Below are 288,358 nucleotides of genomic sequence, written 5' to 3' on the forward strand. Positions count from 1 at the left end.
GTTTTTGTAAAATTCTGACGTAAAGCTGTCAGGACCAGGTCTTTTTGACAGATTCAGTATGATTTAATAAATAATGCTCATGATAGTTATACAAATATGTCAACTGTAGACTATATCCACTGAGGTTAATAGTTGATCCACAATTGCCATATGTTCAATGTTTAAAAATAGTAAGTTTAGTTGTAAAAAATATTTCATGAGATTTCTCCTTATTTAAGTTATTATTATATTTACTTGCATAATATTTGTCAAATATGTAATCATATGTCCACAAGAATAGTAAATATGCTGTTATATTTTATTTCTGAAGTTTTGGTAACAAGTGTATGTATTTGTATTAAATATGCTAGTAACTTTGATGTTGACTGTGCCAATTCAGAATATTGAACCAAAGTTTTGGTTTATATCATGAAAGCTGTGCCATATATTAAGTCATTTTGTAATGAGGTTATTTGTTTCTCTTTGTCTTTATTAGCATTCTTGATTAGATTTGCTGTTAATTTTAGAACTGAGTGTTTACATTAGTTTTTTTTTGTTTGCATAATTTCTTATAATAATGTTTTACAAACCTCTTATCTAAGTTTTTAATGCCGCCAAGTACATGTTAGGTTTCATAGTAATATTGTGTATTTTGTTATAAAAGTGATTTAGTAGGGATTCTATGTCTTGTAATATGTTTTCTTTCTCCAATAATTTGGGGTTAAGAGTCCAGGTGTTTCTTTGATTTTTTAAGTACATAAATATCCCAACTTAAAATTAAAGATAATTTAGGATTACCAGAAAAGGATCTGGGCTCTGTAATAAGGTTTATCTTAGCACCTTAATTTCTGTTGAATGTTAGGAAATAATCAATTATAGAGCAGCACTTATGGAACTGAGAAAAATATGTAAAGTTGCTTTTTTGGGTTATTAATAATTACTGAGGGATCTGATGAATTATATCATGGTTTTAATTCTAAAATTGCTGTTGAAGAAGTACTGCCAACACTTCTACAACACTTCTAAATTTATTACTGAAATCTTTACATGGATCAACTGTTATATTCCAATCATCTCAGTTTTTTTATATTTTAAGTATATTTTAAATATGGGTTGAACAAGGAGCATACATGTTTAGTATCAAAACAGGTTTATCTAATCCTGAGGTTTTGCAAGTGGCATAACAGCAATGCCCATTAACATTGACTTTTGTTTCCAGTATACTTTCTTTGAAAGTTTTTTTTTTTTTTATTAGAATTGCAATACCTGTTTTCCTAGTACTGGGCCGGCTGCCACTTTGTAAGAAATCCATTTCTTATTGCAGTCTAGCCATTACTTTTCATGCGTATGCATTTATTGGATGAAACAAACATTTGTGCTTTAGATTTGTAGAACAGGTGCAGATACAATTTCCTTTTATTTAAGGAATGAATACCCTTAATATTCTAAGATTCACTATACCATTGTATAACGATGCTACAATAATTTGGGTTTGAAAGTTATCAGATAATTTAAATATTGTTTTAATATAGTTAGGAATAAAGTGTATAATATGGTGGGTTAATTTTTTATGGTAAATTTATAAAGTTAGAAATTATGGTAACAAAGTAAACAGAGTACATAAATAATATAGGGACCTTCTCATGGGTCTAACACCATGCTCCTTAACTTGACAGGAGATAACTAGTTTAGCAAAATATAAAATGATAGAGAAACATATTTCCCAAAAAGTAGTTCTGGTGTTTAGTGCATTGAATAACATCCAGCACGAGTTCATGATAGTCTAAACCCATCTATAAACTTCTCTCCCCTGCCATGTTTATTAGTTAGTATTTACATAACTTAGCATTGGAGTCATCTGTTAGCAAAGTTAACAAGTTAAATAATTCTGATAAAGTATTCCATGCACTGACTAAAAGTGTTAGTCTCTCTCTCTGTCCTGTTTGGACACCATGTGGTACATCAGGCAATGAGCACCTTTTAGCGTTCATTGTTTCTGTAGCAGTTATGGGTTTTATAGGCTCAGGTTGCTAGTCCAAGGCCCAAATTAGTGTTAGTAAAACCATTTTATGTAACGTGTATAAGTTTTTTCCCTCTAACAAAAGATACTAATAGTCGCCATTCATAGTTCAAATACATTCTGCAATGTAACAGCCAATAAAGTCTGTAGTTTAAACAATTCACATCTGTATTTCTTTAAGCTGTTACTTAAAATGTAAATAAAAGCAATTGTTAAAGAGTTTAGTGAAATGAAATGCAAATTGTAAGTATTACAATCCTTGTCTTGTAAGCATGTAACAAAGTTCCAGCCAACTGATCATTTTTGTTACTCTTATAATGAATTGAGTGAAAGTTGCCATTCCTAGAAGTAACAAAAAAAAGTCACTTACTTAGGACCATATTCATGGCATCTCATCTTGAAGTCAAGCAAGCCTTTCATTGCACTTTTCAGAAATCACCACTAAAAAACATGTGGTCACAAGTTTTTTAGCTTCACTTCACCACTGTATGGGATTATTCTTGTTTTTTATTAGGTAGATGTGAAGTTAACAGTTTGGCAAATAATGATTTAACATCATTGCTTGATGTAATGGAATATTTGTTTTATTTTATACATAAAGGATAGTCTAAGTGGGTAAGACATGTGGAACTTAATCTTCTGTTAAATATGAGAGGCACAGTAAGGAGACAGTTTCTGTCTGTCAAGTCTAACCATTTTGGGGAGATTATGTGTAAAACTAATTTTGATGCCATTTCGTGTAGTCATTTTTTTTTTTTTTTTTTTTTTTTTTTTTTTTGCTGTTTTTGGAATTAATATTTCATCCTGGTAGTTTAATATTTTCACATATATATTCCTGGGAGTTACATCCCATTGGCACTTTCTTAAACTTCTATGCTCCCTTTCAGTGACGGTATTCTGTGTGGTGGCATCATATTCTAATAATGATGTTAATATTTGAAGGATTGTTTTAATTAGTGATGAATGTTTGTAGGTTTCTGGAAGACCTCCTATTATCAACATATTTCTTTGGCTTCTGATTTTTAGGTCTAATATCATGTCCTTTAAGGATGTTATATTTTCTGTATGATTATTTGTTAATTGCTCTATTTTGGTGACTCTTGTCTCATTCAGAAACCCATGATCTAGTAGAGTCTATTCTTTATGAAATAGCATTTAATGTAGAGTTTTTGTTGAGTAACTAGTTTGAGATGTGATCAATGGTTTGATGTGAAGGTAAAGGACTTGATTTAAAATCTTCCATAGTGAAATACTGGTCTAATTTAGATTTGGAAGAAATAGCATTTAATGTAGAGTAGAGTTTTTGTTGAGTAACTGGTTTGAGATCTGATCAATGGTTTGATGCAAAGGTAAAGGGCTTGATTTAAAATCTTCCATAGTGAAACACTGGCCTAATTTAGATTTGACAGAAATAGCATTTAATGTAGAGTTTTTGTTGAGTAACTGGTTTGAGATGTGATCAATGGTTTGATGCAAAGGTAAAGGACTTGATTTAAAATCTTGCATAGTGAAACACTGGTGTAATTTAGATTTGACAGAAATAGCATTTAATGTAGAGTTTTTGTTGAGTAACTGGTTTGAGATGTGATCAATGGTTTGATGCAAAGGTAAAGGACTTGATTTAAAATCTTCCATAGTGAAACACTGGTCTAATTTAGAATTGGAAGAAGAGTATTTTTAATCCTCTGTTGAGCATCATTTGTATATCTTGTTGGAATTTTCTTTTTCTTGTGTCACTACTGCTGAGTATTTCGTTTTGGAGGTTTTCGTTTCCATTATTTCTTGATCCTGCATCATTTTTTGTGACTAGTCAGAATAATGAATTGTCACTTCTTAGGTATTATACTTGGAGAAAAAAAGGCCAGCAACTGGGTTGATAGTAATCTTCAGTCTTATTTCTTATGAGTAATATGATGCTTCTTAGATGAAAAGTCTTCCAAATAACAACATAGGGTGATTTTGCAATGTCAAACTCTTCTTTGTGGTTAACAAGATGACATTATATAAAAGTTAAAACAAGGATGATAATGAAATTTATAGGGCTCTGAATTAGAGCTGTTTATTCACTGACTACCATCTTGCTTCACCCCAAATCTGCTAATTTTCTTTTGAGTATATCATCAACATAGCAAGTAAGGGAGAAGACAGTTAATGTGCCATACCTAGATTTTAGCAAGGCAAATAATTCAAGTGCAAACAAAAGAAGAATTTACAAATTAGATTAGCATGGAATGTTTCCTATGATATTATCTTTAAGTGAAGCCTGGATGTGCAATAGAAAACAGAGAACAATAAGAAAAGGCATACACGTGAATGGAAAAGGAGTTGTCAGTGATATACAATAAAGTTCTTTTCTATACCCAACCATAATCCTGGTCTGTATGAGTCATAATGAAAAAAGGGCTGTAAGGAAAAGTAGATATCTCTGCAGACAAAACAAAGAACTGCAAGAAGGCTAATATAAAAGGAGTATCATATGGACATAATAAGAGCCACCTATATGTGACATTGTACAGCCATTTCATAGCAGTGAAAATAATGTTTCCAGGTAGTAAATAACAGGGCAAGATTGTATAATGAGACATGGCTTATTAGCGATTATAAAATAGAAAAGGTATTTCATATGTTCCTGATAACAGTCTTGAGTAGGCCACAAATATGACAAAACTGTAAAGGAAGAGCATAAGATTTGGAGATGCATATGGAGAGCTATCAGCAGTAGAAAATAAGAGCTTATTCCTTTTTTTATGTTTAGAAAATTAGCGAGCTCAAGCATAATGCAGTGTGTGCAGTCTATCACAAACTGTATCTGCAAATGTACTGACATAATAAAGGCTGAACAAAGAAGAGAAAGAAAATAGTATAGCATCTGCAGAAGAAGGAACGTTTAGAGCAAACTAAAGGAACTCAACATATCAGCTTGGATAAAGGAGGAAGAGATAGAAAACAAAATGAAATGTATCTGAGAACCTACGTAGACCTCGCAAAAGCCTTTGACACAATACCCCACTCTGGCATCGTAGACAAACTCTCCAGCCTAAATATAAACCCCTATGTCATAAGATGGGTTGCAAACTGGCTCAAGGACAGAACCCACATGGTTAGAATTGCTGGAGCCATGTCAGACTCTAAACCAGTTACAAGTGGCGTCCCACAGGGCTCAGTCCTGGGACCTCTCTTATTCGGAATATATTTTTCTGAGGTACAGGTTAACAGGGGAGGACTGTGGCTGACCAAGTTCGCAGATGACTGCAAACTGGGCACCATAATTGACTTTCCAGCTGACACAAGCATCCTCCAAAAGGGTCTCATGGAGATGGATAACTGGTGCCAGAGCCATGGCCTTAAACTAAACTCCAAAAAGTGTATAGTTATACCCTTTGGCAAAAACATAGTGCCCACAAATTACCACATAGGAGGTAATCCATTAAGTACAGAAGTAATTAGGGACCTGGGGACCCAAGTTGATAGTAACCTCTCCTTTGACAACCACATTGCCAAGGTGGTTAGGAAGACCTTCTATATAGCCCACCATATCATGAAAGGATTCACATCTAGATCAAGGGAGGTCATTGTGCCCCTTTACTCATTCCTCATCAGGCCCATAATTGAGTACAATGCCCCATTTGGGATGTACCTTACCCGACACCTGCAGCAACTAGAAAGACCCCAAAAGTACCTCACTAAGAGGATCAAGGGACTCAAACAGGTGCCATATGCTGCTCGGCTAAAGAAACTCCAGCTCTACTCAGTTGCATACCCGCCTACTCAGAGGCAATCTTTGCCTGACGAACAAAGCCATGTCCAACCCTGAATTAATGGGCATGCTCCACCTCAGAAAATCCAAATCCCTTAGAGCTATGCGATCGAGTGATTTGAACCTCAGCACATAAATAAATAGGACATGCTAGAGGGACAGATTCATAACCCAGAGGCTCCCTTCACTCTGGAATAGAATCCCAGTCCATGTTAGGCAGAGTCCCTCACTGACTCTCTTCAAGAAAAATCTTGACGAGTGGATGGAAGATCGTAGGTTTACCCCGGGGATCACTTCTGTGTCACTACTAGACAGAGCCACAGTAAACACAACCTTAAAAAGGGCACAGTAAACTCATTCCAAGGGGTAGTGAAAGCCAAACACACTCTGGCTAGGCTTGTAAATGCCCTAGGGCAGATAGCCTAGTATGAACCTATTAACCTATGAACAATGTTTACAAAGGCTGGAGTTTTAGAAGAAGGCGTAGGAGTATATACTTGGCATGGGTTAATTTTGAGAGAGACCTGAGATGGTATTCATACTGACTACTGGAAACTTGGTCAGGAAACCAAAAAAAAATGTATAGCTACTTTCTAGCTCTTTTTCAAGCAGGTGACTGCTGGGTCATGAAAAACAAAGGGAACTGCCATGGAAAAATTAGTTCTGACAACAATTGGATCCCCAGGTGATCGAGTTACTAATTAAAAGATTACAGAATAAAGTTCAAAAGATTTGGATGAAGTTGGATTACCCAGTCTCAGAACATCCTGAAGTAACAGAAAAAAAATGGAGAAAAAATTCTCCAGTAAAACACCATGCAGAAAACTACTGAAACTGCTCAAAAAAATTGCAAAATACATGGAGGTGGAGATTTATTTATTTTTATTTATTTATTTATTTATTTAAATTTGTTGACCCGGAGTGTCCGACTGGCTGTGGGTCCATTTTCAGCAGAGGCCCGGGGAGAAAAGCTCCACAGCAAAATAAACAGACAGTAGTTACATTGGATTACATGGTGATTAACAATTTAACATAGAAATTATGAAACCAAAAACGTACCACCCACAGGGGCTGAATCAACATAAAAAAATATACGGCAACCACAAAGTGCAGTCCAATCCACTGTAAGCAACATTAAAACTGAAAACTGAAACTGAACCATTCAAGTTGACAAAAACTGTATATTTATTGAAATAGAACCACGACTAAGCGCTTTCGCCAGCAATCCGGCTTCCTCAGAGTCGTTTATCTTACATTCAAATGTTCTTTATATATTAAACACTCAAAGCTCATTGGAACAATTCATAAACCACACCCCCATACATACAAAACCCCATAATCTTTACAAATAAATTGTGTCAACTAATTAATTCATTGTTACATATCTACATATTACTAAGTTAAAAACAACAATAAGAATTAAATAAAAAAATAAACAATTATAAATTCTATAAATCATACATGGTGATGTCATTTTCATAAAATAGTGTGTCTAATGTTAATTCCTAATATTCTAGTAATGCCTTATTACACAACCTCCTATATATTTATAACAAATAATTAACACATTAATACTTTCATATTAGCAACCAGATAAAATACCAAACATTTCCTTAAAAACTAACTAAAAAAAAAAACTTGTGCATATACAACTACCACTACAATACATGGAATATATGCATATAATGCCCATAATCATTAGGTCCCATGTAACCAATGTATACACTCTTCATAATAACTGAGACCTTAATTTTAACATGGGTTTGATCGAAATATAAATTTTGAAACGGAATGGCAGCTAAGATTGGATGCCTGTAGGCCCCCGGGCTTGAATGACTATATTTCGATCAAACCCATGTTAAAATTAAGGTCTCAGTTACTAACTAGTGGTAGTTGCATATGCACAAGTTTTTTTTTTTTTTTTTTTTTTTTTTATTTAGTTAGTTTTTAAGGAAATGTTTGGTATTTTATCTGGTTGCTAATATGAAAGTATTAATGTGTTAATTATTTGTTATAAATATATAGGAGGTTGTGTAATAAGGCATTACTAGAATATTAGGAATTAACATTAGACACACTATTTTATGAAAATGACATCACCATGTATGATTTATAGAATTTATAATTGTTTATTTTTTTATTTAATTCTTATTGTTGTTTTTAACTTAGTAATATGTAGATATGTAACAATGAATTAATTAGTTGACACAATTTATTTGTAAAGATTATGGGGTTTTGTATGTATGGGGGTGTGGTTTATGAATTGTTCCAATGAGCTTTGAGTGTTTAATATATAAAGAACATTTGAATGTAAGATAAACGACTCTGAGGAAGCCGGATTGCTGGTGAAAGCGCTTAGTCGTGGTTCTATTTCAATAAATATACAGTTTTTGTCAACTTGAATGGTTCAGTTTCAGTTTTCAGTTTTAACGTTGCTTACAGTGGATTGGACTGCACTTTGTGGTTGCCGTATATTTTTTTAACATAGAAATTACTTACAACATATTTACAGATGAAGACCATATTACATCAGTAGACAACTAGAATCTTTATCTGTGAAGTACATAACAGGCATTAACAAATGTAACAATGAGAAGTTCCTGCTGTATAATAAGTACTAGGCTTATGAGCATCTGAGCTTGCTATCATCAAGGTAGTTAGTGGAGGTGAAAGAAAGGTAGTAGTTGGATGGGGTGGATGATATTAGAGTGGGAGTTGCAAGGGCATAGCCAGCATGTTTTAAGGTGTGCTTTTAATAAAGTTTTGAAGTTGGTGCATGATGGTACGGAGATAATTGTGGGTGGGATTGAGTTCCATAATTTGGCTATGGCACAAGAGAATAGTGCTTCACCAGCAGAGTTATTGGCTTTAATGATCTGCAAGTGATTTTTGTTGCTGGATCTTAGTGGTCTGGTGGTGCGATAGGGTTTTAGTAGATTCTGGAGGGATGGGACATTTAGTGGATGGTTTACTAGTTTGTGGGTGAGTGAGAGTTGATACCACTGAAGGAGGTGAGGGATTTCAAGCCAGCCCAGTTCAGCAAGTGAGAGACAGTGGTGACTACGGTAGGATGACCCTGTGGCGAATTTTGCGATTTTGTTGTAGCAAGTCTCTAGCTTGTTTAGATCACATTGCCTTAGGTTGGTATATACTGGAGAGGCATAAAGTAGGGTGGAGATAAGGTGGGAATTTGCTATTGAAATCTTTGCTGCTTTGGTGAGAAATTGTTTATTTCTGTATAATGCTCCTAGTTTTTTATGGACTTTTTTATGGTCATGGATATGTGAATGTCAAATTTTAGTTTATTGTCTATTTCCACTCCTAGCAATTTGGTGTGTTCAGTTGGGTATATAGTGGTGTTGTCTTTTGCTGTGATGTTAAAGTGAGAGTTGTTTTGAGTATGTTTGGTGGGTTGGAAGATGATGTGAGAAGGATAGGTTATTGAGGACAGAGATAAGTTGTTTGTGTGGGACCATGTCAAATGCTTTAGATAGGTCTAGGAAAGTAGCAGAGGAGAGATAGCCATTGTTTTTATGCTGAAGGATAGTGTTTGTAAAGGAGAGTAAGGCAGTGGTGGTGCTATGGTTTGGTCGGAAACCATGCTAAGTACTGGAAAGGAGGTTGTTAGTAAGGAGGTAGTGTGAGACCTGAGAGTGTATGCATCTCTCTAGTATTTTGGATAGTGGAGAGAGAATAGCTATGGGGCGGTAACTGGTTAGTTCTGCAGAGGGTCCGCCTTTATGGAGGGGAATTATATGTGAGACTTTCCACAATGTGGAAACGTAACTTTCTGACAGAGATCGGTTAATCAAGATGGATACTGGGTAGGCCAGAGCATCAGCTGCGATTTGTAGGTATTCACTTGGGAGGTTGTCTGCTGTTAATTTGGTGGGTTTAAGTTTAGTTAAGAGTTTTTTTATGTTGGAGGTAGGTAAAGGAGAAAAAGAGAAGGCAGTGGGGAGATTACTAGTTGAAGGTGTGGGTTGGAGGTTGTGTTGTTTAGCTAGTGATAGTATGGTTTGGGTGAAGTGTGTGTTGAATGAGGTAGCAATATTTTCTGAGGAGTGAGGGATGTTAGGAGGAGGGGTACTGACTTTACCTGGGTGGAGGATGGAGTTTATGGAGGACCAGAATTGTTTGGGCCTGTGTTGTGAGGAGTCTAGGGCAGACTGGTAGTATTGGAATTTGTCACGTTTATTAGCTTTTGACTCTATTGTAGTTCTAGGAATTTCTGTCTAGCTGGGGTTTTGGTTTTGCCAGTGTTCCCAGGCTTTATCCCTGTTTTTCATTTCTGACTTAGTGGTTTTCTGTAGCCATGGGGAGGGTTGTGCTTTGGTTCTGGAAAATCTTATGGGGGCATGTTAATTAAGGATGTTCAGGAAGGTAGTATTAAAAGATTCAACTGCGTCATCTAGACTGAGGTACTTTAGAGTATGCCAGTTACATTCTTTGAGGGATGAGATGAATGTGAGTGGGTTAAAGTTTATTTTTTTATGTATTTGACGATAGGTGACAGGTTTAGCTTGGTACAGGTATTTTTTTGAGTAGGAATGTTGGGGAGTGATCACTGAGGCTATCTGATAAGCAGCCTGTTATATATGACTGGGGGTTCTTACTGACTAGTATCCAATCCAGGTTAGAGTGTTTGCTGGAGTTTTTATTTATCCTTGTTGATGACTGGACTAGTTGGGTGAAGCCATGAAGGTGTACATGATGGGTTGTATTGTTGCCAGAACGGGATTGCCAGTCAATATTGAAATCACCTAAGATGATAGTTTCTTGGGGGAGATGGTGGGTAGACCAGCTGAGGAGGTTTTCTAGTGGAGGGATGTTTTGGCCAGGTGGGAAGTAGCATCCAATTATGTTGATGGTTTTGTTTCGGTTAATTTTGAGGTTGGTATATATTATGTCTTCATTGCCTATTTGTGGAGCTGATGATTTTAGGAGCTGGATGTTTAGATGTTGTTTAAATATTATAGCTACACCACCTCCTTTTTTGTTTAGCCAGTCTACTCTTAGTATGCCGTAACCTGTAGGGAGTATTTGTTCACTGGTAATGTGAGGTTTCAGCCAGGTTTCTGCCAGGACGACTATATCTGGGGAGTATAAGTCTATGGTGGCATGGAGTTCATGGACTTTGTTGGATATACTTCTAATATTTAGGCTTAGTAGAAGGAAGTCACTTGGCTTTCTATTGGCTGTAATATGGGAGACGTTGTGGTTTCTAGTCTGATTTTGAGGATTGGAGTTGGAGATGGTAGGGCCAGGGTTGGGGTGGATGTCTCCACTTAGGGCTAGTTTTGATATGCATGAGATTATTAGTTTTCTCAGTTTTTGAATGTGTTTGTTTATAAGGGAAATTTTATGATTGTTCTCTGTGGGTAATAGGTATGGTGGGAGGGTTACTATGTTAAGTTGTAGGGATGCTTTACGTTTGAGTAATATAGTTGGTAGAATATGTGCGGGGTGCATAGGGATGGTTCTTGAGCTGGTGGGAGGGGAGCTGAGTATGGGTGAGACATGGGTGGTGGTGTGAGTAGTAGTACAGTGGTAGTGGTTGAGTGCGGGAATGATGGAACTTTGGTAGGATGTAAGATATGCAAGGAGAGTGCATGCAGTGAGCAAAGGAAAGGTATGCTTGTACATGTCAGTTGAAGAGGTGTGATAGTAGAGGGAATATGGAGGAGGTAGTGTTGGGTTAGCGCTGTGGTTGGCTATTGGAAAGATGGGAGGGGTTTGAGTGCAATAAAGGTGGGACCACTGGGGCGGGAGGGAATAGGGGGCAGGGCGGGGAGCAAAGTGGGTAGAGACCCTGTTAGGTTCTTGTATGAGGGGCTGGAAACAATCACAAAGCAAGACAAGTATGTGTTAAGAACAATCACAATTGACCAAGGACTGCTCTGAAACTGTAAGTCTTGTCTTAATTTCTCAGGTGGAAAACCAGGATAACCTTGTATCAGTAGGCTACTGTGGTATAGTTTAAATAAACAAACACACAGTATTGATCAGTTATGGATACTATTTGCTAACAGAAGGGAATAAGAGAAAGTGGAAGATGTGTGTGGTGGTGGGGGGCTGCTTACAGCCAAAGCACAGTGCTCTCCAGGGGAAAATGAAGATTGGCTCAAACAGTTAGACACATACTCAAAGTTAACTGTAGCTGTTTGCAGACAGTTCAGACCCGGACTGCACTTTCTTATAGGAATGTTAAAGGTGGTACCGCAGTTTAATACTTAAGAGTGGTGTTAGGTCTAGAAAAGAAGAGTACAGAGAGGAGTAAGCACTTTTGAGATGGTAAATATATATTATAAAGATTATAAAAAACACACTGAGCAAATAGCTACCACATGAAGGACAATGTCCTGAACCACTATTTAGTATATGCAGATACTGAGCCAATTGGAAGAACATTAGAAAACAAAAACCAGAGAGTTATGCAGCCACAGATAAAAATATAGCGAGCAGCAATCTGTCGTGGTTCTCTAATGTGATTCTATCCACCAGTAACAGCACAAACTTATAGAAATAATTTAGACACTAGTATGAGCTGTCTACACACAACACAATTACATGAATAACATTAGTGAACAAGGTGCAGCTATGCAAATAGACCATACATACTATTATACTAGTAACAACTTGGTGCATGCCATAGTAACATCAATAATAAAGCATAAAACATATTAGATGTCTAACACAATTCAACATAAACATATACAGTTGTAAAATGTCTAATACAATTCAACATAAATAGGCATTTACAGTTGTAAAACACTTACTGGAGAGACACTGAGCCTTCATGGGGCCTGTAGCAGAGTGGATTGTAGTTTTACAAATGGTGCCTGCCACAGGTAATATTAATTAACTCTGGGATTGTCTTAAGGTAATAAACAGGGAAGGGGAGGGGAGAACAAGGGTGTGAGCAGGCAGTTCTTTGTACTGCTGCTAATGAGCCAAAGCAAGAAAAGTATGTGTTAAGAGCAATCACAATTGACCAAGGACTGCTCTGAAACTGTAAATCTTGTCTTAATTTCTCAGGTGGAAAACCAGGATAACCTTGTATCAGTAGGCTACTGTGGTATAGTTTAAATAAACAAACACACAGTATTGATCAGTTATGGATACTATTTGCTAACAGAAGGGAATACGAGAAAGTGGAAGATGTGTGTGTGTGTGTGTGGGGGGGGCTGCTTACAGCCAAAGCACAGTGCTCTCCAGGGGAAAATGAAGATTTGATGATGTCAAATTGAAGAGACAGAGGTCACAAATCAATCAAGAAGTGTCTAGAAGTACTTTGCAATGACCTTATGCTGCAGTGGCATCTGAGAAAACAGAAACTACTACAGGATGCACAAAGAAGATGGTGAGATTCTATTACACTTGTTCCAGTATTTTTAACATATGTCATTTCGGGGATAAATCATTTAAAGCATTTTAGATCTGTTGCGAAGGATTTATATGCTATCATTCACTTGAAATGCTGTCATTCAGTTGCAGAGAGAGAGAGATTTGTTGATGTTTCTGTTCAACTGTTTGTGACTAAAAAGTTGTGACTAAGAAAACAAAAATGATTTTAGCTTGACAACATGACAGGCGAAGGATGGCAATAGGAGAGACTCCTGCTGTTGCAAAACACTTGCAGTGAAAATCATGCTTTCTTGAAATAGGACTTTGCCCTTTCCACCATTATTGTGGGACCATGGTGTTACTCTATATAAGTTTAAGGAGTATTGGTGTACCCACCCCCACATGAGGGCACAGGGAGGCAAACTTGTTTTGTATTTACCAAGACTGCTTTTCAGAATCAGGGTTTTGATACTCTGGGACTCAAAGTAATTATTGCTATTAAGTCAAAATGATTCTGTCATCGACATGGTCTGAATAGCAGATGTAACATGTTAACTGGAAAAAGGAAGAGCTATCTTACAATTTCAGTCAGATATGCTACCTGAAAGTATGGCTAAGACAGAAATGTTAAAAATGGGTCCCTATTAATTACTCAAACTTTTTAAAGTTCGAATGTCATATGGTCAACACCATATAATCAAACTTTAAAAAGTTTGAAGGTGAAAAGCAATGGCTCTGTACAGTGCAGAATGGGAAAATTTCCCTTTTCTGCACTGAAGTGCAGTCTTGGAGTTGCTATATTTAAATAGCGGGGGTGTGGGGGGTGCAGGGGGGCTTGCTCCCCTGCTCAGAGCGTTGAAGTAATTTTTTAAACATTTTTTATTATATTTTCGATGTTTCAAACTTCGCTCATATGTTGTGGAATATATGAGGTTTGAAGTTTTGAAACTTTGAATATATAATATAGACCCTTAAAAACATGTAAAACAGTATACTGTTAAAACCTATGGACAAAGACGGACTCTGAACAAGTGACTGAGAGATTTTTCTAGAACTGAACTAAGGAAAGAAACCAAAGTATATATTTACCGAATGTTATTAATGCTAATAAGTTAAAGGATCTTAACATTATTTCATCCTGAAAATGTTGTTGTCACTAGGAAGAAAAGAAGCTAGACATTTGATATAAAACTGTAAAAAAATAACATGTGAGCAGTGTGGGGAGACAGGTCACAGTAAGAGTAATTGTTTTTTTTTTTTCAGTCTAAGCCAGAAGGTCACTTCTGGAAGGATTGTGATGAAGATGAGGCAGATTTAAGTGAGGAAGGGACTGTGAATGTGGCTGATCTTCCACATATAGAAGTGAGAATGAACAGGTTGCAAAGGAAATCAATGTTGATTTTCAAATAAGACAGGTACCGTTGTTGCATAAGTCAGGTAGAACATATTAGTTTAGAAAATGAAATGACACCCCCCTGGATTCCCTATCCTTCCATGCAGGACTAGCGTAGGAGCAGGATGGAAGTGCACCATGCATATTAATGAAGGCGCAATGCCTGAGCTCCTAAATGGACATGGAGCATGTACGAGTGCAGGGGGGTGTGTCTGAGAGCAGAGCTCTCAGAATATACACACCCCTGCAATGAAGAACAGCAGTGTATGAATAAGAATGATCAAGACTGCTCATTGGTGTTCGCATACCCCCAACAACATCCCCCCAAGTTTACAAGAGCAATAGTTAAAACATTAAATATAAAGAAGTGTTTTTTATAAAACAGATTAAATTTAACCATAGGTGCATGGGTTTGCCCATCGCTTAGCTATGCTTAATGAGGCTTAAATGGCACAAGAGAATAAAAAGCAAGATATATGCAAATTAAGTAGTACAGCAATAGTGTAGTGGGCAGAGCCTTCGCCTTACGAGCAATCATTCCTGGTATGAGTCCCACTCCAGTACAATCCATTTTCCATGTCAAATCACTTTATGATCTATTTATTTTGTTGCATAAACTATGACATAACATATATTTGTGAACTGGAGTACTGCATTAAATGCAGATGTGAGGTATCATAATGTTGTAAATTCCACAGATAATCACAAGTGCCCCATACAGTATATGTACACAGGAATCAGGGATACAGATGGAAGATAAAATGTGTAATGAATGATAAATCCATACAGTTTCCAAATCCACCACCTTCCCAAGAACCATTAGACATTACTGTCTAAATTAGTGCAGTGGTAAGTGGGAGTACACAGTAGTTAGCAAAAATAAACATATTTAAGCAGCAGTAAGCAGAAGTAAGCATATGTAAGCAGTAGTAAGCAGGTTTAAGCCCATTTGCATGGGGGTAAGCAATGGGCACACAGGTTAAGCAATATTGAAGCTAACTCTCTGTAAGCATATTTAACCAAAAGTTAGCATTGCTTACCCTCACACAAACCCACGCAAACCCACTTACAATTGCTTAAAAGTGCCTTAATGCATCAGCCACAGAAACAAAATAAACAGCCTTTGCTGGTCTTGAACCCAGGACCCTATACACTATAGTCATAGTAGTTAACCACTAAGCCATCAAGCAGTACATAAGATTGAGATATCACCAAACAGAGCCTCACTACAGGAAATACAAACTGAACATGTGAAAGGAATCTGTATACAGTTTTATTTATTTTACATTTATTGACCAGGATAGTCCAACTGGATATATGTCCATTTTCAGTGGAGGCCCGGGGAGAAAAGCTCCAAGGTAAACAGAAACATTAAAAACATGTTACAATTATAATTTTGACAAAGAGTACATAAGCAAACAATACTAAACATGTTTTACAGGTTAGCGTTAAACCTTGGTGAAAGCCCAGGGGTAAATTAAACAGTAGCTGATTAATAGATTTTACAGACAAAGTTTTATATTGTATAACCTACTACAGGACATAAATATGTGAACTGGATTACTGCATTAAGCCCAGATGTGAGGTGTCATTGTAATATTTATTTTATTTTTTTTTTATTTTACATTTGATGACTGGGCTAGTCTAACTGGATATATGTCCATTTTCAGTAGAGGCCCGGGGAGATAAGCTCCGATGAAAACAATAACAAAGTTATATATACAAAATTAATGTTAACAATGCACAATGTAGGTACATTAGTGAGAATAATCAAAGAGGTCAGAAGTTCATAACATAGTGCAAAATAAAGTGTTGAAATCCCCTAATAAACACAAGGACCCCATACAGTATACGTACACATGAATCATGGATACCAAACACATATATAACATGTAATGAATAAAACAATAATGCCATAATGCAAATATAATGCAAATTAAATATTAAACAATGCTAAGCATTGCACAGCCCAGCTTAGTAGGTGTAAGCAATGTATAGGCCAGCTAACTCAATTTGCTTATTGGTATACCCCTTTAAGCAATGCCAACCTTAGGTAAGCAGGTTTGCCCATAGCTTAGCATTTTCAAAACCATCCAATCACTGCAAAGTGTGGGAAAGTGTCCCTATTTAAACCTAACAGGTGAGAATATATCTCATAACTGGTTGTAGCTTTCTCTTGTAGGCACTATGTCTAGAGTGGGAGAGGGTGTGCACTTTCAGACAGCACTGGGGCATCCAGGAGTCCAGAGTCATGGTAGGACTCCTTGTGAAAGACCATGATCAGAGACTGCTGTAGGGCCAGTACCAGGGTTCCCAATACAAAGCAGAAGCCTGGGACCATCTCCCCTGTGACCTCACCAGTGCCACTGGCATACCCCAAACTAGTGAGCAGGTCAGGCATCACTATGCCAACCTGAAGCGGAAAAAGGGGTATCTCTTGTAATCTTGGGCTCTCAGTGGATCCAAGAGGCTAGGAGGTCAGGGGATGTCCCAGCCGTGTTTAAGTATCAGTCCACTACCTGTTTAATAATTGCCAGCTCATGTATAATATGGATAGGTATGGCTAAATATTCCTCTTATGTCTTTCACAGTGGCAAGTGAGTGGGCTGCAAACCAGGAAGCCCATGGCTGTAGACTGCAGTGGTTGCAATGCAAGGCAGGTTAGTAATACTGTTGCATGTACTGTCATAGGAAATAAATCTAAAAGTAGTAGTAGTAAAGTTAATTGCCTGTATAAAACCTGTGTTGTTTAAGGCATGCACTGCATACACCAGAGGATAGGGCAGGAAGAGTCTCATATAGGTTGTATGTAAATAAAAGCATAATAGCCTGACAATAAAGGTCTAACTGCTGGACTGCATGCTTTCACTCTGGTATCATATGGTAATGTAGAGTTGCAATCATTTAATAGTACTGTTGTAGTAAGCACTGTTACCCACACTTTTGTTGTTGTTGTTGTGTCTTTCGGCTTTTCCCAGTTAGGGGTCGCCACAGCAGAACTCCGGTCTGCTAATGATTGGCAGTAGATTTTTACGTGCCGAGTTGCCAGCCCTGATGCACAACCTTCAACGAAGGTAAGCCCATTCACGCATGTCTCCACACAGAAGATGCTCTAGCTGAGAATTGAATGGGAGAATGTCTTACTGAGAAGCGACAACGCTACCGCAGCACCATCACCGCAGTTGTAAGCACTGTTACCACACTGTGCTACATAAATAAAATGTGTAGGAATGTCTGTATATGACTGTTGTAATCCCAAGAAGTCAAAAAGCACAACTGAGAGAGACTTAGAAAACACTGAAAAGACAGACAACAAAAGCCAAATAACACACTCAGTTGTGATGTGAACTGCTGTATGTTTTGCACACACAGCCATGGTTTGAATCCCGGGAGTGGTAGTAGACTGTATGCAGAATCATACTTCACAACTGTACAGATATGTCCAGAATGTCCAGTAAATCGGCCTATAGCTGCTGCATGTCACCCTGTCCCCCTGGCAAATCAGTGGGATGATCCCAGATGTTTAGGCAGCAAACATGACATACAACTGATTGTCAGACATATATAAGAGCAAACCTGTCAGTCTAGCTACTCCCCAAAATGTTAGGAGAGTAATTAACCAAGTATGTTCCATCTCCACCCCAATGTTGTCAAGCTGTGACCAGAGTGTGTACAGTAACAGAGTGAGGCATATGTGCATAACAGTAATGTGGAAACTGGTCATTTGTGTGGCAACATTCAGGTAGTGCTAACAAACATTGGTCCCACAGGTCTGTCAGATACGAACACTGTGCCTATAAATAAAAGATTGATATCCTGTACTGGTACTGTTTACTCTGGTATTGTATGACATTGTTAGTGTTGCCGTTGCTCAGGATAATAAGGTATTCCTCATCACTGTCACCCACACTGTACTACATAATACAACTGTCTAGGAAATCCTGTATAAGAGTGTTGTAATTACAAGAGTCAGAATGTAAAACCACAGGAGAATTATAGACAGAAATCAGACAAGAGATGCACAGCAATAGCTATATAGCACACTCAACTGTGATGGACAGTGTTTTATTTTTAGCAGAGATAGCCATGGTTCGAATTCTGGGAGTGGTAGTAAGCTGTATGCAGAATCATACACCGCAAGTGTACAGAAATGTCCAGAATGTCCAGTTTTGTGGCCCATATCTGCTGGCTGTTACCCTGTCCCCCTGCCATATCAGTGTGCTACTTTCTGACATGTAGGCAGCATTTCATGTCATATAACTGACTGTCAGACCTGTACATATTTGGAAAATGTCAAATAAAACAAACCTGTCATTGTACAAATCACTAAAGGTTTAAGAGGGCAATAGTTGAAATATGTCCTGGTTCACCTGCATGTGGTGAAGACATGCCCAGAGTGTGCGCAAAAAGAGAAGGACAGGTATGTACATAACATCAACCTGGAATCTGGGAGTGTGTGTAGAAACCGTTAGGTAATGTTAACAAACAATACCTCCACAGGTATACCAGGTAAGAGGTGTATACTGCAGATAAAACTCAGTTCATGTATATAGTTGTGACAGCCATACCTCTGTCCAAACTAAGGCAATAGGGTAGTGTACTAATACCTGTAAGGTACAGATCACAGCACTGACTAGGAAAGTAATGCGAACTACAAGAATATACTAGTTGCTAATTGACATCTTTATCTCCCCTCCACCATATCTGCACCAATAAACTAAATACACAACTCAATTGGTATGTGCTGAATTAACTCTACTGTTGGGACATATGTCCTATTGTTTGATAATTATTTAAATTTGTTTTTATGCATGTGCCCTGTTGAAATACTCCCACATTGGTGGCATGCTGCCATCAATGTACCTGCATGCTGTTGTAATGACCACTGTGGTCCCATATATGCATGTGTTCTGTTTGCTATGCAACTGTTCCATATCTGGTGTTTTGGGTTAATGAGAATATCTATGCACACTATTATACCTAACCCAGGAATGTATTGACTATTACTAGCCCACATATGCTGATAAAATTTAAACACCATAGCACGTTTTGGAAGGCTGGTCCCAGTGGACCCACCTGTCCCACCTCAGCTGGCCATGGCACCAGGCACCAGCATGTCTGGGGCAGAACCTGTGACCTCCTCATCCATTGGTCTTGCACCACCTTCGGGTAGAACCACCTCAGGGGATGGGGCTCACCCCCCCAGGAGTGGGCGTGGACAGGAACCTGTCACCCCTCGCCAGTTCCAGGTCATGGTGCATAGCGAGCTCCACAGGGAGGTTGGAGATCTGCTACACCAGCTTGAGGGCCATGTGTGACAAATAGAGGGTTGGCCTGGCCCTCCTACTCAGCCCGCAGCACAGCCACCACCGGAGCTGTGAAGGTGCAGTGGTGATTGCCCATGGATGGGGACCTCAGTCCCACTGTTTCCACTAGGGGGCTCATGGGCTTCTGATTTCCAAACTCCCCTCCCCATCAAGGTGTTTACCCCCCAGATGTGTCATATACCGCCCCTGCATGTGTCTTGTTTGTCTTGTCTGTTAACCTACCCAACCTACCTCCCCAAATATACCTACTATCCCTCCCCAACATCCCACTCTCAACTGAAAAAAAGGGCAATCTGTTCCCAAAAAATATCTTGCCCCATACATAGCTGTCCATTTCACACATGTGTCCACTGGACACATGTAATTATTGTTGGCCTTACCCCTCTCTCAATGGTATGAGTGTCCAAATATATCTTCAAATTCAGTGTATATACACAGCTGTTGCTGTAGAAGAAATGGGCAGCTATGGACCTTCCATACACCCTTCCTGCACATCCCTAGCTATTTTTCCTACTGTCTTTCCTCTCTTTGTGCCCCTTTTTCACCACTTTCCTATCAAACTTTTTAATTTATTTTAAAGAAATTAGTGAGGGGGTAAGCAGGAGTAAGCACTTTTAAGCAACAGTAAGTGGGTTTAACCTTGTTTGCGTGGGGGATAAGCAATGCCTACATAGGTTAAGCAATTGAGAAGCTAAATGAGTATAAGAAACTGTAACCTGAAGTTAACAGTGCTTACCTCTGTGCAATCCCATGCAAACCCACTTACAACTGCTTAAAAGTCCCTTAATCACTCTGTATCCAACGTCCCTTATTCTGCCCAGCAACAAAATAAAAAGCCTCAGCAAGGTTTGAACCCAGGACCCTGCACACCATAGACAAAATGATTTATCAATAAGCCATGTCAGATACACATAACACTGATGTTTTCACAAACATATTATACAGCACAGTCATTCAACAGTACAGCAAATCTATTTAAACTTGTAGATGTATATATTTATTTATGTATTATTTATTTTACATGTGTTAACAGTGACAGTCTGACTGAGATTTTGGCTCATTTTCAGCAGAGACCCGGGAAGAAAAGCTCCTTAGTGAATAAAATGTAACAAGGTTCCATTACAGTCAGCAAAAAAGTTACTATCAGGTTACAATAGCACGTGTGTGTGTGTGTGTGTGTGTGTGTGTGTGTGTGTGTGTGTGTATATATATATATATATATATATATATATATATATATATATATTTCTATCTATACATACATCTATAGATATATATGTCTACATATATATGTCTATATATATATATATATATATATATATGTATATATATATATATATATATATCTATGGGTCCCCTTGACTTGATTGACATGCCAAAACACCGACGCTCAGAAGACCGACTCGAGAAGACCAACGAGAGAGATGATCAACAAGGTGAAATCCCGACAGCCGAAACACTGACATGGGCAACGTGTCAGCGTGAGTCGGTAAGTGTGCGATAGTGAGGGATTTAGCATTAGGGAGTGGACAGGTAAGTGTGAGATAGTGAGGGATTTAGGGTTAGGGTGTGGGAAAGGTGAGTGTGCGGTAGTGTCAGACTTAGGGTGCGGGTAAGGTAAGTGTGCGATAGTGACGGAGTTTAGGTTTAAGGGCGGGTTAAGTGAGTTAGGGTTAGGGTGCGGGTAGGGTTAGTGTGCGATAGTGACGGACTTTAGGTTTAGTGGCGGGTTAAGTGAGTTAGGGTTAGGGTGCGGGTAGGGTAAGTGTGCGATAGTGACGGACTGTAGGTTTAGTGGCGGGTTAAGTGAGTTAGGGTTAGCGTGCGGGTAGGGTAAGTGTGCGGTAGTGTCGGACCTTAGGGTTAGGGTTTGGGTTATGGTTAGTGCATGTATAGTTGTGTGTAATGTGTAGTTTACGTTTTGTGTGTCGGGTTTTTGGGTGTCGGTGTTATGGTGTTCGGTTTTGTGAGTTGTTGGTTTTGTGCGTATTCGGTCTTTTGGTGTCGGTGTTTTGGGTGTCGGGTTTGTGGTGTGTCGGTGTTGTGATAGGGATCCATATCTCTCTCTCTCTCTCTCTCTATATATATATATATATATACATATATATATATATATATATATATATATATATATATATATATATATTTTGCAATATGTATAAATGTAAGTATATATATATCTATCTATATATATATCTATATATATATATCTATATATATATATATATATATATATATATATATACAGATATATATCTACAGATATAAAAGAGAACATAACTAATACATTTATGACCACAGGCACCGTTAATGGGGGTGAGGGGGCCCAAGCTGCATACATCTTGTACGTATTGATATCATCCCCCCACAGCCAAACAGGTCTGCCCTGCAGTACAATACAAACTGTTGCAAGTCCCATAACCAGGACCCGACACAATATGGGCACAAGATGTTAACAGTAATCCATCCCACCTGTATGATATCAGGCTGATATCAATAACATATCATGCAGTACAGTCTGGCTACCACAGGGAATGTACAATGTGAAAGCAATAAACATTCCTAAGATGCATATACACACACACATATGCAGATACATATATATATATATATATATGTATATATATATATGTATATATATATATATATATGTATATATATATATATATATATATATATATATATATATATGTGTGTGTGTATATAGATATATATGTAACTACACATACACACAAACAGATATGTATAGGAAGATACATATTTAGAGGGTGCACACCATACAGAACAGCCAGTATATTCCTACAGTTGCCACCTTATCAAATGGACACTGTATGAGTCACCCATACAAAAGACAATTGTTGCCTGAAACATATACCCATATAGAGGTCAAAGGATATAACACCACACACAGGTTTGCATACATGAGAAAGCTTTATTTGTGTACAGTTGTATATGCCATGTCATATAGTTGTTTAGACTTTGAAATACATATAAACAGATTCATGCAACTCTCAAACAGATCAATTAATACAGGATTCCAGAAAGCATAACATATGTTGCTGTCCAGGCCAAGGACATCAAGTAGTACAACAGCAAAGACAGATTGGGCCACAGGATAACAATCAATCAACAGTAAGTAATGCAGATGTATAGTCCAGCAGCCTCTAACTACACTCTGTACAGAATCCCTAGGGGGAAAAGACTTCAGTTGACACAATGGGATACATCTGTTATGTAACAAGGTATAACTGAAACCATCACAATCACACTGACAAAGAGAACAGTCTGTATGGCAGGAAGCAGTAGGCCTGCATTTTCCCAAGGTGAATTGTATGGTAATGTACATCCAGATACCTTCAGGCAGCTTACTCCTGATATCTCTCACATGTTGTAACAGCCTAGGTTATTTATGATGCATCCCCCCCATAGACTGACATATAGGGACATATACAACTGTTACATACACTGATCTCTGGACTGCAGAAGGGTCCACATGTATTGTGCAAATGAAGCCCACACATATATGTAACCAACCCTACAATATGCATGGGGGGCCAAAACAGCAGTGGAATGATGTAAGGAATGGCAGCATGACATACTCACAGACCACTACATAATAACCACTGACAGCATGTCATATGGACAAAGCCTGGTAAGTAGGTGGAGGACAGAGGCAGGAACACAGGCCCATATGTGAAATAGTGTTGTCATAAACTAAGCAAGTTACTGGTGTTACAGGATAGTCTGCAGCATTCCCTTAGTCAGGAATATGAAGTCAGAAATACAAATGGATGTATCCATGTACTGACAGCACTCAGCACACACACTGCCAGTGATATATCTGACACAAGACCTGTGTGGTGGACAGACAAAACATAACAGGCATACCTCTGGCCATCACTTGGATAGGCTCACAGCTGGGAGCTATGCAGACAGACTGCATTCCATGATAAACTAGTATGTACACACAAACCCTGTAACACTGGTGCCATACAATGCATACAACAATACTACTCACACTTTGTCTGTAGTTCTGGAACCTCATACAAATATGTAGCTGGTCTGAGTGTGCAAGTTATCTTGTAAGAGGTATTGCTACCTGCTATCTGTAGCACTGCTGCTGACACTCAGGAAGGATGTCCACCATACAGGAAAGGTAAAGGGACCACGCACACATGATGTAAGGATTTATAGGAGTGGGCTGCCATGACAGTGGTAATTGGAAGTACTACACAGCATGCTGCATGCAGGTAGCAAGTGGAGGACACTGATTGGTGCAGAGACCATCACCTGATCATGTCCATCACCTACAAAAGCCATGCTGCAATCTATTCCAAGCAGCTCAATCCATTTACTGGAGATAGAGAGAGAGAGAGAGAGAGAGAGGGGGAGAGAGTAAGAAACCAAAACCAAAACTGAAACCAAAACAGAAACTAAGAAAGCAGGCTAAGGCCAAAGCCAAGGAGAAAAAAAAACTCCTACAAGGAAACCATCCAAAACAGACCTCATCCCCACAACAGGTATGTGAAGTATATATGCATGTAATTGATTGTAATACTTGGTCCATAATACTGGGATAGATTATGTGGAATGATATATATGTGCCATCAGGTGTTGTTGTAATGATGTTCAGCTGAACAACTGCTATAAACAATAAAGTCTGTCCCTGTGGGTAGTGGGCCATACCCATCAACTGTGCATTGCAGAACTAACTGACAAGATGTAAGCCAACATAGTGTGTGTTGTGTAATGGAAAGGATGTATATTACTGTGGCTAACAGCTGGTGGTGGAAGTAATTCCATAATGATGGACACATGGGTATCAGAGCCCAGCACTTACAGCACACTCAGGTTAACATGTATTGTAGCATGCTGAAATGCCATAGGTGTGTAATAGGCTTACCTGCAATCTGGCCTTATATAAACCCACCTAATGGTAAGCTGTGTCCATATGTGGCACCTGTTTGTGTTGTAGCAAGGCAGAACAGTGCAGCTGTGCAGGAAGGAGAGTTACAGATTGTGGACCTGATATCTGAATGTACCCCATATATAGGTAGGTATATGTGTATACACACACACACACACACACACACACATATATATATATATATATATATATATATATATATATATATATATATATACACACACACACACACACACACACACACACACACACACACGCATGTATGTCTACAGATATACAGACACCCATATGCAGATATATATATATATATATATATATACATATATATATATATATATATATATATATATATATATATATAAACACATATATACAACATAAAATATATCTACTCATATATACATATATATATGTGTGTGTGTGTGTGTGTGTGTCTACATATATACACACACACACACACATATGTATGTAAATACATGTCCCCTTTATTAACAACGCAGTGCTGCATGCTATGTGTGAGGGAACATCACACATAGCAATACACACAGATATATACAGCTGTAAGTGTGTGCAACATGGATGGTTATGTCACATGTGAACTCCTTCTTGGGAACACATTGCCATTATCTGTGAAGTAGGGAATGGGAATATGGGGGAAGATAGCAGGTATATTTGTGGAGGTGGTTCAGGTTGGTAAATATAGAGGACAGCCTATAGGGGTGGTATATGACACATGTGGTGGTTTAACACCCTGGATGGTGTGTGTGGTCTGTGATGTGGAAGCCCCATGAGCCCCCATATGGAAACAATGGGAACAAGGTCCCCACCTATTGCTAGTCAAAACAGCAGTTTCACATCCCTGAAAGTGCCTGGTCTGGAGGCTGAGCAGGAGGAGCATGTGGACCCTGTGATTGTGTACTGGGGGCCTCAAGGTGCTGTAGCACATCCCACAAGTTTCTGTGGAGCTCCCTATGGAACAGACTCTGGACCTGACCTCGGGTGACAGGATCATGTCTGTGTGTGCCCCCGGGGGGGGACACCATCCCTTGAGGTGGTTTCACCTGAGGTTAGTGCTGGACAATTAGATGAGGAGGCCCCAGGGTGGGTCCCATTTGTGATGTGGCCTGGTAACATGGCCAGATGAGGTTGGAGAGGTGGTTCTGCTGGCAACTATTCCCTAAACATGCTATTGTGTCACTGTTATAGAACATATGTGAGCAGTAATAGTCCACACAATCCCAGAACATGTCCAACAGCATGCATAGATATCCCCAATAACACAGAATGACAGATGTGCAGCAATCACATAGCAAGCATACCACATGCATTTATGGAACCATAGTGGCCCTGACAATGACATGCAGGTGAAATAGTCCATAACAGGGCAGCAATGATACTGTCCCCACAGGGAACGTGGCTACAAACACATAGCACAATGCATAGTACAATACAACATATGTCCCAATGGTAGGTAAGCTGTAGCCATACCTATTGAGTTGTGTGAACAGTTTGTTGTCACTGATATGGAGGGGGAGGAGATAAAGATGTGTATTAAGAACTATGGTAACCTTGCTGTATGAGTTGCTCAGACCTGTTTCCATCTTTATGTCTTTCAGGCAAGATGTCCCATGGCTGTTTACCAGTGTACTAAGTGGCAGAAAATGAGGTCATACTGAACCACCTGATACAGCACTACCAGGTTCTCTTTGGCAGGACAGCCCATAAGTAGCAGGAGCAGACCACCCTGTGGCAAGATCTAGTCCACAGGGTCAATGATGTCAGCCTGCATAACCGCAGTTATGAGCAGGTCCGGCATCATTTTAGTGACCTGCTTCGCAATGCCTGTCAGCATCCTGCTGCAGTCCAGGGGATCACCTCGCAATGGGGGGGTCATTCCATCCCCCCTGACACGTGTTGAAGAGCTCCTCGCCAGCCTCATGGCACTTGCCCTCCCGCACACCCAACAACTGGTGGAGACCATTGTGGAGGTGGGTGCTACCCACACACCAGCTGAGGAGCATGCAGGTAAGTCTACAGGGCACATCAGTAGACCACTGTTGTGTATGCATTTGCATCTGTACAGCTAGATCATGCATATGTGAGATGTCATATATATAGTCTGTTGCTGTGTAGTAGCAATAAACAGATGTGCATAAGCTGTAGTATTGTAGACTTGTACTGTTGATGTACTGTAATGCTGCACCCACCCTGTAGCAATGCCACAGCTGGGCCACTGACATCACATCTCTCACACTCATATATAGGTCCCTCTGGTATACCACCAAGGCAGCAGCCTGTAGCTGGTGAGAATGGTTTATGTTCATGCTTGCCAATACACCGGGCATGTAATGGCTATGGTATATTCCATGTACACATCTAACACACCTACCCATAATGCATACCATACATGTTCATGTATTGTTGCTGTTAAATCCACTGCATCACAGTGGTGACCATGATGGGGTATCTGAAGGGTATGTCAGACAACTGCAAGACTAACATTCTGTCATTGCGAAATGTGTCCACAGGGATGAACATAATGTTGGGACACATGGCATATAGTAGGGACATGTGTGAAACAACACCGTTATACAGTGCTACAACAGTGTATATACCAGTATTACAATGGCAACTGTTACAGATCTACACTATGGCATAACATAATACTGTGGTCCACAACCCTTAACACCAGCAATGTGGTCCCAACATGAGCACTGAGTGTGTAATATGGAACCATAGGTTAGGGCAGCAAATATGGGGAATACATACCTTCACAAACACTGGAAACATGTGTACACACACTCCATAGAAAATATAGTGGAGGCAGCTGTTGAGGTACTGCCTGCATGCATTTGTCATGGAAATGTACCATTCAGCAAGCACACATCTTCAATGTTACACCACGTAGTGGTCAGCTGTCCAAGATGTTTGACTATCAAATGTGCACACTTACTTGCAATAGAGCCAGGCGTGGCTTGCACACATCTTACATGACATGGCGTGGGCCTCATACTCAACAGGTAGCACCCATAAGCTGCACATGTAGCCATACCTCACCATTGCATATGCCATAGCAAACAGTGCAGACAGTCATGTATGTGGCAAGGATGTATGGGACAGGAATGATGTAGGACATAAAGAGATGGCCACCCATGACAAATGCTGTCACATGTAGCAAACTGGTCATGCGGGCTGCCCACTAACATTCCACAACACTGAGGGGGTAGCAGGATTGTCCAGCAAGTACTGGCTGTGTGGTACCCATGTCAGCAATTGCCTAGACTCTGCAAGCGCCTGGCCTAAGGGTTAGGGTAAACAGATGTGACAGTTGTACCAAAAGAAACATCAGCCAGGCCTCTCTACAGGTAGTGTATGCATAACAGAAGAGGTCCCCAACAGTTATGCATTGCAATGTGTTCTGGTGTACCATGACTACGTTGGAAACCTACAGACAGTATTATGTAAGATATAGGTGCTGCACAACCAATGCCTCATCCCACCTCAGGCCCACCATCTCCATTTGTACTCTGCCGGTGTCAGTGTACATCTGTATGTTTGCCAGTCAGCTGGGACTAGGCTGTTAACCGTGGTGTTCAGTGTTTGGGACACTGCAAACTGACACACATGTGTAGGCTGTAGTTGTCAAGCATCTACAAAAAGGCTGAAGGTGGGGAGGGTGTGTCATCATGACACACCAGTGCACTGCAGCAGGGATCCTAAGGATGCTAAGAATGGCTGTATCTGCACACAGTCAGGGTCAGGAACTGTGGCAGATGTAATCCTAACTCCACAGCAATAGTAACAGTAGTGTGTGAACTCCAAGGGATGTGCAAATGAGTAGACCTTGCAATCATGCAGAGTTGGGGGACGTGTAAGGCAGACTGACCATATACTGGCAAATGCAGATGTCCCATGCAAGTATACCCCTGGCAGGAATAGTGACTGCTGTATTACACATAACAATAGGTGCAACAAACTGTCATGATAAGGGCATGCACACATATGCACCCACGGAGTGCATGCATTGCGGTCAGCATCTGCACACCTAACACATTTCTTAGACACTGCATGTGAATGTACAGGACATATGTTACATATCAGGCTCATGTAATGCTAATATATGTGGTGATGTTATCCCATGACATATCACAAAAGAGTGTGTCATATCAATAAGGGTGTGTACACTCCCCATAGCCATGGTTAGGTTTGATGGTTGTCAGTGTAATAGTATCGTATTGATCATACAATGATATAAGACGAGTTATACGATGAGTTGAACCTTATTGTTTCAGAGATATGCTGTTTTAACCAGTGTCTTGCTGAATGTAATATTTGACTGAGTCATAGAAGAGTTTAATCTTTATTGCTCCTGAACTATATTGCTTTTATAAGTGTCTTGCTTGAATATTGTCACTGATAGAGACATTGTAATATGTGCAGTCAAGACTGTTCTACTATGCAAGTTAATCTCTGTTCTATGCTCACGTTACTACTTAATAAGCCTGTGCAACTGTCTATTCTTTATCTCTCTGTGTGTCTTACCACTGTCTCTCTTTTCCCTTTATATTCCCAGCTGCTCAACCTGGTTTCCCAGTATTAAGGAGAACTTGCCCTGCGTGCTGAAAATAACTATTCTCCTCAACACACTGCGGTTTCCCCTAACTAAGGAACTAAACCTTTCCTCCCCTCTGCTACAGTCCCCAAGGGAATTTAATTATAAGTAAAGTACGTACTTTAAACCAAAGTCTTAAGACAATTAGTGTGAGATATCCTAGGTTGTAAGTTTACTTTCACCAGCCAGGACAGCCGGCAGCCTTTACTATCTGCTCCCATGCCTGTTACCCCTTCCCCCTTCTTAGACTACAAGTATTTTTACTGTTCTTCCTCTTCAATCCTCTATAGCATACTTACTGCCCTGCACTCTTTTCTCAGTATATATTGCCTCTGCTATACAGCTTTTGTCCACTAGAGGGCAATAGTTTCCTTTAGACCACCATTCTGACTCCAATTTTAAGTAACTTACAGGCTCTTGGATTCTAATATTCTGGAAGAGCTAATACTCCGACTCTGTTCTTTCTTTCTTCTAATATTCTTCACTGCCAACCCTCTCTGCATATTCTATTATCAAGGCATTGTGTCACCTTACCCTCTGCTGCTTTGCTTACCTTTGCTTACTGCTCCTCTGGTTGTTTTCCTAGGGTGAACTCCTCTGTGGCTCATCCCGCTCCATTTGCCCTGCGGGCTCACTCCGCTCCCCTACCCTGCCCCCAAATTTCACCCGCCCCCAGTGGTCCTAAACTTATACTCTAACTGCCACACCCCTATGCATTAGGACCAACCTCTAACTCCTCCCCTTAAAGTGCTGTTACCTCTATTATATTCTCACTTTACCCCTATCTCCTCCCCCTTAAAGAACCATCACTCATTTACCTTTATCCATTACCCTACCACTCTATCCACAAATATCCCTACATTTAACCACCTTAACCTAAACAAATGGCTCAAGGATCCTGTAAACCCTTACCTTTATTACTACTCCTAATTATACTTATCATTCCTATCTACTTACTCTACGAACACCATAGATTCCTAGGACTGCATACCCACATCACACACACCTCTGTCCTTACCCCCAGCTCCACTCATAGTGTTAGCAACCTCCCCAGCTCAGCTAAGTACTCATCAGCCATATTTCATAGACTCCATCACATCTCTCAATGTCACCCACTAGCTAGAAAAAATAAGAACCTAATTTTTAAACTTCTACAACTCATCCTAAAAGTTCAGGTCCACTCCCTGTTAGATGGTGATATACACCCTAACCCAGGCCCTACCACTATCACAGCTACACAGCCTGATACATCAACAAATTCAATCAAACAGACACTTACCAAGCCCCCCAACTCTCTCCTGATAGCTCATCTTAATATTCGTAGCATCAATAACAAAATAGCTCACCTGCATGCCCTTATTGATGTTTATTCCTTTGACATCCTCTGTCTGTCTGAAACAATGCTTAATCCATCAATACAAGACAGTGCAGTTCTACCCCCTGGCTATAATATCATAAGACGTGACCGTAACACTAAAAAAGGAGGAGGCGTATCCATACTTTATAAGAATGGATTACAAGTTACCTTGTTAGACTCCAAACCTCCACTTTGCAACAATGCAGAAATTCTTCTAATTAAGGTTCAGCTTAACAAAAGCAAAGCCATATATCTATCATGTGCCTATCTTCCCCCAGGCAATAACATAAACACATTAGAGGCTATCCTCAGCTGGCTCTCAAGTAACTACCCCCAAGAAACCATTATACTTGGAGATTTTAACATTAACTGGAACTCCTGTATATCTGAGCAGCCTTCTACTCATATCAGCTTATATGGTTTTACCCAAACTATAACATCCCAACCCGCACCAATAAAACTAACAACAAAACTAGTACCCTTGACTGGATACTCACTAATATCCCCCAACTAAACTATAAAACAGGCACCCTCCCTGAGGACATAAGTGATCACTTGCTTACCTATTTAATCAGAACAAAAACTGTCATCCTAAACTCTGCCATCTGTAGAACTATTCGCACTACCACAAATTTTAACCCTGCTCACTTCCAAGCTGAACTAGTCACCTGTGACTGGTCACCCCTGAAATATCTCCCAATAGATAATGCCGTGAAATACTTTAACTCTAAATTTCTAACCATTTTAGACAGCCATGCCCCATTACGCAAAGTTAGAATTAGAACCAAACCGGCACCATGGCTCACCAAAACAACCAAACAAAAAATCCTCCAAAGAAATAAACAATGGGCCAAATGGCTCAACAAAAGCTCCTCAGACCACCTGGAATTCAGACAGCTAAGAAATGAAACAAAAAAGCCGTATTAGCCGAAAAAAGAAACTACTACTACCAACTACAACAAACCAACCAAAATAATCCCCAAAAATTCTGGCGAGGTATCAATAACCTCCTACACCCTGGATGCTCAAGTACTCCCTCTCCCTCTGGCTCTGATCACAACAATCCCATCCAAATAGCTGACTCATTTAATACCTTTTTCACTGAAACCATACAATCCCTAGCCAACCAGCTATCCCCTAGCATCCCAGGCTCTGCCACAACCTTTACCAACAATTCTCATCAATTTCATTTTCAGCCAGTGCCCACTTCACTTATCTGTAACCTCATACATAAACTTAAACCCACTACTCTCTCTGCTGATAAATTACCTGAAGAATACCTGCAAAAAGCTGCTAAAGTCATAGCCTACCCCATATCCATCCTCATTAACAGAACTATTTCTAAAGGATCTATTCCCCTAATCTGGAAAGTCTCTCACATAATTCCCCTGCATAAGGGCGGTAACTCCAAAGAGTTGTCCAATTATAGGCCCATAGCTATTCTATCTCCTTTGGCAAAAATAATGGAGAAATGTATACACATACAACTGTTAACCTACCTACTCGATCCCAATTTATTAGCACCCTGTCAACATGGCTTTAGACCATTTCATAGCACCACCTCTGCTCTCTTATCCTTCACTAACCATATTAACAGCAATCGTAATATTGATACTCTATCCTCAGCTGTTTTTATTGACCTGTCCAAAGCATTTGACATGGTGAATCACCACCTCCTTATAGACACACTCAAAAACCTGTCATTGGCAACCGTACTATACAGTGGTTCCAATCATACCTACATAACAGGCAACAGGCTGTACTATGGGAAAATACTTTATCTTCCCACATCCCAGTCACTCTAGAGGTCCCGTAAGGATCTATATTAAGCCCATTACTCTTCTCCATCTTTACAAATGACCTTCATTCTGTAATTCCTCAAGATGACTGTATCCAATACACTGACGACTCCACACTCATATGCGCTGCTGCTTCTCAATCAAAACTTCAGTCACTAACCCAAATGACCTTTAGTACAGTTGAAAACTGGCTCCTACAAAGACGTCTTATCCTTAACCCCAAAAAAACAAAAATGCTATTATTTACCCCCACCGGCAGAACCTCCCCACTTAACTTTACTATTACTTCAAATGATGGAACTATAATATCTCCTGAACCAACCACCAAACTACTCGGGGTACTAATAGATAACAACTTGTCCTTTGAACCTCACATTAATAACACCATACAAATAGTAAACAAGAAACTAGGTCCCCTCTATAGAATAAAACCCTTTCTTACACCTCCAGCCAGGATTACTATTGCTCGTACCCACCTCATCTCTACCTTGCTCTATGCCTCCCCTATCTATACCAAAATATGTAGAAGTAATCTGAGTAAATTTACATCCTCCTACAACAATATTGCCAGATTTGCAGCTGGGTCCTCCTATAGAACTCATCACTGTATCAATCTGAATCAGTTAGGATGGTTAGAGCTGCCAAATTTAATACTTTTCAATCAATTAGTAGTAGCCCATAAGATCCTGTATTTACCTCAAAATACACCCATACTTACATCCCTAGTCATCCCCTATAATAACCTCAAGACCTTATGCTCAGCTAATAACCTACTTGTACAAATATCAAAATCCAACAACTTAGCTGGTGACACCTTGTTCTCCAATACAGTAGGTAAAGCCTGGAACATCCTCCCAAGCCAGCTTACCTCAATATCCTCTGTCAGCTTATTTAAAAGCAAGCTTAAACCCTACCTCAAATCACACTGGCTATGCCCCCGTGTTAACCCAGACTAAGTACCTAACTATTAACTAGACTCCCACAATTCCTAGCCTATCATGATCTTGTGTTGTCTCACTAATTTTAGTGAGCTTAACCTTCCTTAGGATTTTTTCTCATGTAAATAAGTATATACTGTGGAATGATCAAACACCTTCATATAGTATCACAACCTATGTGTTAAATAACACTAGAAATCCATCCTTGTTTGCTGTTCTTCTATACTCTATCTATTGATCTCTAGTGTTTTTCTTTCTTAGGTTTTTGTGAGACCTTAGTATCTCTTATCATAAATTACTAGGTGTATCTAATTTTGTAATATGTTATAAAGATTTGTACTACACCATTTCTAATATAAATGTATTAGTCTTATTCATCTATTCTTAGATAAATTTTTCCTTTTTCCTACTGAAATATAAAATATATAATCTTAGGCTTGTACTATAATTGTTAAAACTTATGTACCAAATTATATTGTTATTGTCTATGTCTTGACCTTTTATGTTGTTGTAATTTGTGGAGCTTTTCTCCCCGGGCTTCCACTGAAAATGGACATATATCCAGCGTGACTAGCCCGGTCCACAAATGTAAAATAAATGTAAAATAAATAAAATACATGCACCACTGATGTTGACATCTGTAAACCAGACATCAAGCATTCACAAATGACATCTGTCCACATATCATCCCAGGTATATGTCGCTGAAAAACATAGGGGCTCTGAGCATTAGAGCAGACATAACTGACACAGTACTACACATTTAGCAATGGGTTGTACACCTGTGATGTTTGTTGCACAGTATATGGTAGGGTGCAGAACAGGTGCACAGCAATACTGTGTACATGGGTACAGTGTTTTCCAGGGGAAGGGACACCATCTACTAACACAGCCCATGCATCACACACATATATACTGCTGCTAGCATGGATTGACTATAGCTGCACTGCATGCTGTTCAGTACCATAGGTTATGCATGTTAACAGATGGGTAATGGGAGGACTGTGTGTACTTTGAGCAACCTCACCTGTAGGTGTGTGTGTGTGTGTGTGTGTGTGTGTGTGTGTGTGTGTGTGTGTGTGTGTGTGTGTGTGCGTGTGTGTGTGTGTGTGTGCATGTGTGTGCGTGTGTGTGTGCCTGTGTGTGTGTGTGGGGGGGTTATTTTGTCTGTAAGTGCAATCTGGTGGAGTTGAGGGGGGTTGATGCACGTAGGATGTATGTGTGCATGTGTGTGTGTTTCTGTGGGTGTCCATGTATGCACATGTGTGAGTGTGCGGTTGTTCATACAGCAGTACGTCCCTTTGGAATCGTGCAGTACATGGACATGGACTGATACATGAGACACCAGGAATACTTGTCTGATATGTAATCACAGCACAGCTGATAGTATAATAAGTTCTGTAGCATAGAACATGCATTGGGAGGGAAAGTAGACACCAGGTATACCCTCATTATTGCAATCAGCAGAAAGTTGAATGACTACCCACGTATGCGGCACTACAGATGCATTAGAAAATTACTAGACAACACCAGGGAGTGTATCCGTATATTACTGTTGTCCACATGATAATATGATTGAGCAGCAGATCTGGCATGTACTGAGCAATAGTTACATATGACACTCCAGTGTGTGACATTATGGAGTGAATGTAGTAGCCCCTGACATATGGGGGCCATGCTCTTGATGTCTGGACATACCCAAAGTGAACACTGGATGACAGCAGTGAGGCCATGTGAAACCTACTCCACTCAAAACAAGGAGGTAATGGAGTAACAGGTCTTGTGTTGTGATCACTCGTCTAAGTATTTAGAGGAATGATACGTTAATGAGTGGTATTAATGAGTTTATTTTACCAAGTGTGATGCAGGATAGGGAACTTATGTGAATAAATGTGGGACTGTCTGTAAACTCAGGGACAGGTAGATATTATGGTGTAATTTCAGTGTGTGTGTGTGTGTGTGTGTGCGTGTGTATGTGTGTGTGTGTGTGTGTGTACTGTTATGCAATACTGTACAGGTCTTATAGTGCATTTCTTGTTTTCCCCCACAGGTGGCGAGGTGGGTCAGGGTCCCTCCTGCATGCAATCTGATGTTGGTGTCCATACTGACATTGAAGATGATGATAGTACTGTTGAGGCACAGGCAAGGATGTCAGAGGCCAAAACTGCACCATCATTTGACATCCCCCTCTTAGCCACCCCAACCCCGCACACAGTTACAGTGCCTATACATACCCCATCATCTCATCGTGCTCATGGTAGGGAAGCTGGTCATCATGCCCCTGGCAGAATCCCCACAACTAGTACCACCAGAAGCATGCTTCAGACTGTCATGGGGGTGCAGGCACTTATGGAACTGTACACCAGATAGGGCCTGAGGCTGCAGAGGGCTGCTCTCTCATCTGTAAGCAACAACTTCCATAAACTCGCTGCTGTCCTCCGTGATTATACTGAGGTCATGGATAGATTTTTGGGTGAGATGGTGGGTCACATCAACCATGGTTTAACAGACATATAACAGGCAGACCCACATCTGAGAGACCTGGGCCTATCAGTGCTAACTAACTTGTCAGTGTGTCCAGTGTGTTACAGGTAGGCTGCACACAGCACAGACATAACTGGGCTGGATTGTGGTATCAGTTACCTGTATGGTTGATGGTGACAGTGGTCACCATACAGTGGTACATGGGACATAAACCGGGTTTACCATGGTGTAAAGACAATGTACACAACACCCACATCCCACAGTGGATATTGTACTCACTGGAACCCATAATGAGACTCTAACATACCCACTAACACAGATTGCCCACGACTGTGATACAACCCATTGTACATCCCAACAAAGGTACGACAGGGATATGCATCTAATGCACATGCCACAGGCATAGTAGGGTGTTGCATTGTCATCCCTCTCTTATGGGCAGCAACAACATTTTCTGTAGTACTGTGTGGCAATGCATATTGTAACAGGAGTATGTGGCCTCAGAATGCTGTACCCTACAGATATACAGACATGCACACATACACACACTTGCCAGAACTCAATGGGTATTCCATGCCTATTGACCCATTTGTACAACACTGTTGACCTGGTACTGCAAGGCTCATGTAGCCATTAGGGAGAGGAGTATAACAGGGTACATGTAATGTCCGGTACAGCAGCAGTCACATCTTACTATGGCAATGGGTGTTGCAGTGGGTGTGAAGGCCCTCATGGTATTCCCAACTACAGGTGTACTAACACACAGACACTCCAATCCTCAGTAATGCACATGTATGCATTTGTCAGTATTGGGGTGCATCGCTGCAGGTGGTCATAGCTGTGCACCTGACTATTGTCTATGGAGAGATGGGTTGTGAAGGGGATGTGTGTACAGTGGTAACATGCCAACTACCATGTGCCAGCAAGCAATCTATTCACAGACACCACTGTGGTGACTCTGAGGGTGAGAGTGACATGCATCCGCCAATCCTTTGGGTGCCTCCTGCAAATGGCCACTGAGGTGATCCAGTTGACATGTATGCAACATGTATTACAACACATGGATAGTGTCTGTGATGGAGACCTGTACCCAAGCATGTTCTGTTGACTGTGGTAGTGTAGTGAAGGTACCCATGGCATGTGGTGAATACAGGGTGTTGTCTCCTATATGTGCCAGTTATAACACAGCTGGGCAGATATGTCAGTGTCAGTCAAGCATAGGTTGCTTGTACATATCCAAGCTGGATACCTGCCATCTGCACATCTGTACAGGGACTAACAGACATCATCCTAGCAAGTAGTTATGCAGTAGGATGCATGTGTGGATAGATAGACATCTGACACCAATATGTATGCCATTACTACATGTTGGAAGCACTCACTAACATATGCTGTACAGACAGTAGTCTACAGTTACTTTCCAAATGTCAGATCATTATCCACTAGGGGATATATACTGTGACACAGCTCACACACCAGGAACATGACAGTGAGGCTTCAGAGTCCAACTATGCCTGCAGGGGTGCTTGTAGTCAGTACCACATTTAGCAATCTACTCTTGCCTGGGAAAGTACTGTCAACAGTAGTAACACCATGATACACTACATGCTAGTGTGACAGCATGTAACCTGGGTTACTACGCTTGTATGTAACACATTCACATGGCTAAGAGTGCTGTACAGATCTGATATACTTGAGTGTCCCAGACATGCCATTCACACCCCTTGCTACTGTAATGACAGCACATAGATGCATGTTATGTACATGGCATTACATACACTTATTACAGATGCCATTACCCTGCTATGTTATCAGACTGGGACGTGCGCACTGGTTACCAGGGCTGTGCCATGCTTAGCAGGTTTCAGAATTGCTGCAATATTACAGCTAAGCACATTTGTGCACTGGTAAAAGAAGCCTACATGGTGAAAGCGATCTTACATTTAGCTGTACCTTAGCAGTGATTAGCTTCACGCAAACCCGCACAAACACGCTTAAAGATACTCAAAACTGTCTTAACCATTCTGTATCCAACAGCCCTTGTTCTGCCCAACAACAGCAGAATACACTTGCAGGACTTGAACCCAGGACCCTGTACACTACAGTCACAACAGTTAACCACTACACCATTACAGCTGTGAAAACAGTTGTTGTTTTCCCAATATATCTGTCAGTACACATATTGAATAATATTGAACAATTGCTTTGACTTCCACAATTGTGTAGTACTTGTTATTGATATTACTGTTGCATCACATATGTTGTTATATCTAAATATACACATATCAGATACGGCGAGATACATCTGGGAAGGTATACACAACCGTGATGTTTACACATGACAAGGATATGGATATATACATATACATATGTAGATATATGTCTGCATGTACATACACATATATATTCATATATATGTATTTCTACACATCTGTATAGTGCATCATATTTATGGCCATTTTTAGATCTCTCTATATGTATATATATATATATATATATATATATATATATATATATATATATATGTGTGTGTGTGTGTGTGTGTGTGTATGCACATCCTATGTGTACAAATATACCTATTTATGTTGCTATATATATATAGATGTAGATATCTATAACTATATATGCATAAATATCTAATCAGTTATACCTAGTTATGTCAATATATATGTAGATATCCATAACTATATGTGCATATATATCTATATATCTGTATATGTGTAGACAGATATAGCTGTGTATATGTATATATTTGAGTTTGAATATGTATGTATTTATGTATGTATATATATATATATATATATATGGGTCTACTTCTAATGCCCGAACTGCCGATTCACCGACAGGGAAATGACCGACGCCAGAAACCCGACAACACACAAACCCGACAACGCGAAACACCGAACACCATAACACCGACACACTACACGTCAACAACACAGTACACTACAACACATATCCACTAGCCCTAACCCAAACCCTAACCCTAAGGTCCGACACTATCACACACTCCTACCTGCACCCTAACCCTAACTCACTTACACACCCCAAACCCCAAGCTCCGACACTACCGCACACACTCCCTACCTGCACCCTAACCCTAACTCACTTACACACCCCAAACCCCAAGCTCCGACACTATCCTACACACTCCCTACCTGCACCCTAACCCTAACTCACTTACACACCCCAAACCCCAAGCTCCGACACTACCGCACACACTCCCTACCTGCACCCTAACCCTAACTCACTTACACACCCCAAACCCCAAGCTCCGACACTACCGCACACACTCCCTACCTGCACCCTAACCCTAACTCACTTACACACCCCAAACCCCAAGCTCCGACACTACCGCACACTCACCTATCACACACCCTAACCCTACATCCCTGAGTATTCAACACTTACCTGTCCGCTCCCTACTCCTACATCCCTCACTATCGCATACTTACCAGGTCGCGCTTACACATTCCCCTTTGTCGGTCTTCCGTCTGTCGGGATCCGAGCGTGTCGGTCAACTGCGTTGTCGGGTTTCTGGCGTCGGTCATTTCCCTGTCGGTGAATCGGCAGTTCGGGCATTAGAAGTAGACCCATATATATATATATATATATATATATATATATATATATATATATATATATATATATATATATCTATATATATATATATATATATATATATATATATGTATGTATGTAAGTAGTGATGTATATGTGTATACATCTATATATATATATATATATATATATATATATATATATATATGTTTAACATATGTCCAGAACATGGAGTGGAGTCCTACCTTAGCACCAATAGTCTCAACCTCTTAGTGCAAGGGGATGTCATGCAGGTATATATGTAGTCTGTTGCTACTGTAACAAGGGTTGTCTTAACAGACATGTTGTGTGTGGGAGGTCAAATCTGCTTATGACATGTATGCCACTGGCTACTGAAAGACATCCTAAGGACATCATAGTACAGTACCACTGTTAGCACAGTAATGATCCTGTGGACTACAGCAGAGATATGACTAATATATGTGAACAGTCTGGTACTCTGTGGTCAGTCCAGAGGTGTACACAGATCCCCTTCATATGAGCCATGTGGACCACGTCTGACAATGTGGATGTTAACAGCCATGTACATGTGTATATCATGTAAATACTAGACTTCATATGCCCACACAGTTTATGCATTCACACATGCCAGTCTGTCCTGACACGTAATACCTGGTGGTGCAGAGCTCATATGGCCACATACTACCCAGTAGTTAGTGACATACGTCTGTACAGAATCCCACTGCTTTGTCAGAAATACACAACAGTTATGGTGGCCTGGCCTGCAGTATGTCTTGCAAATAACTGGACATAACAGCACACTGGGTAATTACACTAAGCTGCTAGGCATGTCACAAAGCACTGTGCAAACTACAGGCAGACTGCCACACCACTGGAATAAATTTTGTATGGGGGAATACACATGCACCTGCAAATATAGCAGGCCCTACACGCATGTCAAAACACAGAGTAACCGACACATGTGAGAAAGTGCATACCCACAACCAATGTGAGCACAGCCACAGCTACATTTGATATGCAAGCTTAATATGACACTATATGGACTGTCTGATAAACACCATTCTCATATGTGCCACTCACACACTAACCCTACATACACTGAGTCACAACACAGTGTAGTCTGATGCCAATCTCTTGTTTGGGACACGTGTGTTTGGCCCTACAGACATATGAGCAGATCGGATACCATACACTGGAGCAGCATGTAGCATCAGATAGAACAGGGCCAAGAACAATGGTATCTATCACAGTCTTTGCACAGCTCAAGGTACGTATGCGCAATACACATACTGTCGACAATCACCATAAGAACACAGACCCCAGTACTGTACAAACAACAGCAGAATGCCCAGGTTATGTCCTCAGAAATAATCCCTACTATACATAACATGTCTAGCAGTCTGATATCTGACTGGCTTGTTATCAGGTATGATGTCAATAAATAATAGTGTACAGAACATATGCACCTCTTACTGCATGAATTATGTACAAAGTTTGACAGACTTGTGGCTGGAGCCACAAACACTGGGCCAGTATTGGCATGTTGCTGTGATAACCTCATGCATTTATTGTCATACCAGGGTTTGACTTGTTTTTTCCATAGCTGCAGTTTACTTTTATTTACCTTATGTCCTTCAGCGGCTAAGAATCATAATAGCGCTATGGTATCTTCTCTACAATCTTGCTGGGTGGGGGCTGCCAGCAAGATGTCATCAACATAAAGTAAAATCTCACTGCCTCTTGGTGGGGTGAATCCTGCCAAGTTGCTTGCCATTTCTCGTGAGAATATTGTTGGACTTTCACAATATCCCTGTGGTAGTCACGTATATGTATACCTTTTCCCCTGAAATGTGAATGCAAACCAATACTGGCTATCAGGGTGTATTGGTATTGAAAAGAATGCATTGCTGATGTCTACCACAGAAAAATACTTCTGTTGAGCTTTTAAATCATTCGACAGGGTGTGTGGGTCTGGCACCGTTGATGCCCTTGGTATTACTGCATCATTTACAGCTTGTAAATCTTGGACCATACGCCATTCTCCATTTGCTTTTTTGACTGGAAATAAGGGTATATTACATGGTGAATTGGGAGATTCTACTAGTATCCCTCCTTTAAGTAAGGCTGCTATAATAGGCTTTATCCCTGCCACTGCATCTTTTCTTAAGGGATACTGTCTTTTTTGTGGTCTAAATGCTGACTTTGGCGTGCTAGTTACTGGTCCCGCTGTATGAATAAGTCCTACATCTGATTTTCCTGTTGACCAGAGAGTTTCTGGTATATTCTGTAAGGTATTCTCTTCCTCCTTTAATAGGAGTGGTAATCAGCTGTCCTTGTTAGACTGCAAGTGCACGGCTGGGTAGGTCTGAGTTATCCAATTCAACTTCTGTATTTGTATTCCCTGTTCTGACAGTTCTAATTCTGTCTGTTTCTCCCATCTCGTGACTTTTCTCCTCTGCCCATTCTATATTTTTGTTCTTGGTTAAGCTAACACATGGTAATCGATTAGATTTATAAAGTGTAAAGAACTCCTGGGGCAATGAACAGCTGGCTACACTGTTCCCTTCTGTATCCCAGTACAGATTATGTAATATCAATCTGTCTGCATGATTTTTAAACAATTCTTGCTCATATTCCTTATCAGGTCCTGATGTATTACAATAATACAGGGTACAGCGCAACAGGTGTTGCTTATCAATGTCAAGGGAGGGGAACTTGCTGATGGCTACATTCATTAATTCTTCAGTCACAGTCCCTGGACCAGTCGTAACCAAGTCCTGGCTGTACCAATAAAACATTTCACCCTCCGATTGCACTGCAAAGGTATCAATTTGTCACTGTGCTTCCATACCCTGCATAGTTGGGACTACTGCTATACCAAATAGTTGCATGAGGTCTCTGCCCAAGAGGTTTACTGGGCATTTTGCAGAAAAAACAATATTGCTTTTTCATGTCAATCCTGAAACTGGATCAGTTATTGCAATGTTACGGGAGAGGGGCTCCTGATACAGCAGTCCATTAGCTGCTTTTACCAGTATGTAATCAGGTGACTCCATGTTTTCTGGTAGTTTAGAGGGATATATCAGGGTTCGTGATGCCCCTGAGTCACACAAGAATTTGACTTCCCTCCCTTCTACCAAGAGTGTAACTTCTGGTTTCGTGTCTGCTAAATAGAGCTCCAAGCTCAATAAAGCTAGGTCTAATATTTCATTTTCTTCACTGTCACTAACTTCTTGCACTTCCTCTATCTCTTCTGTCACATCCTCTACTCCCTCTATCACATTCTCATTTGTCCTTTCTTCACTATCCCCTTCTAGTGACTCCTGACTACCATATAGTCAGTCCTCACCTTCCTTGTCTTCCGTGGTTGCCTTCTTATTTTTCCTGCAATCCTTTGCCAAGTGTCCCTTTTTACTGCATTTAAAACATTCACCCCTTTTCTTTTGCCCTTCAAAATCCTCTGATTGTTGATCAGATTGTTTGTTTCCCTGTGTGTTGTTCTTGCCCTTTTTCCCGGACTGTACTACATAAACTTCTGCTCCATCTTCTACAGAAAATACTTGAGCTTTCTTTTTCTTTTTGCTATTAAAATGTCTTTCGGCATGCCTAGCATATTCAAGTAATGACTGTAACCTGCTTGTACAATGATCTACCATGTGTTTTGTAATAAAACTGCTTATAGGTGCAACACTGCCCTTTAAAAAATGCATTCTTTAACTGCTGTTCATATGGGGAATCTTGTGTTTGATTTTCAGGAACCTGCATTCCACAGTGGTTATTAAAACATTCTAATAGTCTGGCATAATACCGGTCAATAGTTTCACCTTCTTGTTGGATGCATTGATTAATGCAAGTCCAGTCTGCCCTAGGCTTCCATTTTTCAGAGATGCGGTCCATAAGACCTTTTACTCTGTTGTCTAATTCTGCGCTGCTATGTGGGAGGGGTCTTTGTGCAGCATCACGGGGATTCCAGTTGCCACTAATCATGTGCCAATCTGGCCCCACAATTTATCTAACTACTTTTTCTACCTCTTCTCTGTTTAGGTTATAACTCAGCCTCATTCCTTGTAAATCTTCTGAGAATTTTCTAAAATTAACTTTTGGATGGGGAATCCACTCAGTGGCTTTCCAGATATCCTCCGGAGTCCAAGGTCTATACACTAAAATAGTTGGGTCCTGATTGTCCTGATCTGCCTGAGGGTTGGGTACTTCTATAAGTGGACATATTTCTTCTTTGCTCCTAGATCATGAATTCTTAACCATTTGATATAACTCGATGCCTTCATTTGAGTTACCTGCCTTTGTTCAAGACCTGGTCCCGATGGGATCTCTAATATACGGTTTTATTCTCATAATGCCTCTTTCTTCAGTGACCACAGGATATCATGAGGGTGGACTAACCTGTTCACTTGCTTCATATTCTGGTAAGGGAGGCGGAGGTGCTGATGCTATAACTAAGTTATTGTCCTCCTTGTCTAAAAACATTGCTTTTGAATTTTTGTTTTTTTGTTCCCTACGATTTACTTCCTCAATCCACCTGTGTGCCTGAGGAATTCCTAATTTATGTTGCTTTTTTACCCGACCTTTGGAATTGGTTTTGAGCTGTTTGATAAGTTTGATAAGCGAGGATTTTTCTAATTTTCCGTCAAATTCATATTCATTTTGAATAATATTTAATATTGTTGGCGCGCTGCGACTGCATGTATTTTGCGTCTTCTGTTAAAGGTGGATGTTGGGGTCTTTTTGTGCAATTATTACCCATTTTGTTCTACCCTTTTGATCGTTACGTAACTTCTCTTGTTTTTAATGTGGTACCATGGATTTTGTTATAGTCTCTTCAGAATGACTGCCTACTTATTCTGTTTCTCCTGATCTATGACAAGACAGTAATCTTTTCTGTCTCTGACTTGTAAGCAAAAATACAGTCTTGACAAAAACAATACAAATCTGGTCCCTGATCTAAAACAGAAAACAGGAAAAAGTAGATTCACCTTACCTGAGCCTACGTGATTGATCACCTGATTCGCGGAGACCCGTCCTTCAGTCACAGATCAGAAAGTGGCTGGCCTCTTTTGAACGACAATTCAGTCAGAGGGCTTTTCAAATAAGAAGAACCGATTTGGTTTCTTGCCCATATGGTTTCAACCACCTGGCCCGTCTGATCTGAGGTGAAGAGAGGGTTCTGGTCCGAAGGACCAATCTATCAAAGGAAAAAACTTCAAAGACCAATTCACGTAAGATTCAAGCAAGGCACCCTTTATTAACTTGCAGCAAGGAGACAAAGCATGCTGGCAGAATGGTTTGTCTGAACATTAATAATTAGTATGGCATTTTTATACAGTTCTTTCCATGTCACACAGAGATGTTACTTCTATTGCTGATGAAGTTAGACACAGCTTTCTGTATTGTTCTACAGAAAATGTTACTAGACTAATTGCTGACTAGTTGAGAATAACTGCTGATTTACAAAACATTTGAGAAAAACAACCTGGCCTTGGTGCTTATTTTAGCCCACCACAAACTTTCAATTCTTCAGTTGTGCAGTTCTAATATATGTGTTACATTTTGCCTAGATTCAAGGTACATTTCTAGCTTAGGTACAAGTAATGCTGACTACGGTTTATACTTTCAAGCATCCATTGTGTTCCTTATCAAAGCTTCTAGCAGCTGTGTACTTTCTCATGGCTTAAGCAGAAAATCAATAACTCTTTGTTAAGTCTCATGACACTAGTAGAAATTAATTACTTCTTGTTATTTGCTGACATTAGCAGAAAATAGAATGCTTCTTGTTAAGTTTCTAATAGCTGTGCAGATTCATGCAGTGTGAACAGAATAAATGTATTAACCCTTTTAAACCTCGAATGCACTAAGCATGCATATTACTAATAAATATTTTTCTAACAATGAGGATCACTTACAATACACAAGCTGCTGCCTAAGCAAAGCAGGTGTACTTCTCCACATCCACCAGAGAGGCAGTGAGAGAGACAGACAGAGACAAAGTAAGTCAAGAAGGGGATGGGAGAGTAAAACCTAAGCATGCTTGTGTCATACACCTACCAGTAAGGGGTTTCAAACCTCTGACTGACCATGTATTGCTATCACATGTCTATACAGTTATTGCACAAGCCACATAGCTTACATGCTGGGGAACTGTCCAAAGGTATATCTGATTGCGATTAACATTTGCAACAGTGATATAGGAGCGATAAGGTAGGTGTAGTACATGTGCCTGTCCACATGCACAGGTGTCAACGTCAACACAGCCACACTCTTTCAGGGACTCACACACATTAACACAGTTGGCAGTGTTAGGAATATACTTCCTAACTAGCTAGTTTGCCACAATACAGTAATACACAGGTATCACATGCACCACAAGGGTTATCTAGATGATATATGGGCAAAGGGTATGTGAAGGTGTCTGACATCAGATGACATGCTTCAGTAGGCCAATGGGAGTTGTAGTGAGTGTGAATGGGGTTGAAAGCATCATACTACACACACACACCACACAACACACAAACACGCGCACACACACACACACACACACACACACACACACACACACACACACACACACACACACACACACATACACACACACACACACACACACACACACACGGTGCCAGTACTGACATGCATGGGTGCATTGCTTCACAGGTGTGTAGTGGTTGACTGTGCCAGAAGGCTGTACAAGGCTAGGTGAAGGGTATACCTTGGCATCAGGCCACATGACAATGGTCTGCAGTATGGCTCAGGGGTGTAGAGTCTGGATTGGCCCACACAGGTAGGTATTATATTCACCATCCAGTCATCTGGGTTACTATTGTGTGTGGCCAGTGCTGTACAATGCTTGCCATGTATGTGTTCTATAGTCCATGACATGGACAGTGTATAGGATGTGCACACATCCCACATGCATGTTCAGTGACATGTGGAACTGTAGCTGGGGTGTCTGGCCCATGTTGTGTACACAGATTGTTATAATCAGATGTGCCAGTCCTGGCCTCATGTGGCGAGAACTAGTAATGAACACCAGGTTGACCCTGCACCTACATTGATAGCATGATACAGGTATTCACTGGTGTCAGTGGTATCTGTCCATACAGGGCATGTGTTTAAGGCATGGTATGTCCTTTGTGGGTCACATTTGATGGCACTACAGTTGTTGCAGGCGACCAGTGGGGAACATAGTGAAGGCGTACTGTCTGCAATTATGTGCCTATTGTAGTGATGGGACAGGGTGCCATGCCCTCTGTAGTCCACTGCAATCACACCGTGGTTACTATCTGTGGGCAGTATGCAGGGTACTACCAACAAAGCTGTTGTTGCCTAGGCAAGTGTGTTTGTGTATGAGACATGGGTTGAGAGTGTTCTCTGGGTAATACAAGGGTTGCCTAATTTGTTCACCAGGCCTTAATGTCACATGTAGGGATATGGATTGGCAACCCCAGCCTCTCAGCTATTTGACATCTGTTATCCTTGTAAGGTAGACATTGTGACATATAATAGACCCACCATATAAAAAATTTGCAAAACCCGCTTTAACATGAGTCCAGTTGTTACACACTCGCAACCACCTCCACACAGGATACGAATGACAAACACAGACACACACACACACACATCAAGTCTCACAGTTGCCACATCCGGAATTGGAACTCCTACTTAACTAGCTTATCACAGTACACCATTATGCAGTTATAGAATGCACCATGGATATTACTGGACTACTCCTTCCTCAAAGGTGTATTTCAAAGGGAATGACATCAGCAGGCTTGCCAAAGAAGGGCAATGGAGGTTGTAGTGACTGTGAATGGCCTCAAAAGCATTGCTCCATACACAGACAAACAAACACACACACTTGCCATGTCTGGGAATAGAAGTCCTACTGAACTACTACATCACACCACAGCATTACACTGTTATAAGATGCACCACAGAGATTATTGGACTACTCCTTCCTCAAAGGTGTATTTCAAAGGGAATAACATCAGCAGGCTTGCCAAAGAAGGGCAATGGAGGTTGTAGTGATTGTGAATGGCCTCAAAAGCACTCCTTCTTACACAGACAGGCAAACAAACACACCCACACTTGCCATGTCTGGGAATAAAACTTCTACCTAACTATTTTCACACTACAGCATTAGGCAATTATAGGATGTGCCACAGAGATTTCTGGGCTACTTCTTCCCCAAAGGTGTATTTCAAAGTGAATTACATCAGCAGGCTTGCCAAAGAAGGGCTCTGGATGTTGCAGTGACTGTGAATGGCCTCAAAAGCATTGATACTTACACAGACAAACTAACACGCACACAAATATCCACACGCCATGTCGGGGAATAGAACTCCTATCTAACTAGTTTATCACATTACAGAATTACACAGTTATAGGACACCCCACAGAGATTATTGGGCTATTCTTTTCCCAAAGGTGCATTTCAAAGTGAATGACATCAGCAAGCTTGCCAAAGAAGGGCACTGCAGGTTATAGTGACTGTGAATGGTCTCAAAAGCATTACTCCCTACACCAACAAACTAATACACACACATTCACACTTGTCATGTCTGGGAATAGAACTCCTACCTAACTAGTTTATTACACTACAACATTACACAGTTATAGAGTGCACCATGGAAATTACTGGGTTACTCCTTTCCCAAAGGTGTATTTCAAAGTGAATGACATCAGTAGGCATGCCAAAGTAGGGCATTTGAATTTTAGTGAGTGTGACTAGCCTAAAGAGCATTGATCCCTACACAGACAAACACACAGTTGCCGCATCTGGGATTAGAACTCCTACCTAACTAACACTACAGCATTATGCAGTTATAGGATGAGCCACATTACTGGGCTATTCCTTTCCCAAAGGTGTATTTCAAAGTGACTGACATCAGCAGGCTTGCCATAGTAGGGCAATGGGGAGGGCAGTGTGTGTGCATGGGCCATAACTCATTCATCTAGAGGCAGACACACCACACTCAGGCACACGCAGGTTTATATTCCACAGGTACATGTATACAACTGCTAGATGACTACTGCCTTGTACAGTCATGTTGCATAGTTAGCACTAGCACCACAAAGTCTAACATGCTAAGGGATTCCAGAGGCAAATGTCTATGGTGAGTGACGTTTACACATCATGTGGTTGTAGCCATTTGGCTGTGTGCTGGGTGGGATAGGCCTCATGATGGAAGGCTCTTTGTCACTGTCACTCTCTTCCACACATCTATGAATGTGTACTTTTGGCATATTATAGTGTGTTGTCCTTGAATATATGTGTGTATTCCTATCCAATGTGTGTACAAAGTATGACTGGTGCATACTGAGGAGTGTATGCACTAACATCTGCAACTGTCAGATATGTATGGTCCACTGTTGTTGCCAGACATGGACTTCATTTATTTGTGGGTGAGCATGCTCAGCATGACCGTTCAGTATTTTGTTGTCTGACATTGCCTTCATTTCTCTAAGTGTGGCAGCATACCCAGTATGACCTTTTGTATTGAATGTGTGAATCCATTCCAGGTAGATTGTACTCCAGTGTAGACTTTTGTGTTCTACACCTACAGCTAGCAAACTGTTTCTGCAGGATATCTGTAGATCAGTTGACAATATGGGGTCGAACTGAGCAAGGGACAGTGGGTACTGTAGGTAATTGTGTCTGTGCTGCTTCTGCTTCATGGTCCTGGTGTTAGCAGAGATATTCAGACATGTGTACTGTTATACACTGTGATGTTTTTATGTAATCAAGTACTGCCAGGTAGACATATTTGCTTGCAGTGATGTCCTGGGGAACACATAGTGAATGCAGCTGTGTTCAGTATTGTGGTCAAACGCCTACATATTCTTGCAAACTAATGCCATTCTAGAGGGGGAGCTGCAGACACTAGCTGCTGGGTCTGTGTAACTGGTTCTGCACCTTGGTACAGTGGTGGCAGAGGATCCCATACTTGTACATCCATCAACGTGATAGTATGGTCTTATCTTGCTGTGGCAGTACCTCACAGCTGTACAGATTCACACAGGTTACCCAGAGGCAGGGGTCATAAGTCAGGACATTACCCCTATTGTGGTTTATGAGCATGTTTCTAGCCACCCATTCTTGTGTTTACAGCCAGGGATAGTATGTGCACATGGCTGTGATTCGGACTTCGCACACTCCATGCTGCCCATGCTCCCACCCCCCATCTATTATTCTATCCTCTTCCATGCATTATGCAAACATTCTCTGATACCTTCCCTATATTTATCACCTCATCACAGCAGTATATTGGTGTTGATCCACAGTTCATGCGGTAGGACATGGTGGACATGTTACTGTGGTTTGTCCACATGGCCTTGCATATGTGTTATGTTGTTATTTGGGAGTCCATGACATAACATACATTGGCAGTACGGGTGAGACACAAGTCTTTGGCAGAGGACTGTAGGGAATTTGCTAGTGATGCAGGCTAGCTGTAGCAAGCCGTTGCATTCTGTCAGTCCCACAGTCCCAGACTGCAATGCAGTATATTCCCCTGGGGTGACAAGATAGGTGTGCTAGGTGTTCATGCCAATACTTTCTGTCAATATTGATCCAGTGGTGTGGATGCTGTCAGTGTGCTGCTTACAGCTAGGGACACACCTGCATGGCACACCTGCACTGCATGCTGCATTCTTTTGCTATTGCCATACACAGGTGGGGGTCATATTGTACCCATTCCCAACAGCAGGGATAAGACCGGAGGGGTATCTGTGGGTGGTGGTTGGGTGAGCTGAGTGCATGTGTGCTATGGACGCTACTTGCAGCTGACTCACAGATATGCATGGGCCATTCCACTTATGCTGGCTTGTGCAGGGACATCAGTTGTTTCTCAATACATCATTCCTATGACCTTTGTGGTCTGCAAGTGTTTGGCCAGATGACATTGGTATTCCCTACTACAAGCCCAGATAATGTGCTGCAAACCTGTATGTACAATTCCAAGGGTGTGTCCATTTAATGGTTACACATTATACACTGTCTCTCTGGGGTACTTTCCCCTGTGTACTGCTTGTATATCTGGTCCAACAGTCATGCCATATCCATCTTTCAGATGGTGATACATATTACTTCCATACATTTACAATGGCTTACTGCTAGAATGTGTTATACTGGGGAGCATTGTGTTTGGCATTGCAGTTGTTAGGACTTAGCCCTGTCATTGGCAGTACTGGGCAATGGGCACCAGGACAAACTTCACTGTGCATACATACTGACCACTCTCACACAATATAAAACACACACCAGCCTAACACACACATACCGGAATATTGTACAAATGCTACAATCTATCCTGCTACCTTTTCCACCTCAGGTAATCTGTGCTCCACTGGCATTATACCTACACATACATGTTATTATATTTCTACATAGGATTGGGAACACATCTGATTGTTACTACATGTCTACATTGAATTGGGGGGCTACACCAGTCTGTTTCTACATGTCTACATAGGTCGGGGGGCACACATGACTGTTACTACATTTCTACATAGAATTGGGGGGCACACCTGTGTGTTACTACGTGTCAATACAGGACTGGGGAGGGCACATCTGACTGTTACTACATTTGTACATAGGATTGTAGGGGGCACACCTGTGTGATACTACATGTCTACATAGGAATGGGGAGCATGCCTGACTATTACTACATTTCTACATAGGATTGTGGGGGACACACCTGTGTACCACTACATGTCTACATAGGAATGGGGGGCACACCTGACTGTTGCTACATTTCTACATTTCTACATAGGATTTGGGGGGGGGTTGCACCTGACTGTTACTACAGTTCTACATAGGATTTGGGGGGGACACCTGTATGTTACTACATGTCTACATAGGAATGGGTGGCACATTGTCACTACATTTCTACATAGGATTGGGGGGCACACCTGACCATTACTATGTATCTACATTGGATTGGGGGGCACACCAGACTGTTACTACATGTCTGCATAGGATTGGGGTGCACACCTGTGTGTTACTACATGTCTACATAGGAATGGGGGCACACCTGACTGTTACTACATTTCTACATAGGATTGGGGGGCACGCCTGATGGTTACTACATGCCTACATCAGATTGGGGTGCACACCTGACTGTTACTACATTTCTACATAGGATTGGGGTGGGGGCACAGCTGACACTTGTGAACATTTGCTATGACTGTACTGGTATGTCAGGTATTCCATTTTATTCTGTATTCTAACCTATCATGATGCCTAGAGGCATATCAGTTTACTACAGGTCTTAGGTTTGATTGACCTACATATCAGTTTCTGACTTCGTACGCTTCAGAACTAACATCCCACTGCCTGACCTGTTGGAGTTTGTCTGTGTAGGCCTGGGGTGGAGGTTATCCATAGCCATCATTCAGAGGCCTTAGCACAGCCTTTGTTTGTGTTTGTCTGCACCTGTCCTGCTGGCTGAGACTGTTGTTAGGTATGTGAGCCTCCCAGACTGGCATGTGTATGTCATATGGACACACATGTGGCCCAGCACATTTCCTACAGTGGGTTTTGTCACCATGTGTAGTACTGGCTACTATGGTGACACCAGTATTTGTTACAGATCTCATGCTGCCACTATAGGTGTCTACTATCTGCTAGCATTCCATTTAGCCACCTGATTCCCTTGCATGCTCACATCCATACCATAGATACAAGTAATAACACATACTACTCTATTCGGCAATTGGTAGGAAGAGTGACTGACCTTGTGGCTGTGCCAGTATTGAGGATGGTGCTGGAGGGCTTCCTATGTCGGATGCACATAGTACACTCCTTATACATGGTTGAGCACAGGTAGTGTCATGTTTGGCATCTCTTTTACTGAATGTGCAAGTCAGAGAGAGGTGTCATTTCCGGGGTCCCTACTGGGTCAGTGTATGTGCTATGCGTTGCCTCTTTGCCAAGGCCAGGGCATTCTGGGCATGCCTCCTTCTGCCTACTGGGGCAGGCTCAGGTTGTTCCTCCTCCGAGTCACTCTGTGCCTGTGCAGGCCTTGGCGATGGTGAGGGGCTGTGTGGCCCTGCCTCATGCTGTTCCTGCTGCAGCTGTTTCTGCAGGATCATATTGTGTAGCATGGCACATATGATAACAATTTGAGTACATGTAGCTGGTGAGTACTGCAAGGCTCCACCGGATGTGTCCAGGCACTGGAATCATGACTTGAGCATCCCAAACACATGCTCTATTATAATTCTGGTCTGTGTGTGTGTGTGCCTCATTATAGAGTTCTTGTTCGGGTGTGTGTGCATTTCTGATGGGTTTCATCTGCCATGGCTCCAGTGCATAGCCAGCATCCCCCACTAGGTGACCATTAGAGATGTCCTTATTGGCAAATCCCTGGTACAGCTGCATCAGATGCCAAATGTGGGAGTCATGATAGCTTCCAGGGAAGCCAGCACACACATTCATTATAATGCCCTGGGCATCACACATGACTTGGCAGTTGATGGAGGAGGAAGTCCTTGCAGTTGATGTAGACCCTACCCTGCTCACCAGTTTGTGCTTTGATTCATTTGTGCATGCAGTCTATAGCACCCACTACCTCAGGGTATTCTGCTATTTGGTGGAAGAGACACATATTGCTGGCCAATGCCTCAAGGGTGTTGGGGAAATATACATGCTCACCGGCATGTGCTGACATGACATCCAGGAACTGGTAGAGTACCCTGGATGCTGATGCCTGTGAGATCCCCATGATATCCCCAGTTGGCATTTGGAAGGTACCTGTGGCTAGTATTCTTAGGCCTACACATACCTTGGTATCCACTGGGATGGGCTCCCCTCTGTTAGTTCTGTGTGTCAGGCATGGCTGGCACAGCTCAACAATTTGCTGTAGGAGATCCCTGTCCACCCTTTAGTGCTCCACTATCTTCAGCTCATGTAGCCCCTGGTAGGTTACCCTGGATCTGTACACACTTCTCCATCTCTTCACTGTGGGTTGGTCGACAGCATTCTCATCCTCACCACCCTCAGCCTCTTCCACATGTTCATGTATGATAGCTACTGCATCCCCTATCATTTTGTTGTTTTTGTTTGTTAAAATTTCCCGCTTCTATACACCAGCTGGTGTAGAGTATGTGGAAAATAACAGAGGGAAAGGTGTTTGCATAGTTTATAGTAGTGTTCTGGGCTGGATGGGCTGCTGCCTGTGTAATTGGCAGATTCTGATACATTTCACCTGCCAGCTATGCTAGTTCTCCTTGATTACCTTCCTACTGCTGTTTTCCCTTCCCACTGCCTTCCTGTTTAAGCCCAGGGGTGCGCCATGCAAACACAGTACTCAAATGTGCACAGAGCTGCTATTTCCTGGTTTACTTTTTTTCCCTTTAAAACCCGGTGCATGGCACACACACCCACTTAGTCAATGTAAAGTGTGCTAGGTGGTGCGCACACCCACTTAGGCAATGTAAAGAGTGCTAGGCAGCCTCAGACACACCCCCTTGCTTAGCTCTGTTAAGCTAAGGGCAAACCCGAGCCACAGGGCTCCAATCCACTTACAGTATGCCTGACACAACCCTCTATGATGTCAGCTAACTCTTAGGCTTGAACCATACTATTCCTGAACTTACACTGTTGGGTGCTGACTAGCATTGAGGGGAAATCTGGGATTCAGTATCATTCCCTTCATTTGCATAGGATTGCCTGCTAATGCATAGTTACAGGTCCCACACTGAGCCTCCTCCCTTAGCAACCACTATTCACTGGCCATGTTGTCTTCTGCCTGCTATTAAGTAAAATGGCAAAATAGTGATTTTGGTTAGAATACTTATTTCAGATTATTTTTTTATATTTTTGGCCCGACCCCATTTGCACACCATTGCCCTATGCTTAAACAGCTGAAATTGGCTAAAAAAAAATAAATAAAAGTTTTTTTTTTTTTTTTTTTTTTTTAAACTGTTTTCCATGCCAATGGCCATATGTTTTGCCATTGTCATGGTTTCTCATAGTATACACACTTTATTTGGAGCTGTCATGGCTCCTTTTTGTAGTTTGCAAAAATGTACTCGGTTACTAACCGAGTACATTTCTGCACACTGCACTAGTCCTGCATGCCTGGCTGACAGCTTTCGGGATCACAAATTCACCTCATTTGCAAGGTTTTCACCTGCAAATGGGGTAATTTGCATACAGAAGCAGGAATCGTGCAGGAGCACTTGTGCACGTCCCTGCAGCTTATTGCTGGATTGCACGGCGGACATATTGTCTCCTGGAGCTCCTGCACACTGTGCAGGGCTTGCTGAATACAGGAGACTGTGTATTACAGTCAGACTCTGTAAAAGGAAGACAGGTGGTGGGAGAGGAGAAGGAGGAGGTGATTGAAGAGGAAAGTGCAAGAAGTATTGGCAAAAAAGTGATGGAAAAGAAAATGTAATTAACATTTGAACAAAAGATAAAACAGGGTTTTATGTATTATTTTTAAAAATGTTAAGAGCAGAAAACAGCTATAATGTTAGTATTATAATGCATTAAAGCTCAAAATATTGACACTTTTGTTATTCTTATCACTGTTGCTGATACTTTACTGGACAGGAAGTAAAAACGTTGCATTGATAATAATACATAATGCCTGACTGGAAGAAAACCAAAGCAATTTAAGACTATTTAATAAGTTCATACATTCTAATCACATTGATGCTAGTACTTACTGTTAATTAACTTGTAAAGTCATCAAACTGCATAATACTTGCTACAAAAGTAATTAGCTAACAAATTCGGTGCTGCAAAACAATGTATTAATAAAACTTGGGATTTTAATGCATGGTGCTTCTCTTTTATGGCAAAGTAAAGTGCAAAATGCATAGGTTCCAACCATGGCTGGAAAAAGTGTGAAGCAAGTAAAACAGAGATATTCCATTCATATGCCCATTAAATTATTTCAGAATGAACTGTGGGAATTAGAGGTGGAGCTGAAGATGAAGTGCTTCAAAGAAGAAAGGAGAATGAGACAGCAAAGGGAATTAGAACAAAAAAAGGCCAAAGCTGAGGAGTGGGAAAGCAGCTACTGCATAACAAGGAGATGTTAGATGCATGCAAGTAAAAGAACTGAAAACCAGGCCTTCAATCCCAAAGGTAGTAGTAAATTATTTCCACAGTATAATGAAGGCATACTTTTAGTAGTCCTACTGGGGCATTTAAGGATGTACACAGTCAACACCATTGAGGCCACAGCTGATGGCTATAAGGTATTTAAGTCCTTTGCTTATGGGCAGGATTATGCATACTGTTAATGAGTTAAGTGATGCAGACTGCCTAGATTACCCAAATGCATGAATCTTGCAGGAAAATATTTGGCTCTGGATTGAAATGTTGGCATTTGAAATGCTGAGTGTTAACAAACCAAAAATAAAAAAGACAAAATACAGCATAAAGTGAAATTTTGGTAGTTGCTCTTCACATTTAAACTGCCTTTTTCAGGGTAGTCAATCCCCCCACTCCCCTCAGACTTCTATGTACCAACTCCAAGATTGCCATACCTCAGAGAAAAGGGAATATTCTGGGAAATAGCATCTCAGACTTAGTATATGTAAGTCTGATCTTTCGGCCATTCAGTCTCCATATTTTGTGACTCTGCAGTACGATCTGACTTTTCAAGTGTTTACCAAATATTTAGAGAGCATATGAGAAAAGCTGAAGTCACTGTTGATGAATTCATTATGGAACTAAATATTTATTTTAATAATAGATTTCAAAATGCTACTTTTGAAATGTTGGTATACCTTATAATAAATTATCATGAAGTTAGTACTTTGTCTAAGGATATGAGAATTTGATGGGAGAGGAGTTTGATAGGAAGGGTGACCACTAGCTGTACAGTAGGGAAACTGTTCAAGAAGTGTTACATTGTATCACAGATTAAATGAATGGAACCCATTTGGCAGGTATAGACGCATGCACATTCAGGAACAATATCAGAATAATACTACCAGCAATTCCATGTCTTCCACATAACATATGTGATTGTGGGAGATCATAGATGGTTCTGCAAGAACACACTTGTACAACTATTATGAATCATCAGCAATCTCTGATGGGAATCAAGCACACCTCCCTCAAAATGTAATATCTACCGTAGGTGTTTGGAGGGACACTGTTATACCTGTATTAGAAATAATGAGCAATCCTGACTAGCTGACAGGTGTGTATACATCACTTGGTTTACTTGTAGAGGTATGCTGTTCATACTGAAATTACCTTGCATACATGTATTCATAATGGAACTCATCTCTCCATGAGTTTCCTTCATCTACCGTGTCCCCATTGCTGTGACATATGTCCTTTGTGTGTGTTGATACTGTATGCATTATACCAATACCACAGTTGGATTCAACGATTGTCCACAGTTTGCAGTCCGCCACAAACCTAGTTGGAAAAAAGGATGTGTAAGTCAGTTTTGATATCTCACACTTAATTAATGGACTGGAAAGGGCCTACCACACAGCCATGAGGTATGGACCTGTTCACTGGACTCTAGATAGAGGTGACTTCACACACTGCAATATATTTCTCTGTCATGTATATGTTCCAGTTGTCTACCTTCTTGGTGACATAGGTGTTTATGGCCAGTTGTGACAATTTTTCTGCAATACTTGACTATTGATTTGTGTCAAATGCCTTGGCCAGGTCAAGTTACACAGGATTATAGTGTTGTCATCATGCATGCTCTTGTTAACCCTCTGGAAGACTGTGAACAGATGTAATAGACATGATGTAGCCTGAAGAAATCAAACATGCATTTAGTACACAGTCAGGATATTACTTGTCCTTTTAGGGAAGGGTCATCATTACTCCTTAGCCTATCTCATAGACGAGAAGCATCAGGATGGGTCTATAACTGCATGCATCTGGTGATAGTCCTCTCAAGTCAGAGGGATGCATGTTGCTGCGTGCCCCTCTGTAGGAGCAGAGGCTATTTGGAGGTTGTGTTGTACAGATCAAACTGTGTCTGATAGGGGAGGTTTGAAGTCACACTGTAGCCAACCTTTGATGTTGTCAGGGCTCATTGCTTTTGTTTTATTAGCCATAAAGAGTGCACAGATGTGCTGTCCTGCTGAGAATAAAAACTGTGTGATGTTTGTATGCATACTTTGGCTGATGGGCAGTGATGACAGGGTGATGACATGTGAGACAAACTGTCAGCTAGCAGATTGTTTATGTTCCCTGAGTGGGTATGTCTACTGACAACCACACACAGATCTCTGCTTAGTTGTGTATTCCACTTAACATTTCATATATGTTAGAATAAATGATTTGTGACAAGACCTCCATACAGCCTTGGTCATTCATCACATTTCACACACTCTTGCTATGCATTGTCATACAACTGTACCAATGTCATATACTTACATTACTTGCACAGCATATGCCTATATGTGTTTCATGGGCAAGCTGTGTTTAAGTGGCCTGATGTCATATCAGGACACATTAGAGATCAGTTGTTTGTAACTGATGCAGAACATTTCCTGACATAAATGCTAATAGTCACATAATGGTGTTGTTGGCCACCGCAATAATCTTTGGTTTTGCAACAAGACTGCATATACAATGAATTCCACACAGTTGGAATTGCATCATGTTTTTTTAAATGTAAACCAATTGAACAAACATGAAAATACACACACAAAAGTTAACTACAGTGAGAACAGAACCCCTTAGTATCTAAGTACACCAACTAGAGAATGCAGTATTTAATGCACATGCCACAGCACAAGTCTGTTTTCATAGTGTCTGACAACACTTTATGCTGATTATATCAGCAGTGTCTTGTGAGAAGAAGATGGCAATAGCACCATCTAAGATTTGATGTAAAATGCTGTCTTATTTGTCAACCAAGTGAACACACACACACACATCAATTGACCACAATGAGAATTCCTACCTACCAATTTATACAGCGCAGTACTTAACACAAGTGCCATGGCACAAGTCTTTCTTTTGTAGTGTTTGACAACACTTTATAGCTAATGACATTAGCAGTGTCTGATGAGAAGAAGATGGTAATAGCAGTGCCCCACATGAAAGTGTAAAACAGTCTCTTAAATGTCAACCAACTAAACAAATACACACACAAAAGTTGACTGCAGTGAGAACAGAACCACAAGCTAAATTACACTGACTAGAGAATTCAGTATTTAATGCAAGTGCACAGCATAAGTCTGGCTTTTATAATGTCTGAAAACACTTAATAGCTGATAACATCAGCAGTGTCTGGTGAGAAGAAGATAGTAACAACACTGTCTGACATGCAGGTGTAAAATGCTCTCTCGAATGTCAACCAAGTGAACACACACAAACATGCCATTTGACTGTAGTGAGAACAGAACTCCTATCTACCTATTTACAAAGCATAGTACTTAACACAAGCACCACAGCACAAGTCTGACTTTTACAATGCTGCAGGACAATTCATAGTGGATGACATCACCATTGGATATTTGAGAGTAGATGTTGCGAGACCTGCATTAACTGGATGTGTAGGCATATACAACTTTCAAAATATCTGCATTCCATAAGATTGTACTGATGACCAAAGGACACAAAGTTATGCTCTTCTGACTAGATAGACAGACACAAACACAAGTTGATTGCAGTAAGATTAGAACCATATCTGACTAAGTACACTGATTAGAAAATTCAGCACTTAATGCAAGGGCCATGGCACAAGTCTGACTTTTACAATGCTGCAGGACAGTTTATAGTTGATGACATCAGCACCGGATGTTTCAGAGAATATGTTGGGAGGCCTGAATGAAATGGATTTGTAGGCATGGCACATACAACTGTTAAAATATTGGGACTCCTTGGGATTGTACTGATGACTATAGGACACACAGTTATGCTCTTCTGACTAGGCAGACACAGGCACACACCAGTTGACTGCAGTGAGATAAGGACTCATACTTAGCTAAGTACACTGATTAGAGAACTCAGGATTTAATACAAGTGCCATAGCACAAGACTGACTTTTATAACTCTGAAGGACAATTTATAGTGGATGACATCAACATTGTCTGTTTAAAAAAAGTTGGGAGGTCTTAACGAAATGGATGTGTATGCATGTACATCTGTGAAATATTGGTATTTCAAGGGATTGTATTGATGACTGCAGGATACATAGTTATGCTCCTTTGTCTAGACAAACACATACAAACACCAGTTGACTGCAGTGAGATTACAACCCCTACCTAAGTACACTGACCAAATAAGTCAGTATCTAACACAAGCACTACTGCACACACCTGATGTTTATAATGCTGCAGTACAAATTATTGTGGATGACATCAGCAATGAATGTTTGACAGAAGATGATGAGATGCCCATCTGAAATGGATGGCTAGCCATGGACAAATGTCAAGATATTAAAGATCTGCATGTTACCAGATTGATGAGTGTGGAAAGTAAATCATTAGTTGTGTCTCCAATGTGCAGGTATATCTTAAAAAGGCAGCTTTGCAGACTATAAGCAAACAGCTGTCACATTATTACAAGTACTGGAAAATGTTATTGTGTATTGTCAGTATAAATATGTACGTGGTATATAAGGAAGCATTTTTTTTATTTATTTCTGTAGTGTAGTTGATATATTGGGATCAAGTACTGAAGTATCAAGTGTCAAGCACATGAGTGCAGGTAACACATGACTACAAAGTAAATATGTGTTCTTTCATTAAAAACTGGCTTCCCTTTGGTTGTGTTTTTATATGTACTTTAATGGGATGAAGACTAACTGGGCAATAAACATAAGTAATACATGCTATTGTGCACTTTCCATAGCTCACTATTGAGCAGCTGGTTTGCAAGGTCAATGCAGAGTGTTTGAGCATGCGAGATACACATTTATAGTGCTTTCCCCATTTGTGAGCAGTTTAGTGGTGAGCAAATATGAGCCACTCCTTCACTGATAAAATTATGGATGTTCTAGTGATTTGCTTACGTCTGCACAATCATATTAAGTGAAGAGATGCCACAGTAGCAGTGTGGATAGTACTGAGTGTAAGAAACACACCTGCTGCTTGGTTGACTCTGTGGCAGCAGTTATAAATGCAATGAGAAATTTCTTTTTGATCCGAGATGATACAGAGTTCTAATCCAGGTGTATCTATTAGTTTTAAATATGCATTTATAATGCAATGACATCATTCTTTATTCTACAGTCACTGTGTGTTACCTTAGCACAGTGTGTTAAAGCAGCATTATGTGGTGCTAACTGCACCATTGAAGAGCCAATCACAGTCACTCAGCATTGGTCTGTGATGCCAAACTCCATGCAAACACAGAAGATAGAAATTAAATTGCTTCATTTGGGTTTTTTCAGTTATGTGTGTGGTGTGTGATTCTATTTTTGACCAGATTAAAGGGGTTAAAATGAGATAGATAGAAAAGTTGTGAAATGAAGGACAAGCAGGAAGAAGAACAACGGGATATCAGTAGAGGAATGTGCAGGATGGAGGTAGGAAAGAACCATAGCTATCCACTTCTTCAATAGTGTAAAATTAAAATATGTAGAGAATATTGCATGAATTTAGACTGTCACCTGAACAAACAGGGGTGACAACAACACATTCACATTGTATTGCCAATTGGACCAAATCAAATGTGTTGAGAAAACACAAGTGCAAAGTGTACAGCTATGTATGGAACATTTTTTTACTCCAGTAAGAGAGGAACGTTGGGTAAGATACATAGGTATTTCTGGGTCAGGTAAGTAGGGTATGTGAGAAAGCAAATGCAAACAGGTTAAACAAGACAAGACATAGGGACAGTGAGGGATTCAACAGGTTGGGGACACCATGATTGGAGTTAGAGAAGGGACAATGGATGCCCATGCCCAACAAACAATGGGACAGTGAAAATCTAGTCCTCACCCTCAGGACTATCATCACTGTCCCTCTACTCTGCTTGGTGGTCTTCTCCTATGGACCATATGTAAGAGCATCCTCTCCATTCAGCATAGGCCTGCACCAATGTGCTGTGCATGACACTATGCACCAAGCCTGGCAACTCCTGGTGGATGATAAAATCCCCACCTCCACCAGTATTCACAGAGGGTACCACAGCACCAGCTGCTGGGATAGTGCTACCTGATATGGATGGCCCAGGTAGTGCAGGGGCAGCAAAGGCAGACTGCTAGGTTGTGTCTGAAATGTGCTGGGCATTGGTGCAGGAGTTTGGTGGGGGGACAGGCTGAGCCATGGGGGTTGGCCTACCTCCCTGTGCTGTAATGCATTTTGTGATTTGTCAGACATGGATGGCCTTGAAGCATTTTGATAACACATAGAAAATAAAAAAGAGAGATAAGGGTTGGGGTAAGAGAAAAAAAAGAGAAAATTAGTGCCATCATATGTGGCATGCAATGTGTTATCACAATAATAAAGTATTTTATCTCTACTTTTATATTTAACATTTTACTTTTAAAAGTAATAGAAAACCAGTGCAAATACCATGGCAATGACCATAAAATAATACTTTAATAAATAAATAAACATAAAATAAATAAAATAGATGAGCGCTTTTGGGTAGTAGTTACCCTTTTTCAGCTCTATTTGTGAAACAATCAAAAAGTCAATTTAAAATTCTTGTCGGCCACTCATTCATGAATACCGGTTTGCACCAATACATAGTAATCATATTCTATTTCATCCATGAAACAACCAATAATTGCATATAGTCTCAATGACAATTCTTAGCAGTCAGTTGATCCATCCAGTCATATAAGTCAATATAATTTATTCTGAAAGGCTGCCAATCAATGATAGACACTTTCTATTGGCTCAGTATAGCAACAACTTCTTCCATTTCCAGTCCATTAACCATCCAATCAAATGGTTCACTGCTAGAATATCGACCAATCAGAACCATATCCCAAAGCATGTCAACTAAATGGTAAGAGCAATGAAAACCCACTCACATTATTTTGATTATACGTAGAAAAATAAAAAAAGAAAGAGATAAGGGTTGGGGTAAGAAGAAAAAAAGAGATAATTAGTGTCATCATGTGAGATACAATGCATTATCACAATAAAAGTATTTTATCTCTACTTTCACATTTAAGTATATTTCTTAACAACTGCAAAATCTAAGCAATGATTGTTGAAAGTAATTCTTGCAATATGCATATATTGCACATATGCTTAGTCAAATTATACAGCTTAAGTTAACAGTATAGCATTTATGCCACTTCAGTTGAAGCTAAATTGTGCACTATTTGTAAAGGATTTTCCTATTAATTTGTTACTTGTGGTATTTGAACCCACAACATCTGACTACAGTATTAGACTTGACTCCTTCATTTGGCTTGTACTACAGACTGAAGCATGCATGCTTGCTTTTACAATTAAGATATGCATGCTTACTTTGGTACAACTGTATAGAAGAGCAATACTTTAGCTAAAATAATAGTTATGTTGTGCTGCATGCTTCCCTCAGTCTCTCTAGATTCTAACCTGGGCTTCCCTGTTCAACAGGATGTTCTGATTAGTTGTGGAAGGAAAAGGACAGAAAAAGAGAATTGCATCATGCATATCAGTCTTGACTATATGCCACTTTCTATCTAATATAAGATTTCTTTATCTTTATCTGTATACTTAGAGAATTGTGGGACATCAGCTGGCCTAAACACATCCAGCCGCTTGTTGAGTATATACCACTTGCACCTTTTGAGGTCATTGTAGTGATGTCTACACTGTTCTTCAGTGTGTGGAATGCCAGTTGCACTGGAGAGAGCCTTGGCCAGACTATTTCATGCCTCAGACTTGTACTAGGAGCCAGCATAGTTACTCTCTAGCAACCTGCAGCTGTGGCACTTTACAAGGAATCCAATAAAGATTCTGGACTACCCAATACCCCACCTCTCAGCCCTGAATTGATCACTTTTCCTTCTAGCTCCAGACACATCCAATCAGGTCAAACAACAACAGTTAATAGTGCTTTCTCACTAATTTGTGTTATCTCATTTATTGCTAGTGCACAAACCTGAACAACTATGCCAAATGTGTTTGCACAACATGAAATGTAGAGCAATAGTGCCAAACAGAGAGGAAAGCAGGTTATGAACTAAAAAGGGTAATGTGACAATTGGCATTATTTTTTGGTTTGCATGCTGCTGTACCTGTTACTTGATTTAACTTTGTAGACATGTGTTGGAGAGTACAAATTATATAACCTGACACATTTTTAGTATGGCCTTACACAAGAATAAAATTAATTTGTACAATGTAGGAGCCAAACCTATGCATAAGAAACAAAGCATATTCTTCCACATAGGTGGTTTCTCATTCTTGCCACAGAAGAAGTGCTTGTTGAGCATGCACATTGATTATATATGCACATGAGAAACTGAGGGGTTAACCAGGTATGTGTGTAACCTGACAAGGTCCTGGTTTATACACTGATATGTGTATGAGTATCATTGAGATCTGAAGGCCATCCAAGGCCAGAGAAGAAAATTATAATTACAGAAAGATAATATTCAGTATACTCTCTGTTACACATATAATCCATATGAGCTCCACTGCTATACTTGCTTATTGTTATTCTTAATTAAGTTTGAATTTTTGTATTTGTTTTTTAAAAATTGAATGGCAAGCATTAATAAAATTAGGAGTGTGCTAGACTGCAACCAAGGTTCACCTGTACTGCAGCTCTACACTTACACTTGCTGCCACAGCAACAGTTAAGAAATAGCTGTATATTTTCATATTCATTATTAAGTATGTGTTAACCACTGTGCAATGCTGCTTAGCATGTTTTCACAGTGGCAAACCATAGATGATACAATGATTCTGTTTTGAAATTATCTACTGTCTGTTTCCTGTCTGTAGGTGTTCTAGACCTGCAGGTGTTGGGGAAGGTAGCTAACTGCTGCACAATGCTGCTTAGTGGGTTTCCATGATGAAAAGCAAAACATGCAACAATGTATCCTTTTTGAAATTGAAAATGTCTGCATACTGTCTGCAGGTGTTCCTTCTGCTTCATGCATGGCCATGAGTCCAGGTTTGTGTGAAGTTAAGTGAAGCACAGACGTGACAAGCAAAGCTCACATTGTTTTATCTTTGTGAGGTGTGCTCATTAGGTTTTATTCTTAAAAGACAAATGTGGAACTTGAACCGTGATCTACAGATAGTAAATATTGTGGAGATCACTGTATTTTGCAGGTGTGCCTCAGACACACACACACACACACACACACACACACACACACACACACACACACACACACACACACACGCAAGCACAAACGCGCACACACACACACACACACACACACACACGATTCACAGGTGTAGTTTGTATATTGTTTATCATAGAAGTACATTACATGACATTTATTCTATTTGTTTCCCATATTTACACTAAGCCATGTACTATGTAAATAGTGGTATTAAAATATATATTCATATTATTCAAATATATATATATATATATATATATATATATATATATATATATATATATATATATATGTATATATAAACATTACAAAGTAAATGTTAGTACGCATAAAATATTTTTTTACATAAGTCTGGATTTGAACTGTCACACCAATGAACCTACACAACATAGTCCCTGTTTTCCACAAAACAGCTTTGTAGCAGGAATGAACATCATTGTGCATACAAGCAAGTCCCAAATCATCCACAATATTAACAAGACATATGGCACTTGTACACTTCTGAGCTGTTTGTACATGTGTCAATTTCAGATGTAGTGTAATGAGTGAACACATAACCATTTATGGATATTGCCCAGGACCACGGCAAAACTCCTTCAAAATTTTATAACCAGGTACACCACTTCAGAAGTCCTTTGTGTAGGACGAAAACGTGTGTGATTTGTTGTATTGTGGAATAAAAGCGTTAATCATCACTTTATTTCCCCGTGGTGTACCTGGTTATAAAATTTTGAAGGAGTTTTGCCGTGGTCCTGGGCATTCTATACACATTTTTTAGTGACTTGAGAATTGCCACTTGTACTTTGTTCATTTATGGATATTGTTTTCAGCAATGCAGCTCTGTCTTATCTTTGTATGGTGTTCATTCTTCTCTTATCTGAGCTGCAATCTAAGACATACAGTCTGTAAGGCATTTTGTATCGTTGTCCTTAAAATGCATGAGAATATTAAGTGGCAATAGTATACAGTTTTCAACAAAGGCAGAGTAGTTTGGATATCAATGAACAGAAAGTGAGAAATGTGCAGAGCTTACTTACATTTAAAACCTTGATACAATTACTTCTACACTTTGTAAGTGTAACCTGGCTGACACACCCACTGCAGGTAAGGGATTCTGAATTGCTGTTGTGTTTTCTTTCTCCCCTACCAGTAATTATTCACAGTTACAATCCATTAGCAATAAACACTGAGGGATTCAGCCATTCTGAGTTCATACCTTATTTGCATCTTTACTGTGCTCACAGGCCTGAATCTACACTATAAAAAGTAGCCATGTAGCAAGGGAAGCTGAAGGTTTGGAGACTTGTTTATGTGGACAACACAGAAGAAGATTGTTATTACTTTGGATTTATCTGCACAAAACACACACACACATATATATATATATATATATATATATATATATTAGCAAATGCAACTTTTATCTGTATGCACTTCTTAGAAGTTTACTGATGGCATAGGCATTTTTATTTGTGCATTTTACTTTCTCAGCCTTATTAACTTTCATCACAAGTGTTATTGTTACAGCTGTTTCTCTTTACAGTCTTCTGTGTTATTTCAGTGAAATGCAAATGCCCTATATTGTCAATGCCATACAGGTGTTAGCCTTCTAGGAGGGCCCATAGACACTCCTAGGGCCATGCTGGGCACAGGTGCAGGTGACTGGCAATTGCATATAAATAACTGCTGTGTGGTAAATGTGTATACCTGTTTTGGGGACAGTTTGTTTGAAAGCACTTTTAACAATTGACTAATGTGTTATTTCTTGTTTGGTATAAAATGTCATCTGCCTGTTGTTTTGGGGGTGGAGAAGCCAAGTTCCATTTCTGTGTTGCCACAATCAAAAAATGTTTTCCTGAGGTTTGCTTTGCTATTGTTACCCCTTCTATTGGATCAAACCTTTGTGTATGACTGTGATATGTTATAACCACACAACACTTTTTTAGGTTTGAATAACTGACATTTTTTGCTTCTCCAATGGGTAATATTGAAAAACTAATAATATGTGTTATATCTAAGCAGGATTTTTATTTATGTGATATTTATGTACAGTATCCTTCTGTATTTTATGTCATCTAGGCCTATGGCCCCCAAGCATTCCAATCCCCACAAACCCCCCCCTTCTGTGACTCTGAGATTGACATCATTGTCCAAGCCTTTATTCAATATGGTGCCTTTTTGCTTGGGAGAGGACATGGGGATATATCTGGAAGAATGCAAATTTGGAACCAGATAGTGAATGACGTTAATGTTGATGTTCTTCGTCTTCCATTGCTGCAGTCCTGACAATTGGGTATAGTCCGCGTCCCAGTCGGCCCGAATACCAGAGTATAAGGCTGACGTCGGTCAGGGCGCATTAGACTGACGTCAGTACGTCAGGGTACTAATGCGCATGACCGACGTCATATCCTCAGTCTTTTTTGCCGCATGGTCCGATGCAGAAGCAGTTTTGCGAGTGCAGGTTGGCGTACTGAAATCTTTCCAAAACCGGAGTTTCAGACCGAAACAGAGTTGGCTAAGTACCCCGTTGGGGAACATTTTGGTTTTTTCTTGCCTCAGTATTTTACCGGATGTCAGAAAAAGTGAATAACTGTATTTCTTGTGGGAAACAGATTCCTCATAGGGATTATCATACCTTGTGTATACCTTGTTTAGGGCCTGAGCACGACGTTGTTGGTTGCCACTCTTGTGCTAGGTTTAACAAACGCACTATTAAGAGGAGGTTAGACTGTGCCAGGTTAGTGTTTGGGAAGCGTTGCAATTATAAAATGCCGTCGGATGCTCCGGCGCCCGCTTCCTCAAGAAGGGCAAGGATAACACAGTGAAGGCTAGGGTTGACGAAGCGGCAGCCCCGGACGTCGGTTCTTTGGAAGGCTCCGTGGGCGGAGGTTTTGCCAGGAGTTTCCATGGAGTCCCAGGCAGAAACTATACTCTTACAGGATGTGCCTTCTCAGGAGGTAGGCCAGGCTGAGCGGGCTTCTCAGGTGACTGTTCTTCCCTCTCTTCCCAAGGTAGTTAGGGCCTCTCCTTCTGTTGCCAAAACTTCTATGAGAGGTAGGCCTACTTCAGCTTCAGTGGGGGCTTCTCCTACCATTTCTGGTTCTGTACCTAAGAAACATATGCTTAAGATGGCAGAAGATTTGATTACTATGATTAGGGGTTCTATGCCCCCGCCTGATAAGAGGCCTAGGGTGGAATCTGAGTTTGAGAGTTTTGAACAGTGTTCTGAGGCTTCAGAATCTTCTGTGGAAGATTTGCAGGAGTATCCTACCTATTCTGATTCTGATGTGGATGATTCCACTCCTACAGCGTCTCCACCTGAGGATTTCTCATTTTCAGAGACTTTGCATTCCATGAGGGAGCACTTTAAATGGGAAGGCCAGGATTACTCTGACTCCAGGAAAAGGCTTAGGGAGTTCTTGTTTTACCCCAGCATAGGCCTTTAGCTATTCCTCCTGTGTTGAATGTGGTGGAAGATGTTTTGCAGAGGCTTCCCTGAACCCTGACTCTTTGCCTCCTGCTCCTGTTAAGCCTGATAGGTATTATAGGGTGCCCGAAGCTCATAAATATTTGTTTAAGAGTCCTAGGGCGGACCCAGAAACTATTTCCCAGGGGCCTAAGGGTGTAAAAGCTTCTGTGGTTAAAAATCCTGTCCCCACTGATAAAGAGGCGAGGGCTTTGGATAGGTGGGGAAAGAAAGTGTATACTTCTTCCACTCTAGCCATGAGAGCTTTGAATTGTCAGTTTCACATGTTGAAATATCAGAATTACCTTCTTTCACAATTGAAATCTAAGGTGGATGCTTTGGCGGAAGGTATTGAGTGTAAAGAGTTGCTGGATTTGGTTCATGTGTCCGAACAAGTGGGTAAGCATTCTTTGCAATGTGGTTTTGATGCTGTACAGGCCTCCTCGAGGGTGGCTGCTACCAGCTCTGTTCTTCGCAGGCATGCCTGGTTGAAGGATCAGAATTTAGCTGAGCATGTTAAGACAAGGATTTTGGATGCTCCTTTACAGTCTGATGTGTTGTTTGGTTCGCCTGTGGAAGCTGTTTTAAAGAAAATGGAGGACAAAGCTAAGTCTATGCAAACTGTTAAAGATTTTTTGCAGGTGCAGCCACCGAAGTTTAGTAGAAATTGGCCTGCTAAGGGGTGGACATATCCTGCTTATGATTCTCAGTCTAGGGGTAGGTCTAGACGTGGCAGGGGCAGGGCTCAAAGTTCTTTTAGGCCTAGAACCGGGAGTTCACCTGCTCAGACTTCTGGTGAGGGCAGGGGTCAGTCCTTTCGTAAACAGACCCAATGACCTGTTTCTTCAGCTGCCAGCAGATTCACGTCTGGCAGCTCCTTTGGGGGGAAGACTGTCTCTTTTCAAAGAAAATTGGGATTTAATTACTCAAGACAAATGGGTGTTGGATATCATTCACCACGGTTACAGATTTTATTTCCATACAATGCCCCCTTTCAAAGGCATGCCAGACGTTCCTCCTCTACAAAGAAAAGAGGCTCACAAGCAAGTTTTACAGTTACTTCACATAGGGGCCATTCAGCCAGTCCCTGTGTCAGAGAGGGGCCTAGGATTTTATTCTCGCCTGTTCCTTGTACCAAAGAAGGGGAACACGTGGAGACCAATTTTGGATTTATCTCTCCTCAACACGTTTTGGACATTCCCAAGTTCAAGATGTTGGCGTTACAACAGCTTTTACCTCTGCTGGGCAAAGATCACTGGATGGTAACTTTAGATCTCAAGGAAGCTTACCTTCATGTGCCTATAAGGCTAAGTTGCAGAAAGTATCTGCGGTTTCGAGCTGGAAATTCTCATTATCAGTTCTCTGCATTGCCCTTTGGCTTATCTACTGCGCCCAGAGTATTCACAAAGGTTCTGGCTCCAGTGATAGCTTACTTCAGGCTTCAAGGAATTCAAATCTATCCTTACTTGGACGACTGCCTGATTCTGGCTCAAGAAAAGGAAGACCTTCTACAGCATCTGGAATATGTTATAGCAGTGCTAAGATGCCTAGGGTATTCTGTGAACGAAATAAAGTCCAGTCTAGTACCCTCTCAAGACATGTGCTTTCTGGGTGTAAGACTGAATACAGCAGCCCAGATGACCTTTTTAACCCCGGACAAACAAAAGAGTCTGTCACTTTACTTCCATCAACTATCTCATCAGTCCGTGCTGACTGCAAGGACAGTCCTTCAAGCATTAGGGTTCATGGCATCTTGTATTCTGGTGCTTCCCAATGCCAAACTGCATATGAGGAAGCTACAATGGTATCTCAAAAATGTATGGACACAGCACTGCCAGGATTTGGACACTGTCATTCAAATAATACCTTGCATTCAAAAGGAATTTTTGTGGTGGGCTCAGGAATGTCACCTAAACAAGGGACTCTCTGTGACCCGGCCAGAGGCAAGTCAGATTCTAACGACAGATGCCTCGGACATTGCTTGGGGAGCTCATCTAAATGGAAAGTGGATACAAGACAAGTGGCCTGCCAGACTACAGCATCTACATATCAACATGAAGGAGATGTTAGCAGTCCAGTTTGCATTAATGGCTTTCAAGGAGTTACTTCTTCCAGGGCAGGTGTTGATTCTAACAGACAACACAACTGTCATGTGGTACATCAACAAGCAAGGGGGAACACATTCTTATCCTCTATGCAGGCAAGCAATGATTTTATGGGAGACTGCGCTAAGCTTGCAACTAACTCTTCAGGCAAGGTTTCTGCCAGGAGCACAGAACTCCTTAGCAGATGTGTTAAGCAGACAAATCATGGATCCCCACGAGTGGAAACTGGATCTTCATGTATTTCAGAAACTGACAGTGTCATGGGAACTCCAGACATAGATCTGTTCGCTTCTCCACTAAACCACCAGCTGCCAAAGTATTGCACAAAGGGGTTTCATCACACAGCTTGGAAAGTGGATGCTCTGTCTTTCAGTTGGAAAAACCTTCATGTGTATGCCTTTCCACCTCTACCGCTTCTTCCAAAGGTACTATTAAAGGTCAGACAAGACAGGCCAAGGATGATTTTGATAAGCTCCAGATTGGCCTCGGCAACACTGGTACCCACTTCTACGGAGTCTGGTAAAGAAGCCTCCATGGCCTTTACCTCTGATTCCTCATCTGTTATCTCAGAAGGACGGTCATCTGCTCAATGTCAAGCTTCAATCTCTTCATCTCACAGCCTGGCATATTCTGTGTTGAAACACAGCAGGCCTCAACTTCCTCAACAAGTTTTAAATGTGATTATGGAAGCTAGAAGGCCTAGTACTAGGAGAGTGTACGCAGAAAAATGGAAGAGATTTTTATTTTGGAGTACAGCAAAGAATTTGGAGATTTCAGAGCCTAATTTGAGTGTGGCTCTTCAATATCTTACTGAATTATTGGACAAAGGTTTGTCCTTCTCTTCCATAAAGATTCATGCTGCAGCAATTTCAGCTCACTATGATTGTGACCCACCTTTGTTTTCGCATCCTTTGTTCAAGCAGTTTCTTAGAGGGGCAAAGAATATAAGACCCCCACGTAGAGCTCCTACTCCTGCTTGGGATCTCAATTTTGTGTTGGAAAAACTTACTCTACAACCTTTTGAGCCTGCAGCTACTGCTGACTTGAAATATTTATCATGGAAGACTGCTTTTCTGTTGGCTATTACTTCTGCAAGAAGGGTGTCTGAGTTGCAGGCCCTTATGGCAGTAGAGCCCTTTTTGATTTTCCATAAGGACAGGGTATCATTACGTACTAATCCTTCCTTTATGCCTAAGGTGGTTTCTAGTGTGGCTTTAAACCAAACTATTCATTTGCCTACGTTTTTTGCAGATCCTCAAAATAAAGGGGAAAAGATTTTGCACACTTTAGATGTACACAGGCAATTGCGTTATTATTTGAGCAGGACTAAGAATTTTAGGCAGTCTCAGCAGTTACTTGTTTCTTTTGCTTTGAGTTCACAGGGCAAGCCTGTGTCAAAACAAACTATTTCTAGGTGGATTGGCTTTTGCATTGCATTTTGTTATTCCCATCATGGCAAGGAGATTCCAGCTGGGATTAGGCGGCATTCCACTAGGGCTACTGCCACTTCAACAGCATTTCTAAGGGGTGGCAACTAAGGATATTCTGGAAGCAGCTACTTGGAGTTCAGTGCATACTTTCTCTAGGCATTATCACCTTCCTATATACTCTAAGACTAGGGCTGGTTTTGCCACAGCTGTTTTACAAGGCATGTTGTCAGCTCCTGCTACTTTATAATTTGCCAGCCTCCCTTACCTCTGCTTTGGGATTCTACCCAATTGTCAGGACTGCAGCAATGGAAGACGAAGAACATAGTACAGTTTTGTACCTACCATAAATGTAGATGTTCGAGGATTCCATTGCTGCAGTCCAATTTACCCTCCCTCCTTCCCCTCTGTGTTTAGGGGTGGTTGTGTAGGTGAGTTTACATGCTTATATTTTATATATATATATATTGTTGTATATATTATACATGTTTTTGGTGCAGGTTGTTTTGGGACTTGTCTTTTTGGGTCTTCTGACATCTGGGGCAAGAAAAGACTGAGGATATGACGTCGGTCATGCGCATTAGTACCCTGACGTACTGACGTCAGTCTAATGCGCCCTGACCGACGTCAGCCTTATACTCTGGTATTCGGGCCGACTGGGACGCGGACTATACCCAATTGTCAGGACTGCAGCAATGGAATCCTCGAACATCTACATTTATGGTAGGTACAAAACTGTACTTTGGGGAGTGCAGCAGGATATATGATCAGGTGCATCATAGGATGACTTACATGATTTAATTGGCCCAGAGTAGAACAGCTACAGAGGCTTGTGGACAGCTGGCTACTGGGAGGAGCCTGATACAGAACCACCACTGACACCAAATGAAGAGTTCCTGTCCACTGTCAGGGATCCAGAGAGCTCAGTGGAAAGTGCACAACAGCATGTGATTGATGTTGGTGCTGCTGTTTCAGGGAGGACAAGTATGTCCCTGGAGGAGCTTCCAGGTAGGCTTACATATGTCAATTTTTAACAATTTCTTGTATAGTAAAATATCAAAAGCAATAGTTAAGTTGGTTTAATAATTTTGTTTTGGGAGGGGCTTATTTATAGATTGATACAGTCAACAACACATTCTGGTTCATTTTACATGGGCTTGTAGTGGACATAGAAAAGGAACAAAAACCAAGTAGCTGAACACTCCCAAGGTCTATTTATTAACTGAAATAACGTGAGCCAAGTACAAAACCAAGCTTTCGGTGAGCTCAAGGCACGTGTTGAACAGCTTGTAGTGGACATGTCAACCAGGTTTCAGTTAAATGTATTGTTATTGGACATATAAAGGTAAAAAAAATGTCCCCTTGTGTTATTATCATTTTGATGATTATGTCCTTACATTTTGCTTAACTTCTTCCAGGACCATCCTCATGCAAGTGCGGAGTCATCTGCACATGGTAAGCCAAACATTTTTTATTTCAGTACTGATGAGCGTTAGATAGAAATATGCATTTATCCATATGTGAAGGTGGGTGTCAGGGGTGTCTGTGTGTTGCTGTACTGTCTACACTAGTGGCACCAGTGTTCATTTGTTAGCTTATATTAAACTGTAGTAGTATAGCAATTAATTTATTTCCTGTGTTTGTTGCTTATTATCACAGGTGATCCTGACAGTGGAAGTGTAGGATTCTTATGACCACCTGATGTGAAAGTATTGGCAGGCACAGTCTGGGTTTCAGAGGTTAAGTCTGACACTGAGAATGAAATTCAACCATCCCCTGTAATCCCCTTGGACACAGCCAGTAGGCCTATGCAACCCCATTCCAGTGAACCCTCAAATATTGGACAGGTGGAGGGTGCAATACTTGATCAGGGTAGAGTGGTTACTGCAGCTTCAGTGCTTGCTGACTTTGGCAGTAGCCAAACTGTAGGTGAGGTAATACTCAGGAGAGTTGTAAGTGGTGATCAAAGGAGGCCTGCTGTCTAATCTATCCTGCACCTGATCCTGGTGGGTCTTCACGTGCCACTTGATGTATGTTTAGGGCCATCATGGAGGTGCAGGTACATTCTGACAGGGCCTCCAAGGAAAGTCTTAGGGTTGTAGATGTGGCACAGTCTGACATGTGTGACTGCCTCCATCATGTTGCCGATTCAATAGATTGGATGAATGACACATTGGAATGGGCAGTATCTGTGATGGAACGCCTGCTGGGAGGGAGATGGCATCCACATGGAAATAGGTCAGCAATATCATCTGATGTTAGCTGACATTGCCATGCCTGATCATGCTCCCATAGTGGCACTGCTTCCCCTGCCCCATCAGTGGTTGAGGTGTCCACAACCAGACATGGTAGGCAATGGGGTTATGGTCATGATCGTCCTCGTGAGGATAGCATGTCCAGCAGAAATCAGTCACATTCAGGTAGCAGCAGTGCATCTGACTGTGGGCATGGACAATGCCAATGCAACTCCTAGTAGAGCCAGTTATTAAGGTCAGGTACAATGACAATGAACTGCCACTTCTACCATGCATGGCTCACACCTGTCTGACATACCAAGACATAGAGCTAGCACAGAGCCTGGCTGTGTTCTTGCAGACACTCTCACACCAATTTCACCTTGAGGGCCCATACAGACACACTCACACTCAACAGTTACATGGTCCATCCATGAGGCTTAAAGCTCATTCTATCTCAGTGTCCATTTGTTACTTTATCCAGATGTCTGCCTGTTTCTTTTTCTTACTCACATGCCCTCAGTTACATTTGTGTTAGCCTAGGCATCTTGCCCCTCCACACCACAACACCCTGTGCAAGTAATGATAACTGTACCATAACCTTGTTTTCTGTATTTTGGTTTCAGGGATATATTAGCTTGTGTTTGATGCTCAAGGGGCATTACTGACTTAGTTTCAGTATATCTGTGTTTATGATGCTGTCTTCCAAATTGTACTGCTTTCTTACAAGTTTTTGTAATGTGTATATGCCTCACAACCTATTACACCAAAAAGCTGGACCATGCCATTAATAAAAGTGACAAAAGCCCTACAATGGGTAGAGGTTTTAAAAAGTTGTGGTCTTACAAACTTTGACAGTTGGTAGAATAACTCGTTTTATGTTACTATTTTTATGTTTTTTGTGCGGGTTATAAAGTCTGAAACTGTAGTCTGTCATTATTTTCTATCTTCACTCTTTTAATGAATTGCCAGTACAAAAGTATGAGGCCAAACTGTGGACATTCAGTGAAAATCTGTACATTTTAGACGTATGAATGTGTGAATGTTTGATACATAAGGCGTATTAGTTGATAGAGGACACATGTATTCACATAAGTCACTGCTGTCACATCTTAATGTAATTGCTGTAAACATTACCCACCTTATACTTACTTACATTACCAACTAACAGTATGGAAGAGTATGCCATTCCTTTGTATTCTTAGACATTTACTTTTCTATTCCAGGTTCAACACTTACCTTGGAAATAAAGCAGTTACAAGTGTTTTAATTTGAGGCTGACTCTGTGTGATGCAAGCAGTACACAGCCATTACATGGGTAAGTAAAGGTTGTGAGCATTGCCTGGCATCAGTGTTACTGTATGTATGTATGTGCATAGGATGAAGGTTTAAGTCCCCTAGGTGGTGAGCGTGTGTGCTATCTGTTGCCTCTTTGCCAGTGCAAGGGCATGTTGTGCATGCCTACATCTGCCTACACCAACAGCAGCTGCTGTTTCCCCCTCTGACTCTTCACCTGCATGTGGCTGTGGTGACCTTTCCAGTGGTGGTGAGATGTGTAACTCTTCCCCTTGCTTTTCCTGCTGAAGCTGTTTTCTCAGGAAATGTTTTGAAGCATGACACAGACAGTGAATATTTCAACACATGTACAGGGATTGTACTGCAGGGCTCTCCCAGATGTATCTAGATACTGGAACCAAGACTTCAGCAGCCCAAACACACACTCTATGATATTTCTTGTTTGAGCATATGCCTCATTACAACATTTTTCAACTGGTGTGTGTGCATTGCTGATGGGTGTTATCAGCCAAGGTTCCAGTGCAAAACCTGCATTAACCAGTAAATGCCTCTGTGTGATATCCACCAGTACACATCACATACAGTTGGGAGTTGTATCAGATATGTGAGTCATGGTAACTGCCTGGGTTGCCAGCATACACATTCAGTATGATTCCCTTAGCATTACATATAACCTGGCAATTAATGGAATGGTAGCCCTTTATATTTATGTATAGCCTTCTCTTTTCCCTGGGTGTTGCTTTGATTTGTGCATGTATACAGTCTATGGCACCCAGGACTTCAGGGTAGTGTGCTACAAGATCCAACTCCTGCATAGTTCTGGCTCAATCTTCAGTTGCATGAGGAAAATATATGCACTTATTGGCATGTTGTAGCATAGCATTCAGGAATTTATGGAGGATCCTGGATGCTGATGCCTGTGACACTCCCCTGTTGGTCACTGGAAGGTTCCTGTTGCTAAAATTGTAAGTGCTACACATACCTTACTCTCCACTGGGATTGGTTTCCCTCTATTTGCTCTTGCTATTAGTTGAGGATGACAAAGGTTGCAGAGTTCCTGCAGTGTGTCTCTATCCACCCTGTAGCACTCTACAATTTCCACCTCATGCAGACTGTGAAAAGTTAAATAGGGTCTAAAGACCCTTTTCCTTCTTGGCCATGGTCTATTAGCAGCAACAACAGCACAGACTTAGGCCTGCTGCACATACACATAAGAGCAACAGCAGCCCCTGACACTCTTTCTGTGTAGAGTAGTTTCTGTGGCTGTATTCCAGTAGGCTTTGGAATTTGAAGGAAAAACCAACACTAAGTCTACACAGTTGGTCTACAGTTTGTTGAATAGCTACTCCATCTTGGATTGGTTGATTAGCATACAATTCAGCTGCTTATGCTCTAATTAGCATACTACAATGTTTACCATGTGTGCATTGCTCTAAATGCCATGTAGAGGTGCTTACTTAATACAAAACAGTGCGCTGTGATGTGTGCATTGCACCGTGACACACACACGGTCTTAGAGCACCATGTAGGCTTTATTAAATCCAGCCTTACCTAGTAGTCTATCCTTGGTTTTATCAAACGTCATATTAAATCCCCATCAATTATTTCCACTTCTGGTAAAGTCACCATGAACATTCAGCACATCTGGGGAACAGAACATGAGAAGGTTTCTAAAATTCCCATTTGGAGTTTAAAGCATTCCTTTTTTCAATCCTGCATGGTAAATCATCCATCTCCAGTCTTTACTGCTGCCATAGTTCATCTCTGCAGCCTAAAACCCTTTCTCAAGTAGCATAGCTGCTGACCTTTCACCTTTCCCCTGCACATGATCTTCATCTGTCAGTATCTTATTTTCATTTCTTATCTTTATATTTATTTCCTGCATTAGCCCTGTGTATGCACCTTTTCTTTACAATCCCCTTGTAGTTCTACAGCCCTTTCATTGGACATAACTCCACTCTCATAATTTGAAGAAACATTTTTTTATTTCCTTGCCCCAGCTTTCCACTCCCCATTATGTGGTAATATTCCATCCGCCCCATCCTCTTCCTGCCCTCCGTGTTTCTTATTCAACCACTAATGCAGCTCAGAAATCTCAATTAAATTATGTCTCTTCAACCCCCCCCCCCCCCCCATAAAAAAAAAATCATCTTTTTCTTTCTTGTAGTCCTGTACTGGAATTAACCCACAGGGATGAATTGGATCTGGAATTTATTAGACAATGAACCGAAGGATGCAGAAATAATGCTCTACATAATCATCTTACAACTTAATTTATCTCTACATTGTATCGACTCCTTATTAAACAGTTCACTTTATCATTCCCAAGGACCTTTATTACTAGAGAGTTCTTTAGTATTTACCCTTTGTAATCTCATATTTCTTCCTTTGCAATCCAGAGAAGTCAGCTTTTATAACAGCAGGCCTCACATGCTCAGCAGTCTATTTGTGTTGTAAGGCACCAGATGAAATCCTCTAAGTACATTTCATTCTTTTTATGCTATCTTTTCCCTTAACCACAACTGAGCCCATCACTCTTACAAGTGCTTTTCACATATCTACCTCTCATACACATGATGTGGTTTCATGCTAAGGACTTATTTCCCTCTGTGATCCATTTCTGTTCACCTAGCTTTGCTTTATATATTACTTCTGTTACTGAGACAGTGCAGGTTATGCAGGATAGTCATTAAGTAACTATTAATAAATGTTTACAGACACTTTAAATATGAACAAAAGTATGCTGCATTAGGCACTTTACAGCAATTTCAAAACCTTCCCTTTCTGGAGTAAAAGGCAGTAATCCTTCACTGAGTGATATAAGATGAAGCCATGTTGATGATTTTACCATTACAAATGCATTCTGGGTGTGCACTGTCAGGGATGTAGGCATCCACCCTTTTGAATCATTCCTCCCTGTTTTCCCAAATCCAGCTTTTCTCATGCAGTGGCTTACTATGCCTATACTGGGAAACATCCCCTAGCCAGTCCAGAGTGCCAAGACCATCTTTTTGTATGAATCTCCCTCTTTTGATCTCATCCTGTTTTGCTCCTACAACCTCCACCATCAAATGTCTTTGTTTGGCTTTCTGTTTTCATCTGTCAGCTACTTTCTGCCTTCTGCTCATGATACCCATTGAGAAGTCCATACTTTGAGACCTATTGTTTTCATTCTTATCCCAGATGTCAGTATTGTAATCAATCCCTGCACCTAGATACAGTTATTAGCCATTCTCTTTCATTGACACACATTTTTGTTCCTTCATCTCACGGTTCCTGACTTGTATCCTCCACACTATGTTCACAGTCTTTTCCCTCATTTTTATGGGATGCAAGTTCTGTGGGGGATTATTTTGTTGATAGCTCTTCTTAATCTAGTCCATTCTCACCCAGTGCATTTTTATTAGATGTGGACTGGTTGTGGGTCTCTACTATGCCTCCATCTCCTGGCTAAAAAAATTAAATGCCTCTTGTGATGAATCAATTGATGTTGTATAACTTTTAATCATAATGATAGCATGGCAGAAATCAAAATGCCTGACTGAATTCCTCTCTACAGATAAACTATTCTCATATTGGCTTGAAGGCTGCTATCTGGAGAGATGAAGGTTTTCAAAAATCCACCTCTACTCTTATCCTTAATCCAAACAAATCAGTAAAACGTCTAATTTTTAACTGTGCCAGTATTTTTAATTTAGCAGTTTACTGATGCACATAATGATATATATGTCAACATCTACCTCCTCATTTTACAGAGGGCCTAACAATCTATAATACACTTAATTCAGTTATTCACATTTTTTCAAATGGGCAAGTATACATTTGACAGTCTGTAATGGTGTTTATTGGAAGTTAAACACCACTGCTTAAACTAAAGCGAGTAATGAACAGAAATAGTTAAACTGACTAGTGTTTAGAGCATGTATAAAGTGGGAGTGGAAGATTAAACACATTATGTAATTAAATTCTCATACAGGCAGTGGAAGAACTCGGACATAATCTTGCTTTTTATTCTCTTTTAAATTAAATAAAACAAATGACAGGTGATATATTGATTCCTTCAACTACTGGTCAAACTGAAGCAGGCTAAGATAAGTGGAAATGATCCTTTACCATCATATGGCCTTTAGGAATTTCCATAAGACTGTGTATCCATTTCTATTTTAACTTTATTTTTGGCTGTAAAATCAAATAAAAACTTGTTGGGGAAAAAAAAGCAATTTTCATAAGATTCTAGTGAAATTCTTTTCATCACTACAGTTGAGTATCTCACCTGATAACCACACATTCATCCTAGCATCTAGACTACAGATGAGGTTGCTGTCAACAGTTAGCCACCCTTTAAATTGTAGAATGTATATACTCCATAATTCTGCAAAATCCATCCCATTGGGATTCTAATAAGAAAAGTGCAAATAAACTAGAATAATTTACCCAGTAATATCCTTTCGAATCAACTAATGCTACTCTTCCTAATTCCTGCATTTCTATTTAATCATCTGGGGTGTGAAATGCAGCATTAGTTTATAATCCCACCAGTGAACTTACTGATCCCCAAAAATTCTTGTCCGAGTTCTTCCACTGCCTGTATGAGAATGCAATAAAGTCAACAGATAATGAATGTTTGTGCAGTCTAGGGGTTTCTCTCCATACCACTGACTGCTAAATATACTAGTTCTCGGTTTGTATAACCTGATGTGGAGGAAACATAATATCCTGTTGCTTCTGAACTAATATATCCTTGGACTTATTTTAGTAATCAGTGATATGAGGATGAATCCCTCATATCAGAAATACTTTTGGAAATATAATTAGTTTCCTGTATCACATGACAGTAAGATGGAGATTGGAATAGTATAGGCAGGCATGAATAGTAATAGGCAGACACTCATGCAAGTGTAAGTTCATCAATGTGATTATAAAGCAATAAACACAGTAGTCCAAATTCTCACTATATAGTTGCATGCAGAAAACCACAAAAGCCAGCAAAACCAGATACAGTACCATGGAATAAAATTTAAATAATAAGTGCTGCCAATAGGTGGAAAAAAAACACAAAGCCACACCACAATGATGTATGTGACAGCATGGCAGCTTTTGTGTACCTGTGACCTGACAATCCATACCTTTACATTCCTTATAGGTTGAGAAACACTTGTTCTCACCACAAATGCCCAAAGATCATGACCTCTATATTTTTTTCAGCAAAGAAGCTATTATTCCTTACCACATATTAACAATACAAGAAATCTTTAACTGCTGCAAATAAATTATTTACTTTAGTGGACACTGATGGAACTCATGAAGGTACAGATTATCACTGATGTCAAGGATGGCAACATGCACATGCTGAAAACTGGACAAAACTAATGGCTTTCTGGGTAGAAGGATGCAATCCCCCGGATTCAGCAAACCTCCGTGCAGGAGGCGACTGTCTAGGAGCAGGAAGGCAGCGCGCCATGCATATTAATGAAGGCACGCTGCCTTAGGTCCTAATCCTACACAGAGTATGTACGAGTGCAGAGCTCTCAGAATATACACGCCCCGGCAATGAAGGACTGCAGAAAGGTAGTAAACAAGGAGCGAGACCATCCATAGACATATGCATACCCCAAGCAACATCCCCCCACATGTATAAGAGCAATAGTGAATAAAAAAAAAATTTAAAAAAAAAAATTTATTTTAATGAAACGGATGAAGTTTAACCGTACTTGCACAGGTTTGCCCATCCCTTAGCTATGGTTAATGTAGCTTAAATAGCAAAAAGAGAATAAAAAGCAAGATATATGCAAATGAAGCAGTACAGCAATACTGTAGTGGGCAGAGCATTCGCCTCACGAGCAGTCAATCCCGGTTCATGTTCCACTGCAGTACATTCCATTTCAAATCACTGTTATGATCAATATATTTAGTTGTATAACCTAATAAATAACATATATTCGTAAACTGGAGTAGTAAGCTGTGTAATGAATGATAATCCCATACATTTGCCAAATTCTCCACCTCCCCAAGAACCATTAGATTACTGTCTAAAATATAGCAGAAGTAAGGATATTTAAGCATTAGTAAGCAGGTGCAAGTCTGTTTGCACGAAGGTAAGCAGTGCTTACACAGAGTAAGCAATACTGAGGCTAACCATGTGTAAGCGGATGTCACCAGAAGTTAGCAGTGCTAACTGTCACACAAACACGCTGACAACTGCTTAAAAGTGCTTCAATCAGTCTGTATCCAATGGGCCTTGTTCTGCCCAGCAACAAAATAAACAGCCTCTGCAAGGCTCGAACATAGGAGCCTGCACACCATAGTCAATGTGATTCATCACTAAGCCACTGCAGATGTACATAACCCTGATGTTTCCACAAACATAGCATCCAGAAATGCCATTCAACATTACAGGAAATGTATCTATACATGTAGATGTGTGTGTGTTTGAGTATATGTATCTATAACGAAATAGATATATACCTCTCCCTCTCCATATTACATGTACACATATATATATATATATATATATATATCCACATATAGATATATACATATGCATACATCTATAAATCTATATGTCGTTAGATATATACAGCAATATATATACATATATATATAGGTTCATAGGTTCATAGGTTCATACTAGGCTATCTGCCCGAGGGCATTTACAAGCCTAGCCCATCGTTTTGTGGCTTAGGCCACCCCTTTAGTATGGGGAACTATACCCATTATTTTTCTGTGCCTCTGTCGAGCAGTGACACTGAGGTAATCCCTGGGGTATATCTGCGATCTCCCATCCATTGGTCAAGATTTCTCTTGAACAAGGCCAGCGAGGTGCTCTGCCTCACATGTACCGGGATTTTGTTCCACAGCATAGGGAGTCTTTGGGTGATGAATCTATCCCTCCAGCACGTCCTATTAATAGCCGTGTCAAGGTTTAAGTCTCCCGCCCTTGTGGCTCTGATGGATCTAGATTTTTGAGGTGAAGCATATTCATCAAATCTGGGTTTGACATGGCCTTGTATGTTAGGCAAAGGTCACCTCTGAGCAAGTGGCGACTGAATAGAGCTGGAGTTCTTTCAGTCGGGCAGCATAGGACAGATTTTTGAGACCCTTTATCCTTTGGTGAGGAACTTTTGTGGCCTCTCCAGCTGCTGCAAGTGTCGCGTCAGATACATTCGCCATGGGGCATTGTACTCAATCATTGGTCTGATGAGTGATGAGTAAAGGGAGACTATGACCTCCCTTGATCTAGATGAGAATCCCTTCATGATAAGGTGGGCAATGTAGAAGGTCTTCCTAACTACTTTAGCTACATGGGTGTCGAATGACAGACTACTATCAACCTGGGTCCCCAGGTCCCTGATAACTTCTTCTGTGCTCAGTGGATTGCCACCTATTTGGTAGCTAGGGGTAACCTTGTTTTTCCCGAAGGGTATGACTATGCATTTTTTGGCATTCAACTTTAGGCCGTGGCTCTGGCACCAGTTATCCGTTTCTGTGAGACCCTTCTGAAGGATATCTGTGTCAGATGTGTTTTCTACTATGGCACCCAGTTTGCAGTCATCTGCAAACTTTGTCAGCCATAACCCTCCTGTGTTTGCTTGTACTTGGAAAAGTAGATGCCAAACAAGAGTGGGCCCAGGACTGAGCCCTGTGGGACACCACTTGTGACAGGCTTTGAGTCTGACATGGCGCCAGCAGCTCTGACCCTGTGGGTTCTGTCACTCAGCCAGTTTGCAACCTATCTTGTGATGTATGGGTTGACATTTAAGCTGATCAGTTTTTCAATGATACCCGAATGGGGTATTGTATCGAAGGCCTTAGCCAGATCGAGGTAGGCTGTATGGACTGCCTTTCCCTCATCAATGGCTTTGGTGACTGTTTCGAAAAAGTCAACCAAGTTTAAAAGGCATGATCTGCCTTTGACAAAGCCAAACTGGGTTGGATCCAAAGTCTGCAAATTCCCTATGTCTTTATTTATGAGGTCCATTATGATCCTCTCCATGGCTTTGCAGATAAGGCTTGTCAAGCTAATGGGCGGTAATTTCCAGGGTCGGTGGAGGCACCGCCTTTGTGAAGTGGTACCACAGTTGCAGTCGCCACTCCTGGGTGCGTATCCAGAGGTAAGACTTTGATTAAACAGCTGTCCTAGCTGTGGGTTTAATTCCTCATTGAGTTCATGGAGCACACAGCCGGGGACACCATCAGGTCCCATGGATGCTGTGTTTTTGCTTTGGAGAGAGCAGTTCTCACTTGGGCTGGAGATGTTTGGGGGCTGCAATCGTTTGGTATAGATATCTCTCCTTTTGGGGAGGGGAGAAGTTTGCACTGAACCTGTCAGCCAGTATGTTGGCAATGTCTGTAGGATCAGTAATCTTCACATCATTTTGAACTAGCTCTGAGCATATCTGGGAGTTTCCTCCCAGGTTTCTAACATAGCTAAAGAAGGCCTTATGATTGTCTTTTGAGTCTTTAGCTATTTTTCTCTCGAAATTTGCTTTGGATGATTTTATGAGAGCTCTTAGTTTTTACTTATAGTGATCAAGGGTGTCTTACCTTTTAAGGATTTTGCTCTATCTTGTAGTAGCTTCCTCCTTTTGTTGTAGAGTTTGTTTATGGCTGGGGTCCACCAGACTGGATGCTTGCCTTTGGTACAAAGAGTCTTTGTTTTGCTTGGGATTGCCTTATCCATGCAGTCCTGCAGGTGCTGGTAGAAGGCATTTGTAAGTGATTCAGCGGCTTGAGTACTGTTTTCCGCGGCTCGGGGCCTTAAAGGAGACCACACTAGTCTTTAGAAGTGTGAAGTCGGCTTTTGAGAAGTTCTTTACTGTGGTCTTTTTATTTCAGGTGGGGTGGGATGAGGACCTCCAGCGAGATTAGTTTGTGGTCTGATCTCACCAGTGAGGGGTACACCTCGGTGTTGAACATTGTGCTCCCATGTTCGTGATGATGAGATCAAGTATGTTATCTCCTCTTGTGGGGATGGTGACTAGTTGTTCCATGGCATTTGAGTTTATGAATTCCAGGAACTTTTGGGCTAGGGTGTTTGGGCTTGAGTAGTGTTCCCAGTCTATATTAGGGTAATTGAAGTCACCTAGTATGATGGTGTTTGGTGATACATTTATCCCCTCTAGTGTTTTCAGGAAGGCCATGTGAGGTTCCTGAGTTTGTGAGGGTGGCCTGTAACATGCTACAATTTGCAGAGCAGTCTTGCCTATGGTTAATTGCACCTGGATGGTCTCCGATGCATCGTGTGTTGCCACCAGTCTTGAGGTGTGGGTGTCCTTGATGAATATGGATACCCCCCCTCCTTTCTTGGTATACACACACAAACACATATATATATGTGTGTGTATATATATACATATATACACACACATATATATATGTGTTTGTGTGTGTGTGTGTGTGTGTGTGTGTATACACAGATATATATATATCTATAAATATGATACAGCACATAAGAATGACATATATGACCAGAGGCACCGCCAATGGGGGTGAGGCGGCTCAATCAACATACGTGTTACACGTACCAATATCCTTCCCCAGCCAAACAGGTGAAACATACATACACACAAACAAACAAAAAGTAAACAAACCACTGCTTCCCAAACTACAGGCAGGATACTACCAGTGGGAGAAACATTGTCGACCTGCTAAATCTAATCTAGAAACAAAGACAGGAACGTCCCTGGCAGGACAACCCAAAAATTCATATGTGTTTGGGTTCCTTCCTGTTATCAAAGATACAAATGGCAGGGCATGCATGTTCTTGGACTACAAGGTTGGGAAAGCCTGATGATCCTTGGGTAGAGACAACGTACGTGATGGGTCCCGAGAAGTGGAGAGTGGGCAGTGTGCAGTGGTGTGGTTAGACTTGACTTGCACCCAGAGAAAGAATGATTGCTGTGGGGGAAGAGCAGGGAGGGAACCATGGGTATGAAATTCTGAATCGAGGTGTGCTGGTGTTGGATGGAGCGGTTCTAATCGGACCGCCCCATGGATGCAAGCAGTATTGTAGTGGGCAGAGCATTCGCCTAACGAGCAGGCATTCCCAGTCCGAGTCCCACTGCAGCACAATCTATTTTACATGGCAAAGCATGTTATAACCAATAGTTTAGTTGCAAAACCCACTAAATAACACATATGTATGAACTAGAGTAGTGCAGGAAATGCACATGTGAAGTTGCAGTGTCATAATGAATAAGGTACTAGTAACCAGGTGTAAGCATAACTAAGCACTAGTAAGCATATGTAAGCACTAGTAAGCATGTTTATGTGCATTTGCACAGGAGTAAGCACTGCCTACACAGATTAAGCAATGTGGAAGCTAACTGAGTATAAGAAACTGTAACCGGAATTTAGCAGTGCTTAGCTGTGCGCAAACCCGCGTAAAACTGCTTTAAAGTGCCTTAATCACTCTGTATCCAATGGCCCGTGTTCTGCCTAGCAACAAAATAAACTGTCTCTGCAAGGCTCAAACCCAGGAGCATGCACACCATATACAAAGTGATTTACCACTAAGGCATGTCAGACATACACAAATTTGATGTTTTCAGAAACATAACATCCAGCCCAGTCATGCAACAGTACAGAGAATGTATACCAACATTTAGATGTGTGTTTGTGTGTGTGTGTAAATATATTAATATCAAAACAGATACAACGCATCTATATATGTAGTTTTATATATATATATATATATATATATATGTATATATGTATATATATTTATAGATATTTATTTATATAGGTATATAAATATTCAGAAATACATACATATATATATATATATATATATATATATATATATATATATATATTTATTTATTTATATATGTATATAAATATTCAGAAATACATATATATATATATATATATATATATATATATATATATATAGTCTGAGATATAAACCAAGATATACATATATATATATATATGAACATATATACATACAAATGCCGACATCTACACATATATATGTCAACACCTATATGTCCACATATACACAGCAAGTTACATAATGTACACAGATATATATCACCGTAGGTATATACGGACATTGTTATAAATATGTAAGCAAATATATATACTCATATAGGTACATATGGCCAGACATCTGTAGATAGCAATGGTAGATTAACTGAAACATATATGTCCACATGCACCATTAATGGGGTTGAGAGGCCCCAAACAATATACGTCTCATACGAATTGGCATACCCCCCATAGCCAAACATGTCAGCCCTGCAATACACTACCAAGTTTATTTTATTTTAATTGTTTTATTTAAATAGGGATTTAAATGAGTCTTATTTTATGTTTCACATTTGTATATCTCATTCCCCTCTCCGCCAGTACAGGCCTATCCAACCCAGCTTCTCCTTGACCCATATTTACCTTACCCACAGTTCCACCCCCCCTGCTGCACATGCACAGCCATACCATCCCTTCATTGGTTACCGGCCTGCAGCAACCACACCACCACACTTAGCCCACCTTCCACTCCTCCTCCCCTCAGAAAACATCTTGTACGTTGTCCCAACCCAAATATCTTTGGTCTTCCACATGCTATAGTCCATGCACATATGAACACAGCTATGCTTACCTTTGAAGACATGATGTTACCACAAAGGATAACACCTTAGTTTTTGGTCATCCCACGTGGGATGACATTATTCATGGTAATAACAATAGACTTCATGGGTGACTTTGTTTACAGCAATGGTTTTATTTTTAGGTAGTCATTCATGTTCAGGAGACAAGATTGGCCCTTCATGAGCCCAACCTAGGTGGGGTCTAGTGTTTTCTGGTTGCCAATGTCTTATAGTTGATAAGTTCCATGATAATGCATCCCATGCCTTTGCAGATCAGGCTTATCAGACCAATGGGACAGCAGTTCCCAGGATCCAAGGTAAATCCCCCTTGTGGAGTGTGATAACTGTAGCTGTGCACCACTCAGGATTGAAGCCTGAGGTGGGGCTATGATTAAACATGACACTTAGGTGAGGTGCAAGTGTATTTTGTAGTTCATGTAGTACACAGCCCGGGATGTCATCTGGTCCCATGGATGCTGTATTCCTAGCTGTGGAGAGTGTGGTTTCTACCTGTGTGGCCGTGATTACTGGAATTGGTAATCTATTGGTAATGAGATGAACCCCTTATGGGGTGAGAGGAGGGTGAATGTGGCACTAAAGTGATCTGCTCGAATATTGGCAAACTCCTTGGAATCAGTATATTTAATGCCATTCTGTAGTAGCTCAGAGCAGTTCTGGGCATTGCCATTTAGATTCCGGACACAACTATAGAATGCCTTGTGGTTGTCCTTGGAATCTTTAACAAGCTTTGGGGGATTCTGAGGGATCACAGCTTCTTACTGAGGCTGGAAAGGAAGCTGTTTGCAATATGGGATTATCCTCTTTTCTTCAACAGTTTCTTCCTTCTGTTGTATAGTTTGTTTATGGCAGTGGAGCACCAGATTGGCTTCCGTTTTTGGAAGACAGTGTCTTGGTTCTATCCGGGATGGCACAATTCATGCACGAGTGGATGTGCTCATATAGTGCCTTAGTGTAGGATTCACCAGTTGCACTGCCAGCTCCCGTCTCCATGGGTGTTATGAAGTTTTTCACGTCTGACTTGAGTAGCATGATGCTGGCTTTGGAGAGGGTTCTTATGGAGGTTACCTTAGTAGTGTCTGTGGGTGGGATGTGGATGTCAACTGTGATTAATGTATGGTCAGACCTGACCAAGGAGGGGGTGACCACTGGTGTGGAGCATCTGTTCCCCATGTTGGTAATGACCAGGTCTAGGATATTGGAACCCCTGGTTGGACAATGGATCAGTTTATACAGGGGGGTGGAAGGTATGAATTCCAGGAACCAGTGGGAAAAGGTTTGGTACCCGAGTAGTTTTCCCAGTTAATGGCAGGGTAGTTGAACTCACCCAGTATTATTGTGTGTGGTTGTATCTTAATATTGTCCAGTATGTTTACAAAGGTGTAGTGAGGATCGTGGGGCATGGCGGGGGATTTGTAGCAAGCTACTGTTTGGAGTGCAGTCTTACTTAGTGTTAGTTGCACCTGAAGATTCTCAGATGCATAGTGTTGGGAACCAGGATGGAGGTGTGAATAACCTTTGTGAATATGGACACTCCTCCACCTATAGTGTTGTGGTCCTGGTTTAGTGCCTGAAATGTGTGATAAGAGTTTTAGCCTGGTATTACAGGTATGCTCTCTGGATCGTTGAACCAAGTCCCATGTACTGCACTGATAGCGATGTTCCCCATTTGTAGGTGTGCCACAAAAGAGTGTCTTTTAAGGTTTAGACGTCTAGCATTGAGTAGCAATACCTTTAGTTTTGCATGCTTGTACCTGTTACAGTGGTGGTTTTGTCCTTTGAACCTTGCCTAGATAACGCACTATGGCGGTGCTAAGTGCTGTAGCCAGTAACCTGAATCCCAGGATCAACAGGTGCAGACCATCTCTGGCAAAGCATCATGGTTTGTCAATCATGTCATCCCAGGCAGACAGATACTGGATCCCCTTTGAATGACATCAGAAATGTAGCCACTTGTTGATGTCATTGCTGTGTATATGTATATGTGTGAGTGTTTATATGTATATATATATATATATATATATATATATATATATATATATATATATATATATATATATATATACACATACATATATATCTCCATATAAGAATACGGATTTAAATTATGTTTCTCATATGTTTTACTTGTTCGATATTTCATTCCCCTCTCCCCCATCCACTTGGTGGGCTGACTTGTACAGGCCCATCCAACCCAGCCCATCCTCGACCTATACATTCAATTCCCACAGTCCCCCCCACCACCACTGCACACACACAGCCACTCCCTGGTTATTGGCCTGTAGCTACCACACCACCACACTTTGCCCGCCCTCCACTCCACCTCCCCTCAGGACTCATCCTGTATGTTGTCCCGACCCATGTATCCTAGGTCTGCCACATGCTGTATTCCATCCACATATGAACACAGTCATGAGTACTGTTGCAGACCTGGTTTTAGAGGAAAGTAGATCACCCAATTTTTGGGTTGTCCCACATGGGAAGAATGTTTCCCTGGTAATAACAATAGACTTCATGTGTGACTTTGTTTAAACTAACAGTTTTATTTGTAGGTATCACAAAGCATACATGGCACACAAGGTTGCCCGGTATGCACATGAAACCTAATAGGAAAGTCTAATTAAGGTATACAGGAAACACACAACCCTGGTATACACACGGCACTACAGGTTCACCTCCTGATAACTAAATTATTGTCTAATGAAGATGCACTGCTTTACAGTGCCTTAATTGGTCTGTATCCAATGGCCCGTGTTCTGCCCAGCAACAAAATAAAAAGCCTCTGCAAGGCTCAAACCCAAGAACATGCACACCAAACACAAAGTGATTTACCACTCAACCATGGCAGAGATGCATAAATATGATGTTGTCAGTAACATAACATCCATCCCAGTCATGCAACAGTACAGAGAATGTATACCAACATCTAGATGTACGTGTGTGAGTGTGTAATTATAGCCATATCTAAACGGATACTACATATCTATATATGTATATATATATATATATATATATATATATATATATATATATATATATATATATAGTCTGAGATATATACATAGATATAGATATATATGAACATGGGTACCTATCAAACCATCGACAACTTAAAATAACGAAACTGACTCCACCGACAACTGAATTAACCGACAGCGCAAAAACGGACGTTTACAAGGTAAGGGGTGTAACTCCGCTACTCATGCCTACCATGGTTGCATGACACTGCCACCCTTCCTAAACCATGGTAGGCTTGAGTAGCGAATTAATTTACACAGCTCAAGTATCGATTTAAGTTGTCGATGGTTTGATAGGTGCCCATGAACATATATACATGCAAATGCCGACATCTACACATATATATGACAACACCTATATGTCCACATATACACAGCAGGTTGCATGTATGTACACAGATATATACCTCCGTAGGTATATAATAGCAATGGTAGAGTAACAGAAACACATATGTCCACCTGCACCATTAACGGGGTTGGGAGGCCCCAAACAATATACATATTGTAGTAATTGGCAACCCCCCCACAGCCAAACACGTCCTGCCTGCAATACACTACCAAGTTTAATGTATGTTGCTTGATCTATATAAATAATGGTTTAACTATATTGTCATTTATCTGTTGTTTGCATATATTTCATTCCCCTCTCCCCCACCTACTAGGCGGACTGACCAGTACTGGCCCATCCAACCCTACCTCTCCTCGACCCATAATGTCATTACTTACAGTTCCAACCCCCCCCCCCCGCTGCACACACCAGCCACCATCCCTCCTCTGGCTACCGGCCCGTAGCTACCACACCACCACACATTGCCACCCTCCACTCCTCCTCCCCTCGGGACACATCTTGTACGTCGTCCCGACCCAAGTATCATAGGCCTTCCACATGCTGTTGTCAGTGTGTCAGTGCACATATGAACACAGCCATGCTTAATTTTTTTAAACATGGTGCTGCCACAAAGAAAGTCATCTGATTTTTGGGTCGTCCCTCTGGTAATAACAACAGACATCACATGTGACTTTGTTTACACCAACAGTTTTAGATACATAACATGAATATGTGAACTGTACCGCAGTAAGGCCAGATGTGAGGTGTTAGTGTAATAAAGTGCTGAAGTCCCCAGGACCCCATACAGTGTACGTACACATGAACCACAGATACCAGACACAGATGTAACATGTAACAACTAATAAATCAATGTCAAAAGGAAAATATAATGCTAATTAGATAGTAAGCAATGCTAAGCATTGCACAGGTCAGCAATGTGTAGGCCGGCTAACTCAATCTGCCCAGTGGTATGCCCCTTTAAGCAATGCCAACATTAGGTAAGCAGGTGTGCCCATAGCATAGCCTTTTCAAAACCATCCAATCATGGGAATGTGTGGGAAATCAGGCGTATTCAAACCCCACAGGCGACAATAATTCCCATAACTGGTTGCAGCTCCCTACTGTAGGCAGAACGGCTGGAGTTGGGGAAGAAAACATGGATGTAGCCACCTACTGATAGCACTCAACACACACACACTGACAGTGATATAACTGACACAAGACCTGTATGGTGGACAGACAAAACATATGCCCACAGTTGAGAGCTATGTAGACAGACTGCAGTCCATGTTAAACTAGTATGTACACACAAACCCTGCAAACCTGGTGCTATACAATGCATATACCAACACTACTCACAATCTGTCTGTAGGTCTGGAACCTTATACAAATATGTAGCAGCCTTGAGACTGCAAGTCCTCTTCTGAGAGGTATTGCTACCTGCTGTCTGTAATACTGCTGCCCACACTCAGGAAGGATGCCCACCATACAGGAAAGGTAAAGAGACCACGCCCAAATGATGTAGGGATTTATAGTAGTGGGTTGCCATGCCAGTGGTAATTGGAAGTACTACACAGCATGCTGTATGCAGGTAGCAAGTGGAGGACACTGGTGCAGAGGCCAACATCTGATCATGTGCGTCACCTACAAAAGCCATGCTTCAATCTATTCAAAGCAGCTCATTCCAGATACTGGAGAGAGAGAAAGAGAGAGAGGAGACAGACAGTCAGACAGACACAATCTCAATCAATAAAGAAAAACAACTGTAGGCTAAGGCCAGGAATAAAAAGAAGGGTTTGAACAGACATCACTCACACAACAGGTATGTGAAGTATATATGCATGTAATTGACTGTAGTACGTGGACCATAATAATAGGCTTGATGATGTTTAATGAATTATATGTGCCAGCAGGTGTTGTTGTTGTAATGATGTTCAGCTGAACAATTGCAATGGACACTAGAGTCTGTTCCTGTGGGTGGTGGGCCATAGCCATCGACTGTGCAGAGCAGCACTGACTGACAAGATTTAAGCCATCATAGTGTGTGCTGTGTAATGGAAAACATGTCTAGGAGTGTGGGCAGTAGCCAGTGGTGGAGGTAATGGCATAATGATGGATACGTGGGCTCCAGAGCCCACCACTTGCAGGATACTCAGGTTAATGTGTAATGTAGCATGCTGAAATGCCATAGGTGTGTAATAGGTGTACCTGAAATCAGTCTGTATATATACCCCCCTAATGTTAGGCTGTGTCCATATGTGATACCTGTCTGTGTGGTAGCAAGGCAGAACATTCCAGCTGTGCAGGAAGGAGAGTCAGAGATCGTGGACCTAATGTGTGAATGTACCCTATATATATATATATATATATATATATATATATATATATATATATATATATATATATATATATATATATATATATATATATATATATATATATATATATATAGAGAGAGAGATAGATATAGATATAGATAGATATCTATATAGATATATATATAGCTATATATATAGATATATTTATATATAGATATATATATAAATATAGATACATAGATATAGAGATATCTGTATAGATATACATATATATATATATATATATATATATATATATATATATATACATGTATGTACAAATATATATATATATATATATATATATGTATATATGTATACATAGATATACATTTATGTAGAGGTATACACATATATATATATATATATATATATATATATATATATATATATATATATATATATTGATATATACATACATGTATGTCTACAGATATACAGACACCTACATGTATATATAAACACAGATATACAATATACATCTAGACATATATAGAGCTATATACATGTCTGTGTCTACATATATACAAACACACACACACACACACACACACACATATATATATATATATATATATATATACACACACACACATATATATATATATATATATATATATATATATATATATATATATATATATATATATATGCACACACACACACACACACACACACACACACACACACACACACACATATATGTTTGCATCACAGTGCTGCATGCTATGTGGTAGGGAATATCACACATATCAATCCACACAAATATACAGTAGTAAATGTGTGCAACATGGGCAGGTATGTCACCTGTGAACTCCTTTTTGGGACCACATTGTACTTGTCTGTGAAGGTGGGATTGTGAATCCGCATAAGGATAGCAGGTATATTTGTGGAGGTGGGTTGGTAGATAGAGACAGAACATACAAGGGTGGTATATGACACATGTGGTGGATAAACACCCTGGATGGTGAGTGTTGTTTGCAATGTGGAAGCCACAGGAGCCCCCATATGGAAACAATGGGACCAAGGCTCCCACCCATTGCCAGCCACAACAGCAGTTGCATGGACCTGAAGGTGCCTTGGCTGGAGGCTGAGCAGGAGTAGCATGTTGGCCCTGTGAATGTGTACTGAAGGCCTCAAGGTGCTGTAGCATATCCCCCTAGTTTGTGTGTAGCTCCCTACACACTAAACCCTGGACCCGACCACTGGTTACAGGATCATGTCTGTGTATGCCCCGGGGGGGGCACCACCCCCTGAAGAGGTTCCACCCGAAGGTAGTGTGGACCAGTAGTTGAGGAGGCCTCATGGTGGGTCACACATGTGATGTGGCCTGGTAACATGGCCAGATGAGGTTCGAGAGGTGGCTTTTCTGCCAAATATCCCCTAAACATGCTACTGTGTCACTGTTATATAACATATGTGGGTAGTAATATTCTACATAATCCCTGAACATGTCCAAAAGCATGCATAGATATTCCCAATAACACAGAATGTCAGATGTGCAGCAATCACATAGCAAGCATACCACATGCATATATGGAACCATAGTGGCCCCGACAATGCCATGCAGGTGAATAGTCTGTAACACACTGGCAGTGATAGTGTCCACACACGGAACATGGCCACAGACACATAGCACAAAGTGTGTTACAATACAATACATATATATCCCACTGTTAGTTAAGGTGTGCCATACCTATTGAGTTGTGTGAATAGTTTGCTGTTGCAGATTGGGGGTGGCAGAAATGTGTATTAAGAACTATGGTAACCATTTTATATGATTTGCTGAGACCTGTTTCCATCTTTATGTCTTTCAGGCAAGATGTCCATAGGGCGGCTTACATCATATTCCACAGAGGAAACGGAGATCATCCTCAGCTACCTCAGCAATCATTATGCATTACTGTTTGGCAGGCATGCACATGAGCAGCAGTAGCGGACCGCCCTGTTGAATGACCTCGTCCACAGGGTCAATGATGTTGGATACCAGAACCGAATTTATGAGCAGGTCCAGCATTGTTGCTCTGACCTGCTTTGCAATGCCTGCAGGAGTGCTGCTGCAGTACGGGGGATCACCTTGCAATGGGGAGGGGGGTCATGTAACCCATCCCCCAGACAGACGTGGAACAGCTCTTCAGCAGCCTTAGGGCACCTGCTCATACCAATGTACAACCAGTGTCAGACAGCATTATGGGGGTGGGTGTTACCCACACACTGGCTGAGGACTATGCAGGTAAGACCACAGGGAACATCAGTAGACCACATTTGCATATGCATCTGCATCTGTATAGGTGGAGCACCTTCATCTTATTTTGGCTTTTCCCAGTTAGGGGTCAACACAGTGGATCACCTGATTCCATTTCTCCCTATCCTCTGCATCTTACTCTGTCACACCAACCACCTGCATGTCTTCTCTCACCTCATCCATAAACCTTAACTTAGGCCTTTATCTTCTCCTCTTACCTGGCAGCTTCATCCTTGGCATCCTATTTCCAATATACCCAACATCCCTCCTCAGCACATGTCCAAACCAATGCAATTCCATCTCTCTGGCTTTGTCTCCAAAACTGTCCAACCTGGCTGACTGTCTACTATACTTATTCCTAATTCTGCCTACCCTCATCACACCCAGTGCAAGGCTTAACATCTGTAACTCTGCCACATCCAGCTCTGACTCCTGCCTGTTTGTCATTGCCACTGTCCCCAACCCATTTAACATAGCTGGTCTCACAACCCTCTTGCAGACCTTCCCTTTCACTCTTACTAGTACTCGTCTGTCACAAATCATCCCTGGCACTCATCTCCACCCACTACACCCTGCCTGTACTCTCTTCTTCACCTCTCTACCACACTCGCCATTACTCTGAACTGTTGATCCCAAGTATATGAATTCATCCACCTTCACCAACTCTACTCCCTGCATCCTCACTATTCCTCTATCCTCCCTCTCATTCACACACATATATGCTGTCATAGTCCAGCTGACCTTCATTCCTCTCCTCTCTAGAGCATATCTCCACCTCTCCAGGATCTCCTTAACCTGTTCCCTACTCTCACTACATATCGCAATGTCATCTTCAAACATCATAGTCCACGGGACTCCTGTCTAATCTCGGCTGTCAACCTGTCCATCACCACTGCAAATAAGAAAGGGCTCAGAGCTGATCCTTGATGTAATCCCACCTCCACCTTAAATGCATCTGTCACTCTCACTGCAGAACTCACTGCTGTCATACTACCCTTGTACACATGCTGTACCACTCTTACATACTTTTCTGCCACTCCCGACTTCCTCACACAATGCCACAACTCCTCTCTAGGCACCCTGCCATATGCTTTCTCTATGTCCAGAAAGACACAACGCAACTCCTTCTGTCCTTACCTGTACTTCTACATCAACAGTCTCAGCATCTGTAGTGCTCTTTCTGGGAATGAAGCTATACTGCTGATCACTAATAAGCACCTCCCTTCTTAAACCAGCTTCCACTACTCTTTCCAATAATTTCATGCTGTGAATAATCAATATTACCCCTCTGTAGTTACTACAGATCTGCACATCACCCTTATTCGTATAATTCTGTACCAAAACACCTTTCCTTCACTCCTCAAGCATCCTCTCACATTCCAAGATTCCATCCAACAATCTGGTTAAGCATGTCACTGCCATTTCCCCTAAACACCTCCAAGCTTCCACAGATATGTCATCTGGACCAACAGCCTTTCCATTCTTCATTCTCTTCATAGCTATCTGTACCTCTGTGTTGTAGAGCATGCATATCTGATATGTCATAACTATTGTTTGTTGATGCATAGTAGTAATAAACAGATATGGATATGTGCTAGTATTGTGGACTTGTACTGTTGATGTACTGTAATGCTGCACCCACCCTGTAGCAATGCCATAGCTGTGGCCACTAACATTGCATCTCTCACACTCATATGTAGGTCCCTCCGGTATACCTCAATGGCAGCAGCCTGTAGCTGGTGAGTATGGTTTATGTTGATGCTTGCCAATACACTGGGCATGTACTTGTTATGGTCTATGCCATGCACACATCTAACACTCTTACCCTTAATGCATGCTGTACATGTTCACGTATTGTTGCTATTACATGAACTGCATCACAGTGGTGACCATGATGGTTATTGGAAAGGTATGTCAGATGCCTGTAGGATAAGTAACGTCCTGTCATTGTGAAAGTTGTCCACAGGGATTAACATAATGGTGGCACACACAGACTACAGTAGGGACATGTGTGAAACATCACCCCTGTACAGTGCACCAACAGTTTATATATCAGTGTTACAATGGCAACTGTTACAGATGTACACTTTGGCATAATGTATTAGTGTGGTCCACATTATTAGTTTGGACTTGGCTGTAACACATGCTGTTCAGTGTATGGGACACTGCAAACTGACACACATGTGTGGCCCATACTTGTCAAGCATCTTCAAAACGCCTGAAGGTGGGGAGGGGGTGTCAGCATGACACACCATTGCACTGCAGCAGGGAGCCATAAGTATGGTAAAAATGGCTGTATCTGCACACAGACTGGGTCAGCAACTGTGGCAGACATAACTCTACACCCACAGAAATAGTGACGGCAGTGTGTGAACACCAAGGCATGTGCATATGAGTAGACCTTGCAATCATGCAGAGTTAGGGAACATGTGTAGGGCAGACTGACCATACACAAGCAAATGCAGATGGGGCATGCTAGTATACTCCTGAAAGGAATAGTGACTGCTGTAGTACACATAACAATGGGTGCAAAAAAAGTCATGATAATCATGTGCACACATAGGCACACACACGACTGTATGCAATGTGGTTAGCATCCGCACTCCTAACACCTTTAGTAGACACTGCATGTGGATGTACAGGACATATGGCACATATCAGGCTCATGTACATTTAGTTTATGTAGCGATGTTGTCCCATGGCAGAGCAAGGAATGATGCATCACATCAATAAGAGTGTGTAGACTCCCTATAGCCATGGTATGATCTGGCAGTTGTCAATGTAATACTATTGGAGTGTTCATGCATGGTCTGTTAATGTTGAGAGCTGTAAACCACACATCAAACATTCACAACTGACATCTGACCACACATCATCCCAGGAATGGTTTGCTGGAAAACTTAGGGTCTGTGAGCATTACAGCTGACATAACTGACACAGTACTACACATTCAGCAATGGGATGTATACCTGTGAGTTGTGGTGCACAGTACATGGCAGGGTGCATAACAGCTGCACAGCAAAACTGTGTACATGGGTGCAGTATTCCCCAGGGGAAGGGGTATCACCTAACACAGGCCATGCCTCACACACATATATACTGTTGCTAGCATGGATTGACTATAGCTGCACTGCATGCTGCTGTGTACCATATGTTATGCATGTTGTCAGATGGGTAATGGGAGGACTGTGTGTACTATCATTTTGCAACCTCAACTGTATGTGTGCCTGTGTGTGCCTCTGTGTGACTGGGTGTTCATGTCATCTGTAGGTTCAATTTGGTGCAGAGGAGGGAGGATGCTGCATGTAGGACGTATGTGTGCATGTGTGTGTGGTTGTGTGGGGGTCCATGTATGCATATGTGTGACTGTGGAGTTTATGATATGGCAGTACTTCCCTTTGTGATAGTGCAGTACATGGTCATGGACTGACAGAAGACACAACAGGAATACTTGTCTGTTATGTAATCACTGGACAGATGATGGTCTAATAAGATCTGGAGCATGGAACATGCACTGGAAGGGAAAGTAGATATCTCATATACACCCAATATCGCATACACAAGGGATGGCCACTGGTGGTGGGGGTCTGTATAGGCACTGCAACTGTGTGCAGGGGGTGTGGTGGCTAATAGGGGTTGGTGAGGTGGGTCAGGGTCCCTCCTGCAGGCAACCTGATGGTGTGCACACAGACAGTGATGATGATGATGAGGCCATGATTAAGTCACAGGTGGGTTTGTCAGGGGTCGACACAGTGCCAACGTTTGACATCCCCCTCTTAGTCACCACACCCCCCGCACACAGTTGCAGTGCCTTTACAGACCCCATCACCAGTGGTCATAGCTGAGGGACAGTTGGCAGTTAGTGGCAGTGCACAAGGTAGTGTGGTAACCATGCCAGCTGTGTCTGTCCACAGCAGGCATAGCCAGATGTACGGCAGGCCACCACATAGGCAGATGAGCCAGGGTGCTCATGGTAGGGCTGCTAGTCATCCTGCCTCTGGCAGAGGTGCCACAACTGGTACCACCAGGCACATGTTTCAGGGTGTCATGGAAGCACAGGCACATTTAGAAATGTACAACAGACAAGGCCTGAAGCTACAGATGGCTGCCTACTCATCTGTAAGTGACAACATCCATGAACTTGCTGCTGCCCTCCATAAACAGAACAAGATCATGGATAGACAGTGGGGTGAGATGGTGCGCCTCCTTGACCGTGGAATGTCTGTGCTTGACAACCTGGTGGGAGTGGTGCAATGGCCATGTGGACGTAGATCAGAAATAACAACATCTGGCAGTCTACGTGGATGTGCTAGGATGCCAAGCCACTCCCGTACTTGACATAGTAGCCCCAGCATATCATTGGGTTTGCTGTCCACACCACACCAAAGCAGGCCTCATGCACGTGGCCCTGGTCAGTCCCAGGCAGGACATGGTTCCAGCGGACATCTGTCATCACCAGGGGTGAGCAGCACCTCAAAGCCTGTACCTGCATGTGCCTGTGGAACCCTTGGCAGGCACAGTCAGCATGTCCATGGCTGGAGGTGGTGAACTGCACATTCTGCCAGGTATGGTCTTCAACTGTCCAAAAACACCTGTATAGGGAGCCACATGGCAGAGCTGTGTGCATGCATACCCACACACTATGCAAACACATGTAGGGCAACCCCATACTGGCACGCACCACATCACCATGCCCCTTTCAAATAATTAAACCTCTCACCCACACGCATGGTGTCAAATGTATGGACCACCCTTGGCCTCTGGCAAACCAGCAATGCACCCTGTGCATATGATGATGCCTGTGCCATATCCCTGTCATCCATAACATCGATGCAGGGACAGGCTAATAGGTTCTGATGCACAACGTGACTGTATTACAGTGCAGTAATGCACTGCAGTGTAACATGTTGCCAGGAGTAATGTGTAATGAATACATGTCATGTAGTGTAGCCATCCAGCTATGATGCATGTCAGCTGTTAGTACCACTGGGTGACTGTGATCTCCATAATGTCATCCATTTGTGTTGTAGGCATACATGTGTCAGCAGGAGGATGGTCTGCAGTCATATTCCACGAGGGTTATGGCACTGTGGTGACACCATGGCTGTGACTTATCCAGAGTACAGTTACACACATGTCACAGGATTGTCTAACAGTTATTGCCTGTGCCACATGGACAGGTGACCTGCTGGGACATGTATAATCTGCTACCATATGTAGACCCATCCACATACATGCACACTCTTACATGGCAACACTGTGACTAGACCCCTACCTAGGTATTTAGTGCTACTGAACTGTGTGGCTTTCATTGCACACACCACACAACATTTAGGCTGAGGTGTGTACCAGGTTACATGTTACATGTATAACATCCACAGACATGTACAGTATGGTAATGGTGGCTGTAATGGTCGTATATGGATAATACATAGTGTGACATGCCATCATACACACATTGACAGACACATAACAGGCAGAGACACATCCGAGAGACCTGGGCCTATTGGTGCTAACTAACTAGTCCATGTGTCCAATGTGTCACAGGTAGGCTGCACACAGCACATGTGTAATGGGCTGTATTGTGGTTTCAGTTACCTGTATGGTTTATGGTGACAGTGATCACCATAAAGTGGTACATGGGGAATATACCAGGTATACCATGGTGTAGTGACAGTGTACACAGCACCCACATCCCCCAGTGGTTATTGTATGTACTGGAACCCATGATGACACTCTGACATACCGACTATCACACAATGCCCATGACTACAATACAACCCGTTGTATATCACTACAGTGGTACTACAGGGATATGCATCTAATACACATGTCATAGGCATAGTAGTGTGTTGCATTACCATGCCTCACCTATAGGGGTGGCAACACTATCTGTACTACTGTGGGCAATGTGTAGTGTAATAGGAGTATGTGGCTTCAGAATGGTGTACCCTACAGATATGCAGACATGCACACATACACAAACTTGCCAGACCTCAATGGGTCTTGCATGGCTATCGACCCATTTGTACAACACTGTTGTGCTGGTAATACATGGCTCATGGAGCCATTATGGTGAGGAGTGTAACAGGGTACATGTCATGTCCAACACAGCAGCAGCAACATCTGTCTATGGCAATGGGTGTTGAGGTGGCTGTGAAGGCCGTCATGGAGTTCTGACCTACAGGTGTACTAACACACAGACACTGCTATCCTCAGTAATGCACACATACACATGTGTCAGTACTGTGGTGCATTGCTGTAGATGGTCATAGCTGTGTCCATGGCTATTGTCCATGGTGAGATGGGTTGTGTAGGGTTGTGTATACATTGGTATCATGCTACCTGCCATGTGCCAGGAGGCAATCTATCAACAGACACCACTTTTGTGACTGTCAGGGTGAGAGTGATGAGGGGTGAGAGTGACATGCATCAACCAATGCTCGGGGTGCCTTCTGCACATGGCCACTGAGGTGATCCAGTTGAAATGTATGCAACATGTATTACAACACATTCTTTAGTGCCTATGTTGGAGACCTGTACCCAAGCATGTTCTGTTGACTGTGGTAGCGTAGTGTAGGTACCTGTGGCAGGTGGTCCATACAGGTTGTTGTCTCCTATATGTGCCAGTTAGTACACAGCTGGGCAGGCATGTCAGTATTAAACAAGCATAGGTTGTCTGTGCATATCCCAGCTGGATACCTGCTATCTACACATCTGTAGAGGGACTTACAGACACCATCTTGGCAAGTAGCTATGCAGTAGGATGAATGTGTAGTCAGATGTATGTTTGACAACAATATGTATGCCAGTACTAAATATTGTATGCCCTCACTAACATGTTCTGTACAGACAGTACTCTACAGTGGCATTCCACATGTCTGATCATTATCCAGTAGGGGATATACAAGGTAACACAGCCCACACATCAGGAACACGACACTGAGGCCTCAGAGTCCATCTATGTCTGCAAGTGTGCTTGATGTCAGCAGTACTTTTAGCATGCTACCCTTGCCTGGGACAGCACTGTCAAAAGTAGTACCGCCAGGTTACACTAAATGCCAGTGTGACAGCATATACCCTGGGTTACTACTCCTGCATGTAACACATTCATATGGATAACAGTGCTGTGCAGGTCTCATATACTTGTGTGTCCCAGACATGACACTCACACCCCTCGCTACTGTAATGACAGCACATAGATGCATGTATTTTACATGGAATTACACATACTTATTACAGATGTCAATACCCAGGGTTTGACATGGCCTTGTATGTTAAGCAGAGATCGTCTCTGAGCGTACGATTTGCCACAGAGTGTAGCTGGAGGTTTATGAGATGGTCAGTATAGGGCATGTGCTTCAGGCCTGTGGTACTTTTAGTGATGTATTTCTGCAGGCTTTGCAGCTGTTGCAGATGTCATGTGAGGTACATACGAAATGGGGCATTGTACTCTATAATGTGTGTAATGAGGGATGAGTACAGTGGACAACAACCTCTGTTTTCCTGGATGAAAAGCCATTAGTGATGAGGTGTACGACATAGAAGGATCACCTCACTGTTTTGGCAATGTGGTTATTGAATGTGACACCATTGTCCACCTGTGTCCCTAAGTCTGTCATCATACCTTTGGTGTTTAGTGTACTGCCACCTATGTTGTAATGCATGGGTATATGGTATTTCCCAAAGGGGATAACCACAAATTTCTGGCCATTAAGTTTGAGCCCATGGCTCTGGCACCAAGCATCTATTTCTGTAATGCCCTTTAGTAGAATACCCACATCATTTGGGGATTCAACAGTGGCTTCCGGTTTGCAGTCATCTGTGAACATTGTTAGACTGAGTCGCATAGTGTTTGCATGTACGTCAGAGAAGTAGATACCAAACATGAGCGGTCCCAGGATTGAACCCTGAGGTACTCCACATGTCACTTGTTTGTAGTTGGTATTGCAGTCAGCTACTTTTACAGTGTGTGTTCTGTCAGTAAGCCAGTTGGCAACCCATCGTGTGATGTGGAAATGTGTGGCCATACATCTGTAGATAGCAATGGTAGATTAACAAAAACAAATATGTCCACATGCACTGTTAATGGGGTTGAGAGGCCCCAAACAATATACGTCTTGTACGAATAGGCATACCCCCCAGCCAAACACGTCCACCCTGCAATACACTATCAAGTGTTGCAGATCCCATAACCAGGACCTGACATGACATGTGCACAAGATGTTAGCAGTACTCCATCCCACCTTTATGATGTCAGGTTGGTATTGGTAACATATCATGCAGTACAGTCTGGCTACCATGGAAAATTTTAAATGTGGAAGCCATCAACATCCCCAGGATACATATACACAGACACATATATGCAGCTACAGATATACATATATATATTTATATTTCCATATATATAGATATACATGTGACTACACATTCACACGCAGAGATATGTACAGTAAGATACATATGTAGGAGGTCAGCCATTATGCCTACAGTTCACACTTGAACAACTGGACACTGTATGGGCCACCCATACAAATAACAATCATTCCCTGCAACATATACCCACAGAGAGGTCATAGGTAAAAACACCACACACAGGTGTGCAGGAATGGAAAACCTTTATTTGTGTACTATTACATTTCTATATACTATTGCTACTGTAACTGGGATTGTCTTCACAGACATAGTGTATATGGGGGGGGTCACATCTGCTTTCCACATGTATGCCATTGGCTACAGACAGACATCCTAAGGACATCATAGAAAAGTACCGCTGCTTGCATGTACAGTCTCTGTCGACTGCAGCAGAGATATTGGACAATATGTGTGGACATTCTGACACACTCTATACAGTTCAGAGGTATACACAAAACCCCTTAGTGAAAAACATGTGTACCATGCCTGACAACATGGATGTTAACAGTCATGTAGATAGGTATAACACATAACAACTGGTATACATATACCACCATAGGTTATGCATTCACACACACTGGTCTGGCCTGAGACAGAACCCACTAGATATTGACATACATCTGTACAGCATCCCACTGCTCTGTCTGACATACATGACTGTTAAGGGAGGCCTGGCAGCAGTACATCTGGCAAGTATCTGCATATGACATATCACTGGGTAAGTACACTAAGCTGCTAGTCGTGTAACAATGCACTGTGCAGGCTGCAGGCAGACTGGCTCAACACTGGCCTACATCTCCTATGGGGGAATGCACATGTACCTGCATATATAGCAGGCTGTGCAGGCATGTCACAGCACAAGGTAAGATAGACCTGTGTGAAAGTGCATAACCACACCCAATGAGAACAGAGCCACAGCCACATATGGCAAGCTAGCATAATATTACAGTATATGGACTATCTGTTCAATACCATCCTCATATGTGCCACTCACACACTATCCGTACATATACTGGGCCGCTACACAGTTTGGTCTGATTGCTGACTGTGGTATGGGACATGTGTGTGTATGGCCCTACAAACATGTAAGCCAATACAGTAACATAAAGTGGAGCAGCATGTAACATCAGATAGGAAGATCACAACTACCACAGTCTGTACACAGGTCAAGGTACATATTAACAATACACACAATGTCGACATTCACCATAAGTACACAGACCTCAGCATTGTACAAACAACCACAGTATGTCCAGGTTATGTCGTCAAATATAACACCCACTGTACATAACATGTGTAGCAGTCTGATATCTCACTGGCTTGTTATCAGATATGATGAGACTACTTATGGTGTACAGCACGTATGCACCTCTGCATGCACGACATATGTGCAAAGGTTGACAGAGTTGGGGCTGGAAGTGCATACACAGGGCCAATATTGACATGTGGCTGTGATAACCTCATACATTTAATGTTGTAACAGGGTTTGTTGCAACATATCTCCTATGAGGGATATGACGTCAGTAACTGTCATGGCTTTCACCATCTACAGACTGCAATCCTCACACTACTTTCTGCAGTCCACAGATAGATGCTCCATGGGTAACACATGATACCAAAGGCACAATACACTGCCCAGTCTGCAGATGACCCTGCAGATGGAGATTCCTGATAAACATAGAACTGACATGGCAGGTATTGAGACATGTAGGACAGCCATATCCACACACACACTGTTAAACCAACATTACTCCAAATGTAGTATAGCAGCACTTACAGTCTGTAGTCAGGTCAGGCACATTCTCCTCCTGTGTGTTGCCATGTTTCCACAGTGTATGTTGTTAGAGGTAAATCCCCAATCCCTCTGAGATGCTGTTTGCCAAATAAGAGATCTAGTTCCTGCTCACAGTGAATGAAAAGAGCAAACAGCAACATGATGTTCCTAGATATTGGAGTGTGTTTCCATGCAATTGGCTATGGGAATGTTACCACAGCTGTTCCACATGTAATCGGCTAGGGAAGGGCTGCAATACGTGCAGAGGCCATCAGCTGATCATGAGCATCACTTAAAATACACATGCTGCTGCCTAAGCAAAGCAGGTGTACGTTTCCACATCCACCAGAGATGGAGTGGAAGAGGCAGACAGAGGCTAAGACAAGTCAGGGAGGGGTGGGAGAGTAAAACCTAAGCAGGTTTGTGTCACACACTTACCAGCACAGGGTATCAAACCCCTGATGACTATGTAGTGCTATCACAATTCTGTGCAGTTATTGGATGCACCGCATGGGTTACCTGTTGGGGAGCCCTCAGAACATACATGTGATAGTGAGTGACATCTGCAACAGGGATATGGTAGCTATACGGTAGGTGACATACACATGCCTGTCCACATGAGCAGGTGCCACCATCAACACAGCCACACTCTCACAGAGACACACACACACATTGACACACTTGGCAAGTCCAGGACTGAAATCCATCAGTACTGGGATTGCCACAACACATCACTGTGCAGGTATCACATGCACCCCATGGGTCATATGGAGGTTGTATGGGCGAAGGGTATGGGGAGGTGTCAGACATCAGAAAGCATGCATCAGTATGCCACTGGGGGTTGTAGCGAGTGTGGATGTGATCTTACGCATAATACAACATACACACAAACACACAGGGTGCCAGTACTGACATGCATGGGTGCATTTCTGCATGGGTATGTGGTGGTTGACTGTGGCAGATGGCTATAGAAGGCTAGGTGATGGGTATACCTTGGCATCAGGCCACATGACAATGGTCTGCATTGTGGCTCAGGCCTGTGGTTTCTGCATTTGCCTGCACAGGTGGGTATTGTATCCACCATCCAGTCACCTGGTTGCCTATTGCATATAGCCAATGCTGTGCATCGCCTGCCATGTATGTGTTCCCTAGTCCATGGCATAGATGGTGTCTGGGATGTGCACAACTTCCACATGCATGTGCAGTGACATGTGGAATTGTACCTGGAGTGTCGGCCCCATGTTGTGTACAAATATTATCATCAGATGTTCCATTCATGGCCACCTGTGCAGGAACTGCTAATGGGCAGCAGGTTAACCCTGCACCTACATTGATAGCATGCTACCAGCATTCCCTGGTGATGGTGGCATCTGTCTATACAGGGCATGTTTTCAGGCATGGTATGTCCTCTGTGGGTCACATGTGATGGCATCACAGGTGTTGCAGGTGTCCAGTGGGTAACATGGGGAAGGTGCACTGTCTGCATGTATGTGCCTATTGGACAGATGGACAGGGTGCCATGCCCTCTGTAGGCCACTGCAATCATGCCACAGTCGCCAATATGCAGTGTACTACACACATATTGGTTGTTGCCTCAGCATGTGTGTGTGTGTGTGTGTGTGTGTGTGTGTGTGTGTGTGTGTGTGTGTGTGTGTGTGTGTGTTTATGTGACATGGGTTGAGAGTGTGCTCTGGGTAATACTGGGGTTGCTAACTGTGATTGCCTGGCCGTGATATCTTGTGCATGGGTATGGGATTGCACCCCAGCCTCTCAGCTATTTCACATCTGGTATCCCTTTACAGTGGGTATTGTGATATAGGGCCACCATAAAAGACATTTGAAAAACCCACCCCACATTGGGCCCAGATGTCACACACACACACACACACACACACACACACACACACACACACACACACATACACACACACACACACACATGGAGTTGAACCCCCTACCTACCTAGTTTAGTACACTACAGGACAAAGTTATAGTACGCGCCACATATATTACTGGAGTACTTCTTCCCCGAAGGTGTATTCCACATTGAATGACATCAGCAAGACTGCCAACGTAGGCCATTGGATAGGTACTGAGTGTGACTAGCCTAAAAATGCATTGCTCCCCACACAGACAGTGGAACAGATACAAAATATACACCACCGACACACGTGGGTATAGAACCCCTAACAGAGGTCTATATCACACGACAACAGTATGCAATTACAGGAGATTACTGGGCTACAGTTTCCGAGAGTTGTATTTCTAGGTGGATGACATCAGCAGCCTTGTCAAAGATGAGCATGTGAATTGTAGGGGGTGTGACTACCCTAAAAAGCATTGCTCTAAACACAGACAGACACACACAAAAACACAGTTCCAATGTGTAAGAACTGAACTCCTACCAAACTAGTTTTGTCACACTATGGCAGTATGCAGTTATGGCATGCACCACAGAGATTACTGGACTGCATTCTTTCCAGGGATGTATTTCTAGGTGGATGACATCAGCAGCCTTACCAAAGTAGAGCATTTCAATGATAGTGAATGTGACCACCCTAAAAAGCATTGCACTCTGCACAGATGGGGTCAGACAGAGACACACACACTTGCCCCATCTGGGATTAGAACAGCTACCTACCTAACTTATTGCACTACAGCAGTATGCAGTTACATGACGCACTACAGAGATTAGTGGGCTACATATTTCCCAGAGGTGTATTTCTAGGTGGATGACATCAGAAGCTTTGCCAAAGTAGAGCATACAAATTGTATGGAGTGTGACTCCCCTAAAAGCATTGTTCTCTACACAGATAGGGTCAGACAGACACACACACACACAAACCTGCCAAGTCTGGGAGTAGAACAGCTATCTACCTAAGTTATCACACTACAGCAGTACGCAGTTACAGGACGCGTTATGGAGATTACTGAGATATATCCTTCCCAGAGGTGTATTTCTAGGTGGATGAAATCAGAAGCTTTTCCAAAGTTGAGCATACAAATTGTATGGAGTGTGACTACCCTACAAGCATTGCCCTCTACACAGACAGGGTCAGACAGACACACACACACTTGCATGTATGGAATTAGAACAGCTACCTACACAATTAATCACACTACAGCAGTACACAGTTATGTGATGCACTACAGAGATTACTGGGCTACATTTTTCCCAGAGGTGTATTTCTAGGTGGATGACATCAGAAGCTTTGCAAAGAAGAGCACACAAATTGCATGGAGTGTGACTGCCCTAAAAGCAGTACTCGCTACACAGACAGACAGACACACACAGTTGCCATATCTGGGAATTAAACCCCTACCTAACTACTTTATCACACTACACAGCTATGGGATGTACCACATTGATTACTGGGCTACATCCTTCCCAGAGGTGTATTTCTTGGTGGATGACATCACCAGCTTTGCCAAAGTAGTGCATTTAAATTGTAGGGGTGTGACTACCCTAAAAAGCATTGCTGTCTACAGCTGCCATGTCGGGAAATTGAACTCTTACCTAATTACTTTAGCACATAATTATGGGACACACCACAGAAATTACTGGAATACAACTTTTCCAAGGATGTATTTCTAGGTGGATGATATCAGCAGCCTTACCAAAGTAGAGCATTGCAATTGTAGGGAGTGTGACCACCCTAAAAAGCATTGCTCTCTACTCAACATACACACACACACAGTTGCCAAGGCTGGGGTTAGAACTCCTACCTAACTAGTGCATCATACTACAGCAGTGCGCAGTTATGGGATGCGCACAGAGATTACTGGGGTACGATGCACCTAAGGTGTATTTCACAGTAGATTACCTCAGCAGGCTTGTCATAGTGGGCTATGGGGAGGGCAGTGTATGTGCATGGGCCATAACCCATTTATCTCGGGGTTGACATGCCACATGTGGGCACAAACTGGGTCATATTCCACAGGTCCATGTATACAGCTGCTAGATGACTACTTCCTTGAACAGTCATATTGCATAGCTGGCATGTGCACCACATATTCTGTAATGCTGACAGATACTGGTGGCTAGTATCTGCAGTATGTGACATCACACCCTTGTGTGGTTGTGGGCCTTTGGCTGTGTGCTGGGTGGGAGAGCCCTGGATGGCTCCTTGTCACAGTCACCCTCTTTCACACATCTATGTATGTCTACCTGTGGCTTCTTATAGTATTTTGTCCTTACATATATGCCTGTATTCTAGTCCACTGTGTGTACAAAGCATGTGTGGTGCATACTGAGGGGTGTCTGCACTAACATCTGTGGCTGCCAGATATGGCTGGTCCACTGGTGTTTGCAGACATGACCTTCATGTGTTTAAGTGGGTGAGCATGCCCAGTATGACCTTTCAGTATGTTGTTGACTGACATTGCCTTCATTACTCTAAGTGTGTGGGCATGCCCAGTATGGCCATCTGTATTGCATGTGTGGATTGGATCCAGGTAGTTTGTACTGCATTGCTGACCTTTGTGTTGTACACCTACATGTAGCATGCTGTTTCTACAGGGTCTCCATCAATCATTTGACATGGACTGTTACTACATTGCTGCATAGGATGGGGGGCACACCTGACTATTTCAACATTTCTACACAGGTTTGGGGGGGTACACTTGACTGTTACTATATGTCTATGTAGCATGGGGAGGCACACATGATATTTCTACATTTCTACACAGGTTTGGGGGGGTACAACTGACTGTTACTATATGTCTATGTAGCATGGGGAGGCACACATGATATTTCTACATTTCTACGCAGGATTGGGGGGCACAACTGACTGTTACTATATGTCTATGTAGGTTGGGGGGGCACACCTGACATACATTTCTACACAGGATTGGGGGGGCCACACCTGATTGTTACTAAATTTCTACGTAGGATGGGGGGCACACCTGACTATTTCTACGTTTCTACACAGGATTGGGGAGGCACACCTGACTGTTACTATATTTCTACATAGGATGGGGGGAGCACACCTGACACTTGTACACATTTGCTAGGACTGCACTGGTATGTCGGGTACTCTATTTCAGTCTGTAGTCTTACTTATAATGCTGGCTAGAGGCATACCAGTGTACTACAGGTCTTAGCTTTTACTTACCTACATATTAGTTACTGACTTACTAGCCTTCAGAACTGACATCCCACTGCCCAATCTGCTGTAGTCAGTCTGTGTAGCCCTGGGGGGGAGGTTACCCATAGGCCTCATTCAGAGGCCATAGCACAGCCTTTGTTTGTGTTTGTCTACACCTGTCCTGCTGGCTGTGACTGTTGTTGGGTATGTGACCCCTCCTGACTGGCATGTGTGAGTCATTTACCTTGTGGGTGTCCCAGTATTGAGGGTGGTGCTGCAGGGCTGCCTATGTCAGATGCACATAGAACACTCCCTACACATGGTTAGGTACAGGTAGTGTAATGTTGGGCATCCCTTTTACTTTATGTGAGAGTCGGAGAGAGGTGTTATTACCTGGGTCCCTCCCATGTCAGTGCGTGTGCTATGCGTTGCCTCTTTGCCAAGGCTAGGGCATACTGGACACACCACACACCTCCTCCTGCCTACTGGAGCAGGCTCAGGTTGTTCCTCCTCTGAGTCACTCTGTGCCTGTGCAGACCTTGGTACTGGTGGGGGCCTGCCCCATGCTGTTCCTGCTGCAGCTGTTTCCACAGCATCATATTGTGTAGCATGGCACATACAAGGACAATTTGGGTACATGTAGCTGGTGAGTACTGCAAGGCTTCACCAGATGTGTCCAGGCACTAGAACCATGACTTGAGCATCACAAACACACTCTCTATTATGATTCTTGTTTGTGCGTGTGCCTCATTATGGAGTTCTTGTTTGGGTGTGTGTACATTTCTGATGGGTGTCATCAGCCACAGCTCCAGTGCGTATCCAGCATCCCCCACTAGGTGATCATGTGGGATGTCCCCATTGTCAAATCTCTGGTAAAGCTGCGTCAGATGCCAGATGTGGGAATTGTGATAGCTTCCAGGGCAACCAGCACACACATTCATTATTATGCCTTGGACATCACACATGACCTGGCAGTTGATGGAGGGGAAGCCCTTGCGGTTGATGTAGACCCTACCCCACTCACCGGGTGGCACTTTGATGCATATGTGCATGCAGTCTATTGCACCTACTACCTCAGGGTAATCCACTATTTGGTAGAAGAGATGCATATTGCTGGCCAACGCCTCATAGGTTTTGGGGAAATATACATGCTCACCGACATGTGCTGACATGGCATCCAGGAACTGGTGGAGTACCCTGGATGCTGATGCCTGTGAAATCCCCATCATATCCCCAGTTGGTCTTTGGAAGGTACCTGTAGCTAGTATTCTTAGACCTATACATACCTTGGTATCCACAGGGATGGGTTCTCCTCTTTAGTTCTGTGTGTCAGGTGTGGCTGTCACAGCTCGACAATTTGATGTAGGAGGTCTCTGTCCACCCTATAGCGCTCCACTATCTGCAGCTCATATAGCCCCTGGTAGGTTACCTTTGGTCTGTACACTCTTCTCTGTCTCCTCACTGTGGGTTGGTCAGCAGAATTCACATCCTCACCACCCTCAGCCTCTTCCACAGGTTATATGATAGCTATTGCAGCCCCTATCATTTTGATCTTGTGAGTGTTAAGAGTTCCCTGCTTGTTTACACTGGTGGTGTAGGGTGTGGGAAAATCAGAGGGGAAGGTGTTTGCTTAGTTTATAGTAGTGTTCTGGGTTGGGCTGGTCTGCTGCCTGTGTAATTGGCTGATTCTGATACATTTCACCTGCCAGCTAAGCTAGTTCTCCTTGATTACCTTCCTACTGCTGTTTTCCCTTCCCATTGCCTTCCTGTTTAAGCCCGTGTGTGTGGCATGCAAACAGAGTGCTCAAATGTGCACAGAGCTGCTATTTCCAGGTTTCACCTCTTTTTCTTCCTGTAAATCCCAGTGCATGGCGTGCACACCCACTTAGGCTTTGTGAAGAGTGGTATGCAGGTTTAGACACACCCTCTAGCTAAGCTCTGCTAAGCTAGGAGAAGACACGAGCTACAAGGCTCCAGTCCTCTTACATTATGCCTGACACACACACCCATGATGTCACCTAACTCCTAGGCTTGCACCAGGCTATTCCTACCCTTACACTGTTGGGACCTGACTCACATGCTGGGGAAAACTGTGATTTACTATCCTTCCCCTCATTTGCATAGGATTGCCTGCTAATGCATAGTTACATGTCTCACACTGAGCCTACCCCCTTAACAACCACCACTCACTGGCCAGATTGTTTTCTGGCTGCCATTGACTTTCGTGGCAGATTCGTGATTTTAGTTAGAATGCATATTTTAGGTTTATTTTATTATTTTCCCCCTGATCACGTTTGCACACTGCTGCCCTATGCTTAAACAGCCGAGATCGGCAATAACAAAATAAAGGTTGTTTTTTTTATTTTTTTGATTTGTTTGCAATGCCAATGGCCAAGGCCATTGGCATGCTTCCACAATGATATGCGGCCTTTATTTGGGGCTGTCACAGCTCCGTTTTTGATTTTGCAGAAATGTACTCCGTTACTAACCGAGCACATTTCTGCTGATTGGACTAGTCCTGCACGGACGGTTGCAAGCTTCCTGGATTGCAAAATCACCTCATTTGCATGGATTTCTCCTGCAAATGGGGTGATTTGCATACAAGGGCTTTGTCCGTGTATGATCAGTGCAAGAGCTCTCGTGCACACTGCTGCAGGCTGTTCCTGGATCGCACAGCAGACATATTGCCTGCTAGAGTTCCTGCACTGATCCTGCACTCCGTGCAGGGCATAGTGAATCCGGAGGAATATCATAGTTGTGTTTCTCAATATGGTTTACTATCATTTTCCTCATCACACTTCATGCAAACTATCATTTCTACGAATCATAGAAATGAAAACCACATTCAGCAAACAACACAAATTTTGAACACGGAAGTGGTGAATGTTCATATTCGACACAATTCGAACATGCACCACACTTCCACAAACATCCTCAGTCTCTGATACACATTAAACTGCACCCCCCATCCCCTGCTACTTAGATATACAAACTCCAAGATTGCACTATAGTGAGGGAAAGAGTACATTTTGTGATTCGCACTATAGTGCGATCTGCATGAAAATGGAGAAACTCATTCGCTGTTGCACATTTCTACATTTTTGCATTTGTTCTTTTGATTCTACCAAATGGGTCAGTTTGGACTAATGTGAATCACACAGAGTTCAATCACCCATTTGAAAGTAAAGCCTCACTACTATTGCATCCCTCAGTACTGTCCCTAATTTGACCCTACATATCACTTTTATTTTCATGTCTTGTTATAAAAATAAAGGAATATAGGAACATGTGGACTGCAATGAATGAAGATAAGGACAGTAAGGAAACTAATATGTAGAGAGATAAGAGTTTAACTCTTAAAATTCACATGTAATATTTAGTTGCAAACAGTTGTAACTTTCTAATGTTCAAACTGCATAAACAAAACATAACTTTTTTTACTTATTTTTGTGTAGCCAGTGTAAGGGACAATCAACTTTCCATAACCTTGGTATCACTGGCCTGACTGGTCTTTGCCATCTGATACGAGGCCCCAGGAATTAGGAAAGCTGAGAATAAGTATGCAAATTGCAGGAGACCTTTAAAGAGAGCTGTAGAAAGTTACAACATTCTTACATGATCATCTAGCTTTATGATTTCAGAGATTTTTTTTGTCACAGTACCAATGTCTCACAGTGGGGGGGTGGATTTAGCAAAGACTACAATTATATTTTCTTTTTGTACTTGTGGATGTTCCTATGGACTGCTTAATACAAATGTTTAAATGAATACATAATCGAGCAGATGCAGGTGAAGGTAGTTCTTGTTTATTTTATAATCACAGTAAAATCATGACAGCACATCCTACACGTGCATATAACTCTTTCATATGTGGTCTTCGTACCTCCACACCTATTATGGATAAAGAGACACGCTTTCAAACTAGGTAGAGCCAATCAGTCTAGTGTAGGTTGCACAGACCATTCAGTGGTTTGGTGTCTCAAATTTCTCCTTCTTTGAAAGCGAATTCCATTTTCTCGCTATAGAACTTTTGTACATTTTGCGTTGTATTAGAAATGGTCCTTGTGTACATTTTTGTTATTTATGATAGTATCTGATCTTAGCAGGCATACACATTTGGAAACAAATTCGGCATGTCTTTAAACATAATACACAGCGTCCTTAAAACACAATTATAAAGCTTTTCCAGGTCTTCAATGATATTAAGTATTCACAAGCAATAAATACATACTTTTAACTTTAGAGTCTGTAATAGCAGGGTTTGTTGCTGTTTTTCTATTTTAAGAGAGTTATTTGGCTACTTATCTGCCTCTGGAACAACCACCAGTCTTGGATCTACACTGGGAATCTTATCTCATGTTCAGTTGAGGCAGTTCAGATGGGCTAGGAATTTTTAAAAGGAGATTGATTAGGTTGTGAGTCAGAGTACGTGACTTCTCCAGTCAAGTCTGTCCTCTTCATTGTACTCCTGTCTGCTATTCTATATCAAGTCCAGGTAACTCTTGACGAAATTCTTATGGATGTATTGCAACTAACTTAATCATTTATGATATTGTCTCTTTTGGGTACTTTGTGATCAGTCCCATGTCTTGGTTCCTTTGTTTTAAATTTGGAATATCTCATTTCTTTGAACTCATTGCATAGTGAAAACTGCTTTTTGTGTATTTAGTAAATGTTTTCTTAGTTAGAAGATAAGTGAATTGAAGTTAACAAGTTTATTATATCCATCTTTTCATGGGTTAATTGGCTAGGCTTAAAATGGTCCACAAAGGCAGTTAGCCTAGTACTAATCTATAAACCTATGAATCATTACAGTGTTTGAACTAAATTGTGTGAGATTAGGAAACTGTTGAACAATAAAATGCCCAACAGATTTTACAATTTATCTAAAGTTTCCCTTCCGAAATGGGAATTCATAACACCCATTTTCTCCTTAACTTTAACAGGTGAAGCAGCCAGTGACAAAATATTGTGTATTACTGTGAGTCTTTTTTGAGGGAAGATAGTTCTACCTCAGCTTTATTTTGTAACAGCTCCATTAATAGTAAACCTGCCTCTTCTAGTATCCGGTTATGTTTCCTTAAAGGCAACATTATCATCAATCCCTGAAGATTTTATAATGTATCTAAGGAGAAAGGGAAGTTTTATTTAATTTATCCAACAATCGCAGGTAAGGGAGGTGCCACAGTGGTGATGGATAATGAAGTATATAACAGAAAAATGGCTGATTTATTAAGTGGCATTCAGTTTTATAAAAAGTTACTAAAAATGAAGTTTTACAACAATATAGATTCTTGGAGAGATGGCTGTTTGAAAATTTCATAAATGCAGTTTGCAAGGACTGGTTTTCTAGTGTTCATGTTTATTTCAAAATTAATATACACATGTTTTTTTATGGCATAGATTTTAATTATATGTACATGTTTTAATGTTTTTGTTAAAATGCTTTAGTCACATGGAACTTGTCACATGACTAAGTGGTTATTGAAACTGCACGTTTTTAGTATATAGTGTTCTGATAAACTCCAATTAAAAACAGATGAAATGGCTTATATTTTTCTTTATATAAAAAATGCTGTTGGCAGTCCTCATTGGCATGTTTTGTTTTCATTTTTTTTTTTAGTAAACACTGGCTGCAAGTGGCTATTGTTTGTGGAAACATGCAATCTTTAATGGACTAGCAACCCATGCAGTGATGGTTCCTGCCTTACACAAATTGCTTGCAGGGATAAATTGTAGTCTATGTGACCATGAACTGGATAAAGAAGGCACAGAAAATGGATATAGTATATTTTTTTTTTACATAAAGAAAAATATGTGAGCTGCAGATAATTTCAGAATGAGATTCACAGTAGGTGCTCGGACTTATTTACTTCTATTTACTGACTGAAATTCTCTGAAATAGTTACATCGGAGGCATGTTAAATCTTTCTGTTTCACTACTAAGCCCAGAATTTCAAAGTTATTTTCTTCTCGCTGTAAGCATACTGCTGCTTCAGTCCACATGTACGACTGAAAGATTTAGTTTAATTAATAAGTAACTTCTGCTTCCTATTCAGAAAGAGACTTTTAAGTAAAATCTAAGTACCATGCATAACTATTTCCCCATTGTTGTTTTAGATTGGCTTGAATGTGGGGAAAAAGGCTTTAATGCAATAGATTACTGAACAATTACTAGTATAAGGTATAAACTGAACTGTGTGTAAAAAAAAAAAATCAGATCTAACAAATAAATCTTTTTCTGCGTGGAGTATCATCTCAGTGATGTGAATTAAAAAAAGAAAACTGACACCAAGCAAACTCTGTTGCTGTAGTGAATGGTGTGGGTAATATCAGCTCATTAAGTAAGATAAGTGCTTGAGGAGCTAGCTGTGAGTAGTAAGAGTTAAGTGACTTATGGACTTCTCTATTGCCTGAAGGAGAGAAGGCAGAATAAGTGGTCAATAGTCCCATGTGGAGACAGTATGCAGAAGTTGATTATAAATGTTCAGAGATAATTAAGCAAACATGTTATGAGTACTGAATGCTGCAGCTCACAGCCCTCCTGAAGGAGAGGGATTTTCAAGAAAACTCTGCCCGCTTGCAGGTTAATGGCTACCTTGTCACCTACTCCAACCTTTACCACCTGCATATCAGATGGAGTAGCCATAACCAGCACTGTGGCATAAAAGGATGTTACTACTTTTCAGAGAACCTGAGTTCAAATAGAGGTTTGAGCATCTGCAGGAGCTGGCAGGGGAGAATGATAGTGAGTGGCCATTGCTAGCTTGACTGCGTCCCAGCTCACTACATAAGTGACACCTAGCAGTAGCACTAGATATTCATCCAGTGGACCTTGAACCTAGAAAGTCAGTGTTACCTTGTGCAATTTGCACAGCAAGCAGTGGGGCATTTAGTATGCAGAAACACATTTTTGGAGAGCAGTTAATGCAGAGCTTGGATGACTGAAGGATAAGGTAGACTTCTCAACAGGGCCAGCAAGCTGGCCCTCTCTCTACCACCTGACTTTCACCATGGAAAAAGTAAACTTATCTGGATTCCCAGGCTGAATAGGCCACAGGGTTCCTGCCTTATGCTAGGATTCCTGGCTTACACTACTGCAGAGGGGAGTAATAAAAAAAAAGTCGGAGTAATTGTAATTCAGGTCTTACCTCGAAAGGGGAAGATCTCCACAAAGTGATTTATGGTATTGAAGGCTATTGGGATTGGATAAATATAACGACTGTATTGATGGCAAACCAAAGTTTGATGGCTAAAAGATGAGAGCCAAAATGTTTCCTTTAGTAGTCACTTATTTCACATCCTCACCTTACATTTAATTATTAGAGCTCACTGTCATAGATTAAAGCAAACAGTATTTGAAAATATTTCCTGCTGATGTCTGTTCTGAAAATCTGCTACTTTTATTTGTGTGATTTTACAGTAATACTGCTCCCACTAAAATTAAATTTTTTAAGTTCAAGTTCAGTTTTCTTGTAAAATTGTATGCATAAGGGAGTTGCACTGTGATATCTTCCCATGAATGTTTACAGTCATTCAGTAAAGGTTTTTGGAAAGTAAGCAATAGAGTGAGTTATATTTGCTCAGCATACTCATTGCTGCATGTACCCATTTATGTACTAAGTCGACAACACTCAGCATATCCATTGAGTACATATACGAGTACTTTGTTGTGTTACAACAGTCACAGTGTGTCACATTATTGGCTAACAGTCTTCTTTACTTGTTTCAGGCTATCTCTGTATTTTTTTTTTTTTACCTGTTTACTTTTTGTTTCTGGTTATGTTCATTAAATTATTTCCTTTATGCTTCTAACATTTCACTTTTTTCCTTTAAAAGCATTATACAGATGTGACAATACACTGAGCAACATACTTTACAGCTACTTAACACTATACAACATAGTTTATAGCTGTGTACTGTAAAACATATTTAATATTGCAATACAATTCCTTGTAGTTAGAGCTTGTAATTCACAATGCATACTATGGATGCTCATTTTTGCAAGTTATATAATGTGCTTTCACATGGAGTATTGAAATACAGGAGTTCTCCCTTGTGCTCTTACATCATTACACAGTGTTGAACATTCACTCTGTGGAAGCACAGTCCTTATTTATTTAATATTCAGTTTTAATTTTGTATAGTATTGTATTATTGCATAAGAGCTGTGGTACTGTTACACATTTTGTTATGTATCCAAGCCTAATTTTTTTATAACATCTCTTTACTGAATTAATAAAAAAATAAAATGACATGTATAAATAACATATGAGGATGGATAAAATCAAATGTTGATTCAGGTGATCACCAAATTAATTAAAAAAACATGAGAACAGAACATGCACAATACTCATAGTATTTCTCACTTAATTCTGGTTCATATATCTTAATTCCTTTTGATGTGTAGTCAACAATTCCGTATTACTACTGTCTGGTCTAATTTAATGTTTTCTACTTATGAACATCACCTATAATTGTAATGATATTTATAGTATTCATTTAACTCATTACATGTGAGTGACACCTCCAGGTGCATCTGCAGTTAGCTCCTAATTACGCCTCTAGACATCAAATATAATTGGCTCATATTGCTTCAATAATTCCAAAACCATGCTATGTACAAGGTTTTAAAAGAGTTCATCTCATACACAGCAGCAAACTCAACAGCATTAATATTTGACCTCTGTCTAGTGCAGGTAAAGAGATATTAACTGTTGTTTTCAAGATATTACTTTATATATATATATATATATATATATATATATATATATATATATATATATATAATTTTCATTTTTTTCTAAATATCTCAATAACCAAGTAATATAGACATAACTCCTTAGCTTCATAAGAAAGTTCTCAGCTAGATGAATAAAGTGCTGCTGACAGTATGTGTGCAACTTGAGTAGCTGTTGAGATACTGTAAGTCGTTTACAAAATATCATAAACGTAATAGTTACTGTCTTTACTGTGAATTATAAAATTAAATTTAAGACCTAGAACCTAAAGAATGCTACCATTATAAAAATAGTTTGTTCTGAAAGGTTTACCATTCATACTCCTTTCATAACCCCTATGGTTCCAGAGATATGAACATTTGTTTGAAATGTGAGGACAAAATTTGATTCTATCAAAGGCTTAGGCTCCACCCATTGGAAGTCACAGTGCAAGCTGCCTGAGCTCCACTGGAGTGAATGAGTTAAAACATAATAAATACAAAACACTCAAAGGGCAGGAAATTTTAGTAAGGGAGAGGAGGGGGTGGGATCTAAATCTTTAAGGTTTTCAAAATATGTAATTTAAGTGTTCCATGTGCATTCTTTCTGAAATTTATTGAATTCCTTCTATTTAATCCATTGAAAGAGTTTTTAAATGGAGACCATGTTGTTATGAGTACTAAAAAAGCTAGACAAAGAAAACTAGGATACAATGAAACATAAACAATAGTTTTAGAGCACACCTGGTAGTGGACAGGAAAGACTTGTGACTGTGTCGATTGTGAAAAGAGTACAGGCAGGGAGTAAGGTCATGTGACAATTGGCTTTAATGTGCATCTAATGGAGTGCTTCCACTCTCTCTGTTGTCTTACTGTCACCAGTTGGAGGCACATGGATTCTTTTTTAAATGATTTTTATTACATTTTTGAAAAATAAAACTGTACAAACCCATATAAAAAGAAAATGAACAAAAATCATAACTATTTGCAAATGTCCACAGAAATTTGATATAATAAACAAACAATTAATGTTTGTTTAACAAATCACTTAATTTTAGCCAGTATCTATACTGATGTGTAAAATTAGAGGGTTTCATTTTTAAGATTAACAGTTCTTTCTTGCAAACATTTTTAACCAAATAAAACAATTCAGTAAAAGGTAAAGCAGTTTTACATTTCCAGTTTTTTGTAACTACTTTTGTTCCTATACCTAAAATGGACCAAAAGAAGAGGCACTTACAATTTAGGGATAGATTCTGGGACTGAAGCATTAAACAATATCAATGAATTTGTTATAATATATTTATCTGTCTGCAATGCTTGACTAAAATTACTAAAATCAGTCAGAATGGTGTACACTCTATTGTCATATGAATCCAATCTGCTTCAAAATCATTGTATCTCCAGCAATTAATTTTCAGAGTTTTATATATTAATTCATTTTTATGAAGGGATAAAAAAATACTGTGAAGAAATTTCCAAGTATTAATTCTCCAGTAAGAAGATGTAGTCTTCCTGCCAGACTTTAAGGATTAATCTTTTATAACTAGTAGAGAAATCAATCTCATTAATTTTAAAGAGCAATTCCAAAAAAGATGAATCTAAAGATGTGGACTCCACTCTTAAAATCTTACATATTTTTGATAAGAAAGATTTATCACTATTTAAATTACTATTAATATTAAAGAAAAATTCCAGGATTTTAGGGATGTGCTTTTCTTGATAATCCATGGAGATTTTAATTTCATCACTTGTATATTTTTTACAGCTCTGTATATTTAACCAAATATTTTTCTCTAAACAATAGTATGCAAGAAGATGGTTTGTAGTACATACTTTATTCCCATTTAAAATGATAACATAATATTAAAATTAAGTTCCAACATTTTACTTATATTAACTGTCTCTAAACAACCATTAGTATTAAGTATGGGGAATAATAGAAACAGTAAAACTTTAACTATATAGTTAAATTCATAAATATTTTTTATATATATATATATATATATATATATATATATCTGTATATATATATATATATATATATATATATATATATATATATATATATGTATATATATATATATATATATATATATATATATATATATATATATATAATGTAGTCTGTAAAGGTTAGATTTTTCCTATCATTTAGACAAAAATCTTTCAAAATCCAATAAAATGTATGTATTCCAAATAGCAAATGAGAATCTATAATGTCTATTACTAGCAAATAATGTATCATGGATGGACTTCCAATTATATTGATATGAAGAGTTTAGCCATGATGAAATTATATTTAGAATAGCAGATTTGGCATACAGTTCAATATTTGGAAACCTATACCCCCCTCTTGCCAACCTGAATATGCCAATCAAAAGATAGTATTGGTTTATTATGGAACCATAAAAAATAAAAATAATAGCGTTCAACTTCTTAAATATTTTTAGTAGGAAGAATTATTATTGATGGCACATGAAATAGAATTTTTGGCAAAATTATCATTTTTTATTAGTGTAAGTCAGTCTTCCGTTGTGAAAAAGGATTTATTCCAATTATCAATTAAATACTATATTTATCAGATTATTATAATGTGTTAAAATTGAATCCTTCACAATAGATCTAATAATAATCCCAAGGTAATCAATTTGTGTATTGTCCCAGTTAAATACTTTAAGTTATTTAAATATTTATTAACTTTGTATCTATAAGCAGAGTTTTTGTATTGCTACTATTAAACTTTAAACCTGAAACTTTTTCAAAATATTCTATGGAAATAATTATTTGTTGCAACAATGATTCAGTATCACCACTAGTTTTCAAAATATCATCTGCAAATAGTTGAATTTTACAACTATAATCACTGTCTATTGAAAATCCCTTAATTTTATCATTAGATCTAATATAGTTGGCAAATGGTTCAATGGCTAGAGCAAATAATACAGGAGACAAGGGGCAACACTGTTTAGTGCCCATTAAGGTTTTGAAGGAACTAGGTAAGAAAGAATCAGTTTTAACAAAAGAGAATGAGTTATTACAACGGTCTGCTATAAGATTTATACATTTTTCAGAAAAAATATACTCTTTAAGTATTTCAGATAACTAAGGCTGACTGATAAAACCAAAGCTTTATCTAAATCTAAACTTATTATTTATAGCTCTTTTCTGCTTTTATTAGCAAGATCGATTAAAGTATTAAATCTAATTATGTTATCCTGACCTTTCCTATGTAAAATAAACCCTAGTCTGGTCATAATTTATTCATTTTGGCATAATGAGATTTAATCTTTTAGCAAGGATAGACATAACCATTTTGTAATATACATTTAGCAATGATATAGGTTTATAAGAAGAGCAAAGTTTAGAATCTTCATCTTGCTTAAGAATGGGAGATACAAGAGAATAGCATCAAGAAGGAGGATGCTTAATGTAGATTTAACTTGTTCAAATACTTTTAATAACATATGAAAAATATTATCTGGAATTAGTTGGTATAACTCTGGAATTAAACCATCAAGAAGTGGTGGTTTGTTTGCTTTACGATTATTAATTTGATCTTTTAATTCTTTATACAAAAATGATTTATCAAGTCTAGCTTTTTGTTCTTTAGTCAATTTATACTGTATATTATCTTTCAAAAAACTTTCAGAAATATTATTATTCTCAAAAGTTATCTTATTATTACTAAAGTCATCATAAGAGCTTCTAAAACATTTGGCATATCTTTTAAATCAGTTACTTCTTAACTTTCTCCACTTGGTTAAATGTTAATTCATTAATATGATTTGCTTTTATTTTTTTCTTAGATCTGATAGCTAATTTATGCAAACCCTTTGAATGTATTGAATATGACTGTAGTTTCAAATTTCCTACATTTATTGAGATTATATGGTGAAGTACATCAAGATATTTCTGATTTAACACTTTTAATTCAGAGTTTGCAGCCTTATCATTAGGTTTCAAGTTTAACTTTAATGTATGTGTATTAGATTGCAAAGTTTAAGTCTTTATCCCATTCCTATCTTTTACATAAATACCAATTTAAATTGTTCCATATAGATATGCTTTCAATACATCCCACAAAATAACTGTTGTTACTTCTCCATTATTAATAATATCAATAAATTGATTTATTTCTTTCAAGAAGCAACCTTTAAAATCTTTTATTTTTACTATATAGGCAGGAATTATTTGAGAATGGGTCAAACTGGTAGGCTTCAAAGTAACAGTAAACATAATAGCCTTGTCGTCAGATAAAGGACATGATGTTATCAATATATCTTCAGTTTTGGTGTATAAACCACTTGAAATAAAAACATCATTGATATTAGTCTGGGTGCCAAATCTATATGAATAATACATAGACTTTGTAGACTTTAAATCATATATATTATGCATATTTAAATCAGTAACAATTTTTTTAATGCTTAGAAACTGAGGATAATTTAGGTTCCCTACCATTTGCAGTATCCTTACTAGACAAAATACAGTTAAAATCGCCTGCAATTATTAATTTACCTTTTGCATGTAAGGTTATAATGTCTAAATGTGTGTTAGCAATTTTAGCTCCAATTCCAGAAATCCAATATGTATTCACAAAAGTATAAAGTTATTTATTAATCTGTACTACCACGAATCCCAATATTCCATTTTTATCAAAAAAGACGTTTGCTATTTTAGGCATAGGTAAAGAATTTCTCCAACGTTTCAAAGTGCCTCTTCTTTTCAATTTAAAGTGAGAGCCCACTAATAATGAATAATAATTCAACAACAATCAATCAACATATTTATTTAGTAAATGTGTTTCCTGTAAAACAATGATGTGGGTTTATTTAAAGTATTTAAACTGCTTATTTTCAAAGGACTATTAAGTCCATTAATATTTCATGAAACACAGTTATGAACAGACATGTAAAAAAAAAATCATTAAATCTAAAAGTTGATGGCTCACTGCAAACAATAAAAGACAGCGACTAAAAATTTTTGTTATGGACAAATTAAATAAAACTTCAATTAAACATTCAAACCTCTAACATTTAGAACTCCATCATGGAATGATAAATTCCTGGTTTGATGATAGAATCATACAAATTACTCACTAACTGATCCATTCCACTACTAACAAACTAAACAAATTCCACTGCTTCCTAAATATAATACAATAATGTTAGAGAGCAAGAAATTAAAACACACTTATCATTTAACAAGAAAAGGTCTAATACATCTTTGTTAAAGTAGTGTAAGGCATTGACTTTTCATTATAACTGTTAAATCCAGAAAAGAAATACATCATCCAAATTATCATAAAATAGTATATTTTATCATATAAGATCACTATTGTCATTCTATTTTCTACTATTCCTTATGAAAAATGTATAAGCACATATTCCATATTGCATATTTAAGTTAAACCTCTTATAAAGATAATAAATTATTTGTTAATTTACTGTAATGAATTAATTATATTTAGTTTGGTTGTAGCAAATGAATACTATTGTCTTAATTGAACACTATCTTAAGATCTCAAATTAGTAATTTTATTAAAAATAACAAAGACGCTAAAAAAGCACGTAACTTGATAAAATATCAGTGTTATTTCTCAATGCCTGGCCCTAACCAATTACCATTTACTTATACTCTTGCCACACACACACACAGCACACACACACACGCACACACACACATATGCACACACTTACATATGTACACACACACACATACACACACACACACACACACACGCACATGCACACACACACAAGCACACACACATAAACATATGCACTCATACACACACGCACACACACACACACACACACACACACACACACACACACATTTACATAGATTAGTTTATTTTAATGGATGTTTAGACTTTAGCAGATGTTCTTCTGGAGTATTTAATGAGTATACATATACTGGGAAACAGGGTTTCTAACAATGTAACTGGTGTTCATTCATTGATTTGATTGGTTAAATGAAAATACAAAAATAGAAATAATGCATAACTGCATAACTTACATTACATCCCTAAAATGACTTTTAGACATTGCAATTACTAAAATTGTGGATATGTGAATGAGGCAACACATTAAAAAAAGCAATAAACTATCTGAAGACTATTTGTATAGTTAGCATTTTGACATGTATTTATAGAAACTGTATGCTAAAGCTTTCAAAAACTTGCTGATAGGTATTTTTATGTTAATTCTCAATTTGCAGTTATAAGATGATTTAAATGGTTATTTACAGTATTTACTATCATTTTAAATTATTAATTAGCTTATAAAAGCTCACAAAACATATTGAAAATACAATAGTACTTCAGTTTGTCCGATTTCATTTTTTTTTCTTTTGCTTGCTGCTCATTTTAACATTCATCATTTCATAGGTAGGTACTAGGCTATTGGCCCAAGGGCCTAAGTAAGCCTAGCCAAAAAGGTTCCCTGGCTTATAGATTTATAGGTTCATAGGTAGGTACTAGGCTATTGGCCTGAGGGCCTACATAAGCCTAGCCAATAAGGTTCCCTGGCTTATGCCACCCAATAAAGTTATTTTCCTGTGCCACTATCGAGCAGAGACACAGAAGTGATCCCTGGAGTGTATTTCCTATTTCCCATGAACTCATCAAGATTTTTCTTAAAGAGTGCTAATGATGAACTTTGCTTGACATAGATGGGTAGCCTGTTCCAGAGTATGGGAAGTCTCTTGGACAGGAATCTATCCTTCCAGCGTGTCCTGTTTATTGTGGTGACAAAGTTTAGGTCCCTAGAGCATGTAGCTCGGTGGGATTGGGATTTCTTTAGGTGTAGCATGTCCAACAGCTCTGGGTTTGACATAGCTTTATATGTTTGGCAGAGATCACCTCGGAGTAGGCGATATGCAACGGAGTAAAGCTGGAGTTTTTTAAGACTGTCAGTGTAGTGCATCTGTTTGAGGCCAGTAATCCTCTTTGTGAGGTACTTCTGTGGCCTTTCCAGCTGCTGCAGATGTCTTGTGAGGTACATTCCAAAAGGGGCATTGTACTCTATAATGGGTCTAATGAGTGTCCAATAGAGGGGAACAATGACCTCTTTTTTCCTGGATGAGAACCCTTTTATGATGAGGTGTGCCATGTAGAAGGACTTCCTGACTACTGTGGCGAAGTGACTATCAAAGGACAGACTATTGTCCACCTGGGTCCCAAGGTCTCTTATCACACATTCGGTGTTAAGTAGACTGCTGTCTATGTAGTAGTTCATGGGTACAGAGTTTTTACCAAAGGGGATGACAATGCACTTTTTGGCATTGAGCTTGAAGCCATGCCTCTGACACCAGGCATCTGTCTCAGTGAGGCCCTTTTGTAGGATTTCCACATCATTTGGGGACTCGACTATAGCTCCTAGTTTGTAGTCATCTGTGAACTTTATTAGCCAGAGGCCTTCTGTGTTAGCCTGTACTTCAAAGAAGTAGATATCAAACAAGAGAGGTCTCAGGACTGAACCCTATGGTACTCCACTTGTCATTGGTTTGAGGTCAGATTTGGAATGTGCAACTTTTACAGTGTGGGTTCTGTCAGTGAGCCAGTTGGCAACCCATCTTGTGATATAGGGATTTATACCTAGTTTAGTGACTTTAGCTATAATTCCAGAATGGGGGATGGTGTGGAAAGCCTTGACAAGGTCAAGATAGGCTGTGTGAACCACCTTACCCCCATCTACGTCTTTGGTGACTGCCTCAAAGAAGTCAATCAGGTTCAGGAGACATGATCTGCCTTTCACAAACCCAAACTGGGTTCAGAGTTTGGAGGTTACCAATGTCTTTGTTTATGAGTTCCATGATGATACGTTCCATTGCCTTGCAGACCAGGCTCATCAGGCTAATAGGGAGTTATGCCACTCAAGAAGGTTAATTTCCTGTGTCCCTGTCAAGCAGAGCAACAGAAGTGATCCCCGGGGTGTATTTCCTATTTCCCTTCCACTCATCATGATTTTTCTTGAAGAGTGCTAATGAGGAATTTTGCTTGACATAGATGGGTAGCTTGTTCCAGAGTATAGGAAGTCTCTGGGACAGGAATCTATCCCTCCAGCATGTCCTGTTTATTGTGGTGACAAGGTTTAGGTCCCCTAGAGTGTGTAGCTCGGAGGGATTGGGATTTCTTTAGGTGTAGCATGTCAAACAGCTCTGGGTGTAACATAGCTTTATATGTTAGGCAGAGATGTCCTCAGAGTAGGCGATATGCTACAGAGTAAAGCTGGAGTTTTTTGAGATGGTCAGTGTAGGGCATCTGTTTGAGGCCAATAATCCTCTTTGTGAGGTGCTTCTGTGGTCTTTCCAGCTGCTGCAGATGTCTTGTGAGGTACATTCATTCCATCCATTTACTTCCCGTTCAGAGTCAGTTCAAAGTTCAACATGTTTCTTCCTGCTTATAGACAGCACTGAGAGAGCGACCATGCTGCTGCTATGTTCAAAAAAGCTCCAGCTATTAGAGCTACAGTATTTTAATGTAATTTCTGCTGTGAGTGGGAAAACAGTTTAAAAGAATACTCTTCTGTTTAACAAAAGGCTCATGATCACTTTTACCAATCGTTAATGACAAAAAATAAAACACATTAAGCAGTTTTATGAAAAGGATTTCTGTTAAAATGCACATCTGCAATCATCCAACACACCCTACAGTCTAAGTAAATGTCTCCTAACCATCCTAATATTAGTTTAATGCAAGAAATACTCCATTTAAATATTCCAAAGATATTAAAAGCAAACAGTCATTAAAGAAACAAAATAATATAACAGTTACTTAAACAATTCAAAGTTGCGTTTTCTGTACAATCAATCAAATTTAATGTTTCTTTTTCTTTTTTTTTAATATAAATAATCAATTTGGAAAAAAACAAAAACACAACATATATATATATATATATATATATATATATATAGATATATATATATATATATATAGGTCTACCTGATAATGCTGAAACTGCAAAACTCCGCTGATGAGAACACTGACACCGAAAGATCGACAACGGAGATGATCGACAGTTGAAAATCCCGATGCTGAGAACACTGACATGTTAAGGTAAGTGTGGGGTTAGGGTTAGGGGTGGATTAAGTGAGTTAGGGTTAGGGCGTGGGTTAGGTGAGTGTGTGATAGTGACAGACTGTAGGGTTAGGGGTGGGTTAAGTGAGTTAGGCTTAGGGCGTGGGTTAGGTGAGTGTGCGATAGTGGCGGACCTTAGGGTTAGGGTTTGGGTTAAGGTTAGTGCATAGATAGTCGTGTATGTAAGGTTTAGTGTAGGTTTGTAAGGTTTTTGGTGTGCTTGTGTTGTGTGTGTGCTTTTTGGACAGGGGATTTTTTTTGTTTGTTGATTGTTGGGATTGTGGTTTGTTGGGCATGTGAAGTTTCACATTTTTGAACTTTCAGTTTTGTGGTGTCGGTGATTTCATTGTCTGTGTTTTCGTGTGTTGGTGTTATCAGGTAGACCCATATATATATATATATATATATATATATATATATATATATATATATATATTTTCTGTTTAAACTGGTAAGACACCATCCCATATCTTCAGTTTTATCTAATAGCCTCTTTCTTTGGGCAAATTCCATGGCATCTTCCAGTGAAATTAAACGTTTTTTGACCATCAGATAAAGAAATCCTAATTCTGTCAGGTAAAAGTAATTGAGCTTTAACATCCAATTTCTTCAAACTCTTTATAAATGGAATAGAGGCTTTTCTTTTAGTCAAAACCAAAGACGTATAGTCATTATCAAACTTGAAAATATTATCTTTTACTTTTACTGGAGAATTATCCCAGGCAGATTTCAGCACCAAATCCTTATACTGGCTGGAAAGTAACTTAATGATAGAAGTGGGAACCATAGTTTTTTTTTTCAGTGATGAAGTTGAAAGAGATCTATTGGCTGTCTCAATACTAAAAGAGAGAGTCTCTGGCAGGTTAAGAGTTTTAGGTAACCAGTTATTCAAAAACTGTAAAATAATGTCCCCCTCTTCCGTCTCTGGAACTCTGTATATCCTGATGTTGTTTCTTCTAGATCTACTCTCTAGATTTCTACTTTCTCCAGCAAAGTGAATTCTGTATTGTTTTCATTTTCTGCCATTCCTCCATCTAAGTCACTTACTGCTTCCTCTGTTGATGAGATTTGCACAGATTGTTGTTTTAAGGCTTCATTTAACGTCTATTTGTTTACTGCAATCTTCTTTTATGTAGTCCATCTTGGTCTCAAGTTTATCTAATTTAATAGAAAGTTACTGGATACTGCCCACAATAGTTTGTAATTCATTTTTACTGAATTTTCTTGAGAGTTCACTTTTGGGTGGTTAATTTTGTTTAAGCAGGCAATAAAACTACTGACAGGAAAAAAAAGTCTTATAAACTTGTTTTTCTTTCAAAATATTATCAAAGTTTGTTTAGGAGGTTCAGAATATATAAGAAAACAAGGTTTTGTTGAATTTATATAATAAAATCCTGTCAGAATGAATAAAAGCAAGCAGAGCAAAAACTTTGTGCCACTAGCTGATCAGCATTTTGGCTACGCCTCCTGGAGGCACGGGGATTTTGATGTTTACAGTTCAAGGAAGTCCCAAATGACCTTTTTAACATTTTAGGTTGGATGTTATTTATTTATTTATTTATTTGCAGTTATTTTACCAGGATAGTCCATTGGGCCTAGAAGAACCCATTTTCAATGGAGTCCTGGGGAGAAAAGCTGCAAAAACAAAACAAAAATTACAACAAAATTAGAAGTTTTTGTAATAGTAAGTACAAAAGTATTAGTATGAAATGCATTTAAACATACAATATCCAATGGAAAAATGACAATCAAAGTTTAGGTTATACTAGTTGCAGATAAAATATTTCATTTACAGAGACAACTTCTTAGATAAAAAGTATCAGAATTGTAAGTCAAGAGTAGGTTGTTTATGCATGGATCGGTTCCTGCTAAAACCATGTATGGACTCCGAGAAGACTGAGATAAAGAGAGGAGAGGAGGCTAAGAGGGGTGGGAGCAGGAGTATTCCCACTGAGAAATTAGGTGTGAGTGGAGTGAGTTTTTGAAGGAAGAGAGGTTTGTGGTGGTACGGATGAATGGAGGCAGTGAGTTCCATTGGCGTGCAAGGGCAAAGGATAGGAGATTTTTGCCTGAGGGGCAGGTAGGTTTATGGAGTTCTATTAGGTTTTGATTGTTAGTTCTTAATAGTCTGTCAGGGAGGTGCATTTTGAAGGTTGAGGATAGGGAGGGGCAAAGGAAGGGGTTGAAAATAAGTTTATGGGCATGGGTAAGTTGAATAAAGGCTAGATAATTGGGCAGCTCTAACCATTTTAGTTGATGAAGGCCTAGACAGTGATGGGTAGAAGACTTTTGTCTTGTGGCAAACTTTGCAATTTTGTAATAGCAAGAAGAGAGTTTTGTCTTGAGAGAGGATTGTAGGTTTGTTAGAAGTGCAGTACCATAAAGAAGAGAAGGGATGAGGTATGTGGTAGCGAGAAAAAAACTTTGTAGAAGGAGTAAGGTAACAATTGTGGTGATATAGCATGCCAAGTTGTTGGTGGGGGGTTTTGGTATTTATTTGTAGGTGAGAGGTGAATTTGAGCTGGTCATCAATGAGGACACCTAGTAGTTTAGCCTCAGATACTAATTCGAGAGATGTATTGTTATGGCTTTTGATGGAAAATGAATTCTTGTCAATGATGGTTGTTTTAGTAGGGGTAAATAGCATTAGTTTGGTTTTTGAGGCATTGAGTGCTAAAAGATTATCTAACATCCATTGTTCTATGGTAGAGAAAGCTTCTTGTGTGAGCTTTATCAGTGTGGGGATGGAGGTGGCAGAGCAGATTATGGTTGAATCATTGGCATATTGGATGAGTTTTGCATTGGGGATTGAGTGATGGAAATCATTAAGATATTGAAGATGAGGGGACCCAGTATGGAACCCTGGGGGACTCAACTGGGGGTATCAAGGAAGAAGGAGGTAGCTGTTTTCCATTTGACTGCTTGGAATCTAGTTGAGAGATAACTATAGAACCAATTAAGGGTGGAAAGAAATAAGTTTAGTTTAGACAGTTTAGCTAGGAGAAGGTTGTGAGATATTGTATCGAAAGCCTTAGAGAGGTCAAGTAGGAGGATGGATACTATGCAGTCAGAGTCGTGGGCTTTGTTAACAATTTCTAAGAAGGAAAGAAGGACAGTGGTGGTACTGTGGCCAGATCTAAATCCATGCTGTGTTGGAGTAAGTAAGTGACTGTCAGTGAGGTAGGGAAGAAGTTGTAGATGGATACATTTTTTAAGGAGTTTAGAGATGGGGATAGGATGGCAATAGGGCGGAAGTTTGTGATATTATTATTGTTACCTCCTTTATGCAGGGGTATAGGGAAGGAATTTTTCCATAGTTGGGGTACATGACCTTCTTGGATAGAATGGTTGATTAGTATACTGATGGGTAAGGCAGTAGCTTCAGCAGCTATATTTAGAAAGTGTGAGGGTATGTTATCAGGGGCATTGGAGCATGGTTTTAGTTTTTGGAGAAGTTTTTTTATGGAAGATATGGGTATGGGTTTTATGGAGAAAGAAGGGGGTTGGGAGGTGGCGGTATTAGGGAGTAATGGTGATAGTGAGTCCAGGGGAGGGGATAAGAAGGTAGGGGTGTAAAGTTGGTAGAGAAGGACGAGGTTAGTTTGGAGACTGAGTTTATGAAAAAAATAATTGAATTGGGTAGCTAGTTCTATGTCTAGAGCATTGGGATCTGGACAAGTGTTTTCTTTTTTGTCAGGGTTAAGGAGAGTTGAGATACCATTCCAAAATTTTTGTGGATTATTTGGGATATTTGGAGGTACCTTAATGTTTGTGGATATCATGCTTGGTTTTAAGCTTTGTGTTTCTAAAGTATAGCCATATATCTTCTTATGTTGTAGTGACAAAATCAGAAAAAGTCCATAACATAGCATATATTCCAGTTGGGATTTGTCTTTAGGGATCATGTCATTTGGATGAAAGCAGCTTCAGCAAAAGCAAAAACCATGAGTGCTGTTCACTGAATATGCATTTGCCAATGGTGGAGTTTGCTTTTTTTCCCCCACAGTTGTGTGACCATGAGTTGGTATATAAATCCAGGGAGTATGGGGATTGCAGAGGCAAAAAAATGTCATAATGTTCACAGAAGGTAGTTTATTTTTGTTCTCTGAAATTACCTTATGTAATCTATCCATAAGACTTAAAAAGTAAAAAAAGCTATGGGTATTCAGAAGCTATGTAGCTGAAACAGTGGTGTGTCCTTAATGGTTCATTTGTGTATATCCAATGGCCCTCCACTAGAGTAGGTTTAAGGTTTTACACAATGAAGATTTTAGCTTGACTGGGTCTTTCTTGCATTTTTCACTGAATGGCTTGTCTGTTGACCTTTTTACCCTTTGGTGTGTATGTAGATACACATGTGGCATGCTAATGTCACTGCATAGTCACACATCTGGGTTGACAGAGGTATAAAATCCCCTCTAGACTCATGAGCATCTCACTGTGATACCATGCCAGACCTATAGATTATCTGACCACTGCTGTGTCAAAAATATAAAGGAGTGACAAATTCCTGAGCTCTTTTCCACTGAAGGACAACACCTGTATACATAAAATAGATAACAAAAGTGATGTGATATCACAACTGTTTTTTTATACATCTTGGCCAAAATCTGTGGACCATTCAGAATACATAAATTGGGCAGTAAGATTTAGAGCAATTTAGAAGAGTTGGTAATTGCTTAAGAATGCAGCTAACTGTTGTCCAGAGGAAAAACGCATTCTATATGCATCATAAACTCTTCAGTAAATCAGTATCCCCACTTGAAAAACAATTTTCAGGTGTGTTTAAATAAACAAAGAAATTAGAAAACAAAACTGTACACATTATATGCACTAAAAATTAAAGACTAATTCATACCTTCCAAACCCACCTTGCTTAAAGGAAAACTCTAAATAACAAATCTTATATATTTTAAAAATATATCAACCATGTGAAAAAAGGAATACAAACAGACATGCAAGCAGCCAGTTGTCAAATGGCAGTCCCAGAAAACAGACTTGATCCTGCATAACTAAACCAATTAGGCTAGTCAAAGGTAATTACTAAATTATGAAACTAATAAATCCTTATATAGCATTACCAAGCTACTGAAAAAATGCCAAACCTACCTGACCATAGAAATGTTAAACATCAGCTCAGAAGTAGAGCAGAAAACCAAGTGCAAGAGCCCATTCATAAGAACTCGCACAAACTGCATAAAACCCTAATAAATAAACAACAGGCACCAACATTAAATGACTCTGTGCCACAAAAATGGATGAAAAATACTATTTAAAAATGAAAAAAAAAATAAAACAGGGAAAAATAGAAAAGTAAATATGTGGTTGTCTAAGCGATGTTATAAATAAAATGTCTTATATTCTTGAAATATGGAAATCAATTTCATGACTCATGGCTTCATCACTCATCATGAAACTCATCCCATTCTGTCATACATATATATATCAATTTAAATATTTCATGCATCATACTTCCTATCCCCATGTATTTTATATATATATATATATATATATATATATATATATATATATATATATATATATATATATATATATATATATATATTTCTGTCAAACAGTTTGTCTCCTTTACACAGAATATTGAATAAAAAAAACTGATTCAGCAAAATTCTGTAGTGGGTTTTAACATGGATTCTGGAGGGGGATGCCCGTATCTTCTCATGATTTCTCATTTAGTAAATCAGGATTTGATCGTTAGTATTTACCATTCTGTGAGTCAATCACAATATACCTGATAAGAGGAAAAAGGAAATGCAGGCATATAGATAGATGGATACGCGCATTCATATATGTGCTTTATAACCTCTTCTGATCTTCCATCTACCAAGACCCACTCCATTCTCTGACACTAAGCCCTTTATATGATCTCTAGGGTGCATAACTAGTGCCATATGTAACACAGTAGAAGTGATGATGATGAAGGACCATCGTTCATGCCACATGCAGAGTCTGGGTCCTGCCTTTGTGCAGACCAAAGCAGCAGCATTTCTGCACTGCTCTGAACATGAGGCCCCCTTGCACACTGTTTAATCTATGGGATTGTTCTCATAACATCCTGTCACCATGAACAGGTTTTTGGTATCTGCAGACTGCTGTACCCCAATTCTACTCCTGGAGTCAGTGATGCTGAGGTTGTAGCCTACCTCATTACATGATGATAGAAAAACAGGTCATTTACAGTAGTAATAATAATAATAATAATAATAATAATAATAATAATAATAATAATAATAATAATAGTAATAATAATAATAATAATAATAATAGTAATAATAATAATAATAATAATAATAATAATAGTAATAGTAATAGTAATAATAATAATAATAATAATAATAATCTCCTGCTTTCATCTTGTGTTTTTAAACTCCTCAACAAAACACTCTCCCTCATCCTTAAACACCTCACCAAGACACTGTCTCCCATCTCTCTTTGCTAAACTCATTCCTATCACATATTTTGTAGAGAAGGGGTCCTCCATATTGCTCTGTTAGGAACTCTTCTCTGCAAAATATATCAATCATTTCCTCTTCATTCTCTTCTATCCCTTTCACTTCTTCTGCTACTTTACATTCTCCGTATTACAAGACACTTTGGTACTTAGCATCTCAGGTGTACTTTGTGACTCGATCAATAACTACATGTCATACGTGCAGTATATTTTTGTCTGTTTTATGTATCTTGACTACATGATCATTTTACAGCAACCTGGTCATTAGTGACCAGTGCCCTCTCTAGGTAAACAAAGGTAAATAAATACATACATTTTTTTGAGGTGAGACTTCTCATTACTAAGGGGGTTTTGCATCCAGGAAGAAAGAGGTCATCATCTCTCTCTACTCTTCCCTCATTTGGCCAAACATCGAGTATAATGTCGCATTCGGCATGTACCTCACTAGGCACATGCAACAGCTGGAAAGGCCACAAAAGTACCTCACAAAGAGGATCTTAGGCCTTAAACTCATGTGCTACATAGATGGACTCAAAAAAACTGCAGCTTTTCTCTATCTCATATCGTCTACTAAGAGGTGATCTCTGCTTAACTTACAAAGTCATGTCTGACCCAGCTCTGTTAGAAATGCTACATCTAAAGAAATCCCAATTCTTCCACACCACACGCACCAGAGACCTCAATCTCATTACCACAATCAACAGAACATGCTGGAGGGACAGGTTCATAACCCAGAGACTGCCCATGCTCTGGAATAGACTTCCCATGCATGTCAACCAGAGCACCTCACTGGCCCTCTTCAACAGAAATCTTGATGAGTGGATGGGAAATAAAAAGTTCACCCCAGGGATCATTCACTTGACAGAGGCACTGGGAACTAACGTTAGGCAGCATGGTGCCAGGGCACTTCTATGGGCTAGGCTTGTAAAGGCTCAGGGCCATTAGCCTAGTACACACCTATGAACCTATTTATCACAGCCGTGGCAATCATCTATGCAAGTTTCCACTAGACAAACTCAAATCAGCATCAACATAATCAGGAACATAACTACTACATTATTAGGCTATCTAAAATTAAATTGTTTAAAACAGATGCATTACATTTTCTAGCATTAGAGTTGTGGCCATCACAAGACAATCTCAGTGAAACAAAACCAAGTGAGGTAGCAAACACGACTATAAGAAGCTGACCATTTATTTCATTAAAACGATGAAAAACAACAAAAATATGTATCCAGTAAGCGCTTTCACATTTAAACTGAATGCTTCATCAGACTGTTAACAACTCCAACATTAATCGCCTTTAAATACCATCCTCTCACATTGTAAAACCAATCGTGCTCCTTACTCATGAATATTAAATGAATATAATGAAATGTGACTACACAGTAATAGTATTTCATTATTCTATCATCACAATTCATAAAGTCTCTTCATACATACCTGAAACATAAAAAATAAAAGATAAAATTCATATGCATACGTAAAAGTTCATACATATACTCATGTACAAGTATGTATAAAAATTTATGAGACATATAAAATATATACAACTCTAATGGAAAGTATATGTCAAAAGAATTGACAGCAAAAAGACATATATCTAGATGTCATAAAATAGCATTGAAAATGTAAAGCTAAAATCTAAACCTATTGTGTCTTTACTATGTTGATAGAACATGAGCTACCATACATAATAACTACTGCATATATGTGTATTATTCATAAAAACAGATGTTTATGAAAGATGTATATAGAAAAAATCTCTAAAAACTCTAAAATAAATATGTTGAACAATAATGTATTAAAACCATTCAATATTAAATACTCAAAAACTGCTTAATATGTACAAAAGAACTAATGGGTAGTAGCTTGATTTTCAAACTAACTTCAGGCACGGAATTTAGTGTTTAAGGTTTCTGACTGCTAGAAAGGGCTTCAACGAAACCCTATCATTAAGCCCTGAACCTTTGTCTGCTTGTAGTCTCAATATCCATCTCATTTCCCTTTGTTCGTGTAATTCTTATAATTACCTAGCGTGACATTTCTATATATTAATTCTATCACCATGAACCTACAACTATGTGTAGTACCATTATTCATGATGTGTTTTGCTAGCGTATTATTCTCATCTTCCTTATTTATTGCATATATGTGCTCTTTCACACGTTCCCTTAAAGTTCTATAAGTCATGCCTACATAAAACGAGCTGCATTTAATACAAGTGGCCAAATAAATCAAATCTCGTGTCTTACAATCTGCATATGTGCTAAAATCATATTCCTTCCCTGTGTTGGGGTGAATATACTTGTTACTATTTAACATATAAGGACACTGATTGCAGCTTCTATATGCAAAAGTCCCTTTTCTAGTAAATCTAAGTTGTTTATTCTCACTACTCTCATAGCATAGTATACGTTTCAATGATTTTGTGTTTTTGTAGGTGAATCTAGGAGTGTCACCTACCATTGTACATAACTTCTCATCCACAGTTAAAATGTTCCAGTTCTTTGCAAAAATTTCCTTAATCTTCTTCTTATTATTTGTAAAAGATGTTACCGGTTTATTCATACCTGTTTCCTCTCTCCCTCTATCTGGTGCATTAGAATCGTAATTCCTGCAATGTATGTATGGTTTCCCTGTGGAAGTTCTCCTCACTATATTGTCTTTAAATAAATAATGAATTTCTTTTCCTCTATGTCCTCTTTCTTCAAATTCTCCATGCATTGTCCCTACTGTTTCTTGAAACTTAGAATCTCTCCTAGTAAGTCTAGATGCTCTTATTACTTGTCCTTTGACTATATTAGTGTAAATATGGGAGGGATGCATACTGGTGCGGTGTAATATAGAATTCTTCCTACATTCTTTTCTATATGGCTGTATTTGTATAGTGTCCCCTTCTTTCATAATGAGAACATCCAAAAACTCTATTTCTTTTATTGACCATTTCCCTGTCAATAATAAAAAGTTTGTGGTTCCATTTATACATTCAATAAATTCCAAGAGTCTAGATTCCTCTCCTTTCCACAATAGAAAAACATCATCCACAAAACGTTTGTATAACGATATGTTCTCCTTTTATTCACTTCAGTAGCATTCCTTCCCTTAAAATGCTGGAACTTTGGGACTGGGACACACATACGTCTTTGAACTGGGAAGTTAAGGAAACAGTAGCATTCCTTCCCTTAAAATGCTGGAACTTTGGGACTGAGACAGACATACGTCTTTGAACTGGGAAGTTAAGGAAACAGTAGCATTCCTTCCCTTAAAATGCTGGAACTTTGGGACTGGGCACACACATACGTCTTTGAACTGGGAAGTTAAGGAAACAGTAGCATTCCTTTCCTTAAAATGCTGGAACTTTGGGACTGGGACAGACATACGTCTTTGAACTGGGAAGTTAAGGAAACAGTAGCATTCCTTCCCTTAAAATGCTGGAACTTTGGGACTGGGCACAGACATACGTCTTTGAACTGGGAAGTTAAGGAAACAGTAGCATTCCTTTCCCTTAAAATGCTGGAACTTTGGGACTGGGCACACACATACGTCTTTGAACTGGGAAGTTGTGACAGGGCGTAATTTTTATATGCTTTCAGTGGGATACACAGAGAACATTTTTGAGCAAAATAGGAAGAGCAAATGTCACTTAATCAACTCCCATCTTTAGATGAACTCCATGCATGATTTCAATCTAATTACAAAACTATGAGGGCAAAGAAGTTTCTCCTTGCTCCCAAAGTTGTGTCATTTTAGAGTTTGCATTTTTATAGACTCAGGTATACAGGAGATGGGAGAGGCTTCTCCTCTGCAGAAATATTTTTCCTTTTAATGTAGTACCATTAAAGTTGATGACAATTGTTGAATTAAAAGTTTTGTGGATTTTAGTGTGATATTAGGTGGTCCAGTTATTAGCTATTAGTTATTGATCCACTTTCAATTTCAATTACAATGACTATGCAGAAAAAAAAAAAAAAAGCAAAGGCTGTAATTTTTTTTTGTGTGTGTTTTTTAAAGATATTGACTAAGACTCCTCACAATGTGATACAGATGCAGTTTCAGGGATCAATCAGACCACAGTACAGTAAGTCTGATGAGGAATTATATCACACTAGATGTCATCTGTGCCTGCATGCCATTCGTAATATGGCAGTAAACATAATGCTCACTCATTGAATATACGTAATAAGGCTTCCTGTTAACGATAATGGAATGCTTCTTTATTCAGAATGTTTAGTCACATGACAGGATGGTGGCTTCTCACACTTAAACTGACAGAAGCCATCATGCAGACATATCAGTGATCTCCTAGCATCATCCATGGCCTAGTAACTACCTCTGAAAGCTGAGCGTCAGACAACACAGAGTTCCTTTGCATGTTTCCTACCCTGCACTATTGCTATTGCAACTTCTCAAGCTATCTAACAGTAAAATCTGTTCTGTCTGGCTCAATGAAGTAACATCATTCAGTAGAAGTGGCAATCATGTGCAGAAATGCACCGTAATGTAGAAAGTGCATTCATAGTTCAATGAAAAAATTGGGCTAGTTCAATAAGGCAGGATAAACACTTGTAAATGAAAATGTCTCATGCTGAAAACTGCAGAAAAAAAAGAATTAATTTTAATCGACTAATGTGTATCAATATTGCTGAGTTTATCATAAGCAGAGCAGTTTAACTGTAGCATAATGTTTAAGGAAATCAGAAAAATGTAAAATGCAAAGAGACATTTAAAATCTAAAGCTACCTAAACTAATAACAGTTCTATGTACTTTTTGTTCCTGCATCTTAATTATTTTTTTGTATGGAAATGTCATATAACATGTCAGACCACACTGAAATTAAAAAAGTATGTGTTTTTTTATCCAAACTGTTTATAACAAGTTACATGAGAAAGCTGTAAAAAAGACATAACAACACAATTTTATCTGACAACTATACCACACTGCCCCACAAAATTGCTGACAGTGGTCAAACTCTCTCTTAATGCATTCATGGTAACAATATGTCTTAAGAAGCAGAAATGAATCAATTTTGGCAAAACCTCCTCCTAATGAAAGCACATGATTAAGTTGTAAACACAACTTTGTTTTGGCCAAAACTGCCTTTACCCATTGCAAGCGGCAGAGGTGAACCTTAGGGAATAAATAAAAGCTGCCATGCACAAAATCCACATTCCCCTTTGCTGAACAATGCATCCGCTGAAAACGGACCTATGTCCAGTCTTACTCTCCTGGTCAACAAATGTAAATAAATAAATAAATAAAACCTTCTTCAAATGGTTTCACTGAACATTTTAAATTATTTCATTCTGACTATGGTGTGTACATCAGCACAGAACTTAAGACTTATGAAATGGTCATACATGATAGCTGATATGGTATACTTACGGAACGCTGCATTCAGTGTTGCAGCCAGGGAGAACTTTATTATAATATTTGCAATAAAAAAAGGTTTTAATAGCTATTGCTTTAGGACCTCCACATATATTACTTATGAACAACTTTTTAATGCAATGATAATCATATAAAAATAACCAAGGATTGTGGGATTCCTTTAATAATGTATTTTTAATCTTACTGTGATACAATTTCAGCTTATAGTGCAAATGTGAGAACAAAGGGCATATTCAGAAACAAGTAGCGTACAGCCTTATGTGAACTAACGCAGTGAGAGGTGACGTACTTCGAAGGGGGTGATTTCACAGACACATGCACTGTGATTAGACTACTGGAAAATTAGTATGATATGCATTGTATGCAGTGACTGTGTAATAGCATGCAGATTAGTGTCAGCATGTTAATGAGAATCTCTGCATATGCAAATGATGAAATCAGACTTGGTGGCATGATACATAAACATATAAAATTAGCACAATGAGCAGTGGAGAACATCTAGTCCAAACATCAGGATGTTCCAGTGTCACAGAGCTTCTCTCTCTTTATGATGGTAGAAAGTAGTTAGCATTAGTAAAGCAGCTTATGTTTGTGGCCACCTTTCGAGCTGATGGCCACTATGATTTGAATTGTTACCCCTCCATGTTGCAGGTCGGTCTGACACCAGCTATTATACCATTGCCTCCAGCACATTGCTGACCACTACAGTGTGCACAAGGACATCATTCAAACGTTAGCAGACATATACTGTTCTTACATGAACTGAAGAGAGATGCATGGATTGCCTACCTAGTGTTCACAAAAGCCTGCCTACCATTAACCATCTGTACTACAGGGACATTTCAGTGTCTGAAAGGGAACACATTATGAATATCTCAAGTTTTATTCTCAATAATCCTACACCTGATGTGATGCTGCAAAAAGTGGAGGAGTATATTTTGTTTGTATGAGCAACCGAGGTGGGAACCATCACTATGCAGGCATTCTATGATATGTGCCATTTCCTTGAGATACTGGGGGCCATTGACTGCACCGGCACTAAAAACAATTTTAAGGCCACTTCTCCTCTTCAAGGTGACCATATATCATTTGGATGAGTTTGCACCTTATCAACTTCCAGGTGACATACAGTACAAGGTGTATAATATGCAAAATCTATGTGCATCATTCAGGTAGTTTCCCATGATTCTCACATCTGGCATATCAGCAGCCCTGACTTTACACAGGGTGCTCTAGTCAGTAGATTCATACACTGATAGCCACAGACTCCTGGATATGCTGTTCCCATGGATGTAGGCAGCAGGCCACTCGTAATGTTGTGTGGTACAGGTGATGTATGATATGTCTTGGAACCGTGGTTGATGACCCCAATCCATAGGTCCCAGATGATGGTGGAAATGGCATATAACACCCACCTTCACAGATGCAGAGCATCTATGAATGTGTGATCAGACCTATGAAGGTTTGTTTCTGCTGCTCAGCTGTACCTGGTGATGCACTGCAGTACACAGCTAACACCAGCAGTACAAAATTTGCTGTTTGTACCATACAGCAAAATTTAGTGGTACAAAAGCATTTACAATATGGAGACATCGTAATGCTACCACATACACCTGTATTAGTAGCAACAGAGGAGGAGTCATGTGAGGAGACATCGAATAAATCAGCTGCAGCAGTACTGCATTCAAGGCAGAGGTGGCAGTAATAAGTAGAGGTACGAGCAAAGAAACGATCTCTGGTTTATAACTATGAGCAATAACATGGACAACACAGAATAAAACGAAGGCATGAATTGGCATTGGCGTCCCAGGCTATGTAATATGGTGCACTGACTAGCCACACTGTGCATCAGATTTTACCACACCTACACAGGTCAGTGGAGTGAGTAGGGCGCAGTCATCATCATTTGTACAGGTGGAATGCAGCACAGTGACCGGGTCGGCAAAGTTACCATAGACTGAAGAATTATTCACAGTGGATGTGGTTCACATGCATGTGGCCAGGAGGTTGGGGTTAGTCACAGATTGCATCCTCCACTGTCAGGGTGGAGCTTCCATGATGTGAGAGCTGGCTGAGCTTACCATATGGACTTGTGGTATCAGGACTGAATGTGCCCCGTTCACTGAAAGGTGTAACAGTTCAGGAGCATGTATGGATACTCTGCTGTGATCCCCTTGTGGAGAGTCAGTAGAAGATTGGTTTACATGACCCTTTGAATGGCTGCAGTTAAATGCTGCATTCAGTATAGAAAATGAAAATTGGGGTAACACAGAACTGCAGGACCTCAAGTGGCGAGCTTGGTGGAGTATTCCCATTAAAAATTCAGAAGATTGTTGACCGTGACCATGGGACCTTCCACTCCTAGTGACTGAGGCAAACAAGGAAAGCAGGAGAAGTGATGCTGAGCCTGGAATGGTGTGTGCCATCTGCATATGCCTGGCTTCTGACTATGCTCTGCACATCCAGAACTATGACTGGGATTTGCCAGTATCCTTATAAATGCATGTGTAGCTGCCAAGTGAGCCCAGACTGTCCTTAACAGGTATGTGCTGTCTAGGTCCATATATACCATATCTGGATGGATTGCAGGATGTCCATCAGTCCATCCAGTGGTTGCACCTCCTCATACAGACCATACCACATACTCAAAATGGTGTGACTACTGGACATCTGTGCCTGGATCATTGACCTGCTCATCTGCTAATTCATCAAAAGGTGACTCACATATCAGGGAATGTCCTGAAGTCCAAACAGCAAGGCCACATATGTACCTCTACATTATTTTATTTTTATTTATTTTACATTTGTTGACCGAGCTAGTCTAGCTGGATATATGTCCATTTTCAGTAGAGGCCCGGGGAGAAAAGCTCCACATAGAAAACTAACAGATATAGTACATTAAAACGTTAATTACAAGAATATTATGAGATGATTACATGTGTTCTAAGGTAACAAAACATATAACAAAAACAATTTTTTTTTTTTTTTTTTTTATATGAGAAGAGGGAGAAAGGATTTAGAAGTAGTTGGAAGACACACAAAGTAAAGAGTAGCAGGAATAAGAGAACAAAGTCATTAAAATGGGATGGTAAGAATTAGGGGAAGGGTAGTAGGTTGTTGAGACAGTAAGATGGTGGCCATGTGCAGCGCAGAGGCAGTGCAGCTCATTGACACCATCTGTGGTGGTGTCTCTTGTGTAGCTTTGGTGGGGATAACATGGACAAGATTTGTCAGAGGGTCATCTTGCACCTCTACCTTATCTCAGCTGGGGGAGTGTGTGTGCCATCCACTGTTAGCAGTGTTGAGAGTGCTACTGTGTCATCAAGCTGCAACATCATCATCATCATCTCACACACATGTGAACACATGATATTAGGCATGTGCTGATCTGTTGAGACAGATCGTCTATCAGAGGATACTGTGAAAGCATAACAATAACACACCTGTAACAATGCTGAAAAACAGATGTCACTACCATCAACATATGGCTCACAGATTGTTACATGCTAATGATGTGCAAGCCTGTGGGCACATACTATGTTTTGATGACTGGATGGGCAGACACAAATCTACACCAAGTGTATCATATAAGGCCTGCTTGATTTGGGAGATAAAGCAGTATTAGCGGCTTGACAACTATAACAAGAACTCTTATGTTTGTCTACTGAAAGTTATATATGGCTAGGCTTCTTTTGACCCCATGACTGCTTGCCTTGTATTATTCTTATGTTCTTATATTCCCATGCAAATGTTGTGTGCCCCATGCATGCATTGTGGTGCCCCATGCATGTATTGTCGTGCCCCATACATATGTTGTGGTGCAAAATGCATATGTTGTGGTGCCCTATGCATGCATTGTGGTGCCCCATGCATATGATGTGGTGACCCGTGCATATGTGGTGGTGACCCATGAATGCAATGTGGCACAGGTCATTGTGGTTTTAGTGTGAGTGTAATTGGAAAACAGATTTGTATGTGTGCTATGCTGAGTAAACTTTTCATACCTGTAGGTCACCATACTAAAGTGATCTAACATGCAAATACAGACGTGGGTCATCCCCTACAGACACCAGGGCAGCTGTCTACAGCCTAGGTCCCATAATCCAAAAGCAACCATTATGTTTGAGAAATCTCTCATCGCTCCTAAACATGAATACCTGGAATTCCTACACATGTCTGTGGCAATACCCTGTGTCTTGGTCTTGGCGTGCAGTATCATATTTGTGACGCTGTAATGCGCATTATGTTTCTGTCTGATTATAAACACCCTCATCATTGAGATCCTGTACAACTCCCTGCCACATATAGCCCCAGAAGGCCTTTTCTGCTTTACCCTTCTCAATGATACTCATGTAATGGGTGTGTAAGAATAAAGCAGCAGATCTGCCTCTAGTGCAGTGAACGTTTCCATCCATTGTCATTCTCTCAGTCACACCACGATATATATTAAGGCTTTAGAAGACATTGAGGGATGTCGTCAGAATTAGTGACTGACTCATGGCAGTCAGACTCCAATGTAACGATAGGGCAGTATTCATAATCTCAGCATATGTCTCACAGCAGGGTTGTGACAGTGAGGAAAAGGTGCATTCAGACAGCAGTTGCCAGGCCTACTAGATAAAGCAGGACAACATGAATTAGTGTTGATAATGGGTGACTTGAATGCACATATCAGAACAGATAGAACAGGATATGATGAATGCCTGGGTCCACATGGATGAGGCAACAAGAATAAAGAAGGAGAGGCCATTCTAGACTTCTGTCTGGCAGATGGCTTGATAGTAGCCAACACATAGTTCAGAGAGGGAAACAGTCACAAGATCACATACAAGAGTAGCCAACATGCAACTCAGGTAGACTTTCTCCTAGTAAGGAAAAGTCATTGGGGCAGAATCCATGATTGCAAAGTCATCCCCAGTGAAACAGTCGACCCACAGCATAAACCACTAGTTGCTGTAATCAGCTGCAAGCAGTGGGCACAGAAGCCTCTATGGTCAACAGAGGCCAGACTGAAGATGTGGAACTTGACTGGAGAGAAAGTACAACAGTTCAAAGAATTACTCAGGGCTCTGACACTTCAAGAAGAGGAGGAAATAGTTTGAATTGAATAGAAGAATGGCAACACCTCAAAATAGCATGTGTAAGAACTGTAGAACACATATGGGCCTGAGCCAGGTATGCAAATAGTGTACATAAGGAAAGCTGATGGTGGGATGCAGAAGTCCAGGAAGTCAGCAAAAGAAAGCAGGAATGTAGATACAAGTGGGAGATAGAAAGGAAAATGAGTTTAAAACTAAGAAAGGAGTTTCAATAGCAAAGTACAAAGAGTCAGAGACATTCTAACGACTTCTAGAAAGTGACTCAGTAGATGGCACAAAGAAGCTGTGTCAGGTTGCAAGACAAAGATGGAAAGACAAAGAGAATAATCAGACAGTCTTCATAAGGGATGCCAGTAATAATCTGCTCAGCAATACACATGACATCAAAGGCAGATGGAAGGGGTACTTTCAGCAGCTTCTGAATGAAGAAAGCCCCACAGAAGCTGCTCTAACCAAGATACAGCCTTTGATGAGAGAAGAGAAGCAGCCCACCATTGAAGAAGTAAGAACAACATTAAGTAAAATGGTCAGCAAAAGCAGGAGGTTTAGATGAGGTCACAGCAGATATGATGAAGATGCTGGGTGAGATAGAGGAGAAATGGCTCCTGAGGGATCTCATATCAGTGTGGAGAGAAAGGCATATCCCAGATGACTGGAAAATAAGCATACTAATGCCAATGCTCAAGACAAAGGGGGCATTCACAAATGTGGACAGTACAAAGTATCAAACTCCTGTCACATTGCATTAAAGTTCTGGAGAGCGTGATTGATAAATGAATATGCAGAGCAATAGAAAGTAAGATGTGAGATGAGCAGCTCAGATTCAGATCAGGATGCAGCACAGCTGACTAGATCTTTGCAGTGACTCAGATAGATGGGAAGAAGCTCAAAATGAGGAAAGCATCCAACTGATCATTCCTAGTCTTGGAGAAAGCATATGACAAGGTCCCAAGAAAGCTGATTTGGGCAGTCCTGAGGTGGTTTGAAGTCCCAGAAGCATTGGTAGAGTTAGAGCAAGCTATATATAAGGACCCAATGACTGAAGTACAAACCATGTTTGGTCTCACAGAGGGGTTCCCAGTGGGAGTGTGTGTGTGTCAAGATTCAGCTTTGAGCCCACTTCTGTTCATACTGGTGCTAGACTACATTAGCAAACAAGTCAGAGGGGCCAGATCAACAAAGTAGCTGTATGCAGATGATGTGGCATTATAGTCAGACTCTGAGCAAGAACTTCAGCATGGAATGGAATGAAAACTGAAGGCGCATGAAATGAAACTGAGTATTGATAAGACAGTTGGCAGCAAGTAATAAGCTGTGCAAAACAGTGGTGTGACCAGTACTACTGTTTGCTAAAGAAACTTGGGCAGTAAAGGCAAATCAGTTGAGAAAGTTAGAGGTGATGGAGATGAAATGCCTGAGATGGGTGGTAGCATGCACACTGTGGGACAGATGAAGAAATAAGCAAATAACAGCAAAAGCCAAAGAACCTCCAATTGCAGAGAAGTTCAAAGGGAACATATTACAGTGGTTCATGCACATGTTCAGAAAAGCAGAAGACAAATTGGTGAAGAAAATTTGAGACTGATAGGAAGATAGCAAGAGGAAGTGAAGGCATCCAGCAAAGAGGTGGATGGATTGACCCGCAACAATCGGGCATGAATGTTGAAGAAGTTCGGAGAGTGGCACAGAATATAGAGGGATGGCGATAGTTGACATGACATCCCGACCCCATGTAGAAAATGAAATAATTCAGGGTTGATGCTGCTGATGATGATGTTACTGTTCCCGTGAATGCATAAGCATTTCCCTGTACATTTTTTTAGTTTAGTAAAGATTTAATAAAAATAAAACTGATTGATAATAATAAATTGAATGCTGTCTAACACTGTGTGAATTTATTGTGCTTATTTTTCCTTTGTCTCCTCCCCACATTTTCTCGATTTTTCTTATTTTAGCTATGTATTCTTTAGCTCTTCTTTATTTTCTTCCTCTTACATTTCTGTTCACTTTTTTTTTTTACATATCCAAAGTCATTAGCTGCAGGCCAGCTGCTCACCTCCTGAGTTAGGAAACATTCACCCTCTGCTCATTCAGGGACATCCTCACAGGATCGGGGCAGTGGCATTGGCCCTGTAGGCAGCCTGGCAAGCCTCACTGAATGCAGGTGTCAGGACTTGGTTGAGGACATGTTTGAGTACTGATAGAAAATGTCAGCTGATCAAGTCCTTTTTTTAGCTAGTGGAAGACTCACCCAAGTTGGTGCTCAGTACGTTGCCGACACTGCCCTCTGCCCCTTCAACATCAGGGTCCTCCACTGCAACACCATCTAGCAGTGAAAATTCTTGAGACCTTGTGGACTAGGGACTGTTGTTTGACATAACTCCTCTTTACCCTTTTCCTTCCCTAATCCTGTCTCCTATATCTTCTTACTTACTTTCTCCCCTCCCACTCTACTCTCTTATGTTCATAATTTTGAAAAAAAAATGGGGTGGTCTATCCCCTGTCAAAAACATACTACCCCTCTTCTCGGACCTCTTCCAGCACAACCCTCTTGATGTCTTCCTGCTGTGTTTCCATCTTTGTTGTGCATCCTCTTTTTCAGCCTTTCCTGTCTCCCCAGTTCCACTCTAATGAAAACAAAATGGTGTCCACATAAGGATACCCCTATATAAAACATACTAAACCTCTTAATTTTTAAAAAATATTAATAATAAAAGCCATGGAGTCTAGTGCTAGTCCTAAGTCTTGTCCACAATATCTGTGTACTTCTGAAGTCATACATAGCCTATGGCTTTCATGTAGTTTTTCACTTACAGTTTAATGTTTATTCCAGGTGCTTAATGCATTTGCCATAAGGAGGTATGTTTATCTAAAGGACTTCACATTTCCTTAGTCACAGTGAATAACCTGTCCTTAGTGTATTTGTATATAAGTGTAGCAGCGTTCTTCAATAATCATTATATGGATGCAAAAGTCCAGACTATGAATGCCACCCTAGATTAACAAAGGGATGTAACATTTCACAAAGATTATTTAGATGCCGGAAGACTTAGTCATGTATTCTTTTGTTGTATCAGGTCAGCAAACTGTAAAATAGTAAAATGAAGGCACTCACTAAAAATGTAATAACCTTATCACACAGGAAATTGTGCGCTAATAAATTTTGAGTGAAAGTGTTAGACTTTAAAAATAATACACAAGACACATTGTAACTACTCAATTTATTTGCCAAATGTAACATTCTTATTCTATTAAAATAATAAAGTACAGTTTTGTAATTTTTGATAACATATAACCTTGTATATGACATTTTCTGCATTAAAACTGTCAGTGTATCATGCAAAATAAAAAATGTCTAGTGAATTTGCAAGAAATAAAGGTTAAGCCTACTTTCAGACGATGGAATATGAAAATTTTCTTTGCTTCTCTGTACATTACCCCTAACCTTTGAACCAAGAAGACTTAACTTGGGTGTCATAATCAAGCAAACGACTTCCACCAAGGAAGGTTAAACATTTTACCACTGGATCAATAGGAAGAGACTTACAAATTGTACGTATTGATCATTGTGATTGTTCAGACAAATGTAGGGCAGACATTAAAAGTACATGCACTTAGTCTTAATTACGTACATTAAAGTGATTAGGCCCCAAAACTGTCACTATCTAATACTATGCACAGTATGCAGTTTAATATGTCTTTGTAAGTTTTATCAATACATACTCACTCATAAATCAAGCCTCTAATTCTGCTGCATTAAGTGCCTGGCAACATTGCTGCAATTATACAACTGTGTGAATACCTTCTTCATGGGAATGTAGGGGAAGTCTGCCTACTTAGTAACAAATATAACTGGTGACATCATTCAGTTAAAGTTTTACATGCATACAACAGCCATTTTAATTGATGGCTCTGTTATAGAATGCAACCTTTTAATGAAAAGGGAGCATCTGTGAAATTAGTCACTAGTCAAGGGCATGTGAACAACACTGGCTGGGATTTGAAAATGTAACAGTTTGGACACTGGTGTGAGGTTTAAAATGTTTAAACCATTTCAGAATGAAAGTGTATATAATATATTGTATTCTATGATTGCTAAACATGTTTCCAGTGTTGACAGCCATTCTGAAATAATTGTGCTTTCCTTAAACACAAGTGCTGTTATTTAATAATTTATGTTTGCCTTGTGAAGGTAATAACTTGCTGGAAGTTATTCTACAACAAATCCTCTTACACATAATAAACAACTGTTTGCCATTCTTTTTGTGAGGTTGAATAAATATATTTGCATTTATTTACAGTGCAGTATTTTTAACATGCATTTTCTCCCGGAACCCCCCCCCCCAAAAGATGGTTAACTATTCTTTCCCTCCTCCCCACTTTATAGCACAGTATTTTCATAATAATACTCAAAAAATAAAACTGAACTGTAATATAAAGCACATAAGGTACTCAAGTCATGAGCAATGTGTATGTACTGCTACTGGGGATGTCTTTAGTGATATGTTTGTGAAGCAGTCATCAAATATGTAAAGATTTTCATTTACTGGTTTATTTATTCTTACATTTTAATTATACAGGTACATATTCTCAAAGAATATTATATTCCCATTTAAAATGTCAAATGCAAATAAACATAACACATAAAAGACTTTCAAACAGCCAGAGGACAATAAAACACCAAAGGTAACTAGTGACCTAAATAGATTTTACATTAAAACAATGATGAATGCAACAAACACAGACATGCACACATACTACACACATGAACACACATGCACGCGTGCACACACACACACACACACACACACACACACACACACACACACACACACACACACACACACTAATATGTATGTCTGTGGGTGGTTGGGTGGATGTGGGTATGTGTGTGTTTCAGTCTGTGTTTTAGCATGACTACATAAGACTATGCAAAGCTGTCTGCCAGATGACATTATTTTCAACTTTTAATCAAATCAAAGTGTTGTAGTTTATCCTCCATGCAACCTAGAATTGTCTTGCTGTTTTGATTCTTGCACCTTATCGGATTGCAGCTTCAATTTTCCCACTTCAGTAGTCAAACTGATCGAAGGCTGAAACTGAGCAGATCTATCCCTCCAGCGACTTTCCTCACATTTCTATTTAGCTTCTTATCAAACAAGCTTTTGTCCCAGCCGTCCCCTGATGTTGCCTGTATTACAAGAAGATATTTTCCAGGTCAGGTGGGTCAAAAGGGGGCTAAAACGAGATCATATTGGACTTGCTCTACATAGTTAGACACAACACCCAATAGAAGAAAGATATACTACTCTTGTTTGATAAGCAACAGGGCAATAAATTCATTAATCATCATTTTATGCCTCATCAAACACTTTCCAAGTTCCTCCATGGGAGTTATACAAATTATCCACTGAAAGGGCTATAATTTTAGTTTAGCAAGGTAAAGTGCTTTTTGATTGCCTTACTGAACAATGCTTCCTGTGACAAGCTAATAAATCAGTTCTTTCTGAACCAGACACGCAGCAAGTCTGAACAATAACTCCACATAGTTTTACCACTGATTTGGAATGGAAAGACCAAGAGAATAGTTGAGATCAAAGCCCTCGCCCACCCCCTGTTTATTGCAGTGTAAGTAATTCTATCAGTGGTTTCTACTGGGGTAAGACCATCTTTTTTATTAATTGATGAGGGAAATATGACAAAGAAAACAGCGGAGATATGAACAGGTGATGAAGGCACATGACCTGGTATCGAGGTCACAAGTTAATCTTGCTGTCTTATTACTGCTAATAGTGAGAGGAGCCATAATATCAGAAATGCTGCCTTCTGGGCTTCTGAAATATCTACACTGTTAACCAGATGGACAGGTGAGGGGTGATGACATAAATCTAGCTGCTGCTATTGTCAAGAATAACAGATTACCAGGGAAATGTGTTATAGAGACTGTGTTTAATCTCTGGCCAATTGATTGTTTCACTGTTTCAGGAAGTTGTACTGTATCTTTAGATTTGTTGGGCAGTTTCACAATAACAGCCTAGTTGGTGAGCGCTTTCTTATCTTTTCAGATTTGTGCCTTGACAGGATCACCCTTTTGATTCAACTATAAATCATTCAGCCTGTCGAGCTTTGCTCACCAGCCTACATGCATACATTGGCATTTATCTTCAGGGTTTATATTTTGGGTTGTCTGTAACAACAATTACAATGTTAGTGCCAATAGGTTTCATAATTTCTCATGTTAATCAGTGTAAAACATTGAAATGAGTATCCAGAGAAGATTTCTTTAAAGTATGTGTGGCATTATTTTGTTTTCGACAACAAATCAAGTGCCTGAAGAAGTATCCACATCAGTATAGGTCTTACATAAAGGGAGAGAATGGCAGACATTAAGTGAATTTTAAAAAAAGAAGGCATTTTGGCTTAGATAAATGTGTTTAAGGCTACAGCATGGCTTTTAAGTATCTAAATAGTGTTTCTTTTAAACTACACTATGTTATATTTGATTCACATGTATTTGTAAATCATTTTGTTTTAGCTGTTTTCATTTGGCATGTTTTCATTATTACATCACTAATTAGTGCCCATTTTATATTACGTCAATAAAAAAATAATGTTAGAAATTATATAAGTGTTCTGTCTTACACAACTGCAGACTTATAAAAATCAGCATAATAAAGTAGCTTGATAATGCATACTTAGGAAATAGAAATGCAAAGTACAACTTGGAAAAAACATCGTCCTTGGTAAGTCCCCATTACAGTTAAATGGTAAAAGAAATAATACGCTGTTCTTTTCTTGCTATAGCCTAAATAACGTTGCTGCTGCACGTTTTATTTGGCAGCAGATTATCATATTTGCTGATAAGCTATTTTGTATTTCTGAAGTAGTTTTCACTTAAAATTTTAGTGGACTATATTTTAGTCCTGGTGTCATTTTTCTTCCACTAAGCAACAACTTCAAACCCGATTATATAAGGGCCTGCAGGGGACAGAGTATCTATGGGAGAGGTGTTTAAGGCTCACTCTCCCCACCAAAGAAAACTTATTTTATTTTATTGTAAGCAGTACTGTTGGTTCATTTTAGATAGTTCTCAGCTTTTCTGGCTTTCATTTTTAGCACTGTCACTGCTGTTACTTAGATGCATTAATGTTCAATGAATTTCACGTCACTTTTGCCATATACAGATCTGTAACAAGCACTTGTGAATATAACAACATTATCATCCAGACTAACAAAACTGAAGTACAGATGCCATGTCTGAGTAAACATTTTAAACAACCACTCACCAGCAGGAAATTATGCTGCAGATTTTCCTGACATCTAAGCAGATTTTTTTTTACTTAACTTTTAGATATGCAGCTTGCCGATAGCACTGCATTTATTGTAAGGAACATTTCTAAAAATAAATATAGGAAACATATTTTTAATTTCTATTGTCTTTGCGTCTTCTAAGTTACGATTTCTCCACATGTATTACACAGCATTGGGATCACGTCTGAGAACTTAATCCGTGTTAATATTTTGTTGTTGCTCATGTTGTTCATGAACAATGTAACATGGAATTCATTACTCAAATGTCACAATCAGGGTGATGACCTTGTTATACTATTCTTGAAAAAATGTCAACATATGTGAGCTCACAGAAAAAAATGATAGCCTATATTTCTTGACCTCATGTTCCCTTTTGAGCAGGGTAGTCACATTGCATGGCTCTGCCACCTCTCTTCCACAAGACGAAACAGAAGTAAAAGCAGAAACTAACTATAACAGGTATTTCTCACCGAGGATACTTCTGCTCTGGATCAGACTCCCCATCCATGAAAAACAAAGCTCGTCTCTGTCCACATTCAGGTGTAATTTGGATCTTTGGATGGGAAACAGAAAATGTACCCCAGAACTGCCCCCTGTATTACTAATGGACAAAAACAGCTCCTAAATGCTTAATCCCATGCACAGGTCCCCTGAAATTATCTGTGATATTTTTATTTTATTTTATTTATTTAACATTTGTTGACCGGGAATGTCCGACTAGGTTCCACAGAGCCTGTTTTCAGCGGAGGCCCGGGGAGAAATGCTCCAGATGCATGTCTTTGGAATGTGGGAGGAAACCCACGCAAACACAGGGAGAACATGCAAACTCCACACAGAAGGCACCCCAGCCGAGAATCGAACCGGAGAACCTCTTGCTGTGAGGTGACAATGTTAACCACTGCACCACTGTGCCGCCCTGGGATATGATCCCAGTTATTCTTATTAGGGCTAATATATAATTACCAATCATGGGACGGGTAAGACCAAAGTAACATCCAATGGAATAGATTAATTCAAGCACCGAATGGAAAAATGGCTAGGCTTAAAATGGCCTGAAAGAGCAGATAGTCTAGTATTTACCTATGAACCAACTTATGCACCTGTAATGAAGATACAGGCTGCATCATTAAATGAGATGTAATCAAGATCACTTTTGCTTTTGAAAAAGTTTGATCAAAAACACATTTGTTCAGCTGTTTTTTTAAGAAGTCAAAACCCCTGTAGTTGGTTATTGTGTCTCCTGCATCTCCTTGCTGTTGCAATGCATTTTGAGGTCACTACAGCTTTGAAGAAAGGAGAAATCCCCCTCCAATGATCCTGAGTTTGAGTAAAAATTATGCACAAGTGAACCTGTCAACTAACTTCAAACTGACCAATTGACTGATTTTCCTATTTTGCTGCAGTTCTGTGAAGCAGAGAGATAAAACCCTAGGTCTACCCCAGATGATGTGGGATCAATTAGCGAACAAAGTGCTGAAAGAGCTGCAGAGGGAAAGTAAAAACTCAGTTCCCACTAATTACCATATCGATGGGAGCCCACTGAGCACTGAAGGTGTTATAAGAGATCTGGGGATGCAGGTTGACAGCAACCTCTCCTTCGATCACCACATTGCCACTGTGGTCAGAAAGTCCTTCTATGTGGCACATCTCATTACCAAGGGTTTTGCATCCAGAAAGAAAGAGGTCATTGTCTCTCTCTCTCTCTCTCTACAATTCACTCATTAGACCAATCATCGAGTACAATGCCCCATTTTTTTACATGTACCTCACTAGACACCCGCAACCGCTGGAGAGGCCACAGAAATGCCTCATGAAGAGGATCATAGGCATTAAACACATGTCCTACACAGATGGACTCAAAAGACACCAGCTATTCTCTGCCTCATATCATCTACTTAGATGCAATCTCTGCTTGACTTACAAAGCCATGTCTGACCCAGCTCTGTTAGAAATGCTACATCTAAAGAAATCCCAATCCCTCCACACCACATGCTCCAGAGACCTCAACCTCATTACCACAATCAACAGAACATACTGGAGGGACAGGATCCTCACCCAGAGACTGCCCATGCTATGGAATAGACTTCCCATGCATGTCAAGCAGAGCACCTCGATGATACAAATCTTGATGAGTGGATGGGTAATAGAAAGTTCACCCTGAGTATCACTCCAGTGGCTCTACTTGATAGAAACACTGGGAAATAACGCTGGGCGGCACGATGTCAGGGCACTTCTATGGGCTAGGCTTGTAAAGGCTCAAGAGCCATTAGCCTAGTACACACCTATGAACCTATGAAACACCTGTCACTGCCTTGAAGTCCAATGTTCTCTTCAATGCTGCCACCTAATGGAAGGAGAGATTATGGCATGTAGCATATGAGCCAGAGGCATGCATCTGGCTGTGATAAACACTGCATGCATTATAGGTCTGGTGTGCATACACACACACACACACACACACACACACACAAAAACATACATACATACATACATACACACACACATGCATATTCGGTCTATATTATATGAGTGAATCGCACAAATTGCAAACACTCATAATATCGAATGTACCGGACCTCGAAGTGCTTTTTCTGAGACCGTGGTACAGTGAAGAATAGGATATTTGCCCTTTCCTCACTGTAGTGTGATCTTGGAGTTGGAATATATATTTAGCGGGGGGTGTGGGGGGCTGCGCCCCCCCACAATAGGAAGTTCGAGGTTCTGTATGTTCAATATTATAAGCGTTCGCAATTTGTGTGATTTGCTCATATGATATAGATCCCATGCATATGCACACACATGCACAAGTAGTTGTAGCAGAGTCTCATATCTGTGAGAATGAATATCAGCTGCCAGTGGAGGGCTAGAACAAAAAAGAGAAAGCTCTCTTAATTGTTGCTGGATGACAGTCTCTGCCACAATCAGCACTCATTTAGGCAAGGTGGGTAAAAAATGGACATGTCTATGGGGCAGTCAATAACTTGCAGTGAAAGAGTATAAAAAGAGATATACTAGTATGACACCACATGACACCACTGGATGGAATATAATGGGGACACTCAATCATTTTTAATTGACAGCTGCATGTTGTCAAAGTGCTGTCACTGAAATCAGTAATTCATCAAAGTCATGGATATGTTTATAGGAGATTACTAGGCTAATGGCTTAGGAGCGCTTACAGGCCTAGCGATTATTACCCAAATTTGTCCGATTTTTTACCCTAAGGCTAAAGGATGGCTTAGGTTTGTGGCTGGAATGACATGCCATCAGTTGACTCTGTATTACAAATTAAAATGTCAAATTATTAGAAACAGTATTGCATTTGCACTTGTTAGACATTTACTAACAAACTACTTAGAAAAAAATGTTAAATGTTTTAAATTATGTAATGTTTTGATTTTGTATTATTACTGTTTATTCATTATTTCTTATGGTGCACAGATTGTGTTTACATTATTTTAGGGGCATGGCACAGCATACTTTTCTAACACTCTGTTGAAAGAGGTATATGTTTTTAAAGTTTATTTTCTTTATTTACATTAACTCCTATGTAAGCCAGCAGCAGTGGACCATCATTTGATGTTGACATGTTTGTGGACAGACTTTGGTTTTGTTTCCCTGGCTCTTCTTTTTGTTTACTTGTTTATGTATTTATTACACTGTATCTTTAAGGAGGCCTGTATATAAGGAAGTGATGTATGCAGCCCTTTTAGATTCTCATGACGTTCCTGGTAGGAATGAAAGTGTTAAATCCTGAATAAAGCATATGGCTTTCACTGATTATTTTAGTTTTTCATACTTGGTGGATTTATCTGCAGTCATTTTGGCCTCCATCAGAGGTTGATGTTGTTTTACATTAGGTTATTGGCTTAGGTTTGTGTCTATGCCTTTGAGTATTTTACTGACTTCCCCCTCTCCATAAGGGACATGGGATCCACACCAGGATTGACTTGATAATCCCCCATCCCTTGATCCAAACTGCATTTGAAAATGATCAGGGAAGGTCTCTGCTTTATGAGAATAGGGAGCCTGTTCCAGAGAAGGGGCAATCTCTGAGACACATACCTGTCTCTCCAACATATTTTGTTTATGTCGTAGACCAGGTTTAGATCCTTAGATTGGATGACACTTGTGCAGTTTATCTTGCAAATGTATAACAGTTCCATCAGTGCTGGATTTGTGAGTGCATTGTAGGTTAGGCATAGAGCACCCCTTAATAGACACAGGAGACAGAGTAGAGGGATAGGGCTTTTAGTCTGTCTGCATAGGACATGTTGTTTACACCCTGTATTGTCTTTGTTAAGAAACTCAGAGGTCACTACAGCTCTTGCAAGTACCTGGTCAAATACATGCCAAAGGTGCATTGTATCTGATTATTGGTCTGATGAGGGCCAAGCATGGTGGGTCTATAACATCCTTGGATCTGGATGCCATACCTTTATTTAAAGGCTGTGCCACATAGAAGAACTTCCTCACCACTGTGGAGAAATGCCGGTCAAAGTTCAGGCTACTATCTATCTGTGTACCCAGATCTCACCTCTGAGTCCACTCTTAGGGGTGTAGTATTAATGTTGTAGTTTGCAGACATATTTGACGTCCCAAAGGGTATGATTATGCATTTTTTGCATTTAGTGTCAGGCCATGGCTTTGGCACCAATCATTTGTCTGGGTCAGACCCTTTTCAAGGATATCTACATCATTGGAGGATTCAGTGATTGCCCCCATCTTGCTGTCATCGGCAGTCTTAGTCAACCAAAGGCCTTTTACATTAGCCTTGACTTTGAAGAAATATATTCTGAACAGGAGAGGTCCCAGCATTAAGACCTGTAGCACACCACTAGTAACTGGCCTCTTGCCTGATCTGTATTCTCTCATTTGGACAGCATGTGTCCTGTCCATGAGTCATTTGACTATCCATTTGGTGATGCAGGGATTTATGCCCAGTTTTATGACTTTATGTATAATATCCAAGTGAGGAATTGTGTTGAATGCCTTAGCCATGTTAAGGTAGGCAGTATGCACCGCTTTACCCTCATCCATGGCCCTAGTGACTTTCTTAAAGAAATCCACCAAAGCCAAACTGGGTAGGGTCCAGTGTTTGGTGGTTTCCTATGTCGTTATTTGTCAGGTCCATTATTATTCTTTCCATGGTCTTGCATATAAGACTAGTCAAACTTATGGGTCTGTAATTTGCCAGGTCTGTCAATGATCCCCATTTATGCTGGGGGGTGACTGTTTATGTCCTCCACTCCACTGAGACAAAGCCATTCTGGAGACTGTGTTAAAAATAGATCTTCTTAGGCCTAATATAGTCCCTGTTTCAAGCTATTTAAAAGGCATCCTGGAATATTGTTGGAACCCATCAAAGCCATATTTTTAGCTTTCAGGAGTGTGGTGGTGAACTGTTCTTTGGTAATAACTGGTAGAGAAATGGTAGAGGGTATTACTGGGGTTAACTGGAGGTGACGGAAGAGTGAAATTTGAGATAAATTTATCAGCCAGCAGATTTGCTATATCTTCTGGCTGAGTACAGGTGATGCTGTCTGCAACTAATTCTGCACATTGTTGGGTGTTGCCCTTAAGATTGCAGACAACTGAAAAATGCCTTATGATTATCCTTATCTTGGGAAGCTATTTGTGCCTCAGAATTAGCCTCTGAAGACTTAACATGCTACCTGATTTGCTTGTTTACATTACTGGGGGGGGGGGGGGGATTGCTCTGCTGAGTACATTCTCTCTTACTTCTAGGCAGGAATTTCTTTATTTTGTTGTACAGCCTATTTATACTAGAGTGGCTTGTTTTTGCGGTTTGTCCTAGGTTTAATTCAGTCTGGTACTGCCATTTCTATGCAGTTATTTATATGGTTGTGCAGGGCTTTTGTGTAAGCGTGAGTGTTTTCAGAGTTTGTGGGAGCTTGGAAATTAGCTATGATGTTTCTTAAAGGAAGTAGTTTGCCTTATAAAAGTTCTTAAAGGTTTGATAGGCAGGTTGGAGGTCTAGTTTTATATTTATTTCTAGGGTGACCACTTTATGATCTGATCTAACCAGGGAGGACATCACACTTGGTCTGGTTCAATGCTCACCCATGTTTGTGAGTACCAGGTCTCAGATATTTGAACCCCTAGTGGGAATGCAGACTAGCCGGGGTATTAGCACTGTCAAAGTTTAGAAATCTTTGGGCCTGCATGTTGGTAGTCATGTAAACTTCCCAGTTAATGGAGGGGTAGTTGAAATCACCCATGAGTATGGTGTTGGGCTGAATGGTAAGTGATTCTAGTCAATTCAGACATGATGGATGGGTTTCCATGTTCATGATGGGATACCTGTAGTTAGCAAGGATATGGTAGGGGATTTTTTCTGTGGTTACTTGGACATGGATTAGTTCAAGCATGTTGTATTGTTTGACCAGTCTTGAGGTGTGCTTATCTTCTAAGTAAATGGAAACCCCTCTAGCTTTACCCCTTTCATGTGTAGTAGCTGATCAGAATGTGTGAAAGGCATTATAGCCATGTATTGCTGGGGGTGCTTTCCATGGCTTTTAACCATGTTTCATTATCTGCACAAATGTCAGCATTCTCCAGGATGATGAGTGCATCCAGGGAGTGTGGTGTCTTAATGCGACTCCTAGTATTCAGCAGTAATACCTTTAGCTTATCCTGAGTAGGTTTTGCTATACTAGAGGGTTTGTCTGCTTGGCAATGCCTAAAAAAGCCACTGTAGGGGAGGATAATGTTTTGGCCAATATCCAAATGTCTTGTGGTGACAGGTGAAGACCATCCCTAGCAAAGCAGCATGGCCTGTCAGTCAGGTTCTCCCAGGCTGACAAATATTGGACCCCTTTGGAATAACACCAGTAGCTAACCCAGTTGTTAAAGTCGATAATTTTCCATTGGTATTGTGGTGTCATCCCTGGGAGATGGTAGAATGCTGCTAAGTGCTATGCTCATACCTGCCTGTAACACATATTCAGAGAGTTCCATCATGTCTCTTTTCATATAGTCCAAGGAGGTATGTCTCATGTCATTCATGCCCGCATGGACTATGACTGTGTCACCAAACAATGAATAGCTCTGGATAACTGAACCTAAAGAATGCATACATTTCAACCCAGGTTCTTATTTCTCAGTGTTAGAACTCAAAAAGCTCTTGTGGGACTCAAACCCAGAAACTTTAAATGTATTTTACCATTGTACTAGAAGTCCATTGTGCTAGCTATTGCACCACAGAGCCACTGCATTGGTAAGATAGTTTCTCCTTAACCCAGATTGCACATTGCACAGTTTCTGAGTCTGTATATTTTTTACAGGGGTGAGAACTATATATTCCGAGTAGCAGATGCAAGGTGGCATACTTCACTAGAAAAATTTCTTTTTTGCTGTTTCTGTTAAAGTCAAGCATATAAATTGTAAACTTAAAAAGATTCATTGTTGCGTGGTATGATGTTCTATAATAGATCCTGAAAAAAGCCTGCTTTAGACTGGCATATTAAGTCATAATGCTGGGTAACATAATGTTTATATGCTGATGACACTGGTTTGTGCATTAGGTTTAAGGTAGTAAATAAAGATACAAGGAAAAGGTCTGTAGAATCAAAAGATAAGTGATCTAATTATCTCAACAGAACTTGGAATAATGGCTGTTATGGTCTTGCAAATTCCACCCCACAACACACACACACACACACACACACACACACACACACACACACACACACACACACACACACACACACACACACACACACACACACACACACACGCATGCACGCATGCACGCACGCACACACACACACACACACACACACGCACATACACACACACACAAAATCTGCCATTGTCCTCGCACTTATTATAAACAATATCGTAGGCAGAATGTTCAGCAGATTAAGGTACTATTAATTATGAATCATGTATGTGTTGTGTGTTGTAGTAGCTGGTGAGATTGTTCAAACCCAGTTCTGAGTTCATAGGTTCATAGGATGTTGTTAGGCTATTGACCTGAGGGTCTTTGCACGATTAGCTGTTCAATCCCAACATAATACTAAATGAATGATATTGTCTATGCCCAAAGTTTTTCTTGCAAGGAGAAAAGCCGGGCAATCCCAGACAGAAATTTATGGTTTTCTATCCAGTCATCCAGGTTGCACTTAAACAGGGTCATTGAGGTGCTCTGCTTGGTATGGATTGGAAGCCTATTCCAGAAGAGTGGTAACCTCTTAGAGATGTATCTGTCTGTCCAGCAAATCCTGTTTACTTCACAGGCTAGATTGACATCCCTGGAGTGGGTGACTCTAGTTCCATTTGACTTAACGATGCACAGCATTTCCAATGAGATTTGCATCAGAGATACCCTGTAAACCAGACATAAGCCACCTGCTGAGTACAGTGACAGCAACTTCAGTCTGTCCATATAAAACATGTGCTGCAGACCGTGAATTTTCTTAGTTAGAAATCTTTGAGGTCTCTCAAGTTGCTGCAGGTGTCTGGTATGACACATACCAAAGAGAGCTTTATATTCAATAACAGGCCTGATGAGGGATGAGTACAGGGGAGTTATAACCTCTTTTGCTCTTGAGGCGATGCCTTTGCTAATCAGGTGAATGACGTAGAATGCCTTCCTCACCACGGTAGACACATGGTGGTCAAAGTCGAGGTCACAGTCAACTTGTATTCCAAGGTCTCTCACTACTGAATTGGTACTTAGGGTATTATTGTTTATTTTATGATCAGCAGGGACATTGTTTTTACTGAAGGGAATGATGAAGCATTTTTTAGCATTTAGTTTAAGACCATGACTTTGACACTAATCATTCATCTGTGTAAGCCCCTTTGATGTATGCTGACATCTCTGGGGGATTCAATGATAGCACCTAATTTGCAGCCATCTGCAAACTTTGTTAGCCACAGCCCCTCCATTTTGACCTGGACTTCTGAGAAGTATAGGTCAAATAAGAGGGGGCCCAGCACTGACACTTGTGGGACCCCACTGGTGACAGGTCTGCTAGTAGAGGTAAAGTCTACTACTTTGACTGAGTGTTGTCAATCTGTGAGCCAGTTAGCAACATTTGACAACATAAGGGTTGATATTCAACTGAGTTAGTCACAGATGCCCAAATATAGAATAATGTTGAAGGCCTTGGCCAAGTCAAGATAGGCTGTGTGCATGGCTTTGCTATGATCTATGTCTCGGGTCATGTTCTTGAAGAAGTCTACCAGGTTTAAAACACACAGAAATGGAAAAAATGGAGAAAACCAAAAAAAACTAATAACACCAAATATTCTCTGCTATACAGGATCCAATAAAGGCAGTCCCACAAACCGTTGGTGAAGTTGTCTCCATCAGAAACTATTCAGTCCACAACCAAGCGGTAATTAGTATGGTTTAATTATTGAAACAAAACAATACAATACAAATAGATCTACAATACCAGGTTTAGCAGGTGTGACCTGCCATTGACAAAACCGAATTGGGATGGATCCAGGGTTAGAGGTCACCTATGTCCTTATTTATGAAGTCCATGAAGATTCATTCCATTGGCTTACAGATGATGCTGGTTAAACTTATGGGTCTGTAGTTACCTGGGTATGTTGCCAAGCCACTCTTGTGGAGGGGGACAATAGTCACTGTTTTCCATTCAGTGGGGACAAAGCCAGTACTCAGGCTGTGGTTGACTAGAGTGCCTAATGGAGTGGCTAGCTCTTGTTTTAGAACATTAAGAACGCAGCCCAGAATGCCATCTGGTCCCATGGAGGCGTGTTCTTAGCCTTATTGAGATCATTGACAACTTGCTCTTTGGAGAAGCAGTGAGGAGATGAAGAAAACATGGATTGAGGTATACCTGGGGGGATAGGGGATGACATTTTCACCAAACCTGTCTGCTAGCAGGATTGCAGTTTCCACAGGGCCAGTGTGTGTGATGCCATCCACGATTAGTTCAGCACACATCTGACTCCTACCTTTTAGGCTGCAGACATAGCTGAAGAAGGCCTTATGGTTATCCTTGGCTATGGTTGCTACATTTTTCTCATAGTTGCTCTTTGAAGATTTTATGTGCTGTCTTATTTGCTTGTTTAGGCTGAGGAGGGTGCTCTTCCAGTTCTGGGATCTCAATTTTGTATTTGTAGACAGCAGCTTCTTTTGCTTATTGTATAATTTATTAATGCTAGACATCCACAAGGATAGTTCATTTTTTCTGGAGGATCTTTCTTTAATCCTATCTGGCACAGCTGTGTCTATACATTTGTGTAGATGTTTATACAGGGCATTAGTGTATACATTACTATAGCCGTCAATGCCATCTTTAGAAACTGGAGCTTGGAAGTCAATTATACCTTCCCTTAGCAGGGTATACTTAGTTTTGGTGAGTTTTTTTAGCCTGACTTCTCCTTTGGGGAGTTTTGATGCGATTGCTACTTCAAAACTGAAGGACTGATTTATGATCAGATTTAACCAGTGTGGGCCCTACACTTGAGGCGTTGCATAGGTCACTCATATTGATGAAGACCAAGTCTAGAATACTGGAACCCCTTTTGGGGTGGTGTACTATTTGTTCCAGGGCATTTGAGTTAACAAAGTCCAGGAACTTTGGGGTGAGTGAGCTTAGGCTCTTATAAGTTTCCCAATTAATAAAAGGATAGTTGAAGTTACCTATGACTAGGGTGTTAGGTTGTACCGTAATTGTCCAAGGTAGGTCAAAATAAGCTGTGTGGGCATCTTGGTTCATGGAAGGGTACATGTAACTGATGATGACCTGAAGGGGTGTCTTATCCATGGTAATTTGTACTTGGAGTAATTCCATAGAGTTTTCTTGTCTAACCAGTCTAGAGGTGTATTTAACGTTAATGAAGATAAATACCCCACCTCCTTTGGTTCAAACACCTTCAATTTGTGGTCTGAAAGTGTGAAAGGCATTGTAGCCTTGCAAGGCCAAGGTACTTTCTGAGGCCTTGAGCCAGGTTTCTGTGACTGCACAGAAGTCAATATCTTCCAGAGAAAGGAATGCTTCCAGAGAGTGCAGTTTCTGATTTAAACTCCTAGCATTTAGCAAGATGCCCCTTAGTTTCTTTGTGTTTGATACTTTCATGTCAGGAATTTTGTTGTTGTGACCTTGCCTAAAAAGGCATTATGGAATGGCAAGTGCCTTAGCCAGCAATCAAAAGCCTAGAGGTGCCAGGTGAAGCCCATCACTGGCAAAGCAGCATGGTTTATCCACCATATCGCCCAGGCTGACAGGAACTGGCTCCCCTTAGAATGACACCAGAAAATAAGCCAATTATTGAAGTCAATCATTTTCTGCTTATATTGTGGTATCATCCTAGGCAAGGAAAAAATGCTGCACAAAGCTAGGGACATACCCACCTAGGACACATATTCAGAGAGCTCAATCATGTCTCTCTTCATATAGTCCAGGGAGGACTCTCTCAAGGTGTTCACACCAACATGAACTAAGACAGAGTCATAACTGTACTTGTTATTCAGAGACTTGAGTGCATGTGTGATCTGGTGAATCCTTGCACCAGACAGGCAGCTGACCATAACCTCCTCATTCAATCTGGTGAGTGGGGTGTCTGTATGTCTCCCTATAGATTCACCTATAACTAAAACATTTGGAATAGTTATGCATTACCTTAAGGGCTTATTTGGTGAAACACAGGTGCTAATGTTTATATGTGTATTGGGTGCTTTGGGTGTTGTGTTAGGTATACCATGTTTGTGTTTTGGAGGTTACTGGTGTTTAGGTAGGTTTCTGGAGAGTACCTCTGCATATGAGATTTTATGTGTTGGGAGCATATTACAAACTGGAGTTAGTATCAACTCCAAGCATATTGTATGTGCTGGAGCAGCTTGTATTCACAGACTCATGCCTCAGGTAGTTCAGTGCAAAAAATGTAGAAACTAATTTTCAGACACTTGATAGATAAAATATTACCCCATACAGTGCAAGAACTGCCTTACACTCACAATAAATCACACCCTGTTGACAGGACCTTAAAAGCATATCTGGAATATCGATGCTAAGTTCTTTGCAAAAGTCCAGTTCTGTGAACATTATAGAAATACACTTAACCCTGTATTTGCCGATTCTAAGAATAATATACCTAGAAAAGTTTCACCAATGTATCAGGAAGTCATGAGGTTAGGAAGAACATCATGGATCTTCACGAATACTGCTTGCTTTTGTTCAACTACCATACTGTTAAGTATTTGAATTTACTTATATTTATAACCAGCAAGTTGGCAAAAAAGTGTTTTTGCAGTGAGCAAACTGCCCTACACCCCAATAACTGATCTTTAAAAATACTGTCTCCAAGTTCACACTAACTCAGACAGAGTATGTTTTTAGATCAAGGCTGTGTTCAACTTCTCTGACCATTTTCTCCCTATTTATTGTCTCTGCTATGAATAGACAACAACACAGCATTTAAAGTATTTTAAATTGACTACTTCTCTCCACTAGAATAGCACTTCACCGTACTGTGGTGGTTTCACTTTCAAAAAACTTTTATCCTGCCTTGCTGCAGTCTCCAATTAATTGATGTCATCAAGGCCAATGAATACAGGTAGTTTTCTGGCTAATTCCCTCCCCAAACTGACATCACCATGACCATCTTAAAACTCACTCATGCTGTGATGTCACAGTTCCCTGGTCCTTTCAATACCCATACAGAAAGTACAGGCTAGAACAAGGAAACAGTATATCAATCACAGCAGGTAAGAGCTCAAATTATCCTTGGCACTTTGACAGCTAGGGAAGTTAGGTGTGAAGGGCGTTGGGAGATGAGTCAAAGTAATACAATTCAGGCTTCACAAAAAAACTGCAGTTTAGCCATTCTAAAAAGAAGCAGCAACAAAATGCACTTTGAAAGTCTGTTCTGTGGCATTTGCTCTGTTTGTGTTTTAAGTAGTCATTGAATGGCATGAAATGTTAGTTAAAACTAACTGACTGAAAGACAGCAGTGTATGCATGTAAAATCAATGCAGTGACAGGAACTTTAGGAAGAAGGAGGCCTGCATGATGTAACTTTTTACAGATGAACACTGCATTGTGGGATACCTAGAGGCAGACTAAACAATCAGAATTACTTCAAGATGCCAAACCCCATGTGGTCCGACTCAGAAAAATAAGTATGAAAATATTTAAAAACCTGTAAATAGTCCCAGAGTGGTGTTAAAATGTAGGAAACAGCAAACCATGATGAAATAAACATGTTTTTGAGTCTGGGTGTGCGGTTCTCCTTTTAAGTCTCTTGCACTGAAATTTACACATGCATGCCTCTCAACTGTCCCTGGTTTTGCAGAACATCAATAACTTTTGTTCATACTTTTACCCTGTCTCATAAAAGTTTTGATTTTCTTGTAAATCACTGATGATTACAGACAATAAATAATTGCAGGCATTAGTATTTTGTACTTTTTATGGCTTAAAAGTGGATTTTGATGTAAAACCTGTCATTCCATTTCCTTTTTAGGGGAATTACACTAATATTTAAAAATTTACCCTAGTTTTGGGCCTTTATCCCCCCAGTATCTTTGGCTCTGTCCAGAATTCTTGAGCAAAGAAGTTTAAATGCATGCACAGATGATCATTCAGTTTCATGCATGTGGGAAATGAGCAGCTAAAACAGAAGTAGGTGAAACACAACTGAAATTCATGTAATTAGTACATTATACCGCCCTCTCACTGAGTAAAATCCATAGGCACAGCACATTACACAGACCTCTCACTGAGTGTAATCCATATATACAGCACCTTACACAGCCCTCTCACTGAGTAAAATCCATACATATACCATCTTACACAGCCCTCTCACTGAATGAAATCCATATGTACAGCACATTACACAGAACTCTCGCTGAGTGAAATCCATAGGTATAGCACATTACACAGACCTCTCACTGAATGAAATCCATACATACAGCACCTTACACAGCCCTCTCACTGAGTAAAATCCATACATACAGCATCTTACACAGCCCTCTCACTGAATGAAATCCATATGTACAGCACATTACACAGAACTCTCACTGAGTGATGAAATCCATAGGTATAGCACATTACACAGACCTTGAATGAAATCCATACATACAGCACCTTACACAGCCCTCTCACTGAGTAAAATCCATGCATACAGCATCTTACACAGCCCTCTCACTGAATGAAATCCATATGTACAGCACATTACACAGAACTCTCACTGAGGGAAATCCATAGGTATAGCACATTAGACAGACCTCTCACTGAGTGAAATACATACAAACAGCACATTACACAGCCCTCGCTGAGGAAGTGGCTGAAAAACACTGGAAACATGATCCATAAAGCATCATAGAAAATGATGAAGTCTACATCACATGGGACCGTCCATTACCAACAGTTCAAAAGCTAGATGCTAGAAAACTGGATACAGTGGTCAAAGAAAAGAAGACAAAAGTAGCATGGATCATTGAAATCTCCACACCCAGTGACTGCAGTGTCCTACGTACAGAGAGACAAAAAGTTATACAATATCAGGATTTGCAAGCAGAAATGAGAGCAATGTGGAATAAAGATACCCAGATAGTTCCAATAGTAGTAGAAGCAACAGGTCTTATAAAAAGCGTCTACAATCATGTTTAGATATGCTATCAATACATGTAACTCCATATGAACTACAGAAGGAGTTATTACTGGCCACATTGTGGGTGCTGCAAAGAACACTTTTGGCTGGCATCAAAGAGTAAAATAATATTAATTTCATGAACTTTAATTGCACTTTGGCTTAGGAATGGAGTCCATTCCTTTCATGGTATTAGAAACCCAAAAGATTTGGAGAAATTAAAAAGGAAGATGTGATTTCTGTCCAGTGCTCTGAATATCAAAGTGAAGAAATTCAATGAAGAGTGGATAAACAGGGGGAATAACAAAAGGGTGATAAGAGACTTTGGGACACAGGTGGACAGTAGTCTCTCCTTTGATAATCACATTGCCACAGTAGTCAGGAAATCCTTCTACATGGCACACCTCATCACAAAAGGTTCTCATCCAGAAAAAAAGAGGTCATTGTTCTCCTCTACTCATCACTCATTAAACCCATTATAGAGTACAACGCCCCTTTTGGTATGTACCTCTAAGACAACTGGAAAGGCCACAGAAATACCTCAAAAAGAGGATTACCGGCCTCAAACAGATGCCCTACACAGACCATCTCAAAAAACTCCAGCTTTACTCCGTCACATATCGCCTACTCAGAGGCGATCTCTGCCTAACACACAAAGCTATGTCAAACACAGAGCTTTTAGACATGCTCCACTTAAAGACATCCCAATCCCTCTGAGCTACATGCTCCAGGGACCTAAACCTTCTCACCACAATAAACAGAACAAGCCAGAGGGATAGATTCCTGTCCCAGAAACTTCCCATACTCTGGAATAAACTACTTATCTATATCAAACAAAGCTCCTCATTAGCACTCTTCAAGAAAAATCTTGATGATTGGATGGGAAATAGGAAATTCACCCCGAGGATCACTTCTGTGGCTCTGCTTGACAGTGGCACAGGAAAATAAATGTCTTGGGTGGCAAAAGCCAGGGTACCTTTTTGGCTGGGCTTGTATAGGCCCCAGGGCTGATAGCCTAGTACCTACCTATGAACTTATGGCTCTCTTAAAGTAGCCAAATGACTCATCATCTAATTAGTGGTGCACATGAATGGATGAATGAGATCCCCACTGTCTCTACCTACTATCTAGCAAAACCACATCCAAGGGAATGGACTTGGCAGAATCAGCGAGGAAAGAAGACCCTGTTCAGCTTGACTCTAGTCTGCCACTGTGAAGAGACATGAGAGGTGTAGAATAAGTGGGAGTCCTCAGCCGCTAGTGAAATACCACTTTTCTTATAATTTTTTCACTTACCTGGAGAGAAGGAGCGGTGAGCTCCACCAGGGTTCTCGCTTCTGGCTCCAAGCACCTGGGCATCCGGACGTGACCCCCTCTGGTGACAGTATCAGGTGGGGAGTTTGACTGGGGAAGTTCAGCTGTGAAAGAGTAATGCAGGTGTCCTAAGGTGAGATCAGGGAGGACAGAAACCTTCCATGAAGCAGAACGGAAAAATCTTGCTTGATCTTGATTGTCAGTATGAATACATACCATGACAGTGGGGCCTCACGATCTTTCTGGTTTTTTGGGTTTTAAGCAGGAGGTGTCAGAAAAGTTACCATAGGGATAACTGGCTTGTGATGGCCAAGCGTTCATAGCGATGTCACTTTTTGATCCTTCCTATCATTGTGAAGCAGAACTCACCAAGTGTTGAATTGTTCACTCACTAATAGGGACTGTGAGCTGGGCTTAGACCATTGTGCAGCAGGTTAGTCTTACCCTACTGATGATGTTTTTTTTGCGATAGTAATCCTGCTCAGTACGAAAGGAACCACAGGTTCAGACAGTTGGTGTATGTGTAGCATTGATCATTGAAATCGACACACCCAGTGACTACAGTGTCCTGCATACAGAGAGACACAAAATCATAAAATATCAAGATTTGTAAGCAAAAATGAGAGCAATGCAAAAGAAAGATAGCTAGATAGTTCCAATAGTAGTAGGAGCTATGGGTCTTATAAAATGGAGTCTACAATCATATTTAGATATGCTACCAATACATGTAACTTTGTACAAGTTGGAGAAGGAGTCATGGCTGGGTACATTGTGGGTGCTGCAAAGAGCACTTCTGGCTGATATCAAAGGTTGAAACAATACTAATTTCATGAACTTTAATCGTACTTTGACTTAGTAATGGGGTCCATTCCCATCATGGTATTAGAAACTCAAAACATTTGGGGAAATTGAAAAGAAAGATTAGTAAAGTAGAAGTTAAAAAAATAGAAGTTGAAGTTATGGAATGCTTGCGAAGTGAAGTATTTGGTGTAGAAGGTCTAACACAGGTTACATCACAGCATGATGAAGTGAATCGCCAAAGTAAGGAGAAGCAGAAAGATCAGGAGACATGTGAAGAAGAAATATGGACATGGGAAAGAAAAAGAGATTTAATATGGTGTAATATTTATGTAAAGGCGAAAGCAAACCTAAACAATATAAAAAGAGCATCACCAAAGATATTTGAAGAGAAATACAGGCAAAGGAATCTGAACAGGGAAAACTTTACAATACAAAAGATAAGACAAAGAGGAAAAATTAAAAAAGAGATTGGTAATGGAGAAGTTAAAGTAATAGAAACTGATGTTATGTAGAACATGTGAAGTGAAGGATTCACTGTAGAAAATCTAATTCATAAAGCCCCACAACAGGATAGAGCAATACATATCCAAATTAAGGGGAAACCAGTGGAACAGGAAGCAATTGGTCAGGTGCCATATGAAGATATTTTGGAGACTTCCACAGGAAACCAGTATAAACATTCACTTGAAGCTAGACAGCAAGAGAAGCAACAGGAAACTGGAAACTCGGATGCACTCAATCTTGAGAAATGATAGGCCAGTGAGTTCCCATATGACTGAGCAATGGATGGCACAGGATGAAATTGAAGAGAAGGTGCCTCAGGAAGATGCTATAAAACATTTTATAGAATGCCCGCAGAAAATGGAAAACAAAAAATGTTCCCTCAGTTTAGAAGAAAATGAGTTAAGAGAAGAGTTGCTTGATTTAATACAGATAGACATATTAAGATCAATGAAATAAATCGACTGCAGAAGGTCAATAAAACTCAAAAAGTCAGAAGTCTGATAAAACAAATGAGCACAGTAATTAGGACTGTCCATAGAGATCCATGTGATATAATAGAAGTAAACAGGATATATTACTGTGCTACTAAATTAATAACTGATAAAGTTCTACCACAAGAACACAGGGTAGTGAAGGAAAAGAAGGGGAGAAATTGAATACCATCATGGAAGTATCAAATAGAGAAAACTATAAAGCAATTAAGACAAGAAGTGTCACTGTTAGAAGAATATAGAAGAGGGAACAGGTCAACAAAAATACTAAGAAAGATAGACGTGATTAAAGCAATGCACAGTATTACAACAGACCAGGATCTATCATGCACTATCGCAAATAACAAACTAAAAATCTCAGCACAGGCGGAAAAACTTAGAAGATACACAGATAAATATAAAGGAAAAGTACAAAATAAGCAATTTATTGATGACCCAAAAAAAGTTTTATAGAGAATTGGGGAAATACAGTGAAAGCAATTGAAAGACCACCAAAAAAAGAAGAAATAAATACATTTTGGAGGAGTATCTATGAAGATCTTGTGGAACATAACAAAGATGCTAAATGGATAGAAGAAGTATAAGAAAGAATAAGAAGTTTAAAGGTATAGGATATGAAATGGGATGAAATAACAGCCAGAGAGATTGAAACAAAGTTAAGAAAAGCCTCTAATTGGAAATCCCCAGGCTCAGATGCAGTACCTAACTTTTGGTTAAAAGTATTAACATCTTTGCAAGAAGATTTAGCCATGAGTAAGAACTATTTATATGTGCACCCTGAACAGACACCAACCTGGTTAACAACAGGAAGAACAATGCTCTTACTTAAGAGGGAATCTGCAAGCTACCCAAAAATTATAGACCAACAACTTGCCTTCCGACAACGTATAAACTATACATAGGAATTGATGCCGACAGAGTTTATAGTCATTTAGAAGAAAACTCAATTATGGCAGTAGAACATAAGGGCACTAAATGAAAGTCATATGGAACAAAGAATCATTTGTTGTTAAATAAAGTCATATTGGAGAACTGTAAAAAGGGGAAGAATCTAAGTGTGGCATGGATTGACTACAAAAAAGCATTTGATAGTATCCCACATTCATGGATATAATAGTGCTTAAAAATGTGTAAGAGGCACCCTACAATGACTGACTACATTACAGTGACCATGAAACAGTGGCAGACCACTTTGCAATTAAGCCATGATAAAGGACAAATTATTATCCCAGGGATAAAAATTCAAAGGGGAATCAAGCAGGAATGGAAATCAAACCAAAAGTAGATAAAAATCAGGCAGCAACTGAATGTGCTAAAAAACAAAAGAAAGAATATAAGGTGAAGGGTCAGATGAGAAGGCAAGAAATGCAGAAAAAGCATAAATATAGTTCCAAGTATAGGAAACTTCTGGAAGGACCTCATGTTGATCAGGACTGAATGCAGGAATGGTTAAGGAGAGGCGAATTCAAACCAAGAGATGAAAGGTTAATATTGGTGACCCAAGACAGTGAGCTACATACATGTTGGCTTATAAAGTCCATTGAACATGTGGGAGAAACAGACAAATGTAGGTTTTGTAAAACAGAATTGGAAGCAGTTGCACATTTTGTTGCTGGTTGCGACAAACTAATGGCAGGAAAACTGTATACAGAAAGGCATAATAATGTGACGAGACTATTGCAATGGAAATTATGCAAACATTATGATACTGAAGTCGCTGAAAAACACTGGAAATATGAGCCACAAAGCATCATAGAAAATGATAAAGTCTACATCCCGTTACCAACAATTCAAAAGACAGATGCTAGAAAACTAGATATAGTGGTCCAGGAAAAGAAGACAAAAGTAGCATTGATCATTGAAATCACCACACCCAGTGACTACAGTGTCCCGCATACAGAGACACAAAGTCATAAAATATCAGGATTTGCAACAGAAATGAGAGCAATGTGGAAGAAAGATACCCAGATAGTTCCAATAGTAGTAGGAGCAATGGGTCTTATTAAAAAGAGTCTATAATCCTATTTAGATATGCTACCAATATATGTAACTCCATACAAATTGCAGAAGGAGTCATTACTGGGTGCATTGTGGATGCTGCAAAGAGCACTTTTTGCTGACATCAAAGAGTGAAACAATACTAATTTCATGAACTTTAATCATACTTTGAATAAGGAATGAGGTCCATTCCCATCATGGTATTAGAAACCCAAAAAATGTGGAGAAATTAAAAAAGGAATATTCCCAGGTGACTGTCACCACTGCTATTCTGCCTTGCCATTAACCCATTAAGCTGTCTACTTAACATCTTAAGCCATGGCTATTATTTGGCTCCTAGAAAACAACAAAGTGTAAAGACTTATCATCTTCGCTGTCGATGATTTAAAACTGTATAGCTCATCAGATGAGGAACTGAGAGCATAACTGCATGTTGTCAAAACTTTTTCAGATGATATAAGAATGTCATTTGGTCTTGATAAATGTGTGAATGCAACATTTAAAGCAGAAAAACTGCAGCAAAAGGAAAACACCAGTTTGGGACAAGAATGTCATAGAAAAAAACGTGAGCAAGAGGGAGTGTATAAATATTTGGGAATTGATGAAGGATCAACAAAAAAACATGAACAGATGTGAATACAACTTAGTAAAGAATACTTTAAAAGGTTTAAATTAATCCTGAAAACAGTGTTGACATCTAGGAACAAAATCCAAGCTATAAGCCAACTTCCTCTCTTTGTCCTAACTTACAGTTTTGGAGTTATTGACTTGCCCCAAAACATGTTGGATAGATTAGACAGGAAAATAAGAAGGATGCTTCATGTGCACCAAATGATTTATAAAAATCGGTGCATACCAAGATTATATATTCCCCGTTCCAAAGGAGGGATGGGCCTCCTTGAAATTGATTACATGTATAGATCTGCAATCATGGGACTCCACACATATCTGCATGACCTCACAAGACCCCAACATAGTGAAAGTTTTAAAACATGAGGAGAATAAATCTAAGAAGACTTCTCTGCTTAGTCTAGCAGAAACATATCGGCATCAAGCATGAATGGAAATCAAACCAGAAGTTGACAAAAATCAGGCAGCAAATGAATGTGCCAAAAATCAAAAGAAAGAATATAAGGTGAACGACCAGATGAGAAGGCAAGAAATATGGAAAATGCATATAGTTGCAAGTAAAAAAACGTTTGGAAGAACCTCATGTTGATCAGGAATGAATGCAGGAATGGTTAAGGAGATGTGAATTCAAACCAAGAGATGAAAGGTTAATATTGGCGGCAAAAGATAACAGGCTGCATACACATTAGTTTACAAAGTCCATTGAACATGTGGGAGAAACAGACAAATGTAGGTTTTGTAAAACTGAATTGGAAACTGTCACACACCTCGTTGCTGGTTGTGACATACTAATGACAGAAGAACTGTATATTGAAAGGCATAACAATGTAGCAAGATTGTTGCACTGGGGGTTGTGCAAACATTATGGTATTGAAGTGGCTTCAAAACACTGGAAACATGAGCCAGAAGCCATCATAGAAAATAATGACGTCTCTATCACATGGGATCCTCCATTACCAACAGTTCAAAAGATAGATGCTAGAAAACTGGATATAGTTGTCCATGAAAAGAAGACAAAAGTAGCATGGATCATTGAAATCACCAGACCCAGTGACTACAGTGTCTTGCGTACAGGGAGACACAAAGTCATAAAATATCAGGATTTGCAGGCAGAAATGAGAGCAATGTGGAAGAAAGATACCCAGGCAGTCCCAATAGAATGTTTATTCTTCAGTCATCTTGCAAATCCCTTTTTGAATGAGTACCCCCAGGAGCCATTTCAGCCCTAACACAACCAGCATCTTGCCATGGTTCTCCCTTAGTATGCATTTTATTTTTTTCTGGCTATTTTGTCCCCATAAAATTAGTATATACTAGTAAGGGGACAAATGGGAGGTGATTTTACTTAAACATTACATGAGTGTGCTTTGGAGGAGTTCACCTCAGACTGTATGCTTGCTGGCAACCTAATTTCCAACCTTCTTAGCAGATTTGTAGAAAGAGTTCATAACAATAAAATACCTGGGGTAAAACTGAAATAAGTCAAACACAAAAGTTCATAAGGCAGATGCTACAAACTGACAACTCCCAAATCATTCTAGAAATTTGTGAATTTGTAAGGAGTTTTTGAAAATGGCATGTCAGCCTGAATCCAAAATTAGAGATATCTGTACTACATTGTAAAGGATTAAGGATAAATATGAAATGGACATTGTGTTGACCTGAAGAGTTTAAGGTCTTCATTCAGAATATACAAGACAGGGTGGGATTATCAAACATCCTAGCAAGCAAAGGAAAACCTTGTCTATTTAGCAAATTCTTCCCATCACCTTACATGGTACCTGCATATTAAGATAACATTTTGGCATTCAGTCCAAGGTAAGGACATGGTGTCATAGACAGCGGGATTAGTGCCACCCAATCTGGAGTGAAATATGTAACCAGGTAGCATGTTTTACACCTGGCAGGCTTCACCTCTTTCTTGGGAGTTCCACCTGTGAAAAATAGATGCATCATCACTCAAACTTTGAGGGTTTATTCACAGCTCATGAAGAACTCAAGTTATCTAGACAAGACCATAAAGGATAAAAACAAGCATTTTTGCAGAGGCAAGCCTCATCATCCCATAATATATATATACACTAACCCCAAGGCTCTACAATAGCGGTGAAAGGACAATGTTCCCACAGAAGCAGAAATGGTGTCACACAAACAGTAACCAGCAGTATCTATAAGTTTGTAGTACAATCTATGAGGAAATGTAAGTTTGATCAGTTGTCCACAGGAATTTAGAACACGATCAGTAGGTCACTGACCACTTCTAAGGAAGCTTTCCAATGAGCATACAAGCATTTTTCCATTAGTAGTATTGAATATATGGGTCTATATTACAATGCCGAAATGCTGTAACATCGAACACCTCAACACTGACAAGTATTCAACGAAATTCACTTCCGAGATTTGTTGAATACTTGTCGGCAAATAAATGCTTGCCCTGCAATGCAATGGATCTAATCCTAACTAAATCAACCACACACACCCCCGATGTGATATAAAAAATGAAACCACAATAATAAATCATTTCAAAACTTTTCCCACCTTTAATGTGACCTATAACCTGTACAATTCAATTGAAAAACAAACAAATCTGTTAGGGGAAAAAATATAAAAAATAAAAAATGTACAATATGCTAGTACATACATGGTACTATACAAACTAATACTTTGTTGTGTGTGCACACCTTTAAACTAATACTTTGTTGTGTGTGCACACCCTTAAACTAATACTTTGTTGTGTGTGCACACCTTTAAACTAATACTTTGCCGTGTGTGCACACACTTAAACTAATACTTTGTTGTGTGTGCACACCCTTAAACTAATACTTTGTTGTGTGTGCACACCTTTAAACTAATACTAATACACCACCATCCTTACTAGAAGCTTTAGTCCACCAAAGGTAAAACTGCAAACAAATGTAAAAACACTTGTGGTGCAAAAAATGGCAGGTAGTTCCAGTGTTAAAGTTCTTTATTCAACGACAGATGTATAAGCGCTTTCATAGATAACTTCTGGTTCTTCAGATACAAATGCCAACTGTCTACTATGTGTCTTTTATAGTCTAAATGAGTTAATTAGACCATATTCATCTTAAAGGAACATCCTACATTCAATAGAAGTTTTTTGCAAAAAATTGTCACATTTAAACTGGTTAACTTCATCCATTGTTATGAAAGCACAATTCATAAAAATACTTATACATAAAAAATACATGTAAAAGACATGTATAAAAACACATATTTAATATTTAAAGTAGAACAAACCTACAACTAAACAACTAAACATTTCATTTATTCAATGGTCTCGCTTTAAGTTTTGGTCTTATTGATATCCTGTCATTTAATCCATGCCCAGAATCTGCTTTCAGCCTTATGATCCATTTTGCCTCAAGTTGTTCTGTCTTATTTCTAATGTCTCCCATCCTAATACTGTCATATATTTTACCTAGAACTAAAAATATAAAATTATGTGTGTTATCATTAGCCTTAACGTGCTTCGATAGTGCACTAACATCGCTTCTTTTTTGTATCTGGTACATGTGTTCTCTTATTCGATCTCTAAGGGCTCTATCCATTTACCCCACATAAAAACAAGATCATACTGTACACTGAGCTAAATAAATAATATGCTCTGAAGCACATGTAGCTAAGATATTAAAAGTATATTCTCTATCCGTGTCTGGATGTAAAAACTTATTATTACTACTAATATGTTTACACATAGAATATTTTCTGCATGGATAAGTCTGTCCTTCCTTCTTTCTCACATTCTCATTTTTAAAATATCAAAGTCTTCTCATCAGTGAATGCATGTTTTTATGTGAAAAACTTGGTCTAGGTCCCAATAAGGAGCTAATTTCTTTATCTGTCATCAGAATTTCCCGGTGTTTCTCTATTATATTTTATATAGTCTAATGTAATTACAGTAAAATAAGGGAAACCTTATTTTATTTCTCTCCTTCGTTTTACATATTTGTTGTGTTGACGTATTGTTCTTTTTGGAAAAATAAGGTTTAGCTATACATTCCCTCATTCCAGCTACCATATCTCTAGTTCTTCCAATTTCATCCTTGTCATAACCCCTTTCTACAAACTGTTGATTAATCTGTTCAACTTGTTGCTCAAAATCCTCTGTTCTAGCATTAAGTCTAGATGCCCTAAGTAACTGACTGTGTGCTACACTTTTCAATATATGTGGGGGATGCATGCTTGTTCTGTGAACAAAACTGTCACAGTGACATTCTTTCTTATATAAATTTGTATATATCCTTCCTTTTGTATCTTTCTTAATGTTAACCTCCAAAAAATGGACCTCTTCTGTTGATATATCCACTGAAAATTTCAAATATTCAGTGAAGTTATTAATATAGTCAAAAAAATCTTCAAATTGTGCCTGTGATCCTCCCCATAACAAAAAAGGTCATCCACAAACCTACAATAATGCAAAACATACTGTCTATAAGGGCCTCTTAATATAAACTCATCTTCCCAGATGACTAGAACTGCATTGGCATAACTGTTGACGCAGGATGTGCCCATAGCTACGCCATGTTTCTGCCAATAGATAGTCTCATTAAACATAAATATGTTGTTCTCTAAAACCGTCTTCAACAATGTAATAATGGTTTCTGTACTCTCATCATTAAATTCCATATAAGACTTACAAAACATTTCTATATTCCTTGTTCCTTCATCATTAGGAATCATTGTAAACAATGATGTAATATCCATAGTGACTAAATATACATTTTCACAATTCCTATATTTATCACAAAAGTCAAACAAATCATTCAAGAAATGCTTTGTGTCTTTTAGAATGTGTACTATGTTATTGTCCATAGTGTGTGCACACCTTTAAACTAATACTTTGTTGTGTGTGCACACCCTTAAACTAATACTTTGTTGTGTGTGCACACCCTTAAAGTAATACTTTGTTGTGTGTGCACACCCTTAAACTAATACTTTGTTGTGTGTGCACACCTTTAAACTAATACTTTGCTGTTTGCGCACACCCTTAAACTAATACTTTGTTGTGTGTGCACACCTTTAAACTAATACTTTGCTGTTTGCGCACACCCTTAAACTAATACTTTGTTGTGTGTGCACACCCTTAAACTAATACTTTGTTGAAGCACCTTTTGATTTAATTACACCATTCAGCCTTCTTGGGTAAGAGTCTATCAGTATGGCACATCTTGACTTGGCAATATTTGCCCACTCTTCCTTTCTTCCTTGGTTTTGCTGTATGATAAGGGCTTTTTTATATTTAACCTCATTTTCATCAGTTGGTAATTTGTCAAGACTTAATCTTAGAAGGGGTTTAAATCTGCCCCCCTGTACTGGATGTAGAAAGTTCTCCTTTGGAATTTTGTAAAAAAATAATATTAACCTAGGGGGGAGGTAATTGGAAAGGATGACTTAGTTATAGAGAAGTTATGTGGCAGGTTAGGTGCTACTTTTTCACCAGGTTTGAATAAACATGTATCAGTAGCACCAGTTTTAAATATCAGGGCTAATAAATTGTAATTATATATTTCGTAAGACAATTGTAAACAGATGGGGGTAGAAAACAGGGTGTTGGTTAAATGGAATCTGCAACATCTCAGGAAGAAAATAAGCAGACCAGGTGGGACATGTGGCCATTTATTCTGTAAATTCTGTTTTTCTGAACATTTTCAGTTCAATGCCTTGCACTAATCTGCAGGGGAAAATCATGACCTGTACTATTCTGAGGCATGTCCTTCTTCTTTCCGAAGAAAATATGCAAGAATATCAATTTAACTTAGACCTTCAAGTGGAGCAACTGACATTGTTCTAAAAATGGTTCAAAAGAAACTCATCATCATCATGATCATCGTCACCATCTTCTTCCAAAAGTGGTCCAGCTCGCATGTATCACTGTCATCCTTGTCCTCCATCTTGTAGGAGACATCATAGTCCTCAGTATAGACATTCTACTGAAATAGACATCCATTGCAGAGTACATGGAGACATTTTCCAAAGTTTGCAGTACAGCCATCATTGACCTGTAGTATGATGATGAATACATCATCCCTGTATACAGCAAGAGTGTCTATAAACCTGTGCTCATGTCTCTGCAGATGCATACTAAAGTCTGTGATTCTCACACAATGTCAAACATAGCAAAGTTTTCTTTTGTCCTACTCTAGGCCTTGTAAATATTTTTCTTCTTCACCTTGCCATCCTGCCCACACTCAGAGGATACTTCCCTTTCATCACCAACCAAATCAGTGATGTCATTCATCAGATGACTCAGCACACTATCACTTTATTATATTATTTATTATTTTATATCTGTTATTATTTTACATTTGATAACCGGGAAAGTTGATCTGGACATGAGTCCTTTTTCAGTGGAGGCCCGGGGATAAAAGCTCCATCATCAGATAGTACAATGTCTTTAGTACAGAGTATAGTTAACACATATTAAAAAACATTAAGTTGATACATTTTCTAATACAGCAACACATTTTCTAACACAAAGTAGATAATTATAATAAGACTATTTACAACAGTAATGGTTCCTAGGAGTGAAAAAAACAATAGGAATTATAGCAATAACGTTTAATACATTCTGAAGGGTTGTACTTAATTTCAGCACGTAGAGTTTTCAAACAAAGATATGTCAGTGCAATCAAACATAGGTAGTAGACATAGAATAAGTTTGATATAAGAATCAGTAAGGTGTTTGTTGAGTGGGTTCAGTGTTTGAGGGTTTGGTGGATTATAGGAGGTTTGGAGGGAGTTTAGGAGGTCTAATCTGGGCTGTTGCAGGAGCAGAGCCAGGAGTTTCTAAGGTGGATTTTTAGGAGTTCTTTAAACTGTTTAGATGAAGTATTCATAAGTGGGTTGGGCAGAGGTTTCCAAAGTTTGGAGATATAGTTGGAGAAGAGGGATTTGCCTGTTGAGTATTTTACTTGGGTGACTTGGAGGAGTTCTGATGAAGCTCAGGAGATTCCTGTGTGAAAGCGCTTAACTGTACTGTTTTTGATCTGGATCTACATTTTAACTTGTGGAATATATTAAAGAAGGGTTTTTGTGACTTGACAGTGGTGTTTTTGTGCTTGCAACTGACTTGGAGGAGTAGTTTGTTGTTTGAGCGAAGGGATCTGGATGCAATTTATGGTTGGATAATGTCCTTAAGGGCTGGGTTTTTTTCTGGATGGTGGAGGATTTTGTGGGCCATGGTTAGTTGATTAAATTGAAGTAAAGCTAAGTTGTTTGAGAGATTGACAGTGATGGGATTTATTGGAAGCATTAGTGGCAAATTTGGAGATTTTGTTATAGCAAGTTTCAAGCTTGGCGAGGTCGGTTTTATGGAGGTTTATAAGGATAGGAGATGGGTATAAGAGTGTTGATAGCAGGTGTGTTCTAGCAATTGTCATTTTTTTATTGTTAGTAAGAAATTGTTTAATCCTATAAAGAAGACCAAGTTTCTTGTGAACTTTTTTAATGGATTGGTCTATATGCATGTCAAATTTCAGGTTATTGCAATAATAACACCTAGACGTTTGGTATGGATGGTAGGAGTGATTGTGGTTTTGTTCTTAGAGAAGATATGAAAGGTTGTAGAAGAGGAAGGATTTCTGGTGGGGTAGAAAAGCATAAGTTTAGTTTTATTGGGATTTAATATAAATTGGGAGTTTGTTAGCCATGTTTCAACAGATAGGAAGGTGTCTTGGGTGATAGATTGCAGGTCATCAAGGGAAGAAAGAGGCAGGCTAGCAAGTACAGTATGTGCACAGGCCAGACAAACTGTAACAAACACAAAAAAAGAGCCAGCACCTTGGGAGCATGACGATTTATTCTAAAAACCAGACCGGTTTCAGCTTGTAGCTTTCTTCAGTGGTACATAACATAAAACAGTGATAACACTGCAATATATACTCAATCACATTAAGTGCCCATGACATCATTTCCTGTCCAAGGCAAAACTGGTCTAATACCAGATAGTGAAAACAAAAAAGCAATACAAAACACAATAAATTCCATACAGATTTGCTGTTTTGTTCTTTTTTTGTTTTTTTTCTTTTGTTTTCTTTTATTCATTACTTTTCAAACTATTGTACTCTTGGTACCAACCCAAGAATACTGGATAGTTCTAAATGGTATCCAACTCATGAAAAGAAAGGCAAGATCTACAGTTTGTCATTTAATCCAGGTGGGAATAGACCCCCTAGTTTTACAATCCATTTCCTTTCCTTCATGTTTAATATACTGTGCCACCCCGTTTTGAAAGATCTGTTGCCTGATATTTTATTTATGACTGTAAAGGTAAATCTCGCTGTGTGATGAATCAGTGAATGTCTGTAAAGAGCATCGGTGGCTCTTGCATTCCTAATATCCCCCAAATGTTCTGACATTCAAAATCTAAATTGTCTGGAAGTTTGGCCCACATAGAAGGCTTGACAAGTGCAAGTGGCCAAATATATAACCCAATCCATTCCGCAATTAGCAAAGCAGTTAATGTTGTACAACTGTCCAGTATTTTTACTGGTGAAGGTTTTGGTTTTGAAAACATATTTACAGAAGGTGCAATGTCCGCAAGGATAAGAACCAACCAGTCTGCCCCCTGTTAGTGTAGTTTGATGATAAATGGCATCCTGATGCATGATTTTTTTGTAATAAGAGAAATGGGACACTAAGGTTTTGCCCCGCCTGAAGGAAAATAAGCATTTGTCCCCCAGAAGGTCACCCAGTTGTTCACTGCTCTTCAAAATATTCCAATGTTTGTCAATAATATCAACAATATGTGCTGTATTTCTACCAAATGTAGTGACCATTCTCAAGGTGTCCTTGTTCTCCTTCCTGGGTTGTTTATATTCTAATAAAGTATTCCTGGATTGGATTTTAGCCCATTGCATGTTTATTTATTTATTTTATTTATTTATTTTACATTTGTTTACCGGGCTAGTCCAACTGGATACATTTCCATTTTCAGCAGAGGCCCGGGGAGAAAAGCTCCACATTGAAGTTAATACAAACAAAGTCTTTTACATAAAGAAAGTAATTAGTTAGTAAAATACATCAGAAATAAGGTTTATTCTAAATTCTAGTAATTAAAAAATGTCCGAGTTGACATTCTGTGTACCGTATCCCCCAGCTAAAAATCTGTTGGCTAAATCCTGATGGGATTGTGTCAGATCCTGCTGTGAAGAGCAAATTCTCTTTAAGCGCAAACAGTGAGATTTAGAAATGTTATTAATAATATGTTTGGTATGAAGACTGGAGGCGTGTAGCAGGCTGTTCTATTGTGGATATTTTCTATAAACTGTTGTACGTAATGTGTTATCTCATTGACACTGCAAACTAACATCCAAAAAGTGAATCTCATTTTTATGAAAACTCACTGTAAACTCAGCCCCCCATTTGTTTCCATTGAGGTATTCAATGAATTCCTCTAAATAATCACTGCCTCCTTTCCATACAAGCCAACAGTCATCCACAAAATGTCTCCATATGTCTATCTCTGGCAAATACAGATTATGCAGTTCACTGTATATAATGTGTTCCTCCACATATCCCATATATAAATCAGCATATTTTGGGGCATAATATGCCCCCACTGCTGTGCCTTGTATTTGCCAGTAACACTCATGTTAAAAATAGAAGACGTTTTTGGTAAGGACATGCTCGGCCATGCAAATGAGCAATGCGTTAAAACCTGGACTATAGATATTGGTCTTATTTAGCCAAAATGCTAATGCTGTTAATCCCGCCCAGTGTGGAATGCTGGTATAAAGTGATTTAACATCCAGGGTGCACATCAACCAATGAGGTTCCAATTCAGACTCCGATACAATTTGTAGAAATTCTGTTGTGTCCTTTAATCTAGCGCTGACATGTGACAATAGTGGTTGCAAATATTCTGTCAAAAATGCTGACAATGGCTCCGTGGGGGAGCCTATGCCCGAAACAATAGGCCTGCCTGGTGTCATACTCTAAGATTTATGAATTTTAGGCAATAGATAAAGACATTGTTTGCCTGGATCTTTGACCATTAACTGTTGTCTAGTTTTGTCATTGATAATTCCCTGATCGACCGCTTCCTGCAAGAAATTTTCAATCTCTTTTTTAAAATTAAGAGTGGGGTCAGTGGGCATGTTCCTATAGTGCTGAGGGTTAGACAATTGTCTACTTCCCTCAGCTCAGTAATAACTGGAGTCCATGACCACCACCACCCCACCCTTGTCTGCTGGTAGGATGGAAATATCAGTGTTGGCCCTAAGATCGGTAAGAGCTTTTTGTTCTGCCATTGTTATATTATGTCTGATAGTATGTGAGGAACCTAAATGGTAATGCAAGTCTTTGATGACTGCCTGTTGGAAAATGGCAACATGTTTGTCCATGGGTGGACTGAAATTAGATTTGTAGAATCTAAAATCAGTAGATCTCTGAGAATGGTCCTGTTGGCGGAAAAACAATTTCAGACTAACCTTTCTGCAAAAAGATAGTATATCAGAGACAAAAATGCTTTCATCCACAAAAAAACCTGGGATAAAACCAAGACCTTTATTCAGCAATGATTCCTCTTCAGATGATAAAACATATTTTGAAATGTTATGTACATTTTAGCATTCAACATTTATTTCACTATTAATTGGAAAAGATCCTCTATGGTTTTTACCCCTGTGTTTGCACCCCCCTGGTGCCTCCTACCCCTAAAGGGTATTCTGAACCTCAGCCCCTCTTGGAATCGGGGGAATCACTAATGTATGTGGATTCGGTGTCAGTAGTGGAGTATTCCTCCCCCGAGGTTGTGGTATGTGGTCTACCTTTTTTCAATATGGATCTCGGTCTTTTTTTGCATATTTGAGTGGTATTTTTTGTTCTATCTGTAAACTTGACACTTCTCTGTGACTCAAATGGCCTACCCCTCTCATAATCCTCCGTATCTCTAGAAAACGTATGTAACTTTTTATCTTTCAAATGATTTTCAAAAGTAGTCAGTTCCTTTGAGATTCTGCTAAGATTGTCCTTAAAGTTTATTTGTTCTTCATGTTTTTTCAATTCCTCACATATTTTTTGAACATCACAAATGTTGACCTCAATTGTTCTTTCATAATAAGATGCTAAAATGTTAACAAAGGACATGGACGCCTGTTGCTGTGCCATGTTCCAATCCCTTAATAATATGTCATCAGGTTTGCTAACTAATGGCTGTAATTTAGTCCTTAAACTCCTCAGGGTAATATGTTGATTTTGATATGCTTTGAAAAGCTTTAAGTGCCAAATGTTGGTACGTAAAGTTTTGACCTTCTTGCCAAGCTGTGTGAAGAGCAAATTACAACCATCGACTCAATCAATCTGGCTGTTCTCCTTTGTGCCCTTAGCCATAGGTTTAATTCCAAATACATGAATATCATCCTTATCTGCACAAAGGCCCTGAAGCAGCTTGTTAAGATCCATGACCATAAGTTGCAAATTCACTTCAATTACCCTGAAATCTATGTTAATCAACTGTGATGTAATATAACCAAAATAGAAGCTATATGACATCTCTTGAGCAGGCTGTCACGGGTGCTGGGAAATGATCCCCCTGTACTTAATGATCCCCCTATACTTAATGATCCCCCTATACTTAAATCTGATTATCTGGTACAAAAAAACTATTATATTAAACCCATTTGAGTCACAAAGGAATGTGAATGTTGGCTAATAGGATCAAAAAAAGGGGTAAAAAAATTATTACCCTGATTTACCCAAGAGGGCACATGGAAAATCCACACAGAATGTGCAAGTCAGAAATTCAAAACTAAAAAAAATATATATATTTTATATTATGAGATCCACTGGTTAATTGTAGTTATAAATGCCAACCACTGGAAGGGATGAACATTCACATGTTCCTAGGCAAAACGATGTAATGACTGCTGACTAAACTAGCCTCAATAATGAAAAAGCCTTCTCACAAGGAACCTTCTAACTACATATGAGTACACATTTCTCTATCAAATATGTAATGACCAATATTAATAATACCCTATCACTACACAGAGTCATTGCCCAAAAGATAAATGAACAACCCATTAACCAAGTGTCATCCTGTTATCCACTTGTGATGAAGTGTGCAAAGGTCTGGCCCGATGCGTAATAAATTCCAATATAATGTAGAAAGCTCACAATCTCCTAAACAGCAATGTCCAAGCTGATGAGCTGGGTAGATAGATGCTATGTCAAAAAATGTGATCATTCTGTGAGGGTTTCCCAAATTTGCTTCTCCTTATCATGAGTCGGTCAAAAAAGATTAGAAAAAACACAATTTGCGGTTTCCCCCAACAATTCAATCTATGTTAGAATGTGTAGACCAACCTGGCACCCAGTCACAACCATATAGGCTCATTCTTAACCTAAAGATCAAAATAGTAAACCAGGAAAAGATGAACCATCATAAAAAAATCATACACTGAATCTTTATATGAGTAACAGAAAAATGCATGTAATGAATGTGAGCCACTACATACAAAAATCTAATAATAATAATTCCTATTTCATAGGCCCGTAGGAAATGACTAGTGCCAACCCATCTACAAAAGGAGAAAAAAATGGTTCAGAATATTCCGTTCATCTATTTAACCATCCGACCAAAAAAGAATGCTTTCTAACAATAGGCCGACTGATTGATATAAAACCTAATGTGAAGTGAAAACAGACCTTGATTCTCTCCACCCTAATATGGGCTAAGTGCTCATTGTTTGCTTAGTCACAAAAACATCATCTGTCTAAATGGTACAAATATAACTAAATGAAATAGATATATACATAAATGTAAACCATTTTTAGAACCTTGCCAAAGTAATTAGAGTCCCAGACCAAAAATATGTAATCCGCGTATCTGCAAACCTACACCAAAATGAGTTACACAGAATGTCAACTCGGCCATGCAATGGGCTAAAAACCAATCCAGGGATACTTTATTAGAATACAAACATCTACCCAGGAAGGAGAACAAGGACACCTTGAGAATGATCACTACATTTGGTAGAAATACAGCATATCTTACTGATGTTATTGACAAACATTGGAATATTTTGAAGAGCAATGAACAATTGGGTGACCTTCTGGGGGACAAATGCTTATTTTCCTTCAGGCGGGGCAAAACCTTAGGGTCCCATTTCTCTCATTACAAAAAAATCATGCATCAGGATGCCATTTATCATCAAACTACACTAACAGGGGGCAGACTGGTTGGTTCTTATCCTTGCGGACATTGCACCTTCTGTAAATATGTTTTCAAAACCTAAACCTTCACCAGTAAAAATACTGGACAGTTGTACAACATTAACTGCTTTGCTAATTGCAGAACAGATCGGGTTATATATTTGGCCACTTGCACTTGTCAAGCCTTCTATGTGGGCCAAACTTCCAGACAATTTAGATTTCAAATGTCAGAACATTTGGGGGATATTAGGAATGCAAGAGCCACCAATGCTCTTTACAGACATTCACTGATTCATCACACAGCGAAATTTACCTTTACAGTCATAAATAAAATATCAGGCAACAGATCTTTCAAAACAGGGTGGCACAGTATATTAAACATGAAGGAAAGGAAATGGATTGTAAAACTAGGGGATCTATTCCCACCTGGATTAAATGACAAACTGTAGAGCTTTCCTTTCTTTTCATGGGTTGGATACCATTTAGAACTATCCAGTACTCTTCGGTCGGTACCAAGAGTACAATAGTTTGAAAAATAAAGAATAAAAGAAAACAAAAGAAAAAACAAAAAAAGAACAAAACAGCAAATCTGTATGGAATTTATTGTGTTTTGTATTGCTTTTTTGTTTTCATTATCTGGTATTAGACCAGTTTTGTCTTGGACAGGAAATGATGTCATGGGCACTTAATGTGATTGAGTATATATTGCAGTGTTATCACTGTTTTATGTTATGTACCACTGAGGAAAGCTACAAGCTGAAACCGGTCTGGTTTTTAGAATAAATCTTCGCGCTCCCAAGGTGCTGGCTCTTTTTTTTGCATTTGTTTCATCAATGGAAGAAGCAGAGCAGATCAGAGTGGAGTCATCAGCATATTGAATGATCTCGGCTTGGAGAGCGGCAAAGTGGAAGTGATTGGTAAATAGCTAGAAAATTATGGGTCCAAGGATGGAGCCTTGTGGTACCCCTAAGGTAACTGGTCGGAGGGGTGAGAGGGACTCTTGCCAAAGGACGGTTTGATGATCTATTAAGTAGCTTTGGAACCATGCTATAGCTGTGTTGCTGAGGTTGTGGGAGGAGAGGAAGTTTATGAGTTTGGGATGATTGACCATGTCAAATGCTTTTGACAGGTCCAGGAATACAGCTGATATGAACTAGGAGTAGTTTCTGAGCTGATTAATTGTGTTTGCAAAGTAGAGAAGGGCTGTTGTACTATGGGCAGGGTGAAAGCCATGTTGAGTGTGGGATAGTAGGTTGTGTGATAATAGATATTCCATGAGTTGTGAGTGTGTGACTCTTTCTAGGATTTTAGATGGGGGAGAGGATGGCAATGGGGCGATAGTAAGTTCACAGGAGCTAACTCCTTTGTGCAGGGGTAAGATGTGTGATATTTTCCAAATGGTGGGAACATATGTCTCTGAGATGGATCTCTTTATATGTATGGTTATTGAGTAGGAGATGGCTTCTGATGCTAGTTTAGATAATCTGCAGGGTGGTTATAAGCAGCTAAAGTAATTGGTTTTAGTTTTCTTAGTAGTTTTTGATGTAGTGGGTCGGGACTGGTTTAATTTTAAAGTGCTTATTGCAATTTTGTGGGGGGTATTGGGATTTTTTTTCTGGGGGGTTAGGTGTAGTGTTATTCAGATTGTTTGCTAGGGATTGAATGGATTCTGTAAAGTAGTTGTTGAACTGGGTGGCCATGCTTTCACAGTTGTTAGCCATTTTTAGTGTGGGTGTGGTATTTTTACCTGGTTGTAATAGGTTGTTTACAGCTGCCCAAAATTTTTGTGGGTTATTCTGATGCTTGATACCAGTGACTGTGTTGAATTTTGTACTTAACATAAAGCAATAGAAAACATATTGGTTATAGAATCCATTCAATCAATGATGATTTGGAACTTTTCTTAGTACATCTTCCCTTAGCACAGACTAGGAAAAGATACCAAGATTCGCATGTATCCTTTGGTTAAGATATATTTCTCATACAAGTACGACTTGAGTGAGTTAATGACATCATTTAAAGGCCATGGAAAGGTACAGTCAATCACAAATATGGAAACTCTCTCCGTCTATTGAGAAAATCATTGCAGCAATACCAATATGTTTTCAATTGCTTTATGTAAAATATAAAATTTAATACAGTCACTGGTGTGTTTCAAGGTAAACCTAGAATGAATGCCAGTACAGAGACATTAAGTAGCATAGCCATCTTACCTATTATCACTTACAATTTAATACATGTCTTCACACATTCTGTTTGCTTACCCACTTTCCCATTGTAGTTTTCTTACTCTTAAACTAAGTTAGAAGCGTATACTTTATCTACAAGTTTAAGTAAAAGCAGAGCAACATTTTAAAGCATGCATTATATGCATAGTTGCATTAGTGGCACTTAGTGTCTTTCCACAGAAATTACAAACTTATGAAGAGAAAACTAATATGTCCTGAAATTCTGAGATTGTTTATTCATTTAGACAGACTAATTACTTACAACCGTGGATTGGCATAATGAATGTAGTTGTAGATGCAACAATATGGTAGGTGGGCTTAGTTCCCATCACTTTGCACTTAACTAAGTCTTCTTTATCTATTATCTCTATATTTAGCAGCAATTAGTGATCCCTTAATTCTTAGTTGTAATGAAAAATCAATTTAAGCAACTGCAGTTTTTATGAGAAGTATATATTTCTTATTTATTTTTAGTATTTTCCTTACTTCTGGTGAAAATATTCTTCTCACAAAACTTACAGACACCAAAATATATTTGCTGTTTTTTGCCTTTTATATTCTGATTGACAATTTCTGCATAGTGATATTGTAGTTTCAGAGGTGGGCATTCAGTACAGACCATACACTCCAATACCTGCTACCAGTGAAAACATTCCCCTTCCACAACAGATAACATCATCATGTAGCTGGGTACTGTGTCTCACATTCAATACAGATCATACACTCCAATACCTGCTACCAGTGAAAACATTCCCCTTCCACAACGGATAACATCATCATGTAGCTGGGTACTGTGTGTCACATTCAATACAGACCATACACTCCAATACCTGCTACCAGTGAAAACATTCCCGTTCCACAACAGATAACATCATCATGTAGCTGGGTACTGTGTCTCACATTCAATACAGACCATACACTCCAATACCTGCTACCAGTGAAAACATTCCCGTTCCACAACAGATAACATCATCATGTAGCTGGGTACTGTGTCTCACATTCAATACAGATCATACAGTCCAATACCTGCTACCAGTGAAAACATTCTCGTTCCACAACAGATAACATCATCATGTAGCTGGGTACTGTGTCTCACATTCAATACAGACCATACACACCAATACCTGCTACCAGTGAAAACATTCCCCTTCCACAACGGATAACATCATCATGTAGCTGGGTACTGTGTGTCACATTCAATACAGACCATACACTCCAATACCTGCTACCAGTGAAAACATTCCCGTTCCACAACAGATAACATCATCATGTAGCTGGGTACTGTGTCTCACATTCAATACAGACCATACACTCCAATACCTGCTACCAGTGAAAACATTCCCCTTCCACAACGGATAACATCATCATGTAGCTGGGTACTGTGTGTCACATTCAATACAGACCATACACTCCAATACCTGCTACCAGTGAAAACATTCCCGTTCCACAACAGATAACATCATCATGTAGCTGGGTGATGTGTCTCACATTCAATACAGACCATACACTCCAATACCTGCTACCAGTGAAAACATTCCCCTTCCACAACGGATAACATCATCATGTAGCTGGGTACTGTGTCTCACATTTTGACTTTCGGGGTGTGCATATGGGGGATTTATGGGATAAAAGATTTATCTGAGTTTTTGTTCACTTATATGTGCATAAACACACTGCAATACAGGGGCAACTCACCCTGCATGGTGGTGTGGCGGAAACCTCCTCCACCAGAAATGGGAGTAACGGCAGAAAATGTAATGTTCATGTCATTCAGACAGTTGCTCTGAAAGTATCAAGATTTAGAATACTTTTTCCAGTAATACACATAGTAGTTCCCTTGCCCACAATATTTTTGTGAGTAATAAATATTGAAACAATAATCCTTAAAATTACTGAACTGCTCATTTTATTGGTGTCTGCCTAATACCAAGACATATTTTCCAGCTCAGGTGTGGCAGAAGAAATCAATATAATTAAACAAAAGGATGACCTGGCACAGAATGAGGCCATGGCAAACCACATGAAAATAGATAACATCCTAAACTTGTCACTTTCTGAGATAAAAAGCTTCCATAACCTTTATCATGCAGGATCCTGAGTCAAAAAGCCACACCTCCACCTCAAAACTGAAATGAAAGCATGCGAGTTGAAAAAATAGAAGAGACTCCTGACAGCAGACTGCTCCTCACATGGAAACACCTATGAACTCAGCAGCGCCATCTGTGTAGGTCAACACTAAGATGGCTGAGTGATGTTAGGACCAATCAGCATGGAGAGATCACTTTCAAAATGAAGGCTTTGTGTTGACAGTGCTATGTCCCAGTTTGATATGTTTTGGATTTGCTCACCCAGAATTAAGACCTACATATACATGTATCAGTATAGTATGAAATGGATATCTCCTGTAAACCTTAATTATTTTCCTGATAGTAGAATATGCTCCTTCACACGTCTATGAGTATACCTATCACATGTTTCTCACACTGTTACAATGTATTAGCATTCATTTATTTGTTGTCTTCAATGAATTAAATTCACACTTGGGAGTTTTTCTCACTGTGTTCTATACCTCTCAATTGTACAGATTTTCGCTGAATGTCCAGATTTTTGTCTCATATGTTTTGTCCATTTTTCATAAAATTGTGCGTTTCTGGCAAATTAGTGACAAATTATTAAAGATTGAAGTTAGAAAATAATGGCAGGCATTTGAGTTTCAGACTTCCTACAATTCAGAAAATTCATGCTAATGCAAAATCTGTTATTCTATCAACTATCTAAGTTTGTAAGAGCAATATTTAAAAATTGTCCCTATTTTGGGGCATTTGTCCCACTTTTATTCATGGGTTTGCCCAGATTTCTTGCTTTAAGATGTTGAGAGGTAGGCTGTGTTCTCTCTCCTTGTAAAACCAAACCAATTAGCAAAATAAGAATGCATAAAACAAATAAATCAGCTATCTCTGTATGCCTCAACATTTGCTTTCTCTTTTTGTAGTCTTCCTTTATTAGATTGATTTGCTATCCTCTGAGGTACACAAATTGTCCTATATTTCAAGTTTTCAGAATACTACTTTCACCATTTCGTATCCTCTCCCAGAGTAGGCTACAGTCCATAATGAATACAGTGTAGATATTTTTTCATCACAGATGACCCTATTTGACACATCTAGAAGGGGAAAAAGGGGAATGAAGATGAGATGATGATGAAAATGAGTTACTTTTGCTCAGGCTCGTCAAATGAATATGTAACTTTCATTTCCTTGTCAAAGAATATTTCACTCCATGCTGTGAGAGTTTAAAGTTAAAAAAAAAGCAGATGTGACTATTGGGTCTGATCAAATGTTAACAACGTTGTCATTAAATTTCTTTTTACTTCACTATTCTTGATAATTGTCATCATAACAGGGACAGTTATATATAATTCTTGTAAGTAACTTAATGTAAGCTTTTATGAATAAATGGCATATAGGGCCATTCAGTTGCTATCCATCTAACATATCCCAGGCTTTACAGGATGAGTAAAGTTAGACTACTTGTAACTGCATACATAAGAAAGCCTGATTACCCAAACTCTGGACTCATTGTATGACCATACGATATTATAAAGAGAAATGCTTGCTTCTTGCTTCGCGTCATTTGGTCTGCCTCTTCACTTGTATCATAACAAATAAATGGGCATTATATACAGTATATAGTCTAAATGACTCATTTTAAATAATAATTAATATTAGAGGAGTTTAAGATGACTGGTTGCAAAGCAATCGATCTGAATGCCTTTTTGAATGAAACACAATGTTGAAAAACAGAATCTGAATTTAGTTTTGCTCTTGTATGCCTCAGCCAGGGGGTTGTATACCATGTTAAGGTACTCTGTGACTGATGTTGATGTACTTAGGAGAAAAAGTGGATTCCCTGGAGCAACCACCACTGGTAAATGAGGGGGTTTAACTCTGCACATTATTTATCTGCTGTTTATTGCACAACTCAATTACATACAGACAAAAATATTGAGAAATGCAATGGTGAAAACTAACACAATGCATATACTAAGTACATGCCTGGTGTTTTCTATTGCCATTTTATTCTACTTTAACATTAATTTCGTTGTTTAGGATGAAATATGACTTGCTTAGTGATATTGCCATAGATGTCAGCTTCCATCATTTCTGATTAAAGTCTCATAAGAAATTCCATGAATTATAAACTCTTACATGATGCTGCTTTTGTGATGCACAGAAAAAAAGGGTGTACGGCTAATGAATCTTGTTTTTACTTTGTTAAACAATATATATGCAAGTTATTCCTGCTGCTCTGATTTAAAGAAATGCCAGCAAATCTGATATAATGTAAATCTTTTAAGCAGTACTTAGGATAATATACATGCAGGAAGACATACACAGCGAGTAAGCAACTGAATAAATGATTCCTTCTAAGGTGAAGGAGAAGGACCAGTGCACACAGCAGAGTGTCGGGACTATGTACTCCCTATATCACAGAAAGGACATTTTCATAAAGCAGGTTGTAGATTTATGCAATGGACTACTGGAATGTGGATGTGGAATAAATTGACCCAAGCATTCAAAAGGAACAGTAAGAGAAAGGATTAGAAGGGAGGTAGGGACAGACGGGAAACAAAAAACTGGGGTATTTAAAAAGCAAGACTAAATAAGTTTTCTGTTTTCTTTTGCCATCAGTAAGGTAATGCGTGTGAGGAGCTATCTCAGAATGCAACCAAATAGGACAGGACCATACCCAAAAGAATACTGTCAAAATGTTGTATATTTTTATTTTATTCTTTATTTATCCTTTTGTTCAGTAAGTTAATCCCACTAGGCTGGTGGCCTCTTTTTAAGGAAGATCTGAGGTGATATGTATACTACTAGATGAATTTTGGCCAGGACATTGAGGAACTTGCCCCACTGTTGCAGCACTTGTAGTGTGTGAAACTTATGAATGCAAGCATCCATTCTGTTCTTAGTACAGTGGTGACTGGAAGAAAGGTACACAAACATGGTAAATGACCAGAAAGGAGTAGAGGTGAATGCCGACTCTGTGCAGCTGTTTGATGAGAAAGAAGAAGCGGGGTTCGTGACGGAGAAAGGAAAAAGAGATTGTTTCAAAGATACTGAGGATTTATTTCAAAGGGAGTTGTTTGAGGAGTCAAAACAAGACATTTGAGACTTACAATTAGAAACCTCCAGTTGGGAGGGTTGTGGGATAATATATTAAAAGACTTGGTGGAGCATATTGAACCAGAAACAGAGAATGAAATATTATGGGTGAAATGATGGGAAGAATACATTAGGAAGAAAACAAAGAAAAGATGATGTGTAGAGGTAGTCAGAGATCAAAAGGAAATGAGAAGGGAGAAGATGAAAATAGAAGGAGAAAAGAAAAGCTCATCGTGAGGATTCAAAGTAAGGAAGAGTCAGAAATGGACAGGTATGATGTATGGGACAACATTATTGTGCCTTTAAGGATAAGGGCACAGAAGGTTAAGAGCCTTCATTTTAATAAATAAAGAATTATTGTGACATTTTTTTGAGACAGCTAAAGTGTTAGAAACTTTCTTGGCTAAATATGAAAAGAGGAAAGTTATCCATGAAATAAGGATGTTGTTCACACTTTTTTTTTCTGAGATACACACAAAAAAGTTAATATTCAGTTTTGAACTGAAACTTAAAGACAGACTGTTATAAAGTACGTTTGTTAAAATAAATTGTAATTAAGTAAAGGACATCTCTAAATGTACATATAACAGAAGTCTGTGAACACGGTCTTGTGACTTTAATATGATTTTAAAAATGAGAAATGGCAAAATAATAAACATTCCGAGCATGATTTTTTTTTTCTGCTAGAAGGAGGGACATTTTGTATATGATTGTGTAAAAGAGATGTTATTCATATGGGGAAACTGGTCATGATGCTAAAAACTGTGAAAAAAATTAATTATAAATGTAAACAAAAAGGACATGCATGGATGGATTGTGAGAAAGAAGACCATAAAGTAGTATAAACGAGAAAGAACAATTACATCAGGAGGAAGTACAAGAAGTGATAATATAAAACAATGAACTAGATCAAGAAGAAGTAGCTAAAACACAAAAAAATAGATGGGGAAAGAGATACTGAGTGGAGTAGAAATAAAATTGGAGAATAGTTAAAAAGAAAAGTTCAACTGGGAAAAGTGTTAAAGATAGGAAAAGAACATTTTTGATGAAGGAATGAAAATTAAAAAGAAAGGGAATTGATACATAAACAATTTACTGTAAATTAAGAAGAAGGACAATGAACAATCATACTATCTTAACTATTAATGCTAATAGTATAACAAATTTAATAACGAGAATATTAGTGCTGGCGTGGTATAAGACATTTGAAGTGGATTTGATAATACAGGAACATATTAGATTATTAAGTAAAGAAGAAAAATAACAGCCAGAAACATGATGGACAGGAGGTATAATATAGAATTTGCATAATGAAAAATATTCAGGAATTGTTATATTATACAGGAATGGAATACAAATATTGGATTATACTTTAGTTTATCTAGGAAGATTAATAGTAGTGGATTTCAGGTGTGAAAGGAAAGTGCACAGGATAATAGCAGCATATGCATACATGATATGTAAAGAAAGGGAAAAAATATTTCAAAGGTTATTGGATTATGATATAGCAAATGTGCACATAATAATAACGGGAAACTTTAATTGTGATATAAGATGTAAAAAAAGAAAATAGATCAGATAAAAAATAATGAAAGAGATAGTGAAACGTGGAGATTTAGAGATATGGAACTTGGAAAAATACATATCAGAGATGAAAATTAAAAACAGAGATATATTATTTTTTTCTATCAAAGACTATGAAGACAGTTATAGAGGAAGTAGTAGAAATTGTTTTTTTTCTGATCATTTGGCTATATGTATTGAGATAAATGAAAATAAAGAATATATTAAAATAGGAAAAGGAATTGAGAGCTAATGAAAAAGAATAAAATAAAAAGTTCAAGAAGATGTAATAGAGCTTTGGAAAGAGCATTTAACAATGAGAGATTTTTTTTTAAATGTCAGAATGGTGAATAATATTTAAAGAAAAATATAAAAGAATGTATTTAATATGAGAGCAAAATGGAAGATAGAAAAAAGGTATATAGAGAAGTGCAAAAAGATGTTTTACAGAGCTTTGATAGGAATGAAAGAGAATATTTTGGAAAAGAAGTTATGTCAGAAAAATCAAGAGAAAATTAAAGATTTATTATATAAGTAAAATATTTTCCACAAGGGAAAAAAAGAAGTGTCACCATATTTAAATAAAGGAGTAAAGGAAGACAACACTATAATAAGAGAAATGAAAAATGAAGTAGGAAAATTTTAAGGAAAACAGACAAATATCATAAATATAGTAGTAAGGTATGTGAAAGAGATGGTAAAAAGAAAGGAATAAAAAAGAGAGAACAGTATCAAACAGCTTACAAAAGAAATAGACAAAGAAATAGAAAAAAATTACAATAATAGAATATGAAAAGGTGATGAAGGAAGTAAATGTAATTTCATCAGCTGAACCAGATGGTATAATTTATCTAATGTATATGGATTTGTTGCAGTGGCAAAAAGAAATGTTAATAATTAGATTTAATGAAAGGGTAAATGATGTATGAATTATGAAGAAATATCTACAGGTGTTATGACATTTATATAGAAGAAAGGGAGAAATAATGAAATTAAAAATTGGAGACCAGTAATGCTGAATAATACTCATTGTAAATTATTTATGAAAATATTGCAAGGAAGATTAGAAAATAAGTTGAATTATGTAATAGAAAAAGACATTGATGGGGTCAAAGGAAAAAGTACCAAGACCTCTTAATAGTAATTAGAAAAAGTTTATTGAAATGATATTTCAATGTATCTGTGAGTCTACATTAAATACAGTGAAAAGAGGAGTATTGCATATGCAAAAGGAAAAAGGGGGGTTAGGTTTAATAAATACAATAGTATATGTAATTTCATTGAATTTGTATAGGGTCTTGGTATGGATAAACAGGAAATAAAATAAGTTGATTACAAGTATATTTAAGAAATACAAAAAATAATTTGAAATAATTAAAATGAACAACAGGGAGAGAGAATGGAGAAATGAAGATATAATAATGTATCAAGAAAAATTAAATTATGGAAATTAAGGATAGAAGGAGTAGAAGAAAATAGGGAATATGGCATAGAAATGTAATTTTGCAAATTTAGTGTGTGAATCCATGGGAACATTTAACAGAAAAAGAAAAAAATCTATAAAGCAAAGAAATGAAAGGTGTAAGAAAAATATTGAATGTCAGAATTTCTTATGGAGGTTGCAAATTAATAAGTTGCCAGTAAAGGAAAATATGCCCTATAAAAAGATAGATGAGATAATTTGTGGAGAGTTAGAAACAACAGAACATTTTTTTAACATGTAAACGAGTTTAAAAAAATGAGAAAAGTTAATCAAAAACAAAATAGTTAAAGAAATTCATGAGTACAATCAGATAAATATGGATATTTTTGAATTTTTTTTATAAAAGATATAGTAAAGAATATGTTAATAATGAAGATAAAAATGTGCTATATTATTTGGATAATTTGAAATGAGAGATTGAATGAAATAATGTTTAATGGAAAGTGGATATTACCAAATGTAGTAAGAAAAATTAAGTGGTGATTGTGGAAAAAAAGTGTGGGTAAAGAGATGTTTATAAATGAAGGAAATAATGTTTAATGAAAGCTTATTTTCTTGTAAATGTGTAAATTGTAAATAGTTGCATAAATAAAGAAATCCTACTCTTTGGAGCTGCTAGATGGCACAAGAGGGCTCCTACGGTAGCATGAAAGAGGCCTAAGGGAAACAGCAGCATGGAGGAGGAAAGTAAATGGAGAGTTTAGAGGTGGAAAGTGAGAATTTGGAGAAAATTTTGTTCGATATGGCCTTTCAGAAGGTAAAGAAAGATTACTGTGTGGTGGATGGTACAAATGAGCAGTTTTTAGCTGTCTCCATAGAGAAGAAAATAAGTGAGTACAGATAGCAGAACATGTGTCAAGAGGGCTTGCAGATGATGTGCTGTTAAAAATGATGAACAAGATGATGCAGCTGACAGTTCTGCTGTTTCATGGGAAAGATGGTAGATAACTAAAAGATGAGGATGGTAATGTAGAAAAGGAACTAGGTGATGTGGCAGCAGAGAATGTAGCAGTTTAAACATATGTAGCAGTAACAGAAAGCAAAACAGGAAAGTAGCAACAAACTGAGGTATCTGTGTTTGTGGTAGCAGATAATGCAATAACTAAAACTCATGCAGCAGTGGCAGCAGGCAAAAAAGGAAAGCAGCTGCAAGTAAAGCTGTTTTTAAAAGGAATAGAAAACCAACTGTGACAATAAAAACAAAAAAATCACACTGTAATAAATTAATAATATGTATGAGACAATTTGGTAAATATTATGAGTTTTAACACTCAAGAAATTCAGTCTTTTATACACATTGGGAGAGAAACCTTTTGTGACTTCACATTTGAAACAGATGGACTGATGACATTTCTGGAACTGTGCAAGAGAAACAACATTTATCAGTGAAACAATTATCTGTTTTCTGGTAGTAACTTAAATATTAACAACATGTTTCTTTGCAATTTATAAATGATGAACTGGAAGGCAACAATGTTAAAAATGCATGCAGGTCTGTGTGAAACTGTTGATAATATTGTGAAATTTAGAGATGAGAAAAACTTATGGAATAGAGGGTGGAAGTTGGAAGCTGTTTTGAAATGTAAAAAAAAAACATTCTGAAACACTTGTCAAGTGTTATTTTTGTGGCTGGTCATAGGGGATATTAAGATATGCTAGCCAACCGAAATTATGTTTCTTTTGTGGGGACTTTTCTCAATTAATCAATGAGTGTAACAGCGTGCAATATAACCAATGTGGGGAAAAAAGGACATATAGTAAAAAGGCATATGCCTGAATGTAGGTTGTGCAAAAAGGGACACTTTTGAGTGGATAATCAAGGGCAAGCAGTAAATTGTGGAAAAGAAGGGGAAAAGAAAGAAAACATAAATGAGGAATGACAATAAGAGACTGTAGGACAGGGTAAGACACATAAAGAAGAAACTGTAGAAGGAAAAAAAGATGGAGGGGAAAAATTATGAAAAAGTGCATTCTGAAAGAGAGATCCAGAAAAGTGATTAATACTAATAATTATTTAAAGTTCTAGCCAGTGAAAAGTATGTTTCTGGTGATGAATGGATTATTTGTACATAAACCCAGGAAAAAATATTTAATCGGGGAAAGAGTAAAAATAAAAAAAATTAAATTTAAAAATATTTCTCATAAAGTTAAAAAAAGAAAAGCAAAAACTTTAGAGGACTTTAAGTAAATATGAACAGTATTATTAACACTGTAATGAGGATAGGGATCCTGGAATGGTGTGCTAAATGTAATGTGAATGTTATTCTGTTGTAAAAGATTTCTGACGAGTGAGGGAAAGCTGCAAACAGAAGAATTGCAGGCTGGAAATATAATATGGAACCTAGAAAGTCAACATTGTTCTGGAGTGGCTATACTGTGCAAAAACAGTAAAAATACAAGATGCAACATTGGCAAGGATGATAAGCTTAGGTGTTATGGATGTGAGGTGGGGAAAACATGTTTATAGAACTATAGCATTATATGCATATATAACTAACTAGGAAGGAGAGAATTTGTTTCATCAAATATTAGACTATGTGGTGGTTAACATGAAAATTATAATTGCAAAGAATTTTAATTGTGATTTAAGGGTAAAATGTAAAAATAAAGGGGAAAGATGTAAAAAAGACAGGAACTGAAAAAAATCTGGTAAACTAACTGTGTGTAACAAAAGTCAGTAGACTTATAGAAGGGGTCACCAGCATCTAAAATAAATTATTTTGTATTATCGGAAAGTTTGGGGTTAGTAGATGGAGATACAGTTGTGATGGGGTTTTCAAACCATTTAACAATATGGACGGAAGTGATGGAAGAAAGGGGTACTTTAAAATAAGAAAGGAAATAAAAAGAATAAATGAAAGATTATGGGTTGAAACTGGGGAGTTGGAAGTATTGCAGTGATGTCAGGATCATATAACCATGAAGGACATCTATAAAAACTGGTCAGAATGATGGATTTAATTTAAAAAGAAACCTAAGGTGTTTTTTTTTAATGTGAAGATGATGTAAGAAAGCGGTAGAAAGTGAATTCTGGGAAAATGTATAGAAATGTATTAGAGAATTTAGAAAATCATGCAACAAAGAAATCAAGAAAACATGAAGGCATTACGTGTTAGGTACAAATATTATCTACAAGGGAGAAGGCAGGAGGTATTTGCATATTTGGATAAAAATAATAAAGGAGGATACTAACACACTGAAGAAAAAAGAGACTGGAGACCAGCTGGCATAATGGTTAAGGTATTTGCCTCCTATGTACAAGGAATAATTCTCGATCCTAATCTCTGGCCAATGCCTGCTTGGAGTTTGCATGTTCTGCCTGTGTCTCTGTGGTGTTCCTCCCACCTCCAAAAAATATAGTGGGTGTTTCTATCTCAAACTCACCCATGAGTGGTGTTGAGGGCACCAGCACAGACTCCAGATGGTGCCCTATAGAGGGAAGAGTTGTGTAGACCAACTGCTTTGGGCATCTACTCTGATGTACAGTTTCCTCAGGATAGAAGAACATTACAGACTGCTTGCTGTTCCAGGGCTAGCCACCCAACAGTGTAAAAATATGGCTCTAGGTGATTCAGTCATGTTGGCTAATGCTGCCAAATGGGCATGGCTATTCACCAGTGATAAGTAGGTTGAGGACCTAGCCTATACCACAGACCCATGCTAATAGTGAAAGGAGCACCAATTGGATAGTGTGCCCACCCAGCAGCCCTGGGTCAATATGCTACTGGCCTTCCAGTATCCAATTGCCCATCTTTCATCTCCTGTAATAGTTCAATCTACCAAACATGAACTAAGAATTGCTACACTCGGTATAAGTTTACATGGAACTTGGAAGTGGATAATATGATGCTACAGAGGAGTGCAGTACAGGCACTTGGCTTGGGATCCACAGTTCTCTACTCATGAGGAGGACAGTTTAGAAATTGGTGAGGGAGAGGCTTTAAAAGCATCAGAATTAGTGATAGACTCATGGCAATCAAACTCCAGTCTGCTGCCCCAACAGTAGGGTTGTGATAGCGAGGAACAGAGTGCATTCAGATAGCAGATGGAGGATGTACTAGATAAAGTAGGACAACATGAGATGGAGTTTATAATAGGGGACCTAAATGTGCATATCAGGACAGGCAGAATAGGATATTAGGACTACCAGGATTCTCATGGATGAGGCAATAGAAATAAAGAAGGAGAAACCATTAGAGACCTTTACAAGATCACATACAAGTATGGCCAACATGCAACTCAGGTAGGCTTCCTCCTAGCAAAGAAAGGGTACTGAGGTAGAATCAGTGATCACAAAGTCATCCCCAGTAAAACAGTTGGCAACCAGTCCACAGCATAAACCACTGGTTGCCACAATAAGCTGTAAGCAGTAAGGAAAGTTCTAATGTCAACAGAGACCAAGCTGAAGACCTGGAAGTTGACTAGAGAGAAAATATAACAGTTCAAAGAATTACTCAGGGCTGTAGCACCCCAAGAACAAGAGGAGAAAATAGGTGGCATTGAAGAAGAATGGCAGGGCCTAAAACTACACTACAGAACAGATATGCAACTGAGCCAAGAAGGAATGCAGAAAAAAGTTGGAGATTGAAAAGATGGACAAGGCTAGGAAGAAATATTGGTTGACTAACAAAAGGACTAAGGAAGGAATTGCATTAGCAGTAAACAAGGCATCAGAGGCACTTTTATCAGCTTCTGATAGAAACTATATCAGGTTGCAAGGGAAATACAGAAAGAAAGATATTCAGACACCCTTCATAAGGGATGCCTGCAACAACTGTCTCACCAGTCCACAGGACATTAAAGGCAGATGAAAGGAATACTTCCAGCAGCTTCTGAATGAAAAGCCCCACAAAAGATGTATTGCCACAGACATAGCCTACAAAGAGAGAAGAGGAGGAGCTCACAATAGTAGAAGTAAGAACAGCACTAAGGAAAATGAAGTCATGGAAAGCAGCAGGCTGAGATGAGATCACAGCAGATATGATCAAGATGTCAGGTGAAGTAGGGGAGAAATGGCTCCTGAGGGTACTCACAGAAGTGTGGAGGGAAAGGCATATCTCAGATGACTGGAAAATAAGCATGGTCATGCCAGTGTTCAAGAACAAAGGGGACATCCACAACTGTGGACAATACAGAGGTATCAAACTCCTGTTGCACTGCATTAAAGTTCTGGAAAGGGTGATTAATAAACAAATAAGAAAAGTAGTAGAAAGTAAGGTGGGAGACGAGTAGTTCAGATTCAGACCAGGATGCAGCACAACTGACCCAATGTTTGAAGTGAGACTTGAGGAGAAGCTAGAAATGAGAATAGAGTCTGGGCATTTCTACAGTTGGAGAAAGCTTATGACAAGGTCCCAAAAAAGCTGATTTGGGAAGTCCTTCAGTGGTTTGAAGTCCCAGAAACATTGGCAGAATTAGTGCAAGCTATGCAGAAGGAAACAATAACTCAAGTACAAACAGACTCTGTCTCACAGAGGGGTTCCCGGTGGGAGTTGGTGTGCACCAAGGTTCAGCTCTGAGTCCACCACTGTTCATACTGGTGATGGACTATATTAGTAAACATGTCAGAAGGGACAGATCAACAAAGTTTCTTTATGCAGACTGTATGGCATTACAGGCTGACTCTGAGGAAGAACTTCAGCAGAAGATAAGTGAAAGGAAAGCAAAACTGAAAGCACATAGGATGAAGCTGAGTACAGGTAAGCCAGTTGCAATGACAGCAAACAGGGGAAATCAGAAGAAGCTGAGAATTGAGATAGATGAGAAAATAGTGCAGCAGTTTAACAGCTTCATGTATCTGAGAGAGGTGGATGAGGAAAAGGAAAGTTTAAATGAGGAGGTCAACTCTAGAATCAGAGGGGCTGCAGCAAAATGGCAACAAAGTACAAGGGATAATGTATGACAGAAGAATGCCAAAGGAGCTGAAAAGTAAGCTATACAAAACAGTGGTGAGATCAGTACTACTATATGGTACAGAAACCTGGGCTGTAAAGGCAGAGCAATTGACAACGTAAGAGGTGGTGGAGATGAAGTGCCTGAGATGGGTGATAGGATGCACACTGTGGTGACACCTGTATACACAGCTTCCAAAACTGCATCTGTATATGCAGTTGGCAACACACCAGCATTGTTCTGTCACCAATATATGATGTATGCCAGTACGATTCCACTTTGCAACATGCATACATTGCTGGAATACAGAATAGGAGAACAATTGCTCATTAAGATGGGTGTCATAATGTTTGTAATGACATAACATAAATAACAAGTGATTCCACAGTGGAAGTGTAATGCTGAGTTATCCAGTGCAAATACAAGGGAATTGTTTAGGTGTATGTATATATATATATATATATATATATATATATATATATATATATATATACACACACACACACACACACACACACACACACACACACACACACACACACACACACACACACACACACACACACACACACACACACACACACACACAAGTCCACTTTGACCCATCAAAATTGCACTTTAGTGAAACTTAGTTTCACGACTCCAGTTGTGCGAAAGTGCATTAATCCAAAAATGCACTTTTGTGAAACTGCAGTTCACTGAGGTTGTTGTTGTATATCTTTGTACATTGGGAATAAGAGAATATTCTGTTTTCCCCACTGTAGTGCGATCTCAGAGTTGGTACATATTATTAGGGGGTGGAAGGTGGGAGCAGCCCCCCCAAATGGGAGATGCAGGGGGGCTTGCCCCCCTGCATAAATCAGTTTAGTGTATGTGGTGGGGTCGGTGAACTGTAGTGTCACGAAAGTGCATTTTCAGAAAAATGCACTTTCACGAAACTGGACTTGCACAACTAAGTTTAACTAAAGTGTAATTTTGATGGGTCAAAGTAGACCCATATACACACACACACACACACACACACACACACACACACACACACACACACACACACACATATATATATGTATATATATATATATATATATATATATATATATATATATATATATATATATATATATATATATAAATATGGATCTACTTTAACATATCATCAAATAACCACAACTTTGAACTGCAGAACATCAAGATCACAATAGCGAAAACTCAGTTACTCAAAATTATACAAGACAGACTCCGATAATATCGAACTTAGAAAATCAAATGGTAACACCCTACTCTCCACTAACTAAAAATTCCAACTACATTTTATCTCCTGTGGCTTAGCTGGAGGACTGTGCCCCCCCTGCACCCCCAATGTGGACCCTCAACAAATTAAATATACCAACTCTGAGATCACACTACATTGAGGGAAATGGTAAAATAAGGATATACTCTGCATCTTCAGCTATGTAACTACTTACAACAACAACATCTTTACATTTTAATACTCCAATATAAATCCAACACATAGCTGTTAATTACTACAACTTTAAATTTCCACAAACATCTCCAGCGAAACCAGCATTCTGCAATATTACATCCACTATATTTGTTTTACATCTGTAATACAAAACCTTAAAGCGAAATCGCTGCATTTAACCAAATGCCATTCAGCTTTAACAATGCATTTACAAATACCAAGTTACCGGTCAATTTCCTGAGTTCGATATTATGAGAGTCGATCGTGTACACTTTCAATTACTTGAGTTTTCACTGATGTGGTTATTCGACATTTTAAAGTAGATCCTTATTATATATATATATATATATATATATATATATATATATATATATATATATATACATATATATATATATATATATATATATATATATATATATATATATATATATATATACATATATACTAAGAAACCATAGTTCTTGGTGATTTTAACACCGACTGGCACCCCTGCTCCTCCGACCACCCCCCCCCCCCTCATATAAACTTATCTGGGTTTAAGCAGGCCATAACCTCTCCCACTAGGATAAACAAACCAGCCAACAAGGAAAGTATCCTAGACTGGATCCTAGTTAATAACCAACCCCAACTGTACACAACTGGTACTCTCCTGATGACCTCAGTGACCATTGTCCAACCTATATCATAAGATATAAGGCAGGAAACCCTCACCAGCACAAATGTAAAACATTTAGAAACAGGAAAAACTTTGATGCTGCTATATTCCAAAATGAATTAAAACCAATTGACTGGTCAAAACTAAAACATCTAACATTAGAGGAGGCCATAGATCACTTTAACACTAAATTCCTAAGTATCCTTGATTCCCATGCTCCAGCACGTACAATAAAAACTAGATCAAATACAGCACCATGGCTCACAAAAGATACCAAAGCAAAAATCAAAACTAGAAACAAAGCCTGGGCCAGCTGGAGAACAACCAAAGCACCACTTGACCATCTAAAATATTGTCAACTCAGGAATGATACAAAGAAATCTATTTTACTGGATAAAAAAAGCTTCGACCAAAATCACCTTCAAAAACACCACAACAACCCTTAAAAGTTCTGGGCAGGCTTAAATCAACTACTTTGTCCAGGTCACTCCACCACCCCAACTCCGGCTAACTCCACCCATAGTTCCCCAGAGACCATAGCTAGCGCCTTTAATAACTTTTTCACTGAAACAATCCAATCCCTAGCAAATCAACTAAGCCCCTTAACTTAAACCACATGCCTAATCTACCAAATAATCACCCGGAATTTAGCTTCCAACCAATATCCACTAGTTTTATCAAAACACTTCTAAAAAAACTAAAACCTACCACCCTCGCTGCTGACCTCCTCCCTGAAGAGTACCTACAAATAGCTGCAGATGCCATTGCATATCCCATATCTATCCTCCTCAACAGAACCTTATCCAAAAATGCTATCCCCTCCCTCTGGAAAATATCTCACATCATCCCACTCCATAAAGGTGGTAGCTCCTCAGACATATCCAACTATAGACCCATTGTCATTCTTTTCCCACTAGCCAAAATAATGGAGAAATGTGTACACAAGCAACTAATGCAGTACCTTTCACAGAATAACTTACTATCCAACTCTCAGCATGGTTTCAGGCCATACCACAGCACCACCTCAGCCCTCCTTTCCTTTACTACTGCCATAAACCAAAACAGGAATGACAATAGGCTAACCTCTGCCCTCTTTCTTGACCTATCAAAAGCCTTTGACATGGTCAACCATGAATTTCTCATTCTTTCACTAAAATCTATTTCCCTCAACAAGCCTGCTATCCAGTGGTTCTAGTTCTACTTGACTGGTAGACAGCAGGCGGTACTATGGCAGGGCAAACTCTCCAGCCAGTTACCTCTCACACTTGGTGTCCATCAAGGGTCCATACTAGGTCCACTACTCTTCTCTATTTTTATCAACAACCTCCACACTGCTATCCCTAAAGCCACCTGCATTCAATACGCAGATGATTCCACTCTCATCTGCTCAGACACCTCCCCATCCGACTTGCAAATCTTAACCCAAAATACATTTAACACTATTGAGAACTGGCTCACCAACCAACGCCTACTTCTGAACCCCAATAAAAACAAAACTTCTACTCTTCTCTCCCACTAGTAGATCCACCACACTTTCATTCTCTGTCACACCTAACAATGGTACCACTATTTCCCCAGATAATCACACCAAACTGCTAGGGGTTACCATAGACAATAATTTCAAATTTGACCTACAGTTCAACAAAACCATACAGACCATCAATAAGAAGCTTGGATCATTGTATAGAAATAAGACATTTTTAACCCCACTGGCTAGGACTGCAATCGCCTGATCACACCTACTCTCTACTCTTTTATATGCCTCACCTGTACACTCAAACCTCAACAAATCTGAATTAGGTAATCTGCCCCATAGCTACAATCATATTGCCAGATTCGCCACTGGCTCCACCTATAGAACCCACCACTGCCAGAACCTTAAACAACTAGAGTAGCTAGAACTGCCCAGCTTAATTCAATTCAATCAACTCTTAATAGCACACAAAATTTTGTACCACCCTGAGGATACCCCCTCACTTAAAAATATTATTAAGCCATATAGCAACATAAGATCCCTACGGTCAGCCGATAAACTACTGGTCCAAACCCACAAAGCTAATAACTCTGCTGGTGAATCCCTGTTTGCCAACTTCATTGGTAAAGCCTGGAATTTATTGCCAAACTATATAACCCTACAATCCTCCAAAAGTCTCTTCAAAAAAAAAACCTCAAACAATATCTCAAAGTGAATTGGCTATGCCCATGTACCAACCCTGATTAAGTTATAAACTAAAAGCATATTTTGCAATTATCATAACTTGTAACTACATCACCAAGCTCTGCTTCCAGTCTGATGTCTCTTACTTTTAATTGTCTGTCCATGAGAATTGTGAGCCCTGCTAGGGAACACTACTAACCCATTGTATATAATCACTTTGTTTTTATAACTGTTTGTTAGCTTATGTGTAATCTATGTAAGTTTGTCTATGTGGAGCTTTTCTCCCCGAGCTTCTGCTGAAAATGGACATGTATCCAGTCGGACTATCCCAGTAAACAAATGTAAAATAAAATAAATAAATAAATATATCCAGCTGGAGAGTCTAGACTTATTCCTCAGAACAAGATTTATGCCAGGAGGTTAAAAGTAGAATTACGGGAGTTTAGAGATAGTGACAAATCAAGAGATTTATAGAAATGTTTAGGTGAACTTCTGGTGGGCGGGTCCTATAAGGAGAATGTTGATGAGGTAATGTGACATGTCTCTGACCCAAGGAGAACACTCTATGAGAAAACAGTTGCTGATGTCATGCATATAGAAGATGATCATATGGCATTGGCTAGAATTCAAAAATAGTGTAATTCTAAGGCAATAGAGAGAAAAGAAGCATTATGAAGGAATAATGAGGGATAGGCTAGAAGGATACAGAGGGATTGCCCAAAAAGCGTTATCATTGATTAATGATGTGAAGAAAAGAAATATTTACAGTAAGAGGAAGCAAAGTGGATAATATCTTACAGATGTATGGCCATGAAAATATAATTGAAACAGGGTACTACACCTTTGAGAAGACAAATGATGTGGGATCAGCAAAAGATTCAAAAATTAAATCTCTGTCACCAGTCATAGGCAAGATTTATCACTTATGAAGCAGAAGCAGCAATAGGTGTCTAAAATAATCAATAAGTATGTAGAAATACAGCTTAGAAACCTGGCACTGTTCCATAGTATGCCGTACGTATGAACATAATTGATTAATATTTGCATTAAACTCTATGTGCACACTTAAAGTTTAACTGCACTGTAACATAAGTGGCAGCTGATTCTTAATTAATAAATATCCCATCAGTATTTTGTTAAGAAAACAGAAAAGTATAGTAACCATCTGGCCACCACTGCCAGCAGGTATGTAATCGTAATATGGATATCTGGTTTTATAACCAAATAAATTAGCAGTACTGAGTAGTCATATTATACTAAAGTGCCACAGCGGTAGTGGGAAAACCTAGATAATTAATACTAAGCTGAAAATTATTAATATTATGTTCAAATTTGTAAGAACAAAGAAACATCTGCTGTTAAATGTACGGTTATTAAATAATCATTTCAGTTAACACTGTTCACACCTTTAAATGTAATTCATGTATCCACAGGGGCTAGTGAACAATTTATAATGTTTCAGTGATAATCAGTCATTATCAATGAGGTTTAAGCAGCCTTAAATAAAATACAGTGAGAACTGGGAAGTCTGTGCATAGATAGTAATCTGCAAGTCTAATGTGAAGTACAAGTAAGCAATACAAGAAAAAAGTTTGCCTTCCAGAATGTAACAATGTAGCTAAATTCTGATGGGTAACACTTGTCTCACTCTCACTGGAGAACTGAGAAATCACTGTTATTATAAAGATCACTATTGTGAAATTTACCATTCACTTTTTATTGTATAATAGTTATACCATTGCACTGGTCCAGTCCAGAAGTTGGAAGTCAAAAGTCCATGGACCATTTAGGGCAATCTATTTGAGCAATATCAGCTGAAGGCATTGACTGCAGGATCAAGCATGAAGGAACAGAAATCATGAAAATTATCACAACAGCAAGGCTATTCTACTTCAAAACAGACACTAGTTGGAATAGTGAAAGTTGCTGGTCAGACCTTTAACTAGTGGCCTGTAGCAGAACGTTACAGGTACACCATGTATAATTAGATAGGAAACATTACCTAGAAACAAAGCACCATTGCGTTGGACACAGTAACATCATAAAATGAAGGAGAACGTGAATTAACTTTCCAAAATCAACTCTTGTGGCCTACCTGATGCAATTCTGTTTTTCTTAAGTGAATTTATTAAAGCATGCATTGTGTTACAGTTCCTGCTTTAAAATTTTAGTGAAAATATAAACCTGCATTTAGTTTGCTTACAATTTTGGGCATTTTCACTGCAACACTGTCACCTTAAGCTCACGGTGACACTATTTTTCCAAAGTATTCCATGGATGTGATAGCAGTCTTTTTCTAAATTTAATTCAGAAATGCAGTTTTTATTGTATTAGTTGTGCTGCTAAGAAATGTTTTTTTTTTGATCTGGTAAAACACTAACCATACCATACCTGAATACTGTCATTTTATCTATTCATGGTGCATGATCATAAAAGAAATATTTTCAAACTGTTAATATCTTAAAGGCAACTATTTGCGAAAATGCAGAATTTTTTTTTTTTAAGAAAACACAATTTTTTACAACGTATATGAATCTGAAAATGCTCACCACCTATCCGATATAGTTTTAATGCTTAAAGTTATATTGAACCACAACTGTTTGAAGTTGACAGAATCTCATGAACGTTCCCTTGTATATTTTTGAGGCAGTGCTAAAAATTTTTCCACATCTTGAGAAACTGGATTCCCGTCTCCAAATAAAGGCATTCTACAAAAATAAAAAAAATAAAAAATCACTGATGAGTATTTGCTTTGTAGTGTGCTGTACCGGAGTCATTCTAAAATATGCATTTTTCAAAGCTGTTCTAAAAAAATAGAATGCTATCCACAATCAGATATTTGGCATTGACAAATAAATTTCTTTGCTTAAATCTAAAATTTATATTTCATCACAGTACTCATACTATGTTAAAATGGCTCCCTATTGAAATGTGGGTACTCAAAATGCCAAGTGCCAGCAAGTAGAAAAATAGACCAAAACTACTGGAGAAAAGCAAATTGTGAACATCGCTCTTCTCCAGTGTGGGGTCCAATCTCCCATACCTCCTTAACTTATATTTACCAACTCCGAGATCACCATACCGCAGAGAAAAGGGAATATTCTGAAAAAGGGACATCTCCGACTTGGTATATGTAAGTCTGTGTTTTTGGTCATTCAGTCTCTGTGTTTTTTTTTTTTTGATACAGTCTAGTGGGTCCCAGTATTTAAAATCATTACCGTTATGTCCCTTAAAGTATAATATCATTACTGTAACCTGTTAAATGTCCATTACATTTTTAACATGTCTTAGTATGTCTTAGCAATCATCATTTGCTGTCAGTTAAAGTAGTCCATCATTTTATCCTAGTCTCTTCAGTATTCTGTGCTATTTATCTTCAGATCACTGTTGCAGTAGCCTAAGTGATATGGGTTATATCCTGCCTAGGATATGACAGCTGGCCAGCTTAGAAACATACCGCTCAACCTGGAAACATGAGAAATCTGGACAAAGCCCATGCAAAATAGGTACAAACTTATATGCTGATTAACATAACATTTGCATACATAATTATGTAACCCCATCCACTCCAGTGGAATTGTGGGATATCAACTTTCAAATGCAAACTGAAGAACAGACAACCAATATATGGCCCCCCCAGACCCTGAAGTAAATGGTTACCATTTTTTTTTAAATGTGTAACATTGATTCACTGGGAAGGGAGATGATGAACCTTAGGATTTTGTTTTGGTGACTTACATTATGTCGATTTTGTGGTAAAAGTAGGGTATTTACTGGTAGGCAACATTCTAATCTTACCAAAAGAATATTGTAGTTTGCTAGGATGGGGCCTCCAAAAGTCATTCTCCATGGCCTACTGATCAGTGGCATAGCTAGAGTTTGTGCCGACCTGGGGCTGAGTTTGCCACCTTTCCTCCCTCATAAAATCATGGTCGAATGGGGCCCTCCCACCTATACACAGCCCTTCCCCCTGCAGCCATTCCAGTGTCGCATTACTTGGCTATTTCACCTCATTTACCATAAACACTAATGTGCATACTGCTTTACTTCTACAGTGATTATTTGGATTTCATTTAAAACTTTTATTTTCCATTTTATAGCACAAACACCAATAGACATCTGCTAAACAAAGCAGTACACTCTCACAATGAAAACAGGCTTAGCATTAAAACTTCCCTGCCCTTGAAACTCACATTCATCGAAACAGCATTGAAATCCACATTCAAAGAAAATGCATCTATAGGTTTCTTTCATGTTTCAGTTAAAAGTCAATTAATTTTAATAATATTTCCAAATAAAATATTATTAATAGGTGATTATCTGAGGTATTAAACTATGAAACAACTGTAAAATTATTCATGGTGTACTACTGACACTGGCAAGAGAACATATCCAACACTTGTTCAGCTGCATGAACATAATGGTTTCAATATGTATTATGGGTAACAGCCTGCTAACGAAACAATATTTTTTCTCTAGGTTCCACTTTGAACACCAACATTTTGCCCAGAAATCATGGTATATAGCCCCTTGATACATTTGCTTAGGAAAGAACACTATTCATGACAGCAAAAACTTTTCTAGTATATTTCATTAGCAATTCAATATGCTGGCATGTGTTTGTTCAACTTAAACTATAGAATTTCTCACTGGTATACATAGACCAGCATTTCAACATTTATGATGACAAAGAGATGCGAGAGATACTGTTGATTACAAATAATTTATTCGGCATTTTCTATTATAAACATGTTAAAGACTGAAGCTACTTTTTACTGCACAAATCACTTCTTATGACAATAAACAAGAAAACATCTCTCTCCAAGTTGCTATAGCATACTTACGTCAATAGATACCTTCCTACAAGCTAGCACTGCACACTTGCATCAAAATGCATTGAAGTGTACAAAATACTATGATCTTTACAAAGAAAATCTTTGTTGCAACTATTATGGTCAGTCACAAGGCTTAGTTCCAAGAGAAAAGGGCAGTGTTGCAGACATGCAGTGCTAAATTGAACCATTACATGAAACAAAATATTGCAGATAATACCCAAAGTCCAATAAATGTTGTGAAAGACATCACAGGGATTAGGAATAGCAAAGCAGCAGGGAACAAGTCACTATGCAATGTGAGCTCGAAGCAAGTTCTCATACTGAAAGGCCATAAAAAGCTCTTTAGCAATATGAAAATATAAAGCCATATCAAATAAAAATGCACTAACAGTGCTTAAATGGAAACAAAATGCAAGCATTATCAGCAGTGGACTTGCTGCAAATAAATAGCAGCGGACCTCTCACTTCAAATAAATAGCAACGGACCTCTCACATCAAATAAATAGCAGCAGACCTCTCACACATCAAATAAATAGCAGCAGACCTCACACACATCAAATAAATAGCAGCAGACCTCACACACATCGAATAAATAGCAGTGGACCTCACACATCAAATAAATAGCAGCGGACCTGACAGATATCAAATAAATAGCAGCGGATGCAATTCAAATTGTGCAAATGTTCCTTAATGGCAGGCTGGCAGCTTACATCTATGAAAGATCCCAACACGAGTTATCTATAGAAGATAAATGTAGTAGCAGCTCAGTGCCTCAGTCTTCTTTACCTGGAAGACGAAAGATAAATATGTAGTCCAGACTTCTTGTTCCTAACTGGAAGACCAGAATATGTAATTCAGGCTGTCATGTATAACTGTAGCGAATGTTTAGTTCAGGACGAGTCATAAGTTCAGGCTTCTTGTACTGGAAGACCAGAATGTGTAGTTCATGTTGTCAGGCTTCTCATTATCTGTCCTGCCCCTCGCAGCCCTCAGCTGAATTCCAACAGGTTGGACGAAGCTGACATCACTGCACATACTTCCATGTGATGACATCAGTCCAAAAAAAGCCGGAAATAAAATTAAACAAAAAAAGGCTGGGAAATTCGGAAATTAAGGGGTGCCACTTGGGAATCGTGGCACCCCATTATTTGGACCTCAAAAACTGAGGAAAACTGAGAGATTTGGTACAGTTGAAAGGTATGCTTAGAAAGCTTAAGAGCATCTTCCACATGCCCAGATGGTTGAAAGTTTGAGCAGAACAGGGAGAAAACCAGCTATCTAAGCACCAACCTTCAGAGCTTTCCTGCTGCTGAACACTGCTCCTCTTGTGGGCTTTAGGATCTATGGTCAGATAGCATTTCTTTATTGTTAGGCAGATAAGTTCCTTTCAGGGAAGAAAACCTTCCACGTTTTATTCTTATGACTAAAGCTGTACTTTTTTGAAGAAATCAACAACAGCAAACAGGTAATCCACTGGGGAAAAGGTATGTGAGATAACAAAAAACAAAATTCCAAAACTTATAATCCACAAAACCAACCACAACAGAAATAGTGAAAAATCAGCTTTAATTAAAAATAAATTAAAAAGTGACCGCTTTCATGGCCAACTAAGCACTTCTTCATAGGTGCATAGGTTCATAGGTGTGTACTAGGCTAATGGCCCTGGAGCCTATATAAACCTAGCCCAAGAAGATTCCCTGGCATCATGGCACCCAAAGTTAGTTCCCAGTACTCCTGTCAAGCAAAGCCACTGAAGTGATGCCCGGGGTGAACTTCCTATTGCCCATCCACTCATCAAGATTTCTCTTAAAGAGGGCCAGTGAAGTGCTCTGCTTGACGTGAGTGGGAAGTTTGTTCCAGAGTATGTGAAGTCTCTGGGTTAGGAACCTGTCCCTCCAGCATGTTCTGTTTATTGTGGTAATGAGGTTAAGGTCCCTGGAACGTGTGTCACAGAGGGATTGGGATTTCTTTAGGTGTAGCATATCTAGCAGGTCTGGGTCAGACATGGCTTTGAAAAGACAAGCAGAGATCACCTCTAAGTAGGCGATAAGAGACTGAGTATAGCTGGAGTTTTTTGAGTCTGTCCACATGTGTTTAAGGCCTAAGATCCTCTTAGTGATATATTTTTGTGGCCTTTCCAGTTGTTGTAAGTGTCTAGTGAGGTACATACCAAATGGGGCATTGTATTCTATAACAGATCTAATGAGGGGCTAGTAGAGAGGGATTCAGGGATTCAGAAAAATAAAAATAATTAAAAACAGCTATTGTAAATACCCAGTACTTCAAATAATCTCAACCACGTGATCAATTATTTTTAATGCTATTTAACTAAACAACGAGCCCTGAGGACAGGCTTTAAAGGTACATAGCCATTTAACCCTGGATGTGCATCTGCTTGAAACCTGATTAAACATCTAGCCTCACACTGTTCTGTAAAGTTTTTGATGTTTCCCAAACTTTGCTTGGGGGGGGGGGATACTCTCAAACACGCTAAACTTAAATTCATGTACATCTCCCTCTTCCTGTACATGTCATGCTAGCGCATTCCTTAAATCTTTATTCCTAATGGCTAGTCGATATTCTCTAACTCTATCCTTCAACATTCTGTGGTCTTACCTATATAAAAACATGTACATGCTTGGAGAGTATGGCCATGGAGGTGAGTACTTTAAGGAAGACCTCAGCTCTACCTTATTACTCAGGTAGAGCTACTACTGTTAATCATAGCCTGATTATCAACAATGGATATACTAATAGGGTCAATTTTTTGATGCATTATACAAGTAACGTTGATATTTTTTGCAATATAGTGAAAAAGAACTGGCCAGTTTTATTATCAGATACTAAGATAGGAAGTATTGTAGGTCAACATCCATGTTTTATCTTCAAGAATAAATAATCTCTGAAGGGACTGTTATGCTATGGCAAGAAAAAGAAGGCAAGAGGGCAGATAGGGAGGGGGACAATGCCATGTGGTGGATGTATGTTTTGCCAGTGTATAGACAGAAGCAATGCATTCATGCATCCTGTGACTAATCAGGTGTTTGACTTTAGGGTGAATGCCAATTGCTCTACTGCCAAAGTTGTTTATTTAGCTTGCTGCCAAGCATGTACATGTTTTTATATAGGCAAAACCAACAGAATGTTGAAGGATAGAGTTAGAGAACATCTACTAGCCATTAGGAATAAAGATTTAAGGAATGCTCTAGCATGACATGTACAGGAAGAGGGAGATGTACATGAATTTAAGTTTAGCGTGCTTGAGAGTATCCCCCCCCCCAAGCAACGTTTGGGAAACATCAAAAACTTTACAGAACAGTGTGAGACTAGATGGATAATCAGGTTTCAAGCAGATGCACATCCAGGGTTAAATGGCTATGTACCTTTAAAGCCTGTCCTCAGGGCTCGTGGTTTATTTAAATAACATTAAGAATAATTGATCATGTGATTGAGATTATTTGAAGTACTGGGTATTTAAGATGAGTCTATATTATATGAATGAAAGTTCATATAATCGAACGCTGTAAACAGTGAAAATGCCAGACTTTGAACCCTTTATTGTGGGGGGCTGCGCCTCCCACACCCCCTGCTAATTATATATACCAACTATGACATCGCACTACAGTGAGGAAAGGGCAAATTTCCCGATCTTCACTGTACCGCAATCTCACAAAAAACACATAAATGAACAGCATTTTTGCATATACAGCTATTTGATATTTTGGACTTTCGTTCTTCTAATAGGAACCCTTTAAGATAGCTGTTTTTAATTATTTTTATTGGTCTGAAGAAGTGCTCAGCTGGGCATGAAAGCGCTCAACTTTTAATTGATTTTTAATTAAAGCTACTTTTTCACTACTTGCTGCTGTCGTGGTTGGTTCTGTGGATTATACCTTTTGGAATTTTTTGAATAAGTGTTGATTTTTGCTAAGTTTTACTGTTTTTTGGACTGTCCCTAAACATTCTTGTCAGTTGAAATAGTGTTTCTTTTTACAGCTTTGAGTATAAACTTTTTATGAAGTTTATTTTGTTTTGTATTGATAATAATTTTTATGAGTTATTTTTTGTGTTGGAACAAGTGTGTTTTGTGCTTGTCACCAGGACCATAGCTGGCTTAGCCAGTACCCTGAGATGGTACCATGGACTAGTGCCCTACCTCTTCAGCTCTTCAAATGAAGAGCAAAAAAAGGACTTCTGCAATACTGAAGGATGTCATGCCAGTTTGCTGCCTTCTTGCTGACAGAACCCAACCAACATCCACCCATTACTTCTTCTGGCATGCCACCCAGGTGGCCAGATATAAAATATGCTCCCTTGCTCCTCCCCAGCCAATCAGGTCCCACTTCTGCACCCTGCCCCCACTGCCTTTAAAATAAAAAGGGGAAGAAATAATTTTTCTTTTAAACTGCATAGAACACTACAGTACTCAGGTTTTAGTTTAAACAAAAAAGTATTTTCTTTTTTAAACCGCAGCAAACTGCTTGCTACAAATGTAGCTACAGCTTATACCCTGCATGGAGTGCTTACAGGCCTCAGGATTCACCACAAATGTAATACTGGCTTTTAAAAGGCAGTATGGCTTAAACAGCAATCAGGATCGGCCGAACATACCCCCAACACATTTGCATCTAGGCAGTTGGTCCCTTCGCCCTTCCCTGGCTACCCTACTGCTTGTCACTGTTTCATTTTTATGAAAACACAACTTTTATAATAATTACTGTTTACTGGCTATTGCTAACATCACTAACTGCTTTTCTGGCTTCTTTCTCAACTTAACTATGGAATGGATTACTGGTTCCTCAGTTCTTTCTTCCTCCAGAAACAAGAAAAGGAACATTTCTAGACAGCCTTTGCCAATTCCACAAGCTAATTCCTTGCCCTAGCCACAGATGAGTAAGCCTGCAGTGGCCATTTCAGGTTTTTCAAACCACTCATCATTTTTCCTGGCCCCCTGGCATAGCCCCTTCAGTCACCATGGACTGGAGGTTAAACAAATCCTCTGTGGCTGTGGGAGACCCACTATTGTTGATTTCAGATGAGGGCATAGCGGATGCTTCTCTGACTGACCAGACTAAAATGTCTGCTTCCCATGGTGATGTCGCTGACATACATCTGAATGCTTCTATAGATATTCCTGGTATAAAAAAGGAAGTTAAACATTTATTTTTCCTGTCTCTGTTACCCTAAACAGGGAAGATTCATTGGGCTTAGCTCAGGACTTAGTTTAGGCTCTTAAACCTTCACATTCTAGGTCTGCTGGTAAAAGAAAAATAAATGTGTCTGTTTCTGATGATTCCAAATGTGATAAACAGGAAGTAGAAGTGGCCTGAACAAATCCATTTAGTAGTCTCATAGGTTCATTGCTAACTACTAGGCTAACTACCCTTTTGGTTGTTATAAGTCCAGCCTATTTCCCTTTTGGTGGTTAAATTAACTTATTTTGTTTGGTGCTAGATTGGTCTTACCCATTCCATGGTCAGAAATAATTATATATTACCCCTGGTGAGAATTGGTCTTACCCATCCCATGGTCAGAAATAATTATATATTACCCCTGGTGAGAATTGGTCTTACCCATCCCATGGTCAGAAATAATTATATATTACCCTGGTGAGAATTGGTCTTACCCATCCCATGGTCAGAAATAATTATATATTACCCCTGGTGAGAATTGGTCTTACCCATCCCATGGTCAGAAATAATTATATATTACCCCTGGTGAGAATTGGTTTTACCCATCCCATGGTCAAAAATCATTTTATATAACCCCCTGGTAGGAGTAACTGTAATCATACCATAAATAATATGGGGAAACCCATGCATGGGATAAAGCATTTAGGATATGCTTCTGTATATTAGTAGTACAGGGAGCAGCCCTGGGGTAAATGTTCTATTATCCATCCATAGATCCAAGTTGTACTTAAATATGGGCAGGGATGAGCTTTGTTTTATGTGGATGGGGAATCTGCTGCAGAGCAGTGGCATCCCCTGCAAGATATACCTGTCCCTCCAAATCATTCTGTTGATGTTACAGAAGTTTATTTATGTATTTATTCATTTATTTAGTTGACATTTGTCTACCAGGAAAGTCCGACTGCAATAATATCCTATTTTCAGTGGAGGCCAATGGGGAAAAGCTCCACATTGACATAATATTGTTACAGTTAAAGTTATTACAAAGCCTATTTCAGAAGAGTGACATATTAACTAAGTAAAAATTCACCTTCATCTCATAGTGTGAACCTATACATACATACATACTGCAAATATCTGGACAGCTATAATGAGCTGAAAAAGACCACTGTCAATAGATACAATATGCGCAAGTTGCAGTTCATAGAGATGACATAAAACACTCTGACTGCACTCTTTGGAACAGAGATGACTAGAAAATATACCCTAGGAAAAATATATTTGATCTTTGTCTAATAGATTTTACCAATCCCTTCTCTCTGAAGATTATCAAAGTATGATGGCAGAAGGAGGGAGGGACTGGGTCAGCTTGGGTTAGTGCAGGAGCAGAGCCAGGTTTTATTTTGGTCCTCTTTTAATAGCAGTTTGAAGTTGGAGAGGCTAGAGGGAGCTGTAATTTGCAGGGAGATATAATTCCATTGTTTACCAACAGAGTTTGAGTAGACGCTTTGATCAGAGGATTTGTGGAGTTTATATATGCTGAGAAGATGCTGTTCATCAAATCAAAGTAGTCTATTAGGGTGATAAGAATGAAGAATAGGAGTAAAAACAGGGCAGTCATCGGCTTTGTGAATAATGTTGTATGTGGTGATAACCTGAATGTAATCTAAGTGGTGAGGCGGTATGAGTCAATTCAAAGCCTTAAAGGCACTACAGTGGTGACTGCGGTATTGTTTGTTGGTGGCATATTTTACAACCTTGTGACAGCATGCCTCCAACTTATTTTAACTGTAGCCTGAAGGTTGGGTGGAATAGGTGCACCTTATAAAAGACATGGTAGAAGGTAGGAGTGGCAAGAGTGGTTTTGGTGGTGTTGTTAAGGAAGTTTTATGTCTATAGAGCATTCCTAATTTTTTGGTGAGTCTTTTCTATGTTATTTTGAATATGAGGGTCAAATCTAAGGCTATTATCTATCACACCAAGAAGTTTTGTACAGGCGACTGCATCCGTTTTAATTTTGTTTAGTGAAAAGATTTTGAAGTTCACTTTTTATTTATTTTATCTATCTATTTATTTATTTATTTATTTGCCATTTGTTTACTGGGGTGGTTTGACTGGGTCTACAGAACCTGTTTTCAGCAGAAGACCAGGGAGAAAAGCTCCACATACAGAACAAATACAGTATAATCCAATACAATATAAATGACATTAGAAATGCTGTACAAAAATAAGTTGAAAGAAGCTATGTTACAAGATTACACATCTACAATTCTACTGACTTAAAACATAGATAGTAATAATCACTCTCACCATATATGTAGCCTATGAGTAGATAGTGTCCAAAAATAGTATGTAGGTAGTGCAATGTATGACATTAACTGTCCTAGTACATGAAAAATAGGATGTGGGTTTAAGTTAGGAAAATAATAGCCAGAAAGTTAGTGATGTAGAAAGATAGTGAGAGTTAAGAATAGACATTACAGCTTGAGCAGTAATTTAAGGACGGTATAAAAACGGAGATGGAGTTAGGAGAGCTTTAGGCCTTTGCAGACTGTGAGGGAGTGAAATGTGACAGAAGAGAAGGATGAGGCTAGTGTAGTAGAAGAAGAGGAAGAGCTGAGGATGAGGCAGGCTTTATGCAGGAGCAGAGCCATGCTTTTTAAAGATGCTTTGAAATGGGTTAGAACAGGCATAGAGCTGATCGCTAGAGGTAGTGAATTCCATAGTACAGAGACAGTGTATGACTACAGAGAGTGACCTGGTTTTCTTGTAGGTTTTGACATAGTTAAGAGATTTTTGTCTTCTGATCGTAGGAATCGATTTGGTGTGTAAGGTGTGACTATATTGGTTAGTGCAGGGCAGGCAGTAGGCTTAAAAATAAGGTTGTGCAAGGCAGATAGCTGAATAAAGAAAAGTTGGTTGGGGAGTTTAAGCCAGTTTAATTCTAGGAGTGGTTTACAGTGGTGTGTGTGATATTTAGAGTTTGTGGCAAACTTTGCAACTTTGTTGCACCACTGTTCCATCTTGCTTAGGGTAGAAGTGTTTAAGTTAGTAAGGATAGGGGCATCATAATGAAGGGTGGGAAGTACAAATGTTTTTGCAAGGGTAGTTTTAGTTGCTGCAGTAAAGAAATGTTTGTTTCTATATAAGAGTCCCAATTTTGTATGAGTTTTCTTTATATTTTGCTGTATATAGGGGTCAAATGAAAGTTTATTGTCAATGATAACTCCTAGAAGTTTGATTTCCTGCACTATTTCTATGACGGCATTGTCAGATGCAAGGATATTGAAATGATCAGTAACAGGGGAGGTGTTTTTGGATGAAAGAGCACTAGTTTTGTCTTTTTTGGATTAAGAAAGAGTTGGGCATTTCGTACCCAGGATTCAACTTTAGTAAAGGACTGTTGAGGTTTTGAAAATAGTTCTGGTAGTGATTGAGCAGTGCAGATCATGGTGGAATCATCAACGTATTGAATGAGGTTCCCAGGGTGAGAGGCAGCGTGAAGGTTGTGAAAATGTTGAAGAGTAGGGGTCCTAGGATGGAGCCTTGGGGGACTCCAGTAGGGTTGTGGGAAAGGGTGAGAGTTCATTGGACCATTTCACTGCTTGTTTGTGATAATTGACGTAGCTCTGAAACCATTTTACTGTGTTATGTGAGAAGCCTAAGTAAGACAGTGTGTTCAGAACTAAGGGGAGAGGCACTGTGTCAAAGGCCTTGGAGAGATCAAGGAATACTAAGGCAGTATAGCATCCTGCATTTCTGGCCTTGTTCATGGTGTCTGTAAAGGATAATATGTCTGTAGCTGTGCTGTGGCTGGGTCAGAAGCCATGTTGGGTTTTGGTTAGAAGATTGTTTTGCAATATATATTGCATTATCTGCTGATTGATACCTCTCTCAAGAATTTTGGATATGGGTGACAAGATGGATATAGGATGGAAATTGGATGGTTCAAAAGAGTTGCCTCCTTTGTGGATGGGGGTGATGTGAGATTGTTTCCTTATGGTAGGTACTTCTGATTCAGATAAATATCTATTTATAAGGATACTGATTGGATAGGTGATTAAGTTGGCAGCCAGTTTGAGGTAGTGTGGTGGGGGTCTATATTATATGCACGAAAGACCTTTTCAGCGAATACGAAAACAGCAACACATATTGCGCGAACCACGAAAACACCGAACGCCCTAAACCACGAAATTCAAAGTTTCAAATTGTCATAGTTGGCCAACCCCACCACCCGCTACATACAACCTACCCAAACAAACTAAATAAACCACATACATGCACTAAATAAAACCCTACATCTAATCCTACACTAAACCTTGCATACATTACTATCTATGCACTTACCTTAACCCGCACCCTAACCCTAAAGTCCGTAACTATCACACACCTACCTTAAGGAGCTATACCGCAGAAGGGCCAACTATGACGATTTGACATTTCGAATTTCCCACTTCAGGATGATCGGTGTTTTCGTGGTTCACTCAATACATGTTGACGTTTCCATATTTTTGTAAGTGAATCTTCCCGGTTTTAATAGAGAACTGTGTGGTGGAAGATTATCAGTTGAGGTGGAGCAGGTTTTTCGTTTTTGTAGTAATTTCTTAATGGTGTCAGTGGGTATGGGCTGAAATGAAAATGGGGTTTGTAAGACACTTTGTTGAGTAGGGGTTATTAATAATGGGTAGAAGTAGTTGATGATCTAGGGTTGATGTCTGACAAGGTTGAAGGGTGGAGGGGTCCAGCATAATGGGTGCTCGTTAGTAGGTCTGATATTGATTTTATGAAGTGTTTGTTAAAGGTGTCAGCTATTTGTGATGGAGAGGTATCAGGTGATGGGTTGTGCTCTCTGTTTATTCCAGGGTTAAGTAGAGAAGATATGGAGTGCCAACATTTATTGGGGTTGACTTTATGTTGGAGTTGAAGCTTGGAATGGTATTATGTCTTATCTCTGTTGATTAGTTTTGTCACTTTGTTATGTAGTGCTTTGAAATTGACATGATTTTGTTCATTTTTGTTTAGTTTCCAGGTTATCCAGGCTGGGTCCCTTTGCTTCATCAGGTGTTTACATTCCTTAGGCAGCCACGGTGCTGCGTTCGTTTTGATTCTTTTCATACAAATGGGTGATGATGTATTAAGTATGTCAAGGAAGGTGCTATTAAAGTATAGTACACCATCATTAGGGGGTAGTTGTTTAAGGGGTTTCCAGTCTATTTCACGTAGCAGATAGTTGAATTTATGCTAGCAAAAATGAGTTGCATTCCTAACTGGTTTTACAGTGTGTAGTCTTAGTTGTTAGGAGTTTGTTCTAATGGAATAAGCTGACAGATGATTGCTCAGGGAGCTAAGCAGTGTACCAAAAGAGGGATAATTGGTGGGGTGGGTTACTAGGATCCAGTCAAGGGTAGACTGCCAGGTAAGATCTTTGCTGTATCTTGTTGGAGTATTGATAAACTGAGAAAAAACATACAGATTTATGCTATTTGTGAGGGATTTGGAAGCTATGGTTTGCCAATCAATATTTACGTCTCCTAAGATTATTGTTTCAAGGTTTATTGTTTGTGGTGTCCATGATAAAATATTTTCCAACACTGGTATGTATATTACTGGTGTAGGGTGTGATGTTGAGTGTAGAGAGATATAGAAGGGCTAGCCCTCTCCCTTTTTTTAGATTTATCTTTTCTGGTTATTGCAAAGTTTGGAGGTATTAACACTGGGGTGTAGCCATGTTTTGGTAAGGGCTAGTATGTCAGGTTTATTTTGATCAATCCAGGCATGCAGTGGAGCTATTTTATTATATATACTTCTAACGTTCAGTGTTAAGTATGTTTAAATCTTTGGGGTTATTCTTATGGTTAGGATTAGAGGGTGGGCCTGGGTTAGGATGTATGTCTCCACATTTGAGTAGATGGTAATGAGGATTGAGTACTATGGGAAGTGTTTTTTATTCATTATTGATGGTACTGGTGTCAAGTGTGGTTTCATAGATGGTGAGGAGCACAAATTTGTGGTTTGAGTAATATGGGAGGGTATAGGGGAAAAGTTTGGGGGAGATATATGAGAAGCTGTGCTGTTTATTGGGGAGATGGTTGGAGGAGGTTGTTGATGTGTATTGGTGTGTGGGGGCATGAGAGGATATGGTTGTAGTGAGGTTGAGAATTAAGAGTAAAGAGATTAGACAGGTGAGGAGTAAGATGCCAGCTATGATGGTGGGTTTATACAATAGAAAAAGTGGTATTTATGTGTTAGAGTGTAATATCAGGTGTAAATAGATATGTATGTTATCTAGTGATATGTGAGCAGGTTAAGGTAAGGGGGGAAATGTTTTGACTTCAGGGTGGGATATGACATATTGGTTAGGTGTTTTGCCATGTGGACTGTGGTAAAGAGGGTGAGGGAAGATGTGCTTTATCAGGCTTGTGTGATTTGGGGAAAAATGGCAGTAGCTTTTTTTTTAAGGTTCAGTAGTAGCTGAAGTTAATTCTCAAGTGAGGAAAAATCTTCTTGCATGATATGGAGGAGTTGAAGCAAGTTATTAGATGCACATATAAGTGTAGAATCATCAACATATTGTATGAGAGAGATATTAAAGAGGAGGTGACCAAGAATAAAGTCTTTGGGTAAACCAGTGGAAACTTGTAGGTATGGAAAGAGAGTTATCTGCCAGTTCACAGACTGGAGCCTGTCAGTTAAATATCTATTGAACCACATTAATGTAGAAGGGGACAGTCTAAGGTGAGAAACTTTATACAGGAGTTTAGGGTGAGAAAATGTACTGAAAGCTATTTACATGTCAAAAAATAAGGAGGAAACAAACCTTGCCTGAGTTCCTCTATTTATGTATGGTGTCAGTGAATGATAGGAGAGCAGTAGTTGTAGTGTGTGTTGGGCAGAAGCCATGCTGAGTGAATGTTAAGAGACATTCTTTTAGAAGGCAGTGGAGGAGTTGCTTATGAATACATCTATCAAGAATTTTTGAGAGAGGTGATAATCTTACAATAGTCCAAAAGTTAGAGACATAAGATGAGATGCCACTTTTATAAAAAAAGGAAAATATATATTTTTTTGCCATAGTGAGTCTACACAGGATGCAGATATTGATTAAGTGATAAGGATAGAGACTGGGTATGCCTTGGCACTGGCAGCTATCTCTGGGTATTCAGGTGTGAGGTTGTCAACTGCTGTAGAGTAAGGTTGAAGTTTAAGCAAAAATTATTATAGCATTGGTGTGGAGGCAGGCCTTGACTAGAAGTTGCTAGCAATGGATATAGAGGGTAAATTAGGTTCATGTTTGAAACTTGGGGGGAGGGGTAAAATAAGTGGTAGTGTGTATGGTTTCTGGAGAATGTTTGTTTTGGTCTAAACTGTTGTTTGCTGAATTACTGAGATTTAGTGAAATTGAAATGGTGGTAGAAGCCCTAGATGGGGGTGAAGAGTTTTTAGTTAGGGAGGTAATGCTTTCTATGAAGTAGGTATTGAAAAAGGTTGCAGTTTCTAGTGGAGAGCTATTATAAGAATGGTTGCATTCCTTATTTGAGCCCAGATGTAACAAGTTCGGTACTGATATCCAGAAATTTTGGGGGTCATTTTTGTGTTGATGTTGTAGATGCCTATAAAATTGTTTTTTCATCTAGGTTAACTGGTGTTTTACTCAATAAAATTAAAATAAAATAAAATAAAATAGAATTGTACAATTCTCTGCAAAGTTGCAAGTTACAGGGAGCTTTAAGTTTAACCAGAACAAATGCAGCATCTGCGAGTACGGCAGCTGCAGGGTCCCAAAGAGAAATTACACAGAGCAAAAAGTGAGGACCAGCAAACCAGGCACATTTAGATAACATATAATACTTTAATAAAAGTATTAGGTTCTTTCAAACAACAGACCGGCTGATATTTATGTTTTTGCAGGGGGACAAGCCCCCCTGCACCCCCCACACTCTCCAACTTTAATATTCTCACTCCAAGGTTGCACTACAGTGGGGATAAGGGAATTTTCCCTTATCACCACTGTAGTGTGATCTCCGCAACAGGCATACTTACGAGAAAATGCTTCTTCTGTGAAAAGCACTTTTGCGCAAGTATGCCCGGCTGAACACACACACACACACACACACACACACACACACACACACACACACACACACACACATATTTTATTAGGTATGGGAGTGATTTATTGTACTGTAAAACACAGTGTTTTGGTTTACATGTTAACAGATTCATATCATGCAAGGATGTTCCTGGTACCAAAAAAGGAAGGTTCAAGTAGACCAGTCCTATAACTTTCTTTTCTCCATCAGTTTGTAAAAGTTTCAAAGTTCAAAATGATGTCCCTTCACAATCTGTTACCTTCTCGTCCTCCTTTCTGTTTTTGGTATCTCTCAATTTAAATTATGCTGATCATCACATTCTAATAGCTACAGATTTCACATTTTAAGATTTTCTGTGATTAGATTAAACTTTCATTTCTGTATATTATCCTTTCAGTTATCCACTGCACTAAGAGTGTTCACAAAGTGTTTAGATCTGGTGATAGCCCATTATAGACTGCAACGTATTCTTATTTTTCATTATTTAGATCACTTGTTTATCTTTGCGTAGTCTTTTTCAAAGTATCAAGAACTACTTACTTGGGTAAGAGATCCCCTTTTTAGTCTGTGTTTCCATGAGAGCATTCAAAAATCATGGCTTCTTTAGTCCCACTGAATAATATTCCTGGGGCATTCACCTGGATACATCAGTTCAAAGAGCTTTTCTTCTACAGGAAAAAAATAAATCCATATACATATCTATTCCTGAGTTTTCCCACTTAGTTGAGGACTTCAGCAAGTGAATTTCTAAGGATTTAAAGATTCATGGCATTTATTTTTTCAAAAATAATTTTTATTTTTATAATAAACCATGCATACATATGATGATACAAGCCATGAAAAAAGTACACAGATATTACACACATGATATCTTGCAACAATGTTAGAAAGAAAAGGGAACAAAAGAGCATGTTTAAAATGATCATAAGAGAAAAATACAATAACTTGCAGTATGCATAGTACACAAACTAACCACAATAAACCCATACTAAACAATATTTACAGTGCTACCCATATTAAACAACAGTGTCACTACTTATACCCCTAAAAGTTAATAGCCCTACTTATATCTTTCAGTAGGAGAGAGAAACACCTTTAACAAATTATACCCATATCTTAGTCACATAGGATAACTTCAAACAGGCTTTTCCAAAGTTTACTGAAGTAGGCTCTCTTCTTAGGTCCATTTATAATGAATTTCTGAGCCGAAATATATTTGATGGCCATATCTTTAAATCCCCGCCAGCATAATTTGGTGCGATCTAACCAATTATAAGTGATGTACAGTTTTATGAGAAAACAGAACGTTATTAGGATATGGAGATGAAATTTAGGTAGGCCATGAGGGGTATGTTTAGAATCGCCGCTTTCCCATGAGAGAGTGGAATTATAGTAACCCATTTTTTGAGACGACTTTGAGAGAGCACCAAAGTTTATGGGAGTTGTTGCAGTGCCACATAATATGAAGCAGGTCAGCTCTCGCACCAGGACAACATGTGCATGAAGGAGAACTATTGAAATTAAATTTATTGATTCTTACTGGGGTATAGTAAGCATTATTATTCAACATCAGTTGGGTGTATAGAAGTTTCTTGAAGGGGATAGTTCAATGCTAGTTTTTATGGCTAGTTGTTTTTGATCCTCTGTAATAGGAGGGTTTTGATTGTCCCAGTATTTAGAGAATAAACAGTTACCTTTATGTAGTAGTGGGTATATTAATTTATATGACAAGGAGACTGTTTTATTACTATTAGCAACTGTATCAATGATTAGGGATAGTTTATCAATTAATTGCATATCAGGGAGTATATTGTTGGTTTGTGAAGAGATAAGTTCCCTGAGTTGACGTAAGATAACCGTATACCTGTTATTAACCCTAAGGCTACAACGTAATTCGGCAAGAGGCTTAAGATTTGTGTTTAAAGATATCCCATACTTTAAGATCTTTAATGAGAGGGAAGTCAGCGAGATCTACCAACTTGTTGTTGATTTTAAGATTTGGATTGAGATGTAGTGGCTGAAGGAGAGGTAAAAGAAAATGAAGGTTAATGTCCTTAATCAGCTCTTGGAAAAGTTTTATTTGAGATTTCAATAGGGAAGATAATTTTAGACTGTTCAAGGATGTGGGCGATAGGAAGGGAATAGCCTTAGGATTAATTTTGTTAGAGAGAATATGTCTATGCCACATCTTTAACCAAGAAGGGTAATGAGTTTGAGCATTATTATTCATGTTTGCTATGGACCATAATCTATTGGAGCAAATAATCAAATAGTAAAGACGAAGATTTGGAAGGCCCACCCCACCTTTTTCCTTTGGTAGACTTAAGTTGGAAGAAGAAATCCTGACATTCTTGGGAAACCAGAGGAATTTGGCCAAGGTTTTGTCAAACTGAGAAAAGAGATTGTTAGATATAATTACGTTTGTTGCACTAAATTGATAGAGAAGTCTGGGTAGGACATTCATTTTCACAATAGCTACTTTTGAGAGAAATGATAACTTTAATAGCTTCCATCTTTGTAAGTCTTGACATATGATAGTCCATGAGTTTAGCAAATTATTTTGGAGCATAGAAGCTTGATTGTGTTCAAAGTTAATGCCAAGGTATTTGAGACCGTATGAGATGTGAAAGGAGGATTCAGGGAAGAAAAAGGGTTTATGCGCCTCTGGATTAATTGGGAAAATATGTGATTTTTTATTGTTGACTTGGTACCCGGAGGCCTTAGAAAAAGTAGTAATTGCTTTTAAAATTTTTGGCAGATCTGTGTTAGGAAATTGAAAATAGAGGTTTAAGTCATCGGCAAAGGCCGATAGTGCTACGTGTGTGTTGATAATTTTGGGTATAGTATGGTGAGTATTTTGTGTAAGGTATAAGAAAAAGGGTTCAATGAATAGATTAAAAAGAAATGGAGAAAGCGGGCAACCTTGTCTTGTACCATTAGTGATCTGAATGATATTAGATCTTTTTTTGTTTATATATAAATACGTGCATGAGTTTGAATATAGAATTCTTATCATATCTAGAAAAGTTGTGGGTATATTAAAATGTAGTAGCGTGGAAAACAGAAAATCCCAATTTACTCTGTCAAATGCTTTCGATGCATCTAGGGTCAAGGCATATAACGGATTTTTCTCTTTTTTAGTAAACTGGATAAGAGATTCCAGCGTTAATGTATTATCCCATGTATGTCTGTTGGACATAAACCCCGCTTGGTCTGGTGAAAGTAAATGTGGTAGTACCTGTTTAAGTCTGTTAGCTAGGATGGCAGAGAAAATTTTGATATCAACATTTATAAGCGAAATAGGTCTGTAGTTATGTGGGTCTGTTTTTTCCTTATTGTTTTTGAGTAGCAGAATTGTTTTTGAATTATTCCAATGTATGTCTGTAATTCCATTTTTTATAATGAAGTTAAAAACCTCTAGAAGAATAGGAGCAATTTTGGAGTTAAAGGCTTTGAAGAAATTAGTAGTGAAGCCATCCAGACCTGGGGATTTGCCTATTTTAAGTTTATTAATGGCGGTTTGAATCTCACGAATACTAAGTGGAGCTGATAAGATGGATACTTGATCCTGATTTAGAGATGGAAATGTGATGGAGTTAAGAAATGTGTCCATCTGTTGATTGGAGGTGGTGTGTTTGCTCTTGCTATATATGTCTGAGTACATGTCATGAAAAAGATTAATTATCTCATAGTCTGATTTATAAATTTCCCCTCTATAATGCAAAATGGAAATTGTCGGAGCACCGCTGTTATTTTTGAGGATTCTAGACAGGGTTTTAGATGGGATTTGTGCCCATTCAGAGTATGTTGCAATTTGTTTTTGTTCCTGTAATGAGTAATTCTGTAATTGTAACTCACATAATTCTTTGTGTGTTGTATTGATTGATTTTTCTAGTTTGGGGTCCGGATGTGTTTTAAATTCTCTTTCCAGGGAGGCCAGTCTTAGAGCAAGACTAGACTCTTTTCCTTTATTAATTTTGTTAAAGAATGTGGCTTTGCTAATCAAATACCCTCTTAGTTCAGCCTTGCAGGCCGCCCATTGTATATCAAGCTATTTGAGAAGTACCCAGATCTGCATAGAGTTCAGATAGTGTCTTATTGACTCTCTCTACAATCTCTTTGTATTTTAGTAGATTATTATTAAAGGACCAATTCGTATGGGGAGGATTAGCAGGTGTGAAGAAAGTCATCAGGGATATTTTAGCATGATCGGATAATAGCCTAGGCTCACACCTTAGTATGTTCTTGAATTTAGAGAAGAATTTAGAGATTAAGAAGAAGTCTAAGCGTGACCATGATTTGTGGCAGTGAGAGTAGAATGTGAACATACTGTCCCTAGAATAGTCGGAGCTGAAGACAATAGTATCCATGAGATTGAAATCAGACATTAGTTCTTCCAGCGCAATAGAAGCTTGATAGTTATATGAGGGTGAATTGCTGGTACGATCTAAGCTGGGATTTATCACTGCATTCCAGTCTCCTCCTATTATAAACAGGTGATTTGGAAATAAGCTAAGGATATTATAGATTTGTATGATGAAGATATGTTGTTGGGTGCATGGGCCATATACATTCAGAAATAAGACAGGTTTGGTAGAGTCCGGTAATATGGATGTGAAATAACACCACCTACCATCTTTGTCAGACTTGCTTTCGATTATAGTACCCTGGAATTGTTTCTTAATTAGTATTGCTACACCCTTAGAGTTTGAATTATCACCACCCGATATAATAGTCCTGATCCATTTTTTGTTAGAAGTTTTTTCCCATTTTTCTTTAGGTAGATGCGTCTCCTGTAAAAAACAGATACTAGCCTGAGATTTAAAAAAAAGATGTAGTATTAGGTTCTTTTTCACTGCATTCTGTAGGCCCTTAACATTCCAGCTTTCTACATGCCAGCTACTGAATTCTTTAGCTTAGTTGGAGATATTGAAAAGTTATAAGAAAGGATGATTATTATTATACCTACACTTAATGAGATTTGTTTAGGGAGAATTATCTTTGGGTTTAAAGGAGAGAAGAGAGCATAACATATCTTTAACACTGTCTTTACTAAGAGGTTGACAATGCGGTAAGGGGTAGCCCACAACTTCTTCACATTAACCCCAGTGCCTAACCACCCATTCTTGTATGAAGAAGTATATAAACACACAAACAAAAACCTAAACTTTCCTATACATATGTACAATATATAACGCTTCCAAAAAATAACCAACCTAGATTACTTACATCCACACTCACTGAGCATCCACAAATTATAAATCATATAAAAAACAGTTTAGTTATCTCGCGGCATGTCCTGTAATAAAGTATTGCAATGTACAAGAAGAGTAGAAATGCATGCCTACACATAGGTGTGCACTCACGGGAGTCCACCATTTAAGATAAATTTGAATGACTAAAATACTATGCAAAGTTAAGTAAAATTTAAATAATGATATATGTGGGTTAGTAAGTCACAATTTGTTTCGGGCATCTTTAAGTTTGACAATAGTAGGCTTGACAGTAGTAAGGGAATGCAGAAAGCTTCTCCAAATATATATTTATGTAGGGTACCCTTACACCAAAGCACTAGCTCATTATGTTAACCATATGATACTATCACCATACCTGGAGAGCAAGATAAAGGATAGGACCCATTAAATTAACTAAGTATATCTGGTAAAGCAGTAATCATCCCTCTGTACCACTGTCAAGGTACATAACATGTATATCTAGATGATTTAAGTGAACGGAGACATTTGCTTCTGCCCCATATCCGTGCATTTTATAAACCTTGAATATAGCACCTTATTTCATATACACATCCAATGTCAGCTATATGCCTTCGCATGTACTATATACAGCACATTATAGAAACTGCCTTAAAAAGTACAATACTGTTAACAATTCCTCAACACACAGTGAAAGACAGATTGCATTAAACAACAACTGAATTAAGCTGCACTTAATACTGCTAGATGGCTGTAGAGAAAGAGGCTTAGACATCAATGGTTATGCAGAATAAGCTGTTAGTGCTCAATTGGGAGGAATATCTTACTGGATAACTTATTTAAGAGCAAGACAGCATACAGTTGGGTTTATTTTACATAAATTGTATAGTATGCTTAGCATCACTGTAGGTTAAAGAATATAGCAAAAAAAAAAAAAAGAGGACAACATAAACTTGTCTAAAGAAAGACATCCTTCATGCATATTTACACGTCTATCATACTGTAATGGCGTTTTTATTCTAGTCATAACAATCGATGAAAACTTGAAGATTAAGCACTAGCTCCACACTCCTTATGTGAGGCTAGAAACGCCTTGTCAAGGACATCGGAAGCTTGATTAACCACGCATATATAAAGTGCGATGCACCACTCTTAAGACTTGACAAGTCTGACTAGAACTACTATCTATAACCCAACCGTCGAGTGCAAGTCTTTCATCTTGTAGCATTACTAGATAGCCCACTAACATTAATCGCTTATTTGAATAGGGCGTAGTGTAAGCAGGCTTCATGAAAGGAAGGCTATCAGTTACACACAGTAAACTGAATGTGCGATTGTTTCCCCTTTACCTGTTTCACCCGACTATTCGATTACAGGCAGCATTTAAAAAAAAAAACTTCACTGTGGTTTGATGATCCAGGAAAGCGATTAGTTCTGTTAGCCTAAACTGTTATGTATTTCCGAAGGCAAGCACTCTATACGTCGGATGTATAGACTTAAGGATGTTGCAGTAGGACAGGGTGCTACAGTTAAATGAGACCCTCTTGGAAACATCTAGCGAGGGAAACTGTGCCTAGCTACACGTGTATGGCGCTGACAATCAAAAACGACCATTGAAAGTTTAACATATGCAGGTAAATGAATCTTTTCTTGCACAAGTTACTATTTGTGCATTAAGCGGAGTTTTCCGACGGGTCCATAAAGGCAAGGTATATTTCAGTTGACTAACTTAAATGTAGAGTCGCTAGCCATAACATATCATTCAGGGAGTGGGAACTTTGTTAAAAGCCTTGATAAAGGCTGTTTTTGCATCATTTTGTGTATTCACAGAGTATCTCACATCGTTGCTGTAAAAAATCAGGTTATTGGGGTACCGCATTTGAAAGCGGATGTTTCTTTTAATTAGATCTGCGCAAAACGGAGCTAGTTTTTGTCTGTTTTCCTTTATAGTTGCAGGTAAGTCTTGCGAAAAGGATAATTTGTGCTTGTTCCACATAAAGGATTTATGTTTTTTGGCTGCGAATAGTATCTTTTGTGTAACTTGATAATTGAGTAATTTAACATACACTTGGCGAGGATCTGTGGTGTCCTGTCTTCTACGAAGTGCTCGGTGAGCTCTTTCAATGATAATTTCAGGCTTCTCATCATCAAGTTGTAATAGTGAATCAAAGATTTGTTTTGCAGTAGTGATTAGACTTTGGTTGTCATAGCTCTCAGGGATACCTCTAATTAATATATTGTTTCTCCGACTTCTTGCCTCCAGATCTGTTATTTTCGTCTGTAGTGCTGTTAAAACTGTTGATTTAGCATTAAGATCTTCAGTAAGAGATTGAATTTGAAACTCATTTGTTTGAGTTTTTTGTTCCAGTGTGCCCACTCTTTCAACAATCTGAGTGACAGATTTCCCAATAGTTGAAAGCTGTTCTGAAAAGTTCTGAATGGCTGCATGTATGGGTTGCAAGGCCTGTTTTAATTCATCCATGTGGAAGCCAGTATCCTCAGTATTGTTGGTAGTATTTTTGTTAAGTTCCACTTGTTGTTTGTTAGTTTTTTGCCTTTTGGATAAGTTCTCTTTTTCTGGTGAGAAGATCACCGTAGACTTAGCTTTTGTTGTCTGTGTCTCCATTGTAATAGGATCATTTGAGGATTTTTGCAGTCTGGCCATGTGGTCTTCAGAGTGCTGTAGCAGAGTGAGGCCTTCTAGATCACAGTAAGTACAAGACTTAGACAGCCGGTAAAGAAATACAGTTGAATTAATCTCTTTTGATAACTGTTAGAGTTGGATTGTTCGATTTTATGATGATAAAATGAGTTCCTTTATTCCATAGAACGTCCCGAAGCTTTGAGAAGTATAAGAAAAACTAGGATAATACTAAAAGAGGTAGGGAGCTCAGTTTAGATGCAGTTCACCAGGCGACCACCATCTTGGAAAAAATTCATGGCATTTATGATACTCTTAATTCCTCCAGCTAGACTCTACATGAGAAAGATTCAGTGGTATCTAAAATCTGTAGGGTCCCAAAATCAATACCACTTAACTTTTCAAATTCCACTTTTGGGGTTTCTAAAACAGGAACTGCTGTGGTGGAGAGAGCAGTTTTGTTTGAATTTAGATCCCTCAGTTTCCTTTTCAGCTCCAATACATGCTGTAACAACACATGCATCAGACTTTGTTTGGGTACTGTGTCTTTGTGGCTAAAATTGTAGGGTAGGATCTTTAAAAAACAGACTAAAATTCAGAAATATCAAAGAGATGATGGCAGTAATAAATGTACTCAGCTCTATTAATCTCCCTTGGTGCCTAGGATCTCTACAAATCTTCACAGACAACACCAGAGTGATGTGGTACATAGACCACCAGAAGGTCCCAGATCATACCCTTTTGTTTAATCTCTCCAAGACTTTTGGGTTTCTAATACCATTATGGGAATGGATACAATTCCTAAGTCAAAATATGATTAAAGTTCATGAAATTAGTATTGTTTTAATCTTTGATGTTAGCCAGAAGTGCTCTTCTCAGCACCTGCAATGTGCCCAGAATTGACTCATTCTGCAATTCATATGGAGTTACATGTATTAGTAACATCTAAATACAACTGTAAATTATTTTTTATGAGACTCATTGATCCTACTACTATTGGAACTGTCTGGGTATCCTTCTTCCATATTGTCCTTGTTTCTGCCTGCAATTCTGGTATTTTATTACTTTGTGTCCCTCTGTACATAAAACACTAAAGTCGCTGGGTGTAACAATTTCAATGATCAATGCTACTTTTGTCTTCTATTCATGGACTACTATAGCTACTTTTTTCACATTTATTTTTTGAATTGTTGGTAATGGGTAATCCTATGTGATATAAACTTCATCATTTTCTATAATGTTTCCAATGTTTTTTAGCTACTTCCGTAGTATAATGTTTGCATAATACCCCAATGCAACAATATCACCACATTATTATGCCTTTCAGGTTCATAGGTTTGTAGGAGGTTACTAGGCTAATGGCCTTGGATCCCTTATAAGCCTAGTCATATTTATCTTGAGTTTCCCCAATTGTCAGTGGTTGGGTGAGTGAAGTTTGCAGATGTAAGAGTGTATGATAGTTGACACCAACTCTCTCTCTGACCAGCAGACATGGGCACTGCCCCAGTAGTGAATTTGCGGTCACCCATCCATTGATTAAGATGTGTTTCAAGAGGGTCAGGGAGGGTCTCTGTTTCACATAAAATTGGAAGCTTGTTCTAGAAAAGTGTCAATCTCTGGGAGATGCTGCTATCTCTCCCCCTAGACCTGTTCATGTCAGAGGCTAGGTTAAGATTCCTGCAGCAAGTGACCCTCTTGCAGTTTTATTTATGAATGTGCAGCATTTCCATCAGGGCCAGGTCAGAAACTGTCTTATAACCAGGCACAAGTCACTCCTTAGTAACCTGTAGGAGACAAAATGCAGTGACAGAGCTTTCAGTCTTTCTGCATAAGACTTGTTTTGTGTACCTCATAATTTCTTGAGGAGAAACCTCTGTGGTGTCTCCAACTGTTGCAGGTGTCTGGTGAGGTACATGCAAAAGGGAGCATTGCACTCAATTATTGGTCTGATGAGGTCTGAGTATAATGGAATTGTAACAGATTCAGATCTAAATGTGATGCCTTTACTTATAAGATGTGCCACATAGAAGGATTTCCTTACTACTGTGGATATGTGGTGGTCAAAGTTCAGATTGCTATCAACCTGAGTACCCAGATCACATACCACTGGGTCTACACTTAAAGCGGTGCAGTTGATAATGTAATTAGCAGGGATGTCAACTTTCCCAAAGACAATAATGATGCATCTTTTTGCATTTAACTTTAATCTGTGGCTTTGGCACCAATCATTTCTCTGCATTAACCCTGTCTGCAGTATATTAATATCACTGAGGGACTTAGTGATTGCTCCCAATTTGCAATCATCAATGAACTTGTTCAGCCACAGACTGTCCAAGTTTGCCTGGACTTCTGAGAAATAAATTCCTTCCAGTAAGGGGCCCAGCACAGAACCCTGTGGTACTCCACTGGTGAATGGTCTTTTGCTAGAGATGAAGTCACCCACTTTGACAGCATGTGTCCTGTCAGTGAGCCAGTTGGCTACCTATCTGGCAATCTAGGGGTTCATTTCAAACTGGGAGAATTGCTCTATACTACCTGAATGGGGGATTGTGTCAAATGCCTTGGGTAGGTTAAGATATATGGTATGCATTGTCCTTCCCTTGTCCAGGGCCTGGGTGACCTTCCTGAAGAAGTCAACCATGTTTAATAGGCATGCTGTACCTTTAACAAATCCGAACTGGGTTGAGTCCAGAGTTTGGAGATTACCTATGTCCTTGCTAGTAAGGTCCATAATGATTTTTTTCCATGCCCTTGCAGATGAGTCTATTCAAGCTTATGGGCCTATAATTCCCAGAGTTGGTTGACCACCCCCCTTTGTGCAGAGGGATTACTGCTGCTGTCTTCCATTCCGCAGGAACATAGCCAGTTCTCAGGCTTTGGTTAAACAGGGATCCATGTGGGTCTGCTAGGTCATGTTTTTGGGTGTTTAATAGGCAACCTGGGATGTTGTCTGGTCCCATTGATGCCATGTTTTTGGCCTTGGGGAGCACTGAGATGGCCTGCTCTCTTGAGATATTAGCTGATGAATGGTGGTATACTTTGGACGATAACTAGAGGGGACGGGGAGTGAAGTTTGCTCCAAATCCATCAGCTAGCAGGTTGGCTATTTCCTCCAGTTGAGTATGGGTGTCATCCACAACCAGTTCAGTGCATAGCTGGTTATTCCCTTTTCAATTTCAGACGTAGTTAAAGAATGCTTTGTGATTATCCTTAGCTAGGGGGATTATTTTGCTTCATAATTAGCTTTGAAGGACTTGACAAGATGTCTTATTTCTTTGTTTATGCTAGAGAGGGAGTTCTTCTTCCGATGAGCTCGTTTCCTCTTGTTCTTTGACGTTAGTTACTTTCTCTTGTTGTAACCCTGTTTATACTAGTCTAGGGCCCATTGTTTTTTTTTTTTGGCAAGACCTGGTCTTAATTTGGTCAGGTACAGCTGATTCTATACAACTGCTTAAGTGGTTATACATTATACATTGGGCATTGGTGCACACCTCTGCATAGTAGTCCATGTTATCTTCATTTGAGGAGGCTTTCAAACTTCCTATATCATCACTTTGCAGGAGGTAATTTGTCTTATAAAACTCGTAAGCTTTTTTGAGCTTGATGGGGTAGCTGATCTTATCATTACATCAAACAAGACTAATTTATGGTCCAATCTTACCAGAGAGGACATCACATTGGGGAGGAAGGGGGGTGCAATGTTCCACAGCATTTGCACTGACAAAGTCCAAGGACCCCTGAGCCAGCATGTTTGTGATTGCGTGTGTTTCCCATTTGATGGTAGGATAATTAAAATCACCCATGAGTAGGGTGCTGGGATGTATGGCCAGTGATTCCTGTATGTCCAGGTATGTAGTAAACTTTTCCTACTTCATAGTAGGGAACCTATTGCTAGCTATGATGTGGTAGGGGGCTTTGCCTATAGTTATTGGGAGATGGAGTATCTCAAGAGCATCATACTGTTTGACCAGTCTTGATGTATACTTATCCTTAATGAAGATGGCTATACCTCCTCCTTTGGTTCTTTCATGCTCAGGTTGTGGTCTGAACGTATGGAAAGCATTGTAGCCCTGGATGGCTAGGATGATTTCCATGTGTTTGGACCATGTATTGATGACTGCACAGATGTCAGCATCTTCCAAAGTGAAGAGTCCTTCCAGGGAGTGCAGTTTCTTGTTTAGATTTCTAGCATTAAGCAACAGTACCTTGAGTTTATCTAGAGAGAATTTTGTTATGTTGGGAGGTTGGTTATTTTGACACTGCCTAAAAAAAGGCACAATAGGGGTGGCTAATGCCTTTGCCAGTATCCAAAAGTGTAGAGGAGACGGGTGCAGACCATCTCTGGCAAAGCAGTGTGGCCTGTCGACCCAGGCTGACAGATATTGGATCCCCTTGGACTGACACCAGAAGCTATCAATCATTTTTTGTTTGTATTGTGGCATCATCCTTGGAGAAGGTAGAATGCTGCTTAAGGCAAGGCTTATACCAGCCTGAGACACATAATCTGAGATGTCAGTCATGTCACTCTTCATAAAGGCCAGTGAGGTATGTCTCAAGTCATTCACCTCCACATTAACTATGATGGAGTCATACTGGTACTTGTGGTTGAGTGACTTGAGTTCTTGAATGACTTGATAAATCCTGGCACCTGACAGGCAGACCTTCTGTCATTAGTATATCACAACCAGCAACAAGATGTGTGATTGTTTCCAATTCTGTTTTACAAAACCTACATTTGTCTGTTACTCCCACATGTTCAATGGACTTTGAAAACCAACATGTATGTAGTCCACTACCTTGGGCCTTTTGTCTTTTGGTTGAAATTCACCTCTCTTTAACCATTCCTGCATTCAATCCTGATTGACATGAGGTTGTTCCAAGAGTTTTCTGTACTTGCAAACTATATTTATGCATTTTCCACATTTCTTGACTTCTCATCTGACCCTTCACCTTATATTCTTTCTTTTTTTTTTGGCACACTCAGTTGCTGCCTGATTTTTATCTTTTTTTGGTATGATTTCAATTCCCACATGACATCAATATGCATGTGCTAAATTAAGCAGGGATGTCATCTTATTCACTTCATGTTTTAAAGCTTTCACTGTGTTTGGGTTTTGTGAGGTCAGCAGATATGTATGTAGTCCTTCAATTGCAGATCTATACATGTAATCAGTTTTGAGGAGGGCCATACCTCCTTCAGAATGGGGATGTATAGTCTTGGTATACACTGATTTTATAAATCATTTGATAGTGCATTTTTCTTGTTTTCCTGGCCAACTGATCCAATACCTTCTGGGGCCAGGCAAAACTCCAAAACTGTACATTAGAACAGGAAGAACAAACTGGTTTATAGCTTGAACTTTGTTCCTAGATGTCAAAGGTGTTTTCAGTATTAATTTTAGTCTTCTAAAATATTCCTTACTAAGTTCTATTCACATTTGTTCATATTTTGTTGTTGACCCTTCATCAGTTCCCAAATATCTATACACTCCCTCTTACTCAAGTTCTTTTATATCACATTCCTGTCCCAAATTGATGTTTTCTTGGTGCTGCAGCTTCGCTGCTTTAAAGGTTGCTTTTACACATTTATCAAAATCAAATGACATCCTTATATCATCTGAAAAAGGTTTGACCACTTCCAGTTGTGCTTTCAGTTCCTCAGCCAATAAACTATACAATTTTAAATTATCCACAAAAAAATTATGAGAAGTCTTTACACTTTGTTGTTTTCTGGCACCCAAATTGTAGCCACGACCTAATCTGTTAAGTAGACAGCTTAATGGGTTAAGAACAAGACAAAAGAGCAGAACAAGACAAAGAGTGACCCTGGAAAATTCCCCTTTGAATGTTTATCTCTGGAATAAATAATCTGTTCTTTATCATGGTTTAACCGCAAAGTGGTTTGCCACTGTTTCATGATCACTGTAATATAATCAATCAGTGTAGGATGTATCTTATACATTATTAAGCACTCTTTTATCCATGGATGTGGAATGCTGTCAAATAATTTTTTGTAATCTATCTTTGCCATACTTAGATTCTTCCCCTTTTTACAATTCTCCATTATTACTTTAGTTAACAACAAATGATCCTTTGTTCCATATGACTTTCTTTTGTTTCCCTTTTGTTCTATTGTCATGACTGAGTTTTCTTCTAAATGACTATAAATTCTGTTGGCATCAATTCCAGTGCATAGTTTACACATCGTTGGAAGGGAAGTTAGCCAGGAGTTAGGTACTGCATCTAGGCCTGACATTTACCAATTAGGAACTTTTTTAACTTTGTTTCAATTTCTTGGACCGTTACTTCATCCCATTTCATATCCTGTGCATTCAAACTTCTTATTCTTTCTTTTACTTCTTCCATCCATTCAGCATCTTTGTTATGTTCCACAGGGTCTTTATAGATATTTCTCCAAAATGTGTCTATTTCTTCCTCTTTTTCAATGGTGTTTCAATTCCTTTTTCCTTGTTTCCCAATTCTCTATAAAACGTTTTTGGGTCATCAATGAATTGCTTATTTTGTACTTTTCCTCTATATTTATCTGCGTATCTACCAAGTTTTTCTGCCTCTGCTGATATTTTTAGCTTATTATTTGTGATAGTACACAATAGATCCTGATCTGTTCTGATACTGCACATTGCTTTTATCACACCCATCTTTCTGAGTATTTTAGTTGATCTGTTTCCTCTTCTTCACTCTTCTAACAGTGATACTTCTTGTCTTATTTGCGTTATAGTTTTCTCTATTCAATACAATGGCATTCGATTTCTCCCCTTCCTTTCCCTTACTGCCCTGTGTTTTTGTGGTAAGACTTTATCTGTTATTAATTTAGTTGTGCAATAATATAGCCTATTTACTTCTGTTATATCTCATGAAATTCTATGAACAGTCCTTATTACTGTGTTCATTTGTTTTATTAAGCTTCAAACTTTTTGGGTTTTATTGACTTTCTGTAGTCTCTTTCATTGATCTTAATATGTCTGTCCATCTCTATTAAATAAAGCAACTCTTCTCTTAGATTATTTTCTTCTAAATTGAGGGCACATTCTTTGTTTTCCATTTCCTGTCGGCATTCTACAGAAACTTTCAGAACATCTTCCCATGCCACATTCTCTTCAGTTTCATCCTGTGTCAGCCATTACTCTTTCATATGGGAAATCACTGGCCCATCACTCCACAACATTAACTGTGTCAGAGTTGTCACGGTTTCCTGTTCTTTCCCCTTGCTGTGCAACTCCAACTGAACTTTTGTACTGGTTTCCTATGGAAGGCTCCAAAGTATCTTTATATGGCAACTGATCAGATGTTTCCCACTGCATTGGTTTCTTCTTAATTTTGGGATCCATGGCTGTATCCTGCTGTGGTGTTATCAGAGTTAGATTTTCTACATTGAATCCTTGACTTTGCAGGTAATCCATAACCTCAGTTTCTGTTTCTTAACTTCTCCATTACTAATCCTCTTTCTACTTTTCCTCTTTGTTTTCTTATTTTTGCATTGCAAACTTTTCCATATCTGGACACCTTTACCTATATTTCTCTTCAAATATCATTGGTGCTGCTCTTTTTGTATTGATAAGCTTTGCTTTCTCCTTTACATAAATATTGCACCATATTAAATCTCTTTTCTTTCCCATGTCCATATTTCTTCTTCAGATGTCTCCTGTTCCTCCTGTTTCTTCTTACTTGGGGACTAGTTGATTCATTATGCTGTGATATAACTTGTGTTAGACTTTCTACACTAAATCCTTCACTTTGCAAGTATTCCATAACTTCAGCTTTTATTTTCTTAACTTCTACTTTACTAATCATCTCATCTAGATTCCCTCTCTGCAATCTTACTTTTTGTATTGTGAAATTGACCACATCTGGATGCTTTTGCTTGTCTTCCTCTTCTAATATCATTGGGGCTGCTTTTTTGTATTAATTAATTTGGCTTTCTCGTTTGCATAAATATTGCACTACATCAGATCTCTCTTTAGTTATTTCCCATGTCCATATTTTGTTCTTTATATTTTCACAATTCCTCAGTCTCTTCTTTTTCCAAATGGCCCAGGGTTTCTTGGTCTATATAATATTTTTCAGAAATCTGTTGCATTAATGAACACAAGTCTGCATTTAAGCTTTAGACAGTTTTTCTTGTGCAAGTATTTTTCTTTCCTCTAATTTTTCTCCTAATCTTTATGTATATCTTCTGTCTGGAAATTGTTGGCTTCTTATGTATTAGTAACAATGCATAATGTATTTCTTATCCTCAATAGTCCTATGGCTCATTTTTGCTCTGTCACTTTTTGCAGTTTTTATGGAGTGGTACTTTCTTCTACAACAGTATCCTCGCCCTGGGCCTGGTCTAGCCTCATTGTATGAATGTTTCCTTGTCTTGAGGATTCTACACTGTCATTTTGTCCACTCCTGGCACCATTGTGCCCACCAGGATTGGGCGCTTTTTTACTCTGGGTCTTGTGCCCCAAGCTATCATTTTTTATGTATTTAAATTACTTCTGTCCATGATACATGCTATATAAAATACAGTCCATATATGTCAGTGTCATCTTAGTGAGATTTTTTTAAAAAACAGGGTCCACTTCATGAAGGCACTCGCAAAGACTTGAGGATGAATTCAGTTCCAGCAATACTACTTTCCTTTGCTTGCTGATGTTATCATCTCTCTATTCAGACCCTAGATAATACCCTCTGTGCAGATTATCCACAGTACTCTAAGATATAGCTATTCAGCACAGTATCAATCTACAGACTTCTTACATCCCATCAGAGTAAAATGTGGCAGACAGCCTAAGCAGGACCAGGACTCATGAATGTAAATTGAATTAGAGGGTCTTTCAAGATCTGATCCAGATAAGGGAAGCCTTCATTCTCAACAAACAGCTAGCAAAATTCTGCTCCAAGACTCCTTGATAGCAGGTCTGAAAAACAGATTCTCCTTCCCTAGGACAGGAATGTATGCATTTCTGCATTTTCCTCCAGTTCCAGTAACATCCAGAATCATTCTGAAGATACAGAATAAATCTCCAAAGATCACTGTTATAACTCCCTTCTGGCCCAGGCACAACTGGTTGCTGTCTTTTGGAAATGGCCAATGACATTTACCACATATTACACCACAGACTGGACCTACCTACATAAGTCAAGTGTTGTTTGATACACACCAGCTTGAAACAACCTCAACTGACTGTGTGGATGATAGAATTTTATTTACTTTTACTTATTTTGTGTGGAAGTATAGCAACTATTAAAGGAGGCAACAAAGTCTGCTTTTAGGAAATTATATACTAGGAAATGGAAAAGACTGGTGCCATATTAACATCCAAGACACTTATAAAGCTAGCATTTCTTGGTCTCTACAATATTTGTGTGACTAATTATCCTCAAGCAACTCTTATTCCTCTACCATGGTTAATTGTTTATCCATTTCAGCATGTCTGCCCATGGATCTCCCTCTTTCAATGCACTCCCATGTCAAGTTTTTGAAAGGGGTTCTGCATACCCATCCAGCTATTAAATAGGTGATTTCTTAGGTTCATAGATTCATAGGTAGGTACTAGGCTATCAGCCCAAGGGCCTAAGTAAGCCTAGCCAACAAGGTTCCCTGGCTTACGTCACCCAAGAAAGTTAATTTCCTGTGCCACTGTCGAGCAGAGCCACAGAAGTGATCCCTGGGGTGTATTTCCTATTTCCCATCCACTCATCAAGATTTTTCTTGAAGAGTGCTAATGAGGAACTTTGCTTGACATAGATGGGTAGCTTGTTCCAGAGTATAGGAAGTCTCTGGAACAGGAATCTATCCCTCCAGCATGTCCTGTTTATTGTGATGACAAGGTTTGGGTCCCTAGAGCGTGTAGCTCGGAGGGATTGGGATTTCGTTAGGTGTAGCATCTCCAACAGCTCTGGGTTTAACATAGCTTTATATGTTAGGCAGAGATCTCCTCAGAGCAGGCAATATGCTACAGAGTAAAGCTGGAGTTTTTTGAGCTGGTCAGTGTAGGGCATCTGTTTGAGGTCAGTAATACTCTTTGTGAGGTACTTCTGTGGCCTTTCCAGCTGCTGCAGATGTCTTGTGAGGTACATTCCAAAAGGGGCATTGTACTCTATAATGGGTCTAATGAGTGCCAAGTAGAGGGGAACAATGACCTCTTTTTTCCTTGATGAGAACCCTTTTGTGATAAGGTGTGCCACATAGAAGGATTTCCTGACTACTGTGATGATGTGATTACCAAAGGAGAGACTGCTGTCCACCTGGGTCCCAAGGTTTCTTATCACACATTCAGTGTTAAGTAGACTGTTGTTTATGTGGTAGTTCATGGGGGTACAGAGTTTTTACCAAAGGGGATGACAATGCACATTTTGGCATTGAGCTTGAGGCCATGCCTCTGACACCAGGCATCTGTCTCAGTGAGGCCCTTCTGTAGGATGTCCACATCATTTGGGGACTCGACCATGGCTCCTAGTTTGCAGTCATCTGCAAACTTCATTAGCCAGAAGCCTTCTGTGTTAGCCTGTACTTCAGATAAGTAGATACCAAACAGGAGAGGTCCCAGGACTGAACCCTGTAGTACTCCACTTGTCACTGGTTTGAAGTCATATTTGGAGTCTGCAACTTTTACAGTGTGGGTTCTGTCAGTGAGCCAGTTGGCAACCCATCTTGTAACATAGGGATTTATACCTAGTTTAGTGAGTTTAACTATAATTCCAGAATGGGGGATGGTGTCTAAAGCCTTGGAGAGGTCAAGATAGGCTGTGTGAACCACCTTACCCTCGTCTACGGCTTTGGTGACTGCCTCAAAGAAGTCAATCAGGTTCAGAAGGCATGATCTGCCTTTCATAAATCCGAAGTGGGTGGGGTCCAGAGTTTGGAGGTTACCAATGTCTTTGTTTATGAGTTCCAGAATCAGTGGTGGCTCCCCATTTATGGAGTGGGATAACTGTTGCTGTGCACCATTCAGTGGGCACAAAACCTGGCATGAGATTATGATTGAACATGATGCTTAGGTGGGGAGCCAGTTCGTTCTGAAGTTCATGTAAAACGCGGCCTGTGATGTTGTCCGGTCCCATGGATGTTGTGTTTTTGGTTTTAGAGAGTGCAGCTTTTACCTGCATAGATGTGATTACAGGGACTCTGCATTCTTCCTGTATAGATATGGACCCTTTGGGGGTGAGAGAGGGATAAAGATAGCACTGAACCTATCTGCAAGGATGTTGGCACTATCAGTTGGTTCTCTATGTAATTTTCGTGCCGTTGTGCTGCAACTCAGAGCAGATCTGGGTGTTGCCATTGAGATTCTTGACATAGCTATAGAATGCTATGTGGTTGCCCTTAGAATCAGTGGCAATTTTGTTTTCATAGCTAGCTTTGGAGGATCTTATAAGGGATCTCAGCTTCTTACTGAGGCTGACCAGGGAGCTCCTCCACTCATGGGGTTTTATTCTCTTTTGCAATGGTTTCTTCCTTCTGTTGTAGAGTTTGTTTATGGCAGGGGACCACCAGATTGGATTCCTTTTTTTGGAGGATAGCGTCTTGGTTCTATTTGGGATAGCACAATCCATGCACTTGTGTAAGTGCTTATAGAGTGCATTTGTGTAGGAATCAGCAGTCGTAACTGTATTGTCCATCTGCATGGGTGTCGTGAAGTTCACCACTTCTGTCTTAAGAAGCATGAAGTTGGCTCTGGAGAAATTTTTTACCATGGTTTCCTTAATGGTGGGTGGGGGCGGGATGCGGATATCTAGGGTGATTAGCTTATGGTTGGATCTGACCAACGAGGAGTTGACTTCAGGTGTGGAACACCAGTCACTCATGTTGGTAATGACTAGGTCTAGTATATTGTTGCCCCCTGGTGGGGATGTGGATAAGTTGATCCAGGGCACTGGAGTTTATGAATTCCAGAAAGCGTTGAGTGAAGGAGTTGGTACTTGAGTAGTTTTCCCAGTTAATGGTGGGGTAGTTGAAATCGCCCATTATTAGGGTGTTTGGTTGAACCCTAATATTTTCCAGTATATCAAGAAAAGAGGAGTGGGAATCCTGAGGGATGGTGGGGGATCTGTAGCAAGCTACAATTTGGAATGCAGTTTTGCCCAGAGTTAGTTGGACTTGGACAACCTTGGATGCATTATGCTGCAGAACTAGCCTGGAGGTGTGGATATCCTTAATGAATATGGACACATCTCTGCCTTTGGTGTTCTGGTCCCAGTTAAATGGCCGAAAAGTGTTGTATGAGTTATAGCCTGGTAATGCAGGGTTGATCTCTAGAGCCTTGAACCAGGTCTCAGTCACTGCACAGATATCGATGTTCTCCATTTTAAGGAGTGCCTCGAGTGAGTGCATTTTGAGATTTAGACTTCTAGCATTGAGTAGCATTACCCTCAGTTTTTGCTTGCCTGTTCCTGTTACGGTGGTGAATTTGTCATTTGAACCTTGCCTAAAAAGGCACTATAGGGGTGACAAGAGCCTTAGCCAGTATCCGGAATCCCAGGGGTGACAGGTGCAGGCCATCTCTGGCAAAGCAACATGGTCTGTCGACCATGTTATCCCAGACAGACAGATACTGGATCCCCTTAGAACGACACCAGAAGCTTAGCCAATTGTTGAAGTCAATCATTTTGTCCTTGTACTGCGGTATCATTCTGGGTGATGGCAGGATGCTACTCAGGGCTAGGGTAATACCTGTCTGGGCTACAAAATTGGAGAGATTTTCCATGTCTCTTTTCATGTAGTCTGGAGAGATATGTCTCAGGTCATTCACACCAACATGGACAATGACAGAGCCATATTTGTACTTGTTGTGGAGTGACCTGAGTGCATGCATTATGTGGCAGATCCTGGAACCCAACAGGCAGCTGACAGTAACCTTCTCCTTGTTTAGCCTGGTGAGTGGGACATCAGTGTGCCTGACTATAGAGTCACCTATGACTAGTGTGTTGGGTACGTTGGTTTGCCTTATGGGCTGTGGTTTATTGGCACACTGACTCTGTAGGCTATGTGTCATTTGGGTTGTGTTGGGGGGTGGAGGTTGCTTGCGTTTCTGCTTTGGAGGTCTTTGTTGCTTCAGCAGATTATTACTGAGAGCCGCAGTGAATGTTTTTGTGCTTCTATGTGTGGATTTTGGTGGTGTAGGTTTAGTGGGACTATGTGATAAGTGTGGTGGGGTGCAAGTGTTTACCTTCTCTTGACTGTCAAGTTCAGTCTTGGTTGGAGAGAGCTTTACCTCCAGTTTGGTTAGATAAGTGCATCTCTCACAGGTTGTGGTTTTGGGTGGTAGGAGGAGAGGGTTGTCTGTGTACATGAGGCAATTGCTACATTGCCTCAAGATGCCCAAATTCATCAGATAGGAGAGAACACTGGGAGCTGACCTTTGGACATGCCTGAATAAAAAACTACTTTCCTCTAGACAAGTGAAGAAAGTGAGTATAAGAGCTGTTTTTCTCTAAGCAAGTGAGGAAAGTAAGTACAAAAACTGTTTTCCTCTAGGTAAAGAAGAAGGTTGATTGCTGTAGTAATTTGCAGCTTATTTAGTGTTAACAAGTTCTAAACAAGTGCTGAGCATGAATAAGCAAATTCAAGTGCTAAAACTAAGAATCTGTACCTGTATCTTGTGGTAGATAGGCTACCTAGTGCTTACCACTCCCACTGATAAGCTAGAATGCTTCCCTCCAACACAGAAAGGCTTGGGGGGCTCAGAAGCTTACAAACAGTCCTGGATACAGCAAATCTGTATCTGGACAAGACTAGTTACAGGAAAGGTAGAAAACAAGTGCAAATGCAGGCATTTAAACCAGAAAGTTGAAAGAGATGGAAAAACTCCCCAAACGGCCAATAAACTACAATATCTGAGCCAGAAACCACTCTTGTGGTAGATAGGCTACCTAGTGCTTACCACTCCCACTGATAAGCTAGAAGGCTTCCCTCCAACACAGAAAAAACTTTGGGGGCTTAGAAGCTTACAAAACAATCCTGGTTACAGCAAATCTGTATCTGGACTAGACTAGTTACAGGAAAAGCAGGAAACAAGCTTAGATTTTTTTTTAATTAAGACTTTCTCAATTTGAACAAGCTCATCAAGCTGATTGGAGGTCCTTAATATAGAAAACAATATTTCTGATTGCTCTGACTTCTGTGAGGACAGTGCCTGAGTTGCAAACTTTTTTGGTAGGTCAATCTTATCACTTTTTCCAAAAATGTAGTTTTTTTTTTTACAATCAATCCATTTATGGCTAAAATGGTATTGCAGTTTACTTTGCATCACGGTATCCATCTTCCTGCCTTTCGTAAAACCTAAACATGAAGGAAACGGATACTTCATACCCTGGGTGTCTGTAGACAACTCAGGTACTACCTTGACAGAACTAAAGCCTTCAGAAATTCTGTTTGGTTATTCATTTTTATAAAGGTAGGGAAAAGGGCAATCAGTGTCAAAGCAGAAAAATGGTTGTCCTATGCTATTTCCTTTTGTTGCTCCCATCAGTACAAGTCAATTCCAGGCAGGTTCTAGGCACATTCTACTTGAACCTTGTTCTTCAGTAGCCTTTTGGAAAGGGTTGGACTCTAGAAGTATTCTAGAGGCAGCATCTTTGTCCTCTGTATATAGTTTCACAAAGCAATACAAGCTAGACTTGTTTTCTCTGTCTACAGCAGGCTTTGGCTCCTGGACTCTCATCCTTTGTCCTCCTCCCAAATTTTCTATGCTTTGGAATTCTACCAATCTAGCTTAGGCTACTACAGCAGTGATCTAATGATGAACATAGTGCAGTTGTGCAAGCAAATTTATGAACAGTAGATGATTGACTAGATCACTGCTGCAGTAACTCCTCCCCCCCTCTCCCTGCCCTTCCTTATTTTTGTTTGATTTTCTTTGCCTGGATGAGGACATTATTTTCATATACCTAGTATTGACCTGTCTCAGGGATGTAGCCTCCATTCTTCAGTTGGCATGAAAGCTCTGAAAGGCTTAGTGCCCAGACCATTGGTTTTCTCACTGTTCTGCTCCAGCTTCCAACAGTCTGGGCATATGAAAGGTGCACTTACTCTATGGAAACTGACTGGCTATTACATCCTAAGCAGAATATAACCCAAACAGCTTAGGTTATAGCTGCAGTGATCTATATGAATATCTACTGTTATGGTAAATATTCTTACACAGATGTTGTATTGTTCCACACTGACATCTGAAGATTATTTTAACCATCCATGTTTGTCTTGCAAAAGTTCTTCCTCAAAGGTGGCAGTTACTGTTGTGTAAAAATCTTAATTTTTGAAACACTTTATCATACAACAATTTTCTATATGTCTAGGGCTGTTAATATGATTTTGAACTGTCATCACTGGCATATGTATTTATTTGTTGTCATTTCAGCTGCATATTCACATATTTTGGTATCAACAACAATGCTCATCAGCTAAACCCTAGGAGGAAGGCTATATGTTGTGTCAAGTCATTGATAATATAGTTATCAAAGGCCCCTCTTTTTATAGGTAAGTCGTGTTCTGTTTAAAACATAACTTAAAATCATAGTTTTGTATGTCTGAAAAAGAAAAAGCAATCTTCAGCTCAACACAGGTTCAATAACTTTTTGTAATCCAGCTTTAAAATGTTAAGAGTTCTAGGGCAGCAAATCAGAGCTTTAGAGCTACTTTATATTAAATAATCAACTTAAATGATAAATCCTTTTTTCTTCTTGAGGTGCTAGAGGCCTGCGTGTTTCCTTGAACTTATGTGTTTTCTCTCAAGTCAGCTTCCAGGTCTTCAGCCTAGATGTTGTTTTCCTAAAGCCTGCTTTGACCACTGCTTGTGCCAACCAGTGGTTTATACTGTGAGTCAACTATTTCACTGGGAAAGCTCATGGAATGCAGAAGTCCAGGAAGTCATCAAAAGAAAGAAATTGTGCAGGAAAACGTGGGAGAGAAAAGAAAAGAAAAGAAAAAGCAGTCTAAGAAGGAATACCAGTTGAATAACAAAGGGGGCTAAGAAAGCAGTTGCAATAGCAAAGAACAAGATAGCAGTGGCACTATACCAGCTTCTGGAAAAGGACTCAGTAGATGGCACAGTGAAACTCTGTAAGGCTGCAAGGAAAAAACAGAATAAAATTAAATAGGACTGATTCTTTCGTGGATTGTAAAGTAAAAAAATGGTCATCTTAGAGCAGCTGATAGACTACTGATGACAAACAGAGTTGTGTTGATCTATTAGGATAGTTGAAGGGACTAAGGCCTTTTATTTACTTCGTTAAAAATTGTTAGGCCTTTCCAGTTGAGTGATATGCTTGGATTTGTACATATCAATAGGTGAATTTAAGTATGTCCAAAAATGGTCCCTTAACTTATGTAAAGTTAATAAAACTGTCATTAAACACATTATTATTTAAAATCTCACAGTAGAATACAACTTCTGCAGTATGCTGTGTGTAATCCTAAAACTACCTTGAATTTAATGCAATATACACATTTGACTGTATTTGAAATACAAAATAAATGTATAAAATTGCATCAACCCATTGCTCTATATCACATTGAAAATAAAAGGGAGTTTTATTACCCAAGCAAAGATTCTTTGGCAATTCTGAAATATTAGCCATTGGCAAGCAACCAATAATACAATTACCTGAAGGCAGTGTCTGTTTTATGTCAGTCTGAATTTCACTTGTTCAGTGGTGTGATATCAGTTATAGTGCAAGTGAACATATACATCTCACGACAGTTAGTTGTGAAAATGAAAAACTGAATGAAAACTGTTGCTGTCAAAGTTCAGAACTGGTGTATTTATGTACCTGTCATTCACCTCCCCCATTTTTAGTTTTTTAGAGAAAAACAGAGAACATATAATATAGCAATAACCCACGCCTGGGTGTGGATAATGCGGGATTTACCCACGGTAAGACAACTGTGGGTAAATCCCGCATTACCCACACCCAGAAGTGGGTTATTGCTATTATACTATGACATTATTTAAGAAAAGAAATAATTACTTTTCTTAAATAATGGCATTGTATAATGCCTCTTTGCTGCACTTCCGCAGCTGTCTGGTATCCGCGACAGTTCTGATGTACTGCGCATGCCTACGCAGTACATCAGAGCTGTGGCCAAAAGCAATGGAGAAAGCAAGATCTCCATTGCTTTTTACTGTTTTGCTATGTTAAATGGGTTTAACATAGCGAGACAGCTTTAAAATAAGCAACGGAGATGTCCATTGCTTATTTTAAAGCTGTCTCGCTACGTTAAACCCATTTAACATAGCGAGACAGGTTTTAAAAAAAAAGCAACGGAGAAAGCAAGATCTCCGTTGCTTTTTACACACTGTGTCGCTATGTTAAAGGAGTTTAACATAGCAAGACAGCTTTAAAAAAAGCAACCTGTGTTGCTATGTTAAACTCTTTTAACATAGCGAGACAGTGTTTTAAAAGAGACTTATACTAATGGAAAAAGACCGGGCGACAGGACCTTTTTCCACTAGTATAAGTCGATTTACAATGTGCACGCTGGCCAATCAGCGTGCACGTTTTGGAATATTAATGGGGGGTCATGGTATAATTCAGAAGAACACTGTATGTCTTGTATCTGTCTTTCACTTGTGAAGAGACACTATGATGTTTATATGGTCAGTAAGTCTAAAGGTCACAAAGCCTGATTTTACCAAACATGCAGCCTGTTTAACAAATACATTTTTGCATCAGCTAGACTGATTGCTTAGCATTGTCTCTTATCTGCAAACTCTAGAAGCGGTATTGACATGTTACCATTTCTTGACATTCTCTGGCAGTTGCACGCTGAAATCATATTGCTAATTAATGGAAATCTGTCTCATGTCTTTTGTGCTTCAGCTCTGAATATCATACCATTACAGAAGTAATTATGTCTTCTTCAAACTGAAGATGCTCATAGTACAATGAAGAAGAAAATAAAACAGTTCTTTTTAATTGCATGATTCAAGTTATCAGCTCAAACAAAATGCATAACAACTGCACCAATAGGCAGTCATACATTACATGGGGCAACAGATGACACCATGTAGTACAGACTTATTTCTTATTTCTCAGCCTCTACCCTTTCAGGCAAAATTGAAGCATGTCATAGTGCCTCATCCACAGAAGTTACAATCATTGTTAAAATCACATTTTACTCAGATGTTATGATTTCTAGCATATCATTTCTTTAAAAACTCTGAAATGTTAGATAAAGTCTTGAATGCAGTTCATACTTTTTAACTCACCTCATTGCTTCATAAAACCTTTCTATAAGAAAAAATGTCAAAAGAGGCAGGTACTTGTATACGTTTTATTTTACTTGTTCTCAACTAAGGTCATGCGAAGACTGACTGTGTGATATATGCACTTCTCATATTTTGAATGCACATTTCATTTTACTTTTGTTTATTATTGTCAGACTAGCAGACATGCCTCTCAACTGCACAGATTTCCACACAGAATGTCCAGATTTTTGCCTCATACTTTTGGTCTGTTTTTTGTAAGATGTCTAGCTTTCTGGCAAAGCACTGAGGACTGAAGTCACTAAATAATGACATACATTTAAGTTTCAGACTTCATTACCTTCAAAAATGCGTGCTAATGTAAAACCTGTTATTCTAGCAACTGTCTATGTTTATAGGAACAATATTTAACATTTATCCCTGATTTGAGGCTGTTGCCCCACCCCCATTTATTTTTGGCTTTGCTCAAGTTTTCTTGTGATAGACATTGTGAGGTATGCGAGCAGGTTTCTTATCTAACTTTATGGCAGATCTGACTTCAAACATTTACTATGCAAGCTTCTTACCATGTTGCAAAAGCATACATATCTCATCAACTTTAGAAATCATTGTAACAAAAAGACTTCAAAATGTACCCTTTTGTGCGCTTAAAAAGCATTTGATATGACTCTTCTACTGGTCATAGAAAACCATATTTCTTGTCAGTGCATGTTTTCCTTCATTGACATAATCTTATCATCCAATTTAACAGTTAATGAGTTAATATAGTAGGTAGTAAGATATCAGTACAATGACATTTTGTTTGTATCAGTTAAATAAATCACTGAAAATGTACTCCCAATCTGGCATTCATATTTATTTATGAGAATGTTCAACAAAAAGAAAATAGCAGTTTAAATAGGAAGCTCAGTCTGCAGTATTCAGTCATTTCATTCTCAAACAAACTCATATTCTGATAAAAGTTTACAATCTGCAGAATTTACACAATTCAAGACATTCAGTATTTATAATCAGATGCAGCATTCTCTTCACATAGGTCTCAGGCAAAACAGCTGGCTGAATGCGTGAACCAGACAGCGTCATGCTCCAGTTTTACCTTTTTCCTCACTCACATTTATCTGTTGCCTCAAGGTTCCCTTTAAATGAGTTTTCTGTTTTAAACTGACTGAACCCAGAGCAGACTGCGCTTCATTCTCCTTTACTACATTAGTAAATTATTTCATAATACTTGTATTATCCTGTACAGCTCATCTGTTTCTTAGCTTTATCCACATTTATAATTTTCTGTTAAAGTTAGACAGGTTTAAAATACTGCTCAGGCTGTGCATTTTCAAACCTCCTAATTTAATTATTTTAGATTGTGTTTCTGTAGTAATAGATTCCTTCTCTTTAGTTCTTCTAGTCATCTCTATTCCATACATTGCAACATATCCATGCTGAAATATTTTAATATGTAATATTCTTATGTCGACTGGCCTATTCCTGCAAGCTGCTCTGTCATAATACATGTATCTCCCTTCCCTTGCAATTCTCCTTCACTGCTTATCTATGCTTCACTGTCTGAAGTTTCACTTAAAGATTTGTTTTTTCTTTTGGGTCTGTAATTGCATTGTTCCTACTTTTGTGTGCTGGTAACTGTTTTGTGTTTTGCTCAGTAATAACACTGACATGTTTTATTGTCTTGATACGTGAAATTTCCTATTATGTTTTTATTTCAAGATTCTGATAACTCGTGGTAATTTTTGTCATACTTGAATGGTTGGTTTCTTCTTTGTTAAAGCAATCTCTCTGCTATAAAATCATTTAAATCTTTCCATTCTTCCCATTTCTTCCTCTAAGGTAAGAAAATGGGCCAGCTTGTGGCTTCTGTAAGGCTCATAACTTTAAATAGGGGGAGTTTTTCCCCAGTAATAATATTGTTGGGGGGTTAGTTCAGTTATTACTGTTACAGGATATATTACATTTTCTATGTTGTGTGAAACACTACACATATAATGGAATATTCTTTTTGTCTCCATCAGTACAAATGATGTCAACCTTCTTTATATTAAGTTTATGCTGGCATACATAGGTGTTAACTAAAGTAACAATATTGCCTGTCTCCAGTAAACCTTACAGTTCCTTGCCTTCTAAAATTATTATGCAGTTCTCTAATTTAATCATTACCCAGTTACAGAGTGCACATTATATATATATATATATATATATATATATATATATATATATATATATATATATATATATATATATATGTGTGTGTGTGTGTGTGTGTGTGTGTTCATAGGATGATACTAGGCTATTAGCCCACATGCCCTTATAAGCCTAGCCAAGAATTTCATCCATGTTCCCTCAAAGTCAACACCTGTTTCCCCTGTTCAGCAGGGAAACAGGTGGGATCCCAGGATGTATTTTCTGTTTCCCATCCAGTTATCCAGGTTCCCCTTAAAGAGGGCTAGAGAGGTACTCTGCTTGACATGGAGAGGGAGTCTATTCCACAAATGGGGGAGTCTTTGTGACACAAATCTATGCCAACAACAAGTTCTATTAATGTCACAGACCAGGTTAAGGCCTTGCATGTGGGTTGCTCAAGTTTTGTTTGTCTTACGGATATGCAGCAACTCCATTAAAGCTGGGTCTAAGATGGCCTTGTATGCCAGACACAGGTCACATCTGAGCAGTTTGTATGAGACTAGGGACAGGGCTTTTAGCCTATCTATATAGGATAGGAGTTTGAGACCCTGGATTTTCCTGGTCAGGAACCTCTGTGGTCTCTCCAACTGCTGCATGTGCTTGGCAAGGTATATGCCGAAGGGGGCACTGTACTCGATAATGGATCTGATAAGAGAGGAGTATAGGGATGTTATGACCTCCTTGTTCCTGGATGAAATACCCTTATTTATGAGGTGGGCTACATAGAAAGCCTTCCATACAATGAAGGCAACATGGTGGTCAAAAGTGAGGTTACTATTAACCTGGGTGCCCAAGTTGCTCATGACTGATTGCATGCTTACTACGTTGTTATTAATGTGATAATTAGTGAGGATGCCATTTTCCCCAAAGGGGATAATGATGCATTTCTTGGGATTTAGTTTGAGGCCATGCTTCTGGTACCAGTCATTTGTGTGATTAAGGCCCTCTTGGAGGATGTTCACATCACTAGGGGAATTTAAGACAGCACCCAGCTTGCAGTCGTCTGCAAACTTGGTCAGCCACAGACCACTGGTTTTGGCTTGCACCTCAGAAAAGTACATCCCAAACAGTAGAGGCCCCAAGACTGATCCTTGGGGTACACCACTCATTACAGGTCTACTAGTAGAGGTGGCTTCCCCTACTTTGATTGAGTGGGTTCTATCAGTGAGCCAACTAGCTGCCCATCTGTTAACATACGGGCTGATGCCTAGCTGGGAGAGCTTATCTATTATGAGTGAGTGGGAAATATTGTCAAAGGCTTTGGCTTGGTCAAGGTAGGTGGTGTGCACCATCTTCCCCTTGCCCATGGCTTTGGTGACTGTTTCAAAGAAGTAGACCAAGTTTAACAAACATGATCTCCCTTTGACAAAATCAAACTGTGTGGGGTCAAGCATTTGGAGGTTGCCAATGTCCGTGTTTATAAGGTCCATGATAATGCATTTCATGGCCTTGCAGATCAGGCTAGATAGGCTGATGGGCCTAAAATTGCCTAGGTCAGTGGATGCTCCACCTTTGTGTAGAGGGGTGACAGTGGCTGTCCTCCATTCTGCTGGGATGAAGCTGGTGCTAAGGCTTTGGTTGAATAGGGTGTCTAATGGAGCTAACAGCTCATGCCTGAGCTCATGTATGATGCAGCCAGTGATGTTATCAGGTCCCATGGAGATTGTATGTTTTGCCTTTGAGAGGGCATTAAGGACCTGCTACCTGGTGATGGAGTGCAGGTGCTGGGGATGTCCTGGTTTACTGATGGGGGGACAGGGGGTGAAGTTTTCACTGAACCTGTCTGCCAGCAGGTTGACTATATCTATGGCATTTGTGTATGTGATGTTATTGACCACCAGTTCAGAGCAGATTTTGGTGTTACCTTTGAGACTGCAGATTTTGCTCTTAGTGGATGTGGCCGATTTGGACTTAAAGTTAGCCTTAGAGGATTTCACCAGTGAACTTATTTGCTTGTTCAGATGAAGAAGAGATTGTTTCCAACTTGGCACCTACTCCTTCTTGGTCCTGGACAGCATTTTTTCCCTTTTATTATAGAGTTTGTTTATTGCTGCTATCCACCAGACAGGTTTACTCTTCCTTGAGGAAGATGATTTGAGTCCATACAGCTATGTAGGTGCTCATATAGTTTTTTGGTGTAGGCTTAGACATTAGTGCCAGTTCCAACTGAAGGGATGTTGAGAAGCTGCTTATACCTGCTTTGAGGAGATTGTTGTCAGCTTTGTAATTTTTTTTTTACTTTGACCCTGACAAGGGGGAGTCATGGGAGATGGTGTCTTCAAAAGTGATTGCTTTATGGTCAGATCTTACCAAGGAGGATGATACTGTAAGGGTGCTACAGTGGCTGCTCATGTTGGTTAGGACCAAGTTCAGGATATTTTCACCTCTCATAGGGGTGTTGACCCCTGACCTGATGCATTGGCATTGACAAAGTTGAGGAATCTCTGGGTGTTCATGTTTGGGCTAGAATTGGTTGGATAGTTAAAGTCACCCAGTATAAGGGTAAAGGGTTGAATCTTGATGGATTCAAGTAAATCCAGATAGGTGGAGTGGATGTCCTGAGTCATGGTTGAGGGTCTGTAGCTAGCTATGATTTGAATAGGTGTTTTGTCAGCAGTTAACTGCACTTGGAGTGTCTCCTGTATGTCATACTGTTTAACCCGCCTGGAGGTGTGTGTGTCTTTGATAAATATTGAAATTCTACCTCCTTTGGCTTTGTAACCCTCCATTTGGGGTCTGAAAGTATGGTAGGATGAGTAACTCCTAAGGCAGGTGTCCTCTCCACAGCTTTGAACCAGGTTTCAGTGACTGCACAAATGTCAGCATCCTCCAGGGCAAGGAATGTTTGCAATGAGTGCAGTTTCATGTTAAGCCTCCTAGCGTTTAGCAGCATAACTTTTAAATTTTGTTTAGAAGAATTTTTCATGTTGGTAATTTTGTGCTCATGACTTTGCCAAAAAAAGGCACTATGGGGGAGGCAAGAGTCTTTGCCAGAAGTCTGAAGCCCAGGGGAGACAGATGAAGGCCACCCCTGGCAAAGCATCGTGGTCTATCAATCATGTCCTCCCAGGTTGTCAAGTACTGGATCCTGTTAAAGGAAAAATATACTTTAAAAATGATCAAAACACGGTAGGTTCAGGTTAAGGCACTTTAATCTTGCAGCAAGGAGACAAAAACGTGCTAGTGCAGAGTTTGTCTAACTAGAATCAGGAAATACAGGTATTTTTATACATTTTCTAATAAGACATTGCCTACCAAGCTGACGTAGTGAATCACAAGTTTTGTCATCATTACTTCACAGTCATTGTTTTTACAATATTCTGCTGGTACCATCAATTTTTGTGAGAAACTTCCTAAGAAAAACAACGTGGCCTTGGCTACCACCGGTTAGATATATGCAATGTTACCATTCAAGGTACTATGGCTAATTCGAGCACAAAGCAAGTATAGATTGCAGTTCATTTCTCTAACAGTCCTTTGTCTATGTTATCTCTAACTTTTGCAGCTGTGTATGTTCTCATACTTCGAACAGAGCTGATTGTTTAAAATCATTACATTTACAGAATACAGCATTGTTCATTCATTTTTCCTGACCTAGTAGATAATCACCTGCTTCTCAAGTACATTTCCAAAAGGCATAAACATGAATATTGCTGTGCTAGCAATTACTAGGTCAGAGGGCATCTTGCAAGTTTCAGAAAGCACACTGCAGTTTCAAAAAGCATCTTTTCAGTCTCATATGAAACTCAACTGTATATAAAACAGTGCATATAAAATAGAATGAAAAACGTGTTAACTGATTTTGTTTCTAATTAGCATTAAGCATACACACATTAATACATATTTTTCTGACATTTCCCCCCTGTTAATACTTTTTAATTCTATTTTCAAAAGAATAAACAGTTTGCTTCTTCTCCTAACCTCTTCCATTCAGGATTTGCAGTTAAGAAAGTCATTCAGTTTAAACTTATGAAAGTGTTTCACATTCTAACAATTCTTCAATTTCAGTACTTTAATGCAAAGTCTCAGAAACTGATATATCTATAAATTCTTTGATTAACTTTTTCATGCAGGGAATACCACAACAAATACATGCTCCTAATAGGAGTAATCCCACACAAATGGCAATCAGGATGTTCATTAGGATATAACCCACCCCCCAAACAAATTCTGGAAAAAGTCCGTCAGAGGGTTTGGGCCTGGTTTGGTCATGGCCGACACTTGCTGTATCACCTCAAGATGGTCGTTTATCTCATGTTGATGATCAGGTATATATGCACAGCACTCTTCTTTGATTAAAGCGCACGTACCACCTCTCGCCGCTAGGGTGAAGTCAAGAGCCATTCGGTTTTGGAGCACTACAGTTCTCATAGCATTCAGTTCATCAGTTATCAATTCAAGAGCAGAAAAAGTTGCATTACTCATTACTTCGAGAAGTTTAGACAGTTTTTGCAGCTCCCAAATCGATTTCACTGTGCCATATGCAGGTAATATGCCTGCCCACAATATAACAGCATCATTCAAGTCCATGTGCGTCAATTTGGTACCCACAGTATGATGGTCTTTCCAGCCCGCCTCGATCTGTCCCACTGGATTTTCAGGCTTCCTGACAGCTTTCTTGGCCACATCTTGGGTATTTCGAATATTTCCCTGAGGCAAAACTGCAGTGTGTCGTATGGCCGGGACCAGGTACCCCAAAAAACAACTACCGGACCAATTCTCAGGTAACCATTTATATGCTTTCTTACCACACACAAAATAACAATTGTCTACCTTAGTAGCTAGTTTGCTACGAAATGGCTGCCCTGCATGAAACATTTTCCTATCTATTACAGATAGTTGTTTAAAAAGTACAGGATTACGTTGCACTTGATCAACAGTCTTATGCATGGACTCAAGAAATGAGTCATAATTTGAATTACAAACTGTACCCATTTTGTTTGCTTTGGTATAACATTTGTAATGTACAGTCACATTGCACCTGCTCCAACCCACTTGAATTGTGTCATTCTTATAAAAACATACAATTCCCTTTTGTGTCACAGGAAAATACAGTGCTACCTTATCATATGCTTTGATAGGTACGGTATCATAAACCAAATTCTCCCAGGTCTCATTGACCCCTAGGGGGACTGCAGTCATTAATAACCCCCCGTATGCTGTTGGCATGGCTGTGCAAATCCAGCAGTTCGAAACATTAAAAGTCTCAGCATACACAAGTGTAATTGCCTGATAAGTGTTAAAGTTTGGGTGCCAGTCTATGGTCGGCTCATCACGTTTAATCAGTTCTTTTGTGGCAGGAAAAAGGAAAGGCCACAACAAAAAGATCAATGTTATCAGTATAGCTACCAGAATAATTATGCAAGTTTTCTGAGGTTGTTCTGCATCTCTGTTTGCTCTATACCTGGTCATTTTGTTCTCGTTGTACAACAGTAACAAGGTTTTTGTCCAGTTCAAAGTTCTTAATCAGTTTACAGTGTGTCAAATGAATCCAGGACGCTTGCTCTGCGATCTTGACTGCAGTGGGTGTCGACAGTAGTACCTGGTACAGCCCTTCCCACTTCGGAGAACTCCAATTTTTTCTCTTCACCACCTTCACCCAGACCCATGCGCCTGGGGCTACTGCTGCTTCCGATGGTCTTGTTTGCTCTTTATCTGAAACAGAATTTAACTGCAAAAGTTTGTTATTCAAACATCGCCTCATATACCCTGCAAGTGAACTGTCAGCCTCCTACTCTGCAGGCATGAGAGGTTTCCATTGAGGTGTATAATATGCCGTCCCAAACAGAACTTCAAAAGGAGTTAACCCTTTTGCATTTGGAACAGTTCTCATGCTCAACAGTGCCAGAGGTAAACAGTGCACCCAGTTCTTTTGTGTCTCACTAATCAATTTTCTAAGCTTGTTTTTCAAAACCCCATTATGCCTCTCTACTAATCCTGCAGATTGGGGGTGGTATGCACAATGATTTTTCAGAGAAATCCCGAAATAACGGCTAAGTTGTTGTATGGTTTGATTTACAAAGTGTGTGCCATTGTCACTATAAATCTTTTCCGGTATGCCAAATCTAGGAATAATTTCTTTAACGAGGACTTTTGCAACAGTAGCTGCCTCTGGATTTTTAGTTGGAAAAGCTTCCACCCATTTGGAAAACATATCTATAATGACAAGGCAGTATTTCTTATTTTCGCATTTGTAGAGTTCTATAAAATCCATACAAATAGTATGGAACGGATACGGTGGTATAGGGAAACTCCCTTGCTTAGGTTTCAATGCCCCTTGTGCATGATGCTTGTTACAAACATGGCATGCTGCACAAAAATTTTTTGTGTAGTTTGTAAATCCATACGTCATAAACATTCGATTCACTAACTGTACCATCCCCCCTGTTGAGACATGGCACTGCCCATGGCTCAACAAAGCTGCATATCTAAACAAGTTAGATGGTAAAATCGGTTTGTTTTCTTTGGAGATGTACAGTCCCTTCTCAAGGATTGTTCCTTGTTTTATCCACTTTTGTTTTTCTACATTTGTAGTAAGTGTCTGCATTGTTTTTAACATTTCTAAGTCTAAAATCTCAGATGGTTGTAATTCCTCACTTAAAAGAAAAACGTCTGAAGCTGAAGCTGCTTGTTTTGCAGCTGTATCAGCCCTCGCATTACCTTTTGAAATTCTATCCTGTTGCTTGGTATGAGCTACGCATTTGCAAATAGCTACTTTCTGAGGTAACTGAATAGAGTCTAACAAGTCTAAAATAAATTGCGCATGGTTAATTGGTTTACCAGTAGATGTTATCATCCCTCTATTTTTCCACTGCTGCACAAAAACATGTACAGTAGAAAAAGCATATTGACTGTCAGTAAAAATGTTTACTTTCTTACCTTTTGCTAAGGTACATGCCCTTGTCAAGGCAATCAATTCTGCTGCTTGTGCAGATAAGTTGTGTGGTAAAGACTTTGCTTCTATAATCTCAGTATCAGAAACTACTGCATACCCCACTAGATTCTGTCCTGTAGGACCCCTCCTGCACGAGCCGTCCACATAGTATGTCCCCTCGGCATCATCCAAGGGAACATCTGTAAGGTCTTTTCTAGGTAGTGTCTTTTGCTCAATCTCCTGCAGGCAGCAGTGTGGTTTGCCATCTGCAGGGGTTGGGAGCAAGGTTGACGGATTCAAAGTTGTGCATCGTTCAATTGTCATATGAGGTTGGCTCAACAGTATAGTCATACAGGAAAGATGCCTAGCAGGAAAAAGATATGCTACTTTTTCTTGCAGTAAAATAATCGCGACTGCATGAGGCACTCCCAATGTGAGAGGGTGGAACAATACTACTGAGGCTGAAGCCTGCACTGCCATTGCAGCTGCGACTACTGCTTGTACACAGTGGGGCAAGGATCGTGCCAATGGGTCTAGCTGTGATGAATAGTAAGGTATGGGGCGTTGTTTGTCCCCATGCTGCTGTGTTAATACTGATGTTATATATCCTTGCTTACAGTTAATCGCTTATGATAGTTTGGTAATCCTAAAACGAAGGAAGAAGCTATCAGTCATTTCAGTTTGCAGAAAGCTGATTCTGCTTCTGGTGTCCACTGTAATAAATCTTGTGCTGCCATCGGCTTTTTGAATATCAAGTTAGTCAGTGGAGCAGATTCCAAAGCATAGTTTGGAATCCAACTCCGACAAAAGTTAGTAGTACCCAGGAAGGACATCATTTCCTTCTTGGTAGTTGGTTTAGGTGCTTGTAATATTGCTGTTTTTCTGTCTTCATCTATTATTCTGCCTTCTTTGGATATTACATATCCCAGGTATTTGACCTGTTTTTTCCAAAGTTGCAGTTTGTTTTTGTTTACCTTGTGTCCTTGAATGGCTAAAAATTGTAATAATGCTATGGTATCCTCTCTGCATTCTTGCTGGGTGGGGGCTACCAGCAGAATGTCGTCTACATAAAGTAAAATCTGACTGCCTTTCGGTGGGATAAATCCCGCCAGGTTACTTGCCATTTCTTGTGCGAATATTGTTGAACTTTCACAATATCCCTGTGGTAGTCTCGTATATGTATACCTTTTCCCCTGAAATGTAAATGCAAACCAATGTTGGCTGTCTGGGTGTATCGGTATTGAGAAAAATGCATTGCTTATATCTACCACAGAAAAATACTTCTGTTGAGGTTTCAAATCATTCAATAAAGTGTGTGGATCTGGCACCGTCGGTGCCCTGGGTATAACTGCGTCATTTACAGCTTGTAAATCTTGGACCATACGCCATTCTCCATTTGCTTTTCTAACAGGAAATAAGGGTGTATTACATAGTGAATCAGGAGATTCTATTAAGACTCCTTCCTTAAGTAAGGCTGCTATTATAGGTTTGATTCCTATTTCTGCGTCCTTTCTTAAAGGATACTGTCTCTTTTGAGGTCTAAATGCTGATTTTGGCGTAATAGTAACTGGTTCCGCTGTACGAATAAGTCCTACATCTGATTTCCCTGTTGACCAGAGAGTCTCTGGTATGTCTCATAAGGCTTTTTCCTCTTCCTCTAGTAAGAGTGCTACTCAGCTATCCTCACTTGCCTGTATGTGCACAGCTGGGTGTATCTGTGTTATCCAATTTAATTTCTGCTTTTGTACTCCTTGTTCAGAGAGTTCTAACTCTGTCTGTTTTTCCCACCTTGTGACTTTTTCTCCTAGGTCTGCCCACTTCAAATTTCTATCTTTAGTTAAACTTACATGTGGTAGTCGATTAGATTTGTAAAGTGCTAGGAATTCCTAGGGCAATGAACAGCTTACTACACTGTTTCCTTCTGTGTCCCAGTACAAATTTCGTAATACTAATCTATTAGCATGGTTTCTAAACAGTTCTTGCTCATATTCTTTATCAGGTCCTGGTCTGTTACAGTAATATAGAGTGCAATGCAACAAATGCTGTTTATCAGTGTCAAGGGAGGGGGATTTACTGATGGCTACATTCATCAGTTCTTCAGTTACTGCCCCTGGACCAGTTGTAACTAAGTCCTAGCTGTACCAATAAAATGTTTCACCCTCCGGTCGCACTACAAAAGTATCCATTTGTCGCTGTGCTTCCATACCCTGCATAGTTGGAACTACAGCTATGCCAAATACCTGCAAGAGATTCACTGGGCATTTTGCAAAAACAACAATTTTGCTTTTCTGGGTCATCCCTGAAACTGGGTCAGTTATCGCTATGTTGTGGGAGAGTGGCTCCCGATACAGCTGTCCATTAGCTGCTTTCACTAATATGTAGTCCAGTAATTCTGAATTTTCTGATAGTTTGGAAGGATGTATCAGGGTCCGTGAAGCCCCTGAGTCACACAGGAATTTGACTTCCCTCCCCTCTACCAGAAGTGTAACTTCCAGTTTTGTGTCTGCCAAGTAGAGCTCTAAGCTCAATAATGCTAAGTCCAAAATTTCATTTTCTTCATTATCTATGAATTCATGTACATCCTCTATTTCTTCTGTCACATCCTCTACCCTTTCTATCACATTTGCATTTGTCTTTTCTTGTTTATTCCTATCCAGTGATTCTTGACTGTCATATAGTCATTCCTCACCCTCCTTATCGTCCGTAATTACCTTCTTATTTTGCCTGCAATCCCTTGCTAAATGTCCCTTTTTCCCGCATTTGAAATATTCACCCCTTTTCTTTCTTTCTTCAAAGTCTTCTGATCGCTTATCAGATTGTTTGTTTCCCTGGGTATTTTTCTTACCCTTCTTCCCAGTTTGTACTACAAAGACTTCTGATCCATCTTCTACTGCAAATACTTGAGTTTTCTTTTTCTTTTTGCTATTAAAATGCCTTTTGGCATGTCTTGCATATTCAAGTAATGACTGTAATCTACTTGTACGATGATCTACCATGTGCTTTGTAATAAAGCTGCTAATGGGCGTAATACTGCCTTTTAAAAATGCATTCTTTAGCTGTTGCTCATATGGGGAATCATGTGTTTGATCTTCAGGTACCTGCATTCCACAATGGTTATTAAAACATTCTAATAATCTGGCATAATATCTATCAACAGTTTCACCTTCTTGTTGTATGCATTGATTAATGCAAGTCCAATCAGCCTTAGGCTTCCATTTCTCAGAGATTCGATCTGTCAGACCTTTCACTCTGTTGTCCAGTTCTGCGTTACTATGTGGGAGTGGTCTAAGCTCTGCGTCGCGGGGATTCCAGTTGCCACTGATCATGTGCCAATCTGGACCTACGATTTGTCTAACTACTTTCTCTACTTCTTCTCCATTCAAATGGTAGTTTAACCTCATGCCTTGTAAGTCTTCTAAGAATTTTCTGAAATTAACTTTTGGATGGGGAATTCCCTCTGTGGCTTTCCGGATGTCTTCCGGTGTCCACGGTCTATATACTAGAAGAGTTGGATCCTGTCCTGCCTGTCCTGACTGTGGATTTGGTACTTCTATGAGTGGACGTATATCTTCCTCACTCATAGCTTGTGAATTTTTATTTATTTCATATAATTCAATATCCCTTCTCAAGTTGCGTGTTCGAGACCTGGTCTCGATAGGATCTCTGACAAACGGTTTTGATTTTGCAGGAACACCTGGGTATAGCAGAGGTGGATCAGCTTGTCCACTTGCTTCATATTCTGGTAAGGGAAGTGGAGGGAGCAGAGGAGGGGCTGTTGCTATTACCAAATTATTATCTTCTTTATCTAAGAACATTGCTTTTGAATTTTTAATCTTTTGTTCCCTGCGGTTTGCTTCCTCAAGCCACCTGTGTGCCTGAGGGACTCCTAACTGTCGTTGCTTTTTTAGCTGACCTTTCGCGTCTGTTTTAAGTTGTCTAACAAGTTTAATAAGTGAAGATTTATCTAAATTACTGTCAAATTTGTATTTATCAACCCATTTTGTATAATACTTAACATTATCGGCACGCTGTAATTGCATATATTTCGCGTCTTCGGTTAGGGGCGGGTCTCGGGAACTTTTCCTGCACTGATTTCCCATGTTGCCTTAGCTAAGTTAGAAATTGTTACGTAACCCTTCTTATCACGTGGTACCATGATTTTACAGCTTTTCACAGTTTATCTAGAATAACTGCCTACCTATTCTGTTTCCCTGATCTATGATAAGACAGCAATCTTTTTGTCCCTGATCTGTACATGCAAATCTCCCTGACAAAACAATACTGTAACAAGTCCCTGATCCAAAACAGAAAAAAGGTAAATTCCTCCTTACCTGACCCTCCATGTGTTGATCCACCGGAACGTTGACTCGTCCTCCAATCCCAGATCAGAAACAGTGGCTGGCCTCTTTCGAACGACAATTCAGTCGGAGGACTTTCGAGACAGAAGAGCCGATGTGGCCACTTCTCCATACAGGTACATGCCACCGGGCCCAATTCTGACCTGAGCCTAGAGTGAGAGGTACTTTCTGGTCCGAAGGACCAAAACTGTTAAAGGAAAAATATACTTTAAAAATGATCAAAACACGGTAGGTTCAGGTTAAGGTACTTTAATCTTGCAGCAAGGAGACAAAAATGTGCTAGTACAGTGTTTGTCTAACTAGAATCAGGAAATACAGGTATTTTTATACATTTTCTAATAAGACATTGCCTACCAAGCTGACGTAGTGAATCACAAGTTTTGTCATCATTACTTCACAGTCATTGTTTTTACAATATTCTGCTGGTACCATCAATTTTTGTGAGAAACTTCCTAAGAAAAACAATGTGGCCTTGGCTACCACCGGTTAGATATATGCAATGTTACCATTCAAGGTACTATGGCTAATTCGAGCACAAAGCAAGTATAGATTGCAGTTCATTTCTCTAACAGTCCTTTGTCTATGTTATCTCTAACTTTTGCAGCTGTGTATGTTCTCATACTTCGAACAGAGCTGATTGTTTAAAATCATTACATTTACAGAATATAGCTTTGTTCATTCATTTTTCCTGACTTAGCAGATAATCACCTGCTTCTCAAGTACATTTCCAAAAGGCATAAACATGAATATTGCTGTGCTAGCAATTACTAGGTCAGAGGGCATCTTGCAAGTTTCAGAAAGCACACTGCAGTTTCAAAAAGCATCTTTTCAGTCTCATATGAAACTCAACTGTATATAAAACAGTGCATATAAAATAGAATGAAAAACATGTTAACTTATTTTGTTTCTAATTAGCATTAAGCATACACACATTAATACATATTTTTCTGACAATCCCTTTGGAATGACACTAGAAACTAAGCCAATTGTTAGAGTCTAATGAGTGCAAAAAGGCATTCACATAACGTAATACATTCTATTGTGTACATAACAGCATTTACATAAAGTAATGCAGTCTAATGTGTACATAGCAGGATTTACATAAAGTAACACAATCTAATGTGTACATAATGGCATTCACATAAAATAATGCAGTCTAATGTGTACATAACGGCATTCACATAAAGTAATGCAGTCTAATGTGTACATAAAGGCAAACACATAAAATAATGCAATCTAATGACCACATAAAGGCATTTACATAAAGTAATGCAGTCTAATGTGTGCATAACGGCATTTACATAAAGTAATGCAGTCTAATGTGCACATAAAGACATTAGTCTAATGTGTACATGAAGGCATTTACATAAAGTAATGCAGTCTAATCTGTACATAACAGCATTTACATAAAGTAATGCAGTCTAATGTGTACTTAAAGGCATTACATAAAGCAATGCAGTCTAATATGTACATAAAGGGACTTACATAAAGTAATCCAGTCTAATGTGTACATAACAGCATTTACATAAAGTAAATGTAAATTTAAAGTAAATTTGTCCTGTATGGACAGACTAAAAAAACTCCAACTATTCTCTGTCTCATATCGCCTACTTAGAGGCGATATCTGCTTGACTTACAAAGCCATGTCTGACCCAGCTCTGTTAGAAATGCTACTTCTAAAGAAATCCCATTCCCTCCGCACCACATACTCCAGAGACCTCAACCTCATTATCACGATCAACAGAACATGCTGGAAGGACAGGTTCATAACCCAGAGACTGCTCATGCTATGGAATAGACTTCTCATACATGTCAAGCAGAGCACCTCACTGGCCCTCTTCAAGAGAAATCTTGATGAGTGGATGGGAAATAGAAAATTCACCTTGGGATAATTCCAGTGGCTTTACTCGACAGAGGCACTAAGAACTAAGGTTGGGTGGCACAATGCCAGAGTAATCCTGTGGCCTAGGCTTGTAAAGGCTCCAGGGCCATTAGCCTAGTACACACCTATGAACCTATAATTCAGTCTAATGTGTACATAATGGCATTTACATAAAGTAATGCATTCTAATGTGTACATGAATGCATTTACATAAAGTAATGCAGTCTAATGTGTACATGAATGCATTTACATAAAGTAATGCATTCTAATGTGTACATGAATGCATTTACATAAAGAAATGCAGTCTAATGTGTACATGAATGCATTTACAAAAGTAATGCAGTCTAATGTGTACATGAATGCATTTACATAAAGTAATGCAGTCTAATGTGTACATGAATGTATTTACAAAAGTAATGTAGTCTAATGAGTACATAAATGCATTCAAATGACAGAGGAAAGCAAACTCGTGAGTCATAGCTGGCAGTCTCAAATGATGCAGTCACTTGTTTCTATGCATAAAGGCAATGATCACGGCAGGAAATTGTGGCACTGCAAACAAAATCTTGGAATCAGCAGATTTTTATGCCATGCAGTATTTGGCTATCACAAATGAATGTCACCTAGGTGTACAGCATGGCCAGATGTGCAGCCAAAAAATGGTACAGACAAAGGGTAGCCTCATACTAGCCCACAGAAGTCCAGGCCTATGAATGCCATCAGGCACAGATAAGTATTATATCAGTATTGGTGAGCATATATGACCCACAAACTGGAAATGGAGTAATGCATACACTTCCTGTACTAGATAGCAAAGTATGACTAGTACTAACTATTCTTCTCTGAGACAATGCAGGTTCACCTTGGGCATTTTGCAGGTGACAGTATGTAGAACAATCATCACATTCCTAAACACACTACTTCTGCATGTGGATGAGCACATCTGCTTCCTCAACACACCAGGGCAGACAGCCACCACCAGAGGTAACTTCTATATAGCAGCCCACCTCCCCAAAGTGTTGCAGTCATAAACTACAATTACTTGACAATAAAAGCCCCACATGGTGTCTATAGGAATGACTACCATTCCATTAACTGCAGGTAGTGTGTGATGCATGGATATTAATAACCAATGTTTCTGCACAATACTCTGGCAGTTCCCGTGATTCCCATATATATTATATAGATGTCATCTGCATCACCATTTCACGCATACAGAACTCCCACAGGGTCACCTAGAATGTCACTGCAAGATAACCAGTGCACCTATATAGTCATGGTTATATACATAACAAATATCCATAACTAAATCCCTCAATGTCTTTTCACTCTTCTTAATGCATTAGTAGAGTGCTGGCTGATGACACCCATACAGAGCCTACAAGGCATGGCAAAAACAATACAACATCACCAATGCATAAACTTGAAATGTAGTTGAACGTGTGTTTGGCCTGCTAAGTTGCAACTTCACTGACCAGACATATTTTGGAAAGTGCTGCAGCATACAATTGCCACAGTGTACCAAACATTCATGGCATATTGCATGCTACATAACATGGCCTGCATCATTAGGCAGTCCAGACAACATAGTCCACACACTCCAGCAGTGCAATAGCAAAACCCACAGTGATTACCTTGGCATCCACCAGCAGCAAGTCAGGTGTCAGAGAACACCAGCAGCATCTGCACTACACTCCTCAAGATGGCATTGTGCACTGTATACAGCACTGCATATGAAGCAATAACATGTAGTCTGCTACTCTAGCCCCTGACATGTACACATTGGCAATACTGTGTCACACAGAACAGAATGAGGCATGCAGTGTGTTACCTAATGGACATGCTACGCATTGCATGGTGGAGTCACACTATGCATCAGACATCTCCAAGTACACCAAATAAATAGGGGAGTGATGAAGGTCACAGCCATCATCATTTGCACAGATGCCTTGGATACAAGGTCACATGGTACTCCACAATGCCAGGAGGTGGAGACCACAGTTCATAGATTCATAAGTTCAAAGGCGATTAGTAGGTTAGTGACCCCAGGAAGATCTTTTAAGCCTAATCATGTTTTCCCATTTGAAAATATCAGAATGAATTATTGAGGGGCATCTAGATGGGTTTAGGTGGCAGAGCATTTACAAGCTACTTCCGCCCAACAGGGACATTGGTGCAAGCCCAGGTGAAAATTTTTGATTACCCATCCCTTGGTCAAGGTTATGTTTGAATGGAGTGAGTGACAGACTCTACTTCTCATCTCTGAGAAGCCTGTTCCAGAGTATGGGTAGTCCCTTAGACATGTAACTGTCCCTCTGACATGTTTTATTTATATTGCAAGCAAGGTTTAGGTCCTTCTTTCAGGTATTTCTAATGCTATTAGACTCAGTACTGGATCAAATGGTACCTTTAAGCCAGTCACAGATCACCTCTCAGTAGTTTGTAAGAGACTGAGTATAAATGTAATACTCTGAGGCAATCTACATATTGCATGTGTTTAATATCTTGTATTCTTTTTGTGAGGAACCTCTGTTGGTGTTTCAGTGTTTGCATATGCCTGGTCAAGTACATACTAAAAGGAATATTGTGCTCAATGATTGGCCTAATGATGACTAGGTACAGCACCATAATTACATTCTTGTATTTGGATGCCAAATTGCTGCTTATAAATTGCACAACACAGAATGATTTTCATATAACAATAGATACATGATAGTCAAAGGCCAGGTCACTGTCCACATATGTTCCCAAGTCCTTAACCACTGGGTCTACTCATGGGGTAAATTGGCTATGTGGTAAACCTCTGGAGTGGCCAACTTTCCAAAGGATGCTATTATACATTTTTTGGCATTCGGTTTTTACACCATGGCTCTGGCACCAACTATTAGCTTATGACAAGGCCAATTGGAAGATATTAGTTTCCATGGAGGATTCTATGATTGTGCTGAGCTTACAGTTGTCCACAAAGTTGGTCAACCAGGAGCCAATGACATTTGTTTTTTGGCTTCTGTAAAGCAGATTCCAAAAAGAAGTAGTGCCAGCATCAAGTCCTGATGGGCTTCACTGATAATTAACCATTTTGTAGAGGTTGAGTCCCTTTTCCTGAGGGACTTCACTGATAATTAACCTTTTTGTAGAGGTTGAGTCCTTTTTCCTGAGGGGCTTCACTGATAATTAACCATTTTGTAGAGGTTGAGTCCCTTTTCCTGAGGGACTTCACTGATAATTAACCTTTTTCTAGAGGTTGAGTCCTTTTTCCTGAGGGGCTTCACTGATAATTAACCATTTTGTAGAAGTTGAGTCCCTTTTTCTGAGGGGCTTCACTGATAATTAACTGTTTTGTAGAGGTTGAGTCCCTTTTTCTGAGGGGCTTCACTGATAATTAACCGTTTTGTAGAGGTTGAGTCCTTTTTCCTGAGGGGCTTCACTGATAATTAACTGTTTTGTAGAGGTTGAGTCTCTTTTCCTGAGGGACTTCACTGATAATTAACCTTTTTGTAGAGGTTGAGTCCTTTTTCCTGAGGGACTTCACTGATAATTAACCTTTTTGTAGAGGTTGAGTCCCTTTCTGTTGCCTTATGTGTCCTACCTGTGAACCAGCTGGCTATCCAATAGGTTACATAGAATTTTACTCCTAGTTTCATGAGTCAGTCAACAATTCCTGAACGGGTAATAGTGTTGAATACTTTGCTGAGGTCAGGATAAGCAGTGTATATCATTTTGCTCCCATCCATAACTTTAGTGACTTTCTAGAACAAGTCAGCTATCTGCCTTTGATGAAACCAAACTGTGTTGGATCTGGGGTCTAAAGGTTTCCTGTGTCTTTATTTATAATATCCATGATAATTAATTCCACGGCTTTGCATATCAGACTTATTGGTCTGTAGTTGTCTGGGTCAGAAGATGGTCCACACTCATGCAGAAGGAAACTGTTGCAACCCTGCACTCACTAGGCATGGAGCCAGTTAGGAGGCTAAACATGAACAGTGATTTTAGAGGGCTCAATAGGTCATGTTTCTTGATATTCATGAGGCATCCTGGGATATTATCTGGGCCTATGGATGCAGTATTTTTGTTTTGTTCACTGTAGGTAGAGATGTGCATCATTGTGCAGAGAGTATAGGTATATGTGCCAGATGTCATCTCAGTGGGGAGGGTGTCACTAAGGGACTGTGCATTGGAATAATTGTGATGGGTGGTTGTGGGTGAGGCACTGTGAGACCCTGATCCACAGAGCACAGGCCTGGTGCAGTGAATGTTGTGAAGGCCCTGGTGCTGGTCTGGACTTGGTAGAACTAGATGGATAGGACTGGTATGGTACATGTGCTCAATGCAGTGCTCTACAAGTGAACCTGCATTGTAAGACACCCTACCATGTGAACAGACACATCTCAAATGTGGCAGGTACAGACTGTGTACCTTGTGATCATCATCCTCTGCATCCTCCACCATTGGTATGCACACACTTGTGACCATAGGCCAAACTGGTGAGGTTGGGCATCAGTGGCAGCACTAGCTAGCATTCACAGAGAGGTGGCCATTACATCATCCATCAGGGTGATACATACATTCACTTGGTCTTGATCATACAGGCCTGTCTTTATCAGTTGACAATCTAACCAACCTAATCCAATTTCATGTGGAATTACTGAAAATAGATTACAAACGCCAATTGTAACTAACATGGTGTTATCAGTAATAGTTATTATATTTAATTTTCCTAAAAAATTCCAAGAATCCTTGATAAAGATGGGCCTGTATGATCAAGACCAAGTGAATGTATTATCACCCTGATGGAAGCAGTATTACACAATAATTTATTGTATTCCAAAGGGCATTTTTATAAACAAGTTGCTGGTGTAGCGATGGGGGCTGCTTGTGCCCCCATTTATGCCAATTACATAATGTCCTTTTGGGAACAGGAATATGTATTTCAAAGTGCCCATAGCAAGTACATTAAACAATACACGCGTTTCCTGGATGATATTTTTATCATCTGGGAAGGAAATTGCGAGCAGTTGAAGGCATTTCTGAACTATATCAATAGCTCAGTGGACTTTTTAAAATGTACTTATCAGTACAGTGCAGAAATGACAACATATTTAGATATCAAATTGACAATAGATAGGGAATTTAAATGTTTGAAATCCAGCATCTATAGAAAAATCACATTTTCCAATTCATATTTGGATTACAACAGCTGGCACCCTCACCATCAGAAAAGGTCCATTGTTAAGGGTCAGATGGTGAGGGTGGTCATGATGGTCAGTAATGACCAGGAGTTCCTTACAGAATTGGAATTTATGACCACTATGTTTAAAAGAAGAGGATATCCAGAGACCCTATGTATGGATGTTTGGGAAGAAATTATTCGGAAAAGGAATAATGGTATGTATAAGGTGATCCTGACAGAGGCTGCTGGGCAAGTTTCTAATCAATTGGCAGTTAATATTGATAAAGTAGAATTAAAAAATAAAGGTGAAGGTCTATTATTCATCGCTATTTATAACCAGGATTCACATTGGTTCAAGTGGATGGTAAAGAAAAACTGGGCCATCTTACAGTTAGACAAGAATGTAGAAAGTAAGATGGGTGGTGTCCCTAGGATTGTGTTTCGGAAGGACAAATCCTTCAAAGAGATCTTGGAGAAGGGGTCCCATCAACAACCATCTAATGCTGGGAGAATGATGGGTAACTTTAAATGTGGGAGATGCAGCACATGCAAACACATTATGGAGATGGGTAAAAACATTACAGTGAATAATTATTTTATCTTCTTCATGGGGCATTATAACTGTTACACCCAAAATGTGGTGTATTCAGCCAGATGTGAAGCATGTCCTGCATTCTACATGGGAAAACCTTCCAGACACTTTAGGGAAGGAATTAACTAACATGTTTTGGACATAAGGCATCTTAAATCCACCAATGCCCTTACCAGACATATTGCCGAATATCCAGAGCATTACTTTAAATGCTGTGTAATTCAACAAATTAAAAATGACATGCAGGGTAAGCTATTAGATGTCCATCTAGATATATGTGAACTCAAATGGCAACTTAGGCTGGATGCCCAAAACTATCCGGGAATTAATGATAGTGTTAGCATTGCCCCTATATTGAAGTTAAAAAATATACTGGGAAGGTAGGTGGCTAAGGTAACACTGGATTAGTTTCGGTTAGTATGTCTATTTGGGGTGCCATATTTATTATTTTAGAATTATAATTCTTATATGCATGTGTTAAATGAAATGATAATAGTATTATGAATTTTATATTTATATAAAAACAAAATATTCAAAGTATTTTATCAGTAATTGTATTTATATAAATAATATGTTGAATGTATTTTTAGTAAGTTTTGAGAGAATATGGTCATATTGCTTTAAATAATTTGGAGGGAAATTAATTGGTGTACTGGGTGGATACACATAAAAAGGAATGCATGTGAGTTTTTAACTGTTCTGATGAAGTCCTGTTGTGGGGACGAAACCTAGTTCAACAACTTTTTGGATTATCTACTTTTACAATAAAGCGTGGACTGGTTTGCTGTTACAAATTTGTGGACATTCTACTTTCATGCTAGAATGTGGATTGATTGCTTTTCTCCAGGTGTTTTTTTTTCTCAGTAGAAAGAAGAGGAGCCTACCCTAGCAGAAGTAATAACAGCATAAAGAAAAGTTAGGATAAGTAAAGCAACAGGCTTAGATAGCATCATGGCAGATGTGATCAAGATGTCCAGAAAGTTAGAGGAAAAATGGCTCCAGAAGAAACTCATAGCAATGTGGAAAGAAAGATGTGCCCTAGAAGATGGCAGAATAAGCACTCCGGTGCCAGTGTACAAAAACAAAGGGGACATCCCCAGGTGGAGGCAATATAGACGTATCAATCTCCTGTCACACTGCATGATATTATGGAGATGGTGATTGATAAAGGAATATAAAGAGTAGTAGAAAGTAAGATTGGATGATCAGTAGTTTGGACTCAGATCACAATGCAGCACAGCCAACCTAATGTTTGCAGTGATACAGATATCTGAGTAGAAGTTAAAGATGAGGAAAGAGTCCAACTATAATTCCTAGACTTGGAGAAGGCATATGACAAGGTCCGAAGAAAGCTGGTTTGAGAAGCCCTGTGATGGTTCAAAGTCCCTGATAGATCAATAGAATCAGTGCAGGCTTTGTATAAGAACCCAATGATACAAGTATGAATGGTATTCAGACTCACAAATGTTCCCATTGAGAGTGGGTGTTATCAGGGTTCAGCTCTGAACCCACTGCTATTTATACTGGGCTACATTAGCAAACAGGTCAGAGGACACATCAACAAAGCTGCTTTGTGTAGACAATGTGACAAGAACATCAAATGATAGAAGAATATAATGCAAAATGGAAGGAACACCGAATGAAACTGAGGAACATGTAAGACAGCTATAATGCCACCAAATGGAGGGAATTCAAAGAAGCTGAAAACTGAGGTAAAAGGAAAAAATAGAAGAAAAGGTTAGCAGCTTCAAAGATATTGCAGGGTTGGTTGAGGAGAAGAAAGGCTAAATGAAGAGGTCTGAGCTAACTGGCTGCATTCAAGTGGCAAGCGGTTTTGAGGTAGTGTGTGACAGAAGAATGCCAAAAACGCTGAAAATGAAATTGTACAAAGCAGTGATTCAACCAGTACTACTCTGTGGTACAGAAATGTGGGTAATAAGGGTAGAGCAGAGCAGCTGAGTAGGCTAAAGGTGATGGTGATGATGTGCCTGAGGAAAGTGGTCAAATGCACACTGTCAGACAGGCAATGAAATGAAGACATCAGAGTAGAAGCCCAAATAGCTTTGATTCTTAAGAAGGTCAAAGAGCACAAATTACATCAGTTCAGGCAAATGTGCAGAAAACCAGAAGACAGTCTATTGAAGAAGATTTGGAGCAAATAGAAAGAAGAAAAGAGGAAACAAGGGTGTCCAGCAAAAGAGATGGATGGATTGTGTGAGAGAAGACCTGCAAAAGTCAGGCATGACTGTTGAAGAAGGTAGGAGAGTGGCATTGAATCCAAAGAGATTGTGGTAGATGATACAAGACCCAGACTTCATGCAGAAAAATGGAAAAATTGCAGGTTGATGATGATGATGATGATGATGATGATGATGATGGTGATGATGATGATGATGATGATGATGGTGATGATGATGGTGATGGTGATGATGATGGTGATGATGACAATGATGATGATGATGATGGTGGTGATGTTGATGATGATGACGATGATGGTGATGATGATGATGGTGATGGTGATGGGGATGATGATGATGGTGGTGATGGTGATGATGATGGTGATGATGGTGATGATGATGATGGTGATGATGATGATGATGATGATGATGATGATGATGATGGTGATAGTGATGATGACAATGATGATTCTCATGTCACACTGCTAGCAATGTCCTTTATGTGCATTACATCCCCAATGCTTCGTAAGTATATTCAGATTAAACATCATACTCCACAGCTATGGCTATTTTATATTCAGTACTTTGGTTATTTAGTTTTCAGCATTTGTGCTAACAACCTGATGTACACTCTTGTCTTACTGTTTCTAATGCATTGTAAGACTTCATTATATCAAATATTTCATCTACAGTAGTGTCAACAAGTTGCTTATAAGTCTTGATGAAACAGCATGCATGTTTTTCAGCACATTTACCTTTACATTTAGACATCTTAGAAAAGTTTTTCTTTCTTTAGCAAATTCTATAAAATTAAGTAATATATGGACTGTCTCCCTTATGCTTATAGCCTCACCTATAACATGAGGTTTGAATTTCAGTGACTACATGTTTTCTGAGCACTTTGTTGCTTTCTTTCTTTCTTGTTTCAGTTACTACTGCAACATGTTCTGACTTTACTATTCATTTTGGCTTTTTGTTTGGCTCACATTGTATCTTGCAAGCAGCCATCTCCTTGTGTGACCTTGTAATTAAATATTTTTGATGAAGTCAGAGCTGCTTATCTTAACAGAATGCCCCTTGTCTGATATGTTCTTATACAATGAATATTTCTATTTCTTGTTAAGAAGTCATGCAAATCACTAAGTTTACAGTCTCTGACTCACTTCTTCATTTCAATAATAAAAACATCTTTAGGACCTTGTTCCCAAATGAAGAACAAATGGGGTTAGATTCCAATTTATTTCTAAGCTCACAGTTCCTAAGCTCATAGATTCATAGGTATATACTAGGCTAACAACCACTAGAGCCTTAAAAGCCTAGCCATGCAACCCATCCCAATTGTGTTCATAGGTATCAAGCGTGTTTATTGGGAGGGAGTGTGTTAGTTAGGAAGTTTCTAGAGGTTATGTGGGAGGTATGTTACATTGGGCATTACTGTCTTCCTCTGTCTATCAGAGACATGGGAGACCAGACCAAGAGTAATTTGCAGATCTTCCATCCATTGTTCAAGGAAATAGGATTAGAGGTGGACTCTGCTTCAAATAGATGGGGAGCCTCTTCCACAGCATGGAATCCTCTGAGACACACATCTATCTTGCCAACATGTCATATTTATGCCACAAGCAAAATTTAAATCCTTGAATCAAATCCCCCCTTTGCCATGTACCTGACCAGACATATGCAACAGCTGGAATGCCCACAATGGTTCCTAATTAGGAGAATAAACACATTGCCATATACAGATCACCTCAAAGCCCTATCTCTATACTCTGTCTTCTACAGGTTACTGAGAGGCAATTTATGCCAGGTTTACAAGGCAGCCTTGGATCCAGTTTTGATTGACCCTTTTCACATTTGCAAACTGAACAGCATCAGACAAATAGATGATTTTTTCTGCTTTTTCCTATTATTCTACATGGAGTCGGGGTCTTGCATCATCTACCACCATCTCTTTGGACTCAATGCCACTATCCTACCTTCTTTGACAGTTGTGCCTGACTTTCACAGGTCTTCACTCACACAATCCATCCGGCTGTCGAATGCTGCTCATTTTGCAGATGTAAAAAGGGTCCATCAGAAGTGAATCTGAGAATGCCTTGTATGCCAGGCAGAGATCCCTGGTCAGCTCTTATGGAGTTCAAAAGGCACTTTAACAAATTTCTTAGTATTGAGTTTTAATCCGTGACTTTGGCACCAGACATTTTGTCTGTGTTAGACCCTCCTGTAGGATGTTTGTGTCATGGGTTAATCTATGTTACCTCCCAATTTGTAGTCATCTGCTAACTTGGTCAGCCAAAGGCCATTGATATTAGCCTTTACCTCTGAGAGGTAGATGTTGAATAGTAGCAGTCCCTACATGCAGCCCTGAGGTACCTTGCTGGTGACTGGTCTCTTAATGAAGGTGATCTCACCAATCCTGACTTCCAGGGTCCTGTCTGTGAGCCAGCTGGCAATCCAGTGAGTTAGTAGGGGGTTATGACTAGTTTAGTGAGTTTGTCAACTATGTCATAGTGTGATATTGTATCAAATGCCTCAACCAGGTCTAGGCATGTGGGTATGCACCATTTCCACCTCTTCCATTCCCATTGTGACCTTCTCAAAGAAGTCCATAATGGTTAGTACGCATGACCTTCCCTTGACAAAGCCAAAATGGGTTGGGTCCCATGTCTGAAGGTTGCCTAAGTCTTTGTTGATCATTTCCATGATAAATCATTCCATTGCTTTGCATATTAGACTAGTCAAACTAAAAGGACTGTAGTTTCCAGGGCTGGTTGAAAGTCGACCCTTGTGAAGTGGGATAATTGTAGCAGTCCTCCATTCTTGTGGAACAGAGCCTGTATTCAAGCTATAATTGAAAAGTGACTCCAGATGCCCTGATTGGTCCCAGGATATTGTCAGGGTTCATTGAGGCTATGTTTTTGGCATTAGCAAGCATACCAGGATCTGCTCCCTGTTAATAGCTGGGAGGTTATGCTAGTAGGTATTTTATGGGGGAAGTGGGGGAGGAATTTGAGCTGAATTTGTCAACCAGCAAATTTGCTATGTCAGTCTGCTCAGTGAAGTTGGTTCTATTGACCATCAGTTCAGCACACTGATGCATGCTGCCTTTGAGTTTTTGGACATACCTATAGAATACCTTGTGGTTTTCCTTAGCCTGTGAGCTATCTTGACCACATAATTGGCCTTATTGGACTTAATTAGCCATCTTAGTTTCCTGCTTAGTTTGATTAGACAGCTCCTAAGATTATGGGAGTTGCTCTTCCTGATTTTAGCCATGACTTTTTTCCTTTTGTTTAATACCCTGTTACAGTTAGGATTCTACCAGTGTGATTTGTTTTTAGAGTTTGTTTTGGGCTTCCTTCTAGAAGGTACAGCAACCTCTATACAGGCATTTAGATAGTTATGCAGGGCTCTGTTAACAATTCAGCATAATTTGCTGTGAACTTGGGCTTTGGAGAGGCACTGAATTTTGATAAACTATCACTTAACAGGGTTTGCTGGAATTACTGAGTTGATTTTTATTTTGAAGGAGACAGCTTTCTGGTCTGACCTCACCAATAAGGACTGGGGGATGGGTGCAGCATCCTCTCATATTGGTGAGTACCAGGTCCAGTATGTTTGCAACTCTGGTTGGTATGTGCAATATCTGCTCAAGGGTATTTGTGGTAATAAAGTCCAAGAATAACTGTGCCTGTGAGTACAAGGCAGTGTATGTTTCACAGTCTATAGAGAGGTAGTTAAGGTCTCCTATGAATAGGGAACTTGGTTTAATGTTAGTTTCTCCAGTAGCTCTAGGTATGAGCTATGGGATTCGAGGGATATAGAGGGTGACCTATAGCTTGTTAGGATATGGTATGGAACTTTGTGGATAAATTCCAGGCCATTGTCCTGTTTAACCAACCTAGAGTGATGCTGCTTGTGAATGTATATTGAGGCTCCTCCACCTTTTGTCCTTGACTGTGCAGCTGACTGTCTAAATGTGTGGAAGGTGCTGAAACCTTACACTGTCAGAGTGCTTTCTGTGGATTTAAACCATGTCATATCTATATTCTCCATTGTGTGGAGAGCTTGCAGGGTCTGGAGTTTCTTATTTATGCTCCTAGCATTGAGCAGTAACACCTTTAGGTTTCTGTGGGTTTTATTTGTTATGTCAGTAAGTTTGTCAGTTTGGCAATACCTAAAAAGGTCTCTAAGGGAATGGATAAAGTTTTAACCAACATTTGGAAGCCTAGGAGAGATAGGGGCAGACTATCCTTTACAAAGCAACATCATTTGTTAGCCATGTCATCCCATACTGACAAATACTAAATCTCCCTGGAAAGGCACCCAAAACTAAGCCAGTTATTGAAGTCAATCATCTTTAATTCATATTGTGGCAACATCCCTGCTGAAGGTTGAATGCTGCTCAATGCAAAGCACATACCTGCCTGAGATACATATTCAAAGAGATCAACAATGTCTCTCTTCATAAAATCCAAGGAAGTGCATTTCATGTCATTAACACCCACATGAACAATGAGAGAATCATACTAGCACCTGTGGTGTAGTGACTTGAGTGTGTGTTTGTGTGTGTGTGTGTGTGTGTGTGTGTGTGTGTGTGTGTGTGTGTGTGTGTGTGTGTGTGTGTGTGTGTGTGTGTGTGTGTGTGCGTGTGTGTGTGTGTGTGTGTGTGTGTGTGTGTGTATGTAACTTGGCATATCCTGGCTCCAGATAGGCAACTATCTTTTTGTTAGAAAAATATGCATTTAAATATATGTGAAATGCTAGTTTAAAAGCAAAGTAGTATGTAATGCATTTTATTCTATTAATGATATAACAAAAAGGCTGAATTCATGTGTAATTGCAAGTAGTTTTGAAAATGCAGTGTGGCTTGTAGCAAGTTGACCTCTGACCCTGGCAGCTGCCAGCTCAGCTAGTCTTAATGTTTATGCTTTTCACAAGTGATTATCTGCTGGGTCAGGAAATTAAATATGTGAAATAATGAAATCTTCTGCTCTTTCCTGCTGGGATGATTTGGCCTTGTGTATGTGTTACTAAGATAACATGCAGCTGTTGGGAAAGTGTTACAGGGAACAAAGAAGTGTATTAAAAGATTGAATCTGCTATTGTATTCGGACTAGTTTGAAGCCTTGAAGAAGTAACTTTACAGAAAGACATTATGTCTGACCAGGTGGATAGCAAGGCCGTATTGTTACCAGAGGAAAACTTTTTTAAAATATACAGCATCAGCATAAATCAATGAATAGAACATTGTAAGTTAGAGTGATGTAGATGCCCAGTGACATACCACGTCAGTAAGGTGGGCACAACTTGAATGTAAAGACTATATAAAATCGTATACTTCCTGTTTCATGTCAGACAAAATTCTGTACTTGTACATTTTTTGCCTCCTGGTGTACACTAGTAAACTTTTGAACCTGAACCTCCTGTGTGTTGAACTCTTGATTTTATTTAACAGTTCGGTCCTTCGGACCGGAAATCCCTCAGACAGCTGCAGATCAGAGCCTACCGGTGGTCGAATACTGCGCAGGAGAAGTTACCGAAAAGGTTCTTCTTGGGTGAAAAGACCTCCGACTGAATTGTTGTTTAAAGAGGCTGGCCACTTTCTGATCTGTGGCCGAAGAGCAGATACTGGACGGCTCAATACCGGAGGCTCAGGTAGGAAGATTTTGCCTTTTTTTCTGTTTTAGATCAGGGACTAGGTTACAGTAAATATTGTTGCCAAGATTTGTTATGCAGATCAGGGACAAAAGGAATTAATGTATATTTGGTCATAGATCAGGGTAACAGAATAAGGTAGGCAGTTATTCTAGATAAAATGTGAAAAGGAACTGAAATCTTGATATCACGTGATAAGAAGGGTTACGTAACATTTTCTTGTACCATGGGAAATCAGTGCACTAAAACATCACGAGATCCGCCCCTAACAGAAGACGCAAAATACATGCAATCACAACGTTCTGATAATGTTAGGTATTATACGAAATGGATTAACAAATATGAATTTGATGGTAAATTAGATAAATCTTTGCTGGTTAAACTCCTTAAGCAACTTAAATCTGATGCGGGAGGTCAGGCAAAAAAGCAACGCCAATTAGGCATTCCTCAGGCACACAGGTGGATTGAGGAAACAAATCGTAGAGAACAGAAGATTAAAAATTCAAAAACATTATTCTTAGACAAAGAAGATAATAACTTAGTAATAGCAACAGCTCCTCCTCCTCCCTTGCCCCCTCCTTTACCTTTTTCAGGATATGAAGCGAGTGGACAGGCTGGTCTGCTTCCATGTTATCCTGAGGTCTCAGCAAGACCACAACCGTTTGTTAGAGATCCTATTGAAACTAGGTCCCGAGCACGTAAAATACATGGGGACACAGAATCATATCAAATAGAGAGAAACCTACAGGATGAGAGTGAGGAAGAAATATGTCCACTTATAGAGGTCCCAAATCCTCAGGCAGGACAGGCAGGGCAGGACCCAAAACTCTTAGTATATAGACCATGGACACCGGAGGATATCCGGAAAGCTACTGAGGGAATCCCCCATCCGAAAGTTAATTTTACGAAATTTTTAGAAGATTTACAAGGCATGAGGTTGAGTTACCACTTGAATGGGGAAGAAGTAGAAAAAGTAGTAAGACAAATTATAGGTCCAGACTGGCACATGATTTGTGGCACCTGGAATCCTCGTAATGCAGAGCTTAAACCACTCCCACATAGTGACGCAGAATTAGACAACAGAGTGAAAGGTCTTACAGACTGAATCTCTGAGAAATGGAAACCTAGAGCAGATTGGACTTGCATTAACCAATGCATACAACAGGAAAATGAAACAATCGATGGGTACTATGCTAGATTATTGGAATGTTTTAATAATCATAGTGGTATGACAGTTCCTGAAAATCAAGTGAATGATTCCTCATATGAACAACAATTAAAAAATGCATTTTTGAAAGGTTGCATTGCACCTATCAGTAGCTTCATTACAAAGCATATGATAGACCACCGAACAGGTAGGCTACAAGCCTTACTTGAATATGCTAGACATGCTGAAAGACATTTTAATAGCAAGAAGAGAAAGAAGGCACAAGTCTTCACTGCTGAAGACGGAGCTGAAGTATTTGTGTTACAGTCAGGTAAAAAGGGCAAGAAAAATGCCCAGGGAAACAAACAGTCTGACAAACGATCAGAAGATTTTGAGGAAAGGAAAAAGAGAGGTGAGTGCTTTAGGTGCGGAAAAAAGGGACATTTAGCGAGGGATTGCAAACAGAACAAAAAGGTAATTACAGAAGATAAGGGAGATGAGGACTGACTATATGATAGTGAAGATACATAATGCAAAAGTCAGAAATCAGCAGGAGAAGCTAATAAACAGAAGACAAATATAAATGTAATAGAAGGAATAGAGGAAGTGCAAGTAGACATGGAGGATGAAGAAAGTGAAATTTTGGATTTAGCATTATTGAGCTTAGAGCTCTGCTTAGCAGATACGAAACCGGAAGTTACACTTCTGGTGGAGGGAAGGGAAGTCAACTTCCTGTGTGACTCAGGAGCATCACGGACCCTGATACACCCCTCCAAGTTACCAGAACATTCTGAATCACCTGATTATATACTAGTGAAAGCTGCAAATGGACAGCTATACAGGGAACCACTTTCCCATGATATAGCAATAACTGACCCTGTTTCAGGTATGACCCAAAGAAGTAAAATTGTTGTTTCTGCAAAGTGTCCAGTGAACCTATTGGGTAGGGACCTTATGCAGATATTTGGCATAGCAGTAGTTCCGACTGTGCAGGGTATGGAAGCACAGAGGCAAATGGATACTTTTGTAGTGCGATCGGAGGGTGAAACTTTTTACTGGTACAGCCAAGACCTAGTTACGACTGGTCCAGGGGCAGTAACTGAGGAACTGATGAACGTAGCCATCAGTAAAACCCCCTCCCTCGACACTGATCGACAGCATTTGTTACACTGTACTTTATACTACTGTACTACGCCAGGACCTGATAGAGAGTATGAGCAAGAATTGTTCAGAAATCGCGCAACTAGATTGGTTTTACATACTTTGTATTGGGATACTGAGGGGAACAGTGTAGTCAGCTGTTCGTTACCTCAAGAATTCCTGCATTATATAGGTCAAATCGATTACCACATGTCAGCTGGACAAAGAACAAAAATGTAAAATGGGCAGACTTAGGAGAAAAGGTAACAAGATGGGAGAAACAGACTGACTTAGAATTGTCAGAACAGGGAATACAGAAACAAAAGTTGAATTGGTTGACACAGACACATCCGGCTGTACACTTGCAATCTAGTGAGGACAGCTGATTAGCATTTTTATTAGAAGAAGAAGAAAAAGCCTTAAGTAAAATACCAACGACTCTTTGGTCGACAGGCAAGTCAGATGTAGGACTTATTCGAACAGCAGGATCAGTTACAATTACACCAAAGTCGGCATTTAGGCCACACCCCTTGAGAAAAGATGCAGAAATAGGAATCAAGCCTATAATAGCAACATTACTCAAAGAAGGAGTACTGGTAGAATCTCCTGATTCACCATGTAATACACCCCTATTTCCTGTTAAAAAAGCAAACGGGGAATGGCGGATGGTTCAAGATTTACAAGCTGTGAACAATGCAGTGATACCCAGAGCACGCACGGTGCCAGACCCACATACCTTGTTAAACGATTTAAAACCGCAACAAAAATATTTCTCTGTGGTAGATATCAGTAATGCTTTCTTTTCGATACCTATACATCCTGATAGTCAATATTGGTTTGCATTTACGTTTCAGGGTAAAAGGTATACTTATACTCGACTACCACAGGGATATTGTGAGAGCCCAACAATATTTGCACAAGAAATGGCTAGCAACCTGGCAGGGTTTACCCCACCAGGAGGTAGTCAAATTCTACTTTATGTAGATGACATCTTGCTAGCAGTCCCCACCCAGCAGCAATGCAGGGAGGATACTGTAGTGTTATTGAAATTTTTAGCAGCACAAGGACACAAAGTAAATAAAAGTAAGTTACAACTTTGGAAAAAGCAAGTTAGATACCTAGGATATGTGATATCCAGTGAAGGTAGAATATTAGACGAGGATAGAAAAACAGCAATTTTGCAAGCACCCAAACCAGCAACCAAGAAGGAAATGATGTCCTTCTTGGGGACAACTAATTTTTGTCGGAGTTGGATACCAAATTATGCTTTGGAATCTGCTCCACTGACTGACTTGATATATAAAACACCAATGGCAGCACAAGATATTTTACAATGGACACCCGAAGCAGAAACGGCTTTCTGCAGGTTGAAGCAGTTGATAGCATCTTCATTAGTTTTAGGACTCCCAAATTATCACAAATGGTTCTTTCAGACCGTAGATTGCAAGCAAGGATATATGACGTCAGTACTGACGCAACAACATGGGGATAAGCAGCGCCCCGTAGCCTATTATTCATCACAGTTAGACCCAGTGGCACGGTCTTTGCCTCACTGTGTACAAGCGGTAGTTGCAGCTGCAATGGCAGTACAGGCTTTGGCCTCAGTGGTGTTGTTCCACCCTCTCACATTGAGAGTGCCTCATGCAGTCGCAATAATTTTACTGCAAGAAAAAGTAGCATATCCTTTCTCCTGCTAGACATCTTTCATGTATGACTATACTGCTGAGCTAACCTCATATGACAATTGAACGATGTACGACATTAAATCCATCAACATTACTTCCAACTCCTGTGGATGGCACACCGCACAGCTGCCTGCAAGAGATTGAACAGTTAACCTTGCCTAGACAAGATCTTACAGATATGCCCTTGGATAATGCCGAGGTGACATATTACGTGGATGGCTCATGCAGAAGGGGCCCTACAGGAAAGAATCTAGTGGGGTATGCAGTAGTTACAGACACTGAAATTTTAGAAGCCCAATCCTTACCACATAACTTATCTGCACAAGCAGCAGAATTGATAGCTTTGACACGAGCATGTACTTTAGCAAAAGACAAATGTGTAAACATATATACCGATAGTCAATATGCTTTCTCTACAGTACACTTATTTGCGCAACAATGGAAAAATAGGGGAATGATAACATTGAGTGGAAAACCAATTAATCATGCGCAATTTATTTTGGAATTATTAGAATCTATTCAGTTACCTACCAAAGTAGCTATATGCAAATGTATAGCTCATACAAAACAACAGGCTAGAATTTCGAAAGGCAATGCAAGAGCTGATGCAGCTGCAAAACTAGTGGCCTCAGACTCAGAAACTTTACTTTTGAATGAAGAATTACAACTCTCCGAGATTTTAGATTTAGACATGTTGAAAACAATGCAGACGCTTACTACAAAAGCAGAAAAACAAAAATGGGAAAAACAAGGCACAGTTCTTGAAAATGGACTGTACATTTCCAAAGAGAAAAAAACAATATTGCCGTCTAATTTATTTAGATATGCAGCTTTGTTGAGCCATGTGCTGTGCCATGTCTCAACAGGGGGGATGGTACAGTTAGTAAACCGAATATTCCAAACATATGGATTCACAAACTACACAAAAAAATGTTGTGCAGCTTGTCATACTTGTAACAAGCACCATGCACAAGGGGCATTTAAACCTAAGCAAGGAAGTTTTCCTATACCACCGTATCCATTCCATACTATTTGTATGGATTTCATAGAATTAAATAAGTGTGAAGGGAAAAAATATTGTTTAGTCATTGTAGATATGTTTTCTAAATGGGTAGAAGCTTTTCCAACTAAAAATCCAGATGCAGCAACAGTGGCGAAAGCCCTGATAAAAGAAGTAATTCCTAGGTTTGGCATTCCGGAAAGGATTTATAGTGACAATGGCACACATTTTGTCAATCAGACAATTCAGCAACTTGGGAGATTTTTTGGAATCTCCTTGAAAAACCATTGTGCCTACCACCCACAGTCAGCAGGACTGGTGGAAAGGTACAATGGAACCCTTAAAAGTAAACTTAGGAAGTTAGTTGAAGAGACACAAAAGAATTGGATACACTGTCTGCCTTTAGCACTGCTGAGTATGAGAACGGTTCCAAATGTGAAGGGTTTGACTCCCTTTGAAATGTTTTTTGGGAGAGCATATTATGTGCCTCAGTGGAAAGCTCTCATGGCTGCAGAACAAGAGGCTGACAATTCATTAGCTAGTTATATGAGGAAACTGTTAACAAATAAATCTGTTTTGCAGTTTAACTCTTTTTCAGATAAGGAACAGACCAGACCGGTGGAAGCAGTTTTGGATCCCGGAACGTGGGTGTGGCTGAAAGTGATGAAGAGGAAGAATTGGGTGAGTCCAAAGTGGGAAGGACCGTACCAGGTACTGTTGGCAACGCCTACTGCAGTCAGAGTGGCTGAGAGGACGTCCTGGGTCCATTTGACACACTGCAAACCGGTAAAGAACTTTCAACTTGATAAAAACTTTGTGACTGATATACAACAAAGGCAAAATGGCCAAGACAAAGCGAATAGAAATTTAGATCAACCCCAGAGATGTTGCATAATCATTTTGTTGAGTATACATTTATTGACTATAATTGTGACAATTTTCCTCTTGTTGTGGTTTTTTCTTCACTCAACCACACAAGTGAAAGTGGGAAGGCGTGACAAAACGTCTATAGACTGGCATCCAAATTTTAACACATACCTAGCTATGAAGCGTGTATATGCAGAGACTATGAACATTTCGAATTGCTGGGTTTGTACAGCTATACCAACAGCATATGGAGGACTGATAATGTCCGCTGTCCCTTTGGGGATAAATGAGACTTGGGAGAATTTACTTTTTGATACAGGAACTGTGAGATCACAGGACAAAATAGCTTTATTTTTACCTGTCACACAAAAAGGAATTGTATGTTTTTACAAAAATGGCACTCTCCAGGTGGGCTGGAGCAATTGTAATATAACAATATCTTACTGGTGTTATATTAAGACTAGTAATGGCAATATTCTTTGCAATACTAATTATGACTCATATTTGAACTCACTGAAAACAACCATGAATGAAATTCGCAAGAATCCTGTTTTATTTAAACAATTGTCAGTTATAGACCAGAAAATGTTTCATGCAGGGTTAATGCATATTAGTACTAAAGTAGAAAACTGTTATTTTATTTGTGGGAAAAAAGCATATAAATGGCTACCTGAGAATTGGTCCGGCAGTTGTTTTTTGGGTTATCTGGTTCCGGCTATAAGACATACTGCAGAATTACCTTTGGGAAAGATATGAAACATGAGAGAAGCAGCTCGGAAACCTGGAGGTCCAGTCGCAAAACCTGTAAATCCAGTAGGACGGATCGAAGCTGGCTGGAAAGACCATAATAACGTAAAGGACAAAAGCAAATTGACTCATATGGATTTGAGTGACAGTGTTATATCTTGGGCAGGAATATTCCCAGCATATGGAGCAGTCAAATCGATCTGGGAGCTGAGGAAGCTGTCAAAACGTCTCGAAGTAATGAGTAATGCAACTTTCTCTGCTCTAGAACTGGTGACTGATGAACTGAATGCAATGAGAACTGTTGTGCTACAAAATCGAATGGCTCTTGACTTCACCCTAGTGGCGAGAGGTGGTACGTACGCACTTATCAAAGAAGAATGCTGTGCATACATACCAGACAATAGGCATGAAATTAACAACCACCTAGAGGTAATTCAGCAAGTATTAGCCATGACTGAACCAGGCCCAAACCCACTGACAGACTTTTTCCAGAATCTATTCGGGGGGTGGGGTTCCATCCTAATGAATATTCTGATTGCTATTTGTGTGGGTATACTCCTAATGGGAGCATGTGTTTGTTGTGGAATTCCCTGCATGAAAAGATTAATCAAAGATTTTATTGATGTATCTGTTACTGAAACTTTGTACCAAGATATCGAGATTGAAAAATTGATCTCAGATGAAACTTTTTCCGAAGTATAGATCGAATGACTCACCTAGCTGAAAATCCTTAGTGGAAGAGGTTAGGAGACGAAATGACATTATGCATACTTCAAAATAGAATAAAAAGAATTAATAGGAGGGAAAATGTTAGAAAAATATGCATTTAAATATATGTGAAATGCTAGTTTAAAAGCAAAGTAGTATGTAATGCATTTTATTCTATTAATGATATAACAGAAAGGCTGAATTCATGTGTAATTGCAAGTAGTTTTGAAACTGCAGTGTGGCTTGTAGCAAGTTGACCTCTGACCCTGGCAGCTGCCAGCTCAGCTAGTCTTAATGTTTATGCTTTTCACAAGTGATTATCTGCTGGGTCAGGGAATTAAATATGTGAAATAATGAAATCTTCTGCTCTTTCTGGCTGGGATGATTTGGCCTTGTGTATGTGTTACTAAGATAACATGCAGCTGTTGGGAAAGTGTTACAGGGAACAAAGAAGTGCATTAAAAGATTGAATCTGCTATTGTATTCGGACTAGTTTGAAGCCTTGAAGAAGTAACTTTACAGAAAGACATGTCTGACCAGGTGGATAGCAAGGCCGTATTGTTACCAGAGGAAAACTTTTTTAAAATATACAGCATCAGCATAAATCAATGAATAGAACATTGTAAGTTAGAGTGATGTAGATGCCCTGTGACATACCACGTCAGTAAGGTGGGCACAACTTGAATGTAAAGACTATATAAAATTGTATACTTCCTGTTTCATGTCAGACAAAATTCTGTACTTGTACGTTTTTTGCCTCCTGGTGTACACTAGTAAACTTTTGAACCTGAACCTCCTGTGTATTGAACTCTTGATTTTATTTAACACTTTTCCTGATTCAGGCTGATGAATGGGGCATCTGTGAGTTATATAATGCAATCACCTATAACAAGAGTCCTCAGTAATGCATATGCTTGCCTTATGGGCTTTGCTCTTGGGGTTCACTGGGTATAGGTTTATATGTGGTGTTTGCTGCTGCTTTTGGTAATTGCATTAAAGACTGCTGATGATAAACATTTCCATTTATAGGCTTAGGGCATCTTTGGTTGGTGTGTGTGTGTGTGTGTGTGTGTGTGTGTGTGTGTGTGTGTGTGTGTGTGTGTGTGTGTGTGTGTGTGTGTGTGTGTGTGTGTGTGTGTGTGTGTGTGTGTGTGTGTGTGTGTGTGTGTGTGTGTGTGTGTGTGTGTGTGCGTGTGTGCTGGATACTATGTGTGGTGGATTTTTGCCACTAGTGCATCTTTTGCATACTGTGTTTGTTTCTTTAAGGAATAAATTGTTGTCTGGGAACATAAGGCAATTGCTACATTGTCTCAAGATGTCCATATCATCCAAGATATCTATGGATACATTTGAAAATTGCATATCCATGTTGTCTGGACCTGAAGTTGTGTAGGCTACTACAGGATGTGGAATGTGTTATACAGTGGTCTTCTTGGGTTGTCTGTGGGGTTTGGCACTAAACTAGATTAGATTGTGCTATGACTGATTGTAATGCTGTTTAAGGTATAATCTAACTGCCCTAAGCTTTATCTCCATGCAATGGCTTTGTTTTAGCCACACTAAGTTACAGGTTTCTATTCTATATGCAGTTTTATAATAAATTGTATTTTCTGGGCATTTGTGTGTGTACAGAACACTGCTAACCTTTTGATGTAAAAAATGTGTTCTGTTTAAGTGCTGCTTCTTTGTTTTTCTCCTCTTCAGTAAAAGTCAACATATTAAACACCTTTGAGATTT

This window comes from Protopterus annectens, chromosome 8.part1 (assembly GCF_019279795.1).
Source record: "Protopterus annectens isolate FY-2018-M chromosome 8.part1, PAN1.0, whole genome shotgun sequence".
NCBI lineage: Eukaryota > Metazoa > Chordata > Ceratodontiformes > Protopteridae > Protopterus > Protopterus annectens.